The sequence below is a fragment of the Aricia agestis genome, chromosome 13 (genome assembly GCF_905147365.1).
Source record: "Aricia agestis chromosome 13, ilAriAges1.1, whole genome shotgun sequence".
In the NCBI taxonomy this organism is placed as follows: domain Eukaryota; kingdom Metazoa; phylum Arthropoda; class Insecta; order Lepidoptera; family Lycaenidae; genus Aricia; species Aricia agestis.
This window is the reverse complement of record NC_056418.1, coordinates 10,998,738-11,287,095: the sequence shown is the minus strand read 5'-3', so window position 1 is coordinate 11,287,095 and position 288,358 is coordinate 10,998,738. Positions and strand designations below refer to the sequence as shown.

Genomic DNA, 288,358 nt, shown 5'->3' with positions numbered 1-288,358 from the left:
CGAAACACAGCGCAAGCGCTGTTTCACGCCGGTTTTCTGTGAGGCCGTGGTATTTCTCCGGTCGAGCCGGCCCATTCGTGCCGAAGCATGGCTCTCCCACGGACAAAATTTAATAGTACTTATAGTCATTGCAGTTAATTAAAATGTTAATCATAACCCTCATCGCCACCGGAGTACCAGAGTTGGTGTCACAATAATCAATATCATATTATGTTCTAATAAAATGAATGATAATGGCAGGAACTTGCTTTAGACAGTCTTCCGAGAGCATCATAGGCCTTTCTTATATGACGTTTTATATGACGCTTTAATCGTCGACTTCTGTCTACGTCGTAATACAGTTCAATGTAATCAGGATCAAAACTATGTTAAAAACTTCTCAAGTTACAATACAATACAATATTCACACAACACACTATAACAGCACATCTTATAGTAGCTAGCAATCGCATTCCTAAGTAAATACTCAATTTGGTCCCATTAGGACCTGCAGGACAACTTCCACGAATAATGTTTGACTGTCTGACAGCTGCTTGCATGCGTTAAACTGTAACAAGTGCTGTCGTGACAGTTTTACGCACTTCTTAGGAGTCTTTGCGAAAGAAGAAGATATCTAAATACGTTCTCGTTAATTAAGTAACAGATCTCGCTGCTTATCGGTCACGACTCGTTTATTTTGTAGCAAGTATTGCCCATACATCCTTGTTTGTCAGAAAACCTGCATGTGGATTACAAAAATCGAAACATAATATTATGATTATATCTCCTGAAGATTTAAGAAGACGGATTCCTGCAATAGCCGTAAAGTATAAAATAAAAATATGAGCAACGTACATAATTTAACGAATATTAGGAAGGACTTTACCACTTGATGTCTTCCAAAACGACCGCTGGTCGTTCTTACGTCTATGACGACTTAAGACATCCAAAAAAGCTCTTATTTTTTTTAATGAAGAAAGTCTGACAATTTCTGACTCTTGGGTCCTGTCCTCTGCGATGACTGATCTGATGCTGGTCTGAGACTGGAGCAGGAGGTGAGTGGACTGAGATGATCACCGCGATATGATGGTCGTCCGACTCAGATTCTACAAGTTTGTCCAAAATAAAACCCAACCACTATGCCTTTATGCCCCAAAGTTGCACCGAAGACGCCTTCTATAGGCTATTGAACCACACCAGAGAAAAGATAGAGAAGGAGAAAATTTATGTTGTGGTATCGCTGGACACAGGGCCTTCGACAATGCTTGGTGACCAGCTGTAAAGGTTCGGTTAGCTGAAGTTAGGTGTCTGGGGAATCTGAGGCGGGTGATCAGCGCCTACCTGAGTGGAAGGAGTGTGAAAGTGAGATGCGCAGGAGTGGAAGTGTGCAGTAGGCAGCAATTTATTTACCCGAATAGTCATGCAATAGTCGTTTATCGTCAATTCGATTTGACATATTTTATCGCAATAGCCTATTGCCCAGTTTTTGGTGTAAAATACAATTTTAAGTATTTTTATGGAATAAACACATAATTTTTTATATCTTTGTAAATATCCACAGAAAAATTCTGAAAAAAATTCACATGATGTATTTTGACTTCTAGATGCCAAAAATCGCATAACAGCAAAAACCCCACAATAGCACATCGTCTGATTATTCGGTGGGGGCGTCGATAAGCAAAGACGTTTACTTATTCACAAGCGAAAAGTCAGTCCTACATCAAAACGATTAATTTACTAACTTCAGTTTCAAGAATTGGGGTTTAGAGTTACAAACAGTGCCCCCGCTACCATATGTGCAATGTGTGCAATGCACACGGGTGCCATCCTCTAGGGGCGCCAAATCGTCATCTTTATGGGCGCCAAAACCAAGGACTTAAAAAATTCGCCTAAAGGAATGATCCTTATTTTGCACACAGGCGCCATTAGCCCTTACGGGGGCCCTGGTTACAAATAACAGCTAAGTAATAAGTATATTTGGCTATCATAATAATTACTCTAACATGAACTATTAATATTCAATAAGATATTACTATAATACGGAAGGATATAATATAATATCCTAGCGGAAAATTAAATTCAATATAAATTCTCTACACGCCATACCATTATTCTATGCTAATGCAGCGACGAAGATTAAATAAACAGATAGACGTGGCATTCCAAACAATGGGAATAACGCCGGCGCTTCTAAATTGTAATAAAATACTGTCAAAACTTGAAAACATAGTATGTAGCCCGCGTAATCACAACAGAATATCCTGAGGAGATGAGGTCAGAGCTGTAATGACCAGTGTGCCGAGGTTTTTTTTGACATTCGATCGTGAACACGTTTGGCGTTTACTAAGATTTTGTATGGGATTACTCACTGGGCTGGGCTCACTCCCGTGAGCATCGCTAAGTGGCGCTGTACAAATCCCATACAAAATCTTAGTAAACGCCAAACGCGTTCACGATCGAATGTCAAACAAAAACTAACACTCGGCACACAGAGCCTTCGTTAAGGTGACGCCGCGTTAAAATAAAAAAATCCTATTGGATAATATGTTTTACATCGCTTGTTTTGAACAAAACAAGAAATGGAACAGTAAGAAATGGAAAGGGCGTTTTTTAACACGTTCAGACCGGGACCTCATGAACTGGTATATGGTATCCAAACGGGGCAAATCTTCATGTGACCACCGGTGGTACATCACCGCCCCATAAATCGAAAGACCTGCCGGGCGGGGTGCGCCACCGGTAGACACAGCCAACGATTATGCATGAATAATTATGCATTATCTCTCTTTCTAACGATCTCACAATCCTATAATAGGTCAATTGTTTTGTCTCATCACTCATCACGCGTGGATATGTATCAGATCAGATGGCTTCGTACTATACCAGCCTTAGAAAAACCCTAAAGTGGTACCGCAAACTTATCACCGAAATTGTTATTAAATGCTTGGCTGAAGTTTGGAGAAGAAAAGAAACTAAGTATTTTAGAATTCTGGGAACAAATTATAAAAGAGATGATTAGCAAGTCTCGCACTGATAATCGACCCGATGACGCTGCAGAGGAAGGTGAGCCGATTGTTCAACGGAAGCCAAAACATAAGTCAGAGAAAACCGAAGGAATGCTTAGAAATACCCGAAAGAGATGCAGGCCTTGTTACGACCGTATTACAACAACCGAATCTGCGGCTATGGCTAGAAAAAAATCAAAACGCGTGAATACTTTTTGCTCTGCATGTGACTCATCAAAAATAATTTTCGTCTTGTACTATCAATGTCTTTATAATTTTTTTCATGTTTGATTTAGTTTTCCTATAAATAAACATTTTTTTAATTTGATCCAGTAGAAATAATTTGCATTTCGTACCATTTATCGTGATTTTGTCATATTTTGTTTCTAATAAGTAGGTGTAATTTTTCAATCCTGTTTTTTTTTACTTCCCGAAATAATATCCATCTCCTGAGCTACACTATGAAATTTTGTCGATTTTACAGGGCGGGAACGGTAATTACAATACTCTCTTTCAAGGCGGCACGAATTTCTTAGTACATTAAAAGTCAGGTGTGATGTGGCCACTGGTGGTACACCCCGCCCTGTCAGCGAGTACTCCGTGCTTCACCGGTGGTACACCCCGGTCTGAACGTGTTAAATTACGCGACAAAATGATTTTGTCGCGTAATTTAAAAAACCATAAATATATTAATTCAAATTATAACGTATGGGCAAATTATATTGTATGCTTGAACTAATCTATGTACAAATTTTGGAAGCTTAAATCACTCTCCTCTGTTGGCAAAATTAGAATCCCTTTTTTAATTGATATCTTTTTGATTAATTATTCTGTGTTATAAAAGTTGACCAATCGTGTTATGCTATTGGTAATTCAAAGATAAGCACATGATAAATACTGACAATGAACTTTAATTTCTTAGCTTTAGTCATTGTTGGGAAAAATCGATATCGCTGCAGCCAAATTATTAAGGCGTCACATTAAATAACGTCGATATATTTTGAGTCATGTTAGTTCAATTTGGCTAATGTTTTTTGTAAAATGTACATAAATTTACTTTGAATAAATAGTAAAAAAATATCCACACGTTTTGATCGGTGATCCTGTAAATAAGCGATAAAGAAAAGGTCTTTGCTAGGGGCTCAGCTGCCTTCGGAAAAAAATACTGGCCACGACATCATTTAGTAATTAGTTAACGAGTGAAATTTTACTACCCTGCCGCAATAAAAACCAATATTATAATATTATATCCTTTACTGAGATTTAAAGTATTTCTGTATTGTTTATGTCGATAAAAAGTACACAGCTTCTCACACCGGACTGACAGACAGCCTAAACAATCAGGCTAAAATCCACCGTTTTTTTTTATTATAATTTGGGGCCGTCTATGGGCTGTCCGCCCATATCCTTTTTTTTTTGTTATGTTATTATGAAAATCCACTGTTTAGAAGTGAAGGCATATTTTTTTTATTCTCTGTAAGCACACCATTCCATCCTAATAAAATTAAGTAGCGGGCTGGCTGAGTGCTAGAAATTTCTCGTTAGTTCATATCCTTTTCTTGGCACTTAATTCCACAAATTACATTAAGTTTATTCTCGAGATCTCTTAGCTTTGGACTTCAGACGTGGCTAGACGTATATTTTACTCTTCATTATTTGGCTGCGATGGATGGTACATGTTTGATTTCAAGCTTTTAAAATTCAAACGAATAGACTCAAAAATCTAACTCAAAATAAAAAGAAACATATTTTTATTAAAAATTTGCATTTTTGACCTGAAATAAAATACAGGGGAGTTAAAAGTGTATGTAATAACTAATTTGTAGCATACAAGTTGGACCAATTATATTGATCTAGTTTTTTGTGTTTTAAGACGGATACAACGGATATGCTCCTATTGGTCCTCGATGTTAAATTAGGTTAGTCACTCAAACTATGCGACGTAAAAACAGCACAATAAAGAAATACAATAGAATGACTTGGGATAATTCCGAAAAAGGGTTATTCCGAAAATAAAACATTACTACCAAGATTTACAATATTTGTTGTTCTGGTAAATTTGATCTTGTCGCCATTTTGTTCGTCTCAAGATAAATCTGAGGGCACGGCAAATCGAGCAAAAATGGACTTACCATCCTTTTCTTGAAGAAATTCAGGCTCTTTTTGACCCCCCTATAAATTCGTTGTGGATATAACAACAAGCCTGAATTTTCAGTTGCTAAGCAAGCATTGTACAAACATTATAATACTTTCAGAATAACCCCTTTTTTGGAATTACCCCAAGTCACTATACTTACTTAGTAGGTATTTTATTTTGTGCTTTCAATTTATTTACCTTTAACATTATAATAACTTGAAATGGAATATAACAATATGCATTGTAGTAGACGCAATATAACATTTAGTTGATCACAATACACTGCAGAGAAACTGGAATTTCATCCATATTTCCCTTAGGCATTAACGCATGGGATGCTGCAAAGGTTAAGTAAATACATCAGTGATCCGGTAACCCAGTGAAGAAGTAGGTTACCTCATAATAATTACACTGGGAATGTGGAATTATGACGAGAAATTTCTGGAAAAACAATTGAAAGTTTTTCATTTTTAAGGTTTAGAAAAAGTGGGTTATGATAACTAGCATATTAAGTACTTAGTTAGTAAGTTTAAAGTAAAGAATTCTCGTGTGACGGTATTTGTTACCAAATTGACCGAAACGGCTGGACCGATTTTGTTGAAATTTTGTGTGGTATGTGAGACATGGTAATAAAAACTACTATTGTCTAACTAATAAAAACTACTTTTGTCTAACTAATAAAAACTACTTTTGTCTGTCTGTCTGTTACCTCTTCATGCCAAACAACTTATTACAACAAAGGAGATCGAAACAATTACATACAATTCTGGGCCTTGTATGTAAAGACATGAAAATGGTGTGAATTAAAAGGTTCAAAATTAAGAGATCCTTGCTGAAAATTCTATAGATATTGACAATCTGAAAGCTGAGATATTCGAGGTTTAGTAAAAGTGAGGTTATGTTGAAATCTTTAAGTTTCAGATGAATACATGTAAAATATGTGTTTGTGAACTAATACCGCCACATATTTAATTAAAATAGTACCCTAGATAAACTAATATTATGTTTAGTCAGGTATTTACCTCCGTATTTCACTTAGCGGTTCAGTTGAAAACCGGTGTCATGTGTCCTACATAGGTACATGGCCTAAGCTGAACTGAACCCTTTTTGGACACATCTAGGCACAATTCGTTAAATAATTATACTAGTTTGTCTGCTCCTGTACTGCTTATATTATAATTGTGTCTTGTGTGTGCTGAAAATAATTTTTTTTTTCTTTCTTTCTTCTTCTTTCTTTCTATGTGAAAAATATTTATTACATCTAGTAGATAATGTCTGATCAGAAGTCGATGAAGACTCAAACAAAGACATAGGTAGGTGACAAGTATGGAATTGTAGAGGACCAGGAGGAGTGAACTATGGAATAAAAGTTGTAAAATAAAACCAATTATTTTATTAGAATACCTATTTTATTCCTCTTCAATAATAATTAAAATGTCGTCTAAGAATTGTGCAGGGGGTACAATATTGCGGTACCTTGCCCAGCTAAGGTACCATATAATGGACATTATGTGAGCACAGCAGCCTACTGTTCGTCTACCTACAATACAGTTGCAATAATGCTGTACAATGGCTTCTCTTCCTCTACGAGAGCTGTCGACTAAAATATAAATATAATATGTTTTCCGACTTATATGTCGTGATAATATACGACCCCTGAGTAGCCAAGATGTGTTAGAAGCCGACAACTCTCGAAGTAGGCTATTGGCAACCTCCCTGCACACTTCAATAACAAAACCGTCATTTTGTCTCATATGTTCTCCGTAATATGATCGTGCCTGCTTAATTTGGTATGTACCTAATGAAATTAATATAAGTTCGCTTTCAGAAAGCTGAGGAAAATCGTTTAAATTATCACTATGTACAGTTATTGTTTCAAAATTAGCCCGACGCCTATTATAATTATTACTAATAATAAAACTGGCTAACTCATTTTCTGTATTCATGTACCTTTCTATTTCTTGTATTATTTCTTGAGCATCTTCACGATCAAATATAGGTGGGTGAAACTTATTTAAGAGACAAGCAGCCACCTCAAAATCTTTCATGAAACTTTTACTGGCTATATTAAAATAATTTTGCCGTAACAATTTAAAATCTCTTTTGAATCTGCCATTCACAACTTCAACAACCCAACGGCATATGGTGACTGCTCTTGATTTATTTGCCTCAATAGTTGACAATTGCGTTTCACCCTCCTCCAATGAAGCAGGCACGTAAGTTCTATAACCACACTGGTTCAATAAAGAAATCGAGTCACGGAACCCTCTATCTAATATAAAGGCATCACCTTCCTGGAAATATTCACGTAGAGGCCTTCCATGTTGAAATTCTTTCTTCATTATGTCAGCATCGGATGTTGTGGCTGGGTATGGACCCAAAACATCTATTATATATCCATCCGTACACACTATCAAGAATGGTTTCATAAGATTCCTGTACTTATGCAGGCTGTATGTTTTTTTTTTGGTATAAGTAATTGGAACTCTTTTCGACATAGCAATATGTTCCATCAAAAATTGCTATTGGGGTGTCAACTCCCTCAAAGCTTCCAAACAAAGCCTTAGGTATTGCGAGATTTTTCTGTACCAATTGTTGTCTGTTCTGGTGGTTTAAACCAAGATTTCTGGGTACAAAATGCTCAGTAAGTAGTTCTCTTACTTGATAAATCCACTTTTCAAGAGTTGTCCTAGATACTTTTAATAAACTTGCCAACCTTTCATTTGAATCTCCAGTTCTAAGCTTCATGAGATAAGCGGCCAGAGCTACGGCTGCTTTTGAGATTTCTGATAATTCAGGAACTTCAGCAAACATCTGGTTAAACTGCTCTTTATTTAACCCAGTCCATATGTGAACAACATGGTCCTCCATTTCACCAATATTTTCGAATTGAAGTAGTGAAGTACTTTCAACTTCTTTTAGAGACATCATATCATATATATGTCTCTCAGTAAATGTCTGAACATAATTGGATCTCAAACTATCCAGAAAATCCCATGCTTCGATAACCAAATGTTGATCACAAAGACGGTTATTTTCAGGGATGTAATATTTATATTCATTGAACAACATTTTACGAGTAGTAAGTGGTACTCTGTATCTCTCTGTTCTTTGGCATCCTTCAATGAAGCACCTTCTTTCAGTTTCAACGGCTCTCATGTACTCGGACAAAACAATAGAAGGTACTGGTTGGTTGCTGCTAACTCCTACATTTGGAGACACATTAGGAAGATCTGGTTGTTGTGGGTCTACTATTTGAAGAGTGTCTTGTCGGGATGATGTTGATGGGCCTGAGGTCATGTGGACAGAAGCTCTGTCTGCAGCCACCCAACATGTATGACATATGTGACTTGTTGCTTGAATCTGCAAGAGACATACATAATTAGTAATAGCCAAGTGAAATGCTACTTTTTATAATATTCCCAATGTACTTGAACCTAAGAATGGTCATAAAAATATAGCAGGACTTCACTATATGCTTAGGTACATCATGGCCTACCTAATTATATGATAGGGCATCAACCTGTACAATGTAATGAGGCAGGCCATAAATACTTTTGTTTTGATTGCAGTAAAGAATATGTTAATTTATTTACTTACAGTTCGAGGAATAATCCATTCTTTTATGACATTATAAATTCTAGATTCACGAATTGAGTTGGTGTGAAGTGCATGACTAACTCGTGCAGCTAGAGAGCGTCCGCAGCGGAGACAAATGTTGCGGTGTCCTAGTAGTCTTCCCTGGTTAAGAGCCCGTGGGTTTTGAGCCAAATCCCAACACGCTTGACAAACATGGTCATTACTACTTACCTAAAAAAAGGAAAAAATATTACATACATTTTAGTATTCAGTCACTTTAATGATACCTATCCTAAAATGAATATCTCATTATATAGTACAATGACTATGCAGTCTTTAGAATTTTCTTTGCTTTAATCGTAAATAATCTGCATATGCCTTGTAGCTGAATGTATTAATAAGTCTATCAAGGTAGTACCTACATAGGTGAGTTTATATTTACTTACAGACTGAGGTGCAAGCCATTGCCGAATCACTGATAGAATATTTTCATCATTTAATGGTCGTCGCCCTAATGTATTGCAGTGACTAGTTACTATCCCGCAATTCACACAGCGATCCATCGTTTCAACAATATCCAATCCACAAGCTAGCGACAAAATCCAAATTAACAGTTCCAAGTCAAACTTGCAGGCAATCTTCGGTGTCCAATATGAAAGCAAGGGTCGTACAACGTAGACGGGTTCGGAGTCCGTAAGAAACAAAGCAGTGGTCGTTGAAAACATAAAATATTCGGAAAAGCACTCAAAACGCATCGAAAAACACGAAACAAGTAAGACCCAGATAACGGCAAAAGCAATTGTCAATTTCATGTTGCCACAGACTAGATTCTAAATGATTTTGATCGATATGAAATCGATAATCGAAAGGGATGTTTTTAAATAAAATATACTTATATTATACGTTATGTTTTATTGAATTGTAGACATATATGGTGTAGTTTAATATATTTTCTATAAGTTTAATACCTAGTGTGAAGTTTTTATTCTGTAAATAAATAATTGAAATATCATTTTTAATTCGATTAATCGTTAATCGATTATTTCACAAAAACAATTATTTGCATATTTCTCCGCTTGTAGATTGAGAATTTATGTAGATTTTTGGTATTTCATACAAAAAAAAATAACTAATTTTTTAAACCAACTCTGAACTTATTACATTTGGGCCCACCAGTTTCAGTCTCCTTTGCAATGGAGATACTTTGAGACCTGCCCCTCTATCATGAGCTCTTAAAGCCAGCCAGAATACTGACTGGCTCGCATTTTTGTACCATGACCTCTATTTTCCAGCCAGTCAGTGGTCACGTGACACAAAACTCACTTCTCCATTGTTAACTGAGTAATAATTTCGTATCATGTCAACACTTCTGACATAAGCTCGCTTGCTTTTACGTCAAATACAGCAATTCAATAAACACCAACCAACGAGTAGCTTTTACTGAATAGTTTACATTTTAGTAATTTTATTTATTAATATTACATACTTTTTAGTCTTAAATTATATTGCTATTTAGTTGGTTAGTTACTTAATAAGTTATATTTTAGTCTATAGCATATATTTTAGTGAAAATAATTCGTTATTAAAACCACGGACGTAAAAAAAATAAAACCAAAAAACTAAACATTCGAAGTGTCCAAATTTTTGGAAAACGATTAAGTATTCTCAAGTTAATCACGAAGTGATACATAAGTAAAGACGTAGAGACCTTAGTAATCCATTTAGTGTCAGTGAGGTTTCAGAACAATGATATTCTATGTTACTATTGTTTCAGAATAATAACATAAGTGAGGTGTAGTATACCTATATGTCTAGTCAACAATAAGGTTTGCATTTGTGCGATGAGCTAAGACTGCATTGATTTAGTACACAAGAAACACATACAAGGTATAAGGAACACAAGTGTTGTGTATAATTACTGTAAAACAAGTATGAATTTTCACCAAAAACCTACAGGTACAATCTTATAGTTGCATTGTATGTTTTTGTGTTATTTCACAAACTATTTCCTTGTAAACCTGAAGTATTTTGGTATATGCATGATAAACACTGCACCAAAGAGGTAAATAATTCAATATTACTTACTTTTAACAAGAATTTTCAGAACACAATCTTTTAAACTTTAGATGTATGTTTAACATGCTCCGGATAAACATTGACACACCTAAACTACTAGAAAAGTTAAATAATTGATATGATATTATCAATCCCAATTAGAATCCCAATTAGCTAAATTCTCATATGAGCACTTTTTCATTTATAACTTCTTCTCTTGACTACAATATGGTATTATATGATGGGAATAGTGTAAATCACTAAATTTTACTCAAAAACAAAAACCTACATTATAGTACTTTTCCAAAAAAGACTTACTTAATAAGAATTGCATAACAAACATATGGAACTTATTGTTCATAAAACATAATATTATCATAGGAACATATATTATTATGTATTACCAAAAATACTTTTGTACTTACCTCAATAATAATAATAAGTATTAGTTTTATATTAAATTAAAACTTAAAATACATGAGGACTTACTATGTACTTCTTAGGAACCTATCTTAGGAGCATTTCGTACAATCTTTTGATTGCAGTAGGTCTTTGTGTTATTTCACAAACTATTTCCTTGTAAACCATGCATGATAAACGCTGCACCAAAGAGGTAAATTCAAAGGTATTACTTTCTCAATAACAAGAATTTTGAGAACACAACCTTTGAAACTTTAGATTCATGTATATTCACGAATAAATATTAACACACACACATACACCTAAACTACTAGAAAAGTTAAATCATTGATAATATAAAATCCAAATTAGCTAAATTCTCATATGCACTTTTTCATTTATAACTTCTCTTGACTACAATATGATATAATATACAATGGGAATAGTCACTAAAACTCAAAAATATAATCCTACATTACTTATAGTACTTTTTCCAAAAAGACATAACAAAAATTGCATAACAAACATACTTATTGTTCATAAAACATAATATTTTCATTGGAACTTATATTATTATTACCAAAAATACTTTTGTACCTCAATAATAATAATATTAGTTTTATATTATTACATTAAAATTTAAAATACATGAGGACTTTAGTAAGTCCTCATGTATTATACATTTTAAAAAGATGTGGTCATTTTAGGGACCTATCAGACAGAGTGGTCATGCGTTGAAGCATTTGCGTTGGTGACTGAGGAGCAATTCTGACACATTCAGAACTCCTCCTGTGTGAGTATATAGAGATACTCACACGGGAGGCATTCTACAACATAATACAACACAAAGAACACAAAACCCTTGACCGCTCTCTGTCTGAGATATCCCAGGCAATTTCCCATAGTTGCAACTTGCAATGCAGTTTCTAATTGTTATTGGTTTGCCAAATAAAAGTCTGAAATTATAATATTGTTTTTATCTTTCATCAAAAGTTTGTATTTGAACTCCTTTAATAATAATAAATTAATATTTACACAAGGGATATTTGATTCATCTTCTTTGATTTTAAGTGACAAGACCTTGTTTAAGATTTCCGCTGTATAAATATTTTTATAAGTATAATATAAAAGAGATTTACCACTTGCCTATCTGATACTAGGTTGATAATAAGATGTAAGACAAATATAGTACCTATTGATGAAAGCTGTGTATGAATATGTATCTAAGGTAGGTATATTTAAGTGAGAAAATAAATGAAAAAACATTTAAAAACGAGTATTTATTAAATTTCTTTTAATTAAAGCTTTTGAGTGAATATATATTATCTTCCTAGGACTTTGTCATCATTACACTTGCAATTCTTTATTATAAAATGTAGTACTTATAGTATCTCAGTGTTAGCAATCATCCTTTATCCTGAAAAATATTTGGTTCAGCATACACAATACTAATAATGTAAAATGCCTTACAAGGCACGAAAAGGGGATTATTAAACTTATAAATTGCCTGTTTATGTTACAATAATACCTATTTGAAAGCTCAAAAAAACGTAGGTGTTCAAGAATGAGTTCAAGTTCAACAAACTATGTTCAACTCATGACATCAACTCTGTTGTAATGCATGTAATTGTAATCCACAAGTTTGATGCATTTCTAAGACTTTTTTATGGTAGATTATTTAGCGTAGGTATCAAATAGGTATAGGATATAATAAACTTATCAATTTCTTGCTTAAAACATAATCTCTATAAACTTAATAACAATATCTAATTATCTTTTTTTTTGTCTCCTTCTTCTTCTTTTTTTTAATTGCCGACTCAGTTAGTTGCCAATGTCAGAGAATTCTTTCTCCTCTAGATCGCCATGCTTGTGATAATATAAACATGAAGGAGTGTTATTTTCTCAGTGTTTTCATAAAGGGCTTATAAAATACCAAAAAAATATAAATAAAACCATTTACACATTTATAATAATTACCTTTAAATACAATAAATCGGTGCAAAAGTAACTATTCCTACATTGACCACGTTATATATTAGAAAATAGTATATTTTATAATAAAAAATATCAATTTTTTTTAAACTATATTTTCATCTTGATTTACAATTTTTCCGTTAGTCGTTATGGCTAAGCCATTTCAATTCCTAAAAAAAAAAACAATTCCGTGAGTCAAATTTGACGTTTGTGTTTGACATTTCTTAATCCAGTTCAGAGACAATTATTACAGGTTACAACCATTCAGAAGTAAAAGTTGTTATGATGCGAAGAAAGAACAATTTACTTTACAAGTGTTTTCTGAGCTGCGCGGATTAGCTCAGGTTTTGACAAAGTTAATGATCAGGCCCCTGGGAATCATTTCCCTCTATCATAAAATACTTTTTAACTTTACTTTACTTTTTAACTTTGGCAAAACGGAGTTGCGGATGACATCTTGTTTTATATTATTATGAGTTTGATTTTATGAAGAATATGTCTCAATTACTTTAATTTATACAGGCTGTAACAAAACTAAGTGACGATACTTTTGGGTGTGTTATGTGTACGTGTCTCATAAAGAGTTTATTGTGAAAGTAGCAGCGCTGAAAGGGCAATTTTTTGTGTTTTGTATGGGCAAGCGCCCCAGCGCGAGCGTCAGGAATTTTCCCGTACAAAAGTTGAAAAAAAAGTTTATCTTTCGGCGCTGCTTCTTTCACAGAAAAGTATATACAGGGGACTCATGCACACCTTAAAAATATGTTTTGTTACACCATTTATTTATTTACCTTTTATTATATTTTAGGATCGCTGTAATCGTCGAATATATTTATAACATAAACCACATAAAGGACGTAGTGCTAGTATAACTCTTATCTTAGTCTTGTTAGTACAATTAATTAGCGCAAACGGTCAGTTACATGTGAGCCAGGCTTATTCAAGGAATAAGATTTATCCTACAGATAAGTGGAAGATAAGGACTTGTGTTATTCTGTGCCAAAAGCTCTGTCATGTATGAGTTACATTGTACTGCAGTGTAGATTAGACAGGATTTCATTTCTGAAGTGAAATTTACTATTTGAATGAGGAGGAGATGTAAGAACTAAGGGCCAACCCACACGTACCACAACCACACCACGTGGTTGGGCGTATATTTCGTATTGTAAATGAACTGGACCATTCACGCGTACCACATTTTGCAGTCCACATCGCAACCACGGCCGACCACATCGCAACCACATCGCAACCACGGCCGACCACATTGCAACCACAACGTTGCGTCGATGCAATGACAGTGCGCGCACATAATTGGTCGTTGCGACGTGTTTTTATTGTGGTACGTGTGTGTTGGCCCTAAGAAGTATGAAAAGCGTATGTGAATAATTGTGAATGGTGTTATAATATTAATATTATGAATTCAACACTATATTATTATTATAGGGACCACCCAGGACTGTTACATTCATACTAATATTATTAATATCTGTCTATCTGTCTATCTGTCGTTACTTCGTAACGCCTAAGCTGCTGAACCGATTTTGCTGTTTCATATGGAGATATTTCGAGTCCCGGGAAAGAGAAAGATAGTCTTTGTACCGGAAATTTACAGTTCCCGCGCAATTAATAGGCGTCATATAGAAATAAAATATTTTATTTACCTACCAAACGTCTAGGTATATAACTGAAAACCAAATAACACAGTACATTCGTCTTGAAAAATAAACACGGCTTATTATCTGTAAAAAATACACTGTCCAGTCAGACTCAGGGCAGAGTTCCAAGCAAAAACGACCAATAACATTTGAATAGAATAAGCCAAATTCTTAGCGCGATACTGCATCTCGAATAAATATGTTAAAATTATTGCCATGCTTTATTTTTGCCGGCGTGTTTGCCAACATTTTTGATGCATGTTATTTTGGACGTTTGGAATATGATTATTATGGTGTGTAATTAATGCAAGCTGTGTTTCATTTCTGTAAACTTGTCAGTTCCCGAGTAAAACTAACGGCAAGATTAGAATAGAATAAATATTATATTGACTAGATGTCCCGCGCGGCTTCGCCCGCATATACGGAAACCGTACATTTTCCCATAAAAATAGCTTATGTCCCTACTCTCTTCACGTGGTCTACTCTACATCTGTGCCAAATATTGCCATAAAAATTGCTCCAGCAGTTCGTGAGATAAACCCTTTCTAATATTTCCCCCGTTTTCCCCACATTTTCCTGAGTTTCTTTGGTCGTATTAGTCTTAGCGTGAATTATCACGCTAAGATACATATAATATAGTCTATAGCCTTACTCGATAAATAAGCTATCTAACACTGAAATACGTTTTTAAATTGGACCTTTAGTTCCTGAGGTTAGCGCGTTCAAGCAAACATACTCTTCAGGTTTATAATTAGATTTCTTTCAATTATCGCTTGACAAACTCGAGTCTCGATCTAAAAGACTATGAAAAGTACCAATAACACATAATAGGCTCATAATCGACGACGCATAGTGTAATATGGTAGTGAGGATGATGACGATGAATGTAATTTGCTTAGTAGCATAATATGCTTTCCGTTCTTAAAACAATGCCGAAACTCCCAAACTTGTATCTATAAAGAATCAGGAGTTCTCTCAGCACCTTCCGAACCACGGTATACCAGGTATACCTCGGTGCAAAATCTTACTTGTTGGTAGCATATGCTTAGAATACTTCTCACGAAACTTAAGTCACCACACGTTTCCCTATAAAATTTGAGGAGTTCCCTCGATTACTTATGGATCCTTCATCACATCACCACTTTTGTGAATATAATACTAAATTAGCATGATACCCTATATACCAAAAGAAAAATTTTGAAAATCGGTTTACAAACGGCGGAGTAATCGTAGAACATAAGAAAACGAACATAACACCTCCCCCATTTTGAAAGTCGGTTAAAATTGTAGCCTATGTGTTATTTTGATGTATAAGCTATATTATTGTAAAGTTTCATTAAAATCCGTTCAGTAGTTTTTGCGTGAAAGAGTAACAAACATCCATACATCCACACATCCAAACAAACTTTCGCCTTTAAAATATTAGTAGGACTATAGTCCAATTCAAATAATACCCTAGTCTATAACATAATATGACTATATTATATTGTGTCATAAAGTAGCATTTTAATTGAATTTTAGTCGGTCGCGATTGGCCGCGGTAAAGATCGGAACGGCACCTTTAGTTTGGTGGCCGTGCTAGGGCTACTGGTCTATACTAATTCTTAGCGAATATAGTTCCGTAGTTAGGTAGTGGCATGATGAGGTAATAAATAACAATAGACATATAATAATAATATAATAATGTCTATGAACGCTTCACACCACGTCAGTCTGGCCCCGTGGTAAGTACCTGAAGGACTTGTGTTACGGGTACACCAGACATTAACGGAAATATATTTAATACTTTTATAATATACATACATTTAAGATTTTTAGGCCCAGTTTCGATATCATGTCTTCTCTTTCATTCGCATGAAAAACGAAAGAGGTAACGTGATGCTAACTCGAGCATTAACTTTAACAGTCGTTGGTGAAATTGGGACTTATTATATTATTAAGTATACATATATTTAATACATATCCAAGACCCAGGAGCATTGAAAACTTTTTGTTCCGTCGGCGGGATTCGAACCCGCGACCCCCGGCTTGAGCTACCAACTCACTCACCAACTCTGCCACAGAGGTCGTCTACATAAATAATAAATCATAAGCAAAAAACTTTTTGAAAAAAAGCTTTTATTTCAATACTTTAAAAAGAAGAAAATAAATTTCTCCTTAAAAATTCTATTAAGTTATAACCTCAATATATTATACAATTTGCATGATAATAAAAGCTTGTCGCGTGATTTATAAATACTTAAACTACTTAATACCAAATTTAACTGAGTAAATTTATATTAAGTAAGTAAGTATATTTTTTATTTTATAAAAGTAAATAAATACTGACAGATTGTTAAGTCTCGCGACAAGCTTTTATTATCATGCAAATTGTATAATATATTGAGGTTATAACTTAATAGTTAGAATTTTTAAGGAGAAATTTATTTTCTTCTTTTTAAAGTATTGAAATAAAAGCTTCTTTTCAAAAAATTTTTTTGCTTATAATTTATTTTTTGTTTTTTGGTTAGGTATATCTAGCTATATTTCTTAGTCTACTTGATTGTGATTTGTTTTGTTTCAAGAACTTGTTAAAATATGATTAACTTAAGTCCATAAGAAATCGTACTTGATTTTGATCAGTAAAAAAACCATGTCTATATTTAGTGAGTTGCAATATTCCGTTAATTTCTACATGACTAAAAAATTAAATTTCACTTTTGGACACGACACGACACGATACGTCTCGTCACGACACAACCCGACCCGATACGACCCGACCCGACTCGACACGACACGACCTGACACGACACGACACGTCACGTCTCGTCACGACACGACACGACACGACACGACACGACACGACACGACACGACACGACACGACACGACACGACACGACACGACACGACACGACACGACACGACACGACACGACACGACACGACACGACACGACACGACACGACACGACACGACACGACACGACACGACACGACACGACACGACACGACACGACACGACACGACACGACACGACACGACACGACACGACACGACACGACACGACACGACACGACACGACACGACACGACACGACACGACACGACACGACACGACACGACACGACACGACACGACACGACACGACACGACACGACACGACACGACACGACACGACACGACACGACACGACACGACACGACACGACACGACACGACACGACACGACACGACACGACACGACACGACACGACACGACACGACACGACACGACACGACACGACACGACACGACACGACACGACACGACACGACACGACACGACACGACACGACACGACACGACACGACACGACACGACACGACACGACACGACACGACACGACACGACACGACACGACACGACACGACACGACACGACACGACACGACACGACACGACACGACACGACACGACACGACACGACACGACACGACACGACACGACACGACACGACACGACACGACACGACACGACACGACACGACACGACACGACACGACACGACACGACACGACACGACACGACACGACACGACACGACACGACACGACACGGCACCACACGACACGACACTATGACTTTTCAATTTACTCTTAATGAGCCCTTTTATTTGATACCCATATTGCAAAAGTGCTATAAAAATAACTATTCCCCTATCTTGGATGAGCCGCCATATTGGATGTAGAATGACATAACATTCGTTTCCGAGTTACTCTCAATGAGCCCTTTCATTTGATAACCATATTGCAGAAGTGCATTAAAAATAACTATTCCCGTATCTTCAATGAGCCGCCATGTTGGATGTAGAATGACATTACATTCGTTTTCGAGTTACTCTCAATGAACCCTTTCATTTGATACCCATATTGCAGAAGTGCATTAAAAATAACTATTCCCGTATCTTCAATGAGCCGCCATATTGGATGTAGAATGACATTACATTCGTTTTCGAGTTACTCTCAAAAAGCCCATTGATTTAATATCCATATTGGCCGTGTTCGTCGGCGTATTTTTGGACAAACCTTTTAATGCGCATGTCCAAAAGATGTCATGGCAACGCCATAACAAGTTGCTGGTCAAGTCGTAAACAACGTCTTAATTGTTTATACATGATTAAAATAATAAAAGCTAAACATAAATACATAAGCCTAAATTGTCTAATAGCCGCACAAATAATTTATTTAACACTATGATAGTGTTTGATTATTTTATTTTGGAAAATATAAATATGGATCACTTGGAAAAATTTAAAAATTTAATTGTTTTTTTTTATGAAATAAAAATGCAAACGAGCAAACGGGTCACCTGATGGAAAGCCACTTCCGTCACCCATGGACACTCGTAGCATCAGAAGAGATGCAGGTGCGTTGCCGGCCTTTCAAGTGGGTATAGGGTAACAGGGGAGGGTAGGGATGGGAAGGGAAGGGAATAGGGGAAGGTAGGGAAGAGAATAGGGTAGGGGATTGGGCCTCCGGTAAACTCACTCACTCGGTAAAACACAGCGCAAGCGCTGTTTCACGCCGGTTTTCTGTGAGAGCGTGGTATTTTTCCGGTCGAGCCGACCCATTCGTGCCGAAGCATGGCTCTTCCCACTGGTTTGTTCATTGCAACGCCACCAACAAATTGCAATTGGGTTAAATGTCAAGTCGTAAACAGTTGTCGTTGCCATGGCATGACATGATTTGGACATGCGCAATAACTAGGTTTTGCAGCGAATGCGCTAAAAATTACACCGACGAACACGGCCATTGTAGGACTACATAGGCCGTGTTCGTCGGCGTATTTTTGGACAAACCTTTTATTGCGCATGTCCAAAAGATGTCATGGCAACGCCATAACAAGTTGCTGGTCAAGTCGTAAACAACGTCTTAATTGTTTATACATGATTAAAATAATAAAAGCTAAACATAAATACATAAGACTAAATTGTCTAACAGCCGCACAAATAATTTATTTAATACTATGATAGTATTTAATTATTTTATTTTGGAAAATATCGATATGGATCACTTGGAAAAATTTAAAAATTCAATTGTTTTTTTTTTATGAAATAAGAGGGCAAACGAGCAAACGGGTCACCTGATGGAAAGCAACTTCCGTCACCCATGGACACTCATAGCATCAGAAGAGATGCAGGTGCGTTGCCGGCCTTTTAAGAGGGAATAGGGTAACAGGGGAGGGTAGGGATGGGAAGGGAAGGGAATAGGGGAAGGTAGGGAAGGGAATAGGGTAGGGGATTGGGCCTCCGGTAAACTCACTCACTCGGTGAAACACAGCGCAAGCGCTGTTTCACGCAGGTTTTCTGTGAGAGCGTGGTATTTCTCCGGTCGAGCCGGCCCATTCGTGCCGAAGCATGGCTCTCCCACTGGTTTGTTCATTGCAACGCCACCAACAAATTGCAATTGGGTTAAATGTCAAGTCGTAAACAGTTGTCGTTGCCATGGCATGACATGATTTGGACATGCGCAATAACTAGGTTTTGCAGCGAATGCGCTAAAAATTACGCCGACGAACACGGCCATTGAAAATAACTATTTCGCCATCTTGGATGGTCGGCCATATTGGGTTTAGAGTGATGTCAAATACAATATCGTGCATTGTCATCCAAACTAAACGTGCATGCAAAATTTCAGCTCAATCGGTTAAATATATCTACTTCAAAATTAAGTTCCAAAATTTCACCCGAACATACATACATACTTACATACATACAGAGCAAGTTAAATAAAAGCTTTTAAAAACAGACACACACACGCACGTTTTAATATTCAATCTTATATTTATTTAGTACAGTAATTATACAACAATTATTTAATTCAACAGAATATGGGAATGAATATTTCTTTCCAATTTAAGTAACTACCTTGGCAATTTTCAAATGCAATTTTTCATATTCTTTTAACACAATTTTCCTTCACAGAATCAAGAATTCCCAACTTCTTCGTCCCCAAAGTAGGTGTCTTCACCCTTTAAGAATGCAAAGGAAGTTGATAAGTTGTCACAAAGTAATTTGTCTTGTACGTCATTTGTCTAACTATTTGGGCTCATCTGCCGGGGACAGCCGGGGGAGGAGGGGGACGTAGGGGACAAAGGGGACAAAAACAGTCAAGATGTCATCCACTCCATGATTTATGGTGGATGGCGTCAGAGCCTGCGGTTTAGCGATAGTGTTTGATGAAACCTTGATGAACGGTAAACTGCAGGGCTATTCATCTCAATCAATTCACAAAACGAATTGTCAAAACTGTCAAACTCACGAATGTCAAATTAGTACGAATTTAGACATCTGAAGACAACAAGAGTGTAAATTTTTCGACTTTTAAAAAATGAATCATATTATGGTTCATAATATGATTCTCCAAAGTGATCATTTTAGCCCTGCTGGTTATTAAAATCTCAGTAGAATTATTGCTATACAGTAGCAACTTAGTTTTTATTCTACTCGGCTAATCAGCATGTTCCTTTTCAATGCTGCTACTTTCACAGTAAACTTTATACAAACATAAATATACTTTGAAGTATTATCACTATCTTTTGTTACACCCACGCAAATATATTCGACCTATTTATATAAATGAAATAAAAAAATAAAATAAAACGGTTGCATTTATTCGAATCGGTAATGTATCACTGATTCGCCTACTGAGGGGAATTGAAAATAAAATTGGCACTAGCTCAATTTTCCGCCTCAATAAATACAGTTCGGTGCAAGCGCAGTGTTGCCAGCCTTAGTATTTTGTTTGTCTTTTTAAGAGGGCAACACTTAAGGAGTATTGAATTTTAAGCGGTCTGTTTCCTTTGGAGCGTTTTGTTCGACTTTTGTAGGTTTTTAGATGGGGTTGAATGTGAGTTCTTGTCATTTCTCAAATTGTGAGGAATAAATAAATTGTTTAGTGTCGAATTAGATACCATTGTTTGTCATTACGCTGTTTTAATCCCATACAAATAATAATTATAGTATACGTTTAAGGGAATAATTTTTATTTATTATCCAAAAAAGCTGAGGTCCTAAGGCGTTTTTGTATGAAAAACTGATTTTTTTAACCAAAAAAGTAGATTGCATAAGAAAAGTTGCTTATTTTGATGAGTATAATAATTTACTCCCAAAAATATAAGTAATATTAATATTACAGTGACGCCAAAAGATAGGACAATAAATTTGACTAAAGTATACTAAACTGTACAAAAATAAAAGTGGTATAAATTAATAAGTAATAATAATAATACCTATCTATGGACGCTTCACACCACGTCAGTCTGGCCCCATGGTAAGTACCTGAAGGACTTGTGTTACAGCCTACAGGTACCAGACAACGGAAATATATTTAATACTTTGATACTATACATATATTTAAGATTTTTATAATAATAATATGATACACATATTTAATATTATTAATACACATCCAGACCCGGGAACATTGAAAACTTTTTGTTCCATCGGCGGAATTCGAACCCGCGAACCCCTACTTGAGCTCCCACACACTTAACCAATTAAGCCACAGAGGTCGTCAAAAATTGTTTCATGTAAGTAGCCTGTGTAAGATACTCGAGTATAAAACAGCTATAACTCGGTCGGGATACACTTAAAAATAATTTCATGTTCCATTTCTACGCATGAATTTTTCACATGCATAACACTACTAATTAAAGTAAACCTCAAACGCGGCGTGAAAACGTCGTAATGAGGGTGCTTCCTAAATTCAGATCCTATTAGTGGCGCGACACGGTAGGGGCGGGCACACCTTAATTTAGTTAAAGTTTTCCAAAGCGCCTTGTCACGTGGACCGAGAAATTGATGAATCTGTTACGTCTTTGTTTTAGGTCCTTAATGGAGGTGTATTTTGTAGAGGTTATCATAGACTGAGAGCGAGTGTTCTACAGACTTACAGTAAAGTAGCAAGCTCCATATTAATGCCAGGTATACTGTTTCATTTGCCGTTCATGCATTCATTATTCCGACAAAGGTTATCCTTACTGTAAGTCTGCCCAACACTCGCTCTTAGACTATAAGTTGTATAGTATCTACTTTTAAACGTCCTAATTAGTTTTCGTATTGAATAAGCAATATGGCCTTGATATTTTCTTGAAATCATGAATAATAATTGTGCTTAAGTCTTACTGTTTACGATAAGAACAATTATTATTGCAACGAATAAAGTTGATGTATTTTTTCTTGTATGTTTATTTTTTTCTGAGCGTCCGTGGCCTAATGGGTAGACCTTTGGTTCGCACTCCTAGAGGGTGCAGGTTCGATCCCGGGTGGAGGCGTGTACCAATGAGACATTTTCAGATCTCAAGTAAATAATACGGACGCTCGTACGGTAAAGGAAAACATCATGAGGAAACCCGCACATGGTTGGTCCCAGCGTATTGACTCTATAGTTCATTCCTCTGGATCTGCAATGTCGTATGTGCTTGGGAAACCATACGGTCATTTAAAAAATCTTGTCCCAGGCAGTACAGATGACTACAGCATTTGAGGAGTGCTTACTTCGCTTTGAAAATTCTGTATAAATCACCCATAACGGATGCAAAGGCCTAGTTTATTTTTCTAAGCATATACTTAAATTTTAAAATCGCCATGGTAAGCCGGCTGCAAACTTTAGGTAGATCTTGTCTAACTTTAAACTATGATACTAGTTGATGTAAATGGAAAAAATACGAAAAAAGAACGCTATATTTTAAGTTGGGAAAGCTTTACTACATAACGGAAATATACACAACTATACTGGAAGAAAACTCGTAATTAGAAATCTTTTCTACTTTAAAAATTAATATTCAACGGTTTTTGGACTAAAAAATCAGTAATTGCCATCTCAAAAGTTTAATTGCAAACAAACTTACACGATAATCGTATGAAAGTTCAGAATATAGGTCGAGAGGCGGCGGTCGCGGCCTCGCCGGGTTCATACATACCATGTATAAACATGAGGAATAACTCGTAGAATTAGCACATTCAAATTTGAGTTATGATTTGAATTACACGCAATTTGATATTGTTCGTGAGGGGTTTTTAAGACAAAAATACCTCTAAGAAGGCTTAAGCAAATGTAAATTTTTACCGTAATTTTTTTTTGCCATATTTTATTTATTACAATACAGTCATAGGTTTTTCCATTATAGACATCTTAAAAAAATTGCCGATCCGGGCAATTTGTATAGGTATGAAGACGGCATTTTTTGAGTTTCCAGCATTGTTCTCATAGCAAAAGTTGTTGATTTTGACGGGCTTATTTGATGGTTTTGGATAACGGTGTTAACCCTAACAATCTTTATATCATTAGTGTAGATATTGTTTGTAAATATCAATATTTGATTAATACAACTGCTACAAAGATTTAAGAAAATATTATTTAGAAGTAAGATGGACTTAAGTTGCTTGAATGGCTTTTCATTAGTGCTATAAAATGTTAAAATACAAAATTGATAACTATTTCAATATTAACATAACTGTTTAATGGCAGACGCATCAAAAATTCAGCGAAAAATATTTATAGTCCGGGAGGCAAACGCAAAAATACACATGTAAATTATTCAGCAGATTGCGAAAGTAAAAGCTCTTAGCGTTTGTCTGTCGGGCTGTCACTTTGCCTATCCCCCTTCTACTGTCACCCTCGTGACACCCCCGCACAAACATTCGCGATGACTTCGCTCGTTATCGCTAATGGATACAAAAGGAAGTGACTTCACTTTTTTACACGTAAGTGCATCGACGATTCGATACAAACTAAAGCAAGGACAAAAGATAAAGCATTTTTGTGGGTTTTCGTTAATGTATTGAGCTTCCATGATCCATCGCTCTAGGCCAGTGGTTCTTAACCTTTTAGTCATGAGGAACCATCTAAACAAATGTTTGTCTTGCCGGGGACCACCCAGTTGGCTTACTCAACTAACTTCAAGGTCCACTTGCGCAGATCTGGGTTAAAGTTAATACCGGGTTAAATAGCGTGTTGTCTCTTACATTCTTATATTTTACGAAAGAGATAACGTTTAATCCGGGGTTAATTTTAATCCAGATCTGCGCAAGTGGGCCTTAACACTAGAAAGACCGGAGCGGTCAAATGACCGCATTTTCATTTTTAATTTGCGATATTTTCGTTACCGTTGCGTGAAATTAGTTTTCCTCTCGTGACATTAATAATTTTCGATAGTTTAAATTGAGATAACGTGTTTTTAATGATTGCCTAATAATTATAAGTTTTAAATAACAACCTACCTAGAAAGACCGCAGCGGTCAATTGACCGCTTGAATAAAATTTCTAAAGAAAGTGGGTTTTTCTTGCAAGTTTTATTTTTATTTCAAATTTTTTAATATTATTATGTTTTGTTTGTGTATTTTATTTGAAACTTGATTTAAAATTTATAAAAACCTTGACTGAAATAGACTTGTCAATGACTCATAGGACAAAAGTGGGATAAATACTTTCATTTACATAAACAGTCTAAAATTTCACATTTTTATATGTGAAAATAATGGTAATATATTTACAAATATAGTATGTGCACAAATAAAACCTTTTGCCTTGCCTGTTTTGATATTAAAATATAAAAAAATCTGTATCAATTTTCATAGTATTGTTGCCTGAGTTGACTTAACACAGCCAGGGTTTATTAGTAGTTCGAATTTCAATAAAATATTTATGCTGATTTAATTTAATTTTTTGTTTTACCTACACAAATGAAGCAAATAACAAACTAAAGGTTGCGAAATTGTAGTTATATGAAAATATGATAAAAATTGTTATATTTCTGCTAATTTCAAGTATATTTCATTTCTAAATCATATTTTCGTACTTTTTTAGCTTTAGTGATAAAATATTTTTATATTGGGACCAAAAATACGACACGAAAAAATAATAGTTTTGTCCTCCAATAGGGTATTTTCATCAAGATGTTCATGGCTTCTAAACGTGAATTACTGTACATAAGAGTAACTTTACCATTCTATTGCTAAAATGAGAAAATATGAAATCTGAAAAAAATGTGTTTTATGCTCAAATACAGGAACAAAACCAATAAATCTTGTGGAGTCATTATAATGTCATTATATCAGTAGCAGGTCTATAAAATGCTTTTTTAAATAAATTTCTTGAATATTTGTACTATAATTTAATTTAGTTACATTTATAAATAATTAAATGATCAATAAAATGCAAAAGCAAGATAGTAAGACACACAAAAAATGTAAAAACATACGTTGGGTCATTAGACCGCTCTTGGTCTTTCTAGGAAGTTCAAATTCCGGTCTTTCTAGTGTTAAGGGTTGTTTGATAAAGAAAACAAGCACAACTTTCTAATTAGCACTAATTTTAGATTTGGCAGCATTTATTGTGATTTATGTGACTGGATACTCTTTAAAAACTTCTGAATCCTCACATATTATAAGGATGGCTTCGTGGATCACTTGAAATGCCTTCAGGGGACCACCAGTGGTTCACGGACCACCGGTTAAGAACCACTGCTCTAGGCATTAGGAACCCTTAATTATTTTACTAGACGATGCTAGCAAAAACATTTGTTTACCGGGCTGTTACCGTGTGACCTTACCCGTTTCTCAAAGTATCCCATAAAAATTCACCGGCCGCGTGAAAAGGTAACAGACAGACAGACACACTTTCACATATTTATGTTAGTAGTAAGGATAATTTATTTCGAAGACACTAGATAATATTGCCACACTTTTGAGGTGCAAAAAGGATCCAAATAGAGGATCAAACGAGCCGTATATTTTAAGCGTGACGCAGCCAATGACCACTCTGTCTCTTTACCAGATTTTATTAAAATCTGTACAGTACCGTACTTCACGAGTCTATTCAAAACACAGAACAGTACCAAAATGATTTGATTAACTATTCAATGCATATAAAGTGTATAATTGAAGCTATCCATTTAAACTCGGTTTAAATTTTATCTCGGTTCAAAATTAATTAGAGGTTCCCCTTATTGACACTTTGACAGACAACTTGTCCCATAAAGTCTGCTAGGTCTGAATTATTCATTGGGGGATTCCCCTGGCCTGTCTTAGAGGAGATTGCAGTAATGCATACAATCTGTTAACAATTTATTTTCGAAATTGATTGTCTTTTTTACGAAGTATAGGAAGTATTTTAAAGTGAAACAGTCAAGTCGCACTTGACTGTTTCAACAGTCGTTGTTGTTGACAAAGGAGATGATACGAAATTATGTCAAATAATTACATACAAGCCAGCGATGGCGTTGAAATAAGACAGATGGAAGGCTTTGGGACAGGCCTTTGCCCAGCAGGGGGATAGTATAGGCTCATAAAAATGTTACGCTGTGCCGTGGACATTCATTGAATTATGTAACGGTATTACGCTGTTCTGGTACGAACTTACCCTTTAGATAAAAAAGTCTAGAAAAAATATTTTGTAGGTATACAACCTATTTTTTTCTAGACTAGACGGCCACAGTAAAGATATTAAACTGTGCTAAGACGTAACCAAAAAGGGAGACGATACATTATTTTTATTATTATCAAAATCCTTTCATTTATTCGAGAAAAAAATAGTTATATATTCATCCTTACGCAAGATATATTCATAGCTGAATGTGGTTTCCGGCTGTTGAAAAAATTCAAATGCGACCCAAAGATTGTGATAAAAACGTGTGTAATAAATCTAGAGGACAGGACAGTGATGGTTGAGATGTGTACAGAGTATGCGACGCGGGACCGACACGACAAGAGACCGACACGAAAAAATTATTCTAAGTGAGCAACTCTACACGCTGCATTGACGCTTTATTACGAATCTAATATATCCATACTTCATATTATAAATGAGAAATTGATTATGTCTGTCTGTTACCTCTTCACGAACAAACCGCTGAACCGATTACGTTGTTACTAAGTAAACACTACACATAATATATGTAGCATAGAAGTATTTCATCTACGCGCTACGCACGTCGTAGCATTAAAAAATATAGATTAATTTAAAAATCACCAGAGAAATATTTTGTCAAAGGCAGATACCACTAAAAAACATAATAAAAGCATAAAAAAGTTATACATGAACAGTATTGCATAAGCAATTATATTATTTGTCCGTTAACATGTAACCCGGCAACGTATTTGCCGTAGTGTGTACACACCTTTACGTTGAGCATTTCCTGTCCCTGCACTTTAATAAGTAGAACCCTCTTTTAATATAGAGCGCGCCCCAGGGAGGATGTTTGCCAAATAGAGGGTTTCATATAAGATTGTCATAGCGGTGATTTTGTTGCGTATTTTTATGGGGATAACGAGCGGTTAGATCACCTCATGTTTCGCGGATGTTGTTTGAATATAGAAATGGTTTTTTTCATGTTGATAGTGTCAGATTGATAACTAAAAAGGATTATGTTCTTTCAATTTGTCAGTATTTCTATTCTCAGCGAGACGTGCAGTGACGCTCTACTATGATAGTAATTTAAAATTTAACTTTATCTATTAAGAGCTCACCTGACTCTAAAAATCAAACATCGTCCTTCTCTCTTCACACTCACGCTCGTCTTTCATATGCCAGGTGAAAAAGGACGGCGCGGAATCATCGCCGAGTTAGTTTTACTTGAGTAAAAGACGAACTAGAATGATTATGAAAAAAGTGTTTTGAGCAAATTTAGGTTTTATCAATACCTTTTTAGATATTAAAAAATATTAAAGAAAAGACAGCAAACTTCGAAGATCCAAGCAAAAATGTGTCTAAAACAAGGTTTTTTGTAAAAAAGAAACTATCGAGCATTTTTTGAGTAATCGTGTTTTCGTCTTGAGCATTTAATCTTTATGAATTGAAGTTACTTGTGTCAAAAAATCAGTTTTCTAGACCTTACAGATTTTGAGATCTAGGTTAAAGTATGTAGTCAAGTTAGGGTCATATGGGCTCTTAAGCGTTGTGTTTTGTGATCTGCTGCCTTACTCCCGACGAATCAGGGGCCGTATCACGAAACCGCTTTGAGACTCAAACAATCGTACGAAAATGACTCCTACTCTAACAAACGTGAAATGACGTTGTTAGAGCAGGACGCGGCATTCTCGTCCGATTGTTTGAGTCTCAAATTGTTTCGTAGTAGGCCTAAAGAATCGAATCAGCTCGGTCTCAAAGTTTTTGCTACTTCCGACATTCATAATAGCGCAAAATCGTGCTGCAGCTCAATTTGGAACTAATTCGATCTCAACGGTTTTCTCCCCTCCTGACTAGCGCATGAGATCTAGCGGCTCAATTTGAACATAATCAGACTCGTTAATCAAAATAGTATCAGTTTCGGGGGTAAGACTGCAGCTGGTCCTAACTGGTATTCGTAAAAGTATAATCCAGTAAGCAGCCTCATTGCCAACGTTAGACCAATTAAATATAGACCAATAGCTACGACATGGAATGCCCGCCTATGATCGACGTCGATTATGTTTAGCATCCACAATGGATACGCCATCATCTCTCCGTAGAGGTGCTAAAACATTACACACACTACAATGTGCATACTACCATCTTTTTGAATGACAAGCCTATACATACGAATTTATACTCTTTTGTTTATGGCTAAAGTCTGTTGTCAAAATATTTAAAATGGATTGTTGTTTTTTATTAAATCTGAAATAGTAAATACTTTAAGGCTGGCCTCACACAGCCGGAAATTCATATTTTTAATTCAGAAAGACCGAAATACCATACAATATCAGTACGCTCCACACACATTCTGATTTTTTAAAGATTATGAATTTCATAGATCGATCTGTAAGAATATGAATTTCCGATTATGAAATTCCGGCTGTGTGAGGCCAGCCTAAACGGGGAGCCAAAAGAAGAAGATATTTAATTTAAGGTCGAATTTCGACCATTAGGCGATCTCTAGTAAAAATAATTTCACATTACGGTACTTTGGTACACAAAATATAAAATATAAAAATATCCCTCAAAACTCCGCACTCATCCCATTGAGAAGTTTATTTTACTTCACCGATCGGGAACGCCTTCAATTCCAAGTTTTAATGAGTAAATAACGACTGTCTTGATTCGCATTGCTGCCATAATACCCTGGATACGAGTTCCGCTTTATTATCAACAAAATGTTCCTTAAACTTACATATTTCATTTTAATGACTTTGTGACTTGTTTTTAGCTTAGGATGAGGATATTTTCGTACTCGAGTAGCTTATACCTGTGAATAGTCCTGTATGTAAAATGTTGTACCTAGTGCTAAAAGGTTAATGTGCTCTGAGATATATGGACTTGGAGTCCACTTTATTTAGGACATAGGAATAATTATGACTTCATTGTGATATAGATACGCCTGTACAAGGTGCTGAGTTTCTATGTTGTATACTTGGATGCTAATAAAGTCTTTGAATCTTTGAAAAAAAAAGTCTTTGAATCTTAGATACGTTACCTTGCAAAGTAGCAACAATAATTTTGGACTCCAAGCTAGAGCTGGAGCTAGATCGATTTATTGCCCCCGAAACCCCCTATATACTAAATTTAATGAAAATCGTTGGAGCCGATTCCGAGATATATATATAATAGAAACTATAACAAATAGTGATGGTAAAAATGGAAAAGAAACACTGGAGAAGAGGAAGGCATTACTCCCACAACTAAAGGAGGAACGTAACAAAGGAAACATAGCCTACCTAAAGTATGACAAAGTCATTGTTACTTGCTGCTTTGCTTACTATAAACTGCTTCTATATATATATATATATATATATATATATATATATATATATATATATATATATATATATATATATATATATATATATATATATATATATATATATATATATATATATATATATATATATATATATCCATGTTAATAGATATAGAATATAATCCATAATAGAAGCAGTTTCCTTTTATCTATTGCGTAGCGTCAAACACATCTAGACAATCATTTTGGTATTTATCTGACCGCTTTTCCTCGCAACCTTACAACAAAGGATTAGGGAAATTTCAGACAAATTACGCAATCCATTGTTGAAATTACAAATTAAATAATTTCGAACAAAACATTTGTTCGCAGTGAAGTTGGCAACAAACGGCCGGAGCCCGTAACTCCACGCTCATTTCACCTTAATTAATTATAGGCTAATGACGTAACATGGATGGATAATAAAAGTATTGATCTTTTTTAAATGATTAAAGATCAATAATACTTTTCCCCCCTGTTTTTGTCTCTCTCCTTGGCTTCGTGGGCAGACAGTTGATTTGATATCAATGGTGCAGGTTAGATTTCCAGGCTAAAAGAGAGAAAAAAATGCTATTAGATGCTGCCCGTAATTTTGACTGTGAATCGTACATTTTCTGGAAAAAAAACTATCCTAAATACTTTTCTGGAGCTCGAAATATCTCCAAACAAATTTAATGTAAATCATTCTTGAGATTTAAGCATTTAAAGTAACAGACGGACAGACAAAGATATTCAGACTCATTTTCATAACTATAATTTTATTAACTTAGGTTTCGATTATTATTTATTAGCAACGACTTTTCCAATTGCTAGAATGTTTTTCAATTTACACTAATTCTTCTAACTAATTCTTCTAACTTACTTCTTTACATTACTTTGGACAAAGGAAAAAATATGCTTGGGGCCCTAAAGGGCTCTAAAGCAGAGGTTACAAATTAAGTAAACAACTAGCGGTTACCGTGCGTTCACATTTATATCACCCCGAGCTTCTACGATAGTGAGCTTTACGTAGTTGACATAAAGGTGATGGTAGAGATAAAATGTCTCTCCACAGTAGAAGTTTGTAGATAGCTTGAGGTAGTAATTTGCGAAAGGGTAGCCGTGTTTCATCCTGATCGATGGTACTGGCGGCAAATTAGACAACTTAACTGACGTGTAAATAAGTTTTTCGTGGGCTCCCGGACTAGGAGTTTGTCGGTCTCTTATACTAAGAAATAGGAGAGAAACATATATTGCGTAATGTGAAAAAATAGTAAAGTTGGATCTTATACTATTACGGATAAAAGTTGGAGAGAAAAATATTTTTGTAATTTTTATTCTTATATCCCAAACATTTCCCTAAAATGACCACCAAAAAACCGTTCAAAAGCCCTTATATCTATCGGCTTCTCCTACCACTATTATGGTGTGTATAGGCTAGGGCATAAAGTTAATATACCTAGCGGAATAGAGCAACAATCTCGAGCCCTCAAACGTAACCAAAATTGGTTTTCATCTTTGTGAAAAATATGTGTACGTATACACTTACGCAAGCATGATTGAACATGAATTCTATGAGATTAAATTGTCAACGTGCGGCACGTGCCGACTGGACGTCAAAAAAAGAGTGCCGCTGTCATGTATCACACGTCTCTTTTTACCACGCAGTGTTACTGAAAGTGAGATCTCTCTTGCTCAGGCCTTTGTTTCTCTATACCGCTAGGTACCTATATTAACTTTATGGGCTAGGGTCCATCCATTTTTGACATATTTTCAAAGGGATCTGACAGATCATCCATTTGAAACGTCATATCAACAGTACTCTCCTTGCAATAAAAAGTATTGTTGTTTCAAAATTGGAATGCAAATGTCAAATTTACATACACGCTACTTTTCATACAGAAATCTGTTTGTCCCTCGGGTCCGTAGTCCGGCCAGCTATGAATATTTGATATGCCGTATATGTGCCAAATATAGTATGTACTATGTTGTATATTATGTACGATCCTAAATAAATAAGACCATGCAAATATCACGGAAATATAGTATTCTTTTTCCGACGGTAAAATAATGGACTTTACAATTTCGGATTGTTAAAAAACAAATTGGTAGTATTCTGCAATAGGAAACGTTATTTGTAGATATTATATTTTCAATCTCTATTGATAATATTCATATTTCAATCCTTTGTATCGACCTTATAAGAACGAAGGATGAAAATAATAATTTTCAAAAAGCTGTAAAACAATGTTGGAGATCAAATCATCAATCAACTATTAACATGATCAGTTTTATCTCGGTATTACTGTTTCTCGGATTATAATAACATTATGCATGTTATTATAATCCGAACAAGTTGTGGGGACGTATCCCACACAAAGCGCCACCACCACCCAGGACAGCATTAAGTTATTGTAGTAACTATTCATGACAATCATAAGTAATACGTCGTAACTACTATTAAACTGAACTTGCTCCACTTTTTAACTTTTTTGTAGTAAAATTTTAATTTTTCCCCATCCTATTGTATAATTATTAATAATTATACAACATCAATCATATCCCCACACCATTTAAGGAAAAACAGCGTTTGCCGGATCAGCTAGTAGTATTATAATATAATTATCATTGTTGATTCTCACATCCAAGAACCCATTGTAAGAAGCACGTAGAAACTGGATATAAGCCGATGCATTGAAATTGGTAGATCGATCCGTCGTTTAGTAACAAAAGGGAGGGCCGTATAAGGCCATTTCTGTACCTTAACGAGGCCTATTCAGCTTAACAAAGCCCGTATCTTGATTGAATTTCAGCATTGATGAGATTTGTCCAATGTACAGTAAATAATATGAAGGTCGAATAACAATCGATTATATTTTGGCTAGATGTTCTGTGCAGCTCTGCCCGCGTAGAAAACGCATTCTGTGGCAATCTTACACCTTTTACGTAAACATGAGTCTATGGCCTTCCCTGTGGTCTACTCTATATATTGTGGTGTAGTAACCCTAACGGTTATCACCGTTATCCTTAAAAACCATCAAAATGTCAACATGAACTTTTTCTATTAGAACAATCATGCTGGTAACTCAAAAAAATCCATCGTCATACCCATAAAAATTGCCGATCCGGGCTTTAAAGGAGTAAGTACGGGCCTTAAAAGATTAAGTACAGACATAGTTTAATTAAAATGCCCTAAAAATAGTGATTGAAATTCTAAGTTACATACAATCTCTGAAAATTATTCCGTAAGATTTGAAAAACTTTAATGAATAATGAAAAAATGAAGCATAATATGAACCGTATACTTAGTTAGACTTCGATTGTATTTAGCTAAATTGGTATACCTGTATATCACAATATTTTGTTAATCAAATCTAATAAATCCAATAAAATAACTGTCATATTATTCATTGTTAAATACTCCAAGATGCAAATTCTTCCACTGAGATTCGGAAGTAAGTGCATGAAAATGAATATCGGATATTTTAACTATCTCATAATCCCAACATTTCTCGTAAATTAAATCCCGCCGAGTAAGCCGATAATCAGAAAAGGAATGCCAATGACAGGGAAATCTAGCTCTCAGGTTGTCTAGACATCTAGACTTTAATATGGCAGCTACAAAGGCGAGGAGCCGATATTATGGACTAATAAAATTAACTCTTGGAGTCTGAGAGGTTTTGCTGTTCCTTTCCGATGAGATTAAATAAACAGATATTTTCATTAATATGGTATTTGGCTGGTGACCTTATTTGAGTCACGCTTGGACCTATTGAAATTGACTAAGATACATTTCTCTCTCTTTTTTAGCGATGTAGGAATAGATGCAGAGTAGGTACTCTCACTATTTTGGCTTAAACATTATAGTATATTAATTTTTTGATCAGTAGCTAAGTCCAGAAATTGACATAAGTAAAAAAATATTTAGTTGCTACAAACTTTTAAACGATTATCATCACATTTTATAATCACTTTGGCTTCCAAACGAAAGAGTATCACTGACATTTAAGTATCCATTATGACCACAATACCAACGCACCAAAACGCTTCAGAAGGCAATAATCTCCAATACTCCATTCACGGTCGGTTTAACTCGAATCAATCAGTATTACTGGCAGGTGACGACGTTGACTGGCACCCCATTGTAGCTACCCCATTAAAATCACACATGTCTCCAATTATTGCCATGCCAAGGGTCTACGGTTTCTTGGCAATCCATTTGCTTTATTTCCTTACTTCCAATTCGTAGGATTGTAAAGTTAGAACAGTTTTTTGTTATGCAACTATTTATGTATTCAATCTTCAAGTTTCTTGTACTTTTTTGTTATGCAACAATTAATTTCAATCTACACAATAAACAGCCTACTATAGCATGGCTCGACTGCATTAATTGAACGATTTTGGACTTTTTGAACGCTTTTCGCATGATTTTTAAAGGTGCTAATATAAACACAATGTTATAATAATTATTATAGCATAACATTTTGATTATAATATTAGTGTCATATTTGGTTTTTGCTATGTACACAAAATTCATTTCGTCTGAAAATCTAATTAAAGAAGCAGTGAACCACCAAAAGAAAGAAGAATCAGCCAATAGTCTACTGGCTTATATTTTCTTCTTTGTGTCCTACAGGATACCTACTCGCAAGTTCCCTTCAATACCAAAATTCCTAGACTGGAATGTTCCAGAAGTCGTTCAACTTCCCCGTTTTTCATAAAACAAATCGGGATATCTTACAAACGATCCACATTTAAGATATGCTAATGCAGCCTGGGACTGTGGAAGTGCATTTGAAGCGGTCTTAATGACCCCAACTTCTATAAAGTTAGAAGATAGGACGGAATTAATTTTAAATTCGCACGGAACGAGGTCAGAGCACCCTGTGATTTGTCTGCGTTATTCTTTTGTTTTCGGATTTTCGGGTTTCTTATCTTGTCATCTGTCGAAAACGTCGCCTGATAATAAAGTTATAATATTGTCGTTCTTCTAAACAGTTTTTTTGTATAAAAATCGGAAAGGTAGGTGTAATTCAAGAGTTGCGACTAGCATTTTTGGACTTAAAAATCATATTATAACTAGACGTTCCGCGCGGCTAAATTAGATATTTCACACACAAATTAGTCCACAAAAAATAGCCTATGATCCTTCACGTAGTCTACTTCTTATCTGTGCCAAATAACATAAAAAATTGCGCCAGTAGTTCGCGAGATAAGTCCTTTCAAATAATTTCCCCCGTTTATCCCACATTTTCCTCTATTTCATGGCTACTATTAGTCTTAGCGTGATTAAATATAGCCTATAGCCTACCTCGATAAATGGGCTATCTAACACTGAAAGAATTTTTCAAATCGGACTAGTCGTTCCTGAGATTAGCGCGTTTAAATAAGCCCTTTCAAATTATTTTCCCCCGTTTTCCCCACATTTTCCATTTATTTCGTCGCTCCTATTATTCTTAGCGTGATAAAATATAGCCTATAGCCTTCCTCGATAAATAGACTATCTAACACTGAAAGAATTTTTCAAATCGAAATAGTAGTTCCTGAGATTAGCGCGTTCAAACAAACAAACAAACTAACAAACTCTTCCGCTTTATTATATTAGTATAGATTTATAACCATAAGTCAATAGTCATAACCTGCTAGTAACCTCACTCACAAAAAGAATTCCTGGTTCAAGCCTACGTCAACTAATATTGTATTCTGTGTCTACGTTTAAATATTTGATTGGTCCTACATAATATTATTTACCATCGAAAAAGACACAAAATATGCTTGTTTTAAAATCATTTGCTTAATAGTTAATAGTCATTAATAATGTCGGATGTGAATAACGACAACTTTACAGGAGAGCGATTCAAAGTCTAAATTGTGCATAAATTTTTTGAAATTTCAGCGTAAAACTAAAAAAGTTATTTACGTTGCCATGACAACAATTCAACGTAATATTTACGTTAAATTGTTGTCATGGCATTTCTCTAACGGAGTCAGACCATTTTGTAGCACAAGCGTTATTTAACACTGGATTACTGTAGCCCTTGGTGTGCCTCAGGTCAATCTGACCCATTCTGTATGTCCAGATAGATCGAAGCGTCTGACAAGCTATTTAGCCTGGTTACCAAGTCAAACTATCCCGCATACAGATGTGCGTTTAGAATTTATACATACTTGATTGTTATAAATTTAGTAGAAACTTAACCTATTCATGCTATTTATTTATTGATTCACCAATAGAATCACATATTTTAATAAAATACAAAACTAATACACTTAGGCCACTATGATAATAAGAAGATACAGTGTGTTAGTGTAAACATCGTTAACCTTGAAACCATCAAATGAGCCCGTCAAAATAAACAACTTTTTCTATGAGAACAATGCTGGGAACTCATAAAAAAAATCTTCATACCTTTGATTTTTTTGAGTTCCCAGCACTATTCTCATAGAAAAAGTTGTTCATTTTGACGTGCTCATTTGATGGTTTCAAGGATAACGGTGTTTACACTAACATCTTGTATATTCGGAAAATAAAATAATGTGTGCTTACGTCATACACAATTAATTTAGGCTAAGATGATGTAAAAATTAATGCGAATTGCAAAGTATCTTTCTGTATCTCTATCTGCCTGATAACTCTATATGCTTAGGTCGTGCGCAGAACCGATTTGGTATAATGATACTTGGAGTTCCGTAAATAAGATAGTTTTTATTCTACAGGCCTAAGGTCACATTGCAACGTTGCAATGCATTTTTAATGTTCACTAGATGACTCGGTAAGCTTCGTTTCACTTATACCTAATGTGAACGATGTGTGTGTCTGTCCGTCACCTCTTCACGCCCAAACCACTTTAACCGATATAGCTGGGTTTTGACATACTTTAAGTCCCGGGAAGGGACTTTTAGGATATTTTTTTTCTCCGAAAAATGTACGGTTACCGCGCGATAAACGATTTTTGGTACAACGGAGTTTCGGGCGTCATTTAGACTAAATTATAATAATTTAAAAATGCATCGCCTCGTCTCATCACGTAGCGATATTAACTGAACCTAAAAGTTGAAATAATAATTACCCAATGAAGAACAGTCGGCGTGACGTCACAATAAATCTTCACCACTAGAGCACCTCCAAGATTGATGTCTTCATTTACTTCCATCACATTTACCGCGGCCGTTTAAATTAGCATCCTAATCCCATCATCATCATCGTCTACTAATATCCATGTCCATACTAATATTATAAATGTGTGTCCGTCTGTTCTTCACGTCCAAAGCGGTGAACCGATTTTGGAGAAATTTGGTATGAAAATACTTTGAGTTAAGAACTTATATGATACTTTTTATACCCGATAAATGTACGGGTTCGGTCACTAATAAATTTCAGCGCAAAGGTGTTGCAGGAATCACCAAATACGGATACAAAATATATACTTAGTGTTGTGGTCTAGGCCAAAGTTAGGAGCGTAAATTCCGCATGATTCCGCCTGCAATGTATTTTAAATTACCGAGGATACACTATTCCGTCGCGTTCCGTCCGTATTTTGTATGCGTTTGACATTGCGGATGTAATCCTGCGGAATTTACGCCGCGTAACTTCGGCCTAGTGTGTTTAGACACTTATTTTCAGGTATTAAAAGTGTGAATGTTTGTTGGAATGCATGGATTGGTTATTCTTTACCGCAAAAAAACTTGACGAACTCCATAAACACTATATTTTGTCTATCCATTATAAGAGTAAATACAAATCTTAAATCACCATGCCATCCAAAATCTGGCCCCTTATTGGTATAACTGAACCTTTCCACAACACTTGTTGTTAAATAGGTAAGTACCTACTACTTTTTAGGGTTCCGTACCTAACTGCTAAAAGGTAAAAACGGAACCCTATTACTAAGACTTCGATGTCTGTCTGTCCGTTTGTCTGTCCGTCTGTCTGTCTCCAGGCTGTATCTCAAAAACCACTATAGCTAGATTTCTGAAATTTTTACAGATTGTGTAGGTACATATCTGTTGCCGCTATAACAAAAAATACTAAAAACAAAATAATTCTAATATTTAAGGGGGGCTCCCATACAACAAACGTAATTTTATTGCAATTTTTTGCTCGATATTAATAATGGCAATACAAGTGTCTACTACACTTAAAATGTTCAAAAAATACTCAGTTGTATTTATATTTTAATAATCGATTATAAAATTTAAATAAAATACATAATTAAGGGGAGCTCCCATACAAAAAACAATTTTTTTGTCTATTTTTGCTCTATACTGGTACAGAGCCCTTCGTGCGCGAGTCTGTAGGCCTATTACCGACTACGAAACCGTTTTGAGACTCAAACAATAGGGCGAGAATGCCGCGTCCTACTTTAACAACGTCATTTCACGTTTGTTAGAGTAGGATGCGGCATTCTCGTTCGATTGTTTGAGTCTCAAAACGGTTTCGTGGTACAAGCCCTGACTCGCAGTTGACCGATTATTAAACTCTTCTTTCTTTTCATATCCTTGTCAGTTGCTCGAACTGTTTCAACAATTCGTATAAGCGTCTGCGGCTGTCGCTTAATTGGTTTTCGCTTATTTTTATTCAAAGAAAGTGATGTAATTAGTTTGAGTAAGATATACGGCGCGTCGACGAAGACGAATCGCCGCTCTTAGCGATTATATTTTGGTTCCTAAATGTACATCACATTCATGGGAATTGGGTTCTGTTTATGTTATAATATAGAAAAATATAATATGTAGGGTAGGTTATTGTTATTATTTACTTAAAGACTGTAAAAATTTTATAATTATTAATTACATAATTAAATTATTGTTTGTTTAACGATGTAAGTGCTGTGGGACCGCGACTGAATAAAATGCGACCTTATGACCTAGGCTATATAAATTATAATAATAATAAAAATAATAATACTATTATCTATTCTGTGGTTTAAGTCAACGTGGCAAGCAGCAATCACAGGCCGAAATAAAAGACTCATGAAATAATAACTCCCACACCGGTTTCGGTGACGGTGGCTGGTTTCATTGAAACCAGGCCAGCTACGCAGGAGTAATTTTATAGTGCCCAAGTGTGTGCGCAGTACACAAGAGCACTCTATTCCTTTACCCTCATAACCCAGTGGGACGGAAGACCGACACGACCGGCGAGAGATCAACTATGAAATAAATCAGATAACGTCGGCTTGCGTTAGCCGTGATATTTATAAATGTAATTTATATTAGTGTTGATAATAATAATGATGAAGATGGTTATGATTTGCAAAAGATGGCCCCGTGCGAGTTTCTTACGCCGGTTCTTCTCGGCGGGGTAGTTCCCGAACGGGTGGTAGGCAACGTAGTTTCTTCGTTCGACTTTCAAAAAGTGTATCATGATACCCATTTTGAATAAAAAGATATTTTATTTATTTTATTATTTTATAAAGCCGGATAATGATAATGACGATAGAATTCCAAGTAAAACAATAATTTCGCAATCGTCGGCGGTATGTCAGAGTTTAATGAGCTTTTGACGAAAATTTATTAAAAAGGATAAATTAAGTGGAGTGACTATTACATGTGGATAGCAAGTGATATCAAATCTTCCTACTCCTCCTATTTTCTATGTTCCTACTCCTCCTATTTTCTTCTGATTAATTTCGTTGCGGGTCCCAAGACGGCTTTAGCATGTCCCTCAGGCTCCCTGATATCATATCAAAGGGTTTTCGTGGTTGGATATCGCTGTCGATCCTGGCGACACAGTAGATACAGTGGTGGGTATGTGTGGTGGGCCAAAGCAGCCAAAAAGTTAAAAAAAATAAAAGTGATATCATACTCACAAAATCTACAAAATATATGGTCTAGATCTGAAAAGTAAGGCCATCTTGTGTACATTAAGACTACAAGACTACTACCTACTACCATTCAGATTAAGACCATCTACTATAATATTATCACTTCAGTACAGATGCAGATGTATCACTCTTATGTCAATGTTATCAAGATGAGATTTTGCTGAAGTCACTTTTATTCAATGATATTATTATCTAAGTCCCCATGATGTAGAACAAAATAAACTAGATTTTAGCGCAATGTTATTTGCGCGCTAAAATGTAGTTTAATTTTATAACATTTTTAACAAAACCTAATAAGCTGTAGGTTTAAAGGTCCCTCAATATAGTTACCACAGCAAACTTTTTAAAATTTAATAACTTGAAAGTAATATTAAATGATTGAATAATTATTCATTTATCATTTATTTAAAATTTTAATAAGTTAGTCTGGTTAAAAATAATCCAACTTAATGGTTCACAATATTTTGCCGATGTGATTCATTAAGCCCCATACGCAAACCGGTGAACGAGACACATTAGAATATCTATTGTGTCTCGTTTTCCCACGATCGACGGGTTGCATCAAGTTGACTTATGTAATGTTGAATTGATTTCAACTGTATTGATAGAAATTAGTCGCTATAATATAACGTAATAACCCACCATTGCTCATATTAACCATTGTATTGCAGCATTGATTTCTGATGATTAATGATGATATTGTTTGTTTTAAATTCTGTAAATGTTGACTTTCGAGAAGGCAATTTTAATTCGGATTGCTGGCTTGTTACGGTATTGTAGTTTTTAATTATTGTGTTTAATTTTTTGTTATCAGAGTTGAATTTACTATACTTAGAGCCTGTTTCACCACTTCCTGATAAGTGCCGGATAGGCTATCCACCACTTAACTTGACAGATAAAGTATGGAGGATCTGTCAAATAAGTTGTGGATAGCCTATCCGGCACTTCAGCAGGAAGTGGTGTAACAGCCCCTTAACCTACGTAAGTTTAACACTAATAAAACAATATTTGCGTGCACTTTTTCCACTATATTATGAAAGTGTATTAAACCAAATATGTTGTGATTTCTTTAACTTAAATTTTAAACTTTTGTACAGTACCAGTAATTCAGCCGTGCTTGCCGATTTAATATATGTAATTGATTGTACCATGATTGTACAACATGCATTTCCACCAAGAACCAACGGTACAATCAATTACATATATTAAATCGGCAAGCACGGCTGAATTACTGGTACTGTACAAAAGTTTAAAATTTAAGTTAAAGAAATCACAACATATTTGGTTTAATACACTTTCTTAATATAGTGGAAAAAGTGCACGCAAATATTGTTTTATGAGTGGTCAACATGCATTTCCACCAAGAACCAACGGTACAATCAATTACATATATTACGTAAGTTTGTATATTACGGTGTACAGATGGTCAATTATTACGTCTTGTCTAACATAATATTAACAAAATGGATTGCAAATCAAGCATATTACTATCGCAAAATATTCAAAATGGCTAAATAGACAGATTGATAGTTTTGGTTGTGACCCTGTGCGCCTAGCATGCGCATAACGAGAAAATTTTGTCTACATGTTTTCTCGATGTTTGATGGTTTGTCTCTTCATCTCTATTGACCCGACGTAAATTTTTTATACAGTGTTACAAGTACCAGACAACGGAAATATATTTAATACTTTTATACTATACATATATATTTAAGATTTTTATTATATAAAACACATATTTAATACACATCCATGACCCAGGAACATTGAAAAACTTTTTGTTCCGTCGGCGGGATTCGAACCCGCGACCCCCGGCTTGAGTTGCCACACACTCTAACCATTGAGCCACGGAGGTCATCAAATAATATTATAGTGTTCTTTTAGTAAAATAAATTTATTAAAAGAATATTACGCCTGTAGTTCTTCTGTAGTTCTTTAATTAGAACTGCAAAATGTCATGTCTTTAGTCAATAACGACTCCTTAAAAATGTCATGTCCAACGGTACTAAAGCTATCCTCGCAGGCGGTGAAACCGCTTTACAGTATCCGCGCCATATAATTATTTAACTATTACCCCTAATCAGGACTAAACTACGCTATAATCAGAAGTAATTGAATTCTGACTAACGCCCCATAATAGAGTACATTTTATAGAGTTCAAATTGATATTCATTTTTGTAGGTAACAATTTTCATCTTTTGTACGAGTAGCGTGGAAATGTTTGATGTAGAATGAAATAAAACTTTACAGTTCGAGGACCCTGTTAAAATTAGGCAATGATTGCAAAGTCTACGTATACACAATAATTGATGTCAATCATCCAAATCGGTGTAGAGCGTGAAAAGATAATAAACAGGTCTGACCAATGATGTTTTAATAATTTATAATAGAATATCATATGGTCTGACAGTAAGAGAAACAGATACAATAGGGATGATGACAAGGTCAAAGATTAGCGAATTTTGTTAATAAAATAAAGAAATCACGGTAAAAAATAAGTGTTTCCAAAATTTCAGCTTGATAGCATTTGTATTTTTTTTGTTATGCGCCTTCAAAGTTGGCTATTCAAGTCGTTTTTTTTTTCAATGAATTTCTTAATATTTGTATACAATTCGATATATTATGCAATTAAAAGCAACTTTTGTTATGAAACCACTTTCATAAACGCAATATTTAATATACCTGTCGAACAAAGTTGTTTCCCGATGCGTACAAACTACGAAAGACTGACGTCATACTTTCGTAGCACTTAGTATGGAGCGTTTCGGGCAGGTCTTTTTTATATTTAGATATTTAAATTTGTCATATCTTGGTGAATTTTTAAGCTATCAGAGTCATTCTTTCAGCGATGTTTCTATTTTTTAAGTATCTTTCAATTACCGATAAGAAAATAGTCATCAGGCCTTTTTATAATTATTAGTTAGGTAAATACTGTGACTTTACAATGCAAGGATATTTTGGCACTTGACCAATATTAGAACCAACTAGAGACGCACTCCCTGTTGTCTATATTATTCTAAGTATCATCCCGCATGTGGTCAAAATATTATGAACTATCGTTGTTTCCATTTTGAATGACAGCTGCTTGAGGATCAACTCACACTTGGGCAAAGTCTAAGCGCCGTGTCGCGTCAGGTTTTTTGCGTACAGAATATTCACCTCGATTATTTTATTATTTAATTACAAGTTTCTGAATTTGTTATAAAATAATAGAGGTGAGAGAAATTTATGAAAGTGCGCGTCGACGCGTGCATTCCCTCATCGACGCTTAATAGGTCTGTAATTTCATCAAACACCAAACAAAGCATCTTCGGCGCTAGGGCTATTATATTGCTAAATGGCACAACAAAAACTCCAATATTGGTAAATATTTTCCGTTGATTGGCTAGAGTCTAGACATTCATTAACCTGAGGTATGAAGTATGGAGGCATCTTTAATTATTTCTCCACAGCATCAGACACACAAAGGATCGATTATTTTCCGCCAGTCTGTTCGTAATCTCTATTATAAAGGCTCTTGTTTTAACTAGCTGCTTTCCCCGCTTCGTTTATGACAGGATGCTTTGTAGTTTGTAGTAGGTACAATAATTGATATATCATAACCATTAAGAAAAGATATTATATTCTCTGTGTTTATGATAGTGCTGGATATTATTCCAATAACTTAACTAGGTATTGTTTTGTTGCACGACAATATTATATAAGTTATGGTACCAACGCCTCCGTGGTCTAATTGTTCAGAGCGTGGCTCTCGACTCGGAGGTCGTGGGTTCGATTCCCGCGTTGGAAACATGTTATTTCCAAGTTTGGTTAGGACAATGCAGGCTGATCACTTGATTGTCTGACAAATAAGATGATCCATGTGTCGGATGGGCATGTAAAAAGTCGGTCCTGCGCCTGATCTCTCGCCAGTCGTGTCGGTCTTCCGTCCCACTGGGTTATGAGAGTGAAGGAAATACGAGGGCTGCTATTTATGTATCCGGAACTGGCCACTTACAAGAACAATATTTAAAAAGTAATTACAACATTTGAAAATAGAACTCTTTGGTTGAAGAATACATTTTGTTTCATGTGACTGTTAATTATTTTTCCATTGTGGCGTCATTTTGAAAATTGCGTGTCTTCATTTGCCATGGGTTTAACGCGTGAACATTTTCGTGCAATGATTTACTACGATTTTCGGCGTGGGCTAAATCAACAACAGTGCTTTATTCAACTCACCGCAACTTTTGGAGATGAAGCACCATCAAAAACCACTGTTTATCACTGGTACAGTGAGTTTAATCGTGGGCGGTCTATGCTCACGGATGAAAATAAAGAAGGTCGCCCAAAAACAGCTGTTGTCCCACAAAATATAGATGCTGTGCGGGAACTAATAATGCGTGATCGTCATGTTACATATCGCGAGATAGAGGCGTCCTTAGGCATAAGTATGACGAGCATACATAAGATATTACACGAACATTTGGCTGTAAAAAAAATATGTTCGCGTTGAATTCCGCACAACTTGACAATCGATCTAAAACGGGCTCGTGTCGATTGGTGCAAAAAAATGATAAAAAAATACAACCGTGGTACGTCTAAAGCCGTTTATAATATCTACACAGGTGATGAATCTTGGATCTATGCATATGACCCCGAAACTAAACAACAGTCAACGGTGTGGGTGTTCCAAGATGAGCCGAAACCAACAAAAGTTACTCGTGCAAAAAGTACTTTGAAGCAAATGGTCGCCTGTTTTTTTGGAATTAATGGACATGTGGCTACAGTGCCATTAGAGAATCGTAAAACGGTTAATTCTGAATGGTATACGACCATTTGTTTACCAGAAGTCTTTGAAGAAATAAGAAAGGACAACCGACAACGCAGAATCATATTACATCACGACAATGCTAGCTGTTACACCTCAGCTAAAACAACTCAGTTTTTGGAGGGTCAAAAGATCGAATTGACTGGTCATCCGCCGTACAGCCCTGATTTGGCACCTAACGATTTCTTTTTATTTCCATACGCGAAGAACAAATTATGTGGTCAACGTTTTTCGAGCCGCGAAGAGGCTGTTGATGCGTTCAAAATGCACGTTTTGGAGATACCTCAATCAGAATGGAAAAAGTGCTATGAAAATTGGTTCCAGCGTATGCAAAAGTGTGTTGATCATCGCGGCGAATATTTTGAAAAGCAATAAAAGCATATTAAATGATATATGTTTGTTTCTTTTTTTAATTCCGGATACATAAATAGCAGCCCTCGTAGAGAGTGCTCTTGTGTACTGCACACACACTTGGGCACTATAAAATTACTCCTGCGTACCTGGCCTGGTTTCAATGAAACTGGCCACCGTCACCGAAATCGGTGTGGTGAGTATTATTAATTAATTAAGTTATGGTAAGGTTTCGGGTAGGCCAGACTTAAAATAACCAAACCAATAGGGAATAATACGCGAAAGCCAAAGCAGAGCGCTAATTTACAGTAGGGGGAGGCCAAACGAGCGTAATTTTGTGAGTCGTGAGTCGCAGAATTTCTGCCGCGTAAATATCTTTTCATACAAATCATGACTCACAAAATTACGCTCGTGTGAATCAAACTGCAGGACTTTTGTATGAAACTGAATACAGCAGAATTTCTACCAGCCCAAATTCTGCGACTCACAACTCACAAATTACGCTCGTTTGGCTTCACCCATAAATAATCCGACCAAAATACGACATGTTGCACACGTCATTATATTGTCAGAAACGTTGTCAAACGTCGAACAAAACTTTGTGTTTACTGTCTGTGGTGATGCTGCCATCTAGTATGAAAACATTGCAGTAATAGCTCCTAATACTAACGTAGATTCACCATATTTTACCTGAAGTCGAAAAACATCCCCTTAGTAAAGTCGGGAAGTACTCTCTCCCGCACTCCACCAAAAAGATGTTTCAAATCAAACATTTTCATACCTAATCCTAAAACACCCTTTTCTTAAGTAACCGTTTATAATGTAAATAAGACACACGGGAGCTTACAAGTCGTTTACGAGTCTCACTTAGGCGGTTACAAGTTACGGCTGTTGTACAGAGGGTGAAATAATCTTTTCCTAAGTATTTGGAGAGAGAATTTAAACATTAAAGACTGCGGCTTGGAGTATATTCTTACTAATATTTAAAATGCGAAAGTTTGTCTGTCTGTCTTTCACTTCTTCACACTTAAACGGCCAAAACGCTAATATGGATGTGGAAATATTCTAAAAGACAGGAAAGGATAAAGGATAGTTTTTGTTGAGGAAAAATCTACGGCACCATTTAAATTTAAAAGTGATATTAAGGCCCTTCCCCCACGGAACCGTATTTAGAGCCTTATAAACTCATAATTTGAAAGCTACAAAGTTTATAATAAAAATACAGCAATAATCTTCAGTATATCAACATTCATTTCCCCGTTTTCAATTTTCTATTTTGTTTATTATACTCATGATGTTAGCTTCCAAAGTAATACCAATTTATTAAAATTGAAGCATAGTACTTTCAGCGTCTCCCTAGTATTTACAAATTACGTTTATTTGAAACACACGACAATAGATAGACAATTTCATCAATTTTGAACTAAGATAAGTAAAAAAAATTGGATTTTTGTGCGATCTCGGCAACGCGTCAAATGTATGGTCAAGGTCGTTTGCTCAGGGGATGGCCTTAAATATGAAACGTAATGGAAACCTTATATTTTCCTGATACGACAGCTCTAAATTCGATTGTATTCCTGAATTTTTTTTTCAGATTCAATGTACTTATTAGAAAAACAGTAAAAAGTAAATATTCGTGACCAAGTAGTAGTCGGGGTAGCTTTTAAAATTTACGGAACCCTAACTGCCTCGGGCGTACTTGATTTTTTACTTAGCCTTTTTAAGCTAAAGAATTGCTGAATATTTGCATCTTGGCTGCTACTTTTGGCTCGTCCTCGATTCATAAAAAGTCCTGCAGGATGTTTTAATATTTTGTTATTAACTGGTCTGGATTTTTATACTTATTTTGAACATTACTGATTAATGATGAGGAAATAAAGAATATAATATTTATTCTTTATAAAAGAATATAATATTTATCTTATATTAAAGATGAGGAAATAAAGAATATAACGCTCTACCTCCGGAAATCAGGTTAAGCCCAACCAGAGATATTGTAGTATTATAGTATATGTAAGCGTATGTGTAACCGGATTTATAGTAGGTCTAGTATTTATTATAATATTTATAAGTGTATAAAGTATATTTTATCCTGTTTTATCTGAATGTTTTCATTTTTTTCTACACAGAAAGCACCTGTGATGTTAGTTTTGTCTCTGTTACCACAAATGGTTGACTGGTAGAAAATGCCATATGGCATTAAGTCCGCCATTGTAATAAATAAAAAAATATATTATTATTCTTTAGAATGTTCAATATGCTTTTGACTTTGTAGTTTGTATATGTTACGCTCAAAGACCGATATCGCTCAATGAGCGAAAAAACAGCTCACAACGCGTTGTGGTCACAGTGAAACAGCCACGACACGAAATTCGCGTTGTGGCTCTAATGAAAACGGCCACGACGCGTTCTGGCAATCACAAAAAGATCATAACGCGAAATTCGTTTCTGATATGCTATTCGTTTTTCTTGATTGATTAATCATCTATAGGTATGGAAGATTATATTTGAATTACTACGCGTACTACAAAATAGTGTTTCTTTTACCAGTTCTAATCACTTCATAATGTGTTTATGTAGACAGACAGACAGACAGTAATAACATTAGTACGGATAGTACGGAACTATGGATATTTTATAAATAATAATGATAAACATGTTATGCAGTGATTTAGTAAAAGAAAAAATATAGTATGTAGTAGGTACGCGTGGTAATTCTAATATAATCTTCCATACCTATGGACGATTAATCAATCAAGAAAAACGAATAGCATAATATTAGCTGCGACACGAATTTCGCGTTATGGTCTTGAAACCTTTGTGGCCGTTTTCATTAGAACCACAACGCGAATTTCGCATCGTGGCTGTTTCACTGTGACCACAATACGTTGTGAGCTATTTTTTCGCTCACTGAGCGATTTCGGTCTTTGAGCGTAACATATATAAAAAAGAAGATTTCGAGCGTTTTAAAAGCGAACATTTTAAGCGTTAAGGATACCCACACTCCTTAGTTTACATAATATAACTTCTTCAGAGTGTATTCCTATAAATAAATAACCTTTGATACTACTTTTATAAATCATTTAACTTTATAATAACACTATCTGATACGGCAAACGTTGTTTTGCTATATAGGGTCTCTACAGCGCTATAATATCGCGCGTGAAAGAGACAAATAACCATAGGTCAATGCCCGAATTTCTACTCATTTAATACCTCGATCGTGGGAATCGCAGATACAATAGATTCTCAATTGTCATGCGACAGCCGGGTGCCGCTTGGGGATTGTCGGGTTAAGTGACGTTTTATAAGCATTTACTCTATATATCAAGGAACTGCTTAATAAAATCGTTAGAGCAGTTTATAGTCCAGGAGCCGACATAATGAAAAGGGGAATAAAAGTGTGTACGTGTCTAGAAAATTTGGCGGCAGATGTGCTCGACGCTCTTTATGATCCATGGAGTCACGGCCACTATTAGCACGTCCCAATACCGAATGTTTGGGGCCATTTTCAAAATAAAGGGGCGAAGTTGGGGCGAAATATTGAAACGGGTGAAACATGTTTTTGAGTTAAGCTAACGTTTTGTGTTTAGAAATGGTTAATATTTGATAGAAAAAAACATATTTTTCCTCGAGTGTTTTCAGGAATTATTTTGAAGAGGGTAAAAGGTTCTATAATCCTGTAGAAGCAGGCCTTTCAGGAATTGTTACTGTCCTTAGTATTTTACTCGAATTATTTTCCTTAAATATTTTTATATGGTAAAGCAACAAAATAAATGTAGTTGACTAGGATACGAACATATTAATATTATTATATTATAGGTAAAAATTTGTGTGTATTTTTCATACGTCTTCTACTACGAATCGCAGAAGCCAAGGCTCTTAATTAACAAATAAATTATAGACTTTTTCTCACACATAGAGTCTATATTTTCCCTGGAAAATCCATATTGTCCATACTAATATTATATAATAAAATAAAAACCTCTAAAAACCCTTCTTTTATAGTAGGCAAACCAATCATGGTTGTTGTTTCGGATGGTGTTCGATCGCCTCCATGATTTATTCCCCAATAATTTCGGTACGTAGATGTTAATAATTTATCGGCAGTTTAATAAAAGGCGAAACTTCTGTTTATAAAGATTTATGGAAATCTGAAGGTTTATAAATATATTTTCTCTGAAATATTGCTTGAACCTTTAGGTGTCTAATCAATATAAGAAAGGTATTTAATAAATATAAAAAGATATCTAATAATGTTAAATTATTTGTTTTGTGTCCTTGTTCTTTCGTCCTTTGTAAATATTGTGTTGTGCAAACTTTTCTTATTCTTAATCATTTTACAATAAGGGAGCTTAATAAATAATTTTGTATTTATTTTGTAGCTTGTTTCCATATTTAAACATTATTAACTATTTCATATACTGAATATTATAATACTTAGCTTAATGTTAGTATAAGTTTTTTAGGCATTGATATATCATGAGAATCAGAATGGCACCTGTTATACTCCCCCTATTTTCTCTATCAAAATGCAATGCAAAAGTAATATTGTGACTAGATAAATAACAAAATAATAAAGATATTCCCATTTTTTCATAAAAAAAATTCTGTCACTACATTCACATACAAAAATCAAACTACAATTTTCGAATCCATATAATTCACTGAGCTTTCAGTAGACTCAATTTAGTGCATACGTGACAAATATTTTCAAACATGATCGCTGGCTCTCGGAGTAGAATATCGGATTTGGTAGATTTGCGAGTTATTCCAGTTGACATACAGCGAGCGCGTGACAGAGTTTTCAATTACCGATCCTATTTTTATATACGGTTAATCTGTAGAGCACTCTGTTTTAAACTTTATATTGATATAGGCCAGTAACTTGCTTGACAGTAACTGTAAGGGCCTACCCACATGTACCACAACCACACAATGTCGCAACGACAAAATGCCGTCAAGTGGCTGCGTGTGAATGGTGTCGCTGCAGCTTTTTGTGGTTGCGTTGTGGCACCGATAAAATGTCGACGTGGTTGCGTTGTCGCCAGTAGTTGCGATGTGGTTACGCACGAAAGTCAATGAAATGGAGGGAGGGAAGAGCGCGGGCGGTGTCATTGCATCGACGCAACGATGTGGTTGCGATGTGGTCGACCACTAGTTCACTTGTGGTTGCGATGTGGTCGGTATCACACAAGTGTGGTACGTGGTACGTGTGAATATTCCAATTCATTTATTTCCTCCTATTTTGAGCGTTTTCATCGTTTTTAACGCTAAGGCTGATATAAATAGTCAGTACTCAAGATGCATCTCGGTCTCAAGACACGGTTCAGGCTCTGTGATTGTTTGGCTGTCAAAATTTGGACCAATCATAGAGCCGAACCGCGTCTTGAGACCGAGATGCATCTTAAGTACTGACTATTTATACCGGCCTAAATTCCATTTAGCGTTAAAGACGATCAAAACGCGGGAATAGTTATGCCAGTACGCAACAAAGTTTTCAAGATACTGGCTCAAAGTAAACGTGCATCAGAGGTTTTATCGGGGCGTGCTTTTCCATATTATTGACGGTTTTTATGACAGCTGGACAGACACGCTATGTTCTCAAATTAATATGTGAATTTGCATTTAACGAAAATATTATTATTTTATTGGATAACAAATTAGTGCCGAAGAGATGGAGTTTCGATCAGAGTTTAAGTTTTTTTAACTCTAACTCGAAAATGCACAGTTTTACAGAGGCCTACTCGTAGATTTAATGTTGTATTATTCAAAACCATCTTAATACTAATTAGGTACCTACTTACTAAATATTCTTCACAGTCACGGAACTAATAGAAATCCTTATAATATAATATAAGTATCCTTTTCCATGAATGAACATGATTTACTATACTTCAACCAAATCGATTCAAGCTTCGAATTGACAAACTTGCATTTATTTGATAATAATTTATATTATTAGTATTAGGTAAGTATATATATTTTTTAATATCCCCCGTACGTAATATAGGTCAATTTCTATATTGGTTTGCCAGATTACATTAGATCTGATAATATTATTTTACTATACTTATACACTTAATAATATCACTATATTACATTGTCATGATAATTATTATAGTATATTTCTACATTTACATAATATACTTAATTAATATCATTGTATTTACTTTTTCTATATTAGTACTTATATTATGTTCGGTTGGGATTTTTAATTTTGTTTAAAATAAAATAAGTATCTACATAATATTATTTCTTATTACTAGATGACGCCCGCAACTCCGTTGCGCCAAAACTCGTTTATCGCGCGGGAAGCGTGCATTTTTCCGGGATAAAAACTATCCACTGTCCTTTCCCGGCACTCAAAGTATCTTCACGCCAGATTTCAGCAAAATTGGTTTAGCGGTTTGGGCGTGAAGAGGTAACAGACAGACAGACAGACGGACAGACAGACAGACACACTTTCGCATTTATAATATTAGTATGGACGTGTACAATGTTAAAGATAGTAGGTATATTTAAGGTAAGGTAGATATTATAAAAAGCTTAGGGGTTTTAAAAATAAATAAAATTGTGTGACGTGACAAATCCCTACCTCCAAAACCGATTTAATTTAAATGAACCTTCGTTTTCTCGCCAGTGGCACTCTAATCAAGCGATTTTCTCAGGTAAAGAGCTCTCCATTTAATTTCCGTCGCGGGGAAACCGAATTCGGAATAATTGACGTATCGACAGACAAACCGCGCTCATTCTATTCATATTTCCCAGACTATACTTAAATTATTTTAATGTCAAACTTATAGTTGACAAAAAAAATCATACGGAATTAGAGAGAAAATGTGACATTATCTTTATTTTATTATTATGACTAAAATAATTATATTATAGCTGCCATCGTCAGGTTCGTCAGAAGCTTTAAAATAAACAATGAAGAAAAAAAAATCAGTTGGCACTATAAGGTTAAATTATGGGGAAATTAAATCGTATATTAAAAACATAGCCAACAACTGCATAACATATTAAATTGCATCAAAATAATATAGATGGCGCATTTTACAAGAAATATTACCATACCTAAAATAAAAGCGAATAATACCCTTGATTCTAGAATATTCTACAACAATTCACACCTAAGTCCGCCGCTTATAAGCACAAGGCTTTGGCCAAAATTAAATCACAGGCACCCTGCAAAATTGGATTAAGCATTCTATTGTAACAGAACGATAAATTTTCTATTCTGACCGTATAAAGTCGTCGAGTTAACTTACACCATTGTTTCGTATTCCGGCGTTTTTAAAACCGGAAAAGACTACAATTTACCTTTTGAAAGCGACCCTCCAGAGGCGAGATTTTTGTTTGCTGATATTATTGTTTACGGAGTATCAGAAACGGGTCAAAATATATTATACTTAGCACTACTTATGTAGATATGTATTATCAAAGTGGATGAATCAAATTCACTTTATTCATAATAGATTTAAGTGTTTGCATCTACCTCACTATCTCTGCAACACCCTAAGTTTTGGCTGGAAGATAATGCCCCAAGGCATTAAGCCCGCCTTTGTATTACAGTACAAAATATGTTTAAATCTATACATCTATACATATAAATAAAATTGGAGTGTCTGTTTGTAATATTGAAATAACCGTTTTTTACTACGTGCATATGAATATTTAGACGGTACATACACCAAAATAACAATTTTTAGAATTTTTGTCTGTCTGTATGTCTGTCTGTTTGTTCCCGCTAATCTCCGAAATGGCTGGACCGATTTAAACGGGACTTTTATTGGCAGATAGCTGATGTAACAAGGAGTAACTTAGGCTACTTTTTAACCGATTAAAAAAAGGAGGAGGATATTTTTTTCTTTTTTTATGTTTTATCTATGTATTTTACTCCGCCGTTTGTGGACCGATTTTCAAAATTATTCTGTTGTTGCATAAGATATGGTCCAAATTAGATAACATGTTCATAAAAGTGGTGATCTAATGATGTAATCCATGATAAATCGAGGGGACTCCTTGAAATTTATATGGAAACATAGCGTGATTTGAATTTTTTCAGAAGGACTTCAAGCATACACTACCAAAAAATAGGAATTTGCACTGAAGTATACCCTGGTTCCGAAGGTGCTGTTTAAAACTATTGAATACTTATAGACTGATATAATATGTTCGGGAATTTCGGTGTTGTTTCAACAACTAAAAGCATATTACCTAATATGATGCATCAATTATATTATTCATCATCATCATCACTATAATTATGACATGCATCGTCACATTATGACCTTATTAACGGTGTTTCTCATAGTCTTTTACTTCAAAACGCGTGCTTTTATTATTATTCCTCCGTTTGTTGACTGATTTTTAAAATTCTTTTGTTAAATTGTTGCTGTATGGGGTATAACCTGAATTTGGTACTGTGGTGACATACTATGGGTAGGAAGATAGTGAGGTTCAAAGTTCAACACACGTCACACATGTATCGTCTCAATTTTCATCGCTATCGTTTTGTTTATGTTTTGTCTCTATTGTGCTAATATGTATCGTCTCTTTCTAGTCTGTAAAATTTTGTATATATAGCCGTAAGATTCATGAATAAAACACTTCTTCTGATCCTACAGTCGAGTTATCATTTACTCCTGTACCAAAGTCTCAACATTGGTGACCCCGTACTGAAAAAAGAACAAATAAGCAGAAACTATGGCCGAGGAAGCATCGAAAATCAGAAGCGAAGAAGAAACTCTGGCAGCCGGACCATCGAGAAATACTGAAGAAAATCAACCTTGTCACGAACTCTCCGCCGTATCCGTACAGTCAAGACTCCTACCATTTTGGCGCGAAATTCCACGAGCATGGTTTATACAATTCGAAGCCGTCGTCGAACCTCTCAAGACATCGGACGACATGAAGTTCCGCTACGTTCTTCAACAGCTGCAAAACACAGATCTCCAGCATCTCACTGACATCCTCTACAACCCGCCTAAGAAAGACAAATACGCAACGATCAAGAACCGCCTGCTCACCGTCTACGAGAAATCAGAAGTCCAAAATTTCCAGAAGCTCATCAGCGGCCTAGAACTCGGCGACCAGAAGCCTACACAGCTGCTCCGAAGGATGCGAGAATTAGCAGGCGGCATGATCACTGAAGATGGTCTAAAAATAGAATGGCTCAATCATTTGCCGCCTTACATACGTTGCGTGCTCTCCGTAAACAATGAATCATCACTAGACACACTCGCAGCGATGGCCGATAAAATGATGGAGTATTCCGGCAACAACAACACTATTGCAGCAGTCTCGTCGTCGTTTGCACCATCAACCAGCAGAGAAAATAGCGTCATAGAAATGATGTCCAAGAAAATCGAAGAGCTTACCATTCAAGTGGCCGAACTACATACTCACTCATCGCGGCCGCACTATCGCCGTCCCTTGCACATGCGCGCGCGGTACTCTCGCTCCCGGTCAAAGTCCGCGCGCCGAAGGCCTGTAACGAGAGACGAATCGACATGGGAATGTAAATATCACTTCCGATTTGGCGATAAAGCTAAGAGATGCGAATCGCCATGCTGCAGAAAGAATAAAACGTCGGAAAACTAAAATCGACACCGACTGTGGCGGATGTCGGTGTCCCCAAGACGACAAATCGCCTTTGTGTCCGCGATCGCAACACTAACCAATGTTTCCTCGTGGACACGGGCGCGGATATCTCCGTGTTAGCCGCCACTATTAAAAACAAGAAAAAGGAAGAGGGTCCGTACACACTGTACGCCGCAAACAGCACGAAAATAAAGACATACGGCGAGAAAACTATCACACTGAACCTGGGGCTACGAAGATCTTTCACATGGACATTCATCATCGCCGACGTCAAGACATCGATATTAGGAGCCGATTTTCTTCGCCACTATCAACTGCTAGTCGATTTACATAAGAATAAACTAATCGACAGCGTCACAGAATTATCAGTGAAGACTATAGAAATCGCAAGTTCCGTCGACAGTATTCGCCTGTTGAAATCCGAGCAGGCATACCACGACATACTGAAGCAGTATCCGGACATTCTTCATCCTTTTTCACTCAAGAAGCCCGTCAAACACGACGTCGTCCACCACATAGAAACTACTGGACCGCCGCTCTCCGCCCGTCCCCGCCCGCTTCCGCCCGACAAATACAAAGCCGCCAAAGAAGAATTTAAGCGAATGATGGAAATGGGCATCTGTAAACCTTCAAATAGTCCCTGGGCGAGCCCGATGCATATAGTCCAGAAAAAAGACGGCGGATTACGAGTGTGCGGCGACTACAGAAGACTGAATACTGTAACGAAACCCGATCGCTACCCGATACCTCGGATTCAAGACTTCACCTACTCGCTACATAACAAGAAGATATTTACGAAGCTCGATTTAAAAATGGCCTACTATTGCATACCTCTTGCGAGCCCAGACGACGCACAGAAAACTGCGATAATAACCCCGTTTGGTCTGTACGAATTCACAAGTATGCCATTCGGGTTACGAAACTCGAGTCAAACGTTTCAAAGATTTATGCACGAGGTACTCAGGAATATCGAAGATTGCTTCTGTTTTGTGGACGATATCTTACTGTACTCAGAAAACGAAGAGCAACATAAGAAGCTGCTACACGAAGTACTACGATGCCTTAACGACTACGGCGTAACGCTGAACATTGAAAAATGTCAGTTCGGCGTTAACAAAATCGACTTTTTGGGCTACGAAGTATCCGAGGCCGGCATAAAACCGACGGAAGAACGAACATCTGCAATTTCGAGTTATCCAAAACCAAAGACGGTAATCGAACTACGACGCTTTCTAGGCATGATCAACTACTACCGTGATTGCCTACCACAACAAGCGAATCTTCAACACGAACTCAACAAATATCTGCACGACGGGAAGAAAAATGACAAGACATCAATTGACTGGACGCCCGCCGCCGAAGACAGTTTTGAAAAATGCCGCCAAAGCATTTTACAAGCTACAACACTCAGTCATCCGATACCCAGCTGCCCGCTCGCTATCATGACCGATGCCTCCGACCATAGTATCGGCGCCGTACTACAACAACGTGCGAACAACATTTGGAGACCACTGGCCTATTTTTCAAAAGCAATGAGCGCTACGCAAGAACGGTACAGTGTATATGATCGCGAATTATTAGCGATATACACTGCCGTAAGACATTTTCGAAGATTAATAGAGGGCTGCGAAGTAACAATATACACGGATCACAAGCCTCTCGTGTACGCGCTTACAAAGAGTGCGAGCAGTAGCGACACACCGCGAAGAGAGAGACAGACGCATTTCATAAGTCAGTTCTGTTCGGCGATAAAATACATACAAGGAGAAGAGAACACAGTCGCCGACGCATTTTCGAGAATCGAAGAAATAATTTGCCCCTCTACGATCGACTTCAATAAACTTTCCATCGACCAGAGCAGCGACAAACAATTACAGAAGCTAAGACGCCAGGAAAACTTAAAATTCGGCGAAATAAGTCTGCCGGGACTCGAACGACAGATAACATGCGAGTTATCTACTTCGACGCCTCGCCCGTACCTGCCGCAAGTGTATCGCTACGCCGTATTTAAGTCACAACACGACTTAAGTCATCCCGGCGTACGAGCAACGAGAAGATTAATTCAATCAAAATATTTTTGGCCGTCGATGAATAAAGAAGTCACAGAATGGGCGAGAACATGCATCAGCTGTCAGCGCGCTAAGGTTCAGCGACATGTCGTCACGCCGCTACAGCGTTTACCGCAGTCGCAGCGTTTTGAAAATATACACATCGACATAGTGGGCCCGCTGCGCTTATCTCGAGACTACAGATACTGCGTCACGATGACAGATCGATGTACGAAATGGTTGGAAGCAATACCAGTACAAGAAATCACAGCCGAAGTCGTAGCCAAGGCATTCTACGACAACTGGATCGCTCGTTTTGGTGTTCCCTTGCGTATCACTACAGACCAAGGACGCCAGTTTGAGTCGTCGCTATTCAGAACTCTACTACAGAAGTTTGGAATAACAAGAATACGAACTACGGCCTTTCATCCACAATCGAACGGTCAAATAGAGAGGTGGCACCGCACTATGAAGACAGCACTAGTGGCCCGCGGAGCATCGACGCAGTGGACAGACGAGTTGCCGACTGTACTTCTCGGCCTCCGCACGGCGCTCCGCGAAGACACAAAAGTGAGCCCTGCGCTTATGACATACGGAACTACGCTACGAGTGCCATCCGATTTCTTCGTACCGTCAACATCAAAAATCGAAGATGCAGAGTTTGTACGAAAACTAACTGAAACGATGGCCACGTTAAAACCGCAACAACGCTCCTGTGAAAAAAGATCTACGTTCATTCACAAAGATCTATATACATGCAGCCATGTTTTCGTACGAAACGACACCGTACGAGCCCCGCTGACACCACCGTACGATGGACCCTACGAAGTATTGAAGCGCAACGAAAAATATTTCAAGATACAATTGCCGCTTCGAACTACAGTCGTATCGCTCGATCGACTAAAACCGGCGTATCTCCTTAACCAAGAAGCATGTGAATCGGAAAATACATCAAGTACGCCGTCGCCGCCGCAGCCGTCGCAGCCGCCGCAGCCATCGCAGCCGACGCAGCCGCAAGTTCGAGTCACAAGGTCCGGCCGCATTAGCAAACCTACGGTGCGTTTCACTTGAAGGGGGGTAATGTGGTGACATACTATGGGTAGGAAGATAGTGAGGTTCAAAGTTCAACACACGTCACACATGTATCGTCTCAATTTTCATCGCTATCGTTTTGTTTATGTTTTGTCTCTATTGTGCTAATATGTATCGTCTCTTTCTAGTCTGTAAAATTTTGTATATATAGCCGTAAGATTCATGAATAAAACACTTCTTCTGATCCTACAGTCGAGTTATCATTTACTCCTGTACCAAAGTCTCAACAGTACCATGCTTACGAAAGTGGTGATCTGATTGGAACTCCTGAGTCCAGGATCTTTTCTGGGACACACATAGACACCTCAACTATGTCTTTGATCAATCTTCATATTTTTTTAGTCGGTACCAGCTAAGTTCAACGGCAGCGTAAGTTCTATGTGCAATTTACTGCATTAATACAATAACCAATTTTCTGAAATCTATAATAAGCATAGCAAGTTCACCTACAAGGAAAGAAATAATATTCTATAGCAAGCGTTTTTTTTGTAGATCTAGAAAAGGGGAATATTTCATCCCTATATTATTTTGTTATGTCACATCTCATAGGGCTTAGGCAGCGTTTTCGTCAAAAGATGGCTTAATTTTTTCCAACACCTCTGACAAATGTTAATATTTTTTACTAAAATGCACATTAGAAACTTGACAAATTATATGCCTGAACCTCCCTAGGAATCATCATGTCGACTTTTTTTTATGAAAAAAGGGGCAAACAACACAGCGCAAGCGCTGTTTCACGCCGGTTTTCTGTCAGAACGTGGTATTTCTCCGGTCGAGCCGGCCCATTCGTGCCGAAGCATGGCTCTCCCACGTTTAAAAGTGAAATTGTGAAAAGTGCATAAAAATCCGTGAATAAAGGCATTGATTGTATGGAAGCTTTCTTCAAATATTTACGTTACTTTCTTTATAATGAAGTTTTAGTGGCAATAGAAGACGTAGGTTATGAAAATGCCAACTATCTAGCTAGCGCGGTTCTTGAGATACAGCCTTGAGACGGACATGCTGCTGTCTTTGTAATAGAGTAGTAAAAAATTTTCTGTCTTTGGTATCTAACTTATCACATTTTGTCGACGCGGACGAAGTCGCGGGTAAATAAATGAAATTTAATGTAATAAAATATTTTCGGACGTCAATTCTACTGGTGCCTACATAACAGCTTAAGCCCTACCAAGTACCACATCAGATGAGGCATACAGGTTGTATCATAGATGTGGCATAAACAAGTGAAATCCATACTAATATTATAAATGCGAAAGTGTGTCTGTATGTATGTTACCTCCTCACGCCTAAGTCGCTGAAGCCGCTGATTAAGTCCCGGAAAAGGACATTGGATATTTTTTATACCGAAAAATGTACGGTTCTAGCGCGATAAATGGGTAAAGCCCTGGCCACACTAACGTCAAACGCCGTTAATTATCGCGTTAATTCTAAAACATGTTATAGCATTATCGCCTTTAATTAGTGCCATGTAAAGGCGATAATACTATAACATGTTTTAGAATTAATGCGATAATTAACGGCGTTTCTCGTTAGTGTGGCCGGAACATAATGGGTAATGGGATAAATGGGAAACGCGATAAATATATTATTTTTTAACTTTATGTTATAGAAAATAAACAATAATTATAATATCTGGATCTATACAGTTGTCGAAAAATGCGGCCACTTCCTTTGTATTCTAATGCTTTCTGGTTACAATGCAATGGCACAGTTTTGCAACTCGTCGAACAGGAACTATGTCGATGTTTTACTGAACAAAATATTGTAGACTTTTTACTGACTACACTGTAACAAGGAAATATTAGGCTAGGTACTATAATAATAAAAAAAAAACTTTTTAATAAACAATTAAAAAATAATCAGCCAAGTGCGATTTGGACTCACGCACGAAGGGTTCCATACCATTATAGAGCAAACTTAGGTAAAAAATGTGTTTTTTTTTTGTATGGAAGCCCCCCCTCAATTATTTATTTAATTTGAATTTTATTAAAGTTTAAATACAACAGAGCGTTTTGTGAACATTTCAAACCCCTATTGCCATTATTGAGCAAAAATAGCAAAAAAAAATATTGTATGAGAGTCCCCCTTAAATATTTTATTTGTTTCCTTTTTAGTATTTGTTGTTATAGCGGCAACATATTATATACACAATCTGTGAAAATTTCAGAAGTCTAGCTATAGCGGTTCTTGAGATACAGCCTGGAGACAGACAGCCGGACAGACAGACATCGAAGTCTTAGTAATAGGGTCCCGTTTTTACCTTTTGTGTACGGAACCCTAAAAAACAGTTTGGCGGGCTGATACAATAAGGAAATACCTATGTTTGGTTTTCGATAAAGATTTTTATATTACAAAATACTAGATGACACCTGCAACTCCGTTCGCGTTGTGCCAAAATACTAGATGACACCTGCAACTCCGTTCGCGTTGTGCCAAAATACTAGATGACACCTGCAACTCCGTTCGCGTTGTGCCAAAATACTAGATGACACCTGCAACTCCGTTCGCGTTGTGCCAAAATACTAGATGACACCTGCAACTCCGTTCGCGTTGTGCCAAAATACTAGATGACACCTGCAACTCCGTTCGCGTTGTGCCAAAATACTAGATGACACCTGCAACTCCGTTCGCGTTGTGCCAAAATACTAGATGACACCTGCAACTCCGTTCGCGTTGTGCCAAAATTCGTTTATCTCTACGTAAATCTTTCCAAAGTATTCTAAGTCCTTTCCCGGAAGTAACTCCACTCCAAATTTCAGCATAATCGACTCCGCGGTTTAGGTGTGAAGAGGTAACAGACAGACAGACAGACACATTTTCGCATTTATAATATTCCTCAACAATCAAAGTAATCAAACTATAATCGCACACCTCTATCATAAATAGACCTGTCCAGCGACGCTTTGTTCAGTGTAAAATGAAAGAGATATTCATTTTTAGTTCAGTTTGTATTCAGGTTGTATACAGGCTGTATACAGGCTATTTGCACGTATAGCGAGGATTGGCACTCCATTAGCGTCCTTTATTCTAAGCCGGTTACGAGCGAGCTACAGGTAAATAAATAACCTGGCATGTATACGTGCCAACAAAGTACAAACAGAAGGAGGCACAAACATTATTATTATAAAAAGTCAATATATTATTATGAAATTCGGTTCCTCATGATTTTTAAGTACCGTGAAAAAAGTGAGGTGTTATAAGTTTAACGTGTCTGTCTGTCTGTATATATTTCTGTCTGTCTGTGTGTGTTTATCCGTGGCATCTCTTCATGTGCATGTCACATGTGGGTGGTTATCTCTTCACGCTTATAATGTTGGACCGATTTTGATGAAAGGTATGGAGATACTTAGATACGAGATATAGTGTCCCCGGAAAGGTCATAGGATATTTTGTATCCCGACAAAATGTACGGTTCTTGCGCGTCATACGAATTTACGCGCGACGCCGTTGCGGGTGATATCTAGTCATTAATTATATGGCCAAAATATCCTTAATTGATTTTACCAGACATACATATGGTTTTCATTGTGTTAGTATGATCGGTCCGCGGTAATGCATCAAAAACATCGCAGAATCAAACGGCATAGAATTCGGTTAGCGACAATTTAGTGTTGGTCCCCCTATTTTCGGCCGGATCTAATGTGTTATATGGGGTGTCCGCACGCAATGAGGTCTAGTTATGTTGGCGGGTTACGTGTTGTGAATAAACCATGAGCTGTTTTCAATTTGGCGTAAAAGCGTTGCGTCATAAAAGCCGGACTAGACAATTAACGGTGTCACACACGTATTTCTGTTTATGTCCCAAACTTTAACCAGATGGTAAAGTGAGGGGTAACTATTTTAGAAGGCTATAGTGTATACACCATAGCCTGTTTGCTATATACATTATATATACATTATAGCTATGCTATGTTATAACAAAGCATAGTGTTATCATAGAGACGCGAGGGGGTGAATTAATATTATGTAGGTGGAAATTGTGTAAGATATTATACTGTACTTAAGAGTGCGACTAACCCCAAAAATCAAACATCGGCCTTCTCTCTTCACACTCACGCCCATCTTTCATATGCCAGGTGAAAAAGAACGACGCGGATTTATCGCCAAATTAGTTTTTTCTCAATAACTCGATATATATACAACATTTTAAAAATCCGCTAGGTCGATCTCTCAATGGTAGAATTTTATACAATGTGTTAAAATATTAACTTAGTTCAATGCACGGTTATGGCAATAAATGAAAAATTCGTGAAAATGATGCATCTTTGTGATTTTTTTCTATCGAGAAAATTTTAAGATATCGTGTTTTTGCTCAGATCGAATTCTCGGAAATATAATGTAGTTGTTACTTTTAGAAAATGAAACAATTCGGGGCTTACTTTCAAGTATAAAAATGAATTATAATATCGACACTTTAGGGTTAGTCGCCCCCTTAATTCAAATTTTATTTACTTTTTCTTTGTCTGCAGGACAGATAGTCAATGGGACCGAGAAGAGTTAGCAAAGACCACGATAAGGACAAACGTAACGTAGCGTAGGACGCTACAATATTTATGGACCAACGATTTGAACAAGATGGCTTCTATGGTGTAGCGGATGGACGAGGGCTGTCCAAGATCGTGATGGTTGGCGCTGGTAAAGGGAGACCTATGTTCAGCGGCGGCGATAGCCTCATGATGATGAAGAAATTATTTTAAACCAGGATGATTTAGACGTGGGAGAGCCATGCTTCGGCACGAATGGGCCGGCTCAACCGGAGAAATACCACGTTCTTACAGAAAACCGGCGTGAAACAGCGCTTGCGCTGTGTTTCGCCGAGTGAGTGAGTTTACCGGAGGCCCAAACCTTACCCTATTCCCTTCCCTACCTTCCCCTATTCCCTTCCTTCCCATCCCTACCCTCCCCTATTACCCTATTCCCTTTTAAAAGGCCGGCAACGTACCTGCAGCTCTTCTGAAGCTGCGAGTGTCCATGGGCGACGGAAGTTGCTTTCCATCAGGTGACCGTTTGTTCGTTTTTTTTTTTAGTTTAAAAATTTTTAGCTAACTCCACGCTAAATTTTGTCGAAATCGCTTCGGCCGTTTAATGGTGAAGAAGTATTTCTTAATAATAGTATGATATTTTTTTCTTTAACTAAAACTCAACAGTCTTAAAGACAGACGATTGCAATTATTCGTTTCAAATATTTACATCTTCGCTTCTGTTTTAAGACTGTGTGCGCTAGCCCTAATATAATTGATTACTTACTATTTAGTAATTTACCCTAGAATAATTTGTAACTACTAACTACTATTCCTAGGAGCCTCGTCAATACAGAACGAAGGTGACTTAACTTATAACCCGTTGGGGGTTTTAAGTTTTAACACGTCAAGAGGTAAATTAAACGATATTCTACAGTTTACATTCAATATTGATACTGTTAAGATCGAATTTTATTTACTTGAACTGTTTTTATCAACAAACAAAATAGTGCACAATTAAGTATACTTAAATTTAAAAAAAAAACGGCCAAGTGCGAGTTGGACTCGCCCATGAAGGGTTCCGCAGCAGCAATAAGGTTTATTTCTATAAAATAAAAGGTTTTTGATTTATTTTTGTATTTCAGTTGATTTAATGAAAGTTAAATTAAGGTTCTAACGTATTTAAAAATAAGTACTCGCTAGATCTCATTCAAACCAATTTTCGTTGGTAGTTTTTATAGTATATAAGCATCATATATTTTTTTTAGAATTATCATGCCCCTACTTTAGAAATTAGAGGGGGGGAGGGGGACACACATTTTACCACTTTGGAAGAGTCTCTCTCGCAAACTATTCAGGTTAGAAAAAAATGATATTAGAAACCTCAATATGATTTTTGAAGACCTATCCATAGATATCCCACATGTATAGGCTAGATGAAAAAAAAATTTTTTTGTTTCAGTTGTACGTATGGGGAACCCCTAAAATTTTTAATAATTTTTCCATTTTTGCATCAAAATCTTAATGCGGTTTCAGACTACATCATCTTACCAAGTTTCAATAGTATAGCTCTTATTGTTTTGGAGAAAAGTGGCTGTGACATACGGACAAACAGACAGACAGACAGACATGACGAATCTATATGGGTTCTGTTTTTTGGCATTTGTCTACGGAACCTTAAAAACAGAATATTTTCAGTTGAGAGATTATGATAATTTTAAGAACAGGCGTAGTTCGATTGTTATTTGATAGGGACACATACACAGACTGACAGTAACCTCTGACAGTGAGGGTCACCGTCGTCAGGGGCTAAAATGATTAGGTACTGTAATTGCATAAATTTCATACTACTAACAAAAAGAAATACGTTTCTATCTTTCGAAAAGTATCTCAATTATCTCTGAATAGAATTCGAAACCGATTCTCAAAACTCGAACGAAAACAATACAGCCAATTAAGCGATACAACAAGTCCACAATCGTTTAACTCGCCTGTAGATCAAAGTATCAGGTATTGGCTTTATAATTGAATCTACAGCCGATCGCGATCATACGATTTCATTTTGAAACAAAACTGAGAATAGACTTAGGGGTTGTGAGATGTGGCATTGTATTTTTACGGGATAAATCTGGAAAACGAGCGAAGTACAAGTTTGTTTGGATATATTATGTTTCAGATTTGTTTTTTTAACGATATCTAGATTATTTTATAGATTCTTTTCCTTAAGACCCCAACTCAATGTAACGATTTTCGTGATCAAAAAATTCCTGAATATTACATATATAAACTTTAGATATAACAGCCCTACTAAAAATCTGTTGTTTTAATATACAAGAACGCCCAAGCGTCACGTAATACTTGCAAAGTATTGCGTGACGCTATAATACCTCTAATATAAGAAATACTACAAAATCGTTTTTAAAATCCGATTTTATGCAAATAAAATATATACTAAATACACAAAATTGTCTAGTTAGAAGTATAATTATATTATAAAACAAATTTTATGCAATATACCTACACTGTTGTATCGAATAAAAATAGTCAGATGTTAATTAAGTGCCATTTCTTGCGTTTCTTAGCTCTGAAAAATCTTAAATCTTGATCGGGGCATTGTTTTAATTAAACGAAGATATTCGTGATTCGCTGATACGACTGCTGTAATTGTATTTATTACGGGAGAGAGATGTAACTTACAATGGTGTAACTTTGTGAATATACTTAACAGCACTGTACACTTTTTTGTGGTAAAAAATGTTAAATTCGCGAACACGACGTGTTATCGAAAATTCGAAGAGGAAGGGAGAGTAGAGAGAAAAAATAATATTCCTTTTCACTTGTGTCGGCAATCCGGTAGTGCAGCTATTGTTGTTTTTTGTTATTACTTTATTATCTTTTTTGTTTATGATCTAACTGATAAAATTGATGATTTATAATTTAAAAATATAAAGGAAAATTACCAAAGATGCATAATAATAAAATATATTTTTATAAAATATGAGTTCAGTTTTATGAGCCTACATTCACAAGCAATATTCGTCAATTTTATACAATTGTTATTTGGTAATGTAACGAACACTTTGTTGAAGTTATATTGTGCTTGTACTACACTCGTTTTGCAAGAAAAATACAGAATACAGATGTAACACAAAGAATACACGTAAAGCATTTTGTAAATAAAACACCACTTTAGAACGCTGTAACCGCTACCAACATTTTTCTTGTGTTTTCCTTTATTTTCCTGATGCTCGACAATTATTTAACTTGTTCCTTTTTCTTACAACATAAATTATTAGGTTTACTCGCCACTTAGCTTAAATATAACCCAAGAGAAATTTTAATTGCCGGTTTTAAATTTTTTGTTTTTTATTTCGAAGTTAATGGTAAAAGTAATGTTGTATCTCTGAAACTATGTATTGTATGTAGACAACAAAATGGCCGTGGCGAATGGTGCTTTTTATTCTGATTGAACCTCTAGCTAAAAGAGAGTTGTATTCAGAGGAAAATATAAGTATAATTAAGTATCTGAAATAAATTATTTTAATTTGGTGGGGAACCTTTTTTCATTTTTTTAGCTCAGAGAGAATAGAAACAATATTATATTATTTGATCCCAAATAAAACATATTTTTTGCAATAATTATTCTTTTTAACAATATTAGAAGTACAACGATAAATCCACACTTAATAATATTATAAATGCGAAAGTGTGTCTGTCTGTTTGTTATCTCTTCAAGCCCAAATCCCTGAACCGATTTTGCTGAATTTGGTATGAAGATATAACTTTGACTTCCATGAAAGGACATATTATATGAAAGGAAAGGAAATTAAATGAAAGAAAAGGAAGATAAATGAAAGGAAAGGAAAGGACATATTAACTATGATAGTTTTAAGAAGAGAACGTATTCCCTCTTAAAAGGCCGCCAACGCACCTGCAGCTCTTCTGATGTTGCGAGTGTCCATGGGCGACGGTAGTTGCTTTCCATCAGGTGACTCGTTTGCTCGTCTACACCCTTATTTCATAAAAAAAAATCCGGGAAAAATGTACGGTTCCCGCGCGCCAAACAAATTTTGGCGCAAAGGCGTTGTGGGTGTCATCTAGTAACTTATACTTTACGCTCATGTATGAATGTCCGTCTGTTATTTACTAAAAACTGAAATAGTAACTTTCGTTTCCCTGTTTATAGTAAAAATAAGTTGAAACGGTCCAAGTTGGCCAATTTGGAAATCTAGTTCGCAAGTTTGTGGCTTCCGGGAGCGACTTCACCGGCGACTGGTGACTTTAGAACGAGGCCATGATGTTCTAGTGCGTTGCGTCGTCGGAACAAAATAACGCATTGTTTGCCATAAAATGTAAGATCTCTCTAGTCGAGGTAACTACATTGCACTAAAGCGTTACACGGCACGGCCAAAAAATCTAATGGTCTAAGCTGCTGAACGCTACATAAAACGTCTTACTTCCCCCTAATTTATTGCATTGCTGCACGACAACAACACTAGACGGTGACAGCGCAGTACTCTACGTCTGACGACGTTGCATCGCTGCGGCATCTGACGACCTCTGTGGCTCAATGGTAATTCAATTAAGAGTGTGTGGCAGCTCAAGCCGGGGGTCGCGGGTTCAAATCCCGCCGACGGAACAAAAAGTTTTCAATGTTCCTGGGTCATGGATGTGTATTAAATATGTGTATGATATATTATGTAATAGAAAACTTAAATGAAAGTACGTATTAAATATATTTGCGTTCTCGGTACCTGTAACACAAGTCCTTCAGGTACTTAGCACGGGGCCAGACTGACGTGGTGTGAAGCGTCCGTAGACATTATTATTGTTATCAGGTGCCACATGCGTTGCGAAGACGTGGGACCAAACATCGCGTCTGACGATGCAAGGTACAAACATCGTATGTAAAACATACCGCTGCGACAACGCACACTTGCCGCACCACGCACTAGAGTTGTGGCTTCACTCCTAGTGGTGACTTTAGTTTAGCGTCAGACCGAGATTTGCGGACTTACCTCTATGTTTGTGGGGAAACTTCGGTACGTTTTTAAATGAAATCCGCAACTTGTTATCTGCGTAAGTAGCTATATAGCTATATAGGTTCATAATATTCAGTTTTGGACTGCTAAAAGGTAGTGTTGTAACATTTGCAATAAACTGAAATGCCTGCCTATTATAAATTATATAGTAGGTAAGTACAACCTTGATTGCAAACCTTAATTACTTAGGTGCATGTTTTGGATCCTTTGATTATACAAAAAGAAATAGGTGTCTTGATTTTCACAAAACACAAAATTATACTTCTTTAACAACTTAAGTAAATAATTATAACATTATAATTTCTCATAGCTTTCTTTGCTTATGTTTAAATGGAGTATAGTTTTAAACGGGGTTTCAGACGCGACCAATAAAATGTATTTTATGAGTCATGATATAGCATCGCTCGGATATCCTACAAGTTTCAAAGGAGCTGCGATGAAAATATCTAAAATTGACACTGGAATCATCATCATCCTTCTATATTGGATGTTGTCTCTTCCCTCGAAAATAGTCATCACTTTACTTTTGTCTATTTCCTCGTCAAAACTGGTCAATTCGTCCAACCGTATAATTGTTAAGCCAATAAAAATATGGTGTTAAATTTTTGACATAGACGTGTTAATTGCAAGACTAATAACCAAAGCCAGAGTAAGAATCAATAAATGAAAAACTACATTTTATTATTATATTTTCATGCTGCTTTGCATGTATTTATAATTTTATTATAATGGAGACAAGTGAATGGATTAAAAATACACAAGGACAGTGGAAATAGATCGCCATACAACATTTACGTATTGAATATTTGATGACTTAAAAGCTTTGTGGTTTGGTCCTAAAATACTCACACATTTGTACAACAAACATGATATTGAGTTTCATATCCCGAAAATTCTTTGAAGCATTGTCAATGTAATTTAGTTAGTGATCAAATTTTGTTTAAACCAAAACATAATATCCAAGGATAATTTTCTGTTCAGTGTTCAGCGTCTTTCTGAATGGGATGCCATTGAAAATTTAAGGTTAATCATAGCATCTAAATAGATTTTTTTTTATACGTGGGAGAGTCATGCTTCGGCACAAATGGGCCGGCTCGACCGGAGAAATACCACGTTCTCACAGAAAACCGGCGTGAAACAGCGCTTGCGCTGTGTTTCGCCGAGTGAGTAAGTTTACCGGAGGCCCAATCCCCTACCCTATTCCCTTCCCTACCCTCCCCTATTCCCTTCCCTTCCCATCCCTATCCTCCCCTATTACCCTATTCCCTTTTAAAAGGCCGGCAACGCACGTTGCTTTCCATCAGGTGACTCGTTGGCCTCCTTTTTTCATTAAAAAAAAATAAAATAGAATCAAACCATTATCCTCCGAGAATTAGGATCCGGAGGCTTATGTTAAATAGACACCTCAATGTATTATAATGTATGTGTAACACATTGGTACTGAAACTACAAACACTAACAACAGACTATACAATATACATGATTCATTATAATAACATTATAGATACAGTTTCCAAAACCCAAGCTACCCATAGCTTAAAAACAACCTTAAAACCGTCACAGAAAAGATATATTTAAAGAAAATACCAATGTCTCCTGTCACTGACAAGCTCTTAGTGAAATTTACAATGGGAGCCCGCTAAGTGGCTGTCGGCCGTCGGGTAACGTATGACGCACTCCGCGGGAAATATTAATACTGTGAACTGCTGAAGTGCTGAAACGGTAGAAGCGAAATGGAAAGATTTAATTGTGTTTGTATGTATCGAGTAGGCTCCGAAACCACTCGACCGATTTTAATAAAATTTGCTATTTATATAGACTAGATGTTGTAAAAGGTACTATCATACTTTTTGTTTCAGCAAAATGTACGGTTTCCGCAAGATTTCGATTTGCGTAGCTGAAGTCGCGGGTATTGTTGTTGTCAAATATAGAACGAACGGTAATTACTCGGAAGTTGGTAGATAAATTAATGGCGCCACGGAAACCACACTATGACGTTATCAATCATAATAGTTTACATCAAAGATAAGTAATTACTAACGCAGACCGTATCCGATAGCAAACAGTCAGACGAGATTGGATTCAAATCACAGATGCAATCCCAACATGAAATTCTGTATAACAAACACGATCTGTTCTAGCTAGGTATATGAAGTAATAACCAGTGTTACAATTGTCAGTTAATATTTTAGGTATATTTGGATGAAAATGCTAAACTTAAAAAAAAAAGCATTAATTCTACAAGTAAGATAGACGACCCATAAAGACTGTGACGTAATACTTGCTAATATTCTTTAAAAGATCTTGAAAGGATCTTTTAGGTTTTATAAACGAAGTTGTTAGAAAAATGTCCACAAAAAGATAGCATAATCTATACTAATATTATAAATGCGAAAGTATCTCTGTCTGTCTGTCTGTCTCGCTTTCACGCCAAAACTACCGAACCGATTGTAATGAAATTTTGTATACAGATAGTCTAAAGCCTGAGAAAGGACATATACTACTTTTTTACTGGAAAAAAGGGTTGTAAGGAGAAGAAAATACGAAAAATTTGTTCAAATCAAGTTAGTTCCAAAAATTCATACTAGATGGCGCCGTGCGTCTTTTACATCGCGCTAACGCTTGCCCAACATCTTTCTATAAGAAGTATCATTATACATTCGGATTTGATTTTTTTCGATTGTTATTTCAATTATACGTTATTTAATTTAATAAGTCAATACTTTATATTATATACAGTGACGTAACCTTAAACCTATCAATGATAGTTTATGGGTAAAGTTGTGTAATTGGGGGGCTAAATAAGCTTTAAAATTTGCCATAAAATATAAAGTTTAATTTTAAAAAATGAAATATTATGTGCACATTGCACAGCTGTTTTGATTTAAGGGGTACCAGGGTTTTTTTTATAAAAGCTTTTGACACCAATTTTGTTGACATCGCGCGCTATAAACTGAAGTCCACGCGGACGAAGTCGCGGGCAACAGCTAGTCTATATATATAAAAATGGATTTCCAATTGTGTTAGTAACGCTAAAACTCGAAAACGATTGAACGGATTGGGCTAATTTTAGTCTCAAAATACTCGTAGAAGTCAAGGGAAGGTTTTAAAGTGACGCGAAGTTCACCGGGACAGCTTAGTATCTTTTAAATAAGAAACCATAATATTAAAGTTTCTTTACCATTAACCCAAACCAAAACAAAACCCTTAGAAAAGTTAACAGTGACCAAGACCATTTCGATAAAGCCTTCACCAAAACATACACCCAATAGTGACATCACTTATACAGAGTTCAATCCTTTTACAATATGAGAGCAGTCGGGAGTGCACTCGCAATGTAATTGAAGGAAGCCTCGTGGATATAATCCTTTTTGATTTACTTTAGATGTATTGAAGAGTTATTCGAAGGTCTTCGACAAAGTCGGAAGAAAACGGCACCTTTTTAATAAAATGCAAGAGATGCACGCTGTGACAGTACATTTAGAATGAGTATAATAATAAGTACTCGTAATATTCTGGTGAGCATTTTATCAGATTGAGCCTAAGCCAAAGAAATTGATTCATAGGCAGGTGACGGACCTACGTCATTTGGTCGAGTTATGTCAATTTAACATCGGCTGGTACATAGACATAATATATACTGTCGTAAACGCGTGACCATTTTTGATCGACTCGAAAATGCGTGACCATTTTTGATCTGTCAATGTGTGCGTGTGCTAGTGATGTATATTTTACTATCGATAGTATAGTATTTTGCTATCGATAGTTTAGTCCGTTCGAGTTATTTTACCTGAGTTTCTATAAGAAATAAATAATATGCAACTTTGATAGATTTGTATTTCAAATTAGGTATCATAAATTTTAATTGGCAAAAAAAGGTGACGATTGAAAAGTAGATACACATTTTCTTTTGGAATGATTTTTCAATCGTCGGATATGTTATGACATGAGGTTCTTATAGGGGTAAATAATTTACGCTAACACATTATAAAGTTACTTATTTATTACTCAGGTAAAATCTATCTGGTAAATCAGTCCTTATATTGAAAGTAAACGTTGAAAGTAAACAACACACATAGTATATTATATTTTATTCTTAAATTAAATACATATTATAAAATATCATAATATTTTATTACAATTATTTTGAACCGACTTCCAAACAGGAGGATTCTAGACGTTCGCCTGTGGATATATTTTTATGTATGTTCAACGATTACTCCGCCGTTTATGAACCGATTTTCAAATTTTTTCTTTTGCTGTACATTGTATTGTTCCGAGTAGGTATCATGTTCACAAAAGTGGTGGTCTGGTGATGGAAACAATGAGAAATCGAAGTGACTCCTTGATATTCAAATGGGAACATATGGTCCCAGAAAACGTTCAAAATCTTTCGATTAATAAATTTAAAAAAGTAGTCAAAGAACGTTTTGTGCCAAAGCCAAAATGATTTCATAATTGATGGCACATCTTGGGATTAGAATGCTGAATGACTGCTTGCAAGGCTACTTCTACATGACTTACAATTATTATGTATCTATCTATGTTTACATTGTATAATTTTTAGTTACAGCATTGTAAATTTTGTTTTAAAAGATTATTTTATTTTCTCACTTTTTTGTTAAAAAGTGGGCGTGCGAGTTTCTTACGCCGGTTCTTCTCGTCGGCTTAGTTACCGAACCGGTGGTAGGCACCATGTATTCTGAAAATATATTTTATTTTAGATTTGTTCAGAAATAAAGCAATTTTGATTTTGATTTTTTAAAACACCAACTGTAAGTATAGAAATCGTTAAGGACAGCTAAAATGAGTAAAATTATTATTTTTAAACAAAAAATTAAAACCGACTTCCAAGGCAATGATGAATGAATTTAGTTCATTTAAGTATAATAGTAATATTATACTTAAATGAACTAAAAAGTATTAAATAATTCTTATTCTGTACTCAGTATTAATTCTGTTCTCAATCTTCATTATTTTGCAATCGGTACCAGCTAACCTAATCGCCAGTTCTCTGACAGAATAGGTATAACAGCAACTTATATACTTAGGACTGGTACCGACTTCAAAATTATGAAGATTGAGTACCGAATAAGGATTATTTAATACTTTTTAGTTCATCTTAATATATATATTTCTTGTGTGCGTGTGTATGTGACTGAACTCCTCCTAAACGACTGGACCAATTCTGATGAAATTTTTTGTGTGTGTTCGTGGAGATTCGAGAATGGTTTAGATTTACAGTTTGGTCTACTGGAAAATGTTTTTTCAATTAATTTCTTATTTATAAGGAGTTGTTGATTTTGGAATGTTTTACATTAGATCCGGCGGACGGCGCTATCATCGCATTCAATATTATTCTATTTCAATTTTAGTTTGTCCTGACAGATGGTGCTACGATTAATTTGAAAAAAATTTTGTTATTCAATTCATGTGCTGATTAAAATATTAAATAAATAACACATAGGCTACAATTTTAACCGACTTTCAAAATGGGGGAGGTGTTATGTTCGTTTTCTTATATTCAACGATTACTCCGCCGTTTGTTAACCGATTTTCAAAATTTTTCTTTTGGTATATAGGGTATCATCCCAATTTGTTATTATATTCAGAAAAGTGGTGATCTGATAAAGGATCCATAAGTAATCGAGGGAACTCCTCAAAACTTATAGGGAAACATATGGTGACTTCGGTTTCGTGAGAAGTATTCTAAGCATATGCTACCAACAAGTAAGATTTTGCACCGAGATATACCTGGTATACCGTGGTTCGGAAGGTGCTGAGAGAATTCCTGATTCTTTATAGATACAAGTTTGGGAGTTTCGGCGTTGTTTTAAGAACAGAAAGCATATGCTACTATGCAAATTACATTCTTCATCATCATCATCATCATCATCACTACCATATTATACCATTTCATAGTCTTTTAGATCGAGACTCGAGTTTGTCAAGCGATAATTAAAAAAAATCTATATCTACCTAATATTATAAACCTGAAGAGTATGTTTGCTTGAACGCGTCAATCTCAGAAACTACAGGTCCGATTTAAAAACTTATCTCAGTGTTAGATAGATCATTTATCGAGTAAGACTCATCATTTATCGAGAAGGTTATATTATATTATTACTCTAAGACTAATACGACAGAAGAAACTCAGGAAAATGTGGGAAAAACGGGGGAAATATTTTTTATGGGAAAATGTACCTACGGATTCTGTAAAATTTCTAATTTACGCGGGCGAAGCCGCGCGGGACATCTAGTATAAGTATAATCTTAAATGAACTAAAAAGCATTAATTGCATATAATTGCTTATTTTTAATAATTGCTTCAGTAACAAGTGCAACAGTATGTCAAACTTGCCAGCACAAATAAAGTTAGGATAGCTCCTTTAACCAAAATAGTATTTATTCTAATTTTTCTTTAAAAATTTTCAATGAAATGTTTGCCTACATATTGTTGAATTTTTCTTGGGATTCCAACCAACACGCCCAATTAATTTCAGCCATTTTCCTCTTATTAGAGGATTTTGAGGGAATCTGTAAAACAAATGATTATGATATATAAATATAAACCTTCCTCTAGTTTTAGAGTCACTCTATATTATAGTAGTTATATTATATTAGCTATATTTTACTATACTATATTATATTAGTTAAAATAAGATAATATGTCCTTTTTAGTCCGGCCGCACATTTTCCGAATTTCTGATCACAAAAATTCGGACGCCCCGCCCCGATCATACATTTTGACACGTCAGAAATTCTTTTAGTATGTATGAAAAAATGTATGAACAGAGTGCGTTCCGCCGGGCGTCCGAATTTTTCTGATCAGAAATTTCGGATAATGTGCGGCCGGGCTTAAGGTGATAAATATAAAGGTAAATGATTTTTATTTTAGATTTATGTTATTGTAAAATATCGATAAGCATATCGATAAATTTGATTCAAGCACTAGCGTATATGTAAGAAATTTTGATGAAAAATTTTTCTTCAAAATTTGTGTAATATAGGAACAATAGTACCTTTAGTTACGCAAAATATGAAAGTAAAAGGGAGGATTCACAATATTTTATTTGAAATAGAGAACTAAAGATCAGAATATAGCAAAAATAAACACATCGTAGCAATTTGGACATGAAGATTAATTACGGGTGAAATGTATATTTTTCAGGATTATTCCTATGATTTACACTGCAATCACTCACAGCACAAGTTATTATTGTTATATATAATAGTATTTGTTGAAAATAACATACGATTTAAATAATAAATTGCAAATACCGAAAGGGCATAAAAACGATTAACGACTTTTGACGACCTGTCAAATAAAAGTTGTTACAATTTTCATTAGACTGCCTCTCTCTTTTCATCTTGTTATAATTCCATAAAGGATTTTCTTCTCTCTCGCACTCTTTGTTGGTCTTTAACATTATATTATGTCTATGGGCTGGTATGTCAAATAGATAACGCGACCAAATAACATAAATCCGCCATCTGCCTATGAATATCAATTTCTCTGATAGTATTATAGTACATAGATATTGTTTACTTTAGTCACAATAGACATAAATACCTGTTTACTCTGCTTTAGTTCTCAAGTCCACAAAAATAGTTGAAGTTGAGTTCATTGTACAACAATGAATTTAGGGCAAAAAATTTGACTTTATTATTCGTAGATTCGTACGTCGTGTGGCATACCAATCTATATGCCACAGCCGGTACTTAGCAGGCAAAGATAGTTTTATACAACCAATAAGCATTATTGGTTGCGCTATTATGATTTTGAATCTTTAGGTACGGTGGCCATAAAAATATACTACATAATTTTAAACCTTACTACTTGACAATAAAGTTTTTTAAGCACATCAAATTTTCGCCTGAACAAATAACGTCTTACCATCCTCCCGCGTTCATCCATAAAGTACGTCACACGATTTTCTATATGTTTAGTCCCTCCCCTCTTGTGATATTTATGAGACCTCTCCGTAATGTGAAGTCACAATTTTCAATTTAACATCCAAAAAGTAAAACAACCTCATATTTCAAATTTCGCTATTTTATTAACGTTTCTTTACCATATAAAGTATTTCGCCCGTATTATTATATTGAAGTGACTAAATAAGTCGACGGGTGCAAAGTAAAAAGAGTCATCTACAAAACAGCAACTTTTCAGGAGAGCGCATAATAGGAAAAAATGCTCCCATTTTGTCAATTTCCGATCAAATTTATTGAAATTTTCATCATTGTTTCATTATTTATTTATGACTCCACATGTATATTTAATTTCTTCTAATTATGTTTAATTTACGAGATATTGTAGTTGTCTGCATCTACATTGCGCTTGAAAATATGACAACTGAGTTAACTACCACTTGGTCGTTTCTACGTGGGAATTAAAAATTATATTTATTAAAGTATTTTTACCGATTACTAGTACGATTATCAGTAAATACGTAAAGTGTAACACTTTATATTATTATTACAAGTAAGTTATATTATTAAAATATGTAGTTAAACGTTTTACATCTTAAACACGCCAAGTTCAGAACATAATTGCGTAGATATCTTTTTCTACGTTGTCGATTCGGTGCAAGGTACACGATTTAGAAGGAAGTTAAAATATGAAATACTAGCTTTTGCTCGCGGCTTCGCTCGCGTGGAATTTGAAAATCGCGTAAATTGCAAATATTCCCGTAAGCTCCCTTAGAAACATGATGTTTTTCCAAGACCAAAAGTAGCCTATGTTACTTTTCATCCTTTCAATTAAGTTTATGCCAAAAAACAATACGATTTGTTTCTTCGTTAGAGCGTGAAGGAAGGACAAACAAACAAATAAATAAATAAACATATTTTCCCATTTATAATATTAGTATGGATATACTTAGGAATCATTCATTTACTTTCGTAAAAATCGTATTTTCTCACAACAAAAATGAAATTCTGTGTCAATACTTTAATTATTTTAAACTAATTTAAAAATTATTCAGTATCATTATCAGTACAGGAACTATGTTGTAAATTATTATAATTTAGGCAGAGGCTTATTAAGTCTTTGTACTTGGCACTTGTAAGCATGATGGGTTCATTATAACATCATAAGCATCGCCGGACGTTTTACACCATCGGAGGGGTGCATACGATTTTTCAGAACACAAAATGAAATTTTATTTCAACGATTTCTCAATTGCTTCTCGTGATCACAGAGATCCCAAAACCGGTCAAAGATAAGTTAATAGAAAAACTTCGCGAGAACTTGCAAATGCCGGGATATGATGTTACGCAGGTTGCAATTTACCATTTCTGGACTGATGTAATTGTTTACCTAAATTTTGTCGTAATTTACGTCTCGTATCAATACACGTGTCTTTATTTCTCAATCGCCTTTTCTTTAGATCAATATTTAACTGACGTCTTTTTCTACCGTTTAACGAGGAAGGCGTAGAACATTCACTTGATGCCTCCACTGCCGAAGAAGCATCAATGGTGTTGTCTATAGAAGATTTAAAGTTTGAGAGGGACAATATACTCGATGGCCTGCTTGAGTTAATAAACTCAAGCAGGTCATAGATTATATGAGATCAAAGTATCTGTGACCTGCTTGAGTTAATAAACTCAAGCAGGTCATAGATTATATGAGATCAAAGTATCTGTTTAATAAAAAAGAATATATAATATTTTGATCTAATACTGATAATGGACGCGGCGGACTTGAAGTGATGAACTGTATTCTGAGGGTGTTGGCGTATTTGTTAATTTGCTGAGATCGACAAATTTTCAAAATCATTTTATATTTCAGACTGAGAGTGAACTGGTGTGACTGGCCTAGAGTATTCAGATCATGGGGACTTATCTTACAAAGTTAACTTATATTCATTTGTCTTCATCGGTGACACATCAAGGTTTTCTATAAGATGTTCAATAATTTCATCGGGCAACACAGTATTTTGCTCGATAAATCTATCACTTATGTTCTGGAAACTTTCAACTTCTTTAAAAAGTCGTTTTGGACTTTCTGAACATGAAAAAACAGTAAAAAATAACAGTAACAAATTAGAAGTCAATTAATATAGCTAACAATAAGAATTAACATAAATAGGTACTCATAAACATAATAAACAATACTAATTTGCAAAAGTAAATTGAGACATCTAAATCACAATCGCAACGTAGAAAAAGCTATATGGCAGATAGCCGCTTATGCCGCATAACATGACCCCCGCGCGTCCCGCGTATAGACGACCAGCGGTAGTTATCCGCATCTACATCGTGCAATTTCACAAAACAAGAGTAGATGTCTTCTTTTACGTGACAAAAGTACCAAAAATAAGGTGATATTTGAATTTTTGTTTTTGGTATGTTGTAGAACATGATATTTTAAGCTAGTTTCTACAAAAAAACGAAAAACTCAAAATTGCAGATGACTTTTTTTACTTTGCACCCGTCGAAGTATGTCACCATGACAACATCCATCGCTATCCCGTCGCACAAACAATGGTTGCCGTCAGTCTCCAGTTGTAATAATTTACTATAATTTATTCAACAAATGCACTTATCAATATAAAAAGTACCCAGTAGCCGATTCTCAGACCCACTGAATATGCATATAAAATTTGGTTAAAATCAGTAAAACCGTTTCTGGGGAGTACGCGGCCTAACATTGTGACACGAGAATTTTATATATAAGATTTAAAATTGATGTGACAAATCTTAGGACCCCTCCTTGTCACACTTCGTCGACCCCCTTTAGTGTGATGTACTTTATGGATGAACCCTTACGTCCACAGCCAAATTGTGCTACAATAATAGCATTAGCGTGCCATGTCACAGCTAACAGTAGAAGCGGGTCTGTCAAAGAGCAGGTGATCGAATCAGCCCTTTGGCGATGCCCACTTAAACTTGCCCAGGATAATGGACCCAAACCGCACGCCAAAGTTATAATTGTAGTGTAGCGAACAGTGAAATTAATTAAACATTTTAATTGTAATTCATTTATTTTGTGGATGTGGAAGTTTTATAGTTAGAGGATTGTTAGTAGTTTTTGGCGATTAGATCAATTATAACATCAGATCAAAATATGAAAACTATCCATAATATTATAAATGCGAAAGTGTGTCTGTCTGTATGTCTGTTACCTCTTCACGCCCAAACCGCTGAACCGATTTCGCTGAAATTTGGTATGGAGATACTTTGAGTCCCGGGAAAGGACATAGGATATTTGTTGTCCCGGAAAAATGTACGGTTACCGCGCGATAAACGAGTTTTGGCGCAACGGGGTTGCGGACGTCATCTAGTTCGTAATAGTTTTGTTTTAAATATCTTTACAGAATGTTAATTGACTAGTCCAAATTGAACAGTATCTTTATACAAAATTGCATCTAAATCTGTTCCGTGGATCAAGGGATATAAACAAACACACTTTCGCATATTTACAACATTATTATGGATAAGGAAATCTATCGGAAATCCCAGAGCAAATATTGCCATTTAATAAACCAGTTTATTCACGAAGTTCGAGATGAAATGGCCTGCGAGTGCCCCGGGCGAGTTTGTCGCGCTAGTTTATAATCTTTGCGAAACTAATTTCAATATCTATACTCTATAGCAGGGGTCACCAAATGGCGGACCGCGGTCCGCGTCTGGACCCCCGACCCATTGTGTGCGGACCAAGCATTTTTGAAGATGAACTACATTAAAAATAAATATCGGTCTCGACTTACTGATGATGATGAACATCTCCAGGATTTAATGTCAATAGCTTGCACCATCCAAACTTTAGAGAGATAATTAGCTACAAAAATTGTCAATTTTATATATATATATATATATATATATATATATATATATATATATATATATATATATATATATATATATATATATATATAATCGGAATCGGAATCGGCTCCAACGATTTTCATGAAATTTAGTATATAGGGGGTTTCGGGGGCGATAAATCGATCTAGCTAGGAATCATTTCTAGAAAATGTCATTTTCATCGGATACCGAGCAAAGCTCGGTCAAACAGCTAGTTTTATTAATGTGCGGACGGCGGACCGCGAAGGTTATTTCATTTCATAATATGGACCCCGAGCGAAACTAATTGGTGACCCCTGCTCTATAGGGTCTAGAATGTTCGATAAATCTCTCTTCATTATCGGTTGAAATGCTATGATATTTTGTTGAGATGTTGCTGGATATTGTGTTTATTGCGCGGAAACCGTACATTTTTCCGGGACAAATGTATTATGACCTTTCCAGGAATTTGAAAGGTTAAATACAATTTTAATTTCAGTTGAGGAGGGCAGACCATAAAGTTAATATACCTAGCGGAATAGAGCAACAATCTCGAGCTGTCAAACGTAACCAAAATTGGTTTACATCTGTGTGAAAAATATGTGTACGTATACACCTACACAAGCATGATTGAACATGAATTCTATGAGATTCAATTGTAAACGTGCGGCACGTGCCAACTGGACGTCAAAAAAAGAGTGCTGCTGTCATGTATCACACGTCTCTTTTTACCACGCAGTGTTACTGATAGTGACATCTCTCTTGCTCAGGCCTTTGTTTCTCTATTTCGCTAGGTATATTAACTTTATGGGGCAGACAGAATATAAACAGAAGAATTGTATCAGACAGACAGACAGTTATACACGTTCGTATTTATAATATAAGCATGGAAATACAGATACAAAGACAGACAATATTTCAGTTAGTAAATTCTCTTTAAAAATACTAGAAACATTATTTTACAATTTCACTCCCGGTACTAATTAGCTCCGTACAAACAAAGCGTAATTACCCCACTTCGAAAACTCTGAAAATCGGATCAGTGAAACTGAACCTTTAATTAAACAAACAGCTATAAAGGTCTATCTCTCACCTGAGACACGACCGTCTCTAGTCAGACTACAGTCTACACGTCAAAAATCACTGCCTGTAAAATGTTTTGACAAGGGGCGTGCCCAGCCACGTTTGATATACAAGGTTTTTTTTTAAGAAATAAGGGGGCAAACGAGCAAACGGACCACCTGATGGAAAGCAACTTCCGTCACCCATGGACATTCGCAGCATCAGAAGAGCTAATGAGGTAAGGAAGGGAATAGGGTAGGGGTTTGGGCCTTCGGTAAACTCACTCACTCGGCGAAACACAGCGCAAGCACTGTTTCACGCCGGTTCTATGTGAGAACGTGGTATTTCTCCGGTCAAGCCGGCCCATTCGTTTTTTTTTTATGAAATAAGGGGGCAAACGAGCAAACGGGTCACCTGATGGAAAGCAACTTCCGTCGCCCATGGACACTCGCAGCATCAAAAGAGTTGCAAGTGCGTTGCCGGCCTTTCAAGAGGGAATAAGGTAATAGGGGAGGGTAGGGAAGGGACGGGAATAGGGGAGGGTAGGGAAGGGAATAGGGTAGGAGATTGGGCCTCCGGTAAACTCACTCACTCGGCGAAACACAGCGCAAGCGCTGTTTCACGCCGGTTTTCTGTGAGAACGTGGTTTTTCTCCGGTCGAGACGGCCCATTCGTGCTGAAGCATGGCTCTCCCACGTATAAAGGTGTAACAAAACTAAGTGATAATACTAATTAAGTGTGTGTTGCTCATAGAGTTTACTGTGAAAGTAGCAGCGCTGAAAGACCAATTTTTTATTATTTAGGTTAGGAGATTTATTGAAGTATACAAAACTAATTTAACAGAAAGCTGTTTTGATATATTTTTTCATGTTTCATTTATTTACTCTATTTATCTCGACAGTTTCATTCGTTTAGTCAATGCAATGTAACGACTATTTTGTCGCAGGTGAGCGAAAATCCTAAGGGACGTGTCACATTGTGTCACGACGGTTCACGGTATTTTATAAAATTGAACTTTACTTATTCATTAATATTACTTTTGATAGCAAATGAGCGAATTTCGAGCTACATCGCCCTTGCAATCATACGTGGTACCTTCTATAAAATAAATACCAATTTCGAATTTATTAGCCTAACTAGAGGACGCCCGCAACTCCAAAATTTGTCGCGCTGGAACCGTACATTTTTCCGGGATAACTAGCCTATGTCCTTTCCCGGGACTCAAGGTATCTCCATGCCAAATTTCAGCAAAATCGCTTCAGCGCTTTAAGCGTGAAGAGGTAACAGACAGACAGACACACTTTCGCATTTATAATATGTATTAGTATGGATGCCGAACCGAGTTATTGCGTTGCGTCACGTCTCGGTGTGGTCCTACCCGAGTTAGTGAAAGTGTCGTCCGATCGTAAATAGTGCTTACAGCGGACGACGCAGGTGCGGGCACGATAAATCGGATGCTATAATAACCCTGATACCGACTATCAAACATTTATTGCTATAATAACTTTTATTGCTATTGTTTTATTGTTATTAAAGAACGATAATAAAAAAATCGGCCAAGTGCGAGTTGGACTCGCGCACGAAGGGTTCCGTACCGTTATAGAGAAAAATAGGCCAAAAATTGTGTTTTTTGTATGGGAAAACTTTTATTTTGTTTTATTTTATTTTATTTTAATTTTATTAGTAATTATTGAAGTAAATATAAAATAAAAGCCTTCGCAAAAATATCATGCCTACCTGTTGTCATTACTGATATAGAGCAAAAAAAGCCGAAAAAATCACGTTTGTTATATGGGAGCCACCATTACATATTAATTTTATTTTGTTTTCAGTATTGGTAGTTATAGCGGCAACCGAAACAAACAATGTGTGAAAATTTCAGAAGTCCAGCTATAGCGGTTCTTGAGTTACAGCATGAAGACACACAGACGGATGGACAGACGAACGGACGGACGGACGGACGGATGGACGGACAGACGGACGGACAGACGGACGGACAGACGGACAGACGGACAGACGGACAGACGGACAGACGGACAGACGGACAGACGGACAGACGGACAGACGGACAGACGGACAGACGGACAGACGGACAGACGGACGGACAGACGGACAGACATCGAAGTCTTAGTAATAGGGTCCCGTTTTTACCCTTTGGGTACGGAACCCTAAAAATGGGCAAGACTGCGGCTTCAATGTTGTTATGTTTTGTACAGTCCAAATGGTATTTTACTTAAAAAATAACGGGGTGCACTCCGGGAGTGCCGACAGATGTTATATAAACAGCAACAGCAGATATACGTTTTTGCTGCGTGACAAAAAGAGAGAGAGGGAATGATTACCTCCTCTCTTACGCCTTTCGTCTTACGAAATTTCAATCAAGTCCTGAGTCCTAACGCGCGTTTAAAAAAGTTTTCAGTTTAATTTTTTTTACATCCAGATTTTTAGATTGCTTGAAAGTTGGTTTAATTAAGGACATATTGAGACAGTAGATTGTAAAAACACGCAAAAAATTTAAGCTTTCCAAGCAATATTCATAAAATCCACCTACGCACCCGTCCTTAGCATTGTCTCCACTTCAACTGGATCCAGAAACGTCAAAATAAGAGGGCGAGCAATTAAGAACCACTTAACGGGAATTAATTAAGTCGTTCCAACCCGTTCCCATTTCGACCCGTCCTCAATTCGACCCGTCCTCGTTCAGCCCGTCCTCGTTCGAGCCCACGTCGGTAATGGCCACCATTGTCACGTCACTGTTTTCATTAGCCGTGTAAACATTTTTAATCGTCCCCAAACACACCCATGGGTTAATGTCCTGTATCTTGATTCTTGATTCTACTATATTTTCAATTCAACATTAATACAGCTTCGATATAGTTGCGATGCACTCTCAATAATATGCAAAAAATTAATAAATTATTAAAAACACTCGTTTCAGTAACTGATTGCGCTGAAACTATAAGTGATATCGCTTTTGTTTATATGAGAGGCTTGTAGTAAATTTATGAAGGTTTATTTCGTTCATACATACTTTTTATGTATCGAGTACGGTTTCTTATTTAAGTGGAAAATGCCACGTTTCGGGAAATTCGGGCGCGGGGGGGTGACGCACACTCCGGAGGGGGGGAGAGTAATTTAACTTTACTCTATAACCTAATTTTGCCAAATTTTCTGCTAATTCGCTTGAACTATAACGTCAGCCGTCAATTTAGACCGCATCGCGACCCTAAGGGTCACTTTAGACCGCAACTCGCAAGTCGCAACGCGACGCGTAGATGCATTTCTAAATTTTCATGGATTTGACAGATTTGCAAGACGTCTCAGGCTCACGAAATCTGTCAATTCAGTACAAATTTAGAAATGAATCTATGTGTCGCATGCGGTCTGAATTTACCCTAACACAGCCTGATTTGAAACCCAAATAATCAATCGTTTGACATTTGTTTAACGTATATATGATAACACTATTTCGATGTTAATTCTCTCGATTTTGATGGATCCGCACTGTATCAAAGCTCCTACTCCGATTCTAATATGTCGGTTTAATATATTAGAATCGGAGTAATAGACTTTTCGCAAACGTCATGGTGGATTTTCAATAAGTCACCGTGTTTTCATTATTATATTGTCGTTGTTGATGCGTTTATGTAAAGCGTTTGCTTTGAATTTTGTTGGATATCTACTAGCTGTTGCCTGCGACTTCGTCCGCGTGGACCTTAAGAGGATACAACAGGGGCTAGAGAAATGAAAAAAAAGTACGTGTAATATCTATAGCTGTCTCCCTTACCTCAAGCCTATACCGCAGAACGCGATAGAGACAACTGCAGAAAATCCAGAAAATCAACGATTCGTTCTCTCCTGATTCCTTCTCCAAAACTTAACCGATTTAAGTACTTTTTTCATTAAAGATTAAAAAAAGGCTTGAGCTGTGTTCCTATGTTTTGCTTTTTTTGTATAATCTAGCCAAATCTGTTTTCTGGACGTTTGAACACAGTGGAAAATCTGGCCATTTTTTTGGGTTTTTGAACGTTCATATCTTATTTAATAATTAAATTATGAAAAAAAAAGAAAACATAGGGACATTGTATTAGTGGCCGTAGATATTCAGGAAAAAAATTATAACTACTAGCATTATCCAGGGAGGAAACAGGGGACAACGTTTGTATGGAAAAAAGGGCGGTGTGGAATCCTCTTAATTTATAGTTGTTCCCGTACATCGATTGAATAGCTTACGCGCAAATCATAAAAGTATATTGTGCGAGAGGTATTTATTTTCCTTGCCCCGAAATTCAAAGTATCAAAATAGATTAAATAGTTTAGGCGAAAGTCATAAAGGTATGTTGTGCAGTAATCGTATATTTTTCTGGAACAATATGTATCCTATTTTCTTTTACGGAACTCAAAGTATCTCTATACCAGATTTCGGCAAAATCGGTCCAGCCGTTTACGCATGATGTCGTGACCACTGCAGCGACACCATAACCACTGCTCGACAACATTTTGTCGTTGCGATGTGGTGATTATTATAATAAGATAGAGATAGAGTTTAAAATATTGAAACTCGAAAAATTACTTAAGTCTAATGAGGGATTCAAATCCACAACCTCCCTCAGAGGTAAGGAGTCAAACTAACCTACTATAAGCCACTAAATCTCTAAAATCGTAATAACTGAAGCTGAACAATCGCAAAGCAAATCTAAGGGAAACGTTAATTTGCAACAATAGTATTGGAGTTGAAGCCAATTTCATTTAGCAGTTATCCGACATTGCTGAGAGTTCGTGGTTCAGGCGCTTTGTATTATAAATTGTAACTAGCCGATGTGAATTATCCCTTTGTTTTGATCTACTATTTATCCACTATTTTTAATATACCATTTTGTAAATATCAGTTTAGATTACACTGCACTAAGATGACCTTTTCGGACATATTTTATTTGTATGAGCTGAACTGCACAATGCGGCAGCAGGCCAGAACTCTTGTATGGGACGAGAAGTGTAGCATCACATCCATGCCGTCAATGCTTTAGTGTTTCGCTAATGCGGTCTTTTCTTTACGTAAATAAAACCAAAAGCGAACGGCATTGATTATTATTATTACTATTATTATTTCTGAAGCAACTACATCAACACGCGCAACTTACGCACACACATAAATCAGAGTACGCTACTGTAACGCGACGATTTATCTACGTGATTGCTTAAGAGGATACAACAGGGGCTACAGAAAAGAAAAAAAAGTACGTGTCATATCTATAGCTGTCTCCCTTACCTCAAGCCTATACCGCAGAACGCGATAGAGGCAACTGCAGAAAATCAACGATTCGTTGTCCCCTGATTCCTTCTCCAAAACTTAACCGATTTAAGTACTTTTTTCACTAAAGATTAAAGAAAGGCTTGAGCTGTGTTCCTATGTTTTGCTTTTTTTGTATAATCTAGCCAAATCTGTTTTCTGGACGTTTAAACACAGCGGAAAATCTGGCCATTTTTTTTGGGGTTTTTGAACGTTCATATCTTGCTGGTTATGCGTAAAAATCTGTCTATACTTTTTATTCGGTCTGCAGTACCGTGTATTATCTCTTGATCTAACTTGACCAAATGTCGCATCCTCGCCTCCATATCATCTAAATGGCACAAGACTCCTTGTAGTTCCGTACAAAAGGCGAAAAAACCTCATAATTCATAACACAATAACGCCTCGGAAGTAATTAGGACAAAAACAAAGACAGGGGCGTAGTCACGGCGCACCTAATGGGCCCTGATAAGAAAGAATTAACGACATGTTTGTGACTTTGTGGAATAAAACTAATTATTTACAAGGTAAATTACGTATTTTTGTAATAGTAGGCTTTCACTTTGGTACAAAAGAAGTGAAATATTCCTCGCTAGTTTAGCAATAGCTATATTACTACAAAACTGGAGCGAAATATTTTGGCACATAAAATGTGCCATGAAATTAAGTGCGGTAAAAAAATTATGATTTATTGTTGTAGCTTTTAAACTAAAATTATGCAATGGGCGATTTGTCAGCTCGCTCTAATGAATAAATCATAATATTTTTGCCTCGATAAATTCAAACAATTTAATTGAATAACAATAAAGTGAGGTAGTTTATAAATAAATTAGTGAAACACTGCAGAGGTCCGTCCGGCCGTCCCTTCTGTTTTTAGTTATGTTAGGGACAAATGCTGAGACCACATAACTAAGAACTTTTAGATACGCCTTAGCTAAATTAGAGCAACAAACTGTATGCAACTCAATTATAAGTTAAAACAAATGAAAAATAGCTTTAGTTAAAAAGCTGTGAAATAGAAAGAAATTGATAATGTTAATAAATTAAAAAAAAATAGCTACATCGCAATAGTAGAAGAGATATATTTAATAGAAAAAGCACTTATAGTTCCGCCATAAAACTTCTAATTCGACTGGGCGCTGAGTTGCAGTCAAAGATATTCTTTTAGAAACAGTCATAATATTCCTACAGATTTAAAAAGGAAAAACTAAATATCAACACGTCACAGTTACATAACTGTTTCTAAAAGCCATATCTAATTTTCCCTCTCTACGTCCGAGATAGACACCGGGAGGAATCACAACAAAAGTCCATTAGCGGCCGATATTGAATGGATTAATTAATTTACACCCCCGTTGCCCCCGCGCCCGCGCCCCCGGGCCCCCGGCCTCGCGATCCGACCCTGACACTACTGCAAATGGACCAGTTTGCTAGTTATACAGGGTGTAACAAAACTAAGTGATAATACTTTAGGGTGTGTACGGGTATAAAGAGTTCACTGTGAAAATAGCAGCGCTGATAGACCAAAAAAATGTTTAACTTTTGTATGGGAAAACTCATGAGGCGCAGACGTTTGCATACAAATCGAAAAAAATTTTTGCTCTTTCAAAGCTGCCACTTTTACAGTGAACTCAACATAAGGAACACATACACACGCTAAAGTATTATCACTTAGTTTTGTTACAACTTGTACACTCCTGAGTCCAGACTAATACCTATTCAATGGTTCAAACAGAAATGTCCGATTGTTATATCTTTACGCTAAAACCGGTGCACCGATTTAGTACCACGCCACATGATGCGGTGTGGCGGCGGTGCGGCGCCTGACCGGTGCCGCTCCGGTTTCATATAAAAATGTATGGTATGGCACACGGCGCCGTCCGGTGCGTTCCGGCGCTGCACCGGCACCGCACGCGCACCGGAATCGAGACGAGGCGGGGACCCCTCCCCGCCTCGTCTCGATTCCGGTGCGCGTGTGTATGTATTGGTGGAGCTCTAGTCCGTCGCTGCTACAGTACTGCAAAACGTTGCGGCACTGCTCACCGTGTGGCCGGTATTCCGGCGAGATGGGCTCTTGTGCGGCGCCGCACCGCGTCGTGCGGTATGGCTGTTAGATGGGTATGAAACTTTGTGCTTCGGGAAAGAAATTTATGACGTGGGAGAGCCATGCTTCGGCACGAATGGGCCGGCTCGACCGGAGAAATACCACGTCCTCACAGAAAACCGGCGTGAAACAGCGCTTGCGCTGTGTTTCGCCGAGTGAGTGAGTTTACCGGGGGCCCAATCCCCTACCCTATTTCCTTCCCTATCCTCCCTTATTCCGTTCCCTTTCCATCCCTACCTTCCCCTATTACCCTATTCCCTCTTAAAAGGCTGGCAACGCACCTGCAGCTCTTCTGATGCTGCGAGTGTCCATGGGCGACGGAAGTTGCTTTCCATCAGGTGACCCGTTTGCTCGTTTGCTCCCTTATTTCATTAAAAAAAAAACATACTTAAGGATAGTTTTCATCCCAGGAAAATGTACGGTTTCCGCGCGATACAGGTACTGTGGAGCAACGCAGTCGTGCAAACCTAATCTAATGTAAAATGTATTTTGGCACGTTTGGCTTCATAACTTTCACCATTTCATGGCATGTGCAATAAAGTTAGCAGACAGAAAAAACACTTTTGCATTTTACTAGTACAAGTTTTTGGAGTGTAAGATACATTCAAAAGACGACGTAGCTCTTCACCGCAAAGTCGGCTAAAAATAAAGCAATAAGTCAGGGTTCCCAAAATGTGCGCCGCGGCGCCCTGGTCCGCCGTGGAAAGGCAAGAGGGGCGCCGTGCCGTGAGTCGATCCTCCACTATCCGAAACCACAAATAGTATAAAATAAAATAATAATATTAATTATATTAAGCAGGCAGAAGATTAAATATATATTGTTCATTATTATTTACCTGCTTAACCTAACTATAATCATCAAAGGTGTTTATTTATACGTGGGAGAGCATGCTTTGGCACGAATGGGCCGGCTCGACCGGAGAAATCCCACGTTCTCACAGAAAACCGGCGTGAAACAGCGCTTGCGCTGTGTTTCGCCGAGTGAGTTTACCGGAGGCCCAATCCCCTACCCTTTCCCTTCCCTACCCTCCCCTATTCCCTTTCCTTCCCATCCCTATCCTCCGCTATTACCCTATTCCCTCTTAAAAGGCCGGCAACGCACCTGCAGCTCTTCTGATGCTGCGAGTGTCCATGGGCGACGGAAGTTGCTTTCCATCAAGAGACCCGTTTGCTCGTTTGCCCCCTTATATCATAAAAAATTTAAGTATCTTTTTGTAATAGCTAGGTAGAGAAGGGCGTCGTGACAAAATATTGCGACGTGTAAGTGCGCCGTAGGCTGAAAAAGATTGGGAACCCTGCAATAAGAAGTTAGATTTATTTGTACACAACGTTCAAATTCAATTTCCAACTGCATTTATGAACTTGTTACTTATTCAAGTTATTTACGAGTGTACAATTAGCATGTTATTTTCAAACCATAAACATATACCGAAATTATACAGAAATTGCGACTTGTCACGATTTTGCATGATGGCCGTGCTCATGCTCGCATGCATGTAATGTTACTAATTTAAATAGGTTTCATTTTAATTAATGTACACTTTAATGCCTGTTATTTTTCTGAATGTATTTTTCTTAGAGCAAATAAATGGTAAGCACGCGTCCTTTCATAAATTATATATAACGAGTATTTTACTGCCACAATTTTTTTCAGGGTCCCGTTTGTATTACTAAAATGTGGATCGATCGCAGGCTGTCTTACTCGCACGCTGTTAAAACTGTAAGCTTTATAGATACTTTAGGTCCCGCGAAAGGTCGCGGGACCTAAAGTATCTCTATACCGAATTTCATCAAAATCGGTACAGCGGTTTAAACGTGAGGAGATAACAGACATACAGAAAGACACATAAGCTTACAGTTTTAACAGCGTGCGAGTAAGACAGCCTGCGATCGATCCACATTTTAGTAATACAAACGGGACCCTGAAAAAAATTGTGGCAGTAAAATACTCGTTATATATAATTTCATCGAGAATCATTCATCGAGAACCGGACTTTTTTTTTCCGGGACAAAAAGTATCTTATATCCTTATATAAGATACTTTTTGTCCCGGAAAAAAAAAGTCCGGTTCTCGAGAGATAAATGAATTTTTGCGAAAAAGGTACTTATATTCGAATTTATTTCTATGTATGTAAGAATCGGATCCTTATTTAAGTTGCGCTGGTGTGACGCTAGATGGCTCTATGTGTCCGTAACATTATTTAAGCCCATGCTAAACCACACTATAAAGTGTATATATGTGTGTCGCGTCCCTACACTGCAGTTTTCCTTTAATCTTAAATTTATAACCTCTAAAAATACCCCCCTTAATAAATAATAGATATTCAATCTCATGCGCTGAGTGCAATAAAACAAACGATACTGGGGTACTTTGCCGGGAGACGAACTTCAAGCACAGGGGACGAACTTCGAGCACAGGGGACGAACTGAAAGTGGTCAGGCATAGGGGCGATTTGTCCCGACCAGGCGTGTCAGCAGATAAACTATATGCATCATTAATCTATCATAGACATGGGGCGTCTCGACCAAGAATGAAGAGAGTGAATAAATCGATGAAAGTGGTTAAAGATGAATAGGTACTTTAGAAATATGTCGTCAAACTAGGTAAGTACAATATCTTTGCGTTGAAAAACGTACATTTTTCCGTAAAAATTTTTTTGATGCACATATAATAATTTCCTGGGATTCAAAGGATTCCATACCAAATTCCTTCAAATTGAGTTTACTACCTACTTTAACATACTTTTACAAATTTAGTAACTTTTATGGATAACGCAAGACATTAGTAATAAAAAACTATATTCTTCTTTTCTCTCGCATCTTTTTGAGGTTAAAAACATTTGAACTTCTTTAGTAAAACAAAACTAATATTTCCCGAACGCTGCAAAAGGGCTTGTGGTAGCATAAGCCCTTAATTTGATTTCCTTGTTTGCACTTTGTACCCTTCTGATGGTATAAGTATCTTACCTCGGGCGGATCTTACCCCGAAACTGGGTGGACGTGGTGTGAATCGTTCATGTTGTAATAATATCCATAGACGCTGATGGATTTTGACCGGTGATAGGTATCCCTGAATTTAATAACATCATTTGCATTTTACAGGAGATAATAATGCTTCTTGGGATATGCAACGTTAGATCCACAAAGTGAATTTTTTGTCAAAAATGGATTATGATGCACAATTTCCGACTGAATTTGACGACCTCTGTGGCTCAGTTGGTAGGTGTTGGTAGCTCAAGCCGGGGGTCGCGGGTTTAAATCCCGCCGACGAAACAAAAAGTTTTCAAAACTTCCTGGGTCATGGATTTGTATTTTTTTTAAATGAAATAAGGGGGCAAACGAGCAAACGGGTCACCTGATGGAAAGCAACTTCCGTCGCCCATGGACACTCGCAGCATCAGAAGAGCTGCAAGTGCGTTGCCGGCCTTTTAAGAGGGAATAGGGTAATAGGGGAGGGTAGGGAAGGGAAGGAAAAGGAATAGTTGAGGGTAGGGAAGGGAATAGGGTAGGGATTAGGGGATTGGGCCTCCGGTAAACTCACTCACTCGGCGAAACACAGCGCAAGCGCTGTTTCACGCCGGTTTTCTGTGAGAACGTGGTATTTATCCGGTCGAGCCGGCCCATTCGTGCCGAAGCATGGCTCTCCCACGTATAAATATGTGTATCATATAATAATAATCCTAAATATTATTTATGGTACTGGTACCCGTAACATAAGTCCTTCAGGTACTTAGCACGGGGCCAGTCTGACGTGGTGTGAAGCGTCCATAGATATAATCATTAAGATAGCCTCAAATTGCAAAGAAGAATCATATTATATCTCTTTCAAACCTTCTAGATCCTTCTTAATATTTTTATTGGAAGCACAAAAAAATTCTAATATAATGGGATTAAAGGAGTGAGCACACTGAGACGGGCCATGCCGGGGCTCAACGTGCCGGGGTTCATCACAAAAATCCGCCTTCATACAATTTGTATGAAAGCGGAAATCCGACACAGTGTGCGATACGCGCATCCGCTTCCATACAAATTTGTATGTCTCCGCCTCCATACAATTGTATGGAGACGGATTTTTGCGATGAGCCCCGGCACGCTGAGCCCCGGCACGGCCCGTCTCAGTGTGCTCACTCCTTAATGAGTAATGACTAATGAGTAATGACCATTACGTAAACATCAAGCTTCTACTCTAGTATCAAGAAAGAAACTTCATAGTTCATTGAATTAAAGCATAATTAGATTTATATTACGGTGTTTTCCGTGAAAACGGCCTCGTAATTCGCGATATAACTGGCATTTTTATGGCGTTTTATTATTTGTTACGCTTTCAGGAATATTAAATTTCGCACTAATTTCTATTCGAGTCACGGCTGACTATTGTGAATCCGACAAAGGGTAGTATTAAACGATTAGTTTCAATTTTCACGGAAAATGTTAAACATTTTTCGCGATGTAAAAAAATAGGTGTCAAATGATTTACAGTTAAACAAATGTGTTTGTTGGTATATTGTTATAAAAGAATGATAATGAAACAACTAGTTCATCCTGCATCGCACTATCGAAGTTTTTTAAGTTCATTTTTTGGGTTCCGTAGCCAAATGGCAAAAAACGGAACCCTTATAGATTCGTCATGTCTGTCTGTCTGTCCGTCCGTCCGTATGTCACAGCCACTTTTCGCGAAACTATAAGAGCTGTACTATTGAAACTTGGTAAGTAGATGTAGTCTGTGAACCGCTTTAAGATTTTGATACAAAAATGGAAAAAATATTAAAAATTTTAGGGGTCCCCATAGATACAATTGAAACAAAAACATTTTTTTTTCATCTGACCTAAGCGTGTGGGGTATATAGGTCTTCAAAAATCATATCAAGACTTCTAGTATCATTTTTTTCTAACCTGAATAGTTTGCGAGAGACACTCTTCCAAATTGGTAAAATGTATGTGTGTGTCCCCTCTAACTTCTAAAGTAGGGACATGATAAGTCAAAAAAAATATATGATGTACATTACTACAAAAACTACCAACGAAAATTGGTCGAACGAGATCTAGCCAGTAGTTTTTTTATACGTCATAAATGGTGAACCTTAATTTAACTTCCATTAAATCAACTGAAATATGAAAATAAATCAAAAACCTCTTAATTTCATAAAAATAAACCTTATTGCTACTGCGGAACCCTTCATGGGCGAGTCCAACTCGCACTTGGCCGGTTTTTCCTTTAGTTAGTAGCGACATGCCTGTTCCTTAGATCAAACTAACTCTGCAATACTGTTTTACCCACTGAGCCATATGAATCTAGTCGTTAAAAAGAAGTTATTGCCGCTAGATGGACTTACCCCCAGACGGACTTCCCCAAGTTGACCTGAATATAGAATCTCAAAGGAAGTATGAAAATTTATGACAATGCTTCGAGATAAAGCTTGCCCAAATTAGACAAGCTGTACCTACCATAAAAATGTGTCATCATTCTTATAAGCTTTGTCCACACAGTGCCTTTTTCTGTTCGTCAAGGGCATGCGATAACACATGCGATAACGTTCGCTGTTGACTGCGCTATAAAGCGCAGTCAACAGCGAACATGAGGCATGCCCGCAACGCATGCCCTCTGACCGTATCCAAAACTTCAAAAATGATAATATTGGCGTTGCGTTCCTTGACGCATTCAATTATTGAATGCGCCAATAGCTTTGTCCACACTGTGCCTTTTTCTGTTCGTCAAGGGCATGCGTTATAGCGCAGTCAACATCGAACGTGAGGCATGCCCGCGACGCATGCCCTCTGACCGTATCCAAAACTTCAAAAATGACAATATTGGCGTTGCGTTCCTTGACGCATTATTATTGAATGCGCCAATAATATGAAAGTTGATGACGAAAATTGAAGATGAAAGTGCACAGTGTGGACATAGCTATAGAAAATCAATTTACAATGTATTTTACACGACCACATCAAAATGTCCTTCCTCTTCAAGAGCAAACTCGGTTAAAATTACAAATTTAAAGTTGCGTTTCGATCAAACACCCCATAATAGGATATTATGACGTGTATGAAGGTTGTATGTATTTGTATGGGGGTTGTATGAATTTGTATGGAAGTGTGGGGCGTCGGGTAACGACTTCGATAACATCGGCTGGCCCGGAACTGATTAAATCTGAGCATTAACTAATGACGCCGGAGATGAGATGGCGGCGATACTGACCAGCGACCACCCCTTAATCTGGGGGTTGATTACTTTTATAGAAAATGGGAAAAAGCCAAAGTCTCAGTAAAAAAAGAAATAATGTACGTAAAATGTAAGGAAGTGTAAAATTTACCAATGTTTTAGTAAGTTGAAATAAATTATTTTGTTTTTAGTATTTGTTGTTATAACGGCAATAGAAATACACAATCTGTGAAAATTTCAGAAGTCTAGCTGTAGTGGTTCTTGAGATACAGCCTGCTGACAGATAGACGGACAGACAGACATCGAAGTCTCATGAATAGGGTCCCGTTTTCACCCTTTGGGTACGGAACCCTAAAAATTGTAATGTAATACTAGACTTTTCCGAAAAGTTAGTTCAAACTTAATATGCCGCAGAAACCAAAAATTTTTTTGCAGGAAAATGCAAAAAAAATGCAGGAAAAGGCATAATAATATAATATTATGCCTTTCACCGCAGGATGAATTTGTATATCTATACTATATTTAATTGAAATCAGTTCGATTGCTATTCAATGCAAAGACAAACCTCTTCTCTTTGTAGTTAATAAAAAAAAACAATAGTTATAGTATTTTTCTTAATTCATTACCGTCCCAAACTCATTCCTAAGTTCAAACGTCCAATTCCCGTCCCACAAAAACGTATTACAAAATATTTAATTTCGCAAAATGTTGTTTAAAATTACGTTTGTACGATATAGTGAGTGTTTAGTAACATTCGAATGCGTGCCCCGGGGGTGCCTCTAGGGCTGTCAAAACAGGAAAACTTTTTTTCCGTCCCCTAACATTATCAGGGTTTGCTGTATTCGTTATTTTTTATTTTGTCTCTTTTTTAATATTTTTCTCTTTTTTTTATTTGTCACATCTTTTTTTCTTATTGCTTTATATTATATCAGACAGCCCCCCTATCATTAACTTTGTCAAAACCTGAGCTAATCCGTGCAGGTATGTAAACAGTTGTAAAGTGAATGGTTATGTTTCCGTATCATGTGCACTTTTACTTCTCAATGGTTTTAACCTGTAATATTTGTCTCTGAACTGGATTAAGAAATGTCAAACACGAACGTCAAATTTGACTAACGGAATTGTTTTTTTTTTTAGGAATTGAAATGGCTTAGCCATAACGACTAACGGAAAAATTGTAAATCAAGATGAAAATATAGTTTAAAAAAAGATTAATATTTTTTATTATAAAATATACTATTTTCTAATATAAAACGTGGTCAATGTAGGAATAGTTACTTTTGCACCGATTTATTGTATTTAAAGGTAATTATTATAAATGTGTAAATGGTTTTATTTATATTTTTTGGTATTTTATAAGCCCTTTATGAAAACACTGAGAAAATAACACTCCTTCATGTTTATATTATCACAAGCATGGCGATCTAGAGGAGAAAGAATTCTCTGACATTGGCAACTAACTGAGTCGGCAATTAAAAAAGAGAAGAAGAAGGAGACAAAAAAAAAGATAATTGGATATTGTTATTAAGTTTATAGAGATTATGTTTTAAGCAAGAAATTGATAAGTTTATTATATCCTATACCTACTTGATACCTACGCTAAATAATCTACCATGAAAAAGTCTTAGAAATGCATCAAACTTGTGGATTACAATTACATGCATTACAACAGAGTTGATGTCATGAGTTGAACATAGTTTGTTGAACTTGAACTCATTCTTGAACACCTACGTTTTTTTGAGCTTTCAAATAGGTATTATTGTAACATAAACAGGCAATTTATAAGTTTAATAATCCCTTTTTTGTGCCTTGTAAGGCATTTTACATTATTAGTACTGTGTACGCTGAACCAAATATTTTTCAGGATAAAGGATGATTGCTAACACTGAGATACTATAAGTACTACATTTTATAATAAAGAATTGCAAGTGTAATGATGACGAAGTCCTAGGAAGATAATATATATTCACTCAAAAGCTTTAATTAAAAGAAATTTAATAAATACTCGTTCTTAAATGTTTTTTCATTTATTTTCTCACTTAAATATACCTACCTTAGATACATATTCATACACAGCTTTCATCAATAGGTACTACATTTGTCTTACACCTTATTATCAACCTAGTATCAGATAGGCAAGTGTTAAATCTCTTTTATATTATACTTCTAAAAATATTTATACAGCGGAAATCTTAAACAAGGTCTTGTCACTTAAAATCAAAGAAGATGAATCAAATATCCCTTGTGTAAATATTAATTTATTATTATTAAAGGAGTTCAAATACCAACTTTTGATGAAAGATAAAAACAATATTATAATTTCAGACTTTTATTTGGCAAACCAATAACAATTAGAAACTGCATTGCAAGTTGCAACTATGGGAAATTGCCTGGGATATCTCAGACAGAGAGCGGTCAAGGGTTTTGTGTTCTTTGTGTTGTATTATGTTGTAGAATGCCTCCCGTGTGAGTATCTCTATATACTCACACAGGAGGAGTTCTGAATGTGTTAGAATTGCTCCTCAGTCACACACTGACTGCTCCAACGCAAATGCTTCAACGCGTGACCACTCTGTCTGATAGGTCCCTAAAACGACCACATCTTTTTAAAATGTATAATACATGAGGACTTACTAAAGTCCTCATGTATTTTAAATTTTAATGTAATAAGTAATATAAAACTAATATTATTATTATTGAGGTACAAAAGAATTTTTGGTAATAATAATATAAGTTCCAATGAAAATATTATGTTTTATGAACAATAAGTATGTTTGTTATGCAATTTTTGTTATGTCTTTTTGGAAAAAGTACTATAAGTAATGTAGGATTATATTTTTGAGTTTTAGTGACTATTCCCATTGTATATTATATCATATTGTAGTCAAGAGAAGTTATAAATGAAAAAGTGCATATGAGAATTTAGCTAATTTGGATTTTATATTATCAATGATTTAACTTTTCTAGTAGTTTAGGTGTATGTGTGTGTGTCAATATTTATTCGTGAATATACTTGAATCTAAAGTTTCAAAGGTTGTGTTCTCAAAATTCTTGTTATTGAGAAAGTAATACCTTTGAATTTACCTCTTTGGTGCAGCGTTTATCATGCATGGTTTACAAGGAAATAGTTTGTGAAATAACACAAAGACCTACTGCAATCAAAAGATTGTACGAAATGCTCCTAAGATAGGTTCCTAAGAAGTACATAGTAAGTTTTAATTTAATATAAAACTAATACTTATTATTATTATTGAGGTAAGTACAAAAGTATTTTTGGTAATTAATACATAATAATATATGCTCCTATGATAATATTATGTTTTATGAACAATAAGTTCCATATGTTTGTTATGCAATTCTTATTAAGTAAGTCTTTTTTGGAAAAGTACTATAATGTAGGTTTTTGTTTTTGAGTAAAATTTAGTGATTTACACTATTCCCATCATATAATACCATATTGTCGTCAAGAGAAGAAGTTATAAATGAAAAAGTGCTCATATGAGAATTTAGCTAATTGGGTTTCTAATTGGGATTGATAATATCATATCAATTATTTAACTTTTCTAGTAGTTTAGGTGTGTCAATGTTTATCCGGAGCATGTTATACATACATCTACTTGGTTAAAAGGTTGTGTTCTGAAAATTCTTGTTAAAAGTAAGTAATATTGAATTATTTACCTCTTTGGTGCAGTGTTTATCATGCATATACCAAAATACTTCAGGTTTACAAGGAAATAGTTTGTGAAATAACACAAAAACCTACAATGCAACTATAAGATTGTACCTGTAGGTTTTTGGTGAAAATTCATACTTGTTTTACAGTAATTATACACAACACTTGTGTTCCTTATACCTTGTATGTGTTTCTTGTGTACTAAATCAATGCAGTCTTAGCTCATCGCACAAATGCAAACCTTATTGTTGACTAGACATATAGGTATACTACACCTCACTTATGTTATTATTCTGAAACCTCACTAACACTAAATGGATTACTAAGGTCTCTACGTCTTTACTTATGTATCAGTTCGTGATTAACTTGAGAATACTTAATCGTTTTCCAAAAATTTGGACACTTCGAATGTTAAGTTTTTTGGTTTTAATAACGAATTATTTTCACTAAAATATATGCTACAGACTAAAATATAACTTATTAAGTAACTAACCAACTAAATAGCAATATAATTTAAGACTAAAAAGTATGTAATATTAATAAATAAAATTACTAAAATGTAAACTATTCAGTAAAAGCTACTCGTTGGTTGGTGTTTATTGAATTGCTGTATTTGACGTAAAAGCAAGCGAGCTTATGTCAGAAGTGTTGTCATGATACCAAATGATACGAAATTATTACTCAGTTAACAATGGAGAAGTGAGTTTTGTGTCACGTGACCACTGACTGGCTGGAAAATAGAGGTCATGGTACCAAAATGCGAGCCAGTCAGTATTCTGGCTGGCTTTAAGAGCACATGATAGAGGCCCAGGTGTTTGTAATTACAATTTTTCAAGTTGAATATACAATGATAATATAATCATTTTGTCCACTTTTAGCGGTATTAGTATTAGTGTAGTATTAGTGTTGGACAAGGCAACAAGAAAATATTACACGTTTGTGTAATATTTTTTTGTTATTCGTGTCAATATTAATATGAAAGAAACTTAATTATTTCAAAAGTTGTTATAATTTCGTACATTCTAGGGCTAACTGGTTGCAATAGTAATAAGGGCCTTTTTCACCACTTCCTGATAAGGCTATCCATCACTTAACTTGACAGATGAAGTATAAAAAATCTGTCAAAAAAGTTGTGAATAACCTATTCGGCACTTTATCGGAAAGTGGTGAAACAGGCCCTAATAGTTGTTAAAGACTGTACAATCCAGGAAGAATCAAATTGCTTTACATGATCGTCTGTAAAATCAATAATTAATGAAAAACTGAATTCAAACGCAAACTTCAGGACTAACACTAGTGACTATGTAACTCAAAAACACGATAGCATAAAATTTTCTCGATAGAAAAAAATTGCGAAGTTGCTTTCAAATCACTTATATTTAACACGTTAAACTGCTAGTATTCGAGTAATACATTAAAATAAAGCTTGAAACTTTTTAGTGTAATTACTTTATAGATAAAGCAGGGATTATCTTACATATTTTTTTAATAACTTATTAGTAGATATCCTTTAAAAAAAAAGAATACCTATAACTGCCCGCTAACTTGGCGATGATTCCGCGTCGTCCTTTTTCACCTGGCATATGAAAGACGGGCGTGAGTGTGAAGAGAGAAGGACGATGTTTGATTTTTTGGGTTGGTCGCCCTCTTAAGTGCTTCACACTCACAACCTTTTCTAATTGCGAAAGTATGTCTGTCTGTTTGTAACATCTTCACGAAAAAACCGCTGAACTAATTGTAATTAGATATGCATATACTTTGAGTCCCAAAAAAAGAGATAGGATGGTTATTGTTTTAAAAAATGCACGATTCCTGTAAGATAAACGACTTGTCGTGAAATATAGTAGTAGAGTAGAGAAATATTTATGACGAGATTAATTATAGTATCTAATAAAAATAAAGTTTTAGAAATCGCCAGCCCTATGATATTCCCTTCTGAATAGAAATAGTTTCGGGAAAATTACTCCCGACCCCTGGATCAGGATGAATTTTGATTTCGCTTTTTCCATCCAACCTATGGCGGATTATTTAAAAGTGAAATAGCTTTCCTCTTTGTACTTATTTTGTTGCTTATCGAACTTCAAGGTATATTATACTTTTTCCAATTCCAGATACTGCTACGAGAAATTGGAATTTTTCCATATTTTTCTATTTCGCTGTAACTAGAAGGAATTTTATACGGAAAAAGTGAATTGCTAAATGTAATCTAAGTTTTCTTTTTTCTTGTTTCATAATTTTAACTGAATAATCAAGTTTTCATAAAGCTATATTTACATAATAATTCTGTCGGTTGGCTTTTGACGGCTTTATAAGTTCAGCCATAGACTAGCTGAAGAATAGACGTGACGATACATGGAAGCCGATATAACACTGACTGTGTGTTGTTTCGCTGTGTACGTCATTTCGGTTCAGAAAATAAATGTTGGCCGATTCTCAGACCTACTTTTATAGGGTATTATCCAAAATTTAATCAGAATCGAATCAGAAAATTTTGGAAATAAACACCGCGATACGAGAATTTCATGCATAATGTATCATTTACTAGTACTGGGTTAGTAAATAAATAATTTCAAAGCTAATAATAAACAAGTAAATAATTAATTTTAAGGTCGATCTACTAAAGCTTGCAATTATTATGTTATTACTTATTATTTATGCACATAATAATTAATTGTAATATTATTGTATTGTCAATCTAGCTTTACAATATTTAATTGTTTATTAACAAATAACAGAACTAATGGCGCAAGGGTAAATTCAGACCGCAGACGCGTAGACGCATTTCTAAATTTGTATTGATTTGACAGATTTGAATGACATCTCACGCAAATCAAATCTGCCCAATCCATACAAATTTAGGGTCAATTTACTATAATAGACCGCAACTAAAATATAACTAAACACAATAAATTTGTATGGATTGGACAGATTTCAATAGCGTGAGACGTCTTGCGAATCTGTTAAATCCATATAAATTTAAAAATACAGCTACGCGTCGTGTTGCGGTCTGAATCAACCCTAAGAGCCTGTCCAGATGAGGCGCTTTGCGCGCGTAGTCCATACGCGCGTTTCAATTTCGAGCCTGCCCAGATGAGGCGTTTTGCGCGCGTAGTCCATACGCGCGTTTCAATTTCGAGCCTGCCCAGATGAGGCGTTTTGCGCGCGTTTTACGCGCCTAAAACGCTGGGAAGGATTCAGCAGCCAGTTACAAACATGGACTCGGAAAGAGCAGTTGTGTTGTGGCTTTACTACACACAAATTTTTACTACCTAAAATTTTTTTCTTTTCTTCGGAATCACCTGCTTCACAAAAAATCTCGACGCTTTCTTCCCAGTTCCTGCGTTTTATGACTTTATTGGAATAATCCGAAGATTCCATTTTCCATATGGCCTCTCTTCTTTCAATTTCGCCAATAAAAAGTTCCGTATCGAAGCTATCACGCTTCATCATTTTCACGAAATACCCCCCTCGCAACTGACGCGCGCGTAGTTCTGGACGCTGCAGGCACCCAAGTATCTCGACTCGCGCGTCGCGCGCGCGTTTTGCGGGCGAGTCGAGAGTCTCGCTCATTGCAAGCGTTTTACGCGCGATTTTAAAAACGCGCGTAAGCATCTGGACGCGATATGTAGCTCTAGTATCTCGGGAACGTGCGTAAAATGCGCGGTCGCTCGCTCGCGCGTAAAACGCCTCATCTGGATAGACTCTTAGAAAAGCATCTACGCATCGCGTTTGCAAGACGTCTTATCACTCATGCTCACGAAATCTGTCATGTCATCAATCTGTCAAAAAAAATGAACTAACTAACTAAACCTAAAACGGCAACCGGGTCTGTTATTCATAATCTGTGGCATCAAATATATTCTCGCTCATCCGTCACACACAAAAATATGAGCCGGGGAATAAAAACACAAGCGTTATTGTCTGTTTGGTAGAGAGTTGGCTCGTAAACAAGTAATAAACGTCCCGTATTTCACTGCGAAAGGGTAGCTGCTAGAGAAATAAGAACGTGTAGATCCGACAAGAATCCTTGTTAAAGCCTGTTTTCTGGGGTTTTATGGCGATATCTTTTATTGGCATTGTTGATTGGTTGTATAATTTATTACACAGAATATGTAAGACAATCAAACGCTCTATTGATTTAATAAAGTTGTCTTTAAATCCGCAGAACCTTCCATAACAGTAAGGTTCTGCAGATTTAAATATAAAGTATAAGTTTAAAAGCAAATTATTTTTAGCTAAGATCCCAATTCATAATGAATAGTTGTCAGTTACAATAATATTATTTAACATGTTTTAAGCACTTTTTTTAAATATCGGTAAGCCTTATAAGAATACAGTAAGTACCAGTTCATTTACTATAATTTATTAGATAAAGAATAATGTCTGTTATTAAAGTTCTGTCTGAGAGTTTCATGACTCTATGGTAGGAACTATCGCGGCTGTAAATTCACTTGTAAAAAATATAACGTTAGGTTTATTGTTTCCTTTTAATTTTAATTCGCGCACTGGAACATAGTTTTTACAATTTTCAAAATATTTGCTGTTTCATACCCACGACCGACTGCTGTCAGGATAGAGGTACTTAGTCAAATATAAATGACTAGATGTCCCGCGCGGCTTCGCCCGCGTAAATTAGGAATTTTACGGAAACCGTACATTTTCCCATTAAAAATTGCTTATGTCCCTACTCCCTTCACTTGGTATACTCTATATCTGTGCCAAATATTGCCATTGCTCCAGTAGTTCGTAATTTCTAATATTTCCCCGTTTTTCCCACATTTTCCTGAGTTTCTTCGGTCGTTTTAGTCTTAGCGTGATAATAAGCTTACTGATAAATGAGCTACCTAACACTGAAATAAGTTTTTAAATCGGACCTGTAGTTTCTAAATCCTAAGATTATAATATTAGTTTATAATATTAGGTAGGTACTTATAGATGTTTTTTAATTATCGCTTGACAAACTCGAGTCTCGATCTAAAAGACTATGAAAAGTACCAATAACAGGGTCATTATAGACTCATAAGTCATTACCATGGGACGATGCATGGTATAATATGGTAGTGATGATGATGATGATGAATGTAATTTGCATAGTAGCATATGATTTCCGTTCTTAAAACAACGCCGAAACTCCCAAAATCTATAAAGAATCAAAAGTTCTCTCAGCACCTACCGAACCACGGTATACCAGGTATAACTTGGTGCTAAATCTTACTTGTTGGTAGCATATGCTTAGAATACTTCTCACGAAACGTCACCACATGTTTCTCTACAAATTTTGAGGAGTTCCCTCGATTACTTATGGATCCTTCATCAGATCACCACTCTTGTGAATATGAGACCAAATTGGGATGATGCGCTATATACCAAAAGAAAAATTTTGAAAATTGGTTAACAAACGGCGGAGTAATCGTTGAACATAAGAAAACGAACATGACGACTCCCCCATTTTGAATATCGGTTAAAATTGTAGCCTATGTGTTATTCTGATGTATAAGCTATATTATTGTATAGTTTCATTAAAATCCGTTCAGCAGTTTTTGCGTGAAAGAGTAACAAACATCCATACATCCAAACAAACTTTCGCCTTTATAATATTAGTAGGATTACTTTTTTCTAAACCATTGGATAGGTATAATGGAAATAGAATGTTTTTACTTAAGTTCCTTTACCATCGTTTTGTACGGTTAATACGCTACATTTAAATTGGTCGTATTATTGCCACTAACATTTAATTACATCTACACAAAATCACCTATTCTGTGGCAACAACTTTAACATTATGGTTTCGAGTTTATGGTCTTAATTAACAAACTTGTAAGCAATTTAAGCCACTGCAACCCCAAACGCTCAAGGGATACAAATCTTTCACTTTACCCCTGCGTGCCCCTGTGCCCCTGTGTGCCCCTGCAGGGACATTTATCTGTCGAGGCCGGAAGGTAAACATCCTGTCTGCACCCGTATATTGCCCCTCCAGTTTTTATGTTTCCTACCTCGGAGGGTTCATATTTTATTGCTAACGCGAAATCTCTTCAAGGTTTATGTCGTGGAAGCTTAAGTTTTAAGTGTTTCAAGTACAAACTGCCACTTAAAAATGTAAGTGCAATCTTTAAAGACCCGAGACGCTGTCTGGGATTGGTTTTAACTTTTGTCCATTCAACGACAAATGCAGACATACAAAACTTGTCTTTTGTCTTTCTTAAACTATCGCGGCCATGTTGCCATGCCAAAACATATTTTGTAGGTCTATCTTTAAAGAAAAAAGATACATTTTATGTACTAAATAAAGCTATAGAAAAAAATAGCAAAAATAAAATGCGTATTATTGTCTAGCATATTATTTCTTAGCGACTGCATAAAAGTCAAAACAATTTCCACTAAAATATTCCAATCGTCAAGAATATAAATCTGATTCGTCAAAAACTGAGAATCATAAAAAATCATAGCCCATAGAATTTGAAATGGAAATGAAATGTTTGTAAAAACATAAAACGAATTGAATTACTCAGCGTAGTTGGAGAGGAAAGCTCATTTCCGGACGTGGTCTTTGTCGGGGTTTGGTGGACTCTAAAGGGATTTGACAAGGATTTTTTTGACAAATATAATCAAATATTGTTGAGATTTTTTTAATTAAAAAGAAGTAAAAAAAAACATTTGATTGATGATACAACACAAGCATAAAATATCTTTTCCATGTACCAAAGCCGCTATCATATTATTATTATCATTTATTATTGTTATTGAGGATAAATTAAAAATTATTATTATATTCTTTTTATTTATTTTGATTTTATTTGTTTCTTAAAGTTAATAATTGTGATGTATATTTTGTTGGCATATAATATAACTTTTTAAATGTTTTGAATTTAAGAACGCTAATGTTTTTTTTAACATTCAATATTTAGAAAAAGTTAATAAAAGGTTAGTCAAAACTGAACTAAGCTTAGGTTAGGTCGATTTTTAAGCCTTTGAGATTTGGTCGATTAAAAAAATTGCCACAGCTCCTTATATTTCTCCCAATTTTCTACCAATTTTATATCAAACCTGGATAAAAAAAAGCCACAACTCCTTATCATCAGACAAATTCGTGCCGAAGCAACGACTAGACGCTTAGAATATCTTGTCGAGTTTTGTTTTTTTTGGAAAATATTGTAAATGTTATTCGTTATCCCCCTATTGGTATAGAAAATGGCGTCTCCATATTTATTGTACGATATTGTTGTGACAGAAGATAGTCTCGATGTAGACTGTAGAAAATGTTAGAGCTCACGAGACTTTATTTAGGGACTAGATGACGCCCTGAACTCTATTACGCCAAAATTTCGGGATACAATATCCTACGTCTCTTCACTGGACTCTAGTATCTATAGAATAGAAGTATCTACTTATCTACTTTCAGCAAAATCGGTTCGGCGATTTAGGCGTGAAGCGATAACAGAAAGACAGACAGACAGACACTTTCGATAGACTAATAGGAAAACAGCCCCAGATGAGGCTTACAATAATTATAATGACGTCATGCTTTCTTGAACTGAAAACTACTTTAGTGGCGTAAATGCACTTTTTGGGATTAGTAAAAAATACTCGCCACTCGGGTTACATAATAATTATTATTACAGCGAAAATTCGAAAAACGAAGGAAAAGCAGACAGGAGAGGAATTATTAGCGATGTCTCCTTTCCTTCTACCTAACGGAGAAAATATGTGATAATTAATTATCATGCTGTCGTCTTGTCAAAAAGTCTTCATTTATGTCGGCACTCCCGGTGTGTATTTTTTTTTTATTGTTTATAATATCTATTTTATCTTTGCTCTCTGGTCATAGGTCATGCGTGGAAACACATGGATCTGCCGGATAACACTGAAAAGTTTGAGAAGAACTCGACTGGATACTTCGTAAGCACCATCGTCAGCAAGCAAGAATGTTTTGTTATAAAATATAGAAAGAAATTAGTATTGTAAATTACATATTTCTTTAAGACATTTAAAGAAAAATTCATTAAATTATTTTTAAATCCTTCTGTTTAATCGAAAATACAAACCAAATACAGGATAAACATACTCAAAATAACGTACAGCATAATTTTTCAAAGTTTTACACCACTCAGAGGGATTTAATTATTAAACTTTAATTGAAGAAATAGTTTTTCCCTGTCCCTTATAGTAAAGCTTAGAACAAACCTACGCGTCAGTGACGGAGCGTCAAGTTGCGTCAAGTTGTCAAATGTGTTTTTTATTAACACATTTGACAACTTGACGCTCCGCTTCGCAGTTGCCTGGTCGCGTAGGTTTGGCCTAAGCTTTATAGTATTAGTATGTCCCTTATATTTCCTGTCATACATACTCTTCATTAACTCAAAGTTAAGTAGTCATTAAAAGTCTCTGTATGCGTCCGTTAGAGTGTAAAATATACAGGATCAAAGTGTACCTACATCAAATAATATTTCAATCGGGCAGCGCCATGGGAAAAATGTAGTATACATCATAAATCACATAAAACAATTTACGCCATTAACATAATGAACACTAATATGAAACAATAAACCATTTTGATATAATGCAATCATAAATAATTAGGTTAAATTATATTTAAATGAGTTTATTTTCACTCTAATGATAGTTACGCCCGAGGCCAGATTTAATCGATTTTATATAGACGTAGGTATGTGTATAAAGTGGGAAACTAAAAAATTTAAAAAAATCGTTTTGTGCATGAAATGAGGCTTTATGACGGGGAAATTGTTTTGAAATAAAAATGTGGATTTTATGTACTTGTAGCCAGATGATGACCTACTTCATCATCTGGCTTGTATATAAGTTACAAGATTTTTTTTTAGGGAGGGAAAATAAGTGTTGCCTGTATGTTATAAAATATTTGTGGTGGATTCTAAGGAGTATTATTATGTTTTTAAATTATTGTTTTTTCTATATTAAGACACTATTAAAAATATTTAGTAACAAAACCGTGGATGTTTTAATATATTAGTGATTTGAAGAATATCCACAACAATGTTAGTTATCCACTTCATCGACTTACGTCTTCTATTATGATGGGACATGACCGTGGGCTTCCAAAAATAGTACATAAATCAACCCTTTTTCTTAAGCCGTATTTCGGTTCTAATGTATAGGGTGTTATTATTTGTTAAACCTTTTACTTTACCTCTGGTAAAATTTTCGAAGTAAAAACTTATTTAGGGTGAAGCCAAACGAGCGTAATCTGTGAGTTGTGAGTCGCAGAATTTCGGCTGGCAGAAATTCTGCTGCATTAAGTTTCATACAAAAGTCCTGTTTGATTCACACGAGCTTAATTTTGTGAGTCATGATATTTTGTATGAAACGATAACGGCTTCACCCTTAGTGGCGTTGTGCACTTTAGATAACGGAAAACGGTTAGGCCTGCGTCAAGAGTCAGGACTCACACACAGGACATGACGTGATCTGATCGAAAATTCGTACGAAGCAGGGATAGTAGACCCTCTCTTTCTTTCTCTTTAATATCCCTTCTCTATCGAAAAATTCCTACAAGCGGCTGGAGAAGGCCTTTGTGTCACAGGACTCGCTGAATACCAACCCAGACCACGACGCGCTAACTTTGATTCGATACAAATACAAAAAAAAAACTTGAGAGGTGTCAAGAGACACCCGAATGGAACGAAGTTATTGCTTATTTAAAAAAAAACCTGTACATACATATACACTAAAAAACATATTTAAAAAAAACGCCATCTAGTTGAATACTATCAATGCCCTTTGCCCCTACCATGCAGGTACTAATAAAAAAGTGTCGTTACAACTTTTTCAGTCTGGCGCGATAAGGAACTACCTACGTTCCAATACATCATTGTTGGTACCAGCAAAAAGGCTAGAAATAATAATAATTTACTATGCGGCGAAAGTATTGTAGGTATACTTTGTTGTCACTTCTTCTAGCACTCCCGGTATTCCTTTACGATAAAGGATTTGACAGCGGACGACATAAAGCAATCGCAGACGACGAGTCGTCGCGACACTACTGACATAGTAAAAGCGGCTACAGAACTTTTATAAAATTACTAGCTGTCCCGGCAAACGTTTCTTTGCCATATAAAGTATTTCGCCAGTATTATTTTATTGAAGTGACTATAAGTATGTCACCATGGCAACGTCCATCGCTATCCCGTCGCACAAACAATAGTCGCCGTCATTCTCGAGTTGTAATAATAATTATTATTTATTCAACAAATGCACTTATCAATATAAAAAGTCCCCAGTAGCCGATTCTCAGACCCACTGAATATGCATATAAAATTTGGTTAAAATCAGTAAAGCCGTTTCGGAGCAGTACGCTATCTAACATTGTGACACGAGAATTTTATAAATTAGATGTGACAAAAAATATAACAAAAAAAAATATGACGTTCAACATACAATACCAATTTCGCAAATAACATTTTGATTTGATTTGACACTCATAGTAATGCTGTACCTTTTTCATTAGACAATAATATTATGTTACGCTCACTAATGAAAAGCTTTTCTACATTACACACAATGGGAAATAAGACCGCCCTGTATGTCCGTTCCCTTTTCAAATCCTATAATGTCGGATGTATTGTGATTTGTGAATTTGATTTCGAAAAAACGTACGAAAAGGGACAATGGAGTTAGAATTTACTAAGTTATTGGTAGAAAATGTGATCCTATTTAAGTATATTAAATAGGATATTAAATTTCTGATCTATTATTATATTTTTAGAGTCGTAGTTCTTAGAAAGATTAATTTCCTTGTTGAATTGAAAATATACTTCAATGTTAGTGAAATGTATTAATTAATTAATAGTAAAAATAGCAATTAAAAGCATGAGTTCTCTCTCTGTTTCTTAGGATCTGTTCCACCACATTCCTGATAAGGCTATCCACCACTTAACGTCTTGATAGATAGAGTATGGAGAATCTGTCAAAAAGTTGTGGATAGCCTATCCGGCACTTTATCAGAAACTGGTGAAACAGGCCCTAAAGTCTCACAAATAAGTTGCAACAAAAGATACAGTTAATTCAGTTAATTTTGGAAGAGTCACGATTCGGCAGACTTCTTTTGGAGATATTGAAACTGAATTACACCATATCGGTTGGCTCAAATAGGAATTTAAACTGTAGAAGTCTCGTTAGAATATAATAGTTAGAAGTTAGTTATCATAGATTTTAGTGACTGTTTTCGCTTTACTCCTTTATTCTTATTTTCGCCGGGTTTATTCCTGAACCGATGGCGGGTTAACAAATAGGATAATTTTGTAAACATTTATTTTTATTTTTATCAGAGATAAAGCACTTATTTTTCTTTCTCTTGTAATAGGCATAGTAAAAGAAGGGGGAAGTAAGTTATCTTCATACAAAGGCACCGCGCGCGGCTTGTATGTGTGCGCCATAGTATCAATGCGTCGCCACGTACGGCACACAACAAAATCTCGGCCAGTTTTAGAGGCTGGTACCGCCGAGATTTTGTTGTGTGCCGTACGTGGCGACGCATTGATAGGATGTATATGATGTAATAGGTCTTGAAGACAAGTTGATGATGATCAATTTTACAATAAAATTAACCATTCCGAGTAAATACCGTCTTTACATACATTAACAATAACGATATCGTGGGATCGCTGGTTCGACGATATCGTCTCATTCGTATGCCGCCCCTGTTTCATTAACATTGCTCACATTTGGGATCGTTTGTGTTCAGCGCCAATTACACCACCCTGCCGGCAGTTAGACGCATGGCTGCTTTTGCAGATTTATGATAATGAAATGTGTTGAGCCTAAAAAATTCTAAATCTATAATAAGTGGGTGCTGTCACAAATTATAACGATATGTCGCCAGCAAAAAAAGGACTAGATCAGATAGATAGAGAACGTTTTAGTCTCAGATATAATATTATGCAGTTGTTCTCATTCGAAAGAAAATTAGTTGTTTCTTATGAAAGGTTTACTCGGTCTGACTCCTCGTTACAACACCTCTCCTCGTTACACTCCTCGAACACCTTAACTAGGTATATTATCCTAGAGAGAATATTATAATCTTGTACCTTCATAATACAAATGCATCCAGTAAGGCATCACTTTTGCATTTCTCACCTTTTTCTACTCTAATTTTAATGTTATTTTTATTTCAACTATATTTTTATCAATTATCACTATAGGCTATTTAGCCATAGATAACTTATGTACCTATTTAGGTACTTATGTCTTAAAGAACATGCAGATCGGCGCGTGTGACAGAGTCTTATTCTGTAATTAGCAAAGTGCTAATCTAATGTCGTGTATGAACACGATTATTCTGTAGCACACCCATTTTATTTGTTAATATTACAAATGTTATTTGATGGGGCGGGATTTGTATAATGATGTAGCGAAAAGAATTTTAATTTTTACGTTTGTTGACAATATCATCATTTTTCTATACCATAAAATAAATATTAAAGACTACATTCTATGTTAATGATCTATTGTAAAGAATATATCCATAGTAGCATATTGTGTAGCATTTTTGTCTGTTTTTCTTCATATTAAAGCTTAAGCCAAACCTACGCGTCAGTGACGGAGCGTCAAGTTGTCAAATGTGTTTTTTATACAAAAAACACACATTTGACAACTTGACGCAACTTGACGCTCCGTCACTGACGCGTAGGTTTGGCCTTAGCTTTAAACTACAATCATTTGGATGATCGCTGTGTAGATACTTTCAACCCCGGAAAAATAGTTTATATTATAAACAGAAAAAAACGGTTTTCGCTAGATAATAAACATCTAACGTAACTAGATACTATTTGGGCAAAATTTAGAACATAGTTTTGAGCTATTCCAATTTATTAGTTGTACATTTCATAGATTTATCACGAGGTTAAACCTCAGTTAAGCTCACAATCAGCGCCTAACCGAAAACGGCTAACGAACTGGTTAACGCCACTTCTTAATTAGTGACTACGGTTTTATTGTTTTGTTGCCTTCTTTCATTGTTTTTACGTCGCTTTTCGTTGTTTTATTGTTCGTACAAAATACGTAATTATGGATGTCAGTCGCAGATATGGGAAAGAAAAGTTTTCAGACCCAGAGGGCCGTACCATTTAAACATTTAATGATATTTCTCAATGTGATTATAATATTTTAACAATTAAATTATGTTTTTAAAATTATAAATGACTTTGTAAGTATGTGAATTTTGCTTGACTTTTGAAATGTCTCAGGAAAAGCCTGAGTTATTTCAAAAGTAGCTTCATATTATAGTGTCCTATTTAAGACACTGCATAAATAACATTTTAATGAGGATTTACATGTAGTAATAGTATATATAGAACGTTTACTAATTTCATAACGCATACCATAACTGAAATATTTGTGCTAAAGTATTTAATCAGGATTATACCAAAACTAAACTGCAAAACATTACAGCTAAAAATTAAACTATTCCGAAGTGAATTCTCCAAATTCTCCGAATCAACCCCATGGTGACACGTCACCTGGTAACGATATGTCGATCCGAAAGAACCGACCACCGTAACCGAATTCGACATTATTGTCTGTCACTCCGTTTCCGGTTGCGAGTTGACACGAGTGCGACAATCTTCACGCTTGAGAGATGGCGTGGCCACGAGATCCAGCGGTTACGATGGTGATGTATGTAGCGTTTTCACAAGAAAATATCAATTGCATTTATCATGCACTCAACGTTTCCACGTTGAGTGCATGATTAATGCATTGACATTTTTTATTTTATAATATAACGAGCTTTTGCCCGCGGCTTCGCTCGCGTTAAGAAGTATTATTATATACAAACTTTCATCCCCTATTTTAAACCCTTGGAGGTAGAATTGATCAAAATCCTTTCTTAGCGGATGCCTATGTCATATCATCTACGTGCATGTCAAATTTCAGCCCGATCCGTCCAGTGGTTTGGGCTGTGCGTTGATAGATCACCATGTCAGTCAGTCACCTTTGAGTTTTATATATATGTCGTAGGATGATTTGATAAATCCGTGTTTTCGCGAAATCCCTAGAATTTTCGCGAAGATTCGATTTATCAAATCATCCTACGATGTCGTAGGATGATTTGATAAATCGTCCACAAGGATCGCTTGTATGCGATCCTTGTGGACGCTTGTATGCGATCCGGTGTAGTGTCGGTTTTTGGCCACAGATCAAAGGGGGCTTGCTTGGATGTACGTAATACACTGACGCATTCATAGGCGTGTAATCGACTTCCAAATGCCAAGCGAGATTTGTGGACGCTTGTGCCTTGTGGATGCTTGCCAAGCCTTGACAAGCATGGAAACGCAACATTACAATATAACGATCGAATAGTCGCAGCTAATCACTAGCCCTTAATTTTGGGTCATTGAGGGGGGCCGCATAAGTAGCACAGTCTGAATAAAAGTAACTCAACTTTACGTAGTAATATAATATTATAATAGTGAAGTAGAAATAATATAATATTATAAAAGTATATTTCTATTTGTTACAGGGCTGCTAAATTTGTGCTATGCTAGCAGCTATGTACTAGCATAGATTGCACAAAACAAATTCAGCAGGTTTTTAAACCTGCGCTTTGAATAAATTTTTGCGGTTTTGCACAGTTACACAGTTTTTGAAAATCGACTTTATAACAATTATATAAAGTCGATTTTCAAAAACTGTGTGTTACTTCCTAAAATGTGCACCATTATAACGTTATTGGATTAAACGCGTCGCTGCGTTATTTTCAAAGTCGTAGTCGCTGCGGCTCGTGGCCCCTAGATACAGAACGAATCAGTAAACATCCATGAAAAATTCAATTTCCTTCTTATTGTTTGTTATTTCTTTATTACGGTCCCAATTACCGTTCCTTCGTATTGATTTGATGAATTTTCCGTTCGAATAATCTCGATATTTACACTGAGATGTTGACGTTTGTTTGATACTGCTAAATAGGATTGTAAATCGTTCTTGAACATTTTGATACATCATACTCTCACTCAAAGAATTCTGAAAAATAAGCCTCGAGAAGGGAATATCTCTTTAGAATTTTTACTCTCTTACTAATAAAAATTTTTACGCAGAGAATTCATGGTCCGGTGTCGGTACTCATGGGTCAGACACAGAAAAGTAGCCCTTTATCCGTTCTCCGTTCTTAAAATATTTTTATCAGCAAGGAGGTTACTGTTTATTTTAATTCAGTCGCAAATGTCTGAGTCCCATAAAAAGGTTTGCACTAAGGTTTATTTTAGCAAGTTCCTTACCTCAGAAGTCCTTGGGGACTCAAGTCTCAAAAAGGTGTTCTTGAGACATATTATAATAGAAAACTTTTTTGTCAGAAATAGGAACCCACGACCCCAAAGTGAGTAAAAAAGGTACGCGATGGATTGTCAAACTTAATTCAGCGTGCGTCTCGTTTTGGTCCAATTATTCGTATTATTTTCGTGGAGTTATGAAAAATTCCTGAACCCCGACCCCTGCTATTGAATTCTGGACAAAGCGTACGGTTCCAAGGGATATTAGCATTTATCATATTAGATTAAGTGTCATTTTACCGTGATAGGAAGCTGCTATTCAAATGTTTTTGTTTGAAGATTAACACGAGTTCAATTATGTTTAAATTTTGAAATTGGAATTATTTTTAAGCAGTGAAAAGGTTTATTATTTATACATTACTTATATAAAGTTTTTAAGTACTGACATATTTCGTAAATGATTATGATCAGAAAACTTATGTGCATAACAACAATTCAACAAACACAACAAAAAACTTTAAAGTTGTTCTACGGTAAACGTGATTAAAAGTTAAAAAAATGTATAAATGACATCGCAAACTATCGCCAACATGTAAACAAGCTAATAACTTCACACGTCGCGGTAAAAACAAGTGTCACTAACGAGGACAAGTTTTAATTGCCCCAAGCTATACCGCGATTGGGGCACTGAAATATTGTTGGTAATTTTTAGGGTTCAGGGGGTGAGCCAAGATATTTTCTTCATCGCTTCTTAAAATCGCCGACCAAAATGTTACACATGTTAATAATGTGACACATTATGTGAATTCCATGCATTTTGGTCGGCGATTATTAAGACGAGTCGAACGCCAACGTCATATTGACGAAATCTTATGTCAATTCCATACATTTTGATCGGCGATTCTATAACGAAGCGTTAACGAAAAAGTTTGCTAAAAGTCTTGTTGTTTACTAATACTAATTAAGGCGCTGCAAATACCTGTACGTTACCTACTAAGGATCATTTCTAGAAGTTACAAATCTAAATCACAGAAAAATATGTTATTTTTTGGGACATTTCCAGTGTTTCAAATACAGTTTAGTTTAGTTAAAAAGGTAACACAATATTATAATATTAATTATTATTATTATTATATACTTTCAACGATTCCTATCAGAATTCGAGTCCGTTACACATTTCATTAAAAATAAAACTGTAAGTTGTATGAAGAACTTCCATTTTATATACCGCTTAATTTCAATTAGATTTTCTTTGGGAAAAAATCCTCGAACTTTCGCGAAGTTTTCCCCAAAGTTTCGGTCTCGTTAAGGCTTTAAATTGCGTTTTTTTTTTTTGTTGTTGTGGTGTAACAATCTCGGTCCGCATAAATTTCGGGATAAGTTTGATCTTAATAATTTTCTTTTCGTTCGTAATCACGGCTTAAACACCCAAAAGTTTGGTGAAAATTTCATTTGAGATAAAATATAACACTATTATGAAGATTACTTTCGTGAAATATTGCGAATGGAATAAGTTGAAGAGAAAACGCCCAAAAGAACATAATAATACCTAATTTAAACGTTACAAAGATCACTAATTATTAAATGATTAAAAATATTTTAAGATTATACAAAGACAAAAGAATATCATACTTAGGAAAAAATATTAAGAAACTTGACTACCGGTGTTACACTTTTTTACGTTACGCTGTTATGTAAAAATTCGTTAATCGCTCTGTCTGTCTGTTACCTCATTACGCCCAAACCACTGAACCAATTTTACTGAAATTTGATTTGGAGATACTTTGAGTCCCGGGAAAGGACACAGGATACTTTTTATCCTGAAAAAAATGTACGGTTGCCGTGCAGTTCAACATATATAACATAAATAATTATGACTACAACAGCTACAGTGTTGTAGCTGTTGTAGTCATAATTATTTATTGTTTATCCCTGCATGTTATGTTGTAAAGTCACTCTTTGGCCCCTGCAGAATACCAGTGCAGCAGGCTTGTTTGCTGCGTATAGCTGAGCTGGGGCCAATTTTTGACATCACATAAAATATACCTATAATTATAATTGTACATAGCTTAAGTCCTTTTTACTTTTTATTTTCTATTCTGTATATGTTGTGTGTTGGAAAAAATAAACGTATTCTATTCTATATTTTCCCGATACATGATTCCTCCACCCTCTACGTCCAAGTCAATAACGGCAACTTTTGTCTATGGTCGTGAGTAATGTGTTTACTGTGGTCAGCCTCCCCGAGTCTCCCCACACGACTTTGACTAATGCGTTCTGTGGTCGGCCATTGGAACTGCATCCCCATCAATCACAGCATAACGATTATGAAAAACTCCGATATCATAGTCATGGTAGAGATTAGATATCAATTTTATATAACGTAAGAAAGAAGATCTAAAATATTAGGCTCTATTTATATTATGCGTCCGCACGAACGAGCGGCTTAGCCGCTACACTGCGATATCACAAGCAATTGCGACGGCGCCGCGGTATAGCGGCCAAATCGCTAGTTCGGATGCATAATCGAGCCTGATGGAATATCTAAATATACAAATTTAAAGCAGGGGTTTTATTTTATTTATTTTATTTTATTTTATTTTATTTTATTTTATTGGGAAAACTTACAGCACATAATTATAATGGTAATGATACAAATTATATAACGATATGCCAATAACAAGTTTTCGCTGGTAAGAAATAAATTTAAGCTAAAATTAACATTTCAAACATAAAGTCCTGACGAGATACAAATCACTTACTTACTTAATAAGTACTTACATGAATTGAGGTAATCTAAAATCAATTAAAATGTAAATTACTATTTAAGCAAACTACCAAATTTGTTAAATTTTATATAACACGAAATGGTTGAGAGATTAAAAATTGTTAGCTAATGAAGCAAATAGTACTCAATATAAAAATAATTATACATAATTAAACATAATTAAACACACAGCAGATGGTACGATCCTTTAGTATTTTACTTTTACGATAAAAAAAAATCAATAAAAGTAATTCAATACACAAATTTTATTTATTTTACTTAAAGAACGTATCAGCCATAAGCTTTCTAATTTTATTTGGTTTTAGGGAGAACATGTCTTCAAGTGGATGGGCAATTAAAAATCTGTTAAAATGTGAACTAGACCTAAGTATAAAAGAATTTTTACGGTAGTATGTGTTGTAAGGTGTAACATAAAGGGGCATAAAATGACGAGCGTTTCTACGGGGAATATTAATATTAAATCTATTAAGTAAATCTGGGGAATCTATTTTATTATTTAGAACTTTACATAAATAAGTCAGGTCAGCTATATGTCTCCGGTGGTACAAGGGGAGAAAATGAAACTTTTTGCACCTGGCATCATAATCATTTAGAAAATGGTTGCACTTAAATTGAATAAATCTGAGAAACCGTTTTTGTATGGACTCAATTCTATCGATATATATGTTGTAAGCAGGGTTCCACAACTCCGAACAATACTCTAAAATACTACGAACATACGCACAATATAGTATTTTTACTACTTTGACAGATTGAAAATTTTTACACGACCTTATGACAAATCCCAGGGCTTTTGAGGCTTTTTTAATAATATAGTCGATGTGCTCATCAAAGATCAATTTTGAGTCTACAATAACTCCAAGATCCCTTATGGATTTCTTGATATCGAGGACCTTGTTCTTAAGTTCATAATTATATTTAATTAAATTTAGTTTACGACTAAAGTTGACGACAAAGCATTTAGATACATTAAGATCCAACTTATTAAGTACACAGTAGTCACTAAATCTATTTAAGTCCTCTTGTAAAAGGTGACAATCATTAAGCGAAGCTATATTTTTCAATATTTTTGTGTCATCGGCGTACAAAAAGAAATAAGAATGACGAAAACAGGAGGAAATATCATTGACGAATATAGCAAAAAGTAAAGGTCCTAACAGGGAGCCTTGAGGAACACCAGAAGGTACGAATATCCACCTAGAAATGAACCCGTTAATAGCAACGGCTTGGGACCTATTACAAATATACGATGAGAACCATCGAAGAAGGTTTCCGTGTATACCCGCATAAGCCAACTTTTTGAGCAGGATACAATGATCAATACGATCGAAGGCTTTGCTAAAGTCGGTGAATATCAAATCCACCTGAACCCCTGAGTCCATGCCCGAGCTGACATGGTCGTAAGTTAGAAGAAGATTAGAGGTTGTTGAGCGCCCTTTTAGAAACCCATGCTGCTCTTGTATAAACCAGCCTTTAAGAGCAGAAAAAACTTGTTTATGCACAATACTTTCAAAGAGTTTAGCGAAAATACAAAGTTTTGAAATCGGCCTGTAGTTCTGGATATTTCCCTTGTCTCCTCCCTTATGAACAGGTGTTATAAACGCTGTCTTCCAAAAACTCGGCACATATCCTTCCTTTAATGATCTCGAAAAAAGTATGGCGAGGGGGATAACCAAACTAGAGGCGCACTCAACAATTAGTAGAGGTGGAATATCATCTGGCCCAGCACCTTTATGTAAGTCAACCGACTTTAGCAGCCTTAATAATTCGTCATGATCTATCCTTACGTCCCCTACGGAGCTGTGATGCAAAGTGTGCTCTTCGGTATGTGAGCCACTAGGCGTGGTATGAGAATCCAGAAAGTTTGCGTGAAAGTAAGTTGCAAACAAGTTGCAAATTTTTTCGCCGTCATTTGCTACTTGCCCTTCGTAGCGCATCGTAGAAGGAAACATGGACGGGGTTTTGCGGTTGCCCTTAATAAAATTCCAGAAGAGTTTGGGATTACTGACTAAAGAGTTCTCCATGTTACGTATATAAGAATCATAGCACGCGCGTTCCAATGATTTTGCTCTGCTCCTAAGTAGAGAGAATGTAATGTAGTCACTGTGATTCCCATATAGTTTAAATTTACGGTGGTATTTGCGTTTCTCTCTTAAGACTTTCTTAAGAGCCGAATCATACCACGGTGGATAACTGTTCGGAGAGATAATTTTATGTGGTATATATGTGTTCCGGAGGTCATAAATAACATCATAAAAATACTTTACAGCATCATCCAAACTCTTAACACTGAGGCATTCATACCAGTCCACTTTATTTAAGGAAGAGCAAATTAGGTCAAACTTACCACGATTGTAAAAATATTTTACACGGGTTTTTGATTCCAGATTACTTTCCAAACCCTGTGTAAGCTCAATACATAAAGACCGGTGGTGCGGCAAGTCATCTGGGACCAATGGGTCCTCGCAAGCAGTAACAGTCAGTTCACAATTAGTGAAAACTAAATCCAAGAGTCGGTTGTTGTGATTGCGAACCTGGCTGCGTTGTGTGAGATCGCATTGGGCCAGGGTATCAAGGAAATCAATGTGGCTCCTAGTGAGTGATCTACCTGGAATAATATGGTGCCCCCCTTGATCATCCCAGTCTATAAACGGGAGGTTGAAATCTCCTGAAATCACAAAGGTATCATTTGGACAATTATTAATTATATTAAAAAGGTTATTGGAAAAAGATTCAAGCTGAACATTACAACTATTTCCTTCATTTTGATTGCATAGATAGAGAACGCCCAAATGAATGGTATCAAGAGATTTATCTCTAGTAGTTATGGACACCCAGAGGTCCTCAGCTGTGGTATGCCATTCAGGACGGCCCGTAGCTTCAAACTCCCGGCGAACCGCTAATAGGACACCGCCCCCTAATGATTGTTTGGTTAGAGAGTAATCTCTATCCCCTGGGAGGGGTTCCCAAACTTATTTTGTCTACTGCCCACTTAGAGAACAAATTATGTTTGAGCGCCCCAATTGTTTCAATTTAAAATGCATTCAGATGAAATAAATCACCCCCAAGCCTCTACACAACGCCCCCATTTTTTTTCTAGGTCCCACCGCACCCCCCTTTAGACCTTCAGCGCCCACAAGGGGACGTTATCGCCCACTTTGGGAACCCCTGATCTAAGGGAAGGTAACACGGTAGAGTTTTACATTATCATTTAGTTACCACTTATTTATAAGTTATCCGCTACTACGTTGCACTACAATACGTTTGTCGCGCAGGAACCGAACATTTCCGGCACCAAAAACTATCCGATGTCCATTCTCATCTCTTAAAGCCGCTATCCCCAACCCCCGGCCCGCGGGCCGCATGTGGCCCGCCGGGACTTTATTGGTGGCCCGCGTAATGTTAAACAATTTTGAAATTTACGCCCACCGGCAAAATAACGTAAAGTCTACGTGATAGTCGTTAAGTTGTTTCCACTTTTAAATCGTTAATTTTGAAGAACGTTATTTTTCAACCCTAAAAATGTTTGTTGCGGCCCGCGACACCAAGACCAAAACATGTTTGTGGCCCGCTTGAAAAATGTTCCCCTTTTTTTAACCTTTTGTTTATTTATTTAGATTTTTCTGCATCTATGTTTTTGTAACTGTTCTCGGAGTCACAATACAATGTATCTGCTGTAAGCTGTAACGCTTTAGTATCGGATTTTACATTTGTTTTTACTTTTACATTCGTCCAAACTTTTACAACTCGGTTGTTAGTTTTACAACTCCTGTATTTATGTTTACTGAGATTCAACGGGAATAAATTTTATTCTTCGCAACAAAATCGTGGATTTATTTTACGAAAGAATTATTTTGCTGCCGGAAATCTGTGAGAAGGGTTTTTTTTTAATGAAATAAGGGGGCAAACGAGCAAACGGGTCACCTGATGGAAAGCAACTTCCGACGCCCATGGACACTTGCAGCATCAGAAGAGCTGCAAGTGCGTTGCCGGCCTTTTAAGAGGGAATAGGGTAATAGGGGAGGGTAGGGAAGGGAATAGGGTAGGGGATTGGGCCTCCGGTAAACTCACTCACTCGGCGAAACACAGCGCAAGCGTTCTTTCACGCCGGTTTTCTGTGAGAACGTGGTATTTCTCCGTGGTAAATGAAAAAAAAAACAAACATAGAGACACCCTCTATTATTGTGTTGTATTAGATAATAAGAATAAGGATACTGGATTGTAAGGACATTAAAACACACAGACAGCCGCTAACATTATGTATGTATTAAAAAATAAGAATAATCTATCTATTGTAAGCACATTAGTTCCATTAAGGCACCCTTATAAGAAAACAGGCTAGTTTTAGTTATAACGATCTCAACCAAACAATATATATAATATTGTCTAATATAAGGAAGCATCACGCAACGCACTATATTTTCTGTAAGTCATTGAGGTTTCAGCAAACGGAAGTTGTACGTACCTACCACCTATTAATATACTGTTTGTACTGTTTGTACAAGAAGCAAGTGTACAGTTTTATGACCGGAGCTTATATTTTATACACTTTAGGTTTTGATTCGCCAACACCAATGGCTGCTTAATAGATAGACTTCTCTAAAAAAACTAAAAAACCGGGCATTATTCACTTAAGAAGACTCCTCTTAAAAAAACTGGAAAATGCGGGCTAAAAATATAGTTTTCTTATGCAACTACATAATAATATGTACATACACAAATGCTAGTTATTATAAAACAGCCCATAATAATAGGTGTCATCACCTATATACATAATACATATACAAGATCGTGCTTGTAGCAGAAAGTAAATATTTAGAACTACGTGTTTCTAATAGTAATTTACTTAGTCGTTCTATCAAAAACGGCCATTTTCAAAAGGTATAACTGAGATCATGATCATACTGTGCCTACGAATACTTAGTACTTCGGTCTATACTCCAAACGTGAGTGCATTGGTTTTGTTTCACGAAATAAATAATTCAAAATGGATATAAATTACTACCATATGTACCACTTTGATACTGCTACACTACAGCTTACTGGCTAAAAATATCGCTCTCTATTCGTTCGATGTCCCTTCATGGTACGTCAATGTAACCACAAAGTAATCTGTGAATTACGGTGATGGGGTGCAGAAAGGTACACATCGATCATAATTTATTACCCTCCGAATCGCTCATATTCGAACCTAACCTAACCCACCCCTTTGATAAAACGGAATTGTATTTTTAACCGACTTCCAAAAAGGAGGAGGTAATATGTTCGGCTGTGGATATTTTTTTTATTTTTTTATTTGTGTATGTTCAACGATTACTCCGCCGTTTGTGAACCGATTTTCGAAATTTTTGTTTTGTTGTATTAGGTTTCACTCCAATTTGGTGCCATTTTCACAAAAGTGGTGACCTGATGATGGGAACCATGAGTAATCGAGGGAACTCCTCGAAATTTATATGGAAACATATGGTGATTTTGGTTTTATGAGAAGCATCCTAAACATATGCTACCAAAACGCAAGATTTTGCACCGAGGTATACTATGGTTCCGGAGATACTTAGAGAACTCCGGATTCCTTATAGATACAAGTTTGGGGGCTTAGGTGCTGTTTTAAGAACTGAAAGCATATGCTACTATGCAAATTACATTCATCATCATCATCATCATCATCATTACCACGACAGGGTCACCAATGTCACAAAAATTGAACATAACAAATTCAACCTCAACTCCAGAGCGTAAGGCACACATTTGACATTACTTCTGAGAAGTAAGTTTTGTTTAAAATTATCTGCAGCTGCTGATATTATATTTTGTATGTGTGACTGTTAACAAATTGTTATAACTAATAAGATACGCAGGTGTGTTATTCTACGTAAGTATAGTACGCGATGGTTTACTATATAGGTAAGTAACTAAAAAGAGTGAAATTATTATTTATAACAAAAAATTAAAACCGACTTCCAAAATAAAAACAATAATAACATCCATATTATATGAACTAAAAAGTATTAAATAATTTTTCCTATCTAATTGTGCCTTTTTCCGAATTCGGCTAAAATTTATACGTGGGAGAGCCATGCTTCGGCACGAATGAGCCGGCTCGACCGGAGAAATACCACGTTCTCACAGAAAACCTTCCTTTTTGATATTGCCTTCATTTTTGATATTATAATAATAATATTATAGGTACTGATTTTTGCTATTAAATTAGCATTATATTGTTAGAGCGTTCGTACCCTAGTGGGTAGACCTTTAAAAAAACCGGCCAAGTGCGAGTTGGACTCGCCCATGAAGGGTTCCGCAGCAGCAATAAGGTTTATTTTTATGAAATTAAAAGGGTTTTGATTTATTTTTATTTTTCAGTTGATTAAATGAAAGTTTATTTAATGTTTACCATTTATGACGTATAAAAAAACTACTTGCTACATCTCGATCAAACCAATTTTCATTGGTAGTTTTTATAGTAATGTACATCATATATTTTTTTTAGAATTATCGTGCCCCTACTTTAGAAGTTAGAGTGGGGGGGACACACATTTTACCACTTTGGAAGAGTCTCTCTCGCAAACTATTCAGGTTAGAAAAAAATGATACTAGAAATCTCAATATGATTTTTGATGTACATAGATACCTCACACGTATAGGTTAGATGAAAAAACATTTTTTTTTTGTTACAGTTATAGCTATGGGGACCCCTAACATTTTTCATAATTTTTCCATTTTTGTATGAAAATCTTAATGCGGTTCACAGACTACATCTACTTACCAATTTTCAATAGTATGGCTCTCATAGTTTCGGAGAAAAGTGGCTGTGACATACGGACGGACAGACAGACAGACAGACAGACATGACGAATCTATAAGGGTTCCGTTTTTTGCCATTTGGCTACGGAACCCTAAAAATGATGTACAGTATTTGAAGAGTGGTTACTTTACACGGAAAAAAAGTTTTATTATATCTATAAGCAAATAAATCTCAACTCAGGCCTTTGCATCCGTATGCAAAGGCCTGAATTGAGATTTATTTGCTTGAGTTCCAAAATTCGAACCAGTAAAATGGCAAAAGCTGGTAACCTCTCAAATCCAACAGTCGGATTATAGTATACGAGCTTTTGCCCGCGGCTTCGCTCGCGTTAAGAAGTATACAAACTTTCATCCCCTATTTTAACCCCTTGGAGGTGGAATTGATCAAAGTCCTTTCTTAGCGGATGCCTACGTCATAATATCTACCTGCATGCCAAATTTCAGTCCGATCGGTCCAGTGGTTTGGGCTGTGCGTTGACAGATCACCATGTCAGTCAGTCACCTTTGAGTTTTATATATGTAGATTATGGACCATATATATGGACCATAGTGTGATGCATTATTAGCCATAATTTATGATTAATAAGTGTCATTTGTCAATGCACTGGCGTATACAAGTTGTAACAAAACTAAGTAATAATACTTTAAGGGGTCTAGGTGTTACTGACATAGAGTTCACTGTGAAAGTAGCAGCGCTGAAAGAGCATTTTTTATGATTTGTATGGGCAAGCGCCCCAGCGTCATTCCTATTCCCATACAAAAGTGAAAAATAAGTTACTATTTCAGTGCTGATACTTTGCCAGTGCCAGAAACACATTCACCCCCCAAAGTATTATCATTTGGTTTGGTCACACCCTGTATATTTATGAACAATTAAACAGTAACTTCAATTATCAAACAATTAAAGTGACAAAATTATTAACTACGACATCATAAATAACATTTCAATAATTGCTTTTATGTGTACCTACATATTTCGTATATGGGAAAATAGATAATTATTTAAAATGCACCTTCAATATTTGCGCGTGGAATTGCAGGATGTTTACAGAATTTTTCAAATGGCTATTTTGTTTATTTTTATAAGTACTGAACCACCTCAGTCACAGCGGCTTTTAACTTAATTAACTTACAGATGCATCTCATCTATTGCGGTAAAAAGGTATTTCCGAAGAGTTTAAAGTATAAAAATGGTTCTTCAATACTTTACTTTATGCATATTTATATAATTTTAGTTTATATACTTTGAAGTGAAAACTTCTTTAGCCGTTGCACACTGTTTTCAGAATATTTAAAAACTGTTTCACTCGTGTCAGCATGCGTGACATGGTCGAAAATTTGTAAGACAGGTAGATTGCACCATATAGAGCATGGCAAGCGATTGCGAACGCGTGGTGGAAGGCAACTATGCTGACCATTTAGGCAATTTTATAAGAATTTAATATTTAAATGTAATGTACTTAATATTTAAAGTAAATTGATTGTTATGTTGCATACAAAACTTAATTGTTAACAACAAGCCCTGACACCGTTAGGGGGGATGAGTATTAATAAAAAAAAAAAGAACGTGTGGTGGATGTTCGTGTATGATTGCTGATTAATTATTGACGTCGATTTTGTTATAGGCAGCTTCACAACCATGCTCTTTACAAGTAAAGCGCTTTCAAATGATACCAAACACGGCATATTTATCTTAACTTTATTTTTTTACTCTGTATGTTTTATCCGCTAGAGGGCGCCACATTAGATTTTGTGAAACCCCATATAGCCTATAACCAGCGGACGACTAAGACGCTTCTAATGATATGTCATTTGTCGAATTTTGATAAATAGTTTAGAAGTTACGAGGGAACAGATGAACATACATACATACATACATTCATACATACATACATACATACATACATACATAGCCTGTCAAAATCATAACCCTCCTTTAGCTTTGCCGTAGTCGGGTAAAAATGATTCTCTATTATATCCCAACGTTTTGTGGTAAGGAGGACCATCTCTAGAATAGAAATGTGTCTGCTAACCGTAACTTCACTCTGTCTTCTGCTGCTAAGTTCATTATCGAACTTATACTCTAGCGTCACTTTGGTCGGTTCTCAAACTATTATTTCAATTAATATTTGTAAGGCTTTTTACTGATCCCACTATAATAAAAGATGGATGATAAGTGAAAAGTCCTCCTTATTTCTACCCTCCACAGTGAAAAAGGCCTTTTACTAGCGACGTATTAATAAAATTGAAATCAACAATGACAAATGGATGTAAATTGAGCCATACATACATAAGTCAGGCGATGCAAGCGAAGGAAATTGGATTTTTCTCCGCGCCATTTTGTTATTGTGTGAATTATGGAAATGGCGACGGTAAATTGTTGATTTATATCACTGATAAATATGATTGGATGAACGTTCGTATCTCGAATGTAACTTCATCTTAATTTCAACGCATTATAAATTTTTCGTCTCTTTTTATTTTCATAGTTAAGAAATTCCGTTTAAAAATTGTTGAAGAAAACTTGTCTTGCTGATACAAGAATTTGATTAGTTACACAACACAGTTCTGTTACTAATTGTCTCCTTTACGGATATACAATATTAATATATTTATTCGTATGTGTGTAGAAAAGACAAATAGTTTAATGTACTTACTCTACGTGCTACGGCCGGATTAATATATGAAAAATCTAAATAAAGGGTTTTTTTTATTAAATTAGCAACTTATAACTTCAACAGTGAAATCAAATTATACGTCTAGGACCTAGGTAGATACGAGTTAATCATCCCAAGCGCCATGTCAGTTAACGAGGGAGCGACTAACCCAAAAAATCAAACATCGTCCTTCTCTCTTCACACTCACGTCTGTCTTTCATAAGCCAGGTGAAAAAGGACGACGCGGAATCATCGCCAATTTAGTTTTTTCTTAATAACTCGATAAATATACAACAATTAAAAAATCCGCCAGGTCAGTGTCTCAATGATAGAATTTTATACAATGTGTTAAAATATCTCAGTTTAATGCAAGGTTATGGCAATATAATATAAAAAATTCGTGAAAATTAGATGAATCTTTGTGATTTTTTCTATCGAGAATCAAATTCTTAATACCTATAATGTAGTATTTTAGGTCAGTCGCCCCCTTATAGAAAACATTTTTAGCTTCGAATTTCTACAGTGTAATTAACGAAACCACCTCGGCTAAGGGCCCAGACTTATGATACACAATCATGTTCGGCGTTTATTTCTGGCGGCGCGGTATTGACTACTGATCCGTCCCTAATGCCGTTACGTCCGCGTCAACGCGTATCGGAGCGATATGTGATAACTTTTTTATATATTTCATCCAGAAAGCAAATTCGTTCAAAAAAACGGACAAACAGACTCGTCAAACTTATTATAATAACACTCCTCTTTTCTCCTCGGGATTCTAAACGGTGGCGTTGCTATCGCCGTATCAGCCGTATCAATTATACGGGGCCCCGGGCGTGGCCCGTGGATCCTCAACGTGCGTAGCCCTTCTAAGGGCCCCCAAACAAATTTTTATACGGGGCCCTACCAACGCACGCTACGCTTCTGGTTCTAAAAACACCTTCCCAAGTATGAACTTTAGCATAATCGTAGCAAAAAGAGCCAAGAGGTTGTTAGCCTTAATGATCAGATTAAGTCTGTTTGCAGTTTGCGCATCATTTTCTATTATCAAGTAAACAAAAATAATACCATATAAGTTTCTGTCTTCAATACTCTGTAATCGGGACACAGGAAAGCTCTTCGGAGGATAAGACCGGCTTCGAATCCTTGGAACTCTCACAGTAATTTGAATTTTATTTATAGTGTGTTTACTAGGATTTGGAACGCGAAAATGTGCCCTGACATGGAGTATGTAGACGGAAAATGTAATGAAATATTTAATAGGTCTTTGGTAGGTCAAGGACTCTAACTTTGGGCCTGTTTAACCACTTCCTGATAAAAACCGGATAGGCTATCCCCAACTTATCTGACAGGTAAGTTATGTAGTTTCTGTCAGATAAGTTGTGGATTACCTATCCGGAACTTGTCAGTAAGTGGTGAAATAGCCCAACTCTTCGGACAACACTTTAATTTTTAAAATTTTTTAGAATAACAATTATTGGTAAATGTTTTTAGGCTCGAATTATATGCGTCCGCCCGAACGCGCGGTTCGGTGGCTGCACCGCGAGATCGCAGGCAATAGGCTACTTGACCTACTTTTTTCTTCATGCTAATCGCTTCTTAATCATTCATTTTCACAAAAAAAAAACTAATATTTTATTATTTTACACAGTAGAAACCCATAAAAATGTTGATTGAAAAATTTGCCTTATAAATGGCGCCGAAAACACTGTCCGCCATAGTGTGACGTCATACGTTTTGTATTTTAAACTCTCTTTAATGAACATTTTTTATGTGCTAAATGTACGAGTCTAAAATTGCCCAAAACTTATAAAAGAATTAGATAAGAAATTAGAAATCATGTGTAATGTTGCCATTTCATTACTCCCGTCTACAATAAATGGAGATAATATAATATAAAACTGATTTTTTATTTGAATTGTTCAAGAAAATACATTTTTTACAAATCTTTCTAGGCTTATTCTTATTATTTATGTACAAATAAACTTATATACTTATTATAACGAGCGCGATAAATAAAAGATATTAAATTACTAGTGTGATGACGTCACATCCAAATCGGAAGTACTTACGCAAAAGCGTTTTCGTCAGTACAAATCATATTTTCATAAAATAATATTTTCAAATCGACTTTATTTATCAATCATAAGCTTTTATTTGATGATAAGGGTGAAATACGGTTTCCTAGGCCAAGTTCTACTAGAAATATGTATTTGTTCAATGAAATTGAATATAGGTCAAGTAGCCTATTGTATCTAAATTCTAAATTATACCGCAAGCGCGCATAATAATATAGGTAAATCCAGCCTAAGAGATACATTTTTTTAATTTTTATGTTCTCTGACAGTTTTTTTACCGGTCTTAATGGTTCTTTTTGTTCCTAAGCCATTGTTAAGGCAAATATAAATAAAAGATGATTTTTATTTACTTCCGCTACAGAAGAGCAGTGTATTAGGGCGTGATGAGTCACATTTTGAGTCAGTCAGTAAGACGCGGTGACACGCGGTCAGTCAGCCGAATAACGCGATAAGTAATAACTAATAAGAGTAGTGCTAGCTTGTCATCATCATCAAGTGATGGATATTTTTTAAAATAATTGATATAAAAAAGTTCAGACTTAATTACAAGATATAGATTAATATTACTATGAAGAGGATATTTTTACATCCATACTGATAATATTTGAGAGGGCGACTAAACCAAAAAATCAAACATCGTCCTTCTCTCTTCACACTCTCTTTCATATGCTAGGTGAAAAAGGTCGACACGGAATCATCGCCAAGTTACATAAAATACGAACTATAATGATTATGAAAAAAGTATTTTGAGCAAATTTAGGTTTTATCAATGACTTTTTAAATATATTCAAGAAAAGACAGCAAACTTCGAAGATATTGTGTCTAAAACAAGGTTTTTAGGACGATTACCTAAATCGTGTGTTCGTCATAATCTTCATGAACTGAAGTTACTTGTGTAAAGAAGTCAGTTTCCTAGACCTTAGATTTTGAGATCTAGGTTTAAGTATGTAGGCAAGTTAGGGTCAAGTGCATTCATAAAATACTAAAATTTGTCTATCCATACGTCCTTTTTGGTAGTGATTTTAAGGAAATTTTTGAGCACTACTAGACTAGTTTTCGATTACGGAAAAATATAGATCCCGCATATTAAAGTGAATTTTGATGGTAACCTACTGTGACTTTGTATAATGTTATCAATATATTGTGATCAAATTCCACCATTTTATACCCCTAGGCGAAAATCCCATAGTCCGTATCGTGAAAAGAACAAACCCCAATTATCACGCATAAGAAGTCTTATGACAGTTGGACGGGCTGTCAAACTGCTGTCGATCCCCCGATCCCCATGATCCCCCACTATGGGGGAGCACCAGCATTTTATTGGTTTCAATTTCACCGTCGCCCGACCACGAGTAATACGGTAACGTGCGCCCTAGATATAGTGTACGAAAAAGATAATATATTATAATTATTATATTATACAACCCAATTTAAGTTAAACCACATTTTTATATAGTCTACATTTTTCATTTTTCTACATCTAAATTTTTTGTACTGTCTATTATATAAATTAGGTAATTTCGTTATGGAAGCTTTGAAACAATCTTCCAAATGTATACGAGTATTTAGCTTGCAGTGTTTATCGTGAAGGTAGAAAGAAGTACGGAACGTATGGAATTATTTTATTAAGCTTTTGTAATCCATTTTATTTTTAACAGAAAATCACTCCCATTTCGTTCTAAAAAACTGTACCAGTTCTTCTCCGTAATTTCACACGAACTGAACCACAATATCCTCGAAAAATTCCAAAGGAGTAACTTTTAACCAATCTGCAAATAAAATGTATTTTAATTCTATTTATTGTACATCGACGTCCCTGGCTCAAAACGTTCGAGTCTATTAGCAAAGTATTAGAGTTAGATGAGTCATGGGTTCTCTAATAGTATACTTGGCGATCGATATGTTTTATATTTTCTAAAATATAACACTTTTTACGCTTTAATGGTAAGGGTTAGCCCATTAGAGTTATTGTAAGTTTACAAGGGCTACAAGGAAACTTTTAGTTTTCGTCAATTTAGTCTTCATGGTAACCAAAAATTTAGGCCAAAAATTTTCTTGCAAGTTTATTCTAACAAAAATTAAATAAGTATAGTAATTTAAGAAAGTGCATTTGAAGTCTACTAAAATGGAGATGTTCGTTAACTTTCGAAGCTTTAGTTGTCTCCACTTTAATTTGCATATCTGTAGCAAACAATCATAGATTAAATTTTCATTTGGTTCAAACTTTAGGGTTTATACACGGAACAACGGATTCGCGACGTCGCGTCGTATCGTTTTGTTTAGCGAGTGAGAGTGAGCTATTTGCTTGAATTTTTTACAGTCTTCAAAAACCAAATATACTACAAGGCTCGATTTGTACGCGTCGGCGAGATTGAGCAGTTAAAACCGGATACACCACGAAATCACAAGCAATTTGTATGTAACAAAAAATTGTGTATGTTATGACATTAAGGCCATCCCCTGAGAAAACGACTTTGACCATACTACACACAAAACCTATTTTTTTACTTAAAATAGTTCAAAATTGACCTAAAAAATTCAAACGGCAAATAAAAACGGTTAATGAAATTGTCTATTGGCATTTGTTTCAAATAAACGTAATTTGTAAATACTAGGGAGATACTGAATGTATGCTTGAATTCAAATAAATTGGTATAACTTTGGAAGCTGATATCATGAGTATAAATTTGGAAATTAATAACGTCGAGAAACGAAGAATATGTTCATATTATGCTGAAGATTATTGGTGTATTTTTACTGCAATTTTGTAGCTTTCCAATTATGAGTTAATAATGCTTTAAAACGGTAAATTACGGCATCTCCGGAGGGGAGTGTGTTAAGAAAATTTCAGAGGTTGTACACATAATACGATGCGTCATCGCAGGTCAGTGTGATAACTTGACGCGGGCTCGGCGTCGGCACTTCGCACTTACAACTGTGTCAAAGCGAAGTGTTGGCAACTTCCCGCAAACTTGCTCGGTTAATTGATAAGTTTCAATCCGGACGGATCCGGATTCGATATCTGTTAATAAATTAATCTTCATACTAGCTTCATACTGTATTAACGAGATTATGTCCGATTAAGTTGTACAAAAAAAGGTTTGCAAGGGAATGCTGGTAATAGTAAAAACAAAACAGCAAGATACATTTTTGCCTCGCGGTTAAAAGAGAGGATGTTACTTCTACATCGCGCTAGTGGTCTTCTCTCAAATTATCGATCACGTCACGTGTTTGTACTTTGACACGGGATTTTTCACTTTTAGTCAATATGTTTTCATTTTGAAAACGTGATCGTTGACTTCGGAACACCTTTGTTCACACTGTATTAAATTTATGTACGCATATCTATTAGGTATGTCTTAAACTTAAATAAAAAATTGCATTTTCAGATTTCAATAATTAAGCTGCAAATATAGACACATTTAAAAATTCTGGTCAAACGAGCACCTGATGGAAAGCAACTTCCGTCGCCCATGGACACTCGCAGCATCAGCAGAGCTGCAGGTGCGTTGCCGGCCTTTTAAGGGGGAATAGGGTAATAGGGGAGGGTAGGGATGGGAAGGGAAGGGAATAGGGGAGAGTAGGGAAGGGAATAGGGTAGGGGATTGGGCCTCCGGTAAACTCACTCACTCGGCGAAACACAGCGCAAGCGCTGTTTCACGCCGGTTTTCTGTGAGAACGTGGTTTTTATCCGGTCGGGCCGGCCCATTCGTGCCGAAGCATGGCTCTCCCACGTATATTGTGGCACTAGCATGAAAAATAATAGAAATGATTGCACGAAAACAAAATTAAGAAATGTAAATTCATAAGACGCTGGTTTAGGTTCTAAAAATACAAGTAATTTTACTTATTTCGCTAAGGTGTTAAGTACAAAATGGTCCATAAGGTTTGGTTCGTTAATAAGGAAGAATAAGGTTTATAAGGGCGAAGCCCTGCGGCCATCTCGGCCTCCGGGAGATCTTAATGAAGGGACCAAATAAATAATTAGGTGAGTATCTTTCGCAGTTTTGTTTTTCTGAGTTATTTTGGGAGCTCGTGTAGCGTAGCGGGTAAATAGTTAATTAAGCAGTAAATAATAATATTATGTAAGGGTCAATTCAGACCGCAACGCGACGCGTAGATGCATTTCTAAATTTGTACTGAATTGACAGATTTTGTGAGCGTGCGACGTCTTGCAAATCTGTCAAACCCATACAAAATATTTAGAAATGCATCTATGCGTCGCGTTTCGGTCTGAATTTACCTTAAGGGTCAATTCAGACCGCAACGCGACGCGTAGATGCATTTCTAAATTAGTATGGATTTGACAGATTCGCAAGACGTCTCACGCTGACGACATATTCTGTCAAATCCATACAAATTTAGGTCGCGTCGCGTCGCGCCGCGCCTCGTCACGTTGCGGTCTGAATTGACCCTAAGACGTAGATGTTAGTCAGTATGGAGTCTATCAGTAACCTCTTCACGTTCTAACCGATTAACCGATTGTATTAAAATTTGGTATGGAGATTCTTTATTTCCCGGGAAAGGACATAGGATATTTTTATCGTCAAAAAAATATGCCGTTCCAGCGCGATAATCATCTACCCCCTTACTAATAAACGCTGTATAAGCTTTGAATAGTTATACAGTGTTTTGTCTTCTTCAACCCAATTAAAAATGTAACTTGTGTGACAGGAACAAAACACTGTATAACTATTCAAAGCTTATACAACGTTTATTAGTAAGGGGGCTAGAACTTAATCTATAATAATAATATTTCTGTAAACTTAAATCCTAATATTGCTGTAAATTCAAATCCGAGACAGTAAAAATAACTTCGTTTTACACCACTTAAATACGATAGCTCGTAAGCCCTAAAGAAGTTGTGTAACTGAAAGCTGAACTAATAATGATATCCTTGAACTGAAACTAGACAGGATTTTCACTACGGAGCACCTTCAGTGTCTTTAAAACTTGGGATGTCTCAAAATTGTATGCAATATTGCCAGGGATATTATATTTTAGCTGGATATAGCTAGATGTTGCTCGCTCGATATTATGTGCTGAATTTGCTAAGTCAAGCGAGTTTTGGAGGTTTTAAACAAGACTAGTATTCAGTTGCAACTTGCAAAGAAAATATTGGTATTTTACAATATTATTCAATTAGCTTTTAAATACTATTATCTTATTTACTAATTTGAAAATGAATATAGTTATATAGTTTAATTTTAGAGAAATATAGGAAAATTCTTTTACTCCTACTCGTTTACTGTTCATGCTGTCAGATTGTGGAACTCACTCCCTCACACCATTCGTGATAGTCCCACAATTACTATTTTTAAAAGACGCTTGAAAGAGCACTACCTCGAATCTCAATCAATTTAAATACCATTATTATACATACATATAGTATTTATTTATTATACCTATAATATTATACAATTAAGTATATAACTATATATTATTATTTATTTATTGTATGTTGTTGTAATAGTAGAACTTGGTATATAAATTATATTTTATTTATTTTTGTCAATGTCATATTTTATTAGTAGTATTTCGTTACTTCTATCGTCAGAGGTATATAATTTTGATGTAATATTGTATATTTATATTCGTGCACGTCCTATCTGCTATTCTAATCCAATCTCTCTCCGTAGGGCTGCTGGAAGAGATTTCTATTTGAAATAAGCAGATCCTTTGTGTCGTCTTACTGTGTGTAAATATTATTTGTAAATGTTTCTTGTGCACAATAAATGATTAAATAAAATTAAAATAAATAAATTCGTGATAAATTAACTGATGGCGTTGACAAATATAATAATATATTCTGTGGCGTTGATTAAAATCTGTGATTAAAATAATAATGTAAAACTCATATATCTACAATCTATATCTATAAAATCTATAATTCGTAAGTAAATCCTTACTTCCTTACTAATATCCTTACTAATATTATAAATTCGAAAGTGTGTCTGTCTATCCGTCCGTCTGTCTGTTACCTCTTCACGCTCGAACTGATGAACCGATTTTGATAAAATTTGGCATGAAGATACTTTGAGTCTCGGGAAAGGACATAGGATACTTTTATCTCGGAAAAATGTACGGTTACCGCGCGATAAACGAATTTTGGCACAACAGAGTTGCGGGCATCATCTAGTGAAAACTGTTTTACTAAATTTACTAATAAAAATATTTTACTGTATGATAAATGCTGCTACTAATCTTATATATAAAATTCTCGTGTCACAATGTGCGTTCCCGTACTCCTCCGAAACGGCTTGACCGATTCTCATGAAATTTTGTGAGCATATTGAGTAGGTCTGAGAATCGGCCAAGATCTATTTTTCATACCCCTAAGTAATAAGGGTTGTTCACCCTTAGTAATTTATATGGCAAAAATGTTCGCCGGGTCAGCTAGTATACTATGTAAGTATAATAATTAAAAACCAAGTATAATACAAAGGTCTACAGTAGGTACCACCGTCGTCAAAAGAACCAAAAGTAAAATATAAAAGACAAATACTTTAAATTCGTTTAACGAATAAGCAATTGTTTGTTGTGCCGTGAAGATTATAATAGAATTCAGCCATCTTGTTCCGGCGCGATACGGAAATTGACAGCGCCCCCTTTCAGCGCACTTCCGGCGAAACTTACGTTCTGAATTTAAATTCGATATTTTCCTTTTTTAAACTTATAGCCAGCTTATATTTTTAATACCCCTGTGTCAAGTATTGGTAGTTAATTTAAAGTAATATTTTTTGTTTAAAAATAATAAACTTAACAATATGCTTTAATAATGTTTAAGCTAAACCTTTCATTAGGTTAATTTTGTGAAAATTGTTTTCTTTTACGCCACAGAAAGGTACCATAAACAATTTTGCATAATTTATGATAATTAACGTCTGACTATGTAATTATGTGGCGTAGGAAACATAATTTCATTTGGACTAAGCGGAAAAAAGCTTGCGAAGGATAGGTTCCGTATTATATTATTTTAAAAAGAAGTTTTTGTGATGATTTTTTTCGCATCTAGCATTTTCCTGATTGAATATATTTATTTGTTTCAACCAGTCAAATTCATGGTCTCCAGTGTACGACGTGATTACGTCAGCAATGTCAAACGCATACCAATATTATAACGCGACGGAATTTCGGCATGGAGCGTCATCGGTAATTTAAAATATATTGCAGGCGGAATCATGCCGAACTTCCGCCGCGGAACTTTGGCATGGTGAGTTTAGACACTGTTGTTCATGAAAATAATAACTTATACCACTCGTTTGACGTATATGATCATACGAGCTTTTGCCCGCGGCTTCGCTCGCGTTAAGAATTATTATTATATACAAACTTTCATCCCCTATTTGAACCCCTTGGGGTTGGAATTTATCAAAATCCTTTCTTAGCGGATGCCTACGTCATAACATCTACCTGCATGCCAAATTTCAGCCCGATCCGTCCAGTGGTTTGGGCTGTGCGTTGATAGATCACTATGTCAATCAGTCAGTCACCTTTGAGTTTTATGTATAGACTAGCTGTTGCCCGCGACTTCGTCCGCGTGGACTTCAGTTTATAGCGCGCGATGTCAACAAAATTGGTGTCAAAAGCTTTTATAAAAAAACCCTGGTACCCCTTAAATCAATACAGCTGTGCAGTGTGCACACAATAAGTATTTTTTTTTAATATTAAACTTTATATTTTATGCCAAATTTTAAAGCTTATTTAGCCCTCCAATTACACAACTTTACCCATAAACTATTTATCATTGATAGATTTAAGGTTACGTCACTGCACAGATAAAGTACTGAGTTATTTAATACCGTAGAATAGATATAACAATCGAAAAAAATAGAAACTTAAATGTAAGATGATACCACGTCTTATAGAAATACTTTTGAGCAAGCGTCAGCGCGATGTACTCGTAGAAGATGCACGGCGCCATCTATTATGAATTGTTGGAACTAACTTAATTTGAACAAATTTACGCATTTTCACCCCCTTACAACCCTTTTTTCCAGTAAAAAAGTAGCCTATGTCCTTTCTCAGGCTTTAGACTATCTGTATACAAAATTTCATTACAATCGGTTCGGAAGTTTTGGCGTTTGGCGTGAAAGCGAGACTGACAGACAGACAGACAGACAGAGATACTTTTGGCGTTTGGCGTGAAAGCGAGACTGACAGACAGACAAAGATACTTTCGCATTTATAATATTAGTATAGATTATGTGCACACTGCACAGCTGTTTTTGGGTATTTTGATTAATTAAGGGTAGTGCTACACCGGAATGGCAGCGGCGAGGCAAGCACTTTCAGCGCTGCAATTCCGGTGTAGCGCGGCCCTAAGAGAGGTACCACTTACAAGGGTTTTAAAAAGTTTTTAAATTTGACACAAATTTTGTTGACACCGCGCGCTATAAACTAAAGTCCACGCAGACGAAGTCGCGGGCAACAGCTAGTTATGAATAAAAACAATATTATATAGTAAAGTAGGTATGATTAGTTCTGTTACAATAATAAAGTAAAAAATAAAACGCCATCTGTTTTTATATATTAGAATTAAAATGTTGATTATATTTTCTGGATGGAATATAGGCCAACACGGTACACTCGAACTCTATTTTAGAGCGCCTTCTGTTGTCAACTTGTCACATATATTAGAAATGCAGTAGGAGTTCTATAAGATAAGATAGATTGATTATTATTATACCAAGTGATTATATTATTAAACATAATATTCTAACGTATTAAAAACTATAAACAAAAACATACTAACTAATAAGTATGATTAGTTCTGTTACAATAAAGTAAAAAATAAAACGCCATCTGTTGAATCGTATTAGAACTAAAATGTTCGTTGCATCGATATATTTCTGGATTTTTTATAATATTATACATAAATTATTACATTTAAGATTTTTTAATACACATCCAAGAGCCAGGAACATTGAAAGCTTTTTGTTCCGCCTGCGGGACTCGAACCCAGGACCCCCGGGATGAGCGCTGCCCACGTGCAATGCGAATTAATTTTCATCGATATTTTCATGGAAATAAGATATTTTCCCACATCAAAATGTAGCCTATGTCCTTTCTCAGACTCTAGAATAACTGTGTACAAAATTTCATTGCAATCGGTTCAGTAGTTTTGGCGTGAAAGCGAGACAGACAGACAGACAGAGATACTTTCGCATTTATAATATTAGTATGGATGTTATAGTCAAAGTCCGATACACAGTCTCTTCGCGGAAGGACTGGTTTATCCTAGGTTTGGCCAAAGCCGTCAGGCGATCCCCGAAATACATTTCAATTTCGCCCTTTGCCTGAAGTATTTTTAGTCAAACCCAGGAGCTCCTAACTTTTCAGTCAAACGTCGAAAGTAAATTATTCTGTTTCGGTTTTGGCCTAGTCAATCCTAGAAGCGACTGCAAAACTCGGTCAAACGTTGATCTGAACATGTTTAAACAGGTTCATAATGTCTCTCGCGGTGTTCCGACCGATTGTTTTGTCATTTCATGTTCGTGCATTGAGCGTGCGGGCGTGTAATTGTGTAAAATTGAAGATGAGTGAATCAAACGGTGTTGTTGTTACTAAAAACGTGGATAAAGAAGCTTTGTCCATGTCAGAAAAATGATTAATTTGCCACTTTAACTACCTAAGAAATTATTAAAACAATTAACATTAAAGTTAATGCCTCACCATGTCAGAAAAATGATTAATTTTGCATTTTAATTACTTAAGAAATTATTAAAACAATAAATATCAAAATAGGCTTGATGACTATTTTTTTTCTTATTGGTAATTGAAAGACCTTTAAAAAATAGAAACATTGCTGAAAGAATGACTCTGATAGCTTAAAAATTCACCAAGATATGACAATTCAAACATCTCATAAAATAGACCTGCCCAAAACGCTCCATACAAAGTGCTACGAAAGACTGACGTCACTCTTTCGTAGTTTGTACGCATCGGGAGAGAACTTTGTTCGATAGGTATATTAAATACTGCGTTTATGAAAGTGTTTTCATAACAAATTTGCTTTTAATTGCATAAGATATCGAATGGTATACAAATATTAAGAAATTTAATTAAAAAAAAAACGACTTGATTATCTAACTTTGAAGGCGCATAACAAAAAAAATAAAAATGCTATCGAGCTGAAATTTTGGGAACACTTATTTTTCACCGTGATTTCTTTATTTTATTAACAAAATTCGCTAATCTTTGACCTTGTCATCATCCCTATTTTAAAAATGTTATTTTTTTATACCTAATCTTACAAACTAACCTCCGTATATTCCAAAGCATTTATTTATTTTATACTTTATTGCACATCGTACAAAAGGCGGGCCTAATGCCACACAGCATTCTCTCAAAGCATCTCAAATATAAAAGTGAAAATCACGTAAGCTGACCAATCAGGTGTCAGAACTGGCAGAGTTAAGCGGTTAAGACTTGAAAGCTGCTTAAATGATAAAATGCTTCCAAATATACGAAGATAAGACACTTCATACCTATATCGGAGTTTGACTCGTCAAACCCCGATTTAATAAAATTGTGTTTTGACGTTTGTCTGACCAAATTAGTCCCTCCCAGGTTTGACGAAAATTGTTTAGTCAAAGGCCGAAAATTTACATTTGTTTGGGCTTTGACTAAGTCATTCAGTCTGACCTGAGGATTGACCAGTCCAACCTAGGAGCGCCGGAGCTTCGGAGTTTGCCTATAACATATAAAAACCGGCCAAGTGCGAGCCGGACTCGCGCACCGAGGGTTCCGACAGCTTAAAGGTATTATAGACCTGAGTATTTGGTATGAATTTCAATTTAATACCTCTACGCGTTTATGAGGAAATGGGTAGTAAGTTTAAAATTATTAAAAAAATATATATTATGTGATGTAACTAAAAATTTATGGTTTTCGTAATTTTTCCTTTATCTATGCTATAAGACGTTGCTTCGTACCAAATTTCAAGATTCTGAGTTCACGGGAAGCACCCTGTAGGTTTTGATTCCCTTGCAAGTGTCGAAAATTTGCGGCATAAACGGCTGTATCTTTTGATTACGTTGGCTTAGAAGTTTGATTTTTTCACAGCTTCAAGGGACAGTAGACCTGAGTAATTGATATAAATTTCAGCTTCATACCTCCACGCGTTCCTGAGAAAAAGGGTCTTGACAGACGGACGGACGGACAGACGGACAACAAAGTGATCCTATAAGGGTTCCGTTTTTTCCTTTTGAGGTACGGAACCCTAATAAACGAATTTTGGAAGTCTAAAATCAATGGTTCTTCAGTATTCTGTATTACCCAACATAATGGTATCATAAAATTGTTTATTTCCCGGAACCCTAAAAATGTATGTCCATTTAATATTCTTTTTTTACTCGACAATAATTAATTCATGTCTAGAAATAATAAAATTTTTAATACCCACGCGGTACGCACCTACGAAAATATTATTTTAACATTTAACTGACCTAAATATTTTACGTTTTTTTTAATACTCAGTTGCAGGTAAGGCCCTGATTACACCTACGGAGAAGAATGGTGAGAGACTGAGGAAACAATTTGATTGGCCGAGAGCACTGTCTCGGCCATAAAGTTAATAAACATAGCAGAATAGAGAAACGAAGGCCTGAACAAGCGAGATGTCAGTGATCAGCTGTAACACTGCGTGGTAAAAAAAGACGTGTGATACATGACAGCAGAACCAATTTTTTCATCTGTTTGATCTGATCGTCCAGTCGGCACTTATCGGCACGTTGACAATTTAATATCTTAGAAATATGCTTGTGTAAGTAAACACAAATGTACGTAATACGTAAACAAATTTTTACACACAGATGTAAACCAATTTCGCTCTTTCGAGATTGTTGCTCTATTCCGCTAGGTATATTAACTTTATGGTCTGGGCCTATCAAATTATCTATCTACTGGGTAGGTGTAACAGGGCTCTTAGGTTGATGCAGACGAGCCACACAGATCGTAGATGATATTGTAGGCATCTTGTGCGACTACGTAGTATAGTATAGTAGTAGGTACTTACACTTGTCTTAATTGTAACTGTTACACCCATGGGCGTACCCAGGATTTCAGCTAGGGGGGCAGCAGCTTATACCTGTTTGGAGAATATGGTTATTCTGGTATGTTGAAATAAAAAATCATGAAAATTTAAAAATATTTTGTTTTCAACACTTCATTTTGCGCAGAGTAGGTAACACGTGCTTAATTCCGATTTGCCAGGTAAATTGACGTTTATTTTATCTTCCAGGGGGGGCAGTTGCACCCCCCCCCCCCTGCCCCTACCTGGGTACGCCCATTTTTACACCTCTACAAAACATAGAAAAGAAGAACCACTGACCTGTCGGTCGCACATCAACGCTGTGGCCTGTGCCTAAAACAATGATATTGTTATTTTATGAAATCAGTGAAACACAACAGAAACACCTCCGTGGTCTAGTGGTATAGAGCGGGGCTCTTGACTCGGAGGTCGTGGGTTCGATTCCCGCGTTGGAAACATGTTATTTCCAAGTTTGGTTAAGACAATGCAGGCTGATCACCTGATTGTCTGACAAGTAAGATGATCCATGCGTCGGATGGGCATGTAAGAAGTCGGTCCTGCGCCTGATCTCTCGCCGGTCGTGTCGGTCTTCCGTCCCACTGGGTTATGAGAGTAAAGGAATAGAGAGTGCTCTTGTGTACTGCGCACACACTCGGTCACTATAAAATTACTCCTGCGTAGCTGGCCTGGTTTCAATGAAACCGGCCACCGTCACCGAAACCGATGTGGGAGCTATTATTATTATTAATCAGTATAAACTGCTGTCTCTGATAAAGAAACTTTAATTTAAATTAAAATATCTATGACATATTTTTTTATTATTTTCTTGCTAAAAATCCCGTGAATGTAAGTTCTTAAGAGGTCCGGAATTGCTAAAAATAATTTCTAACCTATTTTCAAATATAACACATACAGTACTTTCAATTTCAAATTCACAATTTAGAAGCGTAAATAAAAAGATATTTTTGCCTCCTAAAGACGATTACAGTCTTCAAACCTCAAAAATACCAATGATTCGAACGTGCAAATCAAAGATACGGCCAAATTGAAATCCGCCATAAACGCTCCCAATTTCCATTTTTCGTTATGAAAAGCACACGGGGAGATTGATGGATTACCGTCTGGACGTGTTTGAACCCGGTTTACGGTTAACCGTTACTTTCTAGTTAACCGTAGCTTAATGGTCGGTTTTGTAATAAGGTGTTTTGAAGATTTAAGTCCTCGTATGGATTTAGGTACTCGTATGTTTTTACAATGCTGAAAAACTTGCATTATAAAACTAATATGTGCTGTAAGTACCATCAAAGATACCTAGATGACGACTCGCACTGGGTAAATAATGAGCCGGTAACTTAATTTAAAAGCATTTCATCAATATTTCTTTTCTAACTTACGTACAAAAAAAGTAGTTAATGCCCGCAACTCCGTTGCGCAGAAATTCATCTCATTCATCAAAATCTCATTGTACCCGTAATTTTTTGGGATAAAATGTCCATTGCCGGGACTTAAAGTACATCCATAACGAATTTCATCAAAATTAGTTCAGCGGTTTAGGCGTGAAGAGGTAACTAACAGACAGACATATCATCATATCAGCCTATAGTCGTCCACTGCTGGACATAGGCCTCTCTCAATGAACGCCAAGATGACCGATCTCCTGCTACTCGCATCCAACATGGGCCTACAACTAAGCGGAGATCGTCGTCCCACCTAGTTGGAGGTCGACCTACACCCCGATTTCCCAGCCTTGGTCTCCATTCCAGAGTAAGTTTCCTCCAGCGATCGGACAGACATATACATTTATAATATTAGTTTGAATGTCCTACACAAATCAAATGCCTAAAAATACGGACCCTAAAAAAGACCTTGAGTCACGCGTAGGTGTGCGCCTAAATGCGCTCTCTCCGAACTGATCATGATGAATACCGTACATTTATAAAAGAATCCCTTCAATGGCTAATAGCCAATATCGGTAGTAATAGAAGAAAGCGGATGTGAGTAGCGACAAAAGATGATTCCTTTGAGTGATGTCGTTAGCTGATTGGTTGGAGTAATTACTTTCCTCTCCCTGTGTATTGTGTCCAAGTGAGTGATTCAAGATTATCAGCATCGATGTAGGTACTTAAAGACCCTCATACGGGACGGCTCAGAAATTTTTATAGTAAGTAATTTTATAGTGCCCAAGTATGTGCGCTGTACACAAGAGCACTGTCTATTCCAAAAGGAATAGAGAGTGCTCTTGTAGCTCTCACTGGTGTCCGAGAGTAAAAACTCTCGGACACCAGTGAGACGGACGACCGACACGACTGGCGAGAGATCAGGCGCAGGACCGACTTTTTACATGCCCATCCGACGCATGGATCATCTTACATGTCAGACAATCAGGTGATCAGCCTGCATTGTCCTAACCAAACTTGGAAATGACATGTTTCCAACGCGGGAATCCCACGACCTCCGAGTCAAAAGCCACGCTCTTAACCACTAGACCACGAAGGCGAAGATCGGACGCATATGCACACATACGAAAACGTACCAAGTGAGTTATCATTTATCAAACAGGGAATATCTAGTTGTGTGAATTAATTAAATCTACTAGGCAGACTATTAGGCACGTAATATTTAAATAATATTATACTTTATGGTAAAAACACCCTAAAATTGATAACGCATAGAACGCCGAAATCATTTTTACTCGTTAAAAATTTAAAAAGAAAGTCATAAATTCTGTCTTTTGAATTTATATCGAGTAAAAATATAAAATTACTGTATGTCTTTATTTAACTTAACATCATAATATCAGGAACCATAAATGTTCTAAAGAGAGTACAAAATTTATCGTGCTGTATATCAGGCCCCTAACAAGCTGTATAAAGGATGATGGCACTTTGCATCTTATTATATGAGTCTTCAATATAAAGGAGGTTGTAAAAGTTTTGATAATTTCTGAGATGTAATAAGGATATAATATTATTACTAGCTGCTGCCCGCGACTTCGTCCGCGTTAGTATAGTAGATCACGTCCCAAGTATTATTTATTGCACAAAAATATTCAATGTAATTTTATTAAGTATTATATAGATGTTCCGCGCGGCTTCGCTTGCGTAATTTAGGAATTTCACACGACCGTACATTTTTCCGCAAAAAAAAATAGCCTATGTCCCTTAACGTGGTCTATTCTTCATGTTTGCCAAATAACATAAAAATTGCTCCAGTAGTTCTTAAGAATCTTAAAATAATAAGCAGTTTCATATAATTTCCCCCGTTTTTTCCATATTTTCCTCTATTTCTTCGCTCCTATTAGTCATAGAATAATAAAATATGGCCTATGGCCTTCCTCAATGAATAGGCTATCTAACACTGAAAGAATTTTTTAAATCAGATCAGTAGTTCCTGAGATTCGCGCGTTCAAATAAGCCCTTTCAAATAATTTCCCCCCGTTTTTTTCACATTTTCCTCTATTTCTTCGTTTCTATTAGTATTAGCGTAATAAAATATAGCCTATAGCCTTTCTCAATAAATGAGCTATCTACCACTGAAAGAATTTTTCAAATCGGACCAGTAGTTCCTAAGATTAACGCGTTCAAACAAACAAACAAAGTAACAAACTCTGCAGAATTATAATATTAAAATAAAAGTATTATAGATGAATATCGTACAGTATCGTATAATATGACGTTTTAATTAAATATATTCATTATTATATTGTCTGTCTGTTACCTCTTCACAGTGAGAACCGATTTTGATGGATATATAATTTAAGTCCCGGGAAGAGACATATCACATAGGCTAGCTTTTATTATGGTTCCTGCGCGAGTCGCGACAAAACAATTTCTGTGTAAACAAATTTGCATCAAATATCAAGCTATTCATATTTCAAACGAGCTTTTGCCCGCGGCTTCGCTCGCGTTAAAAAGTATTATTACATACAAACTTTCATCCCTTATTTTAATCCCTTGGGGTTAGAATTTATGCCAAATTTCAGCCCGATCCGTCCAGTGGTTTGGGCTGTGCGTTGATAGATCACCATGTCAGTCAGTCACCTTTGAGTTTTATATATATAGATATAATATTCTTCATTTAAAAAGCTAAATATTATGTTTTTGCATAAACATCTCTCAACTAAGTAACCTACATAGTAATTAGTAAGTTGAACATAACTTAGTTCTACCGCGTAGCACTTCTACGAACTTGCTACGCCGACTCTATAGTTATGTACTGAATATGATGTACTACATGAAATATAAGCTACAGATATAAATTATAATATTGATAAGGTGGATAATCAAAACATATTGTTATATTAATACGCTAATAAAAAATAAAGAATTTGGAATGTGATAGGTATGAAGAAAAGTAAAGTTCCGCATAGAAAAGTTTAAAAACAAATAAATGATCGACTTTTTCAAGTTTAGGAAGTAAAAAGGCCCGTTAGTGGGCCTTATGGGGATTAAGGAGTTAAAGCCTTTATTATTTTTATGGCCTTCAGCTACGAGAATCATCTGAGGGTTGATTGAGACCGCAACGCGACGCGTAGATGCATTTCTAAAATATGGATTTGACAGATTCGCAAGACGTCTCACGCAATTGAAATCTGTCAAATACATACAATGCCGCGCCGCGCCTCGCCTCGCCTCGTCGCGTTGCAGTCTGAATTGACCTTAAGTAGTAAACGCGCCATATCACATAATAATATTATATTACGATATACCATAGGAGGCTGTTATCACAGAAACTAAATTTCTGTGATAACAGCCTGCTTTAATCGAAAACCAAAACTACTACTTTAATCAGTTAAGTCTTTGCATGAAACAGTTAAACTAACTTTCACGTTTATAATGTTAGAAGTGGGACTCTCCAGAGAGATGTTTACTAGATGGTTACAAATAGAATATTACTAGCTTTGAGCTAATAGATTTGACTTCTAAAGGTTAGACTTTGACTACGCTTAAGCTTGGTTGATTTAATGGCCAGTCTATATTATTCCAGTCCAGTGATCCAAACCAGTGCCTTTTTTGCAAAATTGCATTCCAGTAGATTCCAGTGTCCATCTAGACACGCGGTAGCGTGTCAAACCTAGTTCAAGTATAAACAATGTTTAGTATTGAACTTGGCTCCTATTTTTTACATTTATGTTTTTAGTGGGATTTGCATTATAATATCAGGCTTACATTATTATAATTCTGTAATTCAATTCAATGCTGGATTGGGTCTGGAAAAATGTAAACGGGTAAACAGTAGACTGCACCGAAATGGATTGAATCCCATTCCAGTGCATAATGCATTCTAGTGCCCGTTTACGTTATTTTAGTAGCAATCGCTGGATCAGAAAAATGGAAACTGGCCATTATTCCAATAGCTATCCAGTGCTGGATTGAATCTCTGGATTGGAATGGATGGATATGTTGCGTAAACGACATTGCGATTAGATGTTATGTTACATACATCTAATCGCAATTTTTGACAGCAGCTTTAGATGCATTATTTTGAGATGGTGTTAAGCTTTGATCAAATATTCGAAGGTATTGAGTTTTGTTCATCTTCGCTGTGGTTTTCGAATGCAAATTATATTTTGAAGACTTAATGTTTTGTTTTCTAGTTTGTCTTAAACAGCTTTATCTTGCGAGTCTGCTACTCTTTGTAACATAAATTATAACAAGACTACCGAATAGCTTAAACTTACTAATTTATCTTCTAAATCGATCAAACTCGTTTCGCATAAAATCCAGAAAATCCGCAAAATCTATATCATTCAATGAAGCATAATAAGGTTGTAGATAGTAACAGTGACCCTTTGTGAGGGCATGTGAGATGGCCCTTATTATCGTAGTTCATATCTGAGGGACTCGTTTGCCCTCGGCTCTCAGCCCTCACTATCAGAGGGTCAGAGATTTATTAGCCTATTTATTAAGTAATTAAAGGACTTTTTCGTTTACTTATGGATGAAGTTCTTGTGTTATCTCTCATCTTACGAGAGTATCGTACTATTTATGTCTTATAAGTCTAGTTTTAGGGTTCCTTATAATAAAAACTAAGAGTACAGTCGATATATCCGTTGTACATACTTATCGTTAGGGTGGGGAAGAGGGGATTTCAGGAGCAGCTCGAGCGTGTCAGATTAAGCTTGTGTTGGCTTCCAACATGTGTCTAGTTATCAGGGTATATAAATCAGATTTCTCACGTGGTGGGTTAATTTTAATTTTTTAAATTTTGAAATGTCATCGGATCTGTCAGATTAGGATAGGATGTTTAGTATACTCCAAAGAAGCTTACATATAAAGCACTGACGATTCAAAGGTTATGTAAGCCTGTAGGGACATTTTAAAATATAATAAAACTAGCTGTTGCCCGCGACTTCGTCCGCGTGGACTTTAGTTTATAGTTGTTCCCGTACATCGATTGAATCGTTTACGTGCAAATGAGAAAAGTAAATTGTGTGGGAACCGCACATTTTTCCGGGACAAAAAACATTCCTTGTCCCAGATTCAAATTAGTATATCCTCCAATCTCTATGCAAAATTTTATCAAAATAGATTAAATAGATTAGGCGAGAAAAAAAAACCGTATATTTTCCGGGATAAAAAGTATCCCTTGTCCTTTTCCGAGACTGAAAGTTTTGCCATACCAAATTTCATCAAAATAGATTGAATAGTTTAGGCGAGAATCAAAAAAGTTTATTGTGTGGGAACCGTACATTTTCCGGGACAAAATTAGTATTCCTTGTCCTTTCCCGAGACTCAAAGTATCTCCATACCAAATTCAATCAAAATAGATTGAATAGTTTACGCGCAAATCATAAAAGTATATTGTGCAGTAACCGTACATTTTTCCGGAACAAAATGTATTAGTGACCGACCGAACTTTCGGTTTCGGTTTCGGCCAGTTTCGGCCAAAAAATCTAGTTTCGGCCTTTGTTTCGGTTTCGGCCAAAATATAGCCGAGACCGAAACCGAAACTTATGCATCGTTCGGTAAACTTCGCAGTTAACTCGAGCTTGCTTGCCAGCGAGGCCCTGGCTTAGTTCGCCACCATCTATCTAATCATGTTTTGAGATTATGTATTCCAGATAAAAACCTAAATCAAAAATTAGCACTTCCTTTTTTTTCATTAAATTGTCTTAACTTATTTTTATCGAAATTATATTATTGAATTTTATTTCAACGATAAAAGCAGGCTTATTTAATATATTATAACTGTTGACAAATTACTTGCTATTTTAACAATGTTTCCCAAACAAACGATTTAGTAAATGCTATGATAAATTGATTATATTGTGTGTGAACTTTATTAACTTAAGAATTTTGTTTGACTGTGAGATTATAAGATATCTTAGGAGCCTCACTCTTTTTTTTTTTGACACGCAATCTCTTAGGACTTAGACCGTTCCTACCCTGCTAGAATCTTATCTAGCCCACTTCCCCGTAAGCTTCACTCTTGCGTCCCTCAGTATATTTTTCAGGTTTAGTGGCAAAACGCCTTCTGGAGAAAAAAAATTTGACGTCAACTGCAAGTTTGCTTAGTCATTTCGTTTTCGTTCATTTTGAACTTCGACCACGGTCGTGTCCATGTCTCCCATAAAAATAATATACTGCAATTATTGATTTTGTTTTCAGTAGTACGTCGTTCAGTAGTATGTCTAAGGGAGGATTTCATCAATCGCACAACTTCGTTTTATAAAACTTAGTTCTCATTAAACGCGTTCCTATCATAGAAGAAAAAAATGATGCGTTTGGGTAGTTCGTTTCTTCGTTTCTTGCTTTTTTATTGATCCCCGATCAATAAAAAAGCAAGAAACGAAGAAACGAACTACCCAAACGCATCATTTTTTTCTTCTATGATTTTCGATTCGCCATGACACTACACTGGCAGGACTTTAACGGCATTAATGAAGTTTAACCGTGCAACATTGGACGTTCTGAAGATAAAACTCGGATTTTTTGTGAACTTTATGTTAGTGAAATGCAATTTGGTGCTATAAACGCGTTTACACGTGTAGAACCATTTTAGTGTACACTAAGCGCGTTCTGTTTCTTAGGTGAATCGCACCTAAATAAAATGACTTCTTATAACTTTTACTCTTGTTTCTTAAGGTAATCCTTCGTTATAATACATTAAGGGGAATTTCACCAACCACACTTAAACGTTTTATTAAACTAAGTTCTCATTGAACAATGAACGCGTTTATATGGCGACGTGAATCTCGTTTTGTTTCAAATAGATTTTACATTCTTCATTTAATCGCGATTAATGAATCTAAGTTTACGTTATACGTTTGATTGATGATTTTTTTTATTTTTTATCATCTTTGAGCCTTGTCACGTTTTGTTAGTAACAAATAGCAAGAAACGATAAATAAGCTAACCAAACGCATATCTGTGAAAACTGTCAACTTAACAATTTTTTCGCGTTATGTTTTTCGATCTGTCATACAGTACACCGACAGGACATGTGTTTTATGAAGTTAAAACTCGAATATTGGGCGTTCAGAAGATTAAAATCGGATTTGCTGTAAATGAGACGAAACGCATCTACTTGGAATCGTATAAAAAAACGGAATATAGTACAAAAAAATATTTGAGTCTAAGAATAATGATATTTATGGTAAGAAATGTCGCAAAAAGTAAATAATTCAATGTGGTACTGTTTCTTTAGTTTAAAAATTTTAATTTATGTTAAAAATCAATAAATTTCAGTAAATAATCGTAATTTTGAATGTTTTACCAAGTTTCGGTTTCGGTTTCGGCCGAAACTAAGAGAAAGGCCGAAAGTTCAGTTTCGGTTTCGGCTGAAAAATCCGTTTCGGTCGGACACTAAAATGTATCTTATGTTCTTTTTCGGGACTCAAAGTATCTTTATACCAAAGACGAACACCCAAAAAAGCCCAAGCTCCGGCACAAAAGTAAGGTATCTCAGTTTTTTGTATACTTTATTAGTAAAAGAAATTTATATGTGTCATTGCCGCAAAAAGTGGCTAAAGTAAGAAAATTGCTATTTTATTATTTTCAGGCGTACCTAACAATTTTAGTTTAAATTACTTTTATGAAATGTTTTAAACAATCACTAAACATACAAAAATACCTACTTTTTCCTTTTAAGAATAAAGATAGGTAAGTACTACAAATTCTGTCTGCTAAAATTAATTTACAATGAACTCTCTACAAGGAATACGTACACATCCAAAACTAATATCACTTATTTTTGTTACACCTGTATCATGGGCGCCGGCAGGGTGGTGCCAGGTGGTGCACTTGCACCCCTTGGGAATCTCGGGATCAACAGGAAATATTGAAATAAAAAGCAGTATGTTGGAAGCCGTACAAAGATAGTTCGTTGAAAGATGTTTCGGCTCTAAAATATGTATAATATATTCTGTTGACGTAAATAGAGTTACTGTTGTTCGTAAAAAGTAAAAAGAAAAGAAAGAAAACTAAAATCTGCACCCCTTGGAAATTATTTCTGCCGGCGCCCATGCCCTGTAAACTTATTTTCACTAAATCTTGTCATTCTGTTTATTTTCCCTATGTACTTATACAGGGTGTAACAAAAATAAGTGATTATAATTAAGGGTGTGTACGTGTTCCTTGTAGAGAGTTCACTGTGAAAGTAGCAGCGCTGAAAGACCAACATTTTTTTTCACTTTTGTATGGGGAAACTCGTGACACTCGGGCCCTTGCCCATACAAAAGTGAAAAAAAGATTTCGTCTTTCAGAGCTGCTACTTTCACAGTGAACACTCTACAAGGAACACATACACACCCCAAAGTATTATCACTTATTTTTGTTACACACTGTATAAAAAAGATCGGTATAGTAATATAGTAAAAAAACACATGTAATCTTATTCTTAATGGGGATGCCTCATATTGTTTATGTGATTTTATTGCAAAAAATAAAGATTTATTATTTATTATTATTATTATAATTATGTATTTTAGAAACGTAATTCATTACTGTTTTATAACATTTTGGAGTCGATATGTTCAACGTAATGTAATTTTCAATTAGCGCCTGAACAAATCTAAAAGCATTTTTTTTCTATCTTAGCCACATCCTGCGGCAAACACGCCTATCAAAAAATGTTACACATAAAATACACAAATAATTGAGATCCATCTCTTCTGCGCCGGGCCTTGGGTAATTTTCTATGAAGTTTGGTTCTCCTTTCAGCAAAATGGGTCCAGCCGTTTACGCGTGATGTCGTGACCACGCGAAATATAACGTTCCGCGCAGCTTCACCCGCGTAAATTAGATATTTCACAGACAAATTAGTCCACAAAATAAAGAGCCTATGATTCTATACGTGGTCTACTTCTTAGCTGTGCCAAATAACAGAAAAATTGCTCCAGTAGTTCGTAAGATAAGCCCTTTCAAATAATTTCCCCCGTTTTTTTCCACATTTTCCTCTATTTCTTCGTTCCTATCAGTCACAGCGTGATAAAATATAGCCTATAGCCTTTCTCGATAAATGGGCTTTCTAACACTTAAAGAATTATTCAAATCGGGCCAGTAGTTCCTGAGATTAGCGCGTTCAAATAAGCCCTTTCAAATAATTTCCCTCATTTTTTCCACATTTTGCTCTATTTCTTCGCTCCCAATAGTGTTAGCGTGATAAAATATAGCCTATAACCTTTCTCAATAAATGGGCTATCTAACACTGGAAGAATTAATGCGTTCAAATAAGCCATTTCAAATAATTTCTCCCGTTTTTTCAACACTTTCCTGTATTTCTTCGCTCCTATTGGCCTTAGCGCAATAAAATATAGCCTATAGCCTTTTTAGATAAAAAGGCTATCTAACACTAAAATAATTTTTCAAATCGGACAAGTAGTTCCTGAGATTACCGCGTTCAAATAAGCCCATCAAGTAATTTCCGCACGTTTTTTCCACACTTTCCTGTATTTCTTCGCTCCTATTAGTATTAGCGTGATAAAATATAGCCCTTAGCCTTCCTCGATAAATGGGCTATCTAATACTAAAAGAATTTTTCAAATCGGACCAGTAGTTCCTGAGATTAGCGCGTTCAAACAAACAAACAAACTCTTCCCAATTATAATATTATATAGTATAGATAAAGCTTCATATTTTCCTAACTAAGCTTCGCAGATATTTTATTTTGCACTAAACTAAGTGATTTAGTCCTTGTTGCCTAAAAAATAAATGACATAAATTAGCAATTTTCCAAATTTATTTTCTTTTTCAAAACTTTAAAATGGCTGCAGTTTCTGAACCCACCACTAAAATAAAAAACGCTCTCATTATTTTTTTATCAGCTTTACCTAATGTAAAAAATCTACTAGATCTTCATGATGCTCGAGTGACTACAAAAATAGCACCCTCCCCTCCTCTACTATTAAATATCAAGCCCAAACAACGGACAGATCGACTGTACAGTCAATATGTCCGTTGTTTGGGCTTGATATTTAAGTAATGTACCATCGAGGAAACTGATTCCTAGGCAGTTGACAGACCGACTTTTCGGATGTCATTTGGTCGGATGTCAAATTAATGTTACTTGTGGCTGGATTTGACGTAATGCGACCAAACTACGTAGGTCCCCCATCTGCCTAGGAATCAACTTCTCTGTTAGTACATAGCTTGTTTATTCATTTATTTATTTTAAAAGGAACAGATTTGTTTGTTATGTTCATTATTTTGTCCACGATGCAAGTACTCGTAGCAGACTATGCTAAATGTTTCTTACAACTTTGCTGACACAGATATTCATGTTATAGATAAATAGAACGGAAGTTCGTAAGCAGACAATAAAAATATACGTTATTCGGGTCAGGTTATTTGAATTCAATATATTTTAGTCGTAATCTATATGATAGACTTGAAAACCCCACTAAGTATCGAAGGTCCGTCAATGAGTATAATATATCCCTAATGGTACTATCCGAGAAGTTGATTCGTAGGCAGATGGAGGACCTAAGTAATTGGTCGCATTACGTCAAACCCATCCGACCAATCACAGCTAACATTGATTTGACATATAAGTAGACCAAATGGCGTAGGTCCACCAACTGCCTAGGAATCAGATGATCAGGGAAGTTGATTCATGGCGGCCCTACGTAATTCGGTCAGTGTATGTCAAACCCAGCCGACCACAGATTTTATTTTCCTGTTCTGAGCAGCCGACCGACGACTTTCATAAGGGTGCGTTTCCACTGACGCAGAGCTGAGCTTAGCGGTGCCCGAATTGACCAATCGTGATATTCCAGCGGAATGACAGCGAAGCGGAGCGAAGATTTGGAGCATTGTGATTGGTCAATTCGGTACCCCTAAGCTCCGCGTCAGTGGAAACGCGGCCTTAATTTGACACTATTCGACCAAATGACATAATTAGGTCCGTCAACTGCCTATGAATAAATTTCTTCAATGGTACATTGCGCAGCGGGTACTAAATCAAGTGGGTATGTGCATTACACAGCGCGTAATGTACCGGAACCATGATGTATCGGCCAGTGATCTCGAGACTGAAGGGCAAAATACGATTAAAGTAAAGTTAAAAGGATATTCTGATAATAATGAGGAACATTGTGACTAGACTTTAAGCGATTTAAGACAGAGTCCTAACAGATTTAGATACATATTATAGTAAAATTTGTACTGGCAGTTTAAGGGGTTAAGGACACTACAATGAAATTAAGGACACTTTTTACTATAAATATAATATTAATATGGATGTTATCTGGATTATTTCAAATATTTTTTGACCATACGCTACATTGATTGAAATCAGATAATTAGTTTAGGCGTTACGGTCAATCGTCCAAAATATTACCCTTATGATCAGAAATCTATAATATATATTAAATTAAGAAATTTAAAAAAACCCCCGCCAAACAACTTAAAAAGTAATGAAATAACTGCCTTTAAGTTCAAATAATTACTAACTTGTGTAAAGTAATATTTTAGTCCATCATTGTTGTCACGGTGTGTCGGGGGACCGCTAAGTAAACTCCAACTACAACCGCCAAGTCGCTGATTATCTCGATTCAGTTCGCTGTGAATTATTGATCCCTAAACTTGTGAAATCAAACATCTATCCATTCCTTTTCGATGAGGCCGTTAATATGATACCAAACATGAAACCTCCACTTTGGGTTCATACGAAGCTCGGTTCCTATAGAATCCAGGTGATGCTGCAGCAGCAGCATGTACATATTTACTGTTTATCTACTTCTTACTGGTTGTCGCAATTAAAATGAGCCCAAACACCAAACCTCTGCTCTAAGTTGGCGAGGAGTTGGATATCCTATTGATTACCAGGTGATGCTGCAGCACCAGGTCAACTTTCCATTGTTATGTGTACACGTATATTGTATATTCACAAATGTCACAAACTAGAATGAAATATAAAACCCATCAAACGACTACAAGTTGCTTACGCCTTTTCATGAACCAGGCAAACCCTGATTGTTCAGCACTGAACAGGCTGATGATGATGAATTATAGCTAAGAACACTCTCGATCATATCAGCTTTCATTTAAAAAAAACTAGATCAAAATCGGTCCACCCGTTTGGATGATACGATGCCACGGACAGATACACACACAGACTAACAGACAGACAGACACGTCAAACTTATAACACCCCTCTTTTTTGTCGGGGGTATAAAACTCAAAGGTGACTGACTGACTGATTGACATAGTGATCTATCAACGCACAGCCCAAACCACTGGACGGATGGGGCTGAAATTTGGCATGCAGGTAGATATTATGACGTAGGCATCCGCTAAGAAAGGATTTTGATAAATTCAAGGGGTTCAAATAGGGGATGATAGTTTATATGTAACGCGAGCGAAGCCGCGGGCAAAAGCTTTATTACCACTTCGTATATTAAGCCATGGCTATCAAAGCCAATAACTCACATTAAAACTTCTCACTTAATTAATATCGCCGACCAATATACTCCACAAACGGTCGGTCACATCTGATTGGAAAATATTACCACAGTAAAAATGATGTATAGTAGACACTCAATCTGATTTCAACTATGCTGTATTATGATAATTGATGATTTATTATATACTATATAACGTAATATATCTACCTCATGGCGTGACCTACAAGTTACAACAATAACGTCATGTTAGATGACCTACGTAATTTGGTCGCGTTATGCCAAACCGGAAACCCAGATAAAAGATCGCGACTTGACCCCACCTTCTGTTTGTAAATCGATTTGATCAATTTTTATGGTTTATTTTTATTATTTAGGGGGTTAAAACTACCCTTTCTATTAACTTTCAAGACCCTCACGTGGGTGCATCCATCAAGATCTGTGCATTTTCAGGCATCATCAATAACAATACACACAGAAGGCTCCTAGCGATACGGTAGTTTACTCTGAGGGTGTGCTTATAAATTGGTTGGCTATTGGTTCTTTATGATAAAGGAAAACGCCCGGTTTCTGTCGGTTTTTGATAAGATATCTATTCAACAACGTTTTTAATTGGTTAATGTTTTGACGTGCGACAATTAAAATCAATATTATATCATCAATAGTGTAGTGTATGCACTTAGTATATAACTATCATAATAGTTAAAACACGGTCTCGTGCTCATGGTATGTGGATCATTGTGGAGGGGGCACACATCACTACAGCGAGAGCTATGGGCGAGGGCAGATGTGTGCCGGAGACCTGCCAGTATCGTGTGTTGCCGAGCCTCTGTAGTTATGGGAGATAAGTAAATAATCCAGTACATTACAAATAGACCAACTGAAGTATTGTAAAATTTATTCATTAATTAAAAAGAAAGTGTTAACAATATCGTCGTTAGTGACTTTGCCTTCATATTTTCCAAACGAATTAAAATTCTTCCATCATGTTGTACAAGTCCAGGTTCCCTGGAATATTTTTTTCATTTGATTACTATCAAGCTGATTTTCCGTAAGTAGCTTCATTTTGATAAGACGCCCAACAGTTTCCGCTGCGAAAATTCTCGATAGTGGTAGCTAACAGAGATAAAAAGTATTTCGATTTGACTATCCTAAAATATGGATCCTACCTATCCTATCTATCCTAAAATATGGAGCTCAAAATGATTTTCCTAACGTGTCATTAAAAACCTCTTAATAAAAGTACAAACTTGCACTTCAAAATTCTATCAAATTTCACCTTCTGTTTCAAGCAATTATTATCCACATTCTGAAAGTAACTTCATCCCAAAAGGACGCTTATTAAAAGGCTAAGAGATACGGAGAAATGATCCCGAGTATTGCCACTAGAATTTCTCTAGTGCTCTTGAGTATAGATAGAACCTCTTATGGGCCAATATTGTGTAAAACGTTATACGCTATGTAATATAGATATTTCCGGGTTATATCTTTTTTGAAATTTCTAATAATAGAAAGAAAAAATAATAAAAATGCGTTTTTAATATTTTAATATATTTTTTTTTAATTTCTAATAAAAGGAAGAAAAAAAAGCGATTTTAATATTTTGATACCTACTCAATTCGTTAGTTGTTCGTTATGTTACAGTATATTATAATATTCACTTAAGTTAATTTAAGTCAAATTCCAAATAGTTATCGTTAAAATGTATTTTAACTAAAGAGATAAGATATCTGACAATTTTTTATCATTCTGATCGCATACCTACTTCTTTTTCAATTACTAATAATTTTAAATGAAAATAAAAATCTTTCAACACGGAACACCCAATACATTAATAGCAATACTAATTCAAGGCGTTTAATGAAACAGCTAGTGATTCTATTGCGGGTTCGTTTGTCCAACAATTTAGCGTTACATCCCCGCAATTCGGAGTTCAAACAGCCAGAACATTCCAACGCGCCGAGATGGCAAAGCATTTCGATACATCAATACGATGTCCATGAACTACAGATATTGGGTCGGTATTCGGACGGAATTGCAAAGTGACAATGGAACTGTAACGCCCGCTGTACACGTTGGACCAACGCTTTGAGCCAGCGCATTGGGCCAACATGTACGGAATGACACTCCCAGCTTATAGCTTAGTTGGCTTCATACGTTGGCCCAATGTGTACAGCGGGCTTAAACGAAATACTCCAAAGAAGTTATGGTCCAAGAGCCAGAGGCAGCCAGACCTTCGTCATTTTATAAAAGCCGAAAGTTTTTCTGTACATGCCCACAATTAATGAGGTAAGAACGACCAGCAACTATGGAACTTTTATAAAATTACAGATAAGAATCATGGTCTGTCTGCGCCTGGCTCTTATATTTAATCCAAGTGACACAACATGATTGTAAGATTATAACTGAAGTGATCCATCTGATATCCCCTGCACTAAATTTCTCTGAGCTCGTGTAATAAAAAACAAGTTTTATAAAGCGTTCTTTATTTAACGTCATGTTTTGCAAAATAGACAAATATACATTTAAATTGTCGTTTCACTTAAAAATTCCGCAATGTTTAACAATTATATACAAATAGTACACATACTTAGGTTACAGGTTACAGTATTTTACATAGTATTCGACGTAATATTACTTATTCACAGTAGAAATAAATTAACGAATGATTGATTACACGATCAGTTAAACTATTTTCGGACTTTTTTTAGTTCGCCTTAAAATGTTATGGCTACTGAACACGCTCAAAGCTGCTTGACAATCAGCCCGGATAGGCAACATGATTCCTTGATTATCAATCTGCTTGTACAGCAAGTACGGGTTCCATAAATAGTTAAATAATAATAAGTCCTATAAAGTAGATTTTAACAAAACAATTACTACTAGTTATTGTCGTGGAGACCTCGAAAGGAATAGTTTGTTCCACATTACAATATTAACATTAATTTAGAAACTTAATACTATACTTAATAGATCCAGTGACGCCAAAAGATGTTTATAAATAACTAACGAATACGTATGATTTATAATAATTTTAAGATATCAACAACACTATCACTGAAGTTATCAATTGATAATAATTTATTTTATTAAAAGTTGGAATATTTTTATGCTAAAAAAGCAGGTAAAATTAAATGTTACAGGCGTTTAAAAAGTGACACACATATTGTGACAGAGAGCAGCTGGGTTGGCGCCAGTTTCCATATTATATGTTTCGTGATCGAATGCGCGATAAAAATTACTTATTAGCGATCGATGATCGTAAAGGGAATGCGGCCCACCTCGCAGCGCCCCATCGTAATGTGCGCGTACTCTTAAACGCAATTATTGTTTAGGGTTTATTTAATTCGGTAGAGGAGAAACAGAAATAATCATTACTTTACGCAAAAGCCCAAAAGAGCTTCAAATGCAAATTTTACTTTATCTGATCGGGTAAATACCAGTTTACCGGGAAAATGTACGGTTTTATGGGTTTTGTACCAAATAATATACTACAACGGTACATTCTTAGGTATAAAACCATTGTTTTACGCTTGAAGATATTATTATAGCTGAATGTAATTTGTGTACAGTCAGAAATAAACATAGCCTTTATATTAGAAATGTAAGAATTCCTGCGTACTACGGAAAAAATTGCAAAGCAAATTGTGTGAAAAATGTAGCATGTAAATATTTCTTCGAAATTGTGGCATGGCAAAGACCGTAATTAGTTCTGGTCTGAAACACTGAACTGAAAACAGAAACATGTTTAATTATAATTGAACTAAAACTAAAACTCTTATACATACGATTAATTATTATAAATAATAGCTTACTTATGGCTATACAATATACATGACTAGCTCACAAGGAATACGTACCATTCTAAGGCCCACTGCACACGTTCAAATAGTTTGATCAAACATTTGCCAATTTGTGTCAGCTCTAGTATACCCAATTACCAATCTTTTTGATTTGACAAAGTGTTTGGACGTGTGCGGTGGTTATAAATTCAATAATATTATGGCACTTATACACCTATTTTAAATCGATACACTCCATTATCGATAACCCACTTGGTCAGTTTATAAAAATATGATATTTTATACACTATCATTAACTACGTAGAGGTAACTAAAGGAGAGTTGTGCTTAGCTGCTTAGTAACAAATATAGGAACGGTATACTTTGCCATAGTACATGGTATTGCAATTAAAGTTTGTAACGGTGACCGCACACTCTGGCCAACAGTTTGACAAGCAATATGGGATAGCTTGCGAGCTGCACGCTTATTTAGACTACAATATATCCTTTTTGGATATCATTGCACTTAATTGAATGTGGTAAGTCGTAACTCGTAAGTTATTACAAAACATTTATTTATATTATAAAAGTGATATATATTGCAACTATTTTAGCCACCGTTTCATAATTTTTATTTTATAACCACAAGTGAGGCAAAGAATCCTTTTTTCAATTGTAACATTAAATAAATTCTAAATAGGCCATACTGTTTTGCTACTATTTTATTTTACTATGTTTAGTCCAGTTTTCATAATATACAGAGTGTTGCCAAAAACCAACAATATTTTAACTATCCTATCAAAGCTGTAACTTAGAATAAATATAAACTTACACAATCGCTTATAAATAAATAATTAATAACTTATCTGTAAACACGTAGATACTCATCTTTATTTTATTTACACATTTTCGTTTTAATTTTATAATTTTTAAATAAGTCTGAAATGAAATAAATACGTACAAAATTAGGCCACGCACTAATCAATATAATCTTACGTTTTAAAATAATACTATTTATTAGCTTAAACTTATCAAAATACAAAAGATGAATTTAAAACAATTAATCAATGTTTTGAAAGACAAAAACGCTACGAAATGGCTGTGTTATTCAGTACATAGTTTACGTCCTTATACAGTCAGTATAAGGACGTAAAGTGAATGGATTTAAGAGTTCATAATAGGCCCCCAGTAGGTATTATTTAGACTTAATTCTAGTTCTTTTTAATTGTTCAGTACATGGTGTGTTAAAATTGTCCAATTCATGAGTAATACTGCTACAAGTTCAGTCTCAAGCTTCGATTTCAATGTTAGGGTCCGAGCACACTACACATAGGCTCTGCGGCCTCTTCCACTGTCTAAAGTGTTCGTGTAACTCACCACTGACACCTCTGAACTACCTTTTCGTCTGCAATCTTTGCAGAGCCTTGAAATCTGTGTACAACAGAAAAAAATATAATGTATTTTATTTAAAAAAATCAATATATAAACCATATTAAAATGGACAAAACTAAACTTTCATTACGACAAACAAGGACAAGGAATTTTATAACTATTGTATGATAAGACTATTAAACAAAGTACATAGCCTAAAGTATGATATCGTTTTTCAATTCGTAGTTTTGAAGATTTACGACATTTATTAAAATAATATATTAATAAATAAATTTATAAAGTAACGATCAATAACATGCACAAAAGTATTATTTACGCCTATGTAATGTAGCAGATAAGTAAATCTAAAAATATTTTAAAATATTACCTTAACATACGACCGCACGGGCTGCTGCATCACGTATATCGCGAATATGAGAACACCCTGTAGCGCGTTGATGAGGTCGAACACCGACCAGACGGACACCGCCTCGGCGTCCGCGCCAGCCGCCCACGAGACCACCTCCAGCACCCACGATATACCCATGATGACGGACAGCAGGCAGCATGTGCGGAAACTGGGGAGGAAAATGGGGATGAGCATTTTCGGGCAACGAATGCACCTTGAAGTAGAGGAAGCTGGAAGACATGCCTTAATCCAAGCTGATACGAAGTAATGAAAGATTTTTTTTACTATACTTATTACGGCTTATCAAATGTAACAGGTATGTAAAAGGACCATCACCATATTATTGCATATAGCAACTTTTCCGGGATTTTTCAAATTGCCAGTTTCTGAAAAGCTTACGACACCTTTCACCGCTTCAGGAATTAATACGGCGAGAAAAACTGGTTTTAAAAACTAACACGGGACCATTCACATCAATAAGTATAGCTTACATAAACGTCGTTATCGAATAATATTTAACTTTACACTGCAGATTTTGTTAGCAGATAATTTAAGTAGGTAAAGAAAATTACTTACACTTTTTTATACTTCTTGAATCTCGCACTGATGTTGCTGGAGAGGGGTAATGTGGTTGGTCGCTCGGCTGGCGTCTCCGGTACATTCTCCAGCTGCACCAGACCCTCCGTCGCGCTATAGCCTGACCGGTTGAGGTATAGAGCTAAAAATATTGAGCATTGAACAAAAGAAAATAAATTGTGTTCCTTTTTAATTCGGGATTTTGTGTATAATAATTATGCGCACTCTACACGTGGGCCCATGATCGACAATGATCGTTCATCGTGCAGAGCAACCAAATCAATTATCGGCGATTGCGAGCTGCGAAATTGGGATAGGAAAGATCATCCATTTTGGTCCAAGGTGTAGAGGTGGCATAAGAAATATAATAAAAGTAATTGACAATAATACGATATTATTTGGTAAGCACTTCATTGGCTCACATACAAAATGTAAGTACAATAAATATTATGCATTAATATTAGATTAATATTCTTCGAAATTCATCATCACCCTGGATATAATAATTAATCCTATATTAATATTAGGTGGGAACAGTTTCATTTCCATTTTTCTGGATGACAACCCACGTAGCAAAAAATTAAATACCAATGATGAAAACGGAAATCACAAAAGGTCAACCCTGTAATTAAATCCTTATTGGACCTTTGAATAAAATTAGAAAAATGAAAAATGTTAATTCTAAATTGATTATTCGGTAATACTTTCGTAATTCCCTTACATTAATTCCTACCACCGGTACGGAATAGTTCCCGATAAAACCCAGAGCGTAGGAACCTCACATGGCAGAACCTGCGTAAAAAACTACAGCCGAGACAAGGTAGGTTCAGATGACAAGCTTTCACGTGCTTTGAAAAAAGGGCGGTGAGTGACTGTGGACTCCTCTTAGGCGCTTTCATTTGAACATAACCTAAGGCTAAGAGAACTTACGTGATACTTTTAGCTTGTCATAACCTCCACTTGATATCCTGGCTCCACCGAAAGTTAGCCTGTTATTGGAATCCCTCTGTGATGATCTCTCTGGTACAGGAGTGCCAAGAACATTTTCTAGCTGTACCAAATCTTCTCGTAGAGTTGAATTTGAGTGCTGTATTTCAAGAGCTAAAATAAAAAATGCGCAAAATAAATAATGCGTCCAATAAGGGCGAAGCCAAACGAGCGTAATTTAGAATTTCGGTCGCTTAAATATCTACAAATCATGACTCACAAAATTACGCTCGTGTTAATCAAACAGGACTTTTGTATGAAACTGAACCGAAATTCTGCGACTTACAACTCACAAATTACGCTCGTTTGGCTTCACCCTAAAATAAAAACCTAGAGTTAGAGTCTTTTTACTATTATTATGCAGTCTGAATATTGAACTTAATATTCTGTGCTTTAAAGCTTTTAATAATTTTATAATGTTAAAATAGTAATTTTTCTTCTCTATATTTTCAGTGTATAAAATTGGAGCAAAAATTAGGTCAATGTTGTTCCCACGTTGCTCAAGTATTTGTTTTAGAATTTTGTAATTTATTTTGCTGCTTTAATAAGGGCGGATTCGACCAAACGAGAGTAAAATTTTACTCGAGTATAACTGTCTCCTAATCTAAGAGTAAGCTGGTTTTGGGTTTTTTCAACTTGTAATCCAAGAATAAGGTTATTATTACACGGGAGTAAATATTCATACGGGCTATTTTGGTGGAGTAAATATTAAACTGAGAATAGTTGCACAACAGGTTCAACTGTCACGGTCGGTGTCATTGTGAACTATAATTGTCATTTTATTTCATACTCTTCGAGTAACTTGGTAAAACGCAAACGAAGATATCCTGGAGTAAATTGAAGGAGTAAAATTATTCTCAGTATAGTCACACTCGTGTAACTTCAAGTTTGGTCGAATCGGGCCTAAAAGTGTCAAAGGAATTCGTATAAAAAGTCATCACAAGAGCATGAAACTTTCCTTTAAAACGTATGGTAGTACAAAAATAGTAAAATCCATACATAGTATAGTAAACTAGATGACGCCCGCAACTCCGTTGCGCCAAAATTCATTTATCGCGCAGGAACCGTACATTTTTCCGGGGTAGAAAATATCCTATGTCTTTTCCCGGGACTCAAAGTATCTCCATGCCAAATTTCAGCAAAATCGGTTCAGCGGTTTGGGCGTGAAGAGGTAACAGATAGAGAGACACACTTTCGCATTTATAATATTAAGTACGGAAGTGAAATGTCTGCCTTTTACCACTTTACGCTTAAACTGCTGAGCCAATTAAAGTAAAGGAGATACTTTGAGTCACAACTCGCAAAGGATAATTTAATCTAGTTTAAGGCCATCCAATGAGCAAACGACCTTGACCATACATTTGCCGCGTTGCCGAGATCGCTCCAAAATCCTATTGTTTTACTAATCTTAGTTCAAAATTGACCTTAAAAAATTCAAACGGCAAATAATATGTAGTTTATGAAATTGTCGATCTATTGGCGTATGTTTCAAATACTTAAACATAATTTGTAAATACTAGGGAGATACTAAATGTATGCTTGAATTTAAATAAATTGGTATTACTTTGGAAGCTGATATTATCATGAGTATAAAAAACAAAAATAGGAAATTAATAACGCAGAAAGGAATATTCATATGCTGAAGATTATTGCTGTATTTTTATTATAATTTTGTGGCTTTCAAATTATCAGTTAAGACTCTAAAAACGGTAAATTACGCCATCTCCGTAGGGGGAGCGCCTTAATTATACTAATAATTTCAGTGCAACAAAGTCACAGAAAACATCTAGTTTGAAATACTTACGTGAAATATCTAACAGCTTGTCGTGTGCGGCGAACGCTCTCGCTGTCATGAAGAATATTATGAGGTTGCTGACCAAAATGATCGCCACAGGCCCGTAGAAATACGGCAACGCTGCTTGGTCAGCTAAAAAATAAATAAAATATTTATAGGTATTATATTTTAATGCATATCTGTTCCAATCGGATTTATTATAACTTGAGTTCTGAACTCAAGTAAATGACAAACCAAAACGCTTGACAAGCAAACATATTATTTTGTTCTCCGATATTTGCCCAAAATGCTTGGCTTAGTGTGTGATCATGTCACCCTATAGAAAGGAGATGATTAAGTACTTACATTTTGGATGTTATATTTTGTATAAACGGGCGGCTTTACATCCACAAATAACATCCAAAACCAAAAATATGCATTCTTTAATTCGTAAGCACTTAATGATTTTCTCCTTCCTATAGGGCGACATGATCATGTTTGGCCACAGCCAAACCCTCTAAAACAAAATATGATAATATAAAAAAATCATCTCTCTTCGCACATTGGATTGGATCCAACTTACTTTTAAACCAGCATCCCTTGACCCCGAAGTTCGGTTTGAGGTAGGTACTGGGCACGGCCGGGGAGAGGTCCATCACGATGGTCACTATCAGCAGCACGACAGGTAATACTATCGCATACGCACAGTACCACGCGAACCTCCGCCTCATACTGCGCACTGTCACCGACCTGTCTATGTAGCGTCTGCGAAAAAAAATATGAATTGAAAACTATTGAAGCAGCGTTGTGGATATTCTGGATGGGTAAAAGGTTCGGATGGTAAAAGACACGTGATATAATTGAAGTGAAAACTTCTGTAGTAACGCAAACGTGCACTTTTTGGGATGGTTAGGAGTTAGGACACAAGTGAGCGCCAGCGTAAGCGAGAAAGTAATGGAACCCTTTTTTTCTACTGAAAATCCTACTTTGCCGTTTCATTTTCAATTCTCCCGACTTTCCCGAAGTTTGCCAGATTTAAAAAGGTGTTTTTCAGATTGACTTGACAGTTGACACCAATTCGCGAGGCTCGCCACGCTGTCTGGCAGAATCCGTGTTTCACGACAGGATTTATTAGCAAAACCACTCAAATCAGTGGTCATAAAATACAGTCCCATTACATTTTAAAACCTCTCTGGGCCACTTCGAATCAAATCAAAATAGGAAAAAACTACAGCGACATATTTTATCAATTTGTCTGCGATGTTTTGGACAACTTTTAACCAGTTTTAACGGCTTAGCAAATGCGAATAGTTCAATTTTCAGTCGAACACTTCGGTTGAAATCCGTGTCTAAAATATTTAAACACGCATTCAATTTTGGAAACCACTCCGGCCAATCAACAAACGATTTCGACGTTGATATGATATATGTGCTTGTGATTGGCCGACATCGAGTTCCAAATGACATTTGTAAATTCAAAAAGCGAATTGAGAGCTTTTACAGGGTCTAGTGGATTTCTGTATTTCATTGTGACAATTATTTATATTGTAGTCTTTAAAAATTAATTTGTCGTTTTTTTTTTGTACAAAATAGGTAATTTTTGACCAAATAAAAACATCAAAGACATAAATAGTGCTACTAAAGTTGAATGATATCGCAAAGTGACCTATGTAGTTTTATCGTGGTTAAATCATAAAGTTAATATACTTACTTACCTAGCGGAATAGAGAAACAAAGGCCTGAGAAGAGAGATGTCTCTATCAGTAACACTGCGTGGTAAAAAGAGACGTGTGAATCGTGTGATACGTCATGACAGCGGCACTCTTTTTTTGACGTCCGGTCGGCACGTGCCGCATGTTGACAATACATAGAATTCATGTACAATCATGCTTGTGTAAGTGTATACGTACACATTTTTTTCAGACAGATGGAAACCAATTTCGGTTTCGTTTTACAGCTCGAGATTGTTGCTCTTTTCCGCTAGGTATATTAACTTTATGGGTTAAATTATTGCGACAATTCTTGACTATTTTTTTATAAACTAAGCGAATAGTACGGGAACCCTACAACATATTTTTTTTATTACTATCAACCCAATTTTTGTAAGTAGCTTCGTTTTGAATTTTGATAAGACGGACAACATTTTTTAGCTGCGAAAAATCTTGAAAGTGGTAGCTAACAGAAATAGAAAGGATTTCATACTTTGACTTGATGGTCCTAAAATATGGATTGTTCTATTTGTAGGACAATGTTACTCTTAAATTATATAACTATTAACCTATCAATATACAAAAAATCAGCTTGTTTTAGGGTTCAGTAGTCAACCAAGATTTGTTGATTACAGAACCCTATAACGGAATCCTAACGAGCTGATTTTTTTGTATATTGATAGATTAATAGTCAATTCAAAGTATGAAATCCTTTCTATCTCTGTTAGCTACCACTTTTGAAATTTTCGCAATTAAACATATTCTTCGTCTTAACAAAATGAAGCTACTCACAAAAAAATTGTTTGATAGTAATAAAAAAAAATTTCTAGGGCTCCCGTACTAAAAGCTTGATCTCCCAGTTTCTGATGTATTATCATAATATTATGTAAGCTAAAATTAATTACACTGCACTAATATATTTAAACTATGCCAACAAAATCTCCATACATATCGTTGACAGGAAGTTTAAAATTTGATACTTTGGACATTCCCGCATAGTTTGTCTAATTGCGCCCGCGGTGGACCGCGTGGTGGGCTAATGAGACCACCGGCGACGGGGGGCCGGCGGGCCGGCGTGCCGGGGGCCGTATATCATCGACACGTGTAGGTTGTCATTAATTTTACCAAGATATAAAACGGTGGACACACCTAGAAGGTAAATGTGCAATGATACCCGATGTGACATGGATCGATACACGTAGTGTCTATACACACCATGCCGAAGTTAAAGTTCCGCATGATTACGTCAGCAATATCAAACGCATACAATATGACGCGACGTAATTTCGGCATGTAGTATCATTGGTAATTTAAAAAAAAAACAATACACGCGTAATCATGCGGAACTTCGGCCGCGTTTTTACGGCCTAGTGTGTTTAGACACTTAGAAGCTAAAGGAGCAATGTGGCATTGTAATTTAAACCTAATGTGGCATTATAGGCCGTGCACAAATTAAAGATCGCTCTGCAAAAGATTTATTTCATGAGGGGCGATATATCATGCACTCATATTGTGCAGGCTGTGCGGGTCTTCCTATTGGCATTTGGCAGAAGTGTTCATATTATGACGTGATCAGACGATGACTTGTTATTAGTAAATATTGTACGCTATCTTCACGTTCTAGTTTCGTAGATATTAAACTTGTGCGTGGCCTGTAATCGCCCCGCACATTAACAGTTCGCCGGCAGGCCGTCGCCTGGCAGTTAATCGGAAAAGACCACATAGTTGACGACTACGACTAACGATTTTGTAGATTTTGTATCGACGGTCAATGACTGCGGCCAGGCAGCCTGCCGACCAGAGCCTGCAGGCGGACTGTTAATGTGTGGGACCCTTAAGAAGCTTACATACCTGACGTTGAGGTAGGTGTCGAAGCACATGACGTTGAGCCAGAAGAAGCACGACACGAACGAGAACTGGATGAGATACGCTGCAACAATACACCTTATTAGCCGCGTACTGACTGAGCGAGCAGCCTAGCGAGGCAAATCCTCGGTCGGTAAAGAAGTGCCTCACCCGAGGCATACGCATGCCCTGCCTCGCCTAAGCGTGCCGCGGCCCGAGCCGAGCGTTGTATTTTGTCGATGCTCAAAGACGCCTCGTTACCCCTCGTTTTGCCTCACTTGCGTGTTGCGTTTCAAGTTAAACTGAGAGTCGATGCTGGCTAAGCCTTGCGCCTTGCGGTGGCTCGGAAATACCGCGCGAGGTAGCCTCGGATTAGAAAACATAGAGATCAAGAACGCCTCGCGCGGCATGCGCACCGCGGCAAATGTCTGAGGCTGCCTCGCTAGGCCGCTCGCTTGGTCAGTACGCGACTAGAGACACTATTTACATATTATTATACAGAATGTTACAAAACAGAGTGACAATACTTTAGAGTTTAGTATGTTACAAGAGACGTGTGATACATGACAGCAGCACTCTTTTTTGACGTCCAGTCGGCACGTGCCGCACGTTGACAGTTTAATCTCATAGAATTTATGTTTGATCATGATTGTGTAAGTGTATACGTACACAATATATTTTTCACACAGATGAAAACCAATTTTGGTTACGTTTGACAGCTCGAGATTGTTGCTCTATTCCGCTAGGTATATTAACTTTATAATCATGGTTCAATTGACATGATTCGACCGAATGATGTAGTTCCGTCAACTGCCTATGTAGAAATGGTCGAAAGTCGAAACGGCTGGTTCCAATTTGGGAATTTTTGTGACGAGTCGAACGGGAATTGTCTTAACAATTTGCAGATGCCAACTTCTATTTTTCATACCCCTAAGTGTTCAGTCTACTACAATTGTGCGGCATTGCCAGACTTCGGCACGGGGTTTGTGTGCGTGTGACAAAATTTTTCGTTTTACAATTATTACTAGCTATTTGACAGAGCTTTGCTCGGTATTCGATAAAACACGAATATAATGACATTTTCTAAAAATGATTCCTAGCCAGATCTATATAAGTACTAAATAAAAGCCTATATACTAAATTTCATGAAAATCGTTAGAGCCGATTCAGTGATTCCAATTATATATAACTAGCTGTTACCCGCGACTTCGTCCGCGTCAACCAAATGTAAAATACATAGGTAAAAAATAAAAAAGTAAAAAAATATCCTCCTCCTTTTTGGAAGTCGTTTAAAAAGTAACCTAAGTTACTCCTTATTATATTATGTGCTATCTGCCAATAAAAGTCCCATCATAATCGGTCCAGCCATTTCCGACATTAGCCGGAACAAACAGACAGACATACAGACAGACAAAAATTCTAAACATTGTTCTTTTGGTGTAAGTACCCTCTAAATATTCATATGCATATAGTAAAAAACGGTTATTTTAATATTACAAACAGACACTCCAATTTTATTTATATGTAATAGATGTAATAGATGTTCCGCGCGGCTTCCCTTGCGTGATTTAGGAATTTCACGCAACCATACATTTTGCAGCAAAACATAGCCTATGTCCCTTCACGTGTTCTATTCTTTGTGTTTGCCAAATAACATAAAAATTGCTCCAGTAGTTCATAGGTTAATAAGCAATTCCATATTTTCCCCCCTTTTTTCCACATTTTCATCTATTTCTTCGCTCTTATTAGTCTTAGCGTGATAAAATATAGTCTATAGCCTTTCTAGATAAATGGGCTATCTAACACTGAAAGAATTTTTTAGATCGGACCAGTACTTCCTGAGATTAGCGCGTTCCCTTTCATTTGATTTCCCACGTTTTTTCCATATTTTTCTCTATTTCTTCTCTCCTATTAGTCTTAGCGTAATAAAATAGAGTCTATAGCCTACCTCGATCAATGGGCTATATAATACTGAAATAATTTTTCAAATCAGACCAGTAGTTCCTGAGATTAGCGCGTTCAAATAAGCCCTTTCAAATAATTTCCCCCCGTTTTTTCCACATTTTCCTCTATTTCTTCGCTTCTATTATACTTAGCGGGATAAAATATAGCCTATAGCCTTTCTCGATAAATGGGCTATCCAACAGTAAAATAATTTTTCAAATCGGACCAGTAGTTCCCGAGATTAGCGCATTCAAACAAACAAACAAACAAACTCTTCCCAATTATAATATTAAAGTATAGATATATAATATACAAGAATTGCTCGTTTACATATATGAGATTCTGCATTATCCCCCTTATAGCCAAGATTTGATAACGATAATAAAGTGTTTAGCAAAACAACCATTGCAGCCTGAACTAGTAGACTGTAAAAACTATTTTACTACTATATAATTATTGCATCTATTATTTTAACCATTTAACTGCGCCAACAATTGTTTACTACACATTTTAGTAGTAGCAATTCAGTTTAAAACAGTTTTGCTTAGTAGTTTAAGTGGGATTTAAATAGTAGTTTGAGTTGTAGATTAGTCCAAACTTTTGATACATGTTATCGGAGTAGAAAGCTATGTTTGACAACGGAACTTTGTTGAGTTCGCGCCAAATGCTCGGACATTGAAACTTTATACGAATTCGAACTGAAATTTTATTGAGGGTTAGAAGATCCCTGGAGGGTCATCAGAGAGTCCTTCAGGGCAGCTCTATTTCTAACTGGTACCTATTTGAAACTGACATTAAATTATGAAGTACCTCTTTTGATTGACAATGATTAAAAAGCAATCTAGGTATTAGTAAGTATCTAGGATAAAGGCGTCTACCTTATAAATAAGAAAATATATTTTATACTACTCTCATAAAACATCTACAATGAATATAATATAATAGAATGTTGTAACAAGAAATATATTGTTTGTGCAGTGAGTTTTCCAATGTATTAAGTAAGCAACTCTGAAAATTATGTAGATGGATCGTGGGTGGCTATTCAGAGCCTTAATAAATATTTTGTAATGTTTACTTCATTTAAGCAAAAGTTTACTTTGCCGAAATAATATTTAAATATTATATTGATAAAAATCCAATAGGTTCTTCTCGGCGGGGTACTCGTAGTTCCCGAACCGGTGGTAGGCCTCATGTAGACGCGACGTTCTGAAAGTGTTAACTTTGGTAACCTATTTAGAAATATTTTTTTATTTCATTTTATTTCATTTCAATAGAAGCTAATAATATTCTATAAGAGACCGCACAAACAATATTATATTATTTCTTGTTACAACTTTATTATATATACTTATATATATATATATATATATATATATATATATATATAACGTCGTTTTGCTTTATAAAGCATTTCGCCCATATTATTTTAGTCCATCGCGGCTATCCCGTCGCACAAACAATGGTCGCCCTCAGTCTCGAGTATTAATAATTATAGGGGTTGGTGATAAAAAAGTAAAAATTTAGGGTTGTATTTGGGTTGTGTGTATTTTTAATGCCACATTATAAAAAATAAAAACAAAAAATTTCGTCCAAAAATTAAAAAATATATATTTATAACATTATTACTATGAAAAATAGATGTTGGCCGATTCTCATATCTACTCAATATGCTCACAAAATTTCATATGAGAATCGGTCAAGCCGTTTCGGAGGAGTACGGGAACGAACATTGTGACACGAGAATTTTATATATTATAAGATTTTACACCCACATAATTATATATAATTTCTATAATAATAATTAATCTACTCTCTGCTCTAATTGCTCATCTGTGGTCACCGCCGTTGGTTTTACATTTAATGTATACTTTTTTTTTTTAAATATATACTTAATAACTTTTAATGTAAGACTGTTTGGAGATCCGAATAAATAAAAATAAAATAAAACATTCTATTATATTATATTTCATTGTAGATTTACTTAGATTTCATTCTATATTTAAAAATTCATACCCATAGTAGTACACACAGCAGCGGGGAAGGCGTGGCCTGCCAGCTGCGTAGCTGCCAGACAGATGAATGCCACTGCCAGGAATATGGAATGGCATGCCAGAGCCTTGCCATGGGTGTCCCGGAGTTCCGTTATACATAAATATACAACAGCCGTGGCCAGGAGAAATGGTACTGATATCATTAATCCTGAAACAAAGGAATAATATGAGTACTGTATTTATTGTATGTCACGAAGTGACATTCAGAATTTCAGCATAATATTCTAAAATCAAAAATTCAAAACCATTTATGCAACAATATGCAACTTCACAAAATGGCATTTACTTTTGACTGACGTGACTTAAAACCGTTCAAAATTCCATTATTAACACCAAAGAGAATGTCATATACTACGTAACAATTAACACAAAAAGGTGTATTATAGGTTGTAACTACAAGAATCCTAACGAAACCTAGAGTTCAAAATTCTGGGGAAAATTTGTAGCACTAAAAAAGTGCCAATACAAATTATAGTGGTAAAAATGTTGATCACGAGATCATGCTTAGTGACCCACTAGATATAGAATATATTATTTGATAATATATTTGATGCCTTCGTGGTCTAGTAGTTTAGAGTTTGGCTCTCGACTCTCGGAGGTCGTGGGGTCGATTCCCGAGTTGGAAACAAGTTATTTCCAAGTTTGGTTAGGACAATGCAGGCTAATTGTCTGACAAGTAAGATGATCCATGCGTAGATGGGCATGTAAAAAGTCGGTCCTGCACCTGATCTCTTGCCAATCGTGTCGGTCGTCCGTCCCACTGGGTTATGACTTATGAGAGTAAAAGGAATAGAGAGTGCTCTTGTGTAATGCGCACACACTTGGGCACTATAAAAATACTCCTGCGTAATTGCGTTCAATGAAATCGGCCACCGTCACCGAAACCGGTGTGGGAGTTCTTATTTATAGGGTTTCGAATTATAGCACATACTCATAGATAAAACCAAATTGTAATAAAATAATGTATTTAAAGTGGCGATAATCAAAAACAGTAATTATATTACTATGATTTGTAAATCCTGGCTTATTATGTTTATTACCCTGAATGTGGAATAAAATGGCCGATTTGTTTTACACGTAAACAAATTCAAATAATAATTAATTAATTAAGTTTGACCACTTGACTGAAATTTAATATCACGTTTACAAAATTAATGGATTAAAATATAATGCATCCATTGGCGCGGGCAGAAATAATTTCCAAGGGGTGCAGATTTTAGGTTTCTTTCTGTTCTTTTCTTTTCATTGTGCTTTTTACGAACAACAGTGACTGTCTATTTAAGGAGTGAGCACACTGAGACGGGCCGTGCCGGGGCTCAGCGTGCCGGGGCGCATCGCAAAAATCCGCCTCGATACAATTTGTATAGAAGCGGATGCGCGTATCGCACACTGTGCCGGGGCGCATTGGCGCGGATTTTTGCTCGGCGGATTTCCGTCAATGCGACACGGCGCGGCCCGACAAAACCCACTGCGCCCCGGCAAGACTGTGCTAATAGCAAGCGACGCGCGGTCCGCGGATATGATGCGATGCGACCCGGCAAGCCTCGGCTCAAAATCCGTCAATGCGATGCGACCCGACCCGGCAATAGTGTGCTATAGTGAATTTTGCGCTGCGCTGCGCCCCGCCCCGCCCCGGCACGCATCGACAAAGTGTGCGCGAACCTCGTCAACATAAAACATTTAGTGCCGAAACAATACGAACTATCCTTGTACGGCATGGTAATAGAGTTACAAAATGCTTTTATTTCAATAATTCCTGTTGATCCCGAGATTCCCAAGAGGTGCAAGTGCACCCCCTGGCACCCCCCTGCCGGCGCCCATGAATGCATCTTTACTTAGCATCAATTTCATAGATGTAGTTTATATAGTGTTTCGCCGAGTGAGTGAGTTTACAGGAGGCCCAATCCCCTACCCTATTCCCTTCCCTACCCTCCCCTATTACCCTATTCCTTCTTAAAAGGCCGGCAACGCACCTGCAGCTCTTCTGATGCTGCGAGTGTCCATGGGCAACGGAAGTTGCTTTCCATCAGGTGACCCGTTTGCTCGTTTGCCCCCTTATTTCATAAAAAAAAATATAAAACACACCTTTGAGTTGTTTATTTTTTGTCAGCCCCTAAACTACTGTTCTGGTTTTAACAAATTAGATAAAAAGTTACCCTAAAGTTAATTCGAAAAATTACCTGTAGCATACGCTATGAGCGTCATAGACGATTTCGTCTCTTGCAGGGGAGACTGGAAGCAGACCAGAGGGAGAGTCACTCCAGCTGGAATGGACTCATTCCAGAAGGTCTCCATGCAGTAATCCTTGACGCCCAGTAGGTGTGGATGCTTGAATGGCGCGAAGAGAGACCCGTTGAAGAGAAGGTAGAACTCATCCTCGCTTACTATGTCAGGTTCCAGTTTGTACCTAAAAACAGGGAGTGGTAAGAGTCAAAGTGATTGAAGATGTTAATGAATGGGCTTGCTTATTTGCGATCTACGAATATAAAACTAAGGAAACGTAACTCCCATACTTCAATCGTTTTGAATTTGGTTCCTTTTCGCACACTAAAATATGGCAAAAGCCACGAAACACTAACATATGCATGTATTTGACACAGTTTATTATTCGAAGTTTGCGATGGAACAATAACAAACAAACTGAATTAAATGCACAAGTAAGCAACATAGCAAATATTTACGGAAGTAATTTTAGATTACCTACTAAAGATTACTTTATTTAAGACGGTCAATAACTGTAAAATAATATTATACTGAAAGATTCAATGACAAACGTTTCCCAGGACTCAAAGTAACGGGTGAAGCCAAACGAGTGTAATTTGTGAGTTGGGAGTCGCAGAATTTCGGCTGGCAGAAATTCTGCTGCATTCAGATTTCAGTATCATACAAAAGTCCTTCTTTATTCACACGAGTTTACTGTGTAATTTTGTAAGTCATGATTTGTATGAAAAGATATATTTACGCGACCGAAATTCTGCGACTCACAAATTAATTACGCTCGTTTGGCTTGGTTGTGTGTAATTGTTGTGGCTCGTTGGCCCATAGCGTCAAAAATTTACAGACACACTTTCGCATTTATAATAATATTATCAGATAACAAACTTCGAAGACGACCTCCGTGGCTCAGTTGGTGGGCTGTTGGTAGCACGAGCCGGGGGTCGCGGGCTCGAATCCCGCCGACGGAACAAAAAGTTTTTCAAAAGTTCCTGCGTCTTGGATGGGTATTAAATATGTGTATCATTTAATAAAAATCTTAAATATATGTATAGTATAAAAAAGTATTAAATATATTTCCGTTGTCTGGTACATGCAACACAAGTCCTTCAGGTACTTAGCACCGGGCTAGACTGACGTGGTGTGAAGCGTCCATAGATATTATTATTTTTATTAACTTACTTCTCATACGGGCAGGGGTTCCCAACAATAGTCTCGAAGACGTTACTGTCATAACTGAAGATATGCGTCTCGTTCGCCTTGTGGAAGATGGGTTGGAAGGTGAGAGTGGACCGCGTACAGACTGACTTGACCTTTCCGTCCTCATAAGTTACTGTCAGGTTCTGACCGCTCGCACAACACTTGGGAACCACTGGCAGTTGCTTCTTGACTTCTTCCTCCTGCGAACAATAATAATAGTTCTTATCGTTGGAATAAGAGTCAAAATTGACTACCAAAAAAGAAAGGGCTTTGATCAATAGTCGAATCTTTCAAGTCATTTTTTTTAAGTTCTAACGAAGCGGTCAGCAACAGGCGGACCGCGAAAGATCGAATCTTGGACCGCGAAATATTGTTTACAATGTATTTTATACCAGGTATCAATTAATACATAGATATAAGGTATACGCATACCTTTTTTTTTTTTTTTTTTAAACGGGCTTTGGCCCACCACACATTCCCACCACTGTATCTCCTGTGTCGCCAGGATCGACATATAGTATACGCATACCTTATTAATTAAAATAATATTTTAAGCTAAATAGGGCCAGAGTGTTTTTTTTCTGGACCTCGTTAAAATTTTCCCACAGTGTCCGGACCCCACCTAAAACTAATTGCTGACCCCTGTTCTAAAGTATTGGATAACATAGTACAGTCCTCCCAAAGTGATAATGCGCATAGAAATTTTCGTAATTTTTCGGAAACGGTCGTATTTCCCAAGCGTCGGAAGACGTCGCTGCAAGCGCTGTTTTAAACTTAACTTTAAGAAAAACAGCGCTTTGCAGCGACGTAGAGGCGTCTGACATTGTTTGGACGTTACCATGGTAACGCCGCGATGTCTTCCCGGTGAGTTATAGACTGTTATAGCACTTATTGACGGATCGGCGACAGCGGACAGCCACCGGCTATATGATATTTACTTCTATTTCCTTTGGACAAGGTGCAAAATGCAAGTGCATTGTTTGGGGCTCCTACGTTTCATAGAATATTCGGGTGTTTTCGTGATTACGACAGTTAGCGAAGATTTCCAAGTGCATTGTTAATTTGGGAGTACTGTTACATATGTAGATTGTAGAACGTCCAAAGTGAACCACAAAACTTTATATTAAACTTCAAAATGTGTATGAAATTCTGTGTCACGTTACTTTGATTGCAGTATACGGTGTGGATATATTAATTAGTAAGGAAAAAGTAACAGAATATTCAAAGTTTTCTGCTTTCAATTAGTGTTTCCTATTCATTTATTCACATGGACTGTGGAAATGGAAGTTATTAGAAATAGCATTCGATATTAAATTCCAACTGCATGAGTGTACAGTCAGAATTCGATCTGACTGCAATAATATAAATATAAATATGGGAAAGTGTGTCTGTCTGTCAGATCAAGAAGAAATATGAAGTTAGTATAGTACGAACAAAGATACAAAGATCTTGTAACACATATTATATCCATATGACATATTATAGTAATTATAATTAATAATTATGCACTTATTTTAAGAATTTATATCATTTTATTATTTTTTTTTAACAATTTTAATGTTCCACTCTGCCGGTTTCGATAAAATCAACCTCAGGTGTATGTAGATTTAAATACTTATATATTATTTTTTTTATGAAAAAAAAATTGAGCTAGATGGCTGGATAGCATTGGACAACTTTTCAAAAGTACAAACGTAATATTGACGTTAAAACTTTTAATATTGTGTTTTAAAATGTTTAAACGTCAAAATTGTGAATTTATGCAACGAAGTTCATGTTCAACATAATAAAATCAGCCAAGTACGAGTCGGACTCGGGCACGAATGGTTCCGTACCGTTATAAACTAAAAATAAGTCTAAAATTGTGTTTTTGTATGGGAATTGGGAGCCCCACTTATTTTTTATTTTATTTAAATATTATTATTATTAATTATTAAGTAAGACATATAACTGACGCCTTTCAAGTTGCCATTATTGATTACAAGCAAAAAAGGCCAAAAAATAACGTTTGTTGCATGGGAATATTAATTTTATTTTGTTTTTAGTATTTTTTGTTATAGTGGCACCAGAAATACAGAATTTGTGAAAATTTCAGAAGTCTAGCTATAGCGGTTATTGAGTTACAGCCTGGAGACAGACCGACAGACGGACACACAGACGGACAGACATCGAAGTCTCAGTAATAGGGTCCCGTTTTTACCGTTTAGGTACGCAACCCTAATTAAGGGGCAGATTTGGATAAACTTAATTGGCCTGGAGAATTAACTCCCAGGAAAGGACATAGGATATTATAAGAAAGTTAAAATCTTTCAAATCAACATTAAAACCTAACTATACTGTTGCTGACTGTATCAGTGTATATTATACAGCTTCCATATTCATAGAACTTCCTATTCAGGGAAATTATATTACGCCTATCATTCGACTATTTTATTGAATAGTTAGCGTGTATAATGGAAGCTAGTCTATTGATAGAATAAATATATTTAGAAATTCATCCGTGGTCTAGTGGTTAAGAGCGTGGCTCTCGACTCGGAGATCGTGAGTTCGAGTCCCGCGTTGGAAACATGTTATTTCCAAGTTTGGTTAGGATAATGCAGGCTGATCACCTGATGGACTGATTGTCTGACAAGTAAGATGATCCATGCGTCGGATGGGCATGTAAAAAGTCTGTCCTGCGCCTGATCTCTCGCCAGTCGTGTCGGTCTTCCGTCCCACTGGGTTATGAGAGTGAAGGAATAGAGAGTGCTCTTGTGTACTGCGCACACACTTGAGCACTATAAAATTACTCCTGCGTAACTGGCCTGGTTTCAATGAAACTGGCCACCGTCACCGAAATCGGTGTGGGGAGTATTATTATTTAGAAATTGTATTTTACTATACAGTGTACACGTTATTTATGTACTGTTTGGAAAATAAGATCGATCGTCATATTATAATAGTAATTATTATTAATTAATGGTAACGTAGATGATTGTTAACAGCAATCTACAGATAATTACATGTTTAAGCAGATCTTTTAGTCAAGATGTTTTCGGTAATTTCAGCGTCAAAATTTGGAATAACACATATTGTATATTCATGTACATTATTTTAAATGTACATGAATATACATTTAAACTAATAAATCTCAATTGACAAGTATACTTGTTCTAACTTATATTTGAACTCAAACTCAAAGTTAAATTGACAAAGGCATCATCATTGTGGGCATTGGCCATTGGGCATAGACATAGACTTAATTTATAGGTTTATGGGCATAGAAGTGTTATAATGGTTATGACATATTGAATGTACTGTCAGTTGTCACTTCTTGGTGGAAATTCATCTTCAATTAAATAATTTTACACTTTCCTTGCACTTATTCCACTTTATAATATATATTAAAATAAAGTGGAATAAGTGCAAGGAAAGTGTATAATTATTTAATTGTTATAATGGTATTCGCACATTACACTGACTTTACTTCATCTCAATTTATAGCTTGGCTTTGAAGCGTACAAGATGTTTTGGTACGTGGATGGCATCTATCTTCCATCTTAGTTATCTATATTTATCTATCTTCTATATAAACTTATACCAGCCTACTCTATAACAAGAAACACCTAAGAGGTAAACTTACATAAATAAATAAGAAAATCAATTTTGTTAGTCTCGTTAAAACTCGAGAACGGCTGAACCGATTTGAAAATGTGTGTTGAAATATTTGTGGAAGTCCATGGAAGGTTTATATTAGAAAGTGTATACAAAGTGTACAATAAAAAAACCTTTAAACAGCTCAACATTCGGTTTCCTCAGTCGTACATGCGGTTGCGGGAGCATTACATTTTACTCCATCGGTCGGATTGGGCCTGCATTTGAACTTCGCAGAAAATTGGTCCAGTGAGTAGCGATACGAGCTATCGGAGAGGGATTTTTCTCCTTTTCGTTAAAATATTTTACATTTTAATATTACAGTAAAAGGCTTTATATAATGAGAATAAATTAAATCTTGTTCCCTTTTGAACCTAAGAGCTAGATAATCTATTCTAATGAGAAAAATTCGAAAGTCGGTCTGTCTTTCGGCCTATCTGTTAATTATTCAGGCTGAATCAATTTTGATGGAGTTTGGTATGGAGACACACCTAGAAAAGAGCATAAGAGAGTTGCCACCCCTAAAAAATATTGTTGCCTATACATAAATATCACTAGCAACGATGTTGCGAACACCGTCTCGCAGTTTTATAAAAAAGAGCTATAATAAAAGTCTCCTTAGAAGTTTCTATCAAAAGATATCTCATAAAAATTAATCTTTAAATTAAAACTGAAGTGCAAGAGATGAGCAATAAATCAAAAGTAAAAAGTTGTTCAATAAAAGTTACGAATACCATCCGAGCACGACGCTTCGGCGACGATGCAAGTACAGCATTTTTACTTTTTGCTCAAAACTTGAGACTTGCGTTCTACTTTCAAGAAAAGTTATTGATATGTATTAAAATTGACTTTATAGCACAGGATTTGATTTTAGTTTATCTAACCCCCTTAGCCGAGACCTTTTCTTTATCGGTTCTTTATAGAATCGCCGATCAAAATGGTTATACATGACTTTTGACATATTGTTACTTAGCGGTGAATAGTGAAGACACAATTTTTTTTTACTTTATTTTATTAATTGTTATAATAATATCTGTAAGCATAAATCAAGATAAAGCCAATAACATCAATATAATATTATTATAGTCGAATAGAAACTATTTCTGCAATGATTATGTACTCGTAAACTGGTATTCCGCCCTGGACTCGCACAGGTGTAAGCAGCAACTATTAAATTATTACAGTGATACTTATAATAATTTGATAGTTGCTGAATTAATAGTAAATGAATTTAGGTACATCAAAAATTTAGTTAGTCACAATTTATCTAAATATAGTAACTTCAGAACTACGAATAATAAAATCTTAGCTAGCTTCAGCTTCAGTAGGCGTTAATGACATTTAAAAAAGTCTTCGAATAATTTCCCTTCTTGACTAATTCACGTCACCTTTTATACTAGACCTTTAGACCCAATTTCACCAACCTCTGTTTGTTAAATCCTAACAAGGCATTACTTAACGGACCTTGGAAAATTAAACAGACTGTTAAAATACTTATGTCCCACAGTAAAAATATTGTGTATTAAAATATACAATGTTAATTCATGTAGTTTTATTTGCAATAATATTTACAAAGTAACATAACAACAATAACTCCATGGTAACGTCTATGGGTGACACAATAGTTCACAGATAATGTAAAGTTAGGTAAGATAATAATATATGACAGCCCTCCGCCGCTATTCTCGAATTCCTGGAGCAGGCAAAAGCTGCTCTACATGCCGGCGCCAGACTGTTCCTGAATCTGTTTGGACCTCATAATGCAGTTGGCCCAGACGTCGTAAGATCGTTCCAAAGGCCCATCTCTGGGAGCCGTAGGCCCTGACTTGGACCCGGTCGCCTGGTGTGAACATCTTAACTGTGGGCATGTCGATGCTGGCTCTCGATGTAGTCTGCGGTATTTTGCGAAACATAGCGTGAAGGGAAGTTCGAATGTCACGGCCAAACATTAGCTGGTACGGACTTTGTCCCTCGCTGTTGGGGGTGCGTCTCAGACGCGTCTTGACCGTCACTAGCTTACTTAGTAAGTCGCCTTCCTCCCCCTCCATTGCACGTATTGCCTTTTTAATGGTCTGTACGTAGCGTTCGGCTTGCCCGTTTGTGGCCGGATGGTAAGGAGCTGACGTTTTATGTACTATTCCGCATTTATCCATGAAATCCGTAAATTCTGCTGATACAAATTGACGTCCGTTATCTGACACAAGTGTATATGGGATTCCAAAGATGGAAAATAATTCCCTTAGTTTCTTGATACACCAGGAACTTGTGGTATTTTTTGTTGGTAGTATTTCAACCCATTTTGTAAATGCGTCCACGATTATTAAGAGCTGTTGGCCTTGAATCGGTCCGGCAAAATCGATATGCAGCCTTTGCCACGGCCCCGTCGGTTGCTCCCAATGATGTAGTGGGGCCTTAGGGGGTTCGTTTTGTTGTAAACGGCATGCCCTACATGACTTTACTTTCTGTTCAATGTCTCTATCGATATTTCTCCAATAAACGTGGCTGCGAGCTAGAGCCTTCATTTTGACTATACCACTGTGCCCGGCATGGAGTTCGTCTAGTACTTGCTCTCGTAGGTTTTGTGGTATAACGACTCGAGTTCCCTTGAGGATACAGTCATCCTGAAGCGTGAATTCATTGTCATTGAAACCTATTGCGCGTAAGGATCTGCCATTTTGTAGGGCCTCTCGCAAGGTATTTAGTTCCTCATCATTCCGCGTTTCCCGGACAATGGTCATTGGATTGATGTCTAAAACGTTGATTTGAGCGCGTTGATAGATGCAATGCTGGTCTTCGTAGGTTTCGTGCACTGTTTCCACAGGGAATCTAGATAGGTAGTCCGCGTTGCCATGTTTAGCGGCAGCTCTGTATTCGACTTCGTAGTCGAATCCCGAAAGAAAATGTGCGTAGTGAAAAAGCCTCATGGCGCTTAGGGCTGGGAGTGTTTGATGGGGATGGAAGATGGAAGTAAGTGGCTTGTGGTCTGTCACCAGTGTAAATTTCCGTCCATAACAATAAGGGAAAAATTTTTTGATACCCCAGAATATGGCTGTAGCTTCCTTATCTATTTGGCTGTATTTCCTTTCACTTGTGGCTAATGTTCTCGACGCAAATGCCACAGGTCTTTCTGATCCATCTGGTAGCCTATGTGAAAGTACTGCTCCTAATCCTACAGGTGAGGCGTCAGTGGCTATAATTAATTGTTTCTTTGGATCGAAATGTGCTAGAACTCTGTCACTGGCGATTTCCTTCCTTATATTATTGAAACAAGTCTCGCATTCTGATGACCAAATGAACTTGTTTTCTCTTTTTAATAATCTGTTTAGTGGATTTGCGAGTGTTGCCAAGTTGGGGATAAATTTATTATAGTAATTGGCCATACCGAGAAAGGTTCGAAGTTCGTTTCGGTTTTCAGGCCTTTTTGTATCTAATATAGCTTTTACTTTTTCTCTATTTTTGTGTAAGCCGTCTTTGTCTATTGTATGTCCTAAGTAATTGATGCTACGTTTAAAAAATTGGCATTTATCTCTGTTTACTCTTAGGTTACTTTCTTGTAGTTTTTGTAAGACTTGGCTCAGTCTTGTAAGTAGTTGCACTTCTGACGCTCCCTGGATGATAATGTCATCGAAAAAACATTTGACCCCTTCTAATTCTTGGAGTAATTGATCCATGAATTTTTGCCAGAGGCTTGGAGCGACCTTAACCCCAAACATTAGGCGGTTTACCTTATAAGTTCCCTTGTGTGTACTAAGGGTTTGCAGGGCAGCGCTTTCGTCGTCCATTACCATGTTGAGGTAGGCTTGGGTAATGTCCAAAGTGCAGAAGAATTTACCTCCGTTCATTTCAGCGAATATGTCCTCGATAATAGGTATAGGGTATTGTTCGTCCTTTATTACCTTGTTTAGGGTTACCTTGTAGTCGGCACATAGGCGGATACTGCCGTTTGGTTTCACGACGGGGACGATCGGTGTGCCCCAATCCGAATGATCTATTTTAGTGATCACTCCTTCTCTGCTAAGTCGATCTATTTCCTTATCAACCTTGTCTTTTAAGGCGTAAGGAATTCTTCGAGGTTTAATAAAAATAGGTTGGACATCTTCCTTTAGGTTCAAATGGGCTTTGTAGTTAGGTATCATTCCTAAATCAGATTTAAATACCGTATTCGAGTATTCCTCTATAAGCTTCTCTAGTTTAGGTGTGGCTGTGTGTATTGCTCGCATATCTGCCAGATTGATTGAAATTTCCTTCATCCAACTTCTACCAAAAATAGGGTCTACGTCTTGATTAATAATGTATAGTTTTCCATTGAAACATTGATGTTTGTAGGAGCATTTGACGTAAGTCACTCCGACTGGCTTGAAAATTTCTCCTGTGTATGTTCTGAATTTCATGTCTGTTTTGAAAATTCTCGTTTTAATTTTTAATTCATTGTACAGCTTAAGTGAAATCGAGGACAAGGTAGCTCCAGTGTCAAATTCCATGTTAACCTGTGTATTTTCAATTTTAATAGGAATCATGTATTTTTCGGAAATTTCGCTTTTAATAAGATTAATGTCACACAAGCTCTCTTCACTACTCGTAGTGTGTTCCATTTGGTGTGTCGGTGGTGTTCTTTGAAGGCAGACGCGTGCCAGATGCCCTTTCTTATTGCATTTTGAACAGGTAATTTTTAGGGCACTGCACTCATTTGACTGGTGGTCTTCCTTTCCACAACGGTAGCATTTCCCCCTTAAGTCTCTTATTGTGATTGGTGATCTGCGTTTCATATTTATTTTTGTCGAAGTAGTTGGCCGAAGTTGTCTTCTTGTAGATGTTACAGCGTTCGTGTTCCATACTCTATTTCAGTCCTGCGATATGTTTTTATTCTCATCTTTCCCCATTTCCATTGCTGAGGCTATCTGAATTAGCTTTGCAAATGGTGGCGTGTCTCTTTCTTGAAGAATTTTTGTTCTGATGTCGCTATCTCTTAAGCCACGAATAAACTGCAGTGATAGAAAGCTTTCTAATGTAGATTTCTTGCAGTTATGACATTTGAATTCACAATTAAGTGACAGTCTCTTCAATTCTGCAGCGTATATGGCAATAGTTTCATCCTCTTGTTGTTGCCGGGAGATAAAACGATGTTGTAATGCCCACATGCTAGGTTTAGGGTCTATATAGTCGTCTAATAAATCTGTTAGTTCCTTAAAATTCATGTTGATTGGTTCTTCCGGAGAGCATAGGTCGTAGAGTTTCTGGTGAAGTATAGGAGGTAATGCCGAGAGTAATGTGTACACTTTGAATTTCGCATCTGTGATATTGTTCAACAGAAAGTATACAGCTAGGCGCTGAGTGAAATTCTTGAAAGTTTCGTTTTCTTGTAGCGCTTGGAAGTTTATTTTCGGTTTAGATTCTGCTGGGCTGTTGGTAGCCAATTGTGGATTCGACATTGATTGTGTAAGGGTTTGTTCACTTTGATCAGGCATATTTAGCAATATGGTTTTTAATAGTGTAAATTTTTCTTCAATTTCGTACCTGATTTCCATTTCGTTATCAAATTCGTCATCTGCAATTTCCGATTCTATTTTCAGTTGTACTTCTTTGAATGACTGTAGACTTTCTTGTAGGGACTGCAGTCTTGTTTGTATTTCCGCGTGAGTTAGAGTTTCGTTCGAGTTTACGTAATTTTCTAGTTTTGTAAGTTGAGCGCGTGTAGTAGCGCGTATTCTTCTCCATTTCTTTAATTCTGCTGTCGACATCGTCGCCAGATATTGTGTATTAAAATATACAATGTTAATTCATGTAGTTTTATTTGCAATAATATTTACAAAGTAACATAACAACAATAACTCCATGGTAACGTCTATGGGTGACACAATAGTTCACAGATAATGTAAAGTTAGGTAAGATAATAATATATGACAAAAAATTTAACAGCGGATAAGTAAATGCAATGTTAAGTCAACAACGAGTGAACAACTATCAATTCGTTCATTCTTGTTATAAGGCGACGAAATTGCAATGTACAAGATTAATACGACATGTTTGCTGCAATGTGTCACTTTCTTCCATAGGTAGTATAATAGTAGATAATGCGACCAAATTAAAATATCACTGATCGCATACATTTGTTACGCTATAATAGTTCTTCTTAATTTACCAGGTTAATAATTATTATCTGTCAAAGCTGAAAACATGAATCATAATACAAACTTTTATTTACATATTTCGGTTTGGTAATTTTGATACAAGTTAGTATATTTGCAATGTCAAGGAAAATCCGAAGGCTGAATTTTTGGCAAAGTGATAATAAATAATTATTCATAACTATGAAAATAATTAATAATAAGGACGTAGCGGAAACATGGCGGAAAGACTCAAAAGTCAAAACAGATTCTTTTATTGATATTGCATATTATTGTCTTTGAAAGTTGTTATTTTGACTCATATAACAGCCTGTTAAATATTTAACGGACCTCCATAGCAGGAATTAAATTTAACGCCGTGTTAGGTGATTTAACATGACATTAGGGCATGGTGGAACGCTCGATAGCTCTAACAGGCCATTAACTGATTTAACAAGCCATTATTTATTTAACATTGCTTGATGAAACTGGGTATTAGACTAATAATTCAAGTGTTATTAAAGTAACCTACACTTTTTATCTAAAGATATTGTATTTAAAGATGTAGATAATCTAAAAATTATGCGCCGTTGACAGATCGTCATAACGTATAGCCCGTAATTAAGCACTCTAAAAACATAGCGTGGCATGGCGCCTATCTGAAAATCAGTTTATGGCAATAAATCAAAAAATAAGGCCGCGTCAGAGGCCAAAGCGACAAGGCCCGTATTTGCAAAAGGCCGCCTAATAAAGCCCATATTTTCATTACGTGACCAATTTTAAAGGTAAACCTTTTCTTCCATGTCATCAAGTACTCGTGCTGAATATTTATTAGCTGACATGTGACATCTGTTGTGACAGTTCTCAAATTGCGTGATAAGGCCTTATTACTTGAGGCCAAAGGCTAAAATCTTGCGTAGACTTCGGTGGTGTTATCGCGCAAGTTTAAAAAGGGTTTTGCCTCCACTCTTTTTAATTTGGTAAAATACCTTGTTAAACTGCAAGGCTATATTATAGTATACACTGAATTGATAGACTTGCTGCAGGACGAAAGACAATACTAATTCGGAATGGGTCATTTAAAAATGCATCGCATTAAGGCTTATAACATCGATGGCTTATAAGTTATAACTTATAAGCCATCGATGCAATGTGAAGTGAACATGGCATGTTTTTCACAACATTTGACCACCAGTGAAGCCGCGCTACCGATAGACATGTACAAAGTAAAAACACATTGGATATTCTGTACGAAATCACGAAAAAGTTTCTATTTTTCCAATTTCACTATCAGGAAAGTTGATGAAATATATCAAAGTTTGGAATCAACGAAAACATGGGAAAAATATCGGAGCGGTGACCCTAGCGCAAACTTTACTGTTTTCACCTTTGCGAAGTTTCACAGGGTTGCTTCACTTCTGAATAATATTAATATTGCTATAGGGTTGTTATTTTTAGCTTATATGTCATTTTGTCTGTCAGAAAAGTTTTAATAAGAGAAATATTACATATTTTTTTTAAATAGGTTTGGGTAACTACAATTTCAAGTCCCAAGCTCCACTTACTTCCATAGCAATAAAATCTAAGTAAGATCATTTATAGTTATGTATATCGTATTATTATTATCGTAATAATGATAAACATTGCAAATATTCAAGAGATATTTTTGCAAGTATTATCTTATCAAAATTAGGAATTTCGTCAATATAGGTAAGTTAGATAACCATTTCCTTGAACAAATCCGATATATTGCCGATTAGTGCTACCGGTTTTACCGAAGCGTCTGATTCTCGGAAGTTTAAAAATAGGTTAACTAAACATTAAAGAAGTTACAGAGGCCCGTATATGTTAATCTTTTAGGGTCTTGCTACACCTACTGTGTGGAATGGCAAGGCCCCTCTGCTCTTGGTATGTGTATTGTGTAATCAGGGGGGTGAGCCAAGATCTTTTCTTTATCGTTTTATTCGTTTTATCGTTTCTTTATATAGAAAAGCCGTTTAAAATGTATGGAATTGACATAAGACGAGTCGAACGTCAACGTCATATTAACGAACGCTTATTGCCAATTCCATACATTTTGATCGGCGATTCTATAACGCAGCGGTAACGAAAAAGTCTTGGCTAAATGGCCTGGCCCTCATAGGCCATCAAAAGTAACTAAATGTTGCTCGCTTTTCCATGGCGCAATTTTTTTTTTCGGAACTCGTACATTTTTCTGCGTAAAAACTATCCTATGTCCTTCCCCGAAACCCCAAGAATATTCATGGCTAATTTCACCAAAATAGTAGTGATTTTTAAAGACCAGCAGATTCCATAAAATACTGGTAAAGGTGCTTTTTTGGGTTTGGCAACCCCTGAACCCCTGTTCTAGTAAACTAGATGTTGATGATAATATGAACTGCATAATGCATTATTTTGATACCGTTTTCAACCCATTTCTCCGCCGGAGATAAGGTCGGGAGATATTTCTTCGAATCAATTTCGTTTGGAAACGGCGTCTTTTATTACGTAGATAAGTTTGAAGTAATATTTTCCACAAAAGATTTAAGATCTAGATTACATTGAGCTGTGGCCGTATATATACAAGAATTGTTCGTTTAAAGATATTAGATATACTAGCATTATAGGTTTATGGTTTGAATAGACGTACCGTAAATTCATACTCTTAAAAACACGTTTCAATCCCATGGTAGTATGTTAGGCTAAACCTATAGACTTTTTACCACTGTTGATCCTGGCGACACAGGAGTTGCAGTGGTGGGAATGTGTGGTGGGCCATTTGCCCGTTTAAATAAACCCATAGACATCTTTTATCTTGAAATAACAATATTCTCATGGAATCCTGCAATGACTTTCGAATAGATAAGGGCTATTCATAATTTTAGTACCACTTTGCGAAACTGTCGTCCATAATTCGAACGAGCCGTGCGCAGCTGATAGTGTGTCCTGCTGTGTGTCCGTTATTTATATCTCAGAAACGTGAGCGCCGCTATCGCGACATCTACGGTTAACGAGTGTTTTATGCAGAACCCGCGGCTCTCCCGGTAACGCAGATTTATTTGTTTGCGAAAGTGATTTTTATCCTAAACGGTAGAGCCAAAAGAGTTTTGCAGTTTATGTATAACTAGATGACGCCCGCAACTCCGTTGCGACAAAAGTCGCACATTTTAGGGATAAAATGTATCCTATGTCCTTTCCCGGAACGCAAAGTATTTCCATACCAAATTTCTGCTAAATCGGTTCAGCGGTTGGACGTGAAGAGATAACAGACAGACAGACACACATTCGCATTTATAATATGAGTAAGTATGGAAGTATGGATATTTATACATAGTCTTTTAAAATACGTGGGAGAGCCATGCTTCGGCACGAATGGGCCGGCTCGACCGGAGAAATACCACGTTCTCACAGAAAACCGGCGTGAAACAGCGCTTGCGCTGTGTTTCGCGGAGTGAGTGAGTTTACCGGAAGCCCAATTCCCTTTCCTATCCTCCCCTATTCCCATCCCTACCCTCCCTTATTACCCTATTCCCTCTTAAAAGGCCGGCAACGCACCTGTAGCTCTTCTGATGCTGCGAGTGTCCATGGGCGACGGAAGTTGCTTTCCATCAGGTGACCCGTTTGCTCGTTTGCCCCCTTATTTCATAAAAAAAAATATTGTTATTGGCTTCGCTATAGTAGGATAAATTGCAAAAATATGAATCGACTGTAGTCAGGTTATATTTTTTAACTTTACTTTTAATGACGCCGTTATTTTTACTAATAATGATACCGATATTTTTGTCAACATTTTGCATTTTTAATATACCTACAATATTGAAAAAAAAAAAACAGCATCATTACTGATCTATAGACCCTTATTTGATAAAATCGGACCAGCCCCCGTAGACAAGTGGCAAAAGGCTAACGCTAACGCTAGCGCTACAAAATGTATGGATTTGACATTAGTATTCGCTAGCGAAGCGATGACTTATGTCAAATCGCATACATTTTGTAGCGCTAGCGTTAGCGTTAGCGTTAGCGCTTTGCCACTTGTCTAGAGGCCGTAGTTTTGCCGCTGCGAGAGCACCAACATATACATGCCAAAATCATTGTAATATAACCATGGGCGTACAGAGGGGGGGCAGGGGGGTGCAAAGAAGAATTAAGAAAACGAATTTTTGCCATTTGTTTGCAATACAATATTTTTACAACTAAAAATTATAATTTTTTTATTCTTTATAAACACCTAGCTATAAAAAATCTCATTTGCCTCCCCCTGGCCCAGAATCTGGGTAATTTGCCCCCCCTCCCCCCTGGCCCAGAACCAGCCATAACTAGTACAAATATTCCTTTTGACTTCGCCGTAGTTAAATAACAACAACGATTTTTTTGTTCTAAGAAAAACGAACGATTTAGATTTGTATGCAAAACGGGTCTAGGGAAACCAGAAATGTAGTTTTAAAGGAAACCCGTAGCTATAAACTTATAGACAATATCTTGATATTCTCAGAAAGTCTGATGATTTCATAATATTCTTGTATAATAATAATAGCTCCCACACCGGTTTCGGTGACGGTGGCCGGTTTCATTGTAACCAGGCCAGCTACGCAGGAGTCATTTTATAGTGCCCAAGTGTGTACGCATACACAAGAGCACTCTCTATTCCTTTACTCCCATAACCCAGTGGGACGGAAGACCGACACGACCGGCGAGAGATCAGGCGCAGGACCGACTTTTTACATGCTTATCCGACGCATGGATCACCATACTTGTCAGACAATCAGGTGAGCCTGCTTTGTCCTAACCAAACTTGGAAATAACATGTTTCCAACGCGGGAATCGAACCCACGACCTCCAAGTCAAGAGCCGCGCTCTGTACCACTAGACCACGGCGGGGTTAAATATGTGAAAGTGTATCTGTATCCGTCTGTTTGTCTGTCTGTAACCTCTTCACGCCTGAACAGCAACACCGATTTTGATGCCATGCAGATTGTAATGCGCGCCGCAGACTCGATCACACAAAAAGTGTGCCGTCTGCGATCTCCCTAAAGAATCAAGTACCTAAATTGTCACAAGAGCAAACACTACTTGCGCTCATTTTATTTATTTCAGAATTGGGTTACGTTTTAGTAAATAACGTTAAGCACAATAGAATAATTGTGTCACTGATAAGGGATATAATTTACCCTGAACGTCGGGAATATAAATAAGTAATAAACACTGATAACACATACGGCCACTTAAACGAATTGCCCTGCCATAGAGCTAAGAATGTTAGATAAGTATGGTCATTCAATAATATTGCCATAAGTATGGATTAGGGTACTCTTTACCAAAGTGGGCGATAACGCCCCCTTGTGGGTCTAAAGGGGGGCGTTGTGTAGAGGCTTGGAGGGTGATTTATTTCATCTGGATGCATTTAAAATTGAAACAATGGGGGCGCTAAAACATAATTTGTTTTCAAAGTGGGCAGTAGACAAAATAAGTTTGGGAACCCCTGGGTATGAACACGAAAGTGCATATGTCTGTCTATTTGTTGCCTTTTCATATTAAGCCGCTGAACCGATTTAGATAGAATTTGTAATTTAGGTAGGTAGGTGTACCTACTGTGAGTTCCTGAATAATGTTTGTCGTGAAATGTAGGATTTCTGAACGATAAAATGTTTTCTGTGCATAAAAGTGGCAGGTTATAAAATATTATTATTATACACCCATTAAAAAAGTAGATACAAATCTCATGGTAAGTAAAGGATTTGTTTCTACTTTTTTAATGGATGGATAATTACCACCAAAAAATTGGGGTAGGTTTCTGAACGTTAGCCAATCTTATGACTTTAACCACCTATCGCTAAAGAGTTATCGCATGATAATAATTAGATATTATTATATGATGATCCATGAGTCATTTAGCAGCTTCTGTTGCAGAACATAACAGTGCCAAAAGATATTACGTAGATACAATATATAAACATTATCCTTTCTTCAAACCCAATCGTGTTATAACTTCACTGCTCACACAATCCGTCCTGTGTTTCACGCCACTCAGCTATTTCTGTAAACGCCACATCTATCCTCTTACTAAGTCTATGGACAATCAGACATAATGTATATCTCCTTAAGATTAGAGATTCGGCTACTGCCATTCGGCAAGATCAGCGCCGGAAATAAATATTGATAATGGTCGTAAACTGGATATATGTAGCTGCAATATTGCAGTCCACTTAACTTCAGAGACTGATTTCATAATATGTAGTCTGTTCAATATCTATGTTATCTTTGTATGTATTATCTTCTTAAGTTTTATATATTGCACTATACAGAGAGTAACATAAATAATTAGTGATAATACTGTAGGGCAGGGGTTCCCAATCTTTTTCAGCCTGCGGCGCACAAGTACAAGTCTCAATATTTTGTAACAGCGCCTTACTCTACCTAGCTATTACAAAAACACACATAATAATAAACACCATTAATGATTATAGTTAGGTTAGGCAAGTAAGTAATAATAATAAACAAGTATTTAATCATCTACCTGCTTTGTATAAGTCATATTATAATTTTATTTTATAATATTTGTGGTTTTGCCTCTTGCCTTTCCACGGCGCACCAGGGCGCCGCGGCGCACAGTCTGGGAACGCCTGCTTTAGGGTATGTTACATGACGTTGTATAAAATTAACTGTGAAAGTAGCGGCGCCAGAGAAGTTTTTTTTTAACTTTTGTATGGGAAAACTAATGACGCTGGGGCGCTTGTCCATACAAAAATTAAAAAAAAAAACTCTTTTAGCTCGGCTACTTTTGCCGTGATCTCTATACAAGAGTGAAGGGTCACATACACACCCTAAAGTAGGTATGGTACGCCCTGTATATTTATTGCTATCTTTATATTTTAATTTATTATTATAGTTTTCGCTTTACTCGACACCAAAGGAAAATTTTTAAGAGTTGCTCAATTAAAAAACTCAACATCTCTAAAGTAACAGCTACTCAATTATAAACAAAGGGAACTGACACACCATTAGATTACAATCACGCCCATTAAGCTATCAAAGCTTCACATTATAAATCTTTGAAGTTTAAGTGGCAACTTCCTATGTTGACGAGTGTCAGGGATTAACGCTATCTCTTTCACTATCTACCCCTCTCTTTCACTTAAGGCTTGTGGGTATACAATTATAATCCCAAGCGATTTAAAACCTAATGTGGAAAGTGTAAGATATATTTTTGAACAAACATAAAATGCAGGTTCTGTTACCGAATTTCAGCGCTAACTAAAATGAATTTTACATACTATGCTGATGGTTCAAATTCGTTTGATATAATTTTATACGTCAAACTTATATTATCTGTAGAAATAACCATTAGTGTTTGTTTATTTGTCTAACGAAGCGACGAAATCATTCAATCATAACAGTCGATAAACTTTGAATGAACGAATGGCATTCACAGTTCAAATTTGAAAGTCATAGCCGTGGCGTGAGAAACTAGACGAAAAATTAGTTCCTAATTATAAAAAAAAAGACGGGTTGCACTCCGGGAGTGCCGGCAGAAGTGAAAACTTGATTAATAACGTTGTGCATTATTTTTTTAACCCATTTTTTATGAAAATCGTTTTTTTTAATTAATCGAAACCTTTACAATCGATTAAATTTTTAACCCATATCGACAATCGAAAAAAAAACAATCGATTGTTCGATTAATCGATTTCGAATTTTCGATGTTACAACACTACTCTCCAACCGTCTTACGGTTTTTCAATCAGCACGAGAATCTGACGCGAGTTTCACAGTTTTTACCCATCCCACAAAAGTGCACAACGCCGCTAAAGAAGACGTTTTCACTACAATAGTTTAAAGTTAGACTTGGTTAAACTTTTTTATATGCTCGACGGCAGTTTGTCTATATAACAACTTCGTGGATTGGTTAATATTTTGACATATTATCACATAAGGCAAATAAAAGCCGGTGAATCGTTTAACACGAGTCAAAAAATTTTACATAAGCCGTCCATTTAGAATGGCACAAAGCACTCCAAACAGATCAGGTTTCCTTACTAACTTTAGTGCTTTTAGTCATCTACAGAATGTTTTTGGGTTGTAAACACACTTTTTGGAGTAATGAACGATTCTATATGCACTCATACTAAGTACCAACATCAACAACTGAAAAGTAACATAGTGAAGTTAGCTACTTACTGTACTCAAGTTTCCGCCATAACTTGTAAGCAACTTCACGTACTTACACAATTTTAAATAAAGAATATTGCATTATGAATAAAAAGAGTGACGTAAATGAAAATCGACGTCTCCCATACTCTGCTCATACGTACGGACAAAATTAAAGTTTCTTAATATAACCCGGCTATATCAATAATTTCTTCTCACGTCATGTTACCTGTCAATGATATCATAATGGCGTTATAATGGTAAGTAGACTTCCGAGCCGGCTGCAGCTCATTTGCTATTTTAATCCCACATTTATGGGACATCTAAAATGTCTAGTTTGTATTTCCCGGCTTATGCGGCAGGGCTACCACTTAATAAATTCTTGTGACAATTTCGTATTTAAATTAAAACAAACTCGACGTGATTAAAAATGTATATAAATTCTTGTAATAAATGTAATTTCTAAAACTACCTGAAATTTTAACTTTAGCTGCGCGCAAGAAATAATACTTTTTAGTGTATGTAAGTATATTTCTTTGGCACGCTTTAGGGCTTAAACGGTTGGTCAAATAATAGCTTGAGCGGTAACATTATTTCGATAAATGAGTCTTGTTCGTGAGACTGCCACAATATGACAGTAGACTTAGGGTCAATTCAGACCGCAACGTGACGAGGCGAGGCGAGGCGCGGCTCGGCATAAATTTGTATGGATTTGACAGATTTCAATTGCGTGAGACGTCTTGCGAATCTGTCAAATCCATATAAATGAAATGCATCTACGCGACGCGTTGCGGTCTGAATCAACCCATGGGGCTCCCTGAGATCATAATATCAAAGGGTTTTCGTGGTTGGATACCGCTGTCGATCCCAGCGACACAGGAGATACAGCGCTGAAAATCTGTGTTGGGCCAAAGCGGCGTGGTTTAATATCTTATATATAAAATTCTCGTGTCACAATATTAGGCCGCGTACTCCGAAACGGCTTTACTGACTTTAACCAAATTTTATATGCATATTCAGTGGGTCCGAGAATCGGCTACTGGGTACTTATTATATTGATAAGTGCATTTGTTTAATAAACAGTAAATTATTATAACTCGAGACTGACGGCGACCATTGTTTGTGCGATGGGATAGCGATGGACGTTGCCATGGTGACAGTATGTCACTTCAATAAAATAATATGGGCGAAATACTTTATATGGCAAAGAAACGTTTGCCGGGACAGCTAGTATTATATAATATTGTAAAAGGACTAAATATTTAGAGTTTTAGTTTTAATTTTTGACAGCCCTAAGTATGTGTGTGTCGGCTTATCTCCTGACGAGGTATCAACGGTAGCGACGTAGCGCCGTACACGAGATAAACACCTACGCTAGTCGCTAACAAGTCCATGACAACTACACGATGTCAAATAATAGATACAATGACGTCTCTAGATAGAGATGTCTGTTCTACGAATAATAAATAGTTTTTATTATTCGTAGTGTTTGCATTACTCTTATTAGGGTTTCGTACCCAAAAGGTAAAAACGGGACCCTATTACTGAGACTTCGATGTCTGTCCGTCTATCCGTCTATCCGTCTGTCCGTCTGTCCCTCCGTCTGTCTCCAGGCTATAACTCAAAATGGTAATAGCTAGAGAGTTGAAATTTTCACAGATTATGTATATCTATTGCCGCTATAACAACAAATACTAAAAACAAAATAAAATTAATATTTAAGGGGGCTTCTATACAACAAATGTGATTTTTTAAGCTTTTTTTGCTCTATATCAATAATGACAACAGATAGGTACTTGAATTTTCCATAAAATCATTAGTTATATTGGTGTACTTCAATTTTTTATTTATTTAATAATAATATCCCATCCCATACAAAAAACACAATATTATTTGGTCTAATTTTGCTCAATACTTGTACGGAACCCTTCGTGGGCGAGTCCGACTCGTACTTGGCCGATTATTTGTTCTGTTTTGTTAACGGAGGAAAATAATTACTTAATGTTATGTTTAATTGTCTGTGTCACTATGCACTTAAGATTGAAAAAATAGAGTTTTATTTTTATTATTTTTTTACTATTTTGGATGAACAGATCCAATTAAGTATTTCATGGAAACCAGTGTACCAATTCATTTTTGTTTAATAGCAGTTTTTATCTACAAGATGTTAGTGTAAACCATAGAGTATACATTATAGTAAGCTATAGAGTGCTTCTAACAAGATATGAACTGTAAGCACGAGTGTGAACATATTTTCCTATAAGGGTCTTACGATGGCGCATGGAGCATCACTAGACTTGCGTTATACGTTTGACAAGTATCTATAGTATCTGCTTACGATCGGCACAACGGGGAACGAGCGATGCGCGCGCTCTTTAGCTTGCTAATGTATACTCTAAGGTGTTAACACCGTTTTCCTTGAAACCATCAATCAATGTCGTCGTCAAAATGTAACATCAAAATGAACAACTTTTTCTATGAGAACAATCATGCTGGGAACTCAAAAAAATCCGTCTTCATACCCATACAAATTGCCGATCCGGGCATCCGTATGGCCCATACGGTATGAAGTATGAAGACGGCATTTTTTTTTTGAGTTCCCAGCATTGTTTTCATAGAAAAAGTTGTTCATTTTGACGGGCTCATTTACTTTTAACGGGTTTACACTAACATACTGTATAATCTTGAAACTTGCTTCAGCGAGGTTCGGAAAGAAATCATAAGCTTTAAATTCTTATAACGTTAACACACTTACAATGATATTTATTATTTTTATAACGAATTAAGTGCCTTTTTCTGCAGAATATAAAAATAGCATCTAGCTCTGACACTACATCTAGGTAACTAAAAATATGAAAAACATCCATCGCACACCTAATTGAACTGGTTTCAGAACACGAAATATGGGATCTTAAACGACCATAACTCTCAGACTTCGTCACGCCCACACAGGGACGACAAGTATTAAGGTACGCGCACATTAGGATGGGGCGCAGCGGGCAGGACTGCACTTTCCATTTTCCATACATTTTTAAACTATTGCTTAGCTTTTATCGCGAGCTTAGAGCGCGGCGAGCGTATCAAGAAATTTGGTAACGAAAAAACCTAACACACGCCACTCCCCCCTCCGACCGGTCGGAGTGGGGTTACCAGACTCCGGCAGGGTGTTTGTGCTTGTGACTTATAATAATTGATTGATTGATCGAGATGCGAATTATAAAAGAAATATACTTAATCTATATCTATATAATATAAAAATAAGTCGCTGAATGTGTTGCTAAGCGCAAAACTCGAGAACGGTTGGACCGATTTCGCTAATTCTTTTTTTAAAATATTCTTTGAAGTACGAGGATGGTTCTTACGGAGAGAGAAATTCTAAAAAAAATTAAAATTTCCTTAAAAAGTCTAAAAATAACTTTTATATATAAAAATGGATTTTCAATTGTGTTAGTAACGCTAAAACTCGAAAACGGCTGAACGGATTGGGCTAATTCTAGTCTTAAAATATTCGTAGATGTCCAGGGAAGGTTTTAAAGTGACACGAAGTTCACCGGGACAGCTAGTGTATATATAAAAATGGATTTCCAATTCTGTTAGTAACGCTATAACTCGATAACAGCTGAACCGATTCTGCTAATTGTAGTCTTAAAATAATCCTTGAAGTCCAGGGAAGGTCTTTAAGTAACACGAAGCTCAACGGGATAGCTAGTAAGTTGATAAAAATACTATGCACTAGCTTTACCGCGGCAGTATTTTTTTTTTACTGAATGCTGTCGCGAAAAACACTTTACGGACATTATGGCGGAGCTTTTTTCTTTCATACATTTTCGCTAGTGAATCTAAGATAGGTCAAATAATTTTTAAGGCAAAATATGCACCCCACTGTGCTGTACTGCGCCCCATCCTTAAGTGCGCGTACCTTTAGTAAAAATTTGCGACAGCCCTAAGCCTACAGTCAGCAGGGGACGATTTATGATAAACTGACACATTTCTTGTACGTTTCATAAAATGCCGTTCAGAAATAATCGCAGTCGCTTTGTTATTTTCAAGATTGAGCGATTTCGAATGTTTTAAATGTAAGTATTTAGCAAAAAGTGTCATAAAACACACTATCTGTCCATCTGTCTATGAGTAACTAGAGTGTAAACCAATTTGGATAAAATGCTGGGACTCTGGGTCCCGACATCTCGAGAGAGGTCAGAAAAGATTGAAATCGAGAGGTCAGAAAAAATTGGGCAAAAGCTCGTCGCTATATAAAATTATTATGTACCGTATCGGTCATTCAAACTCTATCTAATATATAAAATTCTCGTGTCACGGTGTGCGTAATTGAACTCCTCTGAAACGGCTCAACCGATTTTCGTGAATCTTAGCGAGCATATCGGCTAGGGTTGAGAATCGGATAACATCTACTTTTTATATTGATAAGTGCATTTGTTGAATAAATAATAGTAAATTATTACAACTCGAGACTGACGGTGACGATTGTATGTGCGACGGGATACCGATGGACGTTGCCATGGTGACATACTTATTTAGTCACTTCAATAAAATAATGTGAGCGAAATACTTTATATGGCAAAACAACATTTGCCGGAACAGCAAGTCTTCTGTAAAAAAGGTTTTGCGCTTTAATCAGTAAGAAATAACATTCCCACAGAGAATCCCGTGGTCTTAACTTATATATTGCTAAGTTTATGACATTCTATTTATAGTAATGTAATCCTATGCATATTCCAGCATGTGGTAGGACACGTTTGACCGCAGAATAAAGTAGCCTACTGTCTTGTCCCTAGATTATTGCCTAGGTCTCATGAGGCAAGGAACTTTGAACCTAATCAAAGGAATCTAATTCAATAGCCAGTACAAAGTTATTTTTTAGGGTTCCGCACCCAAAGGGTAAACGGGACCCTATTATTGAAATTTCGTTGTCTGTCCGTCTGTCCGTCCGTATGTCTGTCTCTCTGTCTGTCTATCGCCAGGCTGTATCTCAAGAACCGCTATAGCTAGACTTCTAAAATTTTCACAGATTGTGTATATCTGTTGCCGTTATAACGACAATTAATTTGTTTTAGTATTAATATTATTTTGTTTTTAGTATTTAACACTAAAAACAAAATAATATTAATACTTATTTAAAAGGGGCTCCCATACAACAAACATGACTTATATTAATGGCAACTTGACATTTTCACAAAGGTCTTAAATATATTATGTGTACTTTAATAATTTTTTTAATTTTTTTTTTTTTTTATTAAATAAGGGGGCAAACGAGCAAACGGGTCACCTGATGGAAAGCAACTTCCGTCGCCCATGGACACTCGCAGCATCAGAAGAGCTGCAGGTGCGTTGCCGGCCTTTTAAGAGGGAATAGGGTAATAGGGGAAGGCAGGGATGGAAAGGGAACGGAATAAGGGAGGGTAGAAAAGGGAATAGGGTAGGGGATTGGGCCTCCGGTAAACTCACTCACTCGGCGAAACACAGCGCAAGCGCTGTTTCACGCCGGTTTTCTGTGAGGACGTGGTATTTCTCCGGTCGAGCCGGCCCATTCATGCCGAAGCATGGCTCTCCCACGTCAGACTAATATAATTAATAAAATAAAAATTTAAGGTTCCCATACAAAAACACAATTTTTAACCTATTTTTGCTCTATAACGGTACGGAACCCTTCGTGCGCGAGTCCGACTCGCACTTGATCGATTATTTTAAACTGAGTTCGAACTCAGGCCATGACTGATTCGAAATTCAACAAAATCTTTGCGGTTCGATCGGCCTTTCTCTATTATTTTTTTGTAACTATTTTAAATTCCATATTAATTTATGCTGTAATAATTTTTTATTTTATTCAATATTATGTAACCCATGTTCTATTTTTGCGATGTATTTGTCCGTCTCTATATCTTACCTTTAGAAACTGACTACTGAGTAACCTACACAATATTCAAAGTCTAGTCACATACGAAACAAATAGGCTTTCGCCTTATAAATTGTTTATTTGTGTTCGTATCAAAATGATATTGTAGTATGCAAATATCTAGAACACGACGGTTAGAATTTCATGAAACTGGGCCGAGTTTCAACACACTTTAAACAAAGATTAACTGATTGGTGTTAAACGTAATTTATAACTTAGTACCTACTAGAAGTCGTTAATGTTATGTACTTATTTAATACAATACCTAAAGTAAGTATATGATTATACTTGTATGGCATTATGTGATTTTTAATGTTTTTTACATATTTTGAAAAAGGGTAATTCAATTAGTAATAACAATACTTATTTGGCTGCACTTTAACGTTTTTTAATTTAACCTCAGTAATTTAAAATAGGTAATTTGAAAATAAAATTGGTAAAATCTATAATTATCTGTGCTTAAGTATCAAGTGCGTTAAGTTGCCCGTGGGATGTACCATTGAAAATTCCATCAGATTAATCGCCGTTTAAGTGGTCGTTTAACAACAGCTGTGAGCACCGCCCTCAGAAATTAATCAGTCCTCAATGTAACCTTTAACTTCAAGTCGATTTAATCGACTACGGAAACTATTCTCGATAGTTTGAACAGGTATCGACTTAGACTTCAATTGAAATACACTATTAACGAGAATTGTACCTTCGTAAACGTAAAATAGATTCGAGGACCTTGTTCACTTATTACAAAACTAAAGTTATATAACCGTAATGTTGTAAGCCAATACATAAAATTTTATAGCTGTGAAAATGGCTAGAAACTTCATTTTAAATAATAAAGTAGGTTCAGCATAGACTTTAAAAAAAAAAGGTTTTAAAGTACAAACTGTAATAACAAGTTACATTAAAATTCTCCATTTCGCTGACATGAGCGATGACTAGGCAATTCAAACCGAGGTTAAAATAAAACCAAGCTTAGGTGTCAAAGAAAGAAAATAGATCAAGATTAAGACCACCAGAATATTCTTTTGTTTAAAGAGATGATTAATTGCCTTACTGCTATCACAACGGGGTGTGAAAAATGATATTAGGTCGAGGCAACCTCATTTTTGTCACTTTTTAGGTTATGTAGAGTCAGCAAAAAATCCTCGATTTTAATCTATATATAAGTATAAAATTCAAAGGTGACTGACTGATTGACAGAGTGATCTATCAACGCACAGCCAAAACCACTGGACGGATCGGGCTGAAATTTGGCATGCAGGTAGATGTTATGGCGTTGGCATTCGCTAAGAAAGGATTTTGATAAATTCCAACCCCAAGGGGTTCAAATAGGGGATCAAATTTTGCATATAATAACACTTTTTAACGCGAGCGAAGCCGCGGGCAAAAGCTCGTTTTTAATATTGCTTCTTCAAAAGTTTTTAAGTTCTTTTATGTCTGGGTTCTGTTTTGTAAAATTAACGACAATAACTTTGAGCTTATGATATTTTAACATTAATTATTTTTATGATTTTTTAGTTCACTAAGTATAAATTTCTTACGTTTTCGTGTAAGATTTTTTTAATAGTTAACTGCGGCACTCGGTGGTATTCAATTTATTAAAGATTTTGACTTAAACTCCAAACAATATCTATCAAGCTCTTTTAAATTAAAGTCAAGTAATTATTAAATGTCTAGTGCGGCCGAGAGTAGGTTTGTAGGATAACAGAAATGCAAAGCTGTACCTCGATTCTACTATTAATGCAACACAAATGTAGCTTTTTTCCTTGTTCTATTCAGTAGAATTGGAATACCGTTTTACAAAGTAGTAAATTTATTCCACAGATCCGTTCGCATGTTTCAAACGTGCGACCTCTCGCTTTGAGATCTATCTTACGTTTAACCGCTGGGCATATTTTGTTAAATACAGCAAGTAGTCCGAATAAACGTATTTTATCCTTCACGAGACCTTATTTTAAGCACATAAGGGTTAAATTCCTATAAACTGGGAGTGAAGCAATGAAAAGTCGGGATTGAAATTATAATAGTACTATTTCTAAAGTTAGCGGGATTGGAAAGTTGTCCGAGGTTCGGAATAAATAAGATTGTTACATGTTTAGGTGCATTAAGGTAAATATTTCCTGTACAAAGCAAGTTGCTTCCAGTAGCGGTAGCACGGCGACCAGCGGAAATGCGAAAGTATGGACAAACTGTGGAAATAAACCTAAGGTGCCGTTCCGATCTTTTTTCGTTCCGAAAAATTCAATTAAAATGCCACTTTATGACACACTATAGTATATGTCATAATGTAGGATATTATTTGAATTTTTAGAACTATAGTCTGTCATAAAGTGGCTTTTTAATTGAATTATTCGGAACTAAAAAAGATCGGAACGGCACCTTAGGTTTATTTCCACAGTTTGTCCATACTTTCGCATTTCCGCTGGTCGCCGTGCTAGCACTACAGTTGAATATAGAGGGTTTAAAAAAACAAAGTGACACCTTATCTAGGGTACAGGGCACAGGCACGCATGTCCCTTATATAGAGTTCACTGTGAAAGTAGCAGCGCTAAAAGAGCAAAGGACATCAGGCAATTTTCATACAATGTTGGTCTAAAAAAAAAGCTGCGTGGTCAGACCTAAGATAATTTAAAATAGCTCGACCATATTAAGAACTTTAAAAAATAAAAGAAAGAGATAATATGTGGTCATTTCTCAGTAAGACCCCTTTTTAATGCTTTTAATATTTTTTTCTAACTAAATAATTACTCAGAAAACGCAGTTACAGGGTTAGGTCCATATATTTTTTAAGTAATATGGCCGGCCTAGCTATTGGAAATATTCTTGTTCTGGTCGCGCATTTTTTGCCCGATGTCCTTTATCTTTGTGATTTGTATGGGCAAGCGACCAAGCGTCATGAACTTGCCCATACGACAGTTAAAAAAAAGTTACTTCTTCAGCGGGGCCACTTTCACAGTAAACTCTATAATATAAGAAACAAATACACACCCTTAAGACCTTGGTGTCGCATTTTTATCGTTTTGACTTTTGACTCACAAAAAAGCATTGCACTGCCTCATCGCGTTGAAATGTGACTTGACCTTCACGCATTTTAATTAATCATTATCTACATAAATCAACTTATTAAGTACACCATGCAGAACCATAATATTTGTTTTTAATACACATTGTCCTACTGTAACACGTCTTATGTGCTAATTCAAAGTTTGGCTCGGAGTTTTACAATTTTAACCCTTATGTTGTCTGCATAAGGTCCTGTCGAAGGTAAACATCTCTAAAAGAGTACGAGGTGTGATATTAGTGTATAAGCCGCAAAACAAGGAAATGAATAATGAAAATACATTACATTTGCATACATAAATGCCAGGAGTTGCGTAGCCTGTATTTGTTTTAACGAAAACATTATGCCTGATTGTTAATTCCAAATATGGAAGTAGAAGAAATAAGGAATATGTTTAGATAATATTTGGCAGTAACGTCTCCTTGGTCTATTCTCAAATTGCCGAATTCTGTCCGCTCTCGGTCATTGACTTTCTGTCAAAAAGTTGTGTGAACTGAGTATAAAGTATATTAATTCGAACGCATAAATAATTTGAGATTATATACTAATAATAGTTACAAAGAGGTTTTCCGATGAATCTCTGTTATTCTGTGCTGTGCCTTTATAAGAGTTCATTTTTTTTCTTAAGTTAACATAATACAATGCGAGCATTTTCTACATAGCTCTTAGACTAGAAAAGGACCACTGGTGCCATCTTAAATTAATTGAATGTGCAATTTCGAAAAGGGCACATGTCGCATTTTTTGCCTAATAGGTTTTTTTTCATAAATGTGGTGTAAATGCTTGCCTTCATCCATTATGATCGAAAAGAGCACATCTCTGTTATTCTTTCGACTAGCAATGTCATAGTCAGTACAGAAACAATTTCGAAAAGGTCACAACTCCCAGAAATGTGCCCTTTTCGAACTTATTGAATTAAAAATACGAACGTTGAAGCAAAATATATCTGTCTCTTTCGTTAGTAAGTATGATGTAAATTGTAATGCAAGTAAATATTGCATCAGTCATTGTATTGACAGTGGATAATTAACACGGCCATTAGTGACATTATAAGCACACACAATGAGTTCTTCTGATTCCGATAATGAAATTCTGAAAAAAAGAAAAGAGTAGTAAGAAATCAAGAGAACTATAAACATGTTGTCATCAGAACTTCCAAAATTAAAGGTTTACCACATATTAACCACAAAGGGAGACGAGTACCAGGACGACAAACAGGAGCAAGTTGCTGGTAAGTTCATTGATTATTAATATAGGTACCCACATAGTTTCATATTATTTGTATTAATTTAAAACGATAGCCTAGATTATTTTACGACGTTCGTAATGATTTTAATGACATTAATCAGTTTCATGTTTGTTTTGTTTTTTTTTATTGATTTAAGTTATTGTTGACCAATATTATTTCAGATGCCCCCAAAAATGTTGCCCCCCAACACGGAGAAATTTAACGTTGAAAAAGTCAATACGGAAGACATTATAGATTTCAAGAAATGGGCTCAGATAAATTTTAAAGCCAAACCTTTATCAGTGAGAAGTTACGGAAAAAATGTACCTAAAAGTCAAAAAGTTACTTTTCAAGTATCGACTTATTACGAGTTTGTTTTTGACCCAAGAAAACCTGGTGAAGTACTCGCAAAAAGCTATATAGATAGTGACATTTCTCAAGAAGTATATAATCTTTCAAAAGTAAAGGGTACTTGTAGTAACTTGCCTAACCAAACAAATTCAGCATATAGTGGTAAAGTACCTATAAACCATCTAAAGATTGCAGACATTTCAAAGGTGAAGCAATACATACCGGCTGAATTTATAGATTTTTATGAAGAAATCTTACATTGGCCTACAACTACTGAAAGAGAAGCTGCAGAAGAAGATTTCTAATAAAAGCGTGTTACGCATGTCTAATTTTAATAATATGTTTGATTTAAGATGCTTAAAATAAAAGATACTTACACAAGTTTCTTATGATTTTTTTGTTTCATTTATTGTACCCAATTAGTCCTAATTTCGAAAAGGGCACATCTCACAATTATTAAATATCTAATAACAAATTTAAATCAATATTAAAATAAATCATTTGAATCATTTTTGAAAGCAAATTAATACCAAAATGTTACTCAATAACTACTTTTAGAATATAATACATGGTTTGGAAAATATTTAGTTTTTTTTAGTTCCTGAACATTCTAAGTTTACAGATATGTGCCCTTTTCGAAATTGCATATTCAATTATTTTGAATATATTAGTTTAGAGCATTGGCTCTCGACTCGGACGGAGGGCGTAAGATTCCAGTGTATATTAATACAAATATTATAATATCTTTCAGGTGTTGTCTTTGGAAGAATTAGCTTCCAAAGATAACACCTGAAAGATAATAAAATATACTAAATACATGTATCGATATAAAGTCGATCGAGAGGACAGAAGTATTATGTTTAGCGCACATAGTATATTATTTGGCCTTGGTTTCAAAAAATGGGCCACCGACATCTAAATTGGTGTTGGATCCACTTTATCCACTATTACTTAATTTTTCCTGTTTCATAATTTTATTGATCAATCAGATTAAATTAAACTCGTTACACTAAATATTTTTTTAGTAATTTTAAGTTAATAACGACGTAATAATTTAATCTCGTTAAAAGTAGCCAAAGCAAAAATCGCACTTAGCCAGCCTGTCGCCGATTCTAAGAAGCTCTCAACAGATATAGTGGGAAAGCGTTCGACTCGCAAAAACCTTAATTGCTCTAATAAAACAGGTTCAGTTTTGTTCGGTCTGTGACTTGCATCTTGATACTGTCCCAGATTACTAAATAGTTTGATCGTATTGAAATAAAATAAGGCTATAGTCGAAATGGGGAAACAAGTTCCCAGTCATTGACCTTACTAGTTTAGGAGCGATGTGTAAAACCTCACTATATTTTGTCAACTTTCAAAAAATATAGAACTCTATAAATACACAGACTCCTATAATCAATTTAGCATGATATGTATTTTCACACCATTTTTTTTTTTAAAGTAAACTCAGTAAACCTCAGGAGAAAGCAGAGCAATTCTCATATAATTTTATTATTATCAGAACATGTCTCCTACACGCGCTCCAGGCATCCTACCGTCGTCCTACGCATAATAATCGTGGACATGCAACTTGCAAGCACGATACGCATCGCACGTACACGTCAATTAAATATGACAAACGTCAGCGGTATGGGCGCCATCTTGGATTATCTGTCAACTCGTCTAACCTACCAACCGACAAAGGCTTTGAAGTTTGAGGCTCGACATATCCGTGTAACAGATTTATGGATTGGCTGTCAGCAATAAAATTATTCACTGTTTATTCTAGATGAGGACCTATTCCTCTGATAACTGTTATATTTTGCCAGTCACCACTTAAATTCAATAATGTCACATTGAAAAGGTGGGTAGTTTATACTTGACAGGGATTTTCTGACAGGACTTGACTATTCAACATCATTGTTCAATTCAATTCAGTTGATTGATTAACGTTTAGACGTAAGTCAACCATAAACGCGGTTGAATTAATATCATAACTCTTGTCACGAACTACCCTGTAGCTCTCTATCTGTTCCTGCTTAAATATAATTACAGATCTCCGTTTTTGTAGAATAAGGGTAAATGAAGCATAATATGTCGAAACGAAGCTTAGATTAAGCCGCAATTGTCATACGTTTTATGACCTACTGCTGGATAGGTTGCGAACTTGTGACCACGATTCGTCTTTGCATACCTACCCTGTTTTTTTTAAATACGTTTATGTCCAACTGTGCCATGGGCTACAGCTTTAGATTTATGGTTTAAGTCTTGGCGCGTACCTAAATGCAAAAACTAAAAACACACATCATCCACGACAATTTCACTCCCTCAGTAACAGGATATTTTTCTCAAATTTTCGCCTTCGTATGAACATCAAAAACCAATTACGATATATTAGTTCAAAAGTATTGAAGATTCATGCCCGGCGTGAACTTTTAAAGCTCTTGTGAGAAAATTCCGAGCTTTCGAACCCCGGGCGTCCATCACACCAGTTGGCGAAGAAGTAAAGTTTAGATATGAAAATTTAATTACAGTAATCGTTAAAATCCTAAAGCTCTTTAAGGATTCTTAAAGTAAATAGTTCATTAAGTTTTGTTCTTAGCATCTTAAATAATGTTTTATCGTAAACTAGGTACTTTTAAAACATAGATACTTAAAGAAAATAGTACCTTAAATTATAGCACCGAAGTTAGTATTAAAGTACTTTAAAACATATTTTAAGTAAATAGTTCCTTTATATTTTTTGGATGATAAATTTATGATTACTGCTTGTGATATTTTAGTTGGCTTTGGAGATTGGTCTACTATAGCGTATTGTTACTAAATTCTACCAGGAACTGTTAATTATCTCTTTTTACTCTTTTCTTACTCTCCGCATAATTTTCTTTCCGAATTTCGTTCTTCTCTTTTCACACTCACGCCCGTCTTTCATATGCCAGATGAAAAAGGACGATGCGGATTTATCGCCAAATTCGTTTTTTCTCATAACTCGATAAATACAGGGTGTAACAAAAATAAGTGATAATACTTTAGGGTGTGTACGTGTTCCTTGCAGAGAATTCACTGTGAAAGTAGCAGCGCTGAAAGACCAAAATTTTTTCACTTCTGTATGGGGAAACTCGTGACGCTCGGGCCCTTGCCCATACAAAAGTGAAAAAAAATTTTCGTCTCTCAGCGCTGCTACTTTCACAGTGAACTCTCTGCGAGGAACACGTACAGACCCTAAAGTATTATCACTTATTTTTGTTACACCCTGTTTACAACATTTTAAAAATCCGCTAGGTCGGTTTCTCAATTATAGAATTTTATACAATCTATTAAAATATTAACTCAGTTCAATGCACGGTTACGGCAATAAATAAAAAAATCGTGAAAATTAGATGCATCTTTGTGATTTTTTCTGTCGAGAAAATTTTAAGATATCGTGTTTTTGCTCAGATCGAATTCTTGGAAATATAATGTAGTATCTACTTTTAGAAAATGAAACAATTCGGGGCTTATTTTCAAGTATAAAAATAATTATAAAATCAAAAAAATTGGGTTAGTCGCCCCCAGCAGCGTTCAAACATTAAATTAAGAAATTACGAACGTTTAAACTTTAAACGTTAACACACAATAGTATTTATATAGAGCATTTATACAATAGTAAAGATAATATTAAACTAGATTTATTTCTTAATACGCGAATATGTAATATTTTTATTTACAATATAATAATATAGAGTAAGATACACACAGTGACTGCACAGACTAGATGAAGGGATATCTAAATTCTAAGCCATGGACATTTATAATCTGTGCTTAGGGCTACGAGTATTATAGTCCGAGAGCCAGTTCACCCTGGCGTTCATAGGAAAATAATCCTTATGTCCTTGGTATAGAGGTTAGGGGTAAAATAACAGAAAGCACTGTACGTCTAGGTTTCAAATTTAGCCAGCTAATACTAGACTTGTAGTGCTTCGGGCTTTTTGTACTTCCTAGTACATCATAATCTTTATCTGTAGACGTTACTAAATGGGAAATATACAAGATAGAGGAAAACTATTGTTAAGCTTTACTCTATTTATGTTATAAAGTACCTGGATGACCGAGCTTGGCTCGGTATAGCACACACTCATTGACTTCGTGTTACTTAATAACGCCATCAGCTGGTCGTTAAAACAATTTATATTGAAAAGTATGGATTTATCTTATATCTTTAAATATAACATAAATCCATACTTTTACAAAGTTATAAATGCGAAAATGAGTCAGTCTTTTTAGTTTAGTTTACCTTTTCACATCCAAACCGCTGAACGAGTTGCGTGCGTCATCTAGTTTCATATTGTAATTTGATCGTATGATGTATGATTTATGAAATCGTATGCCCCTTATTTTGATCATAATAATAGCACAAATTAACCTTGGCAAAAAGCAACTCCCTAAATAACTTGTCATCCGGAAAATATGTCTATGTAATATTATATACATATTTTTTTTTGCTTTAGAGGAATCTCAATAATTACAATACAATACAAATCTTTATTACCATAATCTTAGTTTACAATTTTAAAAGTGGCGGTCCCCCAAACTAGGCGCAGCCTGTGCTATGGGGGAATTTTTAACGAATTACCATAAAAAGAGTGCCAAAAAAAACAACAGAAAATTAAATATAAATTTAAATTAACAAAAATATTCTAGGAATTAAAAAACAATAATAATACTTAATAAAATCTTAATACAGCAACTAAAATTAAAATTCTTAAGTTCTCTCTATTATATTTAATAACCATAATGAAGTGCATTATAGGTGTGTATAAAACTGGGTGTGTAATAGTGTGTGTGTTAATGACAATAATTATCTACATCATATAAAGGTCCATTTTCGCAAATGAAAACAAAAAGCTCACAAATCACGCGTAAGCTGCTTTCAAATAACTTAAAGTAGAAAAAAGTAAGTCAGTGACCGCTAGCGACAAGTTAGCCCGAATGGAGTAAGTATAGCTGTCCCGGCAAACGTTTCTTTGCCATAATTAAAGTATTTCACCCATATTATTTAATTGAAGTGACTAAATAAGTATGTCACCATGGCAACGTCTATCGCTATCCCGTCGCACAAACAATGGTCGCCGTCAGTCTCGAGTTGTAATAATTTGCTATTATTTATTCAACAAATGCACTTATCAATATAAAAAGTACCCAGTAGCCGATTCTCAGACCTACTGAATATGCATAATGTAAAATTTGCTAAAAATCAACAGTAAAGCCATTTCGGAGGAGTACGGTAACTAACATTGTGACAAGAGAATTTTATATATAAGATTAAAAATTTCCAGCCTCATCATGCTATTTGACACTTTGGTTCTATATTTTCTGAATATGCATATAAAATTTGGTTAAAATCAGCAAAGCCGTCACATGAGAATTTTATATATAAGATTAAATTGACAATTCCTAGTTTTATCGAACCACAGTAAATTCGATAGAATTTAAATAGCTTACAATTATGTATAATCGGAAATTCTAAATATCTACAGATACTATCAGTTTTATCGATGCGATGACGGAAATATTTGAGATGGTATCACTGATCAGTGAACCATTCAACTAAATCTTTTAGCTTAGTGTGGGATTCTAAATAGAGGATTTCTGCTATTTTAATGGTGGAAACAATGCAGTTATTAATATAATTATAGCCTATAGAAAGACAGACAGACAGATAGATAGACAACGAAGTGTTCGTAATAGGGTCCCGTTTTTACCCCTTGGGTACGGTCTACGGAACCCTAAGAAGGGACCTATGCGATATTTGTTTTATTTATTTATTTAAGTTCCTTTTCTGTAAAACTTTGCCAATGTTCTAAAGGTACTAAAGGACTTTTGGTTCTTAGGTCTGTATAAATTCCCTGTCGAAGGCCTAACTAATGTCTAAAATGTGACCAGATTCCGGACTAAAAGCATCATCTTAGACTATACCTAGGTCCTGGGCTGTACCTAGATTGTCTAGGCCGGTGGTCTGCATTCACTGAGGTTTGACTGTAGGGAATATTACCGTCGAAAGCTCTTTACTAGTTCGTAATAGCCGTAATAGTGAGTAATTTTACCAAGTACACTTTTCTAAATCAATAATAGCACAAATTATACTTATCAAGAAGCAACTCTATAGATTACTTATCACTTATAATACCACAAGAGGGAAATGCCAGATAATTTTGAAGCTCGTGTGGTATTCGGGGGATTATTTTTCCGTCCCAAATGTCGGCCAATAGAATTAGAATTTGTTTTTTATATATAGCAACTACCAGAGAAAATTTTCAAAAAATTATCAGTATAATACCATGTAGGTTGTACCACGTGACGTCGAATGGTGCAATTCTGTTGGTCGATATTTGGGTCGGAAAAATAATCCCTGTAATTTTTGCTTTAGAGGCATCTAAAACATTAATAATATCAATAATTATTCACATCATAACTTAATGGTCAATTTTCACTAATAAAAAGAAAATAAAAAAAACTTTTCTAAACCCATTTTTTGTAATTTCTTCAAACCTAGTTACATCAAAATACAATTTGAATATTTCTACACTTTAAAATAAATTAATAACGGAACAGTCCGCTGTAGATATAAAGTAACTATAACTGATATCTCTATGATCTCTATGATATGTCTGTGATTATTTCTATATTGATATCTCTATTTTTAGAATTTGAATATTATTGTCATCAACAAATTAAGAATCAATACTACGTAGTAATTCTGAGTGGGTGTACTACAAGGAACATACCGAGGGCCCGTTTCCTATGAATAATTTAAATGCATCATTAAGTGATCAAATTGAAAAGGCTATTAATAAATATTTATAGAGGAGAAAGGCTAGGCTGGGCTATTTGCCTACGGGGCGGAAGTCTAGCTTTGACACTTAGGCGATGTTAGTTAAGCATTTATTTAGTAATAAACTTAAGCATTTAAGTAATATTTGTAATTAATTTATTGTAGAGTTATGTAAAATTATGATCTTAATTTCCTGATTGTACCAGTAAAAGTAATATTTGTGTGTACGTGTGGCATCATCATAATATTAATACGCGAACGAAAAACTTTGTAACCCTTTTTACGAAAAATGGGGAAACGTAGGTGCATGAAATTTTGCACAGTTATAGTACTGTTTATATGGTGAAGGAGTGCATCGAACTAATATTATTTTGAAATTATGCTTTTATCATACATTTTTTTAACAAATAAAACATTACACACACTACAACACACACACATGAGAAATGACAGATTTTTGAGTGACAAGCCTATACATACGAATTATACTATTTTATTTATGGTTGAAGTGAGTTGACGACAAGTTGACAAATTGAAAATGGATAATATTTTTTTTTATTGAATCTAAGATACTACGGCCAGTCTGAGACCAGCTAAGTCCCATAGACAAGAGTTGAAAAAAAATGATAGTCTATATATTTTACAAAGTATACGTAGTAGTCCTAATGTCGTTGGAACTAAGGTCGAATTTCGACCATTGGGCGATCTCTAGTTATATCTTAGAAACGAATGATCCGATTTTGATAGAGTCAATTTATCTATATTGATTCTTGATAAAGAGTATTAACAAGCTATTATTACGACAGTAAGGATCTACACCAATATTATCGAAAATTTTATCACAGTTAATGTAACTCAATAATAACTATTGCATAATCTGTGATAAACAATCTGGTTCAAAAAGTATAAAAAAACATGTTAAAAATAATAAAGAAATAACATAATAATATGGAACAATAACAAAATCCCAGCAAAGTCGCATCAAAATCACTATAAAGCCAGCTGTTATAAAATGCATCACAAATCAATCTTCATAACGCTGATTGAATAAATTAATCATTATTCAGAGCTCATCGGAATGAACAATGAGGTCCATTTAACAATGATCTCGCTTCATAAATCCCTGGTTCCCGGCAAAAACGGGTTAAAGAACCCGTTTCCCGACAAAAACGGGTTAGGTCCGATTGACCGATTGCATACCACCGTCCATCGATATGCAAGGCACGCTTGGGACGGGTTATGAATTATGATACAGCAAGTGAAGTTGCATCTTAAGATGGCTATGGCCAGATTAATGACCATGTTTGCCACCAAGATTTGGAAGCTATAGTGTTCACAATCGCTCTCGATGATGGGCAATAAGTAGGTAATAGAATCCAAAAATACACGTTCGTAATCATTTGTTTTGGGCCAACACAGAGACTCCGATCACATTATAACGAGACGAAACTTTTTTTTTGAATAAACTTTATTACAATTAATACAAAACATGTTTAAATATAATGAATAACTAAATATAACTATAGAAAGAGACCTAAAGGTTTTTACAATAACAGAGGGACATCGACATTCGACAGCATAATATCCTTTTAAAAGACAATTAGACCATCCTGCTAATACCACCCGACAATCTTCGTTTTTTTTAATAAAAAAATGTATCATCATCATCAGCCTATAATCGTCCGTGCACGTAGGATTCCTACGTCGAGCACCAACAACGTCACATTCTTCAATTTGACAGCCTTTTTTTTAAACTATCATCTCGCAGGTTTTTCATACCAACACTAACTATAAAATGACATTCATTACTGAATACCACTACCAGGTATATTTAAAGATAATTGTTATTTATGGTCCTTCGATACTGATGGAGACATCGAGGGCGTTAAACGACAAACTGCTAGACATATTTAATTTATTCTATCTCGGTTCTCGGCAGTTGTTTTATGGCATAAGCTAAACAGTGGTTATGAAAATGATTATGAACTAGATGATGCACGCAAATCAACTGCGATAAAACGCATATTTATATATTATCGCGCGGGAAACGTATATTTTTCCGGGTTACAAAGTATCCGATGTCCTTTCTCGGAACTCAAAGTATCTCCGTACCAAATTTCAGCAAAATTGGTTTAGCAGTTTGGGCGTGAAGAGGTAACAGACAGACAGGACCTCTGACAGGACACACTTTTGCATAATATAAAATATTAGTATGAATGTCATAGCATCTGTCTTGTCTAAATACAAGCAAGTGTTTTTCTTAGCTTTTTAACCTCCACCGAAAACGTGTTAAGTATTAATATGAGTTTGTCGTGTGTGAGTTTGTGGTCGAAAAAACCAGATTATTAAATATGTCAATATAATAAACCCGTCCGTCTACAAATTACTCTAAAAAGCTCTACAAAATCATCTGTCTATTTTTTAATCTGTCTCATTCGCTTCCGTTGATACTGACAGAGATAATCGTCTATAATGTCTATGAATATAAATATGTAATCACAAAATCTAATACTTAATGAACTGATGCGCTATCAATATTCCTGAGATAGGGTTGCCTATGACCAGAAAATTAAAGCTACAAACCGATATTACTATGGTTCGGCTAAGTTAAAGCAGTTTAGCTGGACGTAGCTTAGAAATAGAAATAGATAAAAGCTATTTTACTTTATTCAAACCCTTAATTAACTGTACCAAGAGTTTTACAGTAGCATATTTTAATGTACTTACGTTGACCAAATATACCTAACTTTGCCCTTTATCATGCATCACCGGCGCAACAAAATATATTAATTATTCTAGTTTAACCAATGATATTCTATGTTACTAACGTAACTAGATTGGAAGTTTACGGTAGCAACGCGTTGCCACTTCGAAGATGCCTGCAGGCATATCTCACATACATAATGACATAACGAATATATGACTTGACATTGTCTTTTGAACAAAAAAGTGGTTACGCATTTCTGAGAATCTTTTGTAAGACATTGCTACTCTAGTATTTTAGAAACTCATTGACTTTAACACTACCTTGGCAAATACATTAAAAAGGTACATACATTAAAAAGTTAAATATACATTTTTCAAGAAGAACAGTGCAACAAGTGGCAGAAAGCCAACTGAATAAAATGTTTTTTTTGTCATGTGGCAAGTTGACAACCCTATACAGACACGACAAGCCTGTGAGATCCCGTCAAGATGCCACTCGCTTAGATAATGGAAGGTAAATATTAGCTAGGGCTACCACTATCGACGTTTTATCTTCCCTTCTCTATGAATAGTCATTGCATACAGATGAGTACGATGAGACTTGTATATCAGAGAATATATAAGTATAGATGTTTCAGATACTATAGAAATAGAAATCTAGATATAAAGATGGAATTTGAGTACTTCCTACTCCTACCTGTCTTCTAATTTATTTCTCTTTGGGTATATTCGTAGCTTGTCCTTCGACTTTCGTCCTCCTGCTGACACAGGAGTTGCACTGGTGGGACTATGTGGTGGGCCAATGCCCAAAACTATACATAGACATTAATTAATGGTAAACAAATAAAAAAATATACTTATTTATTTTAAGCTTTTCAGACACTGCGGTGAGTATCAAATTTCTGTGCAAGTTACTTACTTATAATTCATAAACTAAAAGTAGTAGTATAGCCATCTTTACAGAAGCACTATGCACTTCTGTAAATATGGCTATACTCAACTAAACTGCTACTTCAATGTTTAAATTTAAAGACCCTTGTATTAAATTACAAAAAAAATAACGGCAGCTGAGAACTTATTAACAAAAGAAAATACATCAAAATCAGTTCATCACTTTGGTACGCCACGTACTCCAAATATAGATTAATTAAAATAGGTTTCCACGTATTCATCATACTACATTTTACAATTTTACATCGTAACAAATTATTTAAAAGCCCACCTTTCTTAGCCTTCAAGGATACTCGACTAATAAGAAAGATAATCGTAGTCCTCCTGAGACTCGGTAATTAATCATTTTTTGATTCGGCGCACTTTCCTCTCCCCTCCTAATCCCGGCTAAGCTCAAGGCAATTACGGAACCCACAAATTGAATTATTTTTTGATATCGAACGGTAAGGATTAAGATTCCGGTCTTATATTTATTAAATTTCCCCTGACAAGCTCAATTTAGGGGTTCGTTGTTCGTTTCAACGTTTTGTGTAAAGGAATAATCTATTTTATGAAAATCTATATTACAAGTTTCTAAAGCTATAAGCATCTAAGGGATACAATTTAGACTTTAACTAATCCAGTCTATGAATTTTATGGATTTTTAACTATTTAACGTCGGCTCTCTTTGACTGCCAAGTGACTTTCCAATGTACCAGACCAAAACAAGCAGACTTACTAAAGCTAATCGTACATATTTTGTCAGCACTGTGCGCGTCGAACGCACCGCATAGTACACGATATGCGGCGTATACCGTGCGGACAAAAAGCTATGTCCATTGTCCACACTGTGCCTTTTTTGTTCTTCAAGGGCATGCGTTATAGCGCAGTCAACAGCGCACGTGAGGCATACCCGCGAGGCGCTCTGGCCGTATCCAAAACTTTCGCATGACAATGTTGCCGTTGCGTTTGTTGACGCATTCAATTATTGAATGTGCCAAAACGAACGTTTAATGACGGAAGATGACGAAAATTGAAGATGAAAGTGCATAGTGTGGACATAGCTGAATGTGCGAGGTTTCACATCATTTCATAAACGAATTCTAAAATGCGACGCTTTCGGCGCGTGCCTGCTGATAAATGTGAGATCACCTTTACACGTTATTAACACAGCAAATAAACTACATAGTTACTCTATGAAAAAATATTTTTTTAAAAGTTTAATCAATATAAATAGGAGCAATAAAACTTTCCTTATCTATTTAAATAATAATAATATTGTAATTTCGTGAATCTCGCTTAAACTCGAAGACGACTGAAATGATTTGGCCAATTTTAGTATTGTAATATTCGTGGAAATACAGGGAAGGTTTATATTAGGAACAAAGTGATACGAAGTGCACTAGGTCATCTTGAATCTGATAAATATAACTGACCCTCGAATTTCATAAGACAAAGCAACACAGTTGGAACTAAAGCTAAACTTAATATCCAAGACAAACACATAATATCCGCGTTGCAACTGCACAACATACAATAACTTATGAGTTCAAACTGATAGAAATAAGTTAAACCGCTCACTTTTTAACCGACACAAATAAGGAAGTTATAATATTTTGTTATAATTTTACTATTAAGTTTAAACTAGGTTTTTCGAGATATTTTTTTATCTCGAAAAACCTAGTTTAAACTTGGTTTGACTGAAGTGAAGTGAAATTTTGCCGCGAGGTAAAAGAAAAGATATGATAATTTATACACAATTTACTGTTAAAGTAGCAGCGTTGAAAAAGCATTTTTTGCGATTTGTATGGGCAAGCGAACCATCAAACTGAATTTGCCCATACAAAAAAAAAGACGGGCTGCACTCCGGGAGCGCCGGCAGAAGTGAAAACTTGATTATTAACGTTGTGCATTATTTTTTAACCCATTTTTTATGAAAATCGATTTTTTTAATTAATCGAAACCCTTACAAGCGATTAAATTTTTAACCCATTTTTTAATGAAAATCGATTTTTAAAAAATCGATTTTTTAAATTAATCGAAACCCTTACAATTTTTTTAACCAATTTTTTATGAAAATCGATTAAAAAAAATCGATTTTTTTTTAATTAGTCGAAACCCTTACAATCGATTAATTTTTAACCCATGTTTTATAAAAATCGATTTTTAAAAAATCGATTTTTTTAATTAATCGAAATTCGAAACCCTTACAATCGATTAATTTTTAACCCATGTTTTATGAAAATCTATTTTTAAAAAATCGATTTTTTAATTAATCGAAACCCTTACAATCGATTAAAAAATATCGACAATCGAAAAAAACAATCAATTGTTCATTTAATCGATTTCGATGTTACAACACTACTCTCCAACTGTCTTACGGTTTTTCGATCAGCACGAGAATCTGACGCGAGTTTCACAGTTTTTACCCATCCCACAAAAGTGCTCAACGCCGCTAAAGAAGTTTTCACTTCAAAAAAATGTTACAACCTGTATATTTTGCAACAGCCTCTATACATTAGTAACACCCTATAATCTACACCGTGCTCACGTAGCGGGTGTAACAAACATCGGTCCATTAGCGCTAATTGTGTTAGTGTTTGGCCCGGGACTCGAACCGGTATACCTGACACACTTTGCTTAGTCTTTTTGTTAGTCGAAGGTACATGTTACGTTTTCTTGGACTTTTTCGTACTATTGCACGTTTTCTGAAGTTTCTTATAATCAGTTTTAATGATTAGGGCCTTTGATTCGGTGGAAACTAACCAATCAACAACTGTTGAGTTGTTAAAAGAAATTAAAGAAAAAAGCCTGTAAACGCGATTATAAAAACTTATAATTTTATTCGACTTTTAAAGACGATGTTTTATATTTGTATATTTTTTATTACGGCCTATTATAATAATACTTAATAACTATTATGGGGGCGATAAGGTGCTTAGGATTGGAAGACAATTGTTTTAATAATTTTGATGTAAGATGCCTATGACAATGTCAAATAAGCCTCTTATTCTGACATAATATAAGATCTGTACAATATAACCTACCATTTTTATAAATTCGGATAATAAATACGCCTACCAATCCTGCGTTATTTACAAAAGTAACATTTAATTTGGTTCACGTTTAACATCTGAATAAACCGTAACTGAAACCCAATCGGTTGTATTATTGTAATGTTCTTTACTTCATTCCGATCGAAGAACGACACTTTTTACGAGCTGCCGTTTCATTTGTTGCTCGAAAACCACAGTATTTATAATATACAGTAGTGTAACTTCGTATAAGACCGCCGCGCCCGAAGCATATAAGTGCTTTCTGTTAATTTACGAAAGTAGAGTCATGATAGAGATGCAGTATATTGTATAACGAGCTTTTGCCCGCGGCTTCGCTCGCGTTAAGAAGTATTATTATATACAAACTTTCATCCCCTATTTTAACCCCTTGGAGGTAGAATTGATCAAAATCCTTTCTTAGCGGATGCCTACGTCATATTATCATCTACCTGCATGCCAAATTTCAGCCCGATCGGTCCAGTGGTTTGGGCTGTGCGTTGATAGATCACCATGTCAGTCAGTCACCTTAGAGTTTTATATAAAATATATATAGATGTAGATTACATTGTGTCTGTGTTGCACGGATTTAATGTGTATAATTTAATATTATTTTGTCTTTAGAGCAAGCATGTTGCATGAATTTGATTCCAAGTTTATGCTACCGTTTATATTTATATTGTGTGCATACCCCACTTAATTTTAGAGTTATTCTTGTCGTTCTGGAAAAGCCAAGAGCTGTTATAGCCTGTGTTTTGAGTGCCCCTTATGTTAGATAAAGTTTTAGTAACTAGACCAGGGGTTTCTAAAGTTTTTTTCTTACAATCAGTACACAATGTAAAGTGACAAGTCGATGCGATGAATTTTTAAATGAGCCATTGAGAATTGGATCAGATAGGCCAACACTGCGGCCGACTATTCTGCCAATTAAATGTGTAGGTATCATAATCCATACTTCCATACTAATGCGAAAGTGTATCTGTCTGTCTGTCTGTCTGTTACCTCTTCACGCCCAAACCGCTGAACCGATTTGGCTGAAATTTGGTGTTGGGATACTTTGAGTCCCGGGAAAGGACATAGGATAGTTTTCGTCCTAGAAAAATGCACGGTCCTCGCGCGATAAACGAGTTTCGGCGCATCGGAGTTGCGGGCGTCATCTAGTACAAAATAAATAAAGTTTAATTTTGCGGTGTTGTAGTCCCAGGACAGAACCTTCCAAAAATATAGCATATTTGATATTAGAAAGATTTATAACCGGACTAGAGTATTAAAACGCTGGCCTTTTAGGTTTATTATGTTATATTTCACCCAGCAAAAGTACAGTTCAAATTGTATGAATTCCTGTGAGTCCTCAAATTCATAAGTGTATTAATAATGTATCTCCAAGAAAACCTCTTAGCGAGATTACAAGGAAATATGATAAGCGTGACCATAGATTAACGAACTGATATTCAAGTTCATACTAAGATCGTGATTTGTACCTATTGTTACTAGTATAGCGAATTCCGCTAGCCTATCGCCAAAAATAAAAATTCATACAAAATGGTTGCTTGTACTCGTACTAACTAAAAAAAATCTGCACTGTGTCTACTGTCTATGGTTATACCTACATCTATGTTTTAGTAAGGAAGTAACAATTTACTTCCTTACTAAAACATAGATGTAATATAAAACGGCTGTTCAAAATAAAATAATACTAGCTAAAAGCTAAGCTTTGTGAGGGCTCGCGTCGTTTTTCTGCGTGGTAATAATCTTTAAGGCTTTTTTATATTTTAATAATAGCCAAGCCTTGACTGACCGATGATAGATCTAGGTACATATAAATAAAAATTACTGTGTAAAAGCACAAATCAATAGTCGTGACTCGTGATAGTTTTTCCGTAAAGTGTACCACAAAAATGCTAAGGGCGTGGGATAGGTACTGATAGCGAGTGCTATCAATACCTATGAAGATAAAGCTTTATAATCAATCGATTATGAACTTAACAGAAGGCATTAGCTAGGTACAAGTTACAAGTTAATTCAATTTGACTAATTATTAATTAAGTAGTATTTTATAAGAAACTGGTATGAAAATTGTATCTCTGTACATATACTTATATTTTGTTTTACTCTATGGCTTAACTTTGAGAGGCTAATATTTTCGGTTTTCCAAAAAGTTACTGTTTACCTTTTCGACGAAACTTATACTCGACAGGTATGGGAAAGAAAACAGTATTATTCAAATTATGAATTTGACAATTTTTTTTATGAAATAAGGGGGCAAACGAGCAAACGGGTCACCTGATGGAAAGCAACTTCCGTCGCCCATGGACACTCGCAGCATCAGAAAAGCTGCAGGTGCGTTGCCGGCCTTTTAAGAGGGAATAGGGTAATAGGGGAGGGTAGGGATGGGAAGGGAAGGGAAGGGAATAGGGGAGGGTAAGGAAGGGAATAGGGTAGGGGTTTGGGCCTCCGGTAAACTCACTCGTTCAAACACACAGAACGTGGTATTTCTCCGGTCGAGCCGGCCCATTCGTGCCGAAGCATGGCTCTCCCACGTAAAAACGACCATAAGGATTGTTTACCTCAAAAGTTATAAAAATTAATGATAAGTGATAACTGTTACGCCATGATACTCCCATCAACACTCGAAATCATCCTTACAGGGACTTTGTTTCATACATGTTTCATATAATATTATGTACTTACTATTCAGAACGTATAAAAATTGTGGAAAGAAGCTTGCACTATTACTTATATCGTATTTTAAGTATATATAGCTTAAACTCTATCATAATTTTCAGGGATCCCCCGTTTATAAATCGGGGGTTTTTGTGTACTGCACCCTTGGTGGTGATTAGTAAGATAACGGGTTCATACTCGAATCTCGATACAGCTGTATATCACGTTATTGTGATCCTTACGTCCTTGGAATAAAGGCTAGAGGAAACTGTACATTCGGATTTCTGGAAAATCGATTTTCCTGTGAATAATGCGTCTGGTGGCGATGTAATGCATAGTCACACTCAAAAATGCTAATGTGTAAATTGCAAAATAAATGTAGTTACAAAACGAACTAAATTATTACTTTATTTTAAAATTTAAAATTTTGATATCCGGAAAACCCACAGTCAAAAGCAATACAATAATATTTATTATTGCAAACAGAACAAATTATTGTACACCCAATTAAAAGTTCTAGCTTTTAGTAGTACGATTTACTTTGACACCGGTATTATTTGGTATAATATAATATTGTCATGCTGTATAATATTGACAATGGAAGACGATAGTGGAAGACACAGGTAAGTTTTTGACGTGGGAGAGTCATGCTTCGGCACGAATGGGCCGGCTCGACCGGAGAAATACCACGTCCTCACAGAAAACCGGCGTGAAACAGCGCTTCCGCTGTGTTTCGCCGAGTAAGTGAGTTTACCGGAGGCCCAATCCCCTACCCTTTTCCTTTCCCTACCCTCCCCTATTTCCTTCTGTACCCTCCCCTATTCCCTTCCGTACCCTCCCCTATTCCCTTCCCTACCCTCCCCTATTACCCCTTAGAAGGCCGGCAACGCACCTGCAGCTCTTCTGATGCTGCGAGTGTCCATGGGCGACGGAAGTTGCTTTCCATCAGGTGACCCGTTTGCTCGCTTGCCCCCTTATTTCATAAAAAAAAAAAAAAAAAAAAAACAGTTGAAAAAATGCCGTTTTTTGCGTAAATGGAGCATTTTGTGCCGGAAAAAATATTTGAAATCAAAAAAGTGTATATTTTTATGTCGCCAGCTTTAGCCAGATGATGAAGTAAATAAGTGAAAGGGTTGTTAAAATTATAAGGGAAAAAATTAGTAATTGCCCTTTATGTGAAACCTTTAACAATTGGCCTCATTTGTGTGTTCTTCTGTTTATATTTGAATGTAGCCGTAAGTTTTCCGAATTCAATAAAATAAAATAAAATATTATTATAAAATGTTAGCTAGCTATCTTGTTCTTCCACTCACGTCGTCTTTAATTCAGCTTGTAAATTAACGATTCATTAATTTAAAATATATTTGACAATTCACGCTGTATATTCACAATTTACCCTTTACATTCACAGGTAAAATAAACATGATATTCAAAGCTTAATACTGCGATTCTAGATTTATAGCTTGACGTTTGAACTCGTCCGGAACTGCTAATGATCGTGAAATGACTGCAGCTCTAAAGTTTTAACTTTTATTATTTTCTGTATTATTAACTTTTATTGGTCCTATTGAACAAGCAAGTGTTTTGCAGCGAACGACTCTGTATTTATAGACACTGTAAATTGTTAAGCATCAACAGCTGTACAATTTGTACAAATAAATGTATGGAAACACAGTTTTTACTTTTTACAGTGACTTTAGTAATTATTTTGAGGTAACTTCAATAAAATTTATGCAAGTTTGCACGCTTCTTACTGCATAAAAGCAATAAAACAGTGCATTATTTAATGACTATGGCGGTTGACTTTTATTCGAACCGTTTCACTGGACTCAATATATCTTTATTATTAAAATAGTATTAAAGTTTATCAAAATCGGTCTATCAGTCACAGATGAAAAAGACATATTATAGACGAACTTAAAAATTTATAATATTACTACATATTGTACAGTCCGTAACAGCATGGATAATAATATGGATGGGGGACAAAGTTACCTTAAACTAGGTAAAGGTGTCGACTCCTAGCGGGAAGTTTGGTCTCCTCTTACGACGGGCCTTCTTGATGGCACTCCTGGGAAACGTACTGTAAATTCAAACCCGATACCTGTACAGTAGGTAGGTCAATGATCCCTACGGGCATCTGTGTTACTATATTGATATTTCGATTAACACCTCCGTGGTCTAGTGGTTCAGAGCATGGCTCTTGACTCGAAGGTCCTGGGTTCGAATCCCGCGTTGGAAACATGTTATTTCCAAGTTTGGTTGACAATGCAGGCTGATCACCTGATTGTCTGACAAGTAAGATGATCCATGCGTCGGATGGGCATGTAAAAAGTCGATCCTGCGCCAGATCTCTCGAGAGTAAAGGAATAGAGAGTGCTCTTGTGTACTGCGCACACACTTGTCACAATAAAATGACTCCTGCGTAGCTGGCCTGGTTTCAATGAAACCGGCCACCGTCACCGAAACCGGTGTGGGAGCTATTATTATTATTATATTGATATTGGTAGTATATTTTATTTTGCTAGTATAAAGTACGAAAGATTGAATTCCTAATCGATATTGAATAAAATTGTAATAACAACTAAATGCGTGGAAAAAGGAGTTGTAGGCAAAACTGCGTTGCGACAAAATTCGTTTATCGGGAACTGTATATTTTGCATATCCTGGGCCTTGTATCTCTATTCTCTACCAAATTTCACCTGTCAATCGATCTAGCGGTTTAATAGTGAAGAGTTAACACTTAACAGGCAGTCAGACACAATTTTACTATAAAATTTGTAAGGATTAAAAATCTACCTTTATAATAATGAATATATTACGCAGAAAAGGTCTATTATTTTGAAATAACATCTAAGTTTAATGAAAACAGACTCACTGGTACAGCTGTAGACTTGTTACAAAAACTTGATCAAACACAATTTATATCAATGAATATCATTAGCATTTAACAAATTATAAAAGCAAATAAAACAGCTTGAAACACCTCTGTCTATATTATGTTTATTAATAATTAAAATCTACAAATATACGAGCTTTTAAATAGAAAACGTTTAATTAAAAAGTAATTAAGACGACTGTTTTATGATACTTGTTCTCATTACATTTATTGCTACTTGTATACTTTTATTATATTGTATTTTAGAATAAGCGTCTTATTAATGTTTGTTGTATTTTGAACAACGTAATTATTTAATTAGATCTAGTAGCACCAAGTATAAATTAGCTATTAATTATTGTGCTGGGATAACACGAAAACACTTTACTTTGCTATTTGTCTCTACAAATTCTACATGTCTATATTCGTCTATAATACGTTTAATCGATTAAAATCAGCGATACTTTGGTATAAAATTAGTTGTAAATACCATCCTACATAAAATTTTCCGATGTTTCAAAACAAGAGCAACTCCAATTTTCCGTATGACGACTACTAAATTGCTATAACCTATAACCCAGGCAAAAGCGGCAAATATATTATTACTATTTTGTACATTTCATGGCCATTAAAACGTAATTTTCTTTAAGAATAGAGTGGTTTTTACGTCGGCGACCACACTTACTAATAACCTTGGTTCACTAGTAGGAAGTTGCCTAAAAAACGATGACTTCATCTCATTTACGTGTTATGTCATGGCAAAAAATTAGAACTACAGGTTCTTGGTTCGTTAACCCGATCTGATTTGAACGAGAAAGATTGGATGATGATTTATTCCGCACTGTCAGTGTTTATACCAATTTTCCCTTGTAGTTTATCTGTAACTCTTGTTTTAACTTACCTACAGAGTTATAAAGGTTATGTTAATAGCATAAATTAACACGTGTTATACCATGATTATTTAAAAAAGTAGATGTTGCTCTCAATTGCACCGATATTCGTAAATATTAGTTTATCGCGACGGGAACCTTATATTTTTCTGCGACAAAAACTATACTTTGTAACAGTACTTATCTCTATTAACAATTTACATCTGTATCAATTAAGTTTTAGCGTGGATAAGACACTACACAATATCGCATTTATAATACTTATTATACTGTACTCGGCGAAACATGGCAGTAGCGGTCATTGACTCCCTGTCAAAAACTTGTCATTTTCTATATAAACCAAGATTGGCAATGGAGTGTCAGATGTTGTCAATCGTAACTTTATATAGAAAATGACAAGTTTTTGACAGGGAGTCAATGACCGCTACTGCCATGTTTCGCCGGGTACAGTATTGTAAGAATTTACAGTCACATTTTTATGAAAATAATATGTCTTATATTTTTATAAGACGCGGAAATTAGAGACCTTAAACTACTTACTTGTACCTTTAAAGGTATATTCTAGGAACAGAAGTTTTATCAACGAAACATAACATACAACTTCTGTACCTTATAGGTACTACTTGGTGCCTACATAATATTATATAGTTATATTTAAATAAATTCCTCCGTGGTCTAGTGGTATAGAGTGCGGCTCTTCTCGACTCGGAGGTCGTGGGTTCGATTCCCACGTTGGAAACATGTTATTTCCAAGTTTGGTTAGGACAATGCAGGCTGATCACCTGATTGTCTGACAAGTAAGATGATCCATGCGTCGGATGGGCATGAAAAAAATCGGTCCTGCGCCTGATCTCTCGCCGGTCGTGTCGGTCTTCCGTCCCAGTAGGTTATGAGAGATAAGGAGTAGAGAGTGCTCTTGTGTACTGCGCAAACACTTGGGCACTATAAAATTACTCCTGCGTAGCTGGCCTGGTTTCAACGAAACCGGCCACCGTCACCGAAACCGGTGTGGGAGCTATTATTATATATTTAAATGTAGGTACCTAGTATTCTAGGTTCAGAAGACTTTATCAACTAAACATAACATACGTGTCATAGTATTTGTATGCTGTTGCATTATTCATGGCATAATTCGATAAGGGAGCCTGGAGGTCGTTTACTCCGAACATGATTACCCACGTCCTAAACAATGATTAGCTGGGGCTGATGTAATGTGTTAATCAGTGTTTAAGCCCGGTTTAGGCGTGTTAATGGAGTACAATACAGTTGTGTGATGGGGTAAGTAGTCTATTAGAATACCGTTCTTGAGATACAGCCTGGAGACAGACAGACGGACAGACATCGAAGTCTTAGAATAGGGTCCCGTTTTTACTCATTGAATGCGGAACCGTAGACTAACGCATAGGCCTATTTTTGTCCAAAATATAAAAATATTCCGAGGACAAATGTTGTGCTCTATAGTTTTAAACTCGTAATAGTAACCACCACTCTTGAAAGCATAAATAACACAGGCCAACAAAATTTAAAAAAAATTGGAGCCTGCAAAATATAGCAGTATCTATAAGAGTATTGTGCCTTCATGTTTCTAATGCCTGGGCCGCACCTGCGTAGTGCACGTGCTTAAAACAATACCATTGGACGATCTGCGTGTATCGTCCAATGGTATCGTCTCATATCATTTGCACAAAAAAAATTGCACTTGTCTGACAATATAATACGTGACCTTTTTATAATTAATTATTCTATAGCCTATACTCTACATTTTACGGTATGAATAGAATAATTAATAATATGTAGTGTAATACCACTAATACCTCGATCGTCGGAATTGCAGACACAATAGATTTTCAATTGTTATGCCGGGTTACAGCCGGGTGCCGCTTGGGGTCTGGGGATTGATGGTTTAAAAACACATTTTTTTTTTTTTTTACAAATTATTGCATTGTCATTGGTTCCTAATACGTATGCAAAGTTTGGAATTAATTAGACTAAGGAGACAGGTAAAAATTGTGCTCAAAGATTCCATTGAGCCTACAACTCTACATTATAACTGAAATATATAGAATTTCCCCAGAAATCTCCAGAAACCTTTCGCTCACCTTATATTGAACGGATCATGGACGGATGTTAAAAGTATCTAATATCCGTAATTTCCGGATTCAAATCCCGCGATATCCGGTACTAAAAGGATTCCTTTGAGTCACACTTCGGCGTAGTCTTGACGTCATTATTCTTCGGTTTATGATTGACGATTACAATATAGGATTTATATGCGGCGGCGCGAACGTGCGGTTTGGCGTCTATAATAATTATGTAAAGCTGATCGCACATTGGTCAGTACAGTACGCGACGTACCCTCCGAACGCACCGCATTGTACACGAAATGCGGCACGTACGGTGCAGACGAATATGCGAGGTTTCAGTGAAACCGTTTCACATCATAATATTTTGATACATTGAATTCTAAAATGCGGCGCGTTCGGCGCGTGCGTGCTGATAAATATGCGATCACCTTGTACGACAGCGAGCCGCGCCGATATTACAATAAATTGTTACATGCTAATTGCTTCTGATCGCAATTTAGCGGCCAAACCACGCGTTTATGCGGACGCGTATTAATCTATCCTTTGAGTCACACTTCGGCGTACTCCTGACGTCACTATTCTTCGGTTTATGATTGACGATTTCAATTTACAATGTCTTCAAACTGTCGTGTGCATGAGTCACATCACGCGTATTATCCAATTTGATGTATAACAGTTTGTATTCTTGGTAAACTATTAGAGCTTGTGGGGTGGAACTTGAAGGGATTCTAACAACTGGTTCGTCCTACAACTCCTACAAGACAATGCAGTAAAATAATTTCTATTTTATGTTCAACAAGAACGAATTTTCTTTTGAACATAAATAAATATTTGTGAAAAGCTTGTCGAGTAAATTGTTTTACCACCCAACCAGAATTTTTATAAATATTTTTTTATTTAAAAAAATTTAATTAAAAAGTGGCAACATCTTAGTGTCGTCCCTTCTTTCTTAGATTGATTTGAAAGGGATGACACTACGATGTTGCCACTTTTTAATTTCTTCACTTTCTTGACAGACTATACCTACTGGTAATTGGAGGACATAACATTACTACTCTGTCTTTACTCAAGACGACAGCACTAGCACAGACAGTAAGCAAAGAATTTTATTCAACGTTTCCGTCAATATTCTGATATGTCATAGGACATGTGTAAACATTTGATATGACATATCAGATGTTTACATATGTATACGTGGGAGAGCCATGCTTCGGCACGAATGGGCCGGCTCGACCGGATAAATACCACGTTCTCACAGAAAACCGGCGTGAAACAGCGCTTGCGCTGTGTTTCGCCGAGAGTTGCCCCCTTATTTCATAAAAAAAAAAAAAATTATTTTAGTCGAATTATTTACTGTATGTGTATGTGTACTGCTCAGCTCCTCAGCAGCCTCAACTCATACTAAGGTAATAATATTATTACGCAAAAGTCGTTTGCGTAATAATATTATTACCTTTAACATCAGCCTATAACTGAAAATACTATGTGAACATTCAAAATATAGTTTTGGATGTTTGTGTGGTAGTAACCCCTTTCAACACAGTCACATATCTAATTTAAACTGATGATACATCACTCGTAAATTCGTCATAGTAATGTCAATGATGATCATAATACAAACACGGGATCATCTGCATTAGCGTAGGCATTAGCATAATTTTAACACGACCTAACTCTACCATCGAGTATGGTACTTAAAAATCTACTACTAGGCTAGACTCTAGACTAGACCCTAGAGGACTAGAATCTAGATGAAGCCCGCAACTCCGTTGCGCCAAAATTAGTTTATTTTGGCGCAACGGAGTTACGGGCTTTTTGTCTATTAGCGTTAATTATTAAAAACTAGCTGTCCCGGTGAACTTCGTGTCGCTTAAAAACCTTCCCTGGACTTCTACGAATATTTTAAGACTAAAATTAGCCCAATCCGTTCAGCCGTTCTCGAGTTTTGCGCTTAGCAAAATATTCAGCGACTCATTTTTATATTATATATATCATATTACTAGACGTTCCGCGTGGCTTGGCCCGCGTAAATTAGATATTTCTCCGAAAAATTAGTCCACGAAAAAGTCTATGATCCTTCACGTGGTCTACTTTTTATCTGACCCAAATAACAGCAAAAATGCTCTAGTAGTTCGTGAGATAAGCCCTTTCAAATTATTTCCCCATTTTGTCCACATTTTCCTCTATCTCGTCGCTCTTATTAATTTTAGCGTGATAAAATATAGCCTTATAGCCTTCCTCAATAACTGGGCTACCTAACACTGAAAGAATTTTTCAAATCGGACCAGTAATACCTGAGATTAGCGCGTTCAAACAAACAAAGTAACAAACTCTTCCGCTTTATAATATTAGTAAGTATAGATGACCTCTCACAGGATTCAACGTATGTAATCAGATAGACAGACACACTTTCGTATTTATAATATTATGGAGTACAATGCTCTATAAATATTTTTCTAGGTTGTTACTATCAGTAGTTCAGTATTACTATTTATTCCTTGTAAGAGTAGCCGGCTCCTTAGCCGATGTATGTACAAAGAAGCATGTAATCATAGATAAAACAGTAAAGTGTTTCTTAAAGAATAATACAAGACTCTAACTACTAAGATATAGCCGCGCGTTAATCAACAGTAATAAAATGACCTCCTATTTATAGTACTAGTACTAATTGTACTTCCCACCGTCTGTCCCTATATAATATTTATTATTATGCTTAGCTCCTGAAAGCATTTTGATGTGGTTTTTAGGTTTCCGTACCCAAAGGGTAAAAACGGGACCCTATTGGCTATTACTAAGACTTCGTTGTCTGTCTGTCTCCAGGCTGTAACTAAAGAACGGTAATAGAGAGTTGAAATTTTCACAAATTATGTATATCATTTGCCGCTATAATAACAAATACTAAAATCAAAATAAAATTAAAATTTAAGGGGGGCTCCCATACAACAAACGTGATTTTTTGGCCTTTTTTGCTCTATATTAATAATGACAGCAGGTAGGTACTTGAATTTTTCTCATACTCCTTAAATATATGTGTACTTTTATATTTAATAATAATTTTAAAATAAGATAAAAAAATAAGTGGGGGCTCCCATACAAAAAATACAAATTTTGGCCTAATTTAGCTCTATAATGGTACGGAACCCTTCGTGCATGAGTCCGACTCGCACTCGGCCGATTTTATTTTAATATAGCGTAATAATTCGAGAGAAAGTCGTTATTATGCTATATCGAATTCGATATTATATTATATTATACATGATTATACGCATAAATCATAATACATAACATTCATGTCAAAACAACCTACCTACACCTTTTTATATAAGTACTAGTATTTTATAGTCCTAGTTTGTACTATAGGGCCATAGTGTAAGTCACTGGTAGTATAAAATTGTAGCCACAACATTTCTCAGTCGCAATCCGACATTTTCATTCACCGTTAAAAGGGGTTAACTTTTCAGTGGAAAAGCACCGGGTTTTATCGCACAAAAAGAAACTCTTGTCCTCTTTTTTTCTTTGGAACAGAGCTTTGAAAGATGTTTCTTTGCGAAACGACGGGTTTGTATATTGGCCGGCGTAACTCTGTTTATAATAACGTTAAGATAATGAAATATTATCAATTACTATGTACTTATGTAAATTGTCGCTTTTGATGTTACATTTTTTATTAAATTATTTATTGGCATCCCACGCCAATTGGGCCTTGATTTGCTATAAATAAGCTTCAGGTATACCAAGGCCCCTCGAAAAATCACCTTTAAATTGATAACAAGTAACCACCAAATATTTAATGGACATTCCTAGAGATCGTATGAACGCAACCGTTATTTTTTTTTTGGTGTGGTTCTGGACTCGGAAGTCGGAGGTCGTGGGTTCGATTTTCGTGTTGGAAAAATTGACAATGTTGGCTGGTTTTCTAATAGGGATGACAAGGTCAAAGATTAGCTGATTTTATAAATAAAATATAGGCATCGCGATAAAATATAAATATTTCCAAAATTTCAGCTTCATAACTTATGTATTTTTTTTTATATAAGCCTTCAAAGTTGTATAGTCAAGTTGAATTTTTTTATAAAATGCCTTAATTTTTGTATGTACCATTTGATAAGTTATGCAATTTATTTAAAAAAAATCTTATAAAACCACTTTCATAAACGCAATATTTAACATAGCTATCGAACAAACTACCTAAGCGTGACGTCACAGTTAGGTAACATTTTGTATGGATATCTTGGAGAGTTTTTAAGCATCAATGTCATTTTTTCACCGATATTCCTATTTTTGAATGGTCCTTTACTTACCAACAAGAAAAAAAAATCGTCATGTCTATTTTTTTTTTTATGAAATAAGGGGGCAAACGAGCAAACGAGTCACCTGATGAAGATGAAGAAGAATGATGATGAAGAGCTGCAAGTGCGTTGCCGGCCTTTTAGGAGGGAATAGGGGAGGGTAGGGAAGGGAAGGGAAGAGACTAGTTGAGGGTAGGGAAGGGAATAGGGTAGGGGTTAGGGGATTGGGCCTCCGGTAAACTCACTCACTCGGCGAAACACAGCGCAAGCGCTGTTTCACGCCGGTTTTCTGTGAGAACATGGTATTTATCCGGTCGAGCCGGCCCATATGTGCCGAAGCATGGCTCTCCCACGTATAAAATGTTATATTATGTGATAATAAATGGACATACAAAAGTTTTTCCTTCTGATCTCTCGCCAGTCGTGTCATTTGTGTCATCTACCTATCCTATTTTTTACAGTTGTTTAGATTGTATTGTTAACTCCCTTGGGCACTATAAAATCATCGTGTAAAACTGGCACAAAACTTAACCTGAGGAATCATTCTTGAAGGCTTTTAATAAAGGTAAATAGAACCTTCAAGAAGAGAGCGTATTCCTTCTTAAAAGGCCGGCAACGGACCTGCAACTCTTTTAATGTTACGAGTTTCCAAGGGCGTCGGTAGTTCTTTTACATCAGGTGACCCGTTTACTACCGTTTACTCGTTTACCCCTTAATTTTATAAAAAAAATACAGTCTCGTGTAGAATGTACTGATGATTTCTGAACGGGCAATGAGATTATCATTATGAAATGCGAAATCCATTCACGTTTTTATTATCTCCGAAACAAATGAATAATGATGGGGCCACGTGTCACTGGTTATTAAAATTGAATTTCGGATTTACATAAAATAAAAGGCCCCGTACAGCCAGTGCGCCATTTTATAATAATTTGTTTATTGTTATTTTCAAAGTATCGTTTATTTTGTATTCAACCCCTCGATTTTGTATCCCTTTTTGATCCTCAAATATTTAAAGGAAGAGTTCTGCAGTTAGTCATGGAAGGTTGGTGAACTCATATTTTCAAAAACTCTTATTAGGCGTTTTTCTACACTTTCATACCAAGAACCTGCCACCAGCAGGCTTAGCATGTCCACAGTAGATATGCGAAAGAATAGAAACGCTGACAGTTTTTGCGGACAAACTCACAGATATCCTTTGATAATAATCTATCATTTTGTCTACTTTACCGTAAACATTTCTATGGTGAAGCTATGTAGCGTCTTTCGTGTCAAGTGTCCTGTCAAACAGCTGTCATATATCTCGAACTAAAACACCCTCAACGTCCTTATCACTAAAAGAAATGGGCAAAATTTGATCAGACTTTTTCAAGCAATAAAATTGAATTAGCCATGCTAAACGCGGCCGAAATGTGCGAAGCCAAATCAGCTTTCAATAGATTTATTACCCAAATCCGCGGAATAAAAATTTTGATTCCCCCTTACTGTGAAAAACGTCGAGTGGAACCGAAAATCGTGCATTACCTGAAACAGAAATAAAATTTTGTTAATTTAATAATATATTGATCAGAGAAAACTTCTAGAGGCTACTCTTTTCAGTGAACAAGCTGATGATGATGAACTATTGCTAAGAACACACTCGATCATGTCAGCTATAAAACACGCTATGATGCTATGGACAGACATACAGACAGAAGGACAAGCCAAACTTACAACACCAAAAAGTTTTGACTTCAAAATATAATATTTTTATTCAGAGGAAAGAAAAGGTTTTCTATTCTAACCGTAGGTAACGTTATTGTGGTATAGTTCATTTGTTATCCAATATCCAGAAACGAATAAACATAATGTGTAACCGGCCCATATCAAATAGTAGTTTAATTTCCCATTCCGTGTCCAGTGAGACGGATGTTCTCGCATGACGGGTTACCGCAAAATATTGTACATTTTTGTACGAATTTTGTACAATTTTGTACGGATTTTGTACACTTTTGTACACTTTGTAGGACTAGGGCCGTTATCAAGTGGGCACATGACGAGGGTAGGGTCCGTCATTTACGTCAATTATTTAATATTTGGAGTTGGCTCTTTGTCTATTTTTGGTGACGTTGACATGTCCTCAAAAGATTGCGGACGGTTCTAACATTTTTGGGTATAACCTGGTATAACCAGTGAAACGTGTTGGCATTTTCTGCTAGCTGGGCTTGTTCTTGGACCGGTGGAAGGCATGGACTCGACGTTAAAAAAAGGAATTGTATCATCGAAAAAATTGATTCAAAGGCTGTTGACGGGACTACGTCATTTGGTCGGGTGATGTCAATTAAGAGTAGACCTTCACACGGCACAATCCTGCAGGTTTTTTTTTTGCAGTATACATCTTATGCGTCAAATCGTGCAGTACAATCGACGTGTGAATGGTTCTATATACATCGTATATGCCACTGTTTATTCGATAAGACGTATACCTACTGCAAAAAAAAACCTGCAGGAAACGTGCAGGATTGTGCCGTGTGAACCTGGCCTTAATGTTAGCTGTGATCCGTCGGATGGTCCAACATCTGCCAGCTAGGAATCAACTTCTCTGATGGTACCAATTCTGTCATAGTCTCAAAAAAATCTTCATAACTCTATCATTATCTACTTATGCACAAATCTTCAGAACTCTATCATTATCATAAAGTTAATATACCTTATATACCTAGCTATAATAAACAAAGGCCTGAGCAAGAGAGATGTCACTATCACTGCGTGGTAAAAAGAGACGTGTGATACATGACAGCAGAACTCTTTTTTTGACGTCCAGTCATTATAATATTATTTACCGGCACGTTGACATTTTAATCTCATAGAGTTCATGTTTAATCATGCTTGTGTAAGTGTATACGTACACATATTTTTATACACAGATGTAAACTAATTTCGGTTTCGTTTGACAGCTCGAGATTGTTGATCTATTCCGCTAGGTATATTAACTTTATGATCATTATCTACTTATGTTCTTCTACATACTTCTACATCTCTACATAGAAGCTCCCTGCCAGTGGTCAGTACGTGGTTGATGATGATGACACTATCAGCTAACGTGACTAACAACCTTGGCGCCGGCTTATCATAATTGCTTGGCTATTATTTGTTTAAGAACACTGTTTGTACTGACAAGGGAAAAACGTTATAAATTGATACAATGTTTGCCTGATGCTACGCACTTAGTTATTAATCCAATATCAAATGTTTGGATTGAATACGGAATTGTTTGATCTAATCCAGGGTTTTTAGATAGGATTCCGTAGTCATAGATGAATGGAAACATAGTGAAAGCTTAGGATTCTTGGTCTAATGCACGTTGACGCTGGTTTGGTAAATTGGACACCTTATTGGAACAATTTAATTTTTTATTAAATTAAAAAAAATAAGATACATATACATATAAAAACATACATGAACGTATTACCTCCTCCTTTTGGGAAGTCGGTCAATAAGTAATGTTGGTTAACAGGTTGAATCGCTCATGAATCGCTCAACGTCGTAGCGAAACAAGAGCGCTCTAATCTAAAGAGCACCATCGAAGTTTGACAAAAAGGAGTTGTCATTACAACTTCTAAACTCCTCACTCGGTCAGAAGATTTTTCGTTGAAGCTCCCAGGCATACTTTTTAACGTACATTTCATAGCAAAGTTTGTGGTGAACTAAGTTTTAAAATTGACAGAGTCGACATCTGGGATAAGTTGCTGTAATATACAAAGTCGTGATACTTGTGACGTCATATGCGCGACATATTTGCATTATGACGCGTCTAGCACGCTGCCTGGGACTTTACGATACGTGATGCGCAAGCAGATTGGTCGGATCTGACAAATCCTTGCTGCATGAGGATTCAAATTTTGTCAGAAAATCCCCTAAGCCGATAACACTTAGATTAGGTTCCTTACAAACTTAGTAATCTGAGATTAAGCGTGAAAATATGTGTACATCCGTAATACAAAGTTTTGTTAGGGGATTATACGGGTTAAATATTTCATAAGTCTCCCATTTTGAAAAATCTTCATTTCACAGTGAATAGAACGTGTCTGCAGTAAATAAATGTTAGAGTTTCAAGGAATCAAACGGTACCCTATTACTAAGACTTCGTTGTCTGTCCGTCTGTCTGTCTCCAGGCTGTATCTTAAGAACCGCTATAGCTAGACTGCTGACATTTTCACAGATTGTGTACATCTGTTGCCGCTACAATAACAAATAATAAAAAAAATTAAGGGGGGCTCCAATACAAAAAAAACTTAATTTTTTGCCTATTTTTGCTCTGTAATTGTATGAAACCCTTTTCCGATTTTATTTTTAATAGGCCTCTTGGATATCTCTAGTGGCGCGGCGAGTGGCAGATTCAGGCAACACGTGGGTGTCAGAGTGCGATCAGCTGTAAAATACGGTTTACTAGTTTTAATGAAAACACGTTGAAGACGTTAAAAAGTGCTCTGAATAAGAAAAATATGGGCGGTACGAGGTACTGTTGTGTTGTAGGGTACAAAAATTCCCAGTCTTCGAATCGTGAATTAACGTTTTATTCGTTTCTGAGACGGAATTGGGAAATGTATCGAAATGAACATGCCGATTATTAATCATGCTTTAAATCTAAATCTCGCATGAATATTTCTAAAATATCACGTGCAAGTTATTAATTTGTAACTAATAAGATAATCTTACAAATAAATAAATACACAGTAAAAAATCATATTCAATGAATTTGAAAGAATATTTCAAGATCGTGTATATTTAAGTAAATATAGCTTTCGATACAGATTTTCCGCGGAAAAACTCTGTGGAAATATTCCGAAATCCAAACTTAATAGTAATTTGGCTCATTACTTTTTATTGTGCTGAAAATATAAACAATTACCAAAAAAGTGCAGTGACTTGTATGAGAATCATATGAAAAAAGCGGTAACGAGTTTCCGCCGTCAACCGACCCGCGGCGTTGCCGTAGCTTAGCAACGATATCCAAGAGGCCTATTGCTCAGTCACAATCACATTTGATTTGACTTTGACAGAAATTTTATATAGCTCAAAATCACTGCAATGAAACTGTTTTATTCTCACAAAGTAAAACATAGCTAGTTCACTTTATCCGACGCTGACGCCACAGTGAGTATAGACAACATAGAGAAATATAGACCAAAGACAATAGTGTGGCAAACCTAAAAAACTAAATGCATTTACACTGTATAACTACAACAAATCTTCATTAAATTAAGGTTAAGTAAGCATTAAGTCATTGAGTGTGGCTGCTAGAAATGATGTGCCGCGTGTTACAAGTGATCTAACTCTTAGACCACTCACGTCTATGAGTTCTGTGACGGAGCATTAGGACCCTTAACCCATTTTCAACACGACCTATTTTACAATAACGAGGTTGTTCTGAAAAATAATTAGCCAAACGACCCCGAAACGATACAACTGGTTTTTGATCGATTTATTAATAATCCATCCAGCCATTTACATATTGAAATATTTAATGTTAAAGTGTCCATACTATAGTTTAAAATCCATACTAATATTATAAATGCGAAAGTGTGTCTGTCTGTCAGTTAGCTCTTCACATCCAAACCGCTGAACCGATATTGCTGTAAATTGGTATAGTAGAGATGTTCCGATCATGACTTTGGCCGACTAGCCGACTAGCCGATTAGTCGGTTGCAAAGAAGCCGACTAATCGACCGACTAGTCGGCCAACCGATCATGGTTTTAGATGTTTTTGTTTTTGTTACGCATTGTTTACTGCTGATTCGCGGGTAAGTCACATACGCCGCCTGCGAACGTGTCGGATCGTGTTTTGGATACGTTAACGTCATGATACAAAGCTTTACCGCGGCAGTCCTCGAGTGCCACGTGTATTTTTATTATAAATCTTTAGAATGAAGAAGATATTATGTTGTTATGTAATAAATGTCATAGATATTTATTTACAAGCAAGTAATTTCAGAAACAATTCACTTAATTTCTTAAATGTAATATCAATAATAGTAATATAATAAAAAGCCGAATAGTCGGCGCTTTTTGCCGACTATTCGCCGACTACAAAAGTGGCCGGATAGTCGGCTTTACCGACTAGTCAGCGACTAGTCGGCACATCTCTAGTATAGAGGTACTTGAAGTCCCAGAAAAGCACATAATATTATGCTTTTTATCCCAGAAACGAATTTTAGCTCAACGGAATGTCGGACGTCTAGTGTTCTAGTAGTATTCTATCGATCTACTGTTTAATATTTTTGTTCCATTATTATTGTTTCAGGTTCAACTACCTTCATGTAAAGTAAGCCCTGCGTAGTGGCCATGTTTTAAGAAGCCAGGGTTGTCAAAAAAAATGTTTTTTCCGCGATTACTTAGATATATATTATGTTAATACTTTCATGCTCCAATTGTCAAATATTACAAATCGAGAAACCATACACACATAATAACATTAACAAAAGTATACGGAAATTTGTGGATGCCAAACAAATGCTTAATGCCGCATAATCCGTACTTGACGATTTCGCGCTAAATGTTTTTATTACAATTTAAATGTCACAACCCTATAATTTATAGGGTGGCATGTGGATATAATATGAAAGGATTACGCGGTAGAAAGGGACAGCACATTATATTCATAATTCAACACGGCGCAGGCTATATAAATAAAAATGAATTTTTAATTTTGTTACTCTCGCTGAACCGATCTGGAGAGAGAGATGTACTAGAGCTGATGGTAGCTCAAGCCGGGGGTCGCGGGTTCGAATCCCGCCGACGGAACAAAAAGTTTTTCAAAAGTTCCTGGGTCTTGGATGTGTATTAAATATGTGTATCATATTTTAATAAAAATCTTAAATATATGTATAGTATAAAAGTATTAAATATATTTCCGTTGTCTGGTACCTGTAACACAAGTCCTTCAGGTACTTAGCACGGGGCCAGACTGACGTGGTGTGAAGCGACCATAGATATTATTATTATTGTTATTTAATAAATAAAATGGATCTGCTTAAAACCTTCAAATCTGCATAAAACTAAAGTGTTCATCTGATTGTGGACTATTCTAAGCACAATTTTGTAATGAATGTTCCGTAGATGTCTGACAGAGATAGAGCAGCCTCTACCATTTGAAAAAACACTTTGATACGTCCACATAAAGTTGTTTTTCCGTTGTATTATTATTTCATAGAGCACAGGGAGCTTATGTCTGTTTATTGTTGTGAGTTATTGTCTCCCCTTTCCATAATTTAAGCGTTACGCCGAATTTGCCAAACAGTCGTAAACTCTGAATGGAGATATTACGTTTATTACCGTTTAACTAATGTCATGATTAAATGAATGTATTGGCCTGGGAGCTGTCAATCTCTCTAGTTCTAAAGTATCTATTTTCATCAAAAAATTTCATGCACACTATGAGGGCACTTTTGAGATTGACAGCTCCCGGGCTATGTAGCTTGTGATGAAATGAAGAGCCGCACGGGGCGCAGCGGGCCGCATTTTCTATATACCCATCACACACTCGTTCAGATTATAAATGTAGACGCCACGAATAATAAAAACTAAGGAGTAACTGTGTCAAGAAATTTGACCGTGAGTCTACAAAATGTGACCCAAATACTTCATGCATGTAGTCGGTACTTGAATGTTAGTGTTTCGTAGCTGTAGTCATATTTTAGTGTGCGAAAAAGAACCAAATTCAAAACGGTTCCAAAGTTGAAATAAAAATAATCCGCATTTTTTTTATTTGCATGCAAAATAAACATTTTCAAACTGTTAGTTACCTATCCACTTTTTCACTTACGCCTTCACAATGTGCGTCATATGTTTTACGTGTGTTTCAACCCTAGAGATTAAGAGAATATTACTTTGGTTTATTATGTATGCGTTTGTGAATAAATTAGATCTGATGATGAATTACATAATTACGTGTGAGCCAACCCTATTTGTTTCAGTAAGATTATGAAAATGTTTTAATATGGGGGCTATTTTGTGTGACGGTGACGCAAGGGGTGTCTCGGTTCAGAGGATAATAATCTACAAAAACGATTGATATTATGAACCTATATTTTATCCAACTATCACTTTTAAATATAATATGTAATAAGTAATTACAAAGTTATTAATATAAATATGTATAACTTATAAAAGATTAATTCTTACTTCTTGGTTATTTAACTTCGTCAATCGAAAACTCAATTTAATTTTAAAGCCAGTGAAGGCACTATCATAACAACTAATATCAAGTAAGTATATTAGATTCAATATAACAAGCAAATATTATTGTATCGACCCGTATAATTATATGCTAGAGTTTCCTCAGACGCAAACTATACATACGTAACCTAGAATAATAGTTTATATAACAGAGAATAGCTTAGAAATTAGATACCTAAACTGGAGCAATATTGCCTGAAACTAGACGACGCACGCAACTCCGTTTTGACAAAATTGGTTTATCGGAAACCGTACTTTTTTTCGGGATAGGAGTACAGTATTACAAGGCTTTAAATGAATGTGTCAATGGGCGCTGCTGGTAAAGGACTGTCAAAAATGACGTTTCTGTATTATAGAAGCGTTAGTTCCTTTTCTCGCCACGTTCATAAACAGCCTTGTAGAACTGTATCCTACGTCCTTTCCGGGACTCAAAGTATGTCCATATCAAATTTCAGCAAGATCGGTTGAACGGTTCGGGCGCTAAGAGGTAACAGACAGGCAGAGAGAGACTCTCGCATTTATAGTATTAGTATGGAAGTTATGGAAAATGAGAACGAATTTATTGACGAAATTTCATTAAAGGATTAAGTAATTACTAATTAAGAACTCTAATTAAACTCGAGAAATTTCAATAAAAACTTATAAGACACTTCGTGTAGGTATTATACTTACTATTTACATCTAGAAGCATCAACGGTTAATTTTATGTATGTACCCTACTTTTTTGGTAGTTAATTAAAAATATATGCCATAGAAGATAGATTGAGTCGATAAAACTGTAAGGTGGCAACATTTTTTCCCGCGCTCTTCGCTCTGTGCCTTTTATACAATTTAAAAATATACGTTGGTTGATTTTCTTATTTAGCTTTTATTTCCACATTCATATCAACAGACATCAATAAATTACCTTAAAACAAATTACCTGATTTATATTCACAATTCTGAAAGATAATCGAAATATTGTAACCTATGTGCAAATACGATGATGCGTTGATGAAATTATTGTAGTATTTGAGGTTGTCCGTCCGTGAATATAGGTCGATTCCATTCCGAAATTCTCCAACCGACATTATGCGCTTCAATTTATGTTCATTGTTTAGGGATTAAATTATTAGGCTATATGACGTCCGTTGCGCTAAAATTCGTTTATTACGCGGGAATGGTACATTTTTACAGAAAAGTTCATCAGCTATCTCTCCAGGACTCAAAACATACCCTTATCAAATTACAAATAAATTACTTTGCATACAGGAGCACTTTGTATTTGTGAATTATTTATGACAGTATGGATTGTTAAGTATTTTATGTTAACTTTGGTAAGTATTTTATGCGAACTTTATTGAGTTCTTTTAATTATTTAGCTGGTAGATGTTTACCTATAAGCTACAACAGTAAATAAAAAAGAAGTTTTTATTAACTACAATATAACTTTTCTCCATACATCAAGAGATTAAAATTGTACTTGAGCTACAGAACAAACCAGTATGGTAGGCTTTTATCTACAAGTAGAATCTTTACATACTACTTAGTAAGTATCAACTTAATATGCTCTTACTCGAAACGTGATCAGAAGAATCTACGTGCGAAATAAACTATAAATTAGAATACTATCATAGGATTTTACTACTTTACCGCAGAAACAAAATATTAACTAATTAACTGGCTAAAAGCCGAGCTTTGTTAGGGCTCGCGTCGTCACACCTTGACTGACTGATGATAACACATATAAATAAAAATTACTGTGTTAAAAGCACAAATCAATAGGCGTGATAGTTTTTTCGTAAAGTGTACCACAAAATGTAAAGGTTGTGGGATATACTAGGGCTCGCTTCGCTCGCCCTGATAAATATATTTCAATCAAGCATAAAGAATATTGCAGGAACATGTGGTTTTCGGCACAATGCATATTTAATGGCGGCAAATTTCACGAATTGTGGTCTTTGATTACGACGTATCAATGATTTATATTTTAATTTATTCCCAGTTTAAATAACGCATTAATGATATCGATATGTTGAAAATTGAAATATAAACGTCATCATCAGCAGGTATAGCTAAATCCACACTAATATTATAAATGAGATAAATGAGAAAATCTGTCCGTCTGTCTGCCTGTTACTTGTTTTCACGCCCAGGCCGCTGAACTGATTTTGCTGAAATTTGTCATGGAGACACTTTGAGTGTCGGGAAAAGACAAAAGATATTTTTTTTATTTATTTAAAGTCGCTTAAAACATCTAAGGTCATTAGTGACTACAAGTAATAACAATATTTAAATACATTAAATCACATAATAATATTTGGTTACAAAGAAATTTATTTCAACGAATTTTACAAAAATATTTGCGTTGACTAGAATACCACTAATGGCTTAATTTTTTTATTTTCAATTTCAAATTAAAATAGACATACATTAAATAATAATATATAAACATACCTGAGCTGTAAACTGCTGATCTATTAGGTACTTCAATTATTACTACCATTTTTCATAAAAACGGATTACAAATTTTACTAATTAGACTTTTAATTTATTTCCGAGGTTCGCCCTTTATCAATCAAAAGCAGATTCAACTTTGTGCTCCATTTGTTATTTCGTTTAAAAAGTTCAAAAGGTCAGCGATTACAAAAACGTAAATTACTCATTTCGGTATATATTCGTAGAGGCGCGCAGTATCGCTACGCCGTAGACGCGCTACGCTAGAAAAAGTTACTTTTCTAGCGTAGCGCGACCAGAAAAATCTTTGACACTTCTCCGTCTATGTACTTATATTATCTATGGACGCTTCACACCACGTCAGTCTGGCCCCGTGGTAAGTACCCGAAGGACTTATGTGGTATGGGTTGTGGTATGGGTACCAGACAACGGAAATATATTTAATACTTTTATACTATACATATTATATTTAAAATTTTTATTAAATGATACACATATTTAATACACATCCATCTAGACGCATAATAACAAGTTTCCTCGTAAAAAATTAAGGCAATTGATATTTTCTATCCCTGACTGATACAATGGAAAAGTTGCTTGACTGACAAGAATAAAACATAAGCTAAAATATTCCCTGTCCCTAGTTTTAGAGGAAAAAACTGGCCTCACTTATACAAGTCTTTACTTTTCCTTCGGTTTGTTCTAATTGAAGGCGTGTAAGGCTCCGAATGAATATTTACAAGTTATTAAGACCATCCCCCGAGCAAACGACCTTGACCAAACATTTGACGCGTTGCCGAGATTGCACAAAAATCCTATTTTTTTTTTTACTTATCTTAGTTCAAAATTGATCTAAAAAAATTTAAAACGGGGAATATGAAATTGTCTATCTATTGTCGTGTGTTTCAAATAAACGTAATTTGTAAATACTAGGGAGATGCTGAAAGTATGCTTCAATTTTATTAAATTGGTATTACTTTGGAAGCTAATATTGTGAGTATAATAAACAGAAATAGAAAATTTAAAACGGAGAAGGAATGTTGATATACTGAAAATTATTGCTGTATTTTTTTTTCATAACTTTGTAGCTTTCAAATTATTAGTTTATAAGGCTCTAAAAACGGTAAATTACTGAATCTCCGTAGAGGAAGGGCCTTAAACAGTTTCTTGGTGAGCGCGATATCATTTGTTAGGCAAATCACCCTAATGTATGTACGTACTGAAATGAGCTTATATGAGTGTTCAAATAATGTACGCTATGAATTGTTATGATGGTAATATTAAGTAGATTATATTTTATGAATTGCGTATTTAACAATGTGTCCTTATGTCCATTACTATCTATAGACACATTATACGTGGGAGAGCCATGCTTCGGCACAAATGGGCCGGCTCGACCGGATAAATACCACGAAACAGCGCTTGCGCTGTGTTTCGCCGAGTGAGTGAGTTTACCGGAGGCCCAATCCCCTTACCCCTACCCTATTCCCTTCCCTACCCTCAACTATTCCCTTCCCTCCCCTATTACCCTATTCTATCTTAAAAGGCCGGCAACGCACTTGCAGCTCTTCTGATGCTGCGAGTGTCCATCGGCGACGGAAGTTGCTTTCCATCAGGTGACCCGTTTGCTCGTTTGCCCCCTTATTTCATAAAAAAAAGACAATCTATAAACAACTAGTAATATAATTATGCGAAAGTCTGTCTCTCTTTTACCTCTTTTAACGCAATAACCACTCTACCCATGTTGCTAAAATTTGGTATGAATATAGATGAAAAAGGACATAAGATAGTTTTATCTGGAATAAATGTAAAGTTCTCAATGAAAAAAAATGATGATTAAAACATTTTTTTAATAAAATAAAATGTAAAGTTTGAAAACAGCAAGACTATACAATATAACTCAAAAATGTGTGGGCTTCTAGGAATAAGATTCAGCTATATAGTTTTTTCCAAAAATTCCTGACCAGTATTTGTTAGATAGGCTTTACAATCTGCATCATCTTAAGCAATTAAGGGGGCGACTAACCCAAAATTGCCGATTTCATTTTTTTACTTGAAAATAAGCCCCGAATTGTTTCAATTTATAAACAATAATACTACCATAGAGTAAATATTACTACATTATATTTCCGAGGATCCGACCTAGCGGAAACACGATATCTTTAAATTTTCTCGATAGAAAAAAATCACAAAGCTGCATCTAATTTTTACGAATGTTTCATATATTATTATATTGTCATAACCGTGCATTGAACTAAGTTAATATTTTAACACATTGTATAAAACTCTATCATTGAGAATCCGACCTAGCGGATTTTTAAAATGTTGTATATTTATCGAGTTAATAAGAAAAAACTAATTTGGCGATGTTTCCGTGTCGTCCTTTTTCACCTGGCATATGAAAGACGGGCGTGAGTGTGAGGAGAAAAGGACGATGTTTGATTTTTTCGATTAGTCGTCCTCTTAATGTATTATTCTCCAAGGGCCTCATTTGTCCAATAACAAATACTAGCGCTTATTAATAACTAATTATCAATAATAATACACCAATTACAATGGCCGAACGGCGGATATAGACAATGCTGTCCCCACAGGATTATGTCATATTAATCACGCCTCTGATTGAGAGATTTCAATAGCGATAGAGATACAATATAGAGATAGATAGAGATAAGTGGAAGTAGATAGATGTAGAGCTATAGATAACAGAGATACATAATGTAATATTATGTTTTTGTAGGACATTTTATCCATTTAATCATTTGTATGAGATTTGAAAATGCTAGAAAACGTTAAAAATAATAATTACCTACTATACATTTATTCTTGGGTTACGTTTGTTATTTAAATATTAATTTTTATTTTTAAACTAGTTGTCCCGGCAAACGTTGTTTTGCTTTATAAAGTATTTCGCCCATATTATTATTTTATTGAAGTGACTAAATATGTCACCATGGCAACGACCATCGTGGCTATCCCGTCGCACAAACAATGTTCGCCGTCTGTCTCGAGTATTAATAATTATAGGGGTTGGTGATAAAAAGTCAAAATTTAGGGTTGTATGTATTTTTAATGCCTCATTATAAAAAAATAAAAACAAAAACTTTCGTCCAAAAATTAAAAAAAAAAATTTAAGGGTGAACAACCCTTATTACTTAGGGGTATAAAAAATAGATGTTGGCCGATTCTCAGACCTACTCAATATGCTCACAAAATTTCATGAGAATCGGTCAAGCCGTTTCGGAGGAGTACGAAAACGAACGTTTATACGTTCGAGAGCCATGCTTCGGCACGAATGGGCCGGCTCGACCGGAGAAATACCACGTTCGCACAGAAAACCGGCGTGAAACAGCGCTTACGCTGTATTTCGCCGAGCGAGTGAGTTTACCGGAGGCCCAATCCCCTACCCTATTCCCTTCCCTACTCTCCCCTATTACCCTATTCCCTCTTAAAAGGCCGGCAACGCACCTGCAGCTCTTCTGATGCTGCGAGTGTCCATGGGCGACGGAAGTTGCTTTCCATCAGGTGACCCGTTTGCTCGTTTGCCCCCTTATTTGATAAAAAAAAGAACATTGTGACATGAGAATTTTATTTATAAGATCAATTATTATACAAAGCAGGCAAATGATTAAATATTTTTTTATTATTATTTACTTGCTTAACCTTAACGATAATCGCGAAGACTATGCAATTTTGTCGCGTTCGCGATTCACTTTCACTTTTGTTGAGTTTCAGAACGCGATATTAGGTCCTCCAACGCGCACGCGAATTTGAACTTTATGCAGCGGTAATAAATTACAAATTGACTCTCCATTTTATTTAGAAAACGTTTGTATGGGAAATAGAAAAATGCTGTTTTGAGGATTTTCCCGGCAATTATTCGAATTTTTCTCACCTTTTAAACCTTCCCTAGACCTCCACGAATAATTCAAGACCAAGATAAGATAAATCCGTTCAGCCGTTCTCGAGTTTTAGCGAGACTAACGAACAGCAATTGATTTTTATTTTTATTTTTAAATAACAAACGTAACCCAATTTTTCTTAATTACAATAAATTAAATATAGTTTTATGTCAAAGAAACTAAAAAGAATACACGATATCATTAATTAATATCTCTATGGCAATGTCCCTTTAGTAAACATACTTACGTAATGGATATCGTTTTACATCAATGCAATAATTGATGGTTGTTTTACATTTATTAGGAGATAACTTTGTCTGATAACAGGCAAAGTTACCTTTTTACTATCCCAGAAAATAAATTATGTGCATTGTGCCTCTTTAAAAAGTATCCAGAAGAAATTAACTCGAAATATCAGGAGTACATTAATACTAATTAGGTTAATGCTGGCTATTCTTGATAAGACTTATCTGATTTAAAGTTTAAGCTCGTTACGTAAACACTCGTCGGACTTCTGACGACTCAAAATCGAAATAAAGTAGAAAATAATTAGTACCTTAACAAATTATGTTGTATATTTTTAAATGCAACTCTTAGAGCAGCTAAACATAGTTTATTTCTCGAATCTCGGAGTCGTTAAATGTAGGTCGTAAGTATTAAAAGATTTTTAGTGATACTGTATTTTAAATTGTATGCATTGCTTATTCGACATAATATTTATACATACTATACAGTGTGTTAGTGTAAACACCGTTATCCTTGAAACCATCAAATGAGCCCGTCAAAATGAACATCTTTTTCTATGAGAACAATGCTGGGAAGTGGGAACTCAAAAAAAATGCCGTCTTCATACCCATACGGATGCCCGGATCGGCAATTTGTATGGATATGAAGACGGTTTTTTTTTGAGTTCCCAGCATTGTTCTCATAGAAAAAGTTTTACATTTTGACGGGCTCATTTGATGGTTTCAAAAATAATGGTATTTACACTAAAATTTGTATAATACTGATTTTACACACTGCATAACTTACCGTACGTTTTATCTGATGCGTCCATTTTCTATTACATTTCAACATTATGGTGGCTCAAGAACTATCCAAAAATAATATGGTACCAAAAATACAACTGATGAAATATAGTTAATAATAACAATAATAAGAAACATTTATTTTGCACATCACACAACACAATATTTACAAAGGGAAATAATAAAACGAACGAATAAAAAAATTACTTTGCGACTGATATGAACATACTGTTTATAACATGAGCGGTATTAATTTGACTAAGCGAAAAATAAACTAAACTAACGACTAATATTGATTTATAATAAAATCCAGAACGAGCTTACAAAATGTGGATTGCGATTAATCTATTTCAGATATTAAAATTCTATCTGAGCGACTGTATTACTAAGTGAGCGACTGGAAATACATAGCGGGCAACTTCAATATTAAATATAGATTCAATTTTTCTAAGTGAGGTTATTTATTACGTACACTACATATTGTTAAATGCGTGCGAATGCAAATGGGCGCGGGGCGACGAATCGTTGCAGTCAGGTGAGTTGGGCTGCGGACTAATACGACTTTTTTGGGTTAGATTAGATCTTAGCCATCGTGGTAATTTTTTGTAAACCACGGGCTCCGTCGAATCATAATTGAAGCCAGTTGTTTTTTTTTGGTATAGGTCGCCATTAAAATTTTACCCATTTCTTTGATGTTCCGTTAAGGATTATAATTTATGTAATTGATTAATGATTTTATGTATAAGCGAGGTTTACCCCCCTCCCCCTCCCCCCCCTCCTCCCCTGCCCCTCTAAATCGTTGGGTGTGATTCTGAACTTTTACCGTTATATAATTTAAGTTCCTACAAATAGAACAATACCTATTTTTACCGACTTCCAAAAAGGAGGAGGTTATACGTTCGGCTGTATGTATCTTTTTTTTTGTATGTTCAACGATAACTCAGCCGTTTGTAATCCGATTTTCAAAATTTTTTTGTGTTGTACAGGGTTTAACTCGAATTTGGTACCATGTTCACAAAAGTGGTGATCTGATGATGGGATCCTGGAGGAATCGAGGGGACTCCTTGAAATTTGTATGGAAACATATAGTGATTTTAATTTTTTCTGAAGCATTCGAGGTAAATGCTACCAAAAAGTAAGATTTTGCACCAGGTTATACCCTGGATCCGAAGGTACTCAACAGAACTTTTGAATCCTTATAGATACATGTTCGAGGAGTTCGGCGTTGCTTAAACAACTAAAAGCATAAGCCAACACATCAATTTATTTGATCATCATCATCAAAATTATAATTATGCCATGGGTCATCACATTATGACCCAATTATTGATGCTTTTCGTGATATTTCGCATCGAAGCAGATGTTTTTGATGATTATTTCGCTGTTTGTGGACCGATTTTCAAAATTATTGTGTTGTTGTATAGGATATAATCTTAATTTTGTATAATTATTACGAAAGTGGTGAGCTGATGATGGGATCTATGAGCAATCGAGGGAAATCCTTAAAATTTATCAAAAGACTCATAGTGGTTAAAATGTTGTTTCTAGTAATTTCAACATATGTTGCGAATAAGAAAAAGTTCATACGAAGGTGTCTCTTGGTCCAAAGGCACTGAACAGTACTCCTGAACCTTTAAAGATAAAAGATTTTAATTGCAGCATCGCTTAAATAACTGCAAGCATTTACCACAATTTCGCTTACAGTAACATAATGTGAATAGTTAACATTCGTAGTGGTTATTTACGCATAAAGCCTTATCTTGTATATAACTAAAAAGAGTGAAATTATTATTTTTAACAAAAAATTAAAACCGACTTCCAAGGTAAAAACAATAATAATATGAACCAAAAAATATTAAATAACTCTTATTCTTTAATAGTGCCTTTTTCAGAATTCGTCTAAATCTCAACTATTTCTCGACATACTACAGTCTTCATTACTTTGAAGTCGGTACCAGTCCCAAAAGCTTCAGATATTCTGACATTGACTGAACTCACGATAAAATTAGCTGGTACCGACTTCAAATAATGAAGACTGTAGAAAATGTACCAATTATGACTCGAAAGTAAACAAAACACGTCATGGAATCTCTTACCACATGTCTTGTATGCAATAAATACCTCGATTATTTACATTTTTAATTATTTTTTGAACAATTTGGAAAAAATCGAATTTTCGTCACAGCTCAGGCGAAGAAAGAGACAGCGATACGGTCTTGACGCAAGAACGATTAGGATAGTTGCGTTGCAGACATCTAAGAGTAGTTAGTGCAGACTCGCCACATGACTGTTAGACCGTGACTTAAATGCCTACAATAATTTCAGTTTATTTGTATTCTATTTTATACGCTATGCGCGATATCATATGCAACTGTACTGCACTGTTTTTTAGGTTAGAAATACTGTTTTTTAGGTTAGGTAAGAAAATATACACAAAATTTCAAATAGAAAGAAAAGAAACAAATTAAATATTTTTGAAGGTATACATAAAATATGTATTCCATTATTAATTATTTCGATGTTAAAATTTTCAATAAATAAAATTAACTCTTACATAAGTTATTTCATTGTTTCAAGTGTCCACTCTACGGCCATTTAGGTTACTCTCCACGCACAAGAAACTTTGCAGTTCGACGTTTAAAAATAGAACTGTCTCTTTTATGTAAATTACATTCATATCTTTTGTTTCACTTATCTGTCAAATTTGTCAATGTGTGCAATTTTGAATTTGAAAATTGTTCGGAAGAGATTTAAGCCGGAAAATAGTATGAACGTAACAGATCTATATAAGTAGAATATCATTGGATAAGGCGCAATAAAATTGCTCGTCTGGGCCGCTAAGATTATAGCGTTCATTATTAATTTATTACTAAAGTCGCGTTAGATTTTTTCTGAAATTAATAATTATTAATAGAAAGTTTCTTTTACGCTAGTGTTTAGAAGAGCTCAAATTCAAAAACTGAACCAATTCCGACGGGTGCGTTAGCCGCCATATTGGTTTGAAGGTGCCTATTTTTGACCACATCTTCATTATTTTTCATTTTTTTTACAAAAATTATAGGAGTGTTGCAAATTTAATTCTCTACAAGTTTGATTCTTATACATTTTTACGGAAGTAATTGCAAAAAACAAGTCAAAGTAAAAATATAATTTCGCTTGTATGACCTGTATCTCGATTATCACCAAAAGAAAAAATTACAAAATAATTATCATTCAATTTCCTCCAACTTTGATTCTTATGATTTTTTTTAGTAATCAATATTTAAGTCCCTTTTCGCACTAACGCTGGGTTACAACTTAGTACTGTTTGAATCATAAGGTGGGTCGATTTTTGCACGCAAGTTTATATTATCAAACATCTTCGTGCGATGTAGGTGCCCAATAGCGACATCTCTTGTTGACTAGAGTGCATTATCACCTATATGAAACTATTTGTTCATGCTATACTGCGATGTAGGCGCCCAACAGCGACATCTCTTGTTGACTAGAGTGCATTATCATCTATATGAATCTATTCGTTCATGCTATACTGCGATGTAGGCGCCACCGGTTTTGACTAATGTGTAGAGTTTTTGGATTCTTCTCGTGCGGCTGACACATTATATTATTACCAAATATTTTGCCACGGTTTAGTGTAAAATTAAGGTTTTTAGATTTAGGGCTGAGTACGTAAGGTTAGAAACTTGGCTCTCACTACTTTTTGACACCACGAACTATAATATGTTCTCATCTTGGCAACATTTTTACATGAAAATGTTTTTGGTGGGATTTGATATTCCATTTCATTTCTACTATTTACTATTTCATTTAAGCTAATAATTTCAAACAAATATATTTTTCCGTTATTTTTCCAATTTTTCAATTTTTCAGAAAAATAAATGGAATATCGAGCTTTGAAATTTTTCGGAAAATTACCCATCACTACATTTGCCAAATATTGAAAAAAATGCATGACGTAACTTTGACACTCAAACAGATATTAGGTCGCTCAAAAATTATAAAGCTGCTCATTTTGTATTTTAAGTAACTCAAATAAATAATTTCTAAGTTGCTGTTCTGTTAATTTCTCGTCACTCACTCTCAGTCGCTCAAATAGTAATTCTGTAACCCAAATTTAGTAATTTTGACGTTCCGTTTTTTGCCATTTGGCTACGGAACCCTAAAAACTCCCACACCGGTTTCGGTGGCGGTGGCCGGTTTCAATAAAACCAGGCCAGTTACGCAGGAGTAATATCATAGTGCCCAAGTGTGTACGCAATACATAAGAGCTCTCTGCGGGAAGTGCGGGAAGGGAAGAAGAAGCGGGAACTCTCTGTCTTTTCCCGAGACATAACGTATGTCTGCATACCAAATATCATCAAAATCCATTGTAGCGGTATAAGCAGAAATCATTTTATTTAACTCCTGGGAACCGTACATTTTTCCTAGATAAAGAGGATCCTATGGCCTTTTCCGGGACTCAAAGTATCTCCATACCAAGTTTCATCAAAATTTGTTCAGCGGCTTAGGCGCAAAATAGGAAACTTTATAACGCGGTAACCGTACATTTTTCAAGACAATAATTATCTTATGTCCTTTCACGAGAGTCAAAGTATGTGCACACCAATTTTAATCAAAATCGGTTCAGCGGTTTAGGCGCAAATCATTTTTGTTTATCATACGGGTACCGTACCTTTTTCCCGGATGTAAAGTATCATATGTCCTTTCCCGACACATAACGTACCTACATACCAAATATCATTGAAATCCATGTAGCGGTATAAGCAGAAATCATTTTTATTGAATGCCTAGGAACCGTACATTTTTTCGGAATAAAAAGGATCCTATGTCCTTTTCAGGGACTTAAAGTATCTCCATACCAAATTTCGGAAAAATCGGTTCAGCGGTGTGGGCGTGACGAGGTAATTTTATATAATAGGACATTAATGTTATATGTAATAAGCCCTATAGCAATATAGCATTAACGATTTTTATACTTTTTCTCTTAAAAACGAATGTAAAACTAATTTCTTTTTTCATAATCATAATCTACGCATTTCAACAAAAAAAATGATACCGCACAATAACATTTTTTTGCTTAAAATAAGCAGAAAATAAAGATTATTCCAAAAAAACGCCGATTACTCAAAACTAGTCCGATGACACACCAATGCTTAACAGCATCCATTTATTATATAATTTATGTTTTTTTGGTATGTACAATTTATAAGAAGGTTAGTACTAACTAGAGTGCTGATTTTTTCCAGAATAATGGCTTCAAGGAGTGCAGAAAAGAGAATTTTAAGATAGCTCGAAAAAGAAGACACTGATGATGGAGATATTTTTTTGTTTACTCCAATTATTAATAAAATCAGTATTTAAATCCTTTTTAAGCTTTCTTTTTAATCCGCCTGTTTTTTTTTTTGTTATTTTTCAAGCCTTTTTATCCTTTCTTATAATAATATATTAAATTAGCCAGTGTAATATATTCGCCATTATAAATAACCATTTTGTAAATTCAAATTACGATGGTATTATTGCTCATAGTTCTAACAACACTTTTATTTCGATCAAAATATAGCTATACACTGTAGAGATGAATAGATCAGAAAGTAAACGGAGCAATGGCATTATTTGTTATAAAGTCAATGTTAATATAGGACTAGCAGAAAGCTTTTATTCCTACAAAAAATCAATATGCGTTCAAAAGCACTATAAATTAGTTTATTAATGCTTATTTAAAGCGTAAAGTTTTTCTAATTACCAATGTAAGATAATAGTCTTAGTATAAGTTTGAAAGCTGTTTTAGAAGCAGTAATTTAGAATTATCCTACGTTAATTTAATATTTTTGACATTGTTACAATTTTTTGCTAACTATATTATAGCAGTAAGCATAATTTGATGCAATTAATGCCTTTATAGAGTATTCATATTCGGATAGTGACGATTAAAAGAATTAATATGACTTCAAGACTTAATTCTCTATCTGTTTTGGTTAATATACAAGTTGTGTGCTTGCTGGGGAGTTACTATTATTTATAAAGGGTACAAACCCTAAAATATGGTGCCAAAAGTACAACACTGCCAGTATATTTAGTATTTTATTGGGTGGATGTATGGAACACTATAAAGCTTTGTTTATTCCTGACGTGAACAGTAAAACGGAGGTTCTATATTGTACACTCTAGTACGTGTCACTACCAAAGTTTGGGATTTTATATTTTTTGTCCAGTCAGTGTTTTTATAGAAAAGTCGCGAACTGTTATCAATTTTTGTGTCGACGTTGATATTGTTGTTCTTTTTCCTGAACCCTAAAGTGGATTTTCGCAAAAAAAATATTCGAATGTTTTTGTCTGGGCTTTGATCCTTAGGGCCAGATTATACCTACCGAGCAGAGAGGTGGCACAGTGCCCTCGGCCGATTAGTCGGTATGTTTAGCATAGTATAATTATAATAATAATTATATAATAATTATATTATAATTATATGCTCGATCGAGGGCACTGTCTCGCCACTGACGCATGTAACTCCACGGCCCAGGAGGCCTACTACGAAACCGTTTTGAGACTCAAACAATCGGACGAGAATGCCGCGTCCTGCTCTAACAACGTCGTTTCACGTTTGTTAGAGTAGGATGCAACATTCTCGTCCGATTGTTTGAGTCTCAAAACAGTTTCATGGTACAAGGCCAGAGGGGTTAGTGCGAGTTTTATTCGATCATACGCAACGAGCACGTTTACGCGAATTTATATGGGATCAAAGCAGTATCCACGTTGGCCAGTAGATGGCGCTGCTTTGATTCCATATAAATTCGCGTTAACGTGCTCGATGCGTATGATCGAATAAAACTCGCACTAACCCCTCTGATCCACAATACGTAATTCGACTCGGATTCGGAAAATTCTTCGCGCGACATCCAATAAACGCTCGCCGCACTCGGCATTGACCAATGACCGCACGGTAAAGTTTCCGAATCCGTGTCGAACGGGAAAAAAGCCTTACTATGTATGACTACGTTTTAAAGCAAATCAATCTTCATTCGTTCACAAAAGAACTCTAACATTTTCAATAGACCCTTAATTTCAATAAAAATTTCCTCGTCAACAAAAACCTTTTAGTCCAAGAGCTGTCACAACTTCGCATTGTTTTCTCTCAAATTCCCTAACAATAAGCATATTGACTCGCTATTACCGAATAAAATTTCATAGAAAGCCGTACAAACAGGGCTGATCGAGCGGACCATTAGAGGCCATGCATAAATTGTTAGCTCTGACGACAGCCGCGCCCGTGCCCCGTACAGACAGACAAATATCACAGAAGTTGTGCGAAGTTGATAAATATTGGATGCGAAGCTGATAAACATTTAGTTTCGAAGTTTAGTAATAGTGGCAAAAATGTAGAGTAAATTAAATAGAAATCTGGACTATTTTGGCAAGGTTCTACGAAGTGGATAAGTAAAAAAATTAAATCGCGTCAGAACACGTGATCTAATCGATAATTCGTAAGACGCAGATAAAGTAGATCACCGGCGCAGCAAAAGAGAGGAACTAATATTACCTCTTTCCTAAAATATAAATCTATGGACGCTATAATAATAAAAAAGCAACTTCTATACAGTTAGTCAAATAAAAAACCAAAAACTTTCTTTTCAGTTTCGTTTTAGTCTCAGAATACTTGATGGAGTGTACCAGGAACCGCTTTCGTCAACTTCACAATTCTGTTTTACATAAGCCTCTTTTAATAGACTATATTTATCTTGTTCTACTCTACTTAAAACAGTGCAGCACACATACAGTGTCCGTATGTTCTTTTTAATATAAAACGAAATATTTACTTATTTCCTTTACTTAACAGTGCAATGTTTCAGCTTTTATAAAAGAAAGTAATATTATGTTTTTATTATGTACCGCTCCTTGTCTTCTAACGTTAATAAATAATAAATTAATACTGTCTTCAAGTTGTGGTCTAGGGTTTTCCTGTCGGTTTTACATAATATTATGTAAGTCACAAACATAGAAGATATTGACTCTCTATTCAATCCATCTAAATTCTACCAAATTTCTACTATTATTATTATTATAGAGGCATCTTCACACACTCACTATAATATAAACTTGCAGATGGTATCACAGGTTAGCAAACAAAACTTTGCTCTCAATAGTAAGCTACCACAATAATGTTACCAATTTATATGCCGCTTATAAACCGCGTAATAAATAATGTCGGCATATTTATTAACAATATTTTGGCATTTTAGTAAAAATGTAGTAAAATATTTTAGATAATGACAATAGGTTTTACTGGATTTTATACTAATTTATTAGACGTTTGACATTGAATACTAAAATATTATGAATACCAGTCTAGTTTTACACAAATCCTGCCTGGCTAAAATTAACTTGCATCTGTCTACAGGAAAAAAGCACAAAAATTCAAACTAAAGTTGTGTTATATGATATATTAACATAATATTACGTTTGTCTGTTTGTCTGTCTGTTACATCTTCACGATTTAAACAACTTGGATGAAATGTGCACTACATGTGAGATCCTGAAAAAGACAGAGGTTTTTTGCGGTAAAATAATTTAATGACTTCCATGCAATAAACAAATTTTTGCACGCACGAATTAGCGGGTAATATTCTAAGCAAATACCTAAACTTTAAAAATCTTATAACCTCCTCGTTTCTTCAAGTTGGTTGAAAGATAATATTATCATTTATGTGAACTTTTAAAATGTAATAAACTCATCCCTTTAGCCCGTTAAAAGGGGAACATCATCAAAGCTAAATGATGAAACATAGGTAAGTAATTTAACTTTTATCAAAGAGGAACATCTTAAACAATATAAATAAAATCTATTCAAAGTTTCATAAAACAAACGATAACGAATTTATTGCTCAACTAGCAACGAAGTCATTATGTGACAAACAACAAACAATAAAACTAAACAATGGAGTGACAATTGACATTATTAAGGCAATATTGGAGCGACGTGTTCCAGATAAAAAGGCAGTTCAATTACTATTGAGTATTGACACATCGAAATGGGACTATCGAATGTTTTTGCGGTTGCTTGTTAGGGTACGCGCACATTACGACGAAGCGGGGCGGGCCACATTGCACACTTGATTTTTTTTAATATAAAATAAGGGGGCAAACGAGCAAACGAGTCACCTGATGGTAAGCAACTACCGTCGCCCATGGACACTCGCAGCATCAGAAGAGCTGCAGGTGCGTTGCCGGCCTTTTAAGAGGGAATACGCTCTCTTCTTGAAGGTTTGCAGGTCGTATATATATTATAATGAATTTATAATTACTTAAAACATAATTTAGTTAGTCACTATTTGGTAGTGTTTTAAAGTCGCTAATCGTGATTGGTAAAGAACTAGAAATTCTTAATTTTCTCAAAGCGTTTTAATGATTTCTTGGGGTTTTGATTTCACCACCAGGCGTTGTATGGTCACCATAGAAACGGTTTCCTTCTACGGAAGAATAGACAAAGTGACAGTTAGACAGTGGAAATCCACCATTTTGTCGATAAAATCTGTCGGTATGTCGATTCTTCTGTAGAAAGAAACCGTTTCTATGGTAACCATGCTACGCCTGCAGCTGATGAACAACATATTCTCATACTAGATAACGCCCGCAACTCCGTTGCGCCAAAATTCATTTATCGCGCGGGAACCGTACTTCTTCCCGGAATAAAAGTATGTCTATACCAAATTTCAGTAAAGTTAGTTCAGTGGTTTGCTCGAGAAGAGGTTACAGACAGACAGACACACTTTCGCATTTATAATATTAGTATGGATTATTTTCAACATAAATTACGTTCAAATACAGTTTCGTGCAGCTGTTATACCTACCTAATAATAATAATATATTATTGTAGTCAGTGGTATTTGTACTCCGTGGTAGGTGAGCATGGCTCTTGACTCGGAGGTCGTGGGTTTGATTCCCGCGTTGGAAACATGTTATTTCCGAGTTTGGCTAGGACAATGCAGGCTGGATCACCTGATTGTCTGACAAGTAACATGATCCATGCGTCGGATGGGCATGTAAAAAGTCGGTCCTGCGCCTGATCTCTCGCCGGTCGTGTCGGTCTTCCGTCCCACTGGGTTACGGAAGAAAAGGAATAGAGAGTGCTCTTGTATACTGCGCACACACTTGGGCACTGTAAATTACTCCTGCTTAACTGGCCTGGTTTCAATGAAACCGCGGCCACCGTTATCGAAACCGGTGTGGGAGTTATTATTATATTGTAGTCAACAAAATCTACATCTTAGTAAGATGTAGAGTTAGAATAGCTTAGATTTGCATAGTAAAAAGCTCATTTTGGCTTTACTTTACATCACCATTTCTTTCAGCTTATATTTTAGAACATTTCAGTTATTTCTAACGAAATTACGCGGTACAACAGACATCGTTCCCGGTTCTGCGAAAGCCGCGGCAACCTTCAAACATTTTTATTAACTTATTTGACTTTCAACACGCGAGGTTCGCGTGACTTAGGCTATTTTTGGCTAATGGTGGCGCTCACAGCTAATTCTGCTGGGGATTAATCATAGATATTAGATTAAGATATAGCCTATATGTCTAGCCATGTCTGTGCATTGTCTATGTTGATGTCTTTACGAAAACGAAAACTTGAAACTATAATCTTGCTTTCTTTCAAAACCATCACCAGTAGCATGGCTACAGTAGAAATACGAAAGTATAGACAAACAGCGGAGATAAACTGAAGGTGCCGTTCCGGTCTTTACCGCGGCTAGCAGCGATCTTTTGTCTATACTTTCGTATTTCTACTATAGACATGCTACGGGTGCTGGTAATAAAAGTATTATAAGCTGTTGGTTGACGTGTCTATTTCTGTCTGTGCTTACAAATGAATGAACCGATTTTGATTGGATTAGTTAAAATAACAAATACATGACCGCTGCATCAATTATGCACGGTTTTTAAGATTTTTCGACCTTACTTTTCCTATAATTTCGTCCGCGCCCATAACATATAACTTCGAACTCTCCGAATTCATTTAGCAAACATATTTTGCAGAATCATAGAGTAACTGACATATTATAGTCGTACCTAAATGACATACCTATCGTGTATGTGTGAATTGAAAAATTGCGTATCTGCATAAAATAGATAAAACGATGCATTATTTTTATGAAAATAATGCATCATCTTATCAACCTTTATGACTAGAAACATTTTTTTTTGTGTTTTTACCATGGCTTTTGATAGTATGTAGCAAGCAAACATTTAGAAAAGAACTATGTCTGGCTGAACCCTAGCGACGACAAGTTACAATATAAATTATGTACAGTAGATCGTCTTTGTGTTTGCAAGTTTGATGTAAAAGGTACTCTAGCTAACTTAGGTAACTGTGTAATGTAGATTTTTTTTAACTGGCAACTGGCCCTTCTCATATCCCTTATAGTGTATAACATAAGTAATAATTTAGTTGTATATTTCATTTCTATTTATCTGTGCAATTTATCTAATGTTTTCTGATCGAATTTCTCTTCTTAGGTCTGCTGGAAGAAATTTCTTTAGAGATAAACAGTACCTGTTGTGTCGTCTTTTTTTATAAGTATAACACCGTTTATTGCACACAAAAAACATGTAACAACATGTTTTTGCGTGCAATAAACGGTTAAATAAATAAATCCCCAACACACTCCTCAGCAAGCAGGGCAGCACACAATTATTTAGATTATATTATTATAGCAAAACAAAGCATAACATCAGCGCACGCTCATAAAACGTCTCTGAATGTAGCTGTATATTTCCGTGATTTCAAAAGTAAATTTACTGTGTAGCATTTATACTATGCGATACTATCAAACAACGCTCATTTACATCGAAAGGGACGAGTAGGCCGACAACAGGTACACGCGTGTGACAAATTGCTCCCGCCCTATATTGTTCCACAGGGCTGCCACCACACGAAAAAATTGAACTTGAGCTATTGAGCTATACCTCGACAATTTTTAACTCCCACTTATAAGAGGGGTGTTATAAGTTTGGCGTGTCGAGCGAAAACCCGCTCAGTGCTGAAAAACTCTTACTAGAGACTCTTGAAACTAGACGCATATTTTTTGACTTATTATTTTTCTATAAAATTGTAAATCACATTGTCGATTCGTAGGAGTTACTATCTGATATTAGTTTTAATACCAAGTTTAGTGCACGTAGAGCTAATCGTACAAATTTATTCGCTTTACGGGTATATAAAAATAATATTTCTTACTTTAACCCTTTAACACGTATGGCTAGACAATATAATGAGTTAGCTAAAGACAGCTCAAAGTTGGACATTTTTTAACACAACTGTAAAAAATATATTAAAATCGTCAAAGACATCCTTCATAGCATATTTACCTCAGCAAGTTATAAGTAAAATAAGTAACGTCCAAATGTACTGAGTCAACTTTTAAACCAAAAAATTGTGCTTGTTTTTAATGTTTTAATTTTAATGTGTGCACATATTTGTTACGTTACGATCTAGATCTTACATTTAAATACTTATATTTGTGTTTAGTTGGGATTGTAATGTGTTTTGTGCATTTAAATAAATAAATAAAAAAAATAAAAAATAAAAATTCTCACTTTTTGCCATCAGATTCTGGTAGACCTATACCTACAAGATGACGCCCGCAACTCTGTTGCGCCAAAACTCGTTTATCGCTCGCACATCTTTTCGGGATAAAAAGTATCATATGTCCTTTCTCGGGACTCAAAGTATCTCCATACCAAATTTCAGCAAAATCGGTTCAGCGGTTTGGGCGTGAAGAGGTAACAGACAGACTTTCATTCATCATTTATAATATTAAGTACGGATTTGCAAATTATACGTGGTCTACAGTTAACATTATATATACAGGTCTACAAACTATCTTAGTTAAGTTCCACAAGACATTTTATGTTAGAAAAAACTAACTCTACATACCTACCAAAAATTGACAGCCCTACAACAAAACGATAGTCACGGATTCTTCCTATGTACCTGTTCCCCGTTATTTTGTCACTACATTATAAATTGTAACGCCTTACCGCAAGATTGTACCTTACTTGGGAGACTAAAGGTAAAATAATTTTGTACTCTAACATGCTTAAACATTTATTGTATTTTTATATTTGAGCATCGTATTACTATTGATTTAGAGGTACAGTAAAGGTACAATCTGATTATCTTAGAATATTTTATTTTAAGCCCATGGTAACTAAAATTATTATGCAGTGTTTAAAAAGACAGCAACTAAGACGGATGGAAACTGCTTACAAGTTGAAAATCAGACGTCACATTTAACTGAGCACCCTTAGAAACATTTGTTTATAGGTTAAACCTAGATAAAGCCCGTAACTCCGTTGCTAGCTATTATTATTATTATAAAAAGTAAAAATTAAAAAAAGCTTTATTTTAAATATGTAGGTATTTCTTTCTAATTCTGTTTGCAGCGACAAAATAATATTCTTAGTCAATCCTTAGATGCTGGTAAGTCGTCTATTGTTCTTGGCGTCAGTATGTTACCTTCATTTTTCCACCCTCACTCTTGAGGGGTCAGCTCATTCCCGATGGTTCATGATGTTTTTCATACAAATAACTAAGCTGGCAAAAAAAGAGTATGGTCTACCTGATGTTAAATGGTTACCATAATGCCTATGCGACGTCTGCAGCACCAGGGGTGCTACAGGTGCGTTGCCACTTTAAGGGGTGTGATGAGGCGATGGGTGAGGGAATGAGGGTATGCCGGATGTAGCGTTCGGTAAGTGAGGCCCTCTCACTCACTGAACGAAGCACAGAAGCGATAATCCTATTATTCAAACAGAAATAGAAAGGAATATTTAAAAATAAAGCTTTTCTTAATTTTTACTTTTCCTGAGCGTGTAGTTCGAAAACGGATGAGAATTTGGAAAAACTGTATCTTCTCTGAATCTAATTTATAGAAAATTTAATTTAATAAGCTTTAATGTCATAGAATATTTTTTGCTACAATGCATAGTTTTTTAGTTATTGACGAAAAACCAAAAATTTAGACATTTGTCGCGATCCCCTCTCTCCGGCTCACCTCCTAGACGTCAGGACTGTTAGTATGTTTTGTCCCTGATCACCCTGAATAAGTTCCAGCAGAAATCGCTTAAGTTCCCGCTCACGCACTCTATAACCTCTTTTAAGTCATTCGTTAACCGGACTATGCGCCAAAATTCGTGTATCGCGCGGGATCTCTGCATTTTTCCGCAACAAAAACTTTTCCCGGGACTGAAAGAATCTCCATACCGAATTTCAGCAAAATCGGTGAGCGGTTCGGGCGTGAAGAGGTAACAGACATACAAACACATTTTTGGATTTATAATATTAATATGGATGGTCTACTTTTCTTGGTCAGAGTATATTATGTCAATATGAGTGGTGATGTTTCTCATAACCACAATAAATAACGTAGCTCCCATCTAGGTAAGTATCTATTAATTTTTTAATACTACAACATAGACAAAAAATTCTTTTAAAACTTTTTTTGCACTAGTCGGTACTTGATGCTAAAAAATAATGAAAAAAATTTTACAGTACCTACTTGTAAAATAAGCCATCTAAATGTTTTTACTGTAGCGACACTGTCTATCGACATTGTCCTACTGTATGTTACCTTATATTGTCTATATATTATTATACTATGTTATATTTTAAATGTTATATTTTGTGCTGTTGGCTAGTCAGTCACGTACTAACAATTGATTGCAATAAACGTCTCATGCACTCCACCGTACTTTAATTCCAGTCACCCCGCTCAGTATTTACAGTGGTGACCCCGACATTCGTTATCCCGACAAACAACGTGGTGGTGGAGTGCCGCGTGTCGTTTTTGGTATACGCGCGTAGAACTCGGGAGTGACTAACGGTTTTCGTGGACTTTTGTGGAACCGCAAAGATGGCTCAGCAAGGCGCAGGGTTACCGGGTGCCGTACCTCCTCCGCCGACCGCCGCATCTACCGTGCAGGCGCCGTCCGGTGATTTAGCAGCAATCACATTGACAAGCAAGATCCCTGAATTCTGGACAGATGCTCCTCGCGTCTGGTTTATTAGAGTGGAGGCGATGTTGGCACCACAAAAATTAGCAGACGACTCTAGGTTCGATATCGTGGTCTCCAAGCTTTCTAAAGATGCCATACAGCAGGTTTTGGATTTGTTAACTAATCCGCCCGCCACGAAGAAGTTTGACTCGTTGAAGCAGCGTCTCCTGGCTATCTATGAAGAGTCCGAGAGCAGGCAGCTGCAGAAGCTCATCAGCGAAATGGACCTAGGGGACCAGAAGCCGTCGCAGCTCCTACGACGTATGAGGGAGCTGGCTAAAGGAAAGGTTCCGGATGACACCCTGAAGATCCTCTGGCAGGGCCATCTGCCGCCGCAAGTGCGTGCTGTGCTGGCCGTTTCCGACACCAAGGATCTGGATAACCTGGCAGCCGTGGCGGACAAGGTCTTCGAGACGACAAGAGCAGTGCACGTAAGTGAAGTCGCTTCGCAGCCGTTGTCAACTAGTTCGAGGGATACCGATCTGCTGATGGCCGAGATAGCCAAAATAAGCATGACGCTGGCAGGCATGGCAGGATCTCAGCAGAGGTATCGGCGTCAGCAGCGTTTTGGCGGCAATCGGTCGCGCTCTGCGTCGAGGAAGAGGACTCGTGACCCGACACCGTCGACATCTCGCCGGAATCCAGAGAGCCCCGACTGGTTGTGCTTCTACCATCATCGTTTCCGTTCGAGGGCTCACAAGTGCGTCGAGCCATGTGCGTGGAAACCTCGAGCAGACAACAATTGACTGGAGAGCACTGCATCGACATCCGAAGTCTGTGAGTTAAGTATTAGCCCGTGCCATCGATTATGTGTGACAGATCGTACCAGTGGTTTACGTTTTCTTGTGGACACTGGAGCAAATATTTCGGTGCTTCCCGCCGACAAGGTGATTAAAAACTTTAGTAATGCTGAGTGTACTGACTATACTTTGTATGCGGCTAACGGGACTAAAATTAAAACTTTCGGTACAAAAAGTTTAATATTAGACTTAGGATTACGTCGTGCTTTCAGGTGGACATTCGTTATCGCAAATGTGCGACAGCCTATTTTAGGCGCTGATTTTTTATCGAACTTTAAGTTACTAGTTGATTTAAGTGCTCGTCGTTTAATTGATGAAATTACTAGTTTAAATGTGTCGGCGAATGTAATTAGTAGTAAGGATTTATCTATTAAGACCGTAGATATAAATTGTCCGTATGCTAGCATTTTAAGTGAGTTCTCAGATATTACGAAGCCGGTTTCATTTAAGGAACCGCCCAAACATAGTGTATACCATCACATCGAGACCAGCGGCCCGCCGGTCCACGCTCGAGCCAGGCCTCTACCTCCGCATCGCTACACTAAGGTAAGAGATGAACTTATGTGTATGCAGGAGTTAGGTATTTGTAGGCCGTCCAAGAGCGCGTGGGCGAGCCCGCTCCATGTAGTTTTAAAGAAAAATGGCAACATGCGATTATGTGGGGATTATAGGGCTCTTAATGCCATAACAAAAGCAGACCGATACCCTATACCCCGTTTGCACGATTTCACTTATTTGTTAGCCGATAAGAAAGTGTTCACTCGCCTCGATATTTGCCGAGCATACCATTTCATTAGTGTCAACCCTAGCGATGTAGAGAAGACCGCGATCATAACGCCGTTTGGATTGTTTGAATTCCCGCGCATGACTTTTGGGTTAAGAAACGCAGCTCAAACATTCCAAAGGTTTATGAATCACTCAGTGTTGGCAGGGTTAGATTTTATTTATTGCTATATTGATGATATTTTGATATTTAGTGATGATGATATGCAGCATAAACAACATTTAAGGGAGGTGTTCAAACGTTTAAACGAGTTTGGAATAACTATAAATTTAGACAAATGCATTTTCGGAAAATCGAAAATTGACTTTTTAGGTTTTGAAGTTTCTGTAGAAGGTATTCGGCCTCTACCGGAGAAAGTGGAAGCAATAAATAGTTATCCCAAACCTGAAACGGTTGAGCAACTCCGACGTTTTTTGGGAATGATTAATTTTTATAGGTTGCATCTGCCTAAGGCCGTTGAATATCAGGAACATTTAAATCAGTATTTAAAGAACTCTAGAAAGCGCGATAAAACTAAAATAGTCTGGACAGAAAAATCGAGTGAGGCATTTTTACGATGTAAATCTAGTTTGCAGAACGCGGCAACCCTAACGTACCCGAAACACGATACTCCTTTAGCGCTTATGACCGACGCGTCGAGCACGTGTGTGGGAGCAGTGTTGCAGCAGTGCATTGATAAGAAATGGGTTCCGCTAGCGTATTTTTCAAAGAAAATGTCATCGGCTCAGACTAAATATAGTACGTACGATAGAGAACTGTTAGGCATTTATTTGGCTATTAAATATTTCAGAAATTTAATTGAAGGTCGTCACCTTATTATTTATACCGATCATAAGCCGTTGACATTTGCTTTTAAAAAAGTTAATAGTAGCAATGAATTACCCCGTAGGATTAGACAATTACTTTACATTAGTGAATATTCTACAGAAATACGCCACATCGAGGGCGACATGAATATTGTCGCCGATGCATTATCGCGCGTTCACGTTGATACAATTACAGGTCTCATGGTTTTAGATTACGTTGCGATTGCGAAAGCGCAACGTGACGATGAGCAGTTAGCGCGGTTTCGCGAACGTTCTATTCGTAATAATGAATGTAATTTGATATTTAAGGAGATAATGTTAACTGGAAGCGATGTACCTGTAGTGTGTGAAACGTCTACAGATAAAATTAGACCGTACATTCCAGGGCCATTTAGAAAACAAGCTTTTGATTCGGTACATAATTTAAGTCATCCGGGAATTAGAACTTCCAAAAAGTTAATTAAGGATAGATTTTTTTGGGAAGGTATGAATTCGGATATTGGTAAATGGGCAAAGGAATGTGTGAATTGTCAGCGTGCAAAAGTCGGAAGGCATAATAAGTCAGAATTAGGTAATTTCCCGTTTGCTGAACGTTTCACTCATGTACATTTGGACATAGTCGGTCCTCTTAACATTACCTCTAATGACTATAGGTATTTAGTCACCATCGTAGATAGGCAAACTGGCTGGCCGGAGGCGTATCCAGTTAAAGATATTAGTGCAGAAACGGTGGCTAGAGTTTTTGTCGAGGGGTGGATATCACGTTTTGGTTGTCCTGCTAAGCTTACGAGTGACCAGGGCAGACAATTCGAGAGTTCCCTTTTTAAAGAACTTATGCGACTTTTAGGTATAGACAAAATTCGCACTACGCCTTATCATGCTCAGGCTAACGGTATGGTAGAGCGATTTCACCGTTCCCTGAAAGCAGCCCTTATGGCTAGGTTGAGCTCTAATTCTTGGGTAGAGGAATTGCCAATTGTGATGTTAGGTTTACGTACGGCTACTAGGTCGGATACCGGCGTAAGCGCAGCGCAGATGACTTACGGCACTACGTTGCGCTTACCCGGAGATTTTTACGCCGAAAATAGTTTTAAAATTTCAGATTATAGTCAATATGTAGAGAGATTACGTAGTATAATAAGTAATTTGAAGCCCAAGCCAGCGACACATAAGGACGCACGCACACTTTTTGTGCACCCAGATTTAGATAAGGTAGATTATGTTTTTGTTCGTGATGATACGGTACGTAAACCTTTGAAGACGCCTTACGATGGTCCGTATCGTGTTATTCAAAGGCGTCCAAAGGTTTACGTCGTACAGTTGCCTGGGAGAAAAGCAACGATTTCCATAGATCGTCTTAAGCCTGCATATGTTTTACGTGAAGCGACTTCCGACTCTTGTACAGAGCAACAGTCGGAGTCGCGCGATAAAGTGTATGCAGAGCCTAAGAATAAGCCGGTCGTCGAACCCGCAAAAATGCTTACGGCGCGTACGTCGAGTTACGGACGTTCGATTAAACGCCCTGTAAGATTTTATTAAGTAGTAACATACAGTTAGCGAAGCGTTTGCGAGGCGATAGATTAATGTTTATGGTGACATATTAATTGTATGCTTGTGGTACTGTAACTTATTAAGCTAGCAGCGAGTTATAGTATCGCTTGACATAGCTTTGAATGTGTAACCAGTTTTAGGAAGTTGTAAAGTAGGTTGCAAGTTTACAATTTTAAGTATTAAATATCGACGTTTTGAAATTAAATTTTACATTTTTGAATATACTTTCGCAAATTTAACTATATACTTTTGAGTTCGACAAGATGGGCAAAAGCTATAGTAAACAGGAGGAAATTGTAATAGCCCAAAATGGTGCTAACGGCGCCAGTACATCTTCCATGGAAAGGAAAATGGAAGTTTACGGCATCGTCATTACTAGTGTTGTGGTTATCCTGTTGTTGATTGGCGCATATTTTGTGATGAATAAGTGCAATAAAAGTGTTAAAAAGTGGGCTAGGAAAGAGATGTTGTCGGTTGTGTCCGTTGTTCCAGCTGATAAATCTTGTCAGCAACCCTCGCAAACGGGTTACATGTAATTGCATACCGTGTTCATTGCATTGTAATGTGTAATGCATCTGAGTGTAAACATTATAATATTGTTATCTATGATATGAGTTGTATTAGTTGTAAGTAGCTTACCCGGTGGTCGCATTGAGACCTACCGCACGATGTAGTTGTTATGTTGTAATGTTATGGGGTTAATTTTAAATTGTAATTTTTTTTTAAAGGGGGGAATATTGTAGCGACACTGTCTATCGACATTGTCCTACTGTATGTTACCTTATATTGTCTATATATTATTATACTATGTTATATTTTAAATGTTATATTTTGTGCTGTTGGCTAGTCAGTCACGTACTAACAATTGATTGCAATAAACGTCTCATGCACTCCACCGTACTTTAATTCCAGTCACCCCGCTCAGTATTTACATTACGAATATTTATTCATCTTTTGATACAGAAATCTCAATCTAAAAAAATATATAAGTACACCTAGAAAAACACTTATCAAAATGCCTATTATAGAATTAATAGAAAAATAAATCGTTTAAATAAAGAACCCTCCATAAGACCATTTTCATAAAAAATGACAGAAATCATTAAGCCGTTTCCACATTGTCATTAGTTCATTTTTCATGACAATGCGACTCCGGAGGTGAACAATCAGTGAAATTGTAGACAATAAATAATCAACGACAACTATGCCGCACTAATTAAGGGCGTGGGTGTACGCAGCCTAATAATTTCAATACAAACCAAAATCACTCTTGTTCCCTAAGAAATAAAGTTCACTTTTGGTTATTTGTGGTCGTTTATAGTAAACTTAAATGAGAAGTCAGTAATATAATATATTGTAACGTCGAAGTTGTGATGTATGAACTTAATAGAATAATAAATTAAACTGCTCTATTTAATTTATGTTTTGGGTTATGGTTATTAAAAAAACCGTGGGAGAGCCCTTCTTCTGTTTACGATTTGGGATCGCAGAAACATACTAAATAAAAATGATGGGGGGAACTATTGCGCGGGAACCGTACATTTTTCCTTGACTCAAAGTATCTACATACCAAAGTAAAATTGGTTCAGACTTCAGCGGTTTGGGCGTGAAGAGTTAACAGATAGACAGACACACTTTCGCATTTATAATAACTATAGTATAATATAGTACATAGTATGGATTTAAGTACTATTGCTACAGAAGTAGTAGTTTTTAGGGTTCCGTACCCAAAGGGTAAAAACGGGTTACTGAGACTTCGATGTCTGTCCGTCTGTCTGTCTGTCTCCAGGCTGTAACTCAAGAACTGTAATAGCTAGAGAGTTGAAATTTTCACAGATTGTGTATATCTGTTGCCGCTATAACAACATATACTGAAAACAAAATAAAATTATTATTAAAGGGGGGCTCCCATACAAAAAACGTGATTTTATTGGCCGTTTTTGCTCGATGTCAATAATGGTAACAAGTAGGCAGTTGAAACTTTCACAAAATCGTACGTATCACGTATATACGTGGGAGAGCCATGCTTCGGCACGAATGGGCCGGCTCGACCGGATAAATACCACGTTCTCACAGAAAACCGGCGTGAAACAGCGCTTGCGCTGTGTTTCGCCGAGTGAGTGAGTTTACCGGAGGCCCAATACCCTACCCTATTCCCTTTCCTACCCTCCCCTATTCCCTTCCCTTCCCTACCCTCCCCTATTACCCTATTCCCTCTTAAAAGGCCGGCAACGCACATGCAGCTCTTCTGATGCTGCGAGTGTCCATGGGCGACGGAAGTTGCTTTCCATCAGGTGACCCGTTTGCTCGTTTGCCCCCTTATTTCATAAAAAAAAAACCTTAATAATATGCGCATGGATAGCAGTTAAATACTCACAATCTAAAATCCGAGCTTTGTGAGGGCTCGCGTCGTTTTTCTGCGTGGTAATAATCTTTAAGGCTGTTTTTTTTATATTTTAATAGTAACCAAGCCTTGACTGACCGATGATAACACATCTACATAATATAAATAAAAATAACTTTAAAGCACAAATCAATAGGCGTGAACGTTTTTCCGTTAAGTGTACCACAAAAGTCCAGGTTTGTGGGATATACTAGGGCCCGCTTCGCTCGCCCTGATCAATATTTAAAATTAAACCAAGTATATTTAAACATGCCAGATATGTCCAAAAATATGAACCGTGAATCAATTTACTGGGGCATTAACACACGAGACGGCGACATTATTGACTTATATTCATTAATTAACAGTTTAATTTCATTAACGCAATAATATTACCGTCATATTGAAGTATCGTGTCGCTATACTTAATTAAAATACTCCGTAAATATTATTAATATTATAAATGCGAAAGTATATAATATTATGTTTGTCTGCCAGACTACGGTTAAACTGATTTAGATTAAAATTGTGTCTTTGAGAGATGGGAAAAGAAATCGGACAGACAAAAATATATATAAATATAAATTTTTTGCGTGGTAGATCTGATAATCACCCAATTAAATAAGTACTCATAATATTAGCTTCCAAAATAATACCAATTTATTTAAATTCAAGCATACATACACCGCGCACTGTAAAACTCTGGAACGAACTACCAGCAGTATTTCCGGACCTATACGACCTGCAAACCCGGCAACGCAGCTCTTCTGATGTTGTGAGTGTCCATGGGCGACGGTAGTTGCTTACCATCAGGTGACCCGTTTGCTCGTTTGCCCCCTTATTTAATAAAAAAATACAGTCAGTATCTCCCTAGCATTAACAAATTACGTTTATTTGAAACACACGCCAATAGATCGACAATTTCAGTAACTACTTACTACATAATATTATTTGCCGTTTGAATTTTTTTAGGTCAATTTTGAACTAAGATAAGTAAAAAAAATAGGAATTTGGTGTGATCTCGGCAACGCGGCAAATGTATGATCAAGGCCGTTTGCTCAGGGGATGGCTTTAATATCCATAGTTTTTAATATTTCATTGGCACAGCACCATTGCATCAGAGTCGGGAGGATTCCAAGTGCGTTGTCATAAAACACTTGTCTTGTAAACAAGTCTCATCATTATAAATATTCACCTTAACGATTCACTTATCCCACATAAAAGTTAACAGATCGTTAAAATTTTATCGCTTTTTAATGACACAAAGTATTCAAATTATGATTGTAATAAAACTAAAGATTTTGTTCGATAAGCTGTATCTATTCTTAAATCTATGGCATTATAAAAAACTACTTATGTAGATATATATTTACTAATTAATTATTATTTCATTTATGTTATGTCTACATAATATCTTAGTATTTAAGCTGATAAAATGTATATATTCTGTCTGATTTCGCCCGCAACTCCGTTGCCCTTAAATTCGTTGGTTTTTTTTTTTCGGAATTAAAAAAATAATCATTTGTCCTCTCCCAGGACTCAAAACATCTCCATACAAAATTTTAGCAAAATCGGTTAAGCCGTGGGCGTGTAAAAGTAACAAACATACAGACACACTTTCGCATTTATCAAATTAATATAGATAGTCAATATCAATACACTGGTGCCTACATCTTGAGCGCTACAGCGACCGTATATTTTTAAATACAAAAATATATTTTACCATGTTCTCGACATAGTGTTTTCTTTTATTTTGTATAGCTCTCCAATTAAGAACTGAAAACAACGCTCTTGGGATCCCCGTCAGCGAAAGGGCGAAACTTTTAAGATAAAAACTTCAGCTAGATATTTTTAACTGAAATATTTGAAGAAGGCTTCATCGTAATTATTATTAATAAGATGATAACTACTATTAAATTTAAAAAAAATATTTTGTAGTAAAATTAAGTTTGTTTGATTATTTTCAAATAACAAGTTTTTATTTTTCTGATAATTACTATTTAAAACTGTTGTGCAATTATATCTATGCGAATGCGGATATAGATTTAAATTCATATTCGGATTCGAATACGGATACGGATTAGGAAACTCGCATATATTTATCCGGATACGGATACAGATGTATAAATTTATATGGATACGGATATGGATACTGGGATGCGGACTCTGATACATTCACTTTAAAGAACTTACGCGCTGCATCACCATTACTAATAGTTAATGTCCGGTAGTCCCTCAAATTAGCAGGTCGATGTCTGTCAGTACGAATATCGACGTAAAGGACACTAAAATAACATTCATATCAGTGGCGCCTTATACAGTGGCGGTCCTTGATAGGGCGAAATACGAGAAAAAAAACCTTTTGTTTTTAGTATTACACAAATCAAGTATATCAAATGGTTTAGGTTATGTTATGACAAATGTACTACATTTTTTGTTTTTCTAGAAAGTGTGTAATTTAGCCATAAAATGAGTTAATTATGAAAAACAGCGTCAATAACAGCTATAGTCATCTTTGAGATTTTTTTTCTATCGAGCAGAATTTTTCAAATTGTGTACTGATATAATATCTATTCGTATAGGTAGTAAATTTTCTAAATTTTAAAACGGTAATTTTTTCATACTTAAATAATGATATTTCTTTTAGAAAAAACATTATTTAAAAAAACCTATTTTACGTAGTTGCAACAATCACTGCACCAAATATCCGTTTCCCGTCATCCCGTGATAGGTACAGATAATGACTTCATATTACGAGCGGGTTTCTCGATCGATGGATCCGATCCATCACAGAAGTAATTAGGGGGTTAGATAATTGGTTGCTGCCAAATGATGGTATTAAAATGAAGGGTATTTTATGGTGTAATGAAAAAATCACAGGCCCATCCGAGCGTTAACTTTGGTAATAGGCCGATTTATTGAAAATAACATTAATTTTATAGAATCTTTTAGGGTTAAGATAGCTACGATTAGCAACGTAATTTAGTATTGAACGAGCTTTTGCCCGCGGCTTCGCTCGCGTTAAGAAGTATTATTATATACAAATTTTCATCCCCTATTTGAACCCCTTGGGGTTGGAATTTATCAAAATCCTTTCTTAGCGGATGCCCATGTCATAACATCTACCTGCATGCCAAATTTCAGCCCGATCCGCCCAGTGGTTTGGGCTGTGCGTTGATAGATCACTATGTCAATCAGTCAGTCAGTCACCTTTGAGTTTTATATATATAGATAGATAGTATGTGTAATTACATGATATTATTAATATTATTACTTCAAGCGTAGCTTTAAGATTTATAATTGTGTACTGTACTGTTGTAGAGTGTAACTTTAAACCGCAGTTGGCTTAGCAGAACAGTCAATAAGAGAGTTTGCTCAAAATCACTATTTACAGTGTTTGCAAAGTTCTGTTGGTTCTTGGTAGAAATACATGTTTAATATTAACAAAAACACAATCCATTAGCACTATATTTTCTCCATGTTTAATCATTTATATGAATTTTTAACAAAATACTCGACCGTTTTCTATACAAATAGGATTAAACCCTATACAACATAAGAATTATACAAATCGGTCCACAAACGGCGAAGTCATGGTTGAACCTACAAAAAAATATACAAGGTGTAACAAAACTAAGTGATAATACTTCAAGGTGTGTACTATGTGTTCCTTGTAGAGAGTTAACTGTGAAAGTAGCAGCGCTGAAAGACCAAACATTTTTTTCACTTTTTTCACAAAAAAAAAATTGGTCTTTCAGAGCTGCTACTTTCACAGTGAACTCTTTACAAGGAACACGTACACACCCTAAAGTATTATCACTTAGTTTTGTTACACCCTGTATACAGACGAACATAGAATGCAAGAATATGCTGTGAAAATGTAAACGAAAAAGTTTACGAAAACGTAGAGCATAGGTACTCTATCGGGTATAAAGACACAGTAAGTATGCTATAGTTACTAAGCAAGCTCTAATAAATTATATAGCTAACTATTTTTAATTAAGTACACTATTAATCGTTTTAAACAAGAACTTATTAATTATTACTATAAGACTATTATAGCTATGTTTTCCGTCATAACTCCATTTTAACGAAAATTATGACTGGTAAAAGCTAAATGATTTCTATTCACGGCATGACCACAAAAAATGTCTGTTTAGTACACGTTCAGAGGATCATGTGACCATATTTTAGTGTTGATTAGGTAATTAATATTAATATGTTGCGTGTTAGCAGCGCGACGCCGGCCGCCATGTTTTTCTGTGTTCTAATTTCAAAAAGATTTTATTTTTAATCAACCAGTATTAATGAGTTTTAGGTAAATGGTTTATTTTGTTCTTGTAAAACTAGAAATTAGATATTTATTTTATTAATAGTGTAAAGGCAATATTTTTATCTCTTGCAAAGTAGTCTGGAATGTTGCTGAAAACGATACCTTTTACTCGGCTAAAATCGGTTAAACACCGGATTAAAAACGATTCTTGTGGGATAGGTACATACCTAGTTCCGCTAGAATTCAATCATAAGCATCGACTTAGAAATTCCTTCATTAAGGTTCTATGGCTGTGGCCTGCGTTATTTTATTAATTACGTAGGTTGCCTATAATTTTAAGATCGCTTGGCAAAAATTGAAAAATCCAAAAAATAGTAGAGTAGGCACAGTGTTTGACTTTTAGGTCTCTTGGGCAACCAGTATTTGCACTTTATGAGCCTTTTGATTAAATACCAAATTCTTAGTAGTATCTAGACCTGAAAATGTAAAATATCTAAGTATGTTAAGGGTCAATTTCACACATCAACGTGACGCAGCGATGCGTCATTTAAATAAGCCAAATTAAAAAGTGAACCGTATTATTTACTAATCTATTCTGGCTTAAGAAACTTGAATTGACATAATATTTGCCGCCTGCGGTTTCGGACCGCCTTTTCCTGGATGGCTCATTTAAAAATGCATCGTACTCCTCGTATCGTTACAATGTGTACTGACCCTAACACATCGTGGAGGGTACTTGGTACAACGACGATCAGTCACGTGCGTCGTAAAACTGACATTGTCAACATGCTGACTCGGCCGTGTACTCTAATTGTATCCATGTATTACACAATGTATTACAACATCGATGAGACAATGCAGTAACGATTTCATCGCTATTAAAAATTAAGTGCTTTAATATTGCGTTTTTTTTTTGTTGGAAATCGTAAGGACCGAAGATGACGTTAAAGTAATATGTTACATATTCCGAGGACATTCTTATTTTCTTCAACTGTTCTGCTGATGGTGAATAGAATTGTTAAAAAAATTAAAAATTAACAATTTCATGGGTAAGGTAATTATTGAAAGTTAATTTATTTTATACGCTCTATTATTAAATATGGCGATTTCGAAATAAAAACTACACAAATTTAGAACCGAATAACTGTGAAAATTAATTTTAAATTCGGAAAAACACTTTTTTATTTTGGTTTTGGTTTTAGGGATTTTTATGAAGCGATCATCACGAAAAACGGGAAATATACAGTCTGTCAAGAAAGAGTAGATATGCTGAAATAAATTTTCCAAACAGAAATCAAATGGTAGTTTTTGCGCTTATTTATTGTATACTTTTTTTTAGATTGATTTGAACATTATGATATTGCCACTTTTTAATTTCTTCACTTTTTTGACAGACTATATATTATTTTCACAGAGAACGTTTGTACGCTTTAAACATTAACGCTCTGACACATTTTTTATTTGCAATAATAAGGTTTTTGTACTTTTTATGTGATTTAAAAATTATGTTTGGCGTCTATTCTTTTTTGACAAGCTATACCTTTTTAATATTAAAAAAAAACAATGTCAACTAAAAAAAAAAACAAACCTAGTAACCAGTATAAATTACAGATGGAATTTCTCGGAAACAAAAAATGTAGCCTTCGCGTTCCGAACATGTGTTAATATTTTGTGTGTAGATCGAGTGATAAGTGTTTAGCATATAGTATGTTAGCTAGTAACATTTTTTATTAGTTAATCTTGGACAATTATTGGTATGCAACATGTAAAATAAGTTAATTTTCTTACGGATTCTGTTAAACGTACAATTTTTTTTACTGTTGTTGTTAAACAATAATAAAAAATTAATAAACCTTGTAAAGTGTCATTGTCTGCCTGTTACCTCTTCACGATGACGATGGAAATGAAGATACTTTAAGGGACAGGAAAGGACTTACTACAAAGATAGAAATGGAGTTGCTAGCGTCTTCTAGTTAAGGTGTAGCTGTGGTTGTTGCAACTACGTAAAATGGGTTTTTTAAATAATGTTTTTTGTAAAGGAAATGTCATTATTTGAGTATAATAAAGTACCGTTTTAAAATTTAAAAAATTTCCTATACGCAAAGGTATATGAGTACACAAGTTGAAAAATTCTGCTCGATAGAAAAAAATCTCAAAGATGACTATTATAACGCTGTTTTTCATAATTAAATCATTTTATGGCTAAATTACACACTTTCTTTTTAGTAAAAACAAAAAATGTAGTACATTTGTCGTAACCTAACCTAAACGATTTGATATATTTGATTTGTGTAATACTAAAAACAAAAGGTTTTTTCTCCTATTTCCTATTATCAAGGCACGCGGCGAGCGCGTAACCGCCACTGTACAAGGCGCGCTGATATGAATGTTATTTTAGTGTCCTTAACGTCGATATTCGTACTGACAGACATCGACCTGCTTATTTTAGGGACTACTGGGCCTTAAGCCAGCATAGCTTTTATCGCGGCCCGCGGGCTCTGAGCGCGGCGAACAAATCAAGAAATTCCGTAACAAAAAACCTAACACCCCCCACTTCGTTGTTTTAGTTCGGCAGACTTCAGCACGGTGTTTGTGTGCGTGCGACTAGACTTATGCGAATCATAATTGATAATAACTGTATTTTAATTAAAAAGATAAAACCTACTTAAAAATTGTACGTAAGAGAGAACTAAAACCCTATCTCCAAAACTACTGAACCGATTTTGATGTAACTTGCACTGTTCCCTAAGTTGAACAATACCTAGTATAACAAAAAAAGAATTACTGAATTTGGAATGGTAGTTCCAGAGATATGGGAACACAAACATAAAAACATATACATACATACATACACTTGAAATTTGACACATTTGTTCAGACGCTGATATAGACTAACGTATATGAAAATTGAGCAGTTCTGGAAATATTACCTACATATTATTATAATATACGCGTCGAATTGATAAGCTCCTTTTATTAAGTCGATTAAAAATGCTATTCATGGCTTTACCGCGGCAGGCCCCGATTGCCACACGTATTTTATTATTTTCTTTTGTCTCACACGTTATAATTAAAATATTTAACAAGTATATTATCTGTAATCTAGTAAAGGTTAAAGACATTGTGTAAAGTGTAAACGCTTTCCCCTCTCAAGAGCACTTCCTGGTCCTTGGGGTTTGATCGATGAGCAATATGAGTTAATAACTTCCTATTACTCTTACAATGTTGGGTTTTATACTCTTACCCGACGTCAGAATGAGGGTTCTGCTTGTAGAGTATGTATAAATATAGCTAGCTCTCCAGTTATAATTATAGTACATCCTGCAGAAGTCTCTACTTCTGCCGTACACGGAGACAAATATTAATTATTCCTGAACTGTAATTAATGAAGAGTATGACATAGAATAATAATTATAATGTATGAGGCTCATGTTTAAAGTTTCATATAATTTTTCTGTACCCTATAGACCAGGGGTCACCAAATGGCGGACCGCGATCCGCATCCGGACCGCCGACCCATTGTGTGCGGACCGAGCATGTTCGAAGATGATCTTTGTTCATCTTAGGACTTCAACATCTCCAGGATTTAATGTAATCTATAGCTTGCACCAATATTTCACTCCAAACTTCAGAGAGATAATTAGATACAAAAAATTGTTACTTTTCTCATTGATATCTAGAAAATACCTTTCTAATTTCCGTAATTACCTTTGTTTAATAAAAAAAATTAAGTAAGTATATAAAATGTGTGGACCGCGATGCTAATTTCATGTCTTAAAACGGACCCCGAGCGAAACTAATTGGTGACCCCTGCTATAGTCTTTAGAGCGCCAAAAAAACAAAGCGTCAAAATGCATCGTGACATGGCAATGCGATGCGATAAAATTTTTAATGCAATGTGTCCTGACCCTAAAGCTACAAGGCGATGTAGAGCAGCGGCAAAACCTTTGACAGCTGAAAGATTAAAAGTACCTCAGAACAGTGAAAATTACATTCGATATTTAAAATTAAAATTCGAACTAACAGATGTCAAGAGCAGATGCAAAGTATTTTAAATACGATTTTAATCAGCTAGTTTAATAAAAAATCAGATTTTTACCGTTAAATGTTTGATGATTAAATAATTAATTATGATTACGAATACAAATATATTTTCATTGAAAGTTGAAAAAAATTTCAGTAGATTAGTATACTTGATGCCCCGCTAATTTTAAACGTAGTATTCATATGTTGCAGTTGAATTTTTAAACGCTACTTAAATTGAGAGGTACTCACGGGACACGTGACATGCCCAAAACGTACATTTTATGACCGATCCAATTATGACAATTAACTCAAAGTAACTAGGTGTGCATTACGTGGAACATTAATATTTTGATACAGAACTTAGTCATCCACAGCATTATTCGTAGTTAATAATAGTAATAATAATAATAATACTCCCCACACCGGTTTCGGTGACGGTGGCCGGTTTCATTGAAACCAGACCAGGTACGCAGGAGTAATTTTATAGTGCCCAAGTGTGTGCGCCGTACACAAGAGCACTCTCTATTCCTTTACTCTCATAACCCAGTGGGACGGAAGACCGACACGACTGGCGAGAGATCAGGCGCAGGACCGACTTTTTACATGCCCATCCGACGCATGGATCATCTTACTTGTCAGACAATCAGGTGATCAGCCGGCATTGTCCTAACCAAACTTGGAAATAACATGTTTCCAACGCGGGATTCGAACCCACGACCTCCGGAGTCGAGAGCGACGCTCTAACCACTAGACCACGGAGGCGTTGTTAATAATAGTAAATGATGTTTGACGTGAAAAATTTAGTTGATGTGATTAATTGATGCTATTAGGTGGTGGGCGTTTTGACGCACACAAGAACGTTTTCGTATGATTCCATTTTTCCCGTTGACAGGTCATTGCTATGTCTATAGATCAGCTGTAGTGTCATCACTCATCACTATATGACTTATACTATTACTAGATGACATCCGCAACTCAGTTGCGCCAAAATTTATTTTATCGCGCAGGAATCGTATATTTCTCCGGGATGAAAGTATCCTATGTCCTTTTATTTCCAGGACTCAGGTATCTCCATACCGAATTTCAGCAAAATCGGTTCAGCGGTTTGGACTTGAAGACTGAAGAGGTAACAGACAGACTGACTTACTTTCCGCTTATAATATTAGTATGGATAGTGCCAGTGCTCAAGACGTCATGTATCCGTTATCTCTATATAATTGTACATTGGTCTGCGTACCTAGCATACGCCAACGACATATCTCACTCTACATGTTTTATCGATGTTTGATGGTTTGTCTCTTCATCTCTATTGACCCTAGCATGACAAACATTTTTTTCTCGCGTAGATCTATCATCGAAATAACACATTTTTATAGAGTTTGGTCGAGATAATGTCGAGATTTTGACATTATGAGACGAGTAACTACTCGTCTCATAATGTCAAAATTTAATTATATCAAGAGTGAGATATCTCGTTGGCGTATGCTAGGTAGGCAGATGAGCCTCTGGTGAGACAAGTGTGACGTAATAATTTGACATCCCAACTGATTCATAATATACGTCAATGCACTGGCATATATTTTAAAAGTAATCAACAGTATGACACGTACGTCGTACGAGCTGTTGCCAGCATACTGGGTTAAAGTTCAGAACTTACCCAGACTAAGATGTGGGAATATGATGCTTGAGTATCCAAAGAAGATTAAAAAATACATAATTTAATGTGTATAAGGCTGGTATGAATAGTCAGTACTTACTTAAGATGCGACCCGGCCTCAAGACGCGGTTCGGCTCTATGATTGGTCCAAATTTTGACAGCCAACCAATCACAGAGCCTGAACCGTGTCTTGAGACCGAGATGCATCTTGAGTACTGACTATTTATACCGGCCTAAATTTATTATCCGTAACCGAAAATTTTCGAAACTAACGCATAATCCGAAATAAATTAGGTTTCGTTTCCGTATCCGTATCCGATATAATAATCATTCATATATCCATATCCAGTCCGTATCCAAAATTTCGTAATATCCATAACATCCCTTTTTTATTGCACAGTCGGCGAGTAATAAAATCCTACTGAAACTAAAACCACAGATAGCAATCTGTGGTTTTAGTTTCAGTAGGATAGGAAGTTACTTCATATTCTAGTTTCGAACTTCCACGCCGATTGACCCCATTATATCATAATGTGTAATCAGAGGTCGTTTACATAATCGTAATGACCTTTCATAATGACCCCTGATGACAGGTCGTTTCGGCCAGACGCATAATCGCCTAGTGGGAAATGTCCTTTAGAAAATTGAAATTATCCTTTCAAATGATGGGGGGAACTGTCCGCGCGTCGCCATGATAAATTAGGTCCAAACCATAAAGTTTAATAAATTATCTTATACATAAAATTCTCATGTCACAATGTTAGTTGCCGTACTCCTCCGAAACGGCGTTACTGATTTTACCAAATTTTGTATACATATTCAGTAGGTCTGAGAATCGGCTACTGGCTAATTTTTATATTGATAAGTTCATTTGTTGAATAAATAATAGCAAATTATTACAACTCGAAACCGACGGCCACCATTTATTGTGCGACGAGATAACGATGGACGTTGCCATGGTGACATACTAATTATTTAGTCACTTCAATAAAATAATATGGGCGAAATCAATGATATTTTATAAATAAAATATCAAAAACAACATTTGCCGGGACGGCTAATATATATTTTAACCCCGACCAAAAAGCGGGGTGTTATAAGTTAGACATATCTGTCTGTTTGTGTGCTTATCATGTCCGTGGTCAGTCAGTCCAATATAGCAAAAGCTGACATGATCGAGGGCATATCGAGGGAGTTCATAGCAACACATAGTTCATTTTTTTCATAGCAATTCATTTCATAGCAATCATCAGCCCGTTAAGTGCTGGAGAATTTGGGTTTTTTTAAATCAGAAAATTTCGGCATATTCGTGAACAATCAAATCTTACCTAATATTATTATAATATTAATAAAACTTGCCTTAACTTAGCAGCACTTTTATTACATTACCATAGATAGTAGAATGTTGTATAATTTATCTTAATAGCTCACTTACGCACTACCTAGGCATAAATAATTGAGTCTCAAACCTAAATTTACTACTCCGTTTTATGATTGTTAACCGGAATAATAAATTTTCCCAACAATAATAATAAATTTACCTTCCTAAGTGTACATAAAACATCCCAGAGAGATATTTACGTACCTTAACTGACTTTTAATAAAAGATAAATGTCAAAGTTCGCGTTCAAAGTAAAATAAAACTATCGACTATGAGCGAACGTAGATTGTGTTAGTTCTTGTGGATATTATTCTTAGAGTTTTTAATATTTCTTGAAGTTTTTTATGCAAAATAAAAAAAAGTTTTATGCAGCCTGTCCACTTTGACCACCTGTCCACGTTGATTATAAACCAATATAATAACACGTAAAGATGTTCGTCAATGATTGCCCATGACCGTCGTCGATCTAGCTTGGTATTGAGTAGTTTCGTAATGATGGTGTATCATTATGGTCCAAAGAAAAAGGGGCCTGTAGATTTTATTGTTACATATGACATTGAAGTGTTTTATGGTTCCCGGGGGTTTTTTGACAGAAGTTTTATCTACTCAACGATATATTTTGTTAACAATAATTTGGACGAGCCAATTAATATTGCTATTGAATAGATAAACTCCAACCAAAAAATCTCAGGGCCATTAATTGATTTCCGAATCCCCCTTTCCTTTATTTCGATTGTTCGAAACTTTGCTCACGAATTCCATCACAAACAAAATAGGGCTGTCAAAAAGGAAAAAATGGCACAATCGAATGGGCACGATTGGTTTAGATTGGCAGCATATTGCAGCCCTGACCGCGGCCCGCCCCCTGGCCAGGCCTGCCCCCTGCCCAGGCCAGGCCTGCCCGGCGGAAATCAGGCCCGAATCGATAATTTCCTCCACCGATAGGACACTAATAGAGTCTGATTGACTCAGACATTATTAATAACGGCTATTAAGACAATTTGGGCGGGTGTGGTGCATAAAATATGACATGAGTGATATTTAGCGCGATATTAGTTTCGGGCATTCGCGGTGTTTTATCAGATGATAACGGTATCGAGTGGAGCGAAGTTACAGTTTTTCTTTTACTTTTTTGGCCGCACAGAGAGATTTGGTGATTACGTCTTTGATAAAAATAAAATTTTGAAACAAAAAACTCTTTATTTTTATGTTACATTTATGCAACCATACATGTCTCAGGTGAGGCAAAGTTAAGAAATATTACTTATTACTTTCTCTGCCCTATTTGTGCAGATAACTTTTCTAAGTACAGTTAGTAATAAGTAGTAATAGGTAAAGCAGTCTATACCTACTGTAGTATATAACTAAACGTTCTAAGGAAACTCTGTGGAACTAGATAGAATTAGATTTAGGTATTATCATTGTATTGTGATCACTATTCACGGAAAACGCATCAACGCACCTGCACACCTAGTTCTGCAGATGTCGTTAATTGCGATCTGATAAGCCTCGATTGTCCGCTTTCACACGATTCTGGCACGGACGAAAAATATTTTAATGAAGTAAAAACACCTTCATTATAAAATACGGTGCCAAATTCGAACAGCGTAACTTGTTAACGAGCTAAATAAATTTGTGTTACATATGATAAGTTGCGGCTAAAAACCCTTTAAGCAGATAACCTGAAATATCACGCAATAAGAGTAAAAAATATAAGACGACATGGCGCCCGCAAGACTGTTGCGCCTAGATTCATTTCTCGCGCAAGAATAGTACATTTTTCCGGGATAGAATTAGTATCCTATGTCCCTTTCCCGGGTCTTAAAGTATCTCCAACCCAAATTTCAGCAAAATCAGTAGAGCCCCCTTAAATATTCATTTTATTTTTAGTAGTTGTTATAGCAGCAACAGGAATATAATTTGTGAATATTTTAACTCTCTAGCTGTTCATGGGCCTGGAGACAGACAGACAGCAAAGTCTTAGTAACCCGTTTTTTTACCCTTGGGTTCGGAACATAAATAGGGAAAATCTTAAAGACTTAAGAAAATCGCATTTGCATTCCAGGAGTACTATAATTTAACGCGTGAAAAACAAACTTATAAATTACAGGATTACTAGATAGTATGCAGAGAATGTAATTTCGGCAGCGAGTTGTCTCGACTGACGACATCCGAATTTAGCTCCACATTCCACAGCTGTCACTATCGGGGAACATAATTCAGTGTTTGTGCTGCAAAAACACACACTTTTTGTGCATTGTCTTTCAGTGCATTAGTGTTCCGAATTTCCATTTTGTGACCTGGAGTCGGGTTAACACGTAACACATCAAATATGTAGCTGTACAGTTTGTACACGAAAATATGTACTAAGATTTTATAGTACTACTTTTATACAGGGTGCAACAAAACAGAGATAATATTTTAGGGTGTGTATGTGCCCGTAGCTGACGTACGCGGTAAGCATTACTCATGTGAGAATTCTGCGCCTGATTAATTACATTAAAGAACCGTTTTTACAAAAAGTAGCCCAAAATAGAAGTAATAACGAAACAGGTTTCAAACACATAATATCTTAAAACTCATAAATTTACTATTGACAACAAAAAATACAGCCATGATCTTGGCCATGTGATGGCCTTAATGTGCCACATTATATTTTGGCGCCCACGCGCGCCACAATAGAACTCAATATCGGCGTTATGTGTGATATAATTAATAGCTATGAAGTATCACCCAACGACTGTTTTTCATTTTGTTATATACTATTTTTGAGTACCAATAACTGGAATTTGATGAGTTACGTGAGAAACATAGTATCTGTATGTACCTATATACATGTATTATTTTATTTTGTTGGACACGCTCTACAGGATGTAACAAAAGAAATTGACAAAACTTTAAGGTGTGTATGTGTAGGGAAACAATAGGTATATTATAAGGGTATTTATACCCTAATTCACCTAGTTCACCGTGAAAGTAGCAGCGCTGAAAGAGGATTTTTTAGAGATGGTCCCAATTTACCCATTCACCTTTCGTAATTTTAACAGACTTCAGAAACTGAGGAGGTTTCTATATTCGACCGTGCCAATATTTTTTTTTTTATATTTGTTCGCAGATAACTTTGACGTTTATAAACCGATATTGATGATTCTTTTTTATTAATTGAAAGAGAATACTTCAGAGGTGGAAGGAAATTCTGTTTAAATCGGTTTTTTTGTTACTACTATGTCTAGATGAACTTTAGTGACTTGAACGTGTTTGAACAGTAATATTCCAGGTTTGCGAACAGTAAGTAAGGAACAATTACTGTCCATCACAGCGGGCGCTGGGCGGGATCAGCTCACAGAGCATGACTGATTACGTTAGCCGAGATAAGTGATCACTGCTAACCCGGTTTGGGAGGTATACCCCAGAGATATAATGGAATAGAACTGACGAGAGATCTGCTCTAGGTTAGGTTAAATGCGTCCGCGCGAACAAGCGGTTTGATCCACAGACATATTATATCTTGATCTATTTCTGTGACCGCTACACCGCGATATCACAAGCAATTATTGTATGAAACGATTTATTTCTATATAGCGCCTTTATTTCACGTATTTAAATACTAGTAACTCCGTTGTGCCAAAACCCGTTTATCGCGCGGGAACCATACATTTGTAAGGGATAAAGGTATCCCTAATCCTTTCCAGGAACCAAGTATCTCCATGTTAAATTTGAGCAAACCCGGTTCAGCCATTTGAGTGAAAAGAGGTAACAGACAGTCAGTTAGATACACTTTCATATTTATAATCGTAAGTATGGATGGTATGGATATAAATTTCTTGAACAGTATTTCTCTACTTTATTATATTATGTTAGACTTAGCCCGTGACGCGTTACTTCGTTGCGCCTAAGTTTATTGCGAAAAATGTAAGGTTCCCACATTTTTTGGAGTGAAAACTAAAGGTTGATGGAATAGAAGCGATCCACCCTAAGTTACGAGACAAGCTAACACATCTCTAAAAATATATCCGTTATTTTATATGTACTATCAGAGAAGTTGATTCCTATGCAAATCGGGGACCTAAGTAGTTTGGTTGCGTTACGTCAAACCCAGCTGACAGATCACAATTAACATTGAATTGACATATTCGACCAAATAACGTTGGTCTGTCAATTGCATATGAATCAACTTCCTCGATGGTACATTGTACAGCCCTACCTTTTAAAATGTACGGTTCTTGTAGGACATATTTTAAATAACATCGTAACGATGTCATATCGTATGCGTTGACAGTTGACACCAAACGCATTTGACAGTTGACACCAAACGCATGTTTCTACGTTCGTAACTTAATAGATAGGAGAAAAATGTGTTAAGACAAATGTTTTGATGACTCGTATATTTACTTATTAATGGTATAAGATATCCATTGAATGCGTAAAGTGATTGATAAGACGTGACGTCATGATGTCACGTTTTTATGAATCATACATTCACGGCCGAATACTTAAATTAAGAAGTTCTTAAGTCATTTGCTGCAGCTAGCAAAAGAGCGCTAACTTGTCAGTAAAGTTTGTTTGTTCCCATCAAATTATAGTCCTGTCAAGAAAGTGAAAAAATTAAAAAGTGGCAACATCGCAGTGTCCTCCCTTTTTTCTTAGATTGATTTGAAAGGGATGACACTACGATGTTGTCACTTTTTAATTTCTTCACTTTCTTGACAGACTGTAGCTTCAAAACTGCAGGGCCGATTTTGATAAAATTTGACATAGACATAGAGTAGACCACGGGAAAGGAGAGGAGATAATTTTTATTGCGCTTAAATGTCCGTTTACCGCGGGATACTGCTTTTACAAGGGCGAAGCCGAGTCTAACTTCTGGTAATTAAAAATATTATAAAGTCTCAACTTTCATTTTTGCTTCATATTTTAATAATATTATTCAGATACTATGACCAAATTTTTATTTAAAACGTAGCGCTATTAATCTATAAATATTTAAAGCCCCGTTTCATGACCAAAGTGAATTTATATTCAAAAGTAAATCAATTTATCAAATTACTTTTAAAAACAGTATCGTTCGTGGGCTCTAAAAATTTAATATTCGTTTTACGTATAACATAAATTCAAATTTCGAATTTTATATCTATTTCTTATTCGAGTTTCGAGTAACATGAACTTATTTAAATGATCGAGAGCCAATAAAAAGTCACCCGTAGAGTTTACGACCGTAAAAATTTTGCAGTCAATCTTTATTCTTTATTCTCCTAGATTTACTACATCCCGAGAGAAAAACCCGTGGGAACAATATATTTTGTCGCGATAAAGTTACGTTATAAGGGATAAAATGTAACTGAATAGGGATCCATCCCGATTCCCGTGGCTTACTCTATATTTTTGTGCTTCACAAACGCCATTTAAACGCCTCTGTAGTCCAGTGGTTTAAGTGTGGCTCTTGACTCGGAGGTTGTAGATTCAATTCCCGCGGTGGACTTGTTGTTTCCGTTTAGTTATTGCAATCTGATCACCTGATTAGCACGTAAAAACTCGTTTCAGTAGCTCTACCATGAGTTTAAAACTATAGTTTTTATCAATACTCGATACCGACTACGTAAATATTTAGTATGGCAAATTTTACAGCGCCTCTAGCGGTTACTTGCGGAACTAAAATCGCCATACTAAATATTTACGTAGTCGGTATCGAGTATCGATAAATAAGTGCTATAGATTTAAACTCATGGTAGAGCTAGAACCTGTTCTCTTATTATAGTTGTGCTTATATCCATACTATTCATACAAATATTATAAATGCGAAAGTGTGTATGTCTGTCTGTCTTTCCGTCTGTTTGTCTGTCTGTTAACTCTTCACGCCCAAACCGCTGAACCGATTTTCCTGAAATTTGGTATGGAGATATTTTGAGTCCTGGGAAAGGACATAGATACTTTTTATTCCGGAAAAAAGAACGATTCCCGCGATAAACGAGTTTTGGCGCAACGGAGTTGCGGGCGCATCTAGTTAATCTATGAATCGCTCTGTTTTTTTTTAATTCCGACGTCGGCAAAATAACGTTTGCCGGTTTACCTGGCAGGTATCGGTTAATAGTGGGAGCACTTGAGCCTAAACCCACGGAATGGGTTCAGCCTCTTAGTTTGCTTAGCCGGTTCAACGACACTCAGTATAAACAGTATTCTATACGGAGAAGTAAACACAATCTATTTAATGTGTACTTTCCTATTTATTAGGGTTGCCTCGCGCCGAAAAAACTGATCTTGTGTAAGGAATCAATACAGACAGAGTATACAGTGATGTAGTCGAGTAGAGCAGAGATCCCTAAAGAAGTAGCGTATTATTTAAAATAAATTATTTATTTTTATGGAAATATGTCTACTTACTTCTTGTATGCTTAATTATTTTCTCGTTATTACAATCTTAAGTAGGATCACTCTTGTATCATCTTCTCTTGTATCACATCTTGTATCAATGTAAATTATGTTCATTGAAATTTGGCGTCATTTTAATAAATTTTATGTACGGAATACACTTTAGAATTCCTGATGTAGAATGTAAAATGTAGATTCAATGTAGACTTTCGTGTTACATTTCTTCAAACTCGATTCAATCTGGATGTAAGCAAAATAACAAAAGTATATTTTTTATTGTGGCGTAAAAAATAATTAATTGGTTGACCGTTGATTCCAATGTTTTGGCTACGTTTTTATTAAAACAGGGTGTAGATTTCTTACCAAATTTGTGTTACTATCAAAACCAATTTTGTAGAGTGGCAGCCCTGCTACCTTTTACATGTATATTGGCAGAATATAGCGATATTATCTATCGGACGAAATCTTTTATGTAGATGTCCAGTATCTTATGTAAATAAGAAATACTTGGAAATATTAAAAGCGTCGATGCTACGAGTATTATACTGACCAAATAATATTGGAAAAGCAATCTTATAATATTTTAAAGGTCCCTCTTACCATTCATCCATCTGGGCCATGTTGGCCAGCCATGATTGTTAATAATCGACGTCATTCATGGGCAATTATAGATGTTATTCTACACGTTCGCTAAATTTGGCTCATCATATCAATATGCCAACATGTAGAGACCGCATAAAAAGTACCTAATAAGATGTTTCTTTCGCACCTTCCTTTTAAACAGTTATTTTAAATCTTATATCTTTAAACGAGCAATTCTTGTATTTATATAATTGGAATCTCGGAATCGGCTCCAACGATTTTCATGATATTTAGTATATAGGGGGTTTCGGGGGCGATAAATCGATCTAGCTAGGAAACATTTTTAGAAAATGTCATTTTATTCGTGTTTTATCGTATACCGAGCAAAGCTCGGTCAAATAGCTAGTGACGCTATACTAGATGACGCTCGTAACTCGGCGCAAAAATTTTTTTACCACGCGGGAACCGTACATTTTTCAGATATAAAAAGTATCTTATGCCCTTTCCCGGGACTAAATGTATCTCCCTTTTTAAATTTCAGCAAAAAGCGTTCAACAATTTCGGCGTGAAGAGGTGGACAGATAAACACTTTCACATTTATAAAAAGTCACCAATCGTCGTATATATCCTCGTTTCTAGGGCACATCTTTAACCATCTCCACCATTGAAATACTTGGCGTTAACATACCGAGCGAAGTTCAGTTTCGATACCATCTAGAGGTTAAGTCCAAGTTAGCCTCGAAGAAGCTTGGTGTTCTGAACAGAGCGAGACAGTACTTCAGTCCGTACCAACGACTACAACTCTACAAGGCGCAGGTTCGGCCTCATATGGAATATTGTTCTCATTTCTGGGCAGGGGCGCCTAAATACTAACTGCTCCCTCTGGATCGTATCCAACGGAGGGCTCGAATTGTTGATTGCCATAGTGTTTCAAATAGCTTGGACCCCTTGGAATTACGCCGAGATGTAGCTTCACTCTCACCTTCACCCCGTGATACAACCGATAAAGGATTCCTCTATCGGTTGTATCACGGGGAGTGCTCTAAGGAATTGTTCGGAATCATATCACCTGCAACTTTTCGCCTTCGTCCCACGCGAAAAATATACCTACCATCCTCATCACCTTGATGAGTGGCAGTCTTCCACCGTGCGTTTCTCGCGTAACTTTCTGCCGCGCACTGTAAACTCTGGAACAAACTGTCACCGGCAGTATTTCCGGACCTATACGACCTGCAAACCTAAAAGAAGAGAGCGTATTTCCTCTTAAAAGGCCGGCAACGCACCTGCAGCTCTTCTGATGTTGCGAGTGTCCATGGGCGACGGTGTTGCTTTCCATCAGGTGACCCGTTTGCTCGTTTTCATAAAAAAATGAAATGAAACGAAAATATTTATTTCTAAATAGGTTGAACAAAGTTAACACTTTTAGAATATACCTAATATTAGTATCAATTAATATTTTACCCTCAAGGTAAGATGAATATACAAATAGACTAGAAATTATATTATTACTTTTTGATGTTGTTATTTTAAGACTTTGAAGTTCTATAGAGTATCATAATATTAATTATTTTAGTCTGAATATTGAATGTTATACGCGCGTCTATGATCTATTAATAACGCTGAAATCAATAACGTTTTGTGTGGGCACGTTTTCATGGGGAAATTGAAGACGTGAGTGGAAGAACCAGGTAAGTAAAAGTTGAATAAAATTGCCGTTTTTTGCATAAATGTAGGCTTTAGCGCCGGGAAAATGATTTGAAATAAAAAATGTGGGTTTTATGAGTAGCCAGATATATTAGCTAGATAATAAAGTACAAATAAATAACAAGGTTTGTTGTGTTTGTATGATAAGGGAAAAATGAATAATTGTCTGTATGTTATAAATATCTGATTCTTCCGCTCACGTCTTCAATAATTACTTTGTACCTTAGCTTACTGTAACGACTTTGTGATATCAGGTTCAACATTTTTATAATATTATAATCTATTTAGGGTGTTAAAGTCTACTAGGTTTATAGTAATTATTGCTGTAAAGACATTTTGGCTACAAAAGAATCTAGAATACCAGTTTTTTGCAATATGTAATAATAATGTAAATAATGTTACTACAACTTTGATGTATTGAACAAGTAAGCATTTATAGACTCCGTAGTTACAGTAATTTAGTAACGTTATTGATATTGATTTTTATGAATATTTTGACGGCACCATACATTTAACTTTTTCATAACGTTACTCCTACGACGCGATGTAGCTGTCTACCCGTTGACGCGATGTAGTTCCCGAACCGGTGGTAGGCCCCAGTAGCAACAACGTTCGGAAAATGTTTGAAAAAAACTTATTCTGAATAAAAATTTTTGACTTTGACTTTGACTTTACCGCTCAAGCATACTCTTTGATTCCTCTAAAGTCAATGATATATTATATAAAAACAAAGCAGATATGTTACTACCGCGCGCGTTGTGAAGCTTCAAATACGACCCAATTGGGTCGTCTTTTATTTAGTCTGTCTCTTTTATGTAGATGGCATTTCGTATCTTTTGTTTCACTTATATGTCAATGACAAATTTGTCAATGTTGTTCGGAAGAGATTTAAGCCGGAAAATAGTATGAACGTAACAGATCTGTATAAGTAGAATATCATTGTCTAAAGTCTAATAATAATTGAGCTTTTCTGTACCCACAAATTTTTTGTTGAGTTATGTGATCTTGTTCTAAATGATCTAATTATAACATGACTGCAGTCGTAACGCAATACGTATTTTGTATGGGAAGATACACAAATAATTAACAGCGTCCAATATTGTCTTAACTCGTAGCAATCGTGATATATCGAAATATGATTTGTTTACCTATTAATCACGCGTTGTCGTACATTTCTAGGAACAGTAACGCCTATCGATTCTATACAGAAAGTTTCATAATATACCAACAGTTTTCTAATCTTATCTTGTAAGATATCTTGGGACCAGCCTATCACACGGACAACAATATAGATAAGGCGATAGCCGATCCCGTACATTATGACGGCTTAATTATTTATAATACACAATATATACATATACAATTATACATCTATGATATACATAGACATGCAAAACTGTATATTCTGTCAGTAAGTTGTAGATTTTACATACTTAATAATATAATTTCGAAAACTCAACATAATCCCAATTTATTGCGTTTTTTTGACAAGAGTTTATATTCTATTCGACAACGTTGTTGATCAGTCAAAGTTTTGGTGATCAAAAGCATTGTTCAACAATGATATTCTAGTATTTTAGAAACTCATTGTTGTTCAATAGATAAAGTGCAATGCAACTGTAACTTAACCTCAGTAGTCAGTACCTATGCTCGAAACTAGAGCGTAGCTGTACGAAAAAAAAATAAAAGTACTATCGAGTATGATTCCTGAGCAGTTGACGGACCTACGTCGTTTGGTCGGCTTATGTCAATTCAATGTTAATTGTGATTTGTGATCTGGGTTTGACGTAACGTGACTAAATTACGTAGGTCCTCCATCTGCCTAGGAATAAACTTCTCTGATACATAACATTATATATACATTTAGGTAAACGAATGTTTTGAAGAGTGACATTTTAATTGTCCTCATCATCAAGGGTTTTCGCAAACCTATGCGAATTATTCCTTTAATGATCATTAATGAGATAAAAATAGGACAGGTAACTCTTACTCATTGCGGCCTTTTCACCTGTTTTGGCCATGTGTTTGTTTGGCTTTCAGACAATTTGACAGGTGTTATCAGTGATAAGTTTATTTACCGGAAGTTAGAAGAATTTTTCCAACAAAATGTCATAAGATTTCTTCAAATTAATAGAAAATGCTTTAATTCTTTACACATGTATAAATTATAAATCGGTATTTCCCCAAATGCGAAGTCGCCGAGTCTTGAAATTATCTAGTTACCCTATTTTTTTTCTTAACAGCCGATCTCCGAGACATTTTTTTTTGTTACTTAACTTTAATTTAATGGAGATTGTGACATAAGATCCATACTTCTTCAGTCAATTTCTTTATTACCTAAGTAAGTGTCAAATATCTCTGATTGCGGCCGTAACTCGTAAGCCAATGAAATATGTAACCTACCTCATCATCCTGCCTCAGGGTCATGGGTGGCGCGACCTCCCTCACTGAACTGTCACTGTCACTAACACTGGCACCCAACCTCCCCTCTATCTCCTCCCAGGGCATATCCTCGTCGAAGACCGCCACGTTCCTCGAAGCACCGGAGTGGAACCTCCAAGGAAGATCATCGCTCTGCCTCGGTCGTCGTCGCTTGTGCCTCACTTTGTGCCTCGCGAGCCTCGTCCCATGCTCGTACTCATCACGCATCATAGCTGCATCCAGCGTAGCCAGGTCCACCTTACTTCTATGTCTCGGGGGCTCCGTGGTAATGTACTCCCGAGTCAGACCCTCCTCATCCCAGAGTTGGATGCGGAGGATGTTGGTGGACACATGAGCATTCACGATCGTAAACGCTACGGCAGCCAGAGCGAGCGCGCGTGCGTCCATCTCGCGCGACGGTCGCGGCCCGACTGGCTAGAGTTCCCGCGCTTTTCAGATAACCGCGATAAGCACGCTGCACGTATGATAATAATTAAGTAATGGATTATTGTACAGGTAATCGTTTGAGGAATGAAAACAATGCGACTTCTTGTATTTATTATTAAAACAGATTTTTTGAAAAAGTGTCTAAAAATTATAACCTAATTAAAGAGAAAACACAAAATTAAAAATACGTAAGTACCGAAATATTATATTACACTCAAGTATCAAGTACCTAGTAAGTACGTCTGCTTCAGTACATCAAGGAAAGCTCTACCATACTTTCGGTACTTACTACTTTCATATTATTTTAGTAGAGCTGCGGGGCTAAAATGGTCGCTTTGGAGAATCATATATTGAATCATAATATGATTCTCCAAAGCGACCATTTTAGCCCCGCTGAACTCGAGTGAGCTATCATATTATGTCTTGGGTTCCGGACTGACTATTTCATGTTGTTGACCCTGGTCTTTTACGTTTTATATTATTATTCAAATCGTCTTATTTTTCAGAGCCACAAAGTCTGAAATCATCTGCAAATCTCAGACAGTCCTGTCGTTATTTTCGTTAATTGAGTTATTTAATACGAAACAGGAATATTATTATACTTAATAGAAGTACAATACAAAAGATAGAGTCACTCAATCATGTCAATAAAACAATAGGTTTCCTCTTATATTGTTATTTGTTTTAGTAGGTAAAGGAAAAGTTAACTTTCCTAAGTTTCCTATTATTACGATTTACGA

At 35.9% G+C, this 288,358-nt stretch overlaps 2 protein-coding genes and 2 long non-coding RNA genes across 4 annotated transcripts; 1 reads left to right on the top strand and 3 right to left on the bottom strand.

Annotated features, from left to right (window-relative positions):
- Positions 1–7,553: 7,553 nt before the first annotated feature.
- On the bottom strand, positions 7,554–9,457 carry LOC121733123. Its single transcript, XM_042123282.1, has 3 exons — positions 9,147–9,457; positions 8,722–8,931; positions 7,554–8,484 (listed from the first exon to the last, which is right to left on the bottom strand). The coding sequence occupies exons 1-3, from the start codon at positions 9,453–9,455 to the stop codon at positions 7,564–7,566; spliced, it is 1,440 nt and encodes a 479-aa protein (XP_041979216.1). The 5' UTR covers positions 9,456–9,457; the 3' UTR covers positions 7,554–7,563.
- Positions 9,458–29,817: 20,360 nt separating this feature from the next.
- On the bottom strand, positions 29,818–41,921 carry LOC121733230. The gene is made up of 3 exons (XR_006036526.1): positions 41,834–41,921; positions 36,822–36,823; positions 29,818–29,829 (listed from the first exon to the last, which is right to left on the bottom strand). It is a non-coding gene; the product is annotated as an uncharacterized LOC121733230 (long non-coding RNA).
- Positions 41,922–102,286: 60,365 nt separating this feature from the next.
- Positions 102,287–105,764, top strand: LOC121733276. The gene is made up of 2 exons (XR_006036538.1): positions 102,287–102,359; positions 105,607–105,764. It is a non-coding gene; the product is annotated as an uncharacterized LOC121733276 (long non-coding RNA).
- Positions 105,765–157,990: 52,226 nt separating this feature from the next.
- LOC121733104 (G-protein coupled receptor Mth2-like) lies at positions 157,991–287,589 on the bottom strand. The gene is made up of 11 exons (XM_042123249.1): positions 287,154–287,589; positions 173,063–173,280; positions 171,847–172,073; positions 169,629–169,814; positions 165,678–165,756; positions 162,701–162,882; positions 162,148–162,270; positions 160,287–160,457; positions 159,357–159,498; positions 158,760–158,949; positions 157,991–158,431 (listed from the first exon to the last, which is right to left on the bottom strand). The coding sequence occupies exons 1-11, from the start codon at positions 287,577–287,579 to the stop codon at positions 158,324–158,326; spliced, it is 2,052 nt and encodes a 683-aa protein (XP_041979183.1). The 5' UTR covers positions 287,580–287,589; the 3' UTR covers positions 157,991–158,323.
- Positions 287,590–288,358: the final 769 nt, after the last annotated feature.

Excerpts from the sequence above, each read along its gene's own strand:
- LOC121733123 (XM_042123282.1), bottom strand. The coding sequence starts at position 9,455 with ATGCGTTTTGAGTGCTTTTCCGAATATTTTATGTTTTCAACGACCACT. Across the intron at positions 8,932-9,146 it reads AATGGCTTGCACCTCAGTCT|GTAAGTAGTAATGACCATGT; the intron begins GTAAGTAAATAT and ends TCCTTTTTTTAG. Across the intron at positions 8,485-8,721 it reads AATGGATTATTCCTCGAACT|ATTCAAGCAACAAGTCACAT; the intron begins GTAAGTAAATAA and ends TGTCTCTTGCAG.
- LOC121733104 (XM_042123249.1), bottom strand. The coding sequence starts at position 287,579 with ATGGACGCACGCGCGCTCGCTCTGGCTGCCGTAGCGTTTACGATCGTG. Across the intron at positions 160,458-162,147 it reads CAAGCTGTTAGATATTTCAC|CTCTTGAAATACAGCACTCA; the intron begins GTAAGTATTTCA and ends TTTTTATTTTAG. Across the intron at positions 159,499-160,286 it reads TGACAAGCTAAAAGTATCAC|CTCTATACCTCAACCGGTCA; the intron begins GTAAGTTCTCTT and ends CAATATTTTTAG.